A 283,011-nucleotide genomic window follows, 5' to 3' on the forward strand; every position below is an offset into this window, starting at 1 on the left:
ACCTTGACTACGTTAGAGTAGAAATATCCTAGAGGAATCACCTGTGCTTTCCTAGCAAGGGAAGTTTTTTCGGGTTCGGTTTTGGAAGAACCAAGAGATTTGTCTCTTGTCCGGATATCCATGGTGGGCGAGGCCCCGAGTGAGAGACCCTACCCCATGTAAGAAGTGCTACTCCCATTGCTAGCACCCCCGAATTTGCTACGCGGAGGGGGTAGGGATCTTTCAAAAATAAGGAGTCATTTGCTATGTCTTGAACTCGTATTACATTTCTTATGCCTAGCACAATCATTTTGGAAGCATCTGGATAGGTATTTTGCACCCAAACTCCTCTTTGTCGATGCGGGAATTCCCCACGCGAAACTATAGAAATTTGTTCATGACGTGAACTACTCCTTGCAATCTCACGGCGTGAAATGCTCCCTAAATCAGTGCTGCAATCCACAGGATTACCTTGCTAAAAATAGGTCGTCTTATCTTGACACCTCTGACACCACGGGTCTGACAAAATTGTAATCCATGAACTAGCGAAAAATGCTTCATAACGTGAAACATTAAATAGTTCACGACGTGAACGATTTACATTTCACGGCGTGAATTGTTTCAGCGCATCTCACGGCATGAACCAATTACATTTCATGACGTGAACTAGATAGGAACTCACAATGTGAACGGTTTCCATTTCACGACGTGAACTATTTCTATAGTTTCACGACTTAACTAGATCTAGCTCACGAACTTGGTATTGTCAAATTAAGGTTAAGGAAGTGCTTGAGACCAGTAAAAATTATAACATGGTAACACGGATTCCTGAGTCCGAAGTAAAATTTGGAGCACATGAAAGTACAAAACTTTGTTCACGACGTGAATGGTTCTCTGACTTCTTACGCGACCGTGAATTGTTATCTGGATTCTTGCAGCCTCAGAAAACAAATTGACAGTATCTCACCAGAATTTAATTGGGGTAGCAACCTCACTCCCGATGATAGTGCATCAAATCAACTAGGATCTTTCTATCAAAAGAGTGTTGGTTTAGGCCACTTAGTGAGCACTCAATTGAGTGTCCAAGGAATCTAACCATTGTCGGGAACTAGTAGTGAAGAATCCATGGAATAAGGGCTGCGATTCTCTAGGTTTGGGGAAGAGGAGAAACCACCCTCCCCTACCAAATCTAGTGGTATCATTGATATAGCCCCATGATTTTTTGGTCTCCAAAACCAACAATGATAAGGAGGCACAATCTACGGGCACGCGTCTATCAGCGCTGGACTTGGTCCAAGGCAAGAATTACCAATCCAACCTTCAAATTATAGGCTGTCTAACACTGGCACCCCCCGAATGAGAAGAGACTTGGAAAGCGCAACCAAGACAAGTCAAGTATTCTTCCCAACCTCAAAGGAAGTAGAATTAGATCTGAAAAGGATTGTAGTAGAACGACAGCTTATGAGAATTGAGCTTAAGGAAATAAGAGCTCAATACTCGAAGGGCTACGGCCTAACAAAAGGAGATAGCAAATGTGAACCTATTTCAGTCACGTGGCAAAGAGTCAAAAATGGTCATGGGCAGGAGTGAGGGAGAAATTCCAAACTTTGAGCCCATTAATTAAGAGGCCTAACAAAAGGAGATGGCAAATGTGAACCTATTTCAGTCACGTGGCAAAGAGTCAAAAATGGTCATGGGCAGGAGTGAGGGAGAAATTCCAAACTTAGATCCCATTAATTAAGAGGGAAGAGAGGAGAAAGGGTTTGTAACCCAATTTGAAGGGGATAATCTATAGAGAGCAATGGGTAAAGTAGAAGACTGCCTACACACCAAGAAAGACATCAGGCAATTCCCATGTTCTTACAAGACATGGAGCTCTTGATTCTACAAAGGCGTACGGAGGCTGCTAATAATGAGCCAATCTAGAATGAAGTGGCCCCAGACCATCCTATAGACTAAAAATGGCTAGAAGAGCCAATGTTGGAAGAGGACAAGGTCTAGGTAGGGGGGAGTAGCTCCTCAAAGACCAAGGGCAGATCTAAACATAGATCTTAATGCGACCACAAGGACAGATTTGTTGAATATGGCTGCGGAAATGGGCCGAGGAATGGTCAAGGAACTAGGCACTGCTCTAGAATCCAGACCATCCCAAATGAAGCCACACGTCATTTCAAAGCTCATACAAAAGTTCTATGGGGATGGGGATCCGATTCAATATGTGGAGATCTTTGAGTCCACATGCAAAACCTACAGACCAGTAAGTGATGTAACCATGATTCATGCCTTCTCACTGACCCTATAAGGAAAAGCTCATCAATGGTTCCAAACCCTCAAGCCAAAAGATAAGATTAATTTCATGCGGCTCAAGAATGTGTTTGTTCCAAGCATTGCTAGAAGTGGCGATAGATGGAGTCTTGTGGCACAGCTGCACAACATCAAACAAAAAGAAATTGAGTCAATGCGTGACTATGTGTCCCGGTTAAAGCACTTGACTTCAAGGTGCAAACTATGGGAGAGGCTAACTGATGATCAGTTATTGCCATACTTTTGGAGAGGAGTTCGAGACCAACAAGTTGCATGATTATCTTAGTATTAGCCTGACCGGCTACTCTGGATGCATGTTGTAAGCTGGCAATTGAGTATGAAGACAATATGCTAAAATTGCCACAACCAGAAGATGTCAAAATATCTTCGACAGCAAACGACTTTGTGAGTTTCAAGTCACCAAGAGATTGGAACTCAGAGCAAACAAGTTGGGAACATGATTGTGGACGAACTCAGTAATGCCATACTAGAAAAATTGAAGGTGAAGGATGGAAGAGAAACATCTAGACATGGGCATACCCATCTTTACCCTCATAGAGATTTGGTGTGGTGCTCTGTGTAGATTGAATCACACTACCATTGAATGCCTATAGTTAAGAGAAAGGCCATTACTCTATTGTGCGCACTGTGTAAAATTAGGGAATCATGATACCTCCATGTGGAGATATCCAACGTTCCAAACCGTAGCATAGCTACTGGCACCTAGAGCCCCACTGGGCTTACCAGCACCTCCACTGGACTTACCAGCACCACCCGTGTGCAAATCACTGCACCTGTAGGACAGCCAAACCCTTCCTATTTACCTAGGGGGATGGTTCCAGTACAAGACACTTCACCTCTGTCGCTTCTTGTTCTACCACCACAACCACCACAGGATAAAATCAACCAAGTATTGATTGAGGAGCCATCAGAGGATATGGATATGGTGCGTGAAGTAGAAATCTGGTGAGTACTATGAGGAAGTTGCAGATATTGCACCCAAATTTTATGTCTTATAGAATAACACGCCAGTACCTGTGTTTCAAACCACGGTATAGTGGTGGAAAGGTAAGGACATAAACGCAAATATGAGGAGAGGGCCACTACAATGTTTTGGCTACGGTGGACCACATCGAATCGCTCAATGTCCTAACAAGAATGTGGTTCATACGCATCAATCTCAACAATTGACTGCACCACCCAATGGCACGCCAGTACTTACTTGTACTAAATGTGGGATTGATCATTTGATCAAAGATTGTCCATTCCATGCAAGTGATTTGACTTCCACTTCTAACTAGGCCACCGTCTAGACCATAAGTGTGCAACCTGGAAACATTATGCCACTCAATGTCCTGACACAAGCCCAAGCCCCAATTAGGGGACAAAGGGAAGAACCCAGTAGATGCAACCACTTCTAGAATTGGTTGAGGGTGAAAAAAGTGGGTAAAGGTGACACCAGGGTCACCATTCAAGATGGATCTGAAAAAGATACGATCGACACACCAGATCCACTGAATCAAGAGAAGAGAGGGATCAAGCGCTCAAACCAAATGAGCATGACCAAGAAATGCAAGGGGAAAGACCATCAACCCCTAAAGGAGTCGGTGAATACCCAAATGCTGAAGAGGAGATAAGGAGTCGGTGAATACCCAAATGCTAAAGAGGAGATAAGGAATCTTGAAGAAGCCAGGGCCCTAGTAGAAGAGTGTCAACGACTTCACGAAGCCAAATTATGGGCTAATCGGGTCAGGGATACAATGTATCCAAGAAATGAACCAACAAGGGAAAGGGAATCGGATGTACCTACTCCAATTCCAAAAAGAGTCCGAAGAGGGATCTCAAGGAAACATGATGTCAAGAATGTTTGAGGAGGTTGTGCAAGATGAGTCCATCCATTCAATCCCTAGGGATGGATATGAGACACACACATGAAAGGAACTCTCAATTTCCAGAGAGCCGAGAGACATAGGCAGTCTCGCAGTTGTACTGTCCACTTCCGTGCAAATGCCATTGGGGCAACTACTACGCAGTTCACCAACATTGTGGTAGACATAAAAGAATGGGTAGAGGGCAGACTAAGGCCAGCCGACACTACTACAGAAGAGATTCAGTCACCTCTAGCAAAAAGAACCTTAAAACACGTAAGGGAAAGAATGACTAGAATTGTCAAAATATTGGTTAATCAATTGGGGCGTTATTACAAAAGTAATGACACTAATGCTACGATCCCAATTCATCATAACAGATACCAAGCACTGGCTATCCTGGATGGTGGGGTGGGGGTCAGCATCATCACAAAACGATGTTGGGAAAATTGGGGAAAACCTGATCTGAAAAGAGCAGATCTTAAAATGGCAGATGGAACATCTTCAAGACCCATTGGTGGGCTTTTAGAGAATGTGCGACTAAAACTCTTTACATTTTGCTACCATCATACATTTGTGTGTGGTAATGGACTTTCTATGCCAACCAAAATCATATGACATAATATTGGGGAGACCCTTCATAAGGGAATTCAAAGTGGTGCATGATTGGGCATTAGACCATGTGTATGTTTCAAGGGATTCACAAATTCCAAAGATAGATCTAAGAACATGGAAAGCACACCCCATGGAAGGGCAACTGTTTGGTAATGATTTGGTCCCAACCGAGCAAACCACATCCATACAAATATGCCAACCCACAATGGAAATTTTCAAAGAGAAAGAGGAAGCAAAAATGTATGCATCACTTCCTCCTCTGGAGTCCAGTGAAAACTGGATGCATGTGCAAGCCACCATAGATGTGATGCAACCTCGAGGAACCTAATACGTGAAATCTAGGATTGTTCCCACTACCTCTATCTATATGGTCAATTGGAAACCCATTGATGAGGAATCAGAAGAGGAAGTTTCTAGCATAGAAGGGACTAGATCACAAGGCCGTACTAGTGCCCAACGCCTTAGAAGATGGCAAAAGCAGAAATGATATATTGCTTGACAAAATGCCCTGCTATGAAGAAAACCCACAGATGCCCAGTGGCTAAGATACCTCGAAGCTACTAAGGTATATGATGAGTTTTCTTAGCATTGGGGTGAGGAATTAAGATATCCCTTAAAGGGAAACATAGGGAGGAAGTCACCCTTCTAGAACCAGAAATGCCCAAGCTTACGAAAGCTGGGCGTCTAAAATGAAACAAAGCTTTGGCAAAAGCCAAGCGAGAGGCTAAGAAAGTGATGGCTAAAACAAAAGGTGAGAATGAGGATAAACCATACCTGCTTTTAGTACCAGAACGTTTCAAAACATACACAATTGACGAATGAAAGGTGGTCTGATTGACATCAAAAAGAGTTAAGGAAGATGGGTTATCCACATCATACGACAGCCCATCTGAAGTCAAGGAAATTGATATTGTAGAACCAAGGGAGGAAACCAAACCTACTTATATCACTAAGGACTTGACTCCGGTTGAAGAAAATGAGCTTGTTTCTCTCCTTAAAGAGTTTCAGGAATGTTTCGCCTGGAACTACAAAGAGATGAAGGGTGTACCACTTGAAGTGGTGCAACATACGATCCCAATCATGGACGGTAGACAAAAACCATACCAGATGAATCCTAAATATGCGGCAATTATAAAGGAGGAAATTGATAAACTTATTGCTACGGATTTCATCTACGAGATAGAACATACAGATTGGTTGTCACCAATCATAATAGTGCCAAAGAAGAATGGGAAACTTTGGGTCTGTGTCGATCTCAAAAAGTTCAACGTAGCTACTAGGAAGGACCATTACCCATTGCCTTATACGGAACACATTTTGGAGAGAGTAGCTGATGAAGAAGCTTACAACATCTTAGAAGGATTTTTAGACTACAATCAGGTGTATATAGCACCCGAAGCCTAGCATAAGATAGCCTTCAATACAATGTGGGGGACATTTGCTTACAAAGTCATGCCTTTCAGTCTCACCAATGCCCCAGCAACATTCCAACGATTAATGTGCACAGCCTTCAAGGACTACTTGCAAAAGTGGTTGGAGGTATTCATTGATGATTTGTGTGCACACTCTCGATGGACAGACTATTTGGCTTGCTTGATTTTGGGTCAAACACGGTCTGATATTGGGACACATTATCTCTAAGAACGGTATATCCACTGATGATAGTTTGCCAAACCATTATATAAGCTACTCATTGTCTTTGAATGGACTGAAGAATGCTAGGAAGCATATGATAGATTGAAGCAAGCACTAGCCAGTGCGTCAATTCTGAGACCACCTGATTGGGACCTTATATTTCATGTGCACATCGATGCATCAAACTTTGCTATTGGATGCGTATTGGCACAGCCTGGTGAGTTCGAATTGGACTACCCAGTCTACTTTGCTAGTCCGCCAACAATTGAATGATGTAGAGGTGAATTATACCACCACAGAATGAGAAGGGTTGGCCATGGTTTATGCTATCAAAAGGTATCGAATTGGACTACCCATGCTAGTCCGCCAATTGAATAATGTAGAGGTGAATTATACCACCACAGAACGAGAAGGGTTGGCCATGGTTTTTGCTGTCACAAGGTATCGACATTACCTATTGGTATTCTTTATGGACCATCAAGCTTTATTATACTTGGTGAACAAGCCTTGCACCACGGGAAGAATCACACGGTTGTTATTACTATTGAAATTTGACTTCATTGTATGGAGAAAGGAAACACATCATGTGTTGGTCGTCGATGGTCGATCAATGTCGAGGATTCCAAATAGGAAACCAACAGGTATTGATGATGACCTCCCTGATGCTTGTTTGTTCAAACTGAACACGGTGCCCAAATGGAGCGAAGAAATATTAGATTATCTAGCTTATGGTTTCTTGCAAAGAATGACCCTTGAACAAAGATAAAATATGGCGGCTTGTTAAGCTGGTTGCACCTTATCAATTAATTCCTAGAGAACTATACAAGCTAGGTAAGGACAATGTCTTAAGGAGATGCGTGCGGGAAGACGAGTTCATCACAATATTGGATGAAGCACACTCAGGGATAGCTGGAGGACATTTAGTTTGTTAAAAGGTGCGAAGAGTGTCAGCGATTTGCTATCCCGTAAACAAAGGGACAGGATGCCACTTACCCCTGTTATTGTAAGACGACCTTTTGAGAAATGAGAAATTGATTTTTTTGTACCAATTAGCCTAGCCGTGCATCCATCTCACAAGCCCGATATGTGATCTTGGCCACATACTATTTCATGAAATAGGCAGAAGCCAGAGCCTCTAAGCAAGCTGATGCACAAACAATAGCTAAGTTCTTATATGAACAAATCATTTTGAGATTTGACTGCCCATTAGAATTAGTCAGGATCGCGGTTCACACTTCATTAATGAGGTGATTGATCACTTACTTGCTGGATTCCTTGTAGTCCACTGGAAGTCATCCCCTTATTATCCCCATAGGCTAATGGTCAAGCGGAGAGTACAAATAAGATTTGGTGTACTATCTTGACAAAAACATTAGAAGCAAGTCGAACGGGTTGGAAACATAAGCTAACGACAACTTTATGGGCATATTGAACATCGTATAAGGTAGCGTGACAAGATATAGGTCCCTTTCATCTAGCTTATGGTGTTGAAGCGGTAATGCCTATGGAGTACCTAGGTCCAAGCCTGAGAATTGCAGTGCAAGAACACTTGAATGAGAATGCATTAGCTGAAAGGCTAATAGATTTAGAGAAACTTGATGAAACCAGACTAATTGCATCAAATGGTCTTATGGTCAAAAAATTACAAAAAAAATGTTGGTTTGACAAAAACTTGAAACAAAAGGAACTAGAAATGGGGGACCTTGTCCTCATGTATGGTGTAGGAAGCACTAGAAAAAAGAAACTCAAGTATAGAGGGTTAGGACCTTTCCGAGTGTTCGAAATCACACCTCAAGGGTTGGTTAGAATTGAAACAATTAAGGGCGTACAAATGGAGGGTTATGTCAATGGAAACAAGCTTTAAAAATATTTTGGACCACTAACCCAAGAGATGCTCATGTAAGAACATCTTTTAAAACAACGGAAGGAGCTTGCAAAAGAAAAAATCAAGCAATCTTAAGAAGAAGCTAAGGAAAGAGAGACGGATACTCTAGAAGAGGATATTGCATGTGAACATGGCTTCACTAACCCTCTTTGATGAGGATGAATTGGACATTGAGCCAGCATGGCTCAGGGTGGGAGTCTCTATGACAAAAAGTCATACAATGAGCATTACATTGATAAATACAGGATCAAGTCATAATCTGATCTCATATGAGACATGGGTAGCTCTAGACAAACCATACCTTGAGGTCACCAATGCACAAGTACGAAGTGTGAACTTGACGACTACAAAATCTGAGGGATTTCTAAGTGTTAATGTTTCCATCAGAAATAATGCTTTGGTTGGGAAGGTGTTTGTTATGCTTGTAGGATTGATGGAGGAGGAAATGATCCTAGGAGACGATCTTAGATTTATGCCAGTAACTGTAATATCCAATGGGAAAAGAGAACAACACAGCTGAACGAGGGCAACAATGTCATTTATGTGCCCTTATGGAGCCCAATAAACAAAGGGAAGCAAGCCATGATGTGGAAACACCAAGCATGGTAACAACAGCTCACGCATCAGAAAAGGCATCAACCCCACAATTCGTACGCAAAAAAATAGCCAAAGTCACCAAGTACTCATCAGCAGTGGGTGCCTAAGTGTCAACTTGGAAACCAACTATACAATGATGAGAAGGGCGTAAATAAGGAATCATGGAAAAAAGTTCAAAGATTAGACAAGGGACACAAATGGTCTTCAAATTTAAGTTGGCAGTACTCCAAACAAAATAGCACTCCACTAGGTTCTCGTAAGCAATGGGTTCGAAAGGAATTGCTAATGGCACAAAGCTATACCAGGGCAATACAACAGTATGAGTGCCCAAATTCCCAACACCCATTGTTGCAAATACCTACATAAACAAAGAAAAGGATAGTAAGGGAATTCAGAGCCAAATCCTGACTAAAACAAATGCTAGGAATGCACAAACATTGGTGTGGAAGAAGAATCCAATCCAACAAGATGAACTAAAGATAACAAACCCGCTACTTGTACACCCACCATAATAGAGGATTGGGCAATTCTATTGAGAAGAAGAAGGAAAAGGTGCAACAAATGGACACAAATAAAAACCCCAATCAACAGGATTCAGTAGAAGCACTCTTCAGTTGGATGGAGGGAAAGATCAAGCACTCACACAGAGTTAAAATGATTGCAACAACAAATGCCCAGAAGTGCCAAAGTACCACCTTGGTTTTTCCATGGCAATAAACAAATGGAAGTATAAAGGTATCCATTACTCAAAAATGGATACAAGGTAAAAATGGGGATCATTCACTTCATCTAACCTTTGAATGCATGATTGAGTGTTTGAGCATGAAAGGAATGTAGGGTATCAACCTTGCACACACTCGACACAAAATGATTCACGTCGTGAATTGGTTCAAAATGGTTCACATCATGAAACAGTCCAAACAATTCATGTCGTGAACCGGTTCTCAAAGGTTCACGTCGTCAAACAGTCTAAACAGTTCACACCGTGAATCGGTTTTCAAAGGTTCATGCCGTGAAACAGCCACATTTTCTTTGACTAATCCTGGAAAGCCACATGGCATTCTTCATTTTAAGGCAGCCGCCTAGTCCAACAGTCAAGCCATAAAATCAATTTTCTTTCCCTTTTCGTGCATTTTGTGTTCAGCGTCTTCATCGTGTGTGTGATCCGTGAGCTTGCATCTCCACACTTTCGATTCCCATCTGAGCATCTGCCTACGAAATCAACATATCCGGGTTGAGGTGGGAGCTTGTGCCTTGTCTTTGCGTTTTCTTTTCGTGTTTTCAATTCTTTCCTTTTTGAGCATAAATTGCATAGTCGGAAGTACACTAATAATTGTAAGAGTTTAATTAATTTCATAGGCATGGTTGATTTCTCCCCGTATCTTCAAATACATACATTCTCATCATCTCACAAACCTCGCAATCCATTGGTAAATCACAGCCTGCACTCTCATGGTACTATATATTCACAAAAACTAATTGCTGTTGCTGCATACGAATCTTTTGTGTCTGTGACCCACCACTTCATAAACTACACTCACCCATTTACTCTTCAATAGGATAAAAACAAAACATGTTTTATGGGACTTAACCCTGCACTTTCACAGAAATACTATCTCACGGGTTTAGACCATTTTAGAGTTTTAGACTAACTCACGGGACAACCTTGCACTTTTACGGAAATACCATTTCATGGTTTTAGGCACTTTCACAGTTTTAGCCCGTTTCATGGAAAAACCATTTCACGGAAATGCCATTTCATGGGTTTAGACCATTTCATGGTTTTAGGCACTTTCACGGTTTTAGCTCATTTAACCAAAAAAACATTTCACGAAAATGCCATTTCATGGTTTGAGACTAACTCACGGGACCATTTCACAGTTTTAGAAACTTTCACAATTTTAGCCCATCTCACGAAAAAACATCTCATGGCTTTACACCAGCACTTTCACAGTGTTTACCCACCTCACGGGTTTTGTACCCTGTCATCTCATGGTACATTAACCTGCACTATCACGATGTGCAACTTCGCAATTCGAAATTCATACCTCCTTATTTTCTCACACCACTAACACACTTCTCATCAAATATAACCTTGAGACACTTCTAAAAAAAAGAAGAAGAAAAAGAAGAAGAAGAGAAACCAACATGGCATGGGACATGCCTTCACCAGTCACATTAGACTAACCTTCTTTGTTATAGATGTCGACCTCAACTATCTCTAACTCGGAAGCCGAAGAGACTCCGACAGTGACACAAGCCAATGTAATTGGATCACCAGTTATAGCAGAAGGAAAAGACCCACACGGGGCCTGAAATTGAGCTATCTGGGTCAGTATGCACAGGCATTCCATGTCGCCATCATAAGCAAGGAAGTCCACACTATGTATGAAAAGATAGCTCTGCAATACCACAGCCTTGAATGTTTACATATTTTGGAGGATGCTGAAGTCAAGGAAAAACTAGAGAGAGTTGGCCTAGGGCAGTTGGCCTAGGGCGGATGGCAAAATGTCTCCCCCGAACATTGATACAGAGTTTTGTGTAGAGTACCTCAAGACATATGACAAGGCCACTAAGAGGGGAAAGGTAACTAAAGCAGATGGAACCACAGAGCAGGTTTTAAGCACATAAGAATTGATACGGGTTTTAAGCACATAAGAATTGATATAGGAGGCCCTACAATTACCACCACCACTTAAGATACACTCTCATAATTACGAAAAGATGCCCTTGGATGCCATGCTAAAGAAAAGTTCTTACAACTCCAACGGGGCCGAGTATGACAACATCAGGGATGAGGTGACAGAAAAGGCTTGTAGAGCAATGTCACTCATAATGCAAGTAAATCCAGTAGATAGGTTCAACAGGGTCTCCCTTAACAGAATAGCCAAAGGACATGAAGAAAAAGTAGTTGACTAGGCTTATTACATCCATAGAGAAATGGAACTTTATCTAAAGGCACACTAGTCAAACATATGCACCCTGTATTTGATGACACAGGTGCTGAATCACATAGCTCAGTGGCCTCTTCCAGATCCGAAACCAGAAGAATGGATGCACCTAGCAATACAGATAGCAACACCACCACTTACCTCTAAAGAAATGTAGGAAGGACAAGCCATATTAATGAAAACAAAGGAAATCATGAAGGAGCTCAAGAAAGGGAGAAAGAAGAAAACTAAAAAGAAGATGAGAGAAATTATGCCTGACATTGCTAAGGAAACACAAAGAATAGAGGCCGAGCTAGCCCACGAAATAGCATCATACCACGAAGTATTGCGGAAGTAGGAAGTAGCAAGCCTAAGCTTATCAGCACATCCAGAGGGGATGGCAACACAAACACATCATCAAACCCCCCCTCCAAGTCCGGCACAATTGATTTTCAAAAACCTTTCCCCTCTTAGAAATTCAACAATGTCAGATACACCTGTGAGCTGTATAAAGAGACTCAACAGGAAAAGTTTCCAGAAGCAGAGCACCAAGGCCATGAAGAAGCCACATCACTCCACATCACTGCATACAGGAAAATGACAAAGAACTGAAGAGACACCAAGCCCCATCAAAAGGCAACGTCTAAATGATGTAGAGGGGATTCTAGAGACATCCTTCCTCCATAACATGGATTACGACAAATTCTTTCATGAGACTGTGGAAGGCCTGGAAGGTCTCTTGCAATTGCCACACTCTAGACTGGAAGGAGCAGCGGCAACAAGTGTTTCTCTTTGGGAACACGAGTAGAGAGTATGGCAATGCCATCTTCTAACAACTCATATCCTTCATGAGAGGAATGCAACGCTACGGAAGCAGATCCAGGATGCAACCAATCAAGTTCAAACACTTCAAGAGCATCTAACAGTAGTAGAAGAAACACATAGAGATGTAATCCTAAAAAGCTTAAAGGCTACCAAGGAGCAAGAATTGATACCGTACACTTGAAAACAATAATCTTGTTCTTAGTCAAACCTTATTGCAAAAAATCAAGGAAAATATAGACTTGAAAGCACAGCTGGAACAGGCAAAGTAGCAGATTCAAAGGGAAGTGGCACATAACAGGGAACAAGCAACCATCCAAGCTAAACAACTACAGGATCGCCAACATACCTCCCAAGCTAAGGAAGAAGAACTACAAGGAACCCTGAATTCACTATCCACAACCCTTAAGGAGACTGAACAAAGAGTGCTCCAACTCCAACAAGAAAGAGAACAAAGAGTGCTCCAACTCCAACAAGAAAGAGAACAAAGCAATAAAGCAAATGCAAAAAAAGTACGAGCACTAAATGAGACCATCAACACCAAAAACTTGGAAATGCAGAAGATGATGGATACACACAGAGGTAATGCTACAAATTACACAACAGCTCCAAGCAAGTCAAGCCTTGGCCCATGGAAAGGCTTCAAAAGATTATAGATGCTCAAGGAATGGAAGCTGCGGGCAGTGACCAAATGAGCACAGGAGGCAGTAACAAGCTAATTTAAAGAATTGGATGCCGCAAGGATGGTCGAGAAATGAGTATATCAGATCTTCTCACCCCACCAAGGACTCACGCATACACAGGAATTGGAGCACCAGCAAGCAATCCAAGAATGCAACCAAAGACAAGATCCAACCAATGAGTTGCGACTACTCCTTGAGTGAGCCTCGGAGATAGGTTCATGATGGCCCGAGTAACTCCTCGAGCCCCTCCTCAAACTTTGACTCTCTTTTTGTCTACACTAACACTCTGTTTACTATAATATGATATCAATCTATCTAATGATCTAAGCTTAGGAGAATTAACACTTATCAAATAAAATATAGAACGTGATGCTGACCATACTATAATCATGGTGATTTTTCGGGGGGACACAGTACTTACTAATCCTAAGGATATTTTCTTCTATCCATTGCACCCCGTTGTGCTCAACCTTCCTAGTTGGTGTGAGGTGCTACAAAACTCAGACATCCTAGACAACAGTGTCGATAAATTAGACATGATTGTTCTAAATGATATTCCTGAAACACCGGGCTACTAGTGGATCATAAGCCATGGGTGGTTAGAAGTATATAATACTCACACCAACATTTAAATCTTTATGAGTATACATTATATCATCCTTTTGGCATTCTTAAACTATATCAGAATATCCACAAACATCTAGAATCCATGTTGACCACCGTACTTTACAATTTTAATAAAATACAAATTGAGTATGCTAACATATCTCTGGAGGATATCATTGAGCTGCAAGAATTTATGAAGTTCCACAAACCTAGCCACCCACCCCCTAGTTCTGACGGAGAGGGTCAAGAAGAAGCATCAAGTTCATCACCTAATCCTACATACCCTCTATATTCAAATGTTGCAAAGTAAATTACTTAATCCATACCCAAGTGCTCCAACTGTATATTTTCTTGACTTCTTGCTCAACCTTTAGATTTTCCCACTAACACTCTTGCCCCCGAGGAGCTGCTGGCACCTAACCCGTCTCCACATGGCCAACTCAAGAGGTTAGTCGCACTCTACGACAAGATACTCCTGAGCCATTTACTGATTATTCTATTCTTGAGTCTTTGTCTACTGCTGCAGAGAGTACGAGGGTTTAATCAGAGCAGGGAATCCTCTACTCAAGCCAATGTTAGTGTTCAAAGTGTTAATGCAAATAACACCTTTTGAACCTACTCGACGGATCCTACCAGAAGCCTATTCGGATGTTACTCCAACGAAGCAGCCATATGTACCATACCCTCTCCGAGCACCAAAGCCATAATTAGAAGAGCTATTTCCCTTGGCTGGAGAGGGCACATTATGGTCAAATAAGGCATGACATACAAAGCTGGAAAACCCACACTTGGCAGATCTACTGGAAATCAGAATTGTTACATTCATGATCAATTACTGCTTCTGCAGGGTGGAGAAAGGCTAATCCAGTCCACACGAGGGGGATATACAACCATTGTCTATAGATGATGCCAACCCCAAACTGGAAGATTTCAGTATACATCCGCGGCATGGAGGAAAGAGTATCTTACCGTTCCAGAATATAGTCATCAATATATGTGTGCACCACCAACATAGAGAGTGGACCCTTTGTACATGCCACTGAAAAGAAGGTGGACACTATTGGAGTTACAAGAGGCAAAGCAAAGAAATTCATATGTATACTACAACTTTGCTATATTCTTGCCAGCAACATTTACAGAAATAGGACAGCAAAGAAAGCAATTGCTGACCTGGATACATGCATGGGCATTCCGGACCCGATAATTATCGCCAGTGTCTAATTCTTGAAATTGATCGTGATCCTCATAGATCAACATAAAGAAAGTTATGATGGATATAATGCTGATCAACTACAATTTGACATGAATCAAGGACCCAGTGATAGAGACATGATGTTATATTATCATTGCCTAAGGTGTCTACCCACATACATGCATGTCACATTTGAAGATATGGTTGACACTGGGTTTTGGAGATCACACGGCTGCATTCAAAAGAACCCTCAAAAAGCTTCAATCATCATTCACGAGTTCGACAACTAGGTCTTTAGACCTCGGTAACAAGTTCTAATAAGGAGAGAACCTACATTAGGTAGGAGGGGATGTTAATCCCATTTTGGATTAACAAATATTCTCCTCCATTTGAGGACATTAATAAGTGTCATGCAAAGGCACTATAAAAGTTGTGCATTATGAGATATTGGCCATCCAAGGCCTTAGTTAAGTAAGTTTTGGGTGCCCAAGTGTGAATAAGGGCCAATTGTATATAAGGCATTTTCCCATAATGAATGGGCACAATCCCCCTTTGTGCTATGAGAGTTCTTGCTTTTGTCTTGAGAGAGAGTACTCTAGCACATGTGCCTTCTCTATACTTGTATGTTTGTATGCTTGTGTGGAGGAGTGAGAGAGAGTGATTGCCTTGTGTGGTGTGAGCGACTCGTGGAGGTGGAGCTTGGAGGATTGGAGCTTCTCAAGTGAGCTTGGAGACCTCAAGGGACACAAGCTCAAAGCATTGGTAAGTGCCCTACGACAGTTGTGTTCCATTGCTCTTTCCAAAGGTGAATGCATTGAGTTCCTTCTTGGAGGTGTGGTAGTCCATAATAGGTTTAAAAAAATTATATTTCTCAATAAGGATCTATAATGAGGTGTTTCAATTTTTCTCTCTAAATACTAGCTTGTAATATCATCTGTGGATTCTCCCTTTCCATTTTTCTCCTACTTCAAAGGATTGGTTTTGGTAAATAGTACCTTTTTCTCTTGAAAGGGAAATTGGTACTCCTCTTCTTTTTGTGTTTGGGTTACTTTTATGGATTTGTGAAATTATGTGGTTGAATTTCAACTAGTGATCTAGTCATACATTTGACAATCTAAGAATGGTTTCTTAAACTTACAACACATGTTGCTAAGGTGTGGCAAGAATAAGGTTTTTAGCATGGGGTGAAGGGTTGGGCTTTATTGCATGGATTCAACTATTAGGGGCACTAAGTGAGGTCTTGGACATTGTTTATTGAGCTTGCATATTGTTTTCCTCACATGTTGCAAGAATGTGGTTTTTAGGCTAGGGTGATGTGTTGGGTTCTAGTGCCTAGATTGATTGTTAGGGGCACTGAGGTGTTAGTGGACTTGTTTAAAATTTTGTTTCCTTTAATCATCAAGTTTCCATTGTTCTTGCCAATGTGACACTTGAGTGATGATTATTTTGAACACCTATAACAAAAGGCACTCATGTAGGTTTTATTGTTTTGTAAGTACAAGTTTTGAGGTGGATGCTCTAGCATCTTAGGGTAGCCTTTACCTCTTTTCGAGCTCGATCTTCTAAATGCCTAATTGCTTGCGGTGACTTAACCTTGTCAATTCATGTCTGTTTAGTTATTTTGGGTTTAGGAGAATAAGAATCATTTTTTAAGTTCGGCTTTTAAGACATTCTCTTCCATCCATTGTGTAGAGCCATTTGTTGCATGATTTTTGGCTTTTTCTCGCATCTTGGCTTATAAAGAGGGGGTGAGCACATTCAATGAGATTGTGGATAATTATCCATTTTTCACACTTAAGATGATTATCCATTTTACACATTTAAGATATTGAGTGTCGAGTGTATTGCGAGGTAGCTTGCAATAAAGTAGCTCTCCTTTGATAGTATATGAATATGTAATTAATGGCACATTGTTCACATATGGGTTGTAAGGTATCAAGAACTGTAGTTGTTGAAGTACTCCAAGTAGGCAATCTACCAGCTTTTGTGGTCCATGATAATAGAAGCACTACAATGTTTATCTCACTAGTTCCTAAGTGGTTTAGATTGTTTGGGGTAAGGAAACTTGATGTGGCATGGGGTTTTGGCATTTGAGGTAACACTTGTATTTTTTACACTGTGATGTGTCATGACCCATAATTTTATAATGCTTGTAGTGTATATATACTAGCTTAGGAGGATTAGGAGGAGAGGGAGAGGGAGAGAGAAATAGGAAAGGGGGAGGGGGAGGGGGGGAGAGAGATAGATAGAGGGAGAGAAGGGAGACGGAGAGGGAGAAGGCTATAAGAGAGATAGACAGACAGACAGACAGACAGACAGACAGATAGATAGATAGATAGATAGATGGATAGATAGATGGATAGAGAGAGAGAGAGAGAGAGAGAGAGGATTAAAGGCTAGGAAAGCTAGGCTGGGTTGAGAGAGACAAGCTAGGTGGGAGGGGGAGGGGAGGAGTGAGGAGGAGAAAAGTAGGGTGATAAGAACTAGGGAGGTATGGGTACAGAGAAAGAGTGATTATTGTTAAAATTAAAGATCACTCCAAACACACACTCAAAATTACCATAGTCCAAAAGAAAAGGATTCAATGTCCCTAATACCCAAAATCTCTTTAAGGCAAAATGCAACTTTATTGAACCCATTAGTCCAATTGCCAAAAAGCCTATACAGCTACAAAAAAAAGCATGTATACTACAATAGACTATTGTATAAAATGGGCAATCGTAGTTTATTACTCAATCTACTAAAAGATTTTATATGAAAACACGCTCACTTGTTTTGATTACAAACTAGAATTAGTGTACATGATCAAGGGGGTCATCTCATTAATGAAACAATGGCCTTCTTATTAGAAGAATTCATTATAGAGCACAATAAATACACAAGAAAATGGCCAAGAAAAAATCATGAATAAGATATTGTGTACTATTGTAACCAAAACAATGAGACTAGACTAAAAAGTTGGAAAAAAGTTACCCTCAGGCTATCGGACTGCTTACAAGGTGGCTACTAGTAGCACACCTTTTCTGCTTGCATTTTCATTTAAAGTAATAATGTTAATGGAATATTTGGTTTTGATTCTTTGAATGAGTTGATTAGCCATTACATTATCCATTGATTCTTTGAATGAGTTGATTAGCCATTACATTATCCATTGATTCTTTGAATGGCTTGATTAGCCATTTCATTAGGTTATTCTCTTCTATGCCACCATCTTTCCTCATGTATATTTACCTTTCTTAGCTCTCATATACAAGAGCTCCCCATGGTGATAGCAAGGAGAGAACCATTGGAGTGGGCTAGCACATTGACACATGAAGGTTGCACCAATGAGCATTAACCCTTCACCATAAGACACAAGGACAGAGCAAGTAAGTACACAAAACTTTATCTTAGGAAATACTATAGATTAATGTTTTTAAGAAACATCCACACTAACCCTTTGTATGTTTTTAATAAGAAACTTTATCAATAGATTATACATTATATCCCTTAAAATGTTTTGTATATTCTAATAAGACACTTATAGATATCAAATTTACCTTATATGTATGAATTTGTTGTATATAATCACATTTGTAGCTAATAGCTTTTCCGCTTTTTTAGTGAATTTACATAAATCTTATGTTTTATTTTTATGCAAGAAATTGATTACATCATGTGCATAGTATGCAAGAAATTGATTACATCATGTGCATAGTATGCTCCCATTCTTTTTGCCCACTTCATACAAAAGTAGTTTTCTTTGAAGAAAACAAAATTTGATTACTCAATTTGATAGCTTTTCGCATTTTTAGGGAATTTATATAAATCTTGTGTTTTATTTTTGTGCAAGTAATTGATCTTCATCATGCATAGTATGCTCCATTATTTTTGCCCACTTCATACAAAACTAGTTTTCTTCAAATAACATAAAATTTGATAAAATGAGTTACATTTTCTTTTGAAAAATGAGTTATATTTGTTTTGATATGTCAACCTTTGAGGGGATATTATTTTCTTTTACAATTTTCTCTTTTTTTTCATTATTATCAGGATAGTCTTCTTCTTCAATCTTGCCCATGTTTTCCTTGTAAGAAAACTGTAGTTTACATAAGTATTTTTCTTTGAATGTAACCTCTCTTTATAACTTTGAAGATCTTTCCAACCTACGTATTAATTAATAATAGAATTTCAGATAATACTTTCTTGTGTAGAATTTGGTACAAATTTCAACCAGTGTCAACATTGTTAAGACCAATTAAAACACATTCATGAATTGAGAGTCCAACTTCCTTATTTTTTCATGTACCACATAAATTTTGGAGATCATTATAGTCAATTTAATATAGCAAAATACTTTTTTTATGAGTCACTACATGAGGTTTCCCACCATTAATCGACCAAGGTTCTTACGAAATATCATTTTCATCACATATTTGCATTTTTGGCAACACCACATTCAATAAAAAAGCAATGTCTTATTCTTTTTTTTTTGCAAGAAATATGAGTGGAAGCTTCACTCATAAAGTGGGTGGGGTCATAGATGGATTTTTTTTCAACATACCATGAACTAGAAAGAATTTAGGTGTTGTAAAGTTCTACCCCACTTACTTTCAAAATTTAATAAGTGGGTCTAATTAGGTGAAAGGATGACTTTTCACCACATGTAAAGTAATCCCCCATATTTATATACATTTTTAAGGCATATCACTTATAAACTTATGGACCATGAGACTGCCACATGTAAGGTTAGCTCCATTTGTATTCTAAAAAATCCTCCTAGATTCCTTCCACTTTTCAAGATTTTAACCCATGACCACGATATGCCTTCGAACCCCACCAACCAACCAATGGTGCCCATGACATGAGATATTTCATATACCTAGATATTTATGTACCTCTTCTTTCATAAATGTGCCCAAACCATGTAAATCCCTATTAAAACCCCCATAGGCTTTATCATGAACCTACTAGAACTTAACAACTTATTAGTGTGATCATTTTTCTTGAAATATTACAAATCAACATCTAAACCATTTTTCACCCAACCCTTTTTGAGTCCATTTCATTCTTAACGATGAGAACTCCATAAATTTGCACAGGTTCCATGATTTTCTTACACTGGGGCCTTATGAACATGAACTCTTCCTTGCACACCTCTTGAGATGTAATTCCCTCTATCTTTAGAGAATTCCTTCCCTTTACAACAAAAGAGAAAATTGTGAGAACTTTTCAAGATATCTCTACCTCTTCCTCTTACTTCGTAAGGCCTACCTCTTCTTTTATGTGTGAAAATGGCTTCTTCATGTGAGAACTATTTAAGGTATCTATACCTCTTCCCCTCACTTCATAAGATCTCCCTCTTCTTTTATTTGTGAAGATGGCTTCTTCATGTGAGTTTCCACATTGTTTTTTTAATTACTTTTCTTTCATCCTCATATCAAGGAGGCTAGATTGACCACCAATGAAGCTATACAAAAGGGGGCTCACAAAAGTAGTAATGCATACATTGGAGCATATATAAAAGAATAGAGCATTCTTGTAGCATTCATAGAGTAGTAATGCATACATTGGAGCATATATAAAAGAATAGAGAATTCTTGTAGCATGAAGCTCAAGAAGCCAATGTCATAAAGTAAGCTAATATATGTTCTGGTTTATGCATTACTACAAAATTAGCAATGCATAAATTGGAGCATATGTAAGTGAATAGATCATTGGTGTAGATTGAATCTTAAGAAGTTAATATCATAAAGTAAACTCAACCAAAATTCCATTAGGATATAAAAAAAGTGCATTCCATAGAGAGTGAGTGTGTCACACTTAGTCCTTAATAACCTCTAGACCTAAGTATACCCACATTCCATTCACCCTAGTGCTAATACAAGCCTCTCGAAAAAAGGGATACAAAGGGTTTGGTCAAATTTATACTTGGGCAAGTTAATTAAAAATTATGGCGATCAAAATCATGTCTTTTCCTTTGATTATCTAGACAAACATATACTCAATCCTATTGTTCATCAACTCTAGTTATGTGGAGATGGATGCATTGTAGAGTGTGTGCTTTCATTTGTCTCCATGTTTATTTTTGTATTCATTATTTTACACTAAAGGATTCCTAAAGAGAATATTTTCTTCTTCTTTAGTAACCTAGGAACTTCATACCATTAGTTCTTTAGTAACCTAGGAACTTTATAGCATTAGTCCTTTACATAAATATGCATAAATAATTCTAGAGTCCTTTGTAATTTTCTACATAAATATGCATCACATAATTCCAAAGTTATTTGCATTTTTAAGTTGTCACATGAAAGCATGTAGATTAGTGCTCAAGCATACAAGAGATGGGTTTTTGTTTAAGTAAGGTTCCATAAATTGTATGAAGGATGGTTTATGATAAATTTTATCATCTCAAGATGTTGAATTTATCTTTTAAAAAGGTCCTACAACTTTAGTTAATGCCCAAAAACACTTACCAAAATCATTCAATGTTTTAGTACCCTTGAAAAAAAGAGAATTTAATCATAATAAGAAGAGGGTTTGGTTACAACATCCTTAACTCATAGCTATGGATTTTAGTAATTTTAGCTCCAAACTAATTTAAAAATAAGAAGAGGGTTTTGGTGACAAAATCCTTAACTCATATAGTATGGATTTTAGTAATTTGAGGTCCAAGCTAATTGTTTGCTAATTTAAACATAAGAATAGGGTTTTGGTGACAACGTCCTTAAATCATAACTATGGATATAGTAATTGAGATCTAAGCTAATATTTGTGTTAAAATTTAGTTATATCTTACACATATTTTCATCATCGTGATTGTATTTTGTATCCTCCTTATGGGTAAATAAGTGACTATGGTTCTTAGTCATAGAGAATATTAGAATATAAACTCATACTATGATTAGAATTCAAAGTGGCTTATTCATAGGTTTAATCATTTTATAATCTTTAGGTAGCTAGTCTTTAAATTTACCTAGCTAGAATTTGACTTTATATTTTATTTTATGATTTTTCACCTCATTTTTGGCATTATTATTTGTGTCATTTTAATATTGCACAGCAAGAATGTTTTTGGCAAACATGGGGATTCTTGATTAGTCCTCATGGCTTCTTGACATCTCTTCCATATCTTCCACAAACTTTGATGAGACTAAAATGTTTTAATAACAAACATGGGGATTCTTGATTAGTCCGTATGGCTTCTTGACATCGTTTCCATGTATAGAACTGACCTCAATCCTCCTTTTTGGGGCCAACCTTAAGAATACCTTAACAATAAGATAAACAATCAACCTTTCTTTAGCCTCTTTTGCCATGTGGAGCCTTAATCCTCTTTTTTGGAACCTTACAATAACCTTACAATATAAACTCATATTATGACTAGAATTGAAAGTGGCTTATTCATAGGTTTATTCATTTTAGAATATTTAGGTAGCTAGTCTTTAAATTCACCTAGCTAGAATTCGACTTTATCTTTTATTTTATGAATTTTTTTTCTCATTTTTGGCATTATTATTTGTGTCATTTTAAAATTGCATAGCAAAAATGTTTTGGCAAACATGGGGATTCTTTATTAGTCCTCATGGGTTCTTGACATCTCTTCCATCTCTTCCACAAACTTTAATGACTAAAATGTTTTAGCAACAAACATGTGGATTCTTGATTAGTCCCTATGGCTTCTTGATGTCTTTTCCATGTATAGAACTCACCTCAATCATCCTTTTTGGCCAACCTTAAGAAGACCATAGCAATAAGATAAACAACCAACCTTTCTTTAGCCTACTTAGCCTCTTTTTTCGTGTGGAACCTTAATCCTCTTTTTTGGACAACCTTAAGAAGACCATAATAATAAGATAAACAATCAACCTTTGTTTAGCCTGCTTAGTCATTTTTGGCTATGTGGAACCTAAATCCTCCTTTCTTGGCCTACGTTAAGAAGGCCATAGTGATAAGACATGAAATCAACCTTTGTTTTTAGCCTAGTATGGCCTTTACTTTTGAGCCTAGTATGGCATTTACTTTGGTGCTATAAAGTGGCACTTACTTTGGGTGCTACTAGTAAATAAAGTGTTAAAGAAAATTTCACTAACAAAGGCTCATAACAAAAGATGAGGATTCATAAAGCAAGTGGAAGTGGAAGCCCAAGGTTCATGGTTGTTTTGGATTTTTGGAGGTAGACTTTACACAAAGAATTCGATTTTGGCATGCATAAAATAATTGGTATGCATTTTGGCATGCATAAAGTAATTGGTATGGGTTTTGGTATGCAAAATGTGATGCTCTCATAGTATCATTTAGCAATGCAATATGTTGAAACTATTATTTTCTAGATAAATATCAAACATGTAACAATATATTGTGAGATATCTCAACATTATAAATTCATTACACTAAAATAACAACACTGCAATATGCTGAAACTATTAGTTTCTAGATAGATATCAAACATGTAACAGTAGATTGGGAGATACCTTAAAATAACAACATTGCAATATGTTAAAACAATTAGTTTCTAGATAGATATCAAACATGTAACAATAGATTAGGAGATATCTTAACATTATAAAGTCATTACACTAAAATAACAACATTGTTTGGGCTAAGGCAAGAGGAGAAAAGTGAGCTTTGATGAAGGGCTAATATTACAAAGGTTGGGATATTAATGTACGGTTATTGGATTTGCATGGGCTAAATTTAATGAGCTAATACATTTAAAATATTGGATTTTATTAGCCAATATGTCACATTAATTCACTTATAAACTACCTTGGAAAATTAAGATGTAAAATTAAGCTACTTTATAAACAATAGTTGCTTAAGAAATGAGGAAAATTTACAAGCATTTTTTAGTGTGGCAAATCATATAATTCCTAGATTTTCCAAATTAAAAATCTTAAAGATCTTATGATTTGTCAATGGTTTTGCCTAAGTAAAATAATTTATAGGTATTGAGTGTACCTTGAGAAATTTTCAAATTCGTGTGCGGTACCTAGGGCTATAAAGTGGTGAAACTTTGTGCTCTTGTAATGCCCTAAATCCTCTCCATTTTTAGCTAGTAACTCAATTTGTTTTTTTGTTTATTGACTTAGAAATCATTGCTCCCTCTATCTCTTTGTCTCTCTATCTCTTTCACACATACAAACCCTCCCCCACACACATGCATGCATGCACACACGCGTGCGTGCGTGTGTGCATGCGTGTGAGTGTGTGTATCCAAGTGCGTGTGTGCATGCGTGTGAGTGTGTGTATCCAAGTACCCTTAATCCATAGATAATAGAAGTGTCTAATACCTCAAGTAGAGGTAGGTAAATGAGTTTAATACTTGCTTGGATCTAGGGTAGTACAAAAAACATGTCTATTTTACATATTTTTGTGAATATATATGAAAACTCGTGTATGTATAAGTACATGTATTATGAGTATTTAAGACCCCCTTACAAGCTAAATACATTAGAGGTCAACAAACAAGGTGTTTCATGGGCATGTGGAGACTAAGTAGACCCAATCAAGTAATATCAAGAAACTATATCATTTGCACTCAAGTAATATCATACTTTTTTTAGTGAGAGCCTAGAGTATGATTTTGACTCAATGCTAAAAAGATATCTCTAAACATACTTGACTTCTTATTCTCATTGATCAATGAAACCCCTTTTTTCAAATAAATCTCTAGGTACATTTCATTACAATTTTCTAAGCACTAAAAATGTTTTGAATTATCTTACAAACTAGCCCATAGATAAACCTTATTTTGATTCTTTATCTGAATGAAAATTGGAATAGTTGAGAATAAAGAAACAACATAACATCCGACAAGGCACATCAAGAAAATACATTAATAGGAATGGGTTAAAGAAGAAAATAGAAGTTGAACTTTATTGATAATCATAAAATAAGCTCAATAGGGCTTTAATCAAAATGTTTGAGATACTATATAGGAAACAGAAGAAGATTGTCATTTCAAATGACATATTTGAAATGAAATGTTTAATGGGGTAATTATTAAAGGTGCCTTATTAAAAAAACTTACATCATGTTTCACAATGCTCATTGGAGATTTATGTTCACATAGTGGAGATTATTGAAGTGAATAGAAGAGGCTAAAACTTTTGATGAAGTTACCATGAGCCCCCTTTTTGTTTACTTTGAAATAAAGCAAGTGGCATTAGAGATTATCTTTGTGAGTGCAGGGGAAGGTGGAGGACACCCACATGTGTCATTATGGAGGTTGGACACAGATCGTGGCATTTGCATCATCGTCACCTTTAAGTGAGCTATAGGGGGAATCTTGTTTCGTCCTTTTTGAGAGAGAGAGAGAGAGAGAGAGAGAGAGAGAGAGAGAGAGAGAGAGAGAGAGAGAGAGATTCATGGGAGCACCAATAAAAACCCCCATATAAAAAGTACTTTGAAAGGGTAATTTAAAAACCCCCCTAAGTACTATAAATAAAATTAAGATGTATCCCTTCTATAAATTTTGTGATGATAAAGAGTACTCGTTTTGTGCCAAATTTTCAATTTTAAAGTTAAAAAATGATTGTATGTAAAATTTTAAGACCTCGATGACAAAATAAAATCCATTCCCAACACATGTGCTATCTTGTATATGTCTCAACACGATGCCCTTGCTAGAGAGAGAGAGAGATGAATATTTTAACATCATAACACCTTTGTGTGCAACTTATAATTGAATATTTTAACATCATAACACCTTTGTGTGCAACTTCTAATTGAGGATGTGCAGAGAGAGAGAGAGAGAGAGAGAGAGAGAGAGAGAGAGAGAGACGAATAATTTAGCATCATAACACCTTTGTGTGCAACTTCTGATCGAGGATTTGCCGATTAGAAGCCTAATGTTCCTAAACCTCTATGCCCTCTCTCTCTCTCTCTCTCTCTCTCTCTCACACACACACACACACGAGATAGAGAGAGAGAGAGAGAGAGAGAGAGAGAGAGAGAGGGGGGGGGGAGAAATATTCGTTGGAGGATGACGTGGTAAACAATGCTTTCAAGGGTAAAGGAAGTGTAAAGCAAATGAATAAGGGCGACGTTTTTGAGGGACCCTCCCCCATGGAGACAAATAGCAGCAGCCAGTGATTGATGAGTTTACTGCGCCGAGGTTTATAAAGTGGGAAAGGGCACTCAATCTTTGCCTCTTGTTTTCATTTGCTCAAAACTTTTGTGGGAAGAAAAGCCAGAGAAAAACCCTCTCTCATAGAAGTGGGTTTCGTCTCCTTGTGGTCTTGCATGGCTTTATAATTACGCTTAATTAAGGAAGTTCCTGCATGCATTTTTGTATTATTACGCTTAATTGAGGAAGTTCTTGCATGCATTTTCTCATGATATTCCTTACAATCATTTCACAGTTTAACCTTTAATATTGACTAATAATTGCACGTATTATTGCTTTTAGATTATTGCGAATGCTTAGACATATATATATATATATATATATATATATATCGATGACTTATTGCTTGTATAATTAATGGGGAGATGTCATGATTGCTTAGTGATACGATTAATGGTTATCGATCCCTAATCATTCTCTGGAATCCTTTCAATCCTAACTTCCACGTAGTAATTGTTTAATTAGTCTGAACAGTGATAATTCTTTTCCCTAATTACGTTCTAGAAGTCACTAATTAGACGCATGCATGACTGAACACTCGGGAAAACAAGGAGGATTAACCGGCTATTTGCGGCGTGCAGGGTTAATCGAGCTGGCTAATACAAGTCGACTTCCCTTATCACTGGAAGCACTGGAGAACGAGAACGAGAACGTGCACGTGGCGGTGACCTTTTACGAGGCACTGCGGGCAGGCGATGCGACCACAGTTCAGGGGCAACTGGCCTCTCAAGATCTAGAGTGGTGGTTCCACGGGCCCCCGTGCGAACAGCACCTTATGAAACTCCTCACGGGTGCCACGCCCACCACCACCAAAGAATCCTTCGTGTTCATACCCGTGTCCGTCCGCAGCATCGGAAACAAGGTCTTCGTTGAAGGCCAAGGTAAGAAAGGGACCAATGATGAGAACAAGTGTTGGGTCCATGTTTGGACCATCAAGAATGGCAAAATAACTCAACTCAGAGAGTATTTCAACACTTCCCTTACAGTCCTTAAGCCCTCTTCTTACCATGCCACCCATGACCCCCTCTGGCAAAGCCAACTTGGTAAGGCCAATAGCAAATCAATCCCTTCCCTCATCCTAGCAATCTAGTTACTTTCACACTTCTCTCACTTGGCTTGAAATCAAACAAATAGAGAAACCACCACTTTCTCGATGATGTGTAGCTCGCCTACCTCCCCTCATCCTAGCAAATCTAGTCATTTTCACACTTCTCTAATTTGGCTTGAAATTAAGCAATCAGAGAAAGTTACTTTTGCTTTGTATGTATATATTTAGTCTGCCCTACCTTACTTTTGCTACTTCATGATGTAAACATTTTCATATAAAACTTTAAACATTTTGGCAAAAACTTAGGCAATCACGAGAGGAGAGGGACGTTTGGCTTACTAAAAATGTATGATCCTCTACCCCTCAATCTAAAGATCTTATGGATTGAAATGTAGCTAAGTTTTTCAATCTAAAAATTTTATTTCATGGTTGACATGTTGTTAAGTATTTTGAAAACTCATTGTCTCAATGGAGGAAATTCAATATGAACTATGGCAAAGTATTGTCATGTCTGGTTGTTTATGGGATTTCTCTGTGAACAACTAGTGCCTTTCAACATGCAACTTTGCAAGTAATCACTTTGCAAAAGTAGCCTCAAAGTTAAGATGAGAAGCACTTATTATTTGATATGCATGTGTAGTTCCCATTAGTCCTAGCATACCTTTGGTTTTAAAACAATGTAAGCATCTTTTTTGCAAGATCTTATTTTGATATAAGCAATAAAGGTCACTTTTATCTTGGGAGTTGAATTGTAGATCCTAAAATTAAGCATTTAAGGAGGTAATGTTTACAAGATGTCAAGAGTTAGGGGTAGCAATTATATCCATAATACCTCTTAAGAAAAACTTTGCAAGATTTGATTTCACAAACAAGTATAGGGGTTCCCTTTGATCTCATAGTTAAATTGTGAGTGCTCTAAAATTAAGCATGTAAGGAGGCAATCTATGCATGAGTTCATAAAGTGTAGGGGCTCTATTTGATCTCATAGTTAAATTATGAGTGCTCCCAAATTAAGCATTTAAGGAGGCAAACTATGAGTGCTCCAAAATTAAGCATTTAAGGAGGCAAACTATGCATGAATTCATGAAGGGCTAGGCCTAGTATCCATAATGTCTCTCATTTGATTTTGATAGTGTTCATCAAGCAACTCCCCACTTTTGTAGTATCTAGTGCTACTTCCTTGAAAGACTTAAGAAAATCAACTATGATGGTCGTATTTTTGTTGTTTTGAAGACAAAGAGCCTTGCTACAATAGTAAGCACTTAATCACATTCTAAAATTGAAATCTAGAATCATGAAAGTTAAAGCCAATAAGTATGAGTCTCTCCTCTATGAATTATTAACTGTCTAATAAGTTTGAGTCTCTCGCCTATGTCTAATAAGTCTGAAAGTTAAAGCCAATAAGTATGAGTCTCTCCTTTATGAATTATTAACTACCTAATATTTACCCTTTTCTTTCTATGACACTTTGAACATTGTGAATCAACATGCACTTATATTTGCTAGCATAAGATTTACTTTAACTTCTTGCCTTATAAGGATTTACATGTGTTATAATAAAGATGTGCTTAAGCTCAATGATAAGATTTACCTCAACATCTTGCCATCTAGTACTAGTTGTGTGGAGTTGTATCAAGCTATGATTCTATATCTATTGTACATATTCAAAGACATGTTTACAAAGATGAGAAAGCCTTCTAGTAGGTTTACGCAATCAACTTTTATAATATTAGGGTTTTGACAAGAAAATTGATGATATTATCCCAAAAATATTGTTATTAACATCATAGAGTGATGCAATGTGTAAAAATTACATGGTAACTTTCTAGAACACTATCTATAACCATGCAAACATAGTCTCTTTTTTTTCCCATTAGCATAGAATTTTCTTTGTTGGTGGTAAAAACATACTATATTGATGGCATATTCAAGAGGCTATTCATGTTTCTTATTTATTGAGGTAGTTTAAAATATATATATAAAGCAACTCAAGAAAACATATTATACTATTGAGAGCTTGTACAATGTGTCTTTTATTGGGTTGCATTCATCCTCAACAAAAAGATCCATGGCATGAGTTCTATTTGAGATGTTTGGATCCGAAAGGCTAGACATTGCCCAATTTCGGCCAACACATCTCGTAAATGTATTGTTAATTTGACCATGACCTCTATTTGAGTGCTTGTGGTCCTTAAAGTGACACATCTACCATAGCTTAGAGGTTGAGATCTATTTGAGTGCTTGTGGTCCTTGAAGTGACACATCTACCATAGCTTAGAGGTTGAGATCTATTTGAGCAATTTCACTTTTTTGAAGTACAATCTTGTTACAAGAATCATGGAGGATCTAAATTTGAGCAATTTCACTTTTTTGAAGTACAATCTTGTTACAAGAATCTTGTTACAAGAATCATGGGGGATCTAAATTTTCAACATCTGACTCACTCTATTTAACTTAAGCTATTTAAGTCCTTGAAGCAAAACATATGACATATTATGTATCACATTCTAAATCTCATGATTGGATTGTAGATTAGACCATGACCATGAGCTCTTATTGAGTCCTTGAAGCTATCCATGTTTGCATTTCTGGTGATGGTAGCAATTATATCCATGATACCTCTTAAGAAAAACTTTGCAAGATTTGATTTCACAAACAAGTATAGGGGCTACTTTTGATCTCATAGTTAAATTGTGAATGCTCTAAAAGTAAGCATGTAAGGTGGAAATCTATGCATGAATTCACAAAGTGTAGGGGTTTCGTTTGATCTCATAGTTGAATTATGAGTTCTCTAAAATTGAGCATTTAAGGAAGCAAACTATGCATGAATTCAAGAAGGGCTAGTCCTAGTATCCGTGATGTCTCCCATTTGATTTGATAGTGTTCCCCACTTTTGTAGTATCTAGTGCTACTATGCATGAATTCAAGAAGGGCTAGTCCTAGTATCCCTAATGTCTCTCATTTGATTTTGATAATGTTCAAGCAACTCCCCACTTTTGTAGTATCTAGTGCTACTTCCTTGAAAGACTTAAGAAAATCAACTATGGTGATCTTATTTTTGTTTTTTTGATAGTGTTCAAGAAACTCCCCACTTTTGTAGTATCTAGTGCTACTTCCTTGAAAGACTTAAGAAAATCAACTATGGTGATCTTATTTTTGTTTTACTTCCTTAAAAGACTTAAGAAAAAAAACTATGGTGATATTATTTTTGTTTTTTTGAAGACAAAGAGCCTTGCTACAATAGTAAGCACTTAATCACATTCTAAAATTTGAAATCTAGAATCATGAAAGTTAAAGCCAATAATTCTAAGGCTGTGCTCTTTGAATTATTAACTATCTAATATTTACTCTTTCTATGACATTTTGAACATTGTGAATCAACATGCACTTATATTTTCTAGCATAAGATTTACTTTAACTTCTTGCCTTATAAGGATTTACATGTGTTATAATAAAGATTTGGTTCTTGTGACTTATAATACTTTTATATGTACCATGATAAGATTTACATCAACATCTTGCCATCTAGTACTAGTTGTGTGGAGTTGTGTCAAGAAATGATTCCATATCTATTATACATATTAAAATACATGTTTAAAAAGATGAGAAGACTTCTAGTAGGTGTAGGCAATCAAGCTTGATTATATTAGGGTCTTGAATATTGCAATGGTTTGATTGTTGATGGTGACAAGAAAATTGATAATATCATCCCAAAAATATTGTTATTAACATCATAGAGTGATGCAATGTGAAACTTACATGGTAACTTTCTAGAACACTATCTATAACCATGCAAACATATTTGCTATTCTTTTCCACTAGCGTAGACTTTTCTTTATTGGTGGTAGAAACATACTATGTTGACAGCATATTCAAGAGGCTATTCATATTTCTTATTTATTAAGGTAATTAAAATATATATATAAAGCACCTCAAGAAATTTTGATGTATTTTGGAATTTTGAGAGTTTGTAAATGTGTCTTTTATTACATTGTATTCGTCCTCAAGAAAAAGATCTTGCATGAGCTCTATTTGAGTTGTTTGGGTGCTAGAGGCTAGACATTGTCTAATTTTGACCAACACGTCATAAATGTATTGTTGATTTGACCATGGCCTTTAGTTGAGTGCTTGTGGTCCTTGAAGTGACACATCTACCATAGCATAGAGGTTCAAGTAGTTTGTAATTTCTTGCAATTAGACCATGAGATCTATTTGAGCAATTTCACTTTTTTTAAGTACAGTCTTGTTACAAGGATCATGGGGGATCTAAATTTTCAACAAGTGACTCACTCTATCTAACTGAAGCTATATATTCCTTGAAGAAAAACATATCACACACATTATGTAGCACATTCTAAATCTCATGATTGGATTGTAGATTAGACCATGATCATGAGCTCTTCCTTGAAGCTATCCATGTTTGCATTTATGATGATGGATAATATGTGTTTTTTAATAGTCCTTATATTTAATGCATGTATGCAAAGGTCGAAAGGCATACATGTATTTAGAGTTTAATGATTGTAAATTTATGCAAAAAAAGTAAAAAGGGAAGAGCTTCAAGACCATGTAATTAGAATGATGCATGTATACAAAGGTCTAAAAAAGGCTTACATTTATTTAGAGTTTGATGATTGTAAGTTTGTGATAAAAAAGTAAAAAGGGAAGAGCTTCAAGACCATGTAATTAATTGGATATAAAATGTTATACTTAAAGCTCATGTTTTAAGAGAGAAAGCTTCTTAATTCAAGAGAAAGCTTCTTAATTCAATTAATTCTTTGTTTTACGATTCTCAACAACTCTTTTTTTTTGACATTATTTCAAAACCACCAAGGCAAGATGAGCGATCATTAAGGGGTTAAGGTAAATATCGGGGTGCTATTGCACCTCGAGCCAACATCTATGTCAATTTCTCAGTTGGGCGGTTGGCTTACCCATGGGATTAGGCTGGATCGATAAATTCCTATAATAAAATTCAATTCTGTTCAAGTTACGATAGTTGAAGTAATTCACAGGATAATTCTTATTCTATGGAAAAGAATCAACGATTGTGCCTCTTTTGATGGGGAAGAAAACGTTGGTCTCTCTATGAACCAAGTGCAAGTTCCTCCTTTGATCCGGCCATGTGACCCGGGGTTCGGTCAGAATACAAAGGATAGTTAAGGCTCTTGACTACGTTAGAAGATTTTCCTAGAGGAATTGCCTATGCTTTTTGGGTGAGGGAAGTTTTTTCCGGGTTTGGTTTTGGAAGAACCGAGGGATTAGTCTCTTGTCCAGAAATTCATGGGCGAGGCCCTAAGTGGGAAGCTCTACCTTGCGCGTGAGGTTGCTACTTCCGCTCCTAGCTCTCTAGAGTTCGATGCACAGAGAGGGAAGGGATTTCACGATTTGTGAACGCCATCCATGAGAATGTATAGTTTGGCTAATAGAGCACACACCCATGTACTGGGAGGTTGAGATCGCAAGTTTTAATTTGTGTGCGTGCACAGTGTTCACTATTTTTATGAACATTGGTCTATATAATTAGTCAACCTTAGTGAATAAATGTTCATAGTTTGTGAAAAATCCTTCTCTCATGAGAAACAAATGTTTACTAAAAAGTGAATGCTCACTATTTAGTGAACACCCTCCCTCTCTCATGAGAAACTAACACACTGTATTGATAGGATCCATTATAAAAATTTGGTTATGTTTTGTCCCGGGTGTCAGGAAAAAGAGTCCCTAGCCGGCTCTCATGCAAAAATTAAATAGACGCACCACTTACACACCCGATATGAAATTTGGTTATGTTTTGTCCCGGGTGCCAGGAAAAAGAGTCCCTAGCCGGCTCTCATGCAAAAATTAAATAGACGCACCACTTACACACCCGATATGAAATTGCCTTTTCTTAGGCTCAACTATTTTCAAAACAGCACAGTGTTTCCATCATAATCCTTAGTATTTCAATTCTAGGATAATCCTTAGTATTTCAATTCCCGGATCCAATTCCATCTTTTCCACTTTCCAACAATCATGAAATCCAATTTCCAATCATTCCTTCCTCAGCGCCCCTATGGCATCATCAGCAACCAAAACGCTCACCACCTGGTCAATCCCTATAGGCTTACCTAGTACTTCACTCAGGGGCCTTTTCAATAGTTCCTAGCCCATAGTACCCAGGAATATAATCAAGATTTTTCCATTAAATCCATATTCCATTCATTCCTTCCTCATCGTACCTACGGCATCATTGGCAACCAGAATGCTCATTCACCACCTGCTCACTCAGGGGTCTTTTCAATAGTTCCTAGCCCATAGTACCTAGGAGTATAATCTCATAAATCCATATGGACTCTCCGTTGAAGATCAGCTAAATCAACCAACAAGATCCATTTAAAAGAGCCATGAACTCATCCGAGACCAACAAGGCCAATCAACCAAATCATACATCATTTCCACATTCATTCACATTCAACCACATCAATCCACACAACATCCACATCAATCTACATCATTCCACACATCAATCCACATCAATCATATTAATCCACATCAATCTCATTAATCTCATCAATCCACATCACTCCACACATCAATCTCATCAATCCACACATCCCACACATCACTTCTCATCACTTCACATCAATCCACACATCCCACACGTCACTTCACATCATTCCACACATCCCACAAATCACTTCTCATCACTCCACATCATTCCACACATCCCACACATCAATCCACATTACTGATATCATTCCACACATTCCACATCCTTCCACACATCACTCCACACACCACGCACATCATTCCACACATCAATCCAATTTCCACAAACAAGATAGTCTCTTTTCACTTTGAGCGAATCAAGTTTGATTATCAACTTTCCTTGATTTAGTTATCAAAAATTTTCTTCCACAATCAACCAGGTTAAAAGTACGATTCCTCTACTTTTTATACTAACATAACTTTCTAAGTCTCGGCCAGTTACTTGGCTCAATTAAAGGTAATTTTTTCTCGACTCAATTCAATTAAGTCTAAATTTTTCATTCACTTTGAATCCTCGATCCTTTCAAGAATTCCAAATTCCTTTCCCAAGGAATCTAGGAATAAGTCAGTCACAATTATTTACGTTTATCCAACTATGCATGTTTCTGGTCTTTTTCTGGGAAATCATTTTCTCGTTCAGAATGTACCCAAGATTCTATTTTTTGAGAATCTAGACGTATACTTCATAATTCCAAAAGTTAAATATGTTCATGATTCCTCTTTCTGATTAAAAATTATCCATGTTTTCTCGATGCATTCCTATGAATATTTTTCCATTCTTTTCTCAATTTTTGCAAAATAAAATATGCTCAATGTTCCTCTTTTTGAATAAAAGATTTATGCATACGACCTCATGGGATTTACAAAATCAATTATACCCATATTTCCTCCTTCAGCAGCATAAACATTTATACACACATACTAATTCATTTTTTTTTCTAAATGAATTTTATTCATAATCATTTTCATAATTCTCATAAATTGAATGAATCTAGAAAATTTGTGCATAACCTTCTTTATTTTTCTGGTAAATGAATAATGCTCAAAACTCCACTTTTAGCATAAAATTTATTATGCGTAAACTCATTCTAATTTGTGAATAAACCTTCATTTTCTAATGATAAAATTTTGCCATAGTTTCTCCGCATTTTGTATGAAATGAGAATGCTTAAAATTACACTTTTAGAATAAAATTTATTATGCATAATTTAAATTTATTTTCTAAAAATTTTACCATAGCTTCCCCACATTCTCTATAAATTGAGAATGCTTAATATTCCACTTTTATAATAAAATTTATTATGCATAAACCTTCATTTTCTAATAATAAAATTTTGCCACCATAACTTCCCCGCATTTTCTATGAATTGAGAATGTTCAAAATTACACTTTTAACATAAAAATTAGTTTATGCATAAACCTAAGCTTAAACATAAACATTATTTCATCATAAATCAAGAAAAGCATCATTTTAAGAGGAAACCCATAAAATAAAATGCTTCCCAAGCATGAGGGAGGTTAGGAAGAAGATTGACATCAAAAAGAGAGCATAAACTTCATTGTTTAGGCTTACCCTCTGTTTGCTTGATTCTTTACCTTGCAAAAGTTGTGTTACCCTCAAGGAAGAGGCTTGGCCACCAAGGGAAAAGGGTAATCTTCAAGAGAAGAAGAGGTTTAGTGAAGCACCAAAGCTTCACAATGGAGAGGCAAGGAAGAGGGAAGAAGGAATTACACTAAATTGAAAATTACACTAGCATGTAAATACTCTAAGACAAAAATACAAAGGAATGGGGCTCTATTTATAGGTGAGGGAGGCCACCAACTAAGTCCAACTAGGATCTAGAGGCTTCCAGCTTCCATTTGATCCAATTTGGACAAGTTTTGGTCTAGTTTTGCCCACTTTTTGATCTAGTTTGGAAGAGGAGAGATGAGAGATAAGAGATGAAATATCTAGCCACTTTATGATATTTTTGAATAAAAAATTGCCTCCTTGATGTGATTTCTAGGCGCCTCCTTGATGAGGGGTTTTTGCTCTCCTGAGGTGTCACAAAGCCTCCAAAAAGTCTCCTAAAATATCTGAAAACTCATAATTAAGGAACCTTCACCTCATGTGAACCTTTCTTTATTATTTTCTTGTGGATAATTCTAAATTTTTCTATTTTTCTTTTATTTTTATTTTCCAACCTTAATGAATAAGGATATCACATTTTTAAATTCAAAACAATTTAATAAGGCTTAGAACTTTGAACTAGGGGACTCCTTGGTTCACCTACCATCCAAATCTAATACAACTTAGGAATTTCTGATTAAAATTCTGTTTCAGGAAATCACTTCCTATTGGGTGGAAGAAAATACTTATCCAAAAATATCTCAAAACTGTATTAACTCTCTCTAGAATATTTTCTCTCTCTAGACCAAAACAAGGTCAAATAAGATCTTTTTCCCATTCTGAAGGGGGGATGATTACAAGAGACTGAAGGGGAGGTTCTTACATCTTTACATCACCAAAAGCTGGAGGGAGGAATCTTACATCCTTCCCCACTTAAAAAACATGAGATTTTCTCATCTCGCAAGCTAGAGGATAATCTCGATAAAATCATCTTCTTACTCCTAGGGCGGTACTTAATTCAAAAATCAAATTCTTGACAGGGAACTGAAGATTTTAGACTTGATCATCAATGGTGACATAAATCTATCTGTCCTCTTTCTTCCTCCACTACATCAGCTATTATGGTGGTTCTTGCGCGGCTATGTGGGGTGGGACTCTTTCTCTTCTTAGTCAAGTCCGTTTTTACAACTTAACAAGACACTCAAGGAATCTTAGATGAAAAGACCACTTTATTTATAATTCGAATCCAAAAAGGAATTAACTTTAGATCCAACTGATTCTAGGGTTCCTTAAAGTTTGGTCAACCCTCTCAGAATCCTGGGATAAAGATCCCTTCTATATAAGAAGAAACATACATAACTCATTATCAGAAAATAGTTCATTCATATCCTTAACACAATAATGGTCCATTAAACCAGTAATTTTCTAATTATCATCTAAACATTCCCCATGGGAATTTCAATTATACACATTCTCAATTTGTCTTTCCACAATTGGGTCCACTGGGCCAAAGGTCAGAGGCTGCAAACAATCTGTCAGCACGATCCATTAGTCTTATAGTGATCTACTGAAAGTCTTGATCATCTTCCAATTTACTAACATCATCACTGGAATTCTCTCCATTCATCATCATCATGACTTATTTAACTTACCTACTTTCAACCAAAATTCAAACAATAATCATCCTTCAATCATGACTTATTTAACTTACCTACTTTCAACCATAATTCAAACAATAATTCTCTCCATTCATCATCATCGTGACTAATTTAACTTACCTACTTTCAACCAAAATTCAAACAATAATCATCCTTCAATCAGAATCCAAATCAATTCATCAATTCTCAACTAGAATTCTAAAATCATATCAACCAGCATTCGAAATCATCATCTAAGGATAGCATTTTTTATCATAACTTCAAGGTCTTAGATTTACTCATATATATTGTCAGTATAAAGCTGCTGTTATACCCACGGTATATACAAGTATTCACACAACTCTTGGTGTTATAAGGCAAATGTCATCATATCCATGCCCCTCAAGCAAGTTAGGGATTCCACGGAAATGCGGTACTTCCATAAAAAAACCCAATTTTCAATTTATGAATTTCCATTCTAAATATCAACTCGTACGAACTTCAACATCTAATTTCAATCTTTTACTAGTAACTCATAAATTTTTGACATTTCTTGCTTCTTGGTTTATCAACTTCAACCAATTTGCTCTGATACTAGCTATGAAATCTCTGCCCTCTCTATGCATCGAACTCTGGAGAGCTGGCACAGCAGAAGTGGCAACCTCACGTGCGGCAGGGCAAAGCTTCCCACTCGGGGCCTCGCCCATGAATGTCCCCAGACAAGAGACTAATCCCTCGGTTATTCCAAAACCAAACCCGGGAAAAACATCCCTCGCCCAAAAAGCATAGGCGATTCCTCCAAGAAAATCTTCTAAGTAGTCAAGAGTCTTAAATATCCTTTGTATTCGGACCGAACCTGCGATGTCACATGGCCGAATTGAAGGAGGAACTTGCACTTGGTTCGTAGAGACCAACGCTTTTTCCCCCATCAAAAGACACACAGCTGTTGATTCTTTTCCATAGAACAAGAATTATCCTGTGACTTACTTCAACTATCGTAACTTGAACAGAATTGAATTTTATTATAGGAATCCATCGATCCAGCCTAACCCCGTCCAATCCCATGGGTTAACCAACCACCCAACCACTATATTGATAGGATCCATTATAATTATTATGAAATTGCCTTTTCTTAGACTCAACTATTTCCAAAACAGCATTGCAATAAAACCACAGTGTTTCCATCATAATCCTCAATATTCCAGTTCCAGGATCCAATTCCATCTTTTCCACTTTCCAATCATGAAATCCAATTCCCAATCATTCCTTCCTTGGCGTCCCTATGGCATCATCGGCAACCAGAACGCTCACCACCTAGTCAGTCCCTATAGGCTCACCTAGTACTTCACTCAGAGGCCTTTTCAATAGTTCCTAGCCCATACATAGTACCTAAGAACATAATCAAGATTTTTCCATAAAAATCCATATTCCATTCATTCCTTCCTCAGCATACCTATGGCATCATTGGCAACCAGAACGCTCACCACCTGCTCACTCAAGGGCCTTTTAAATAGTTCCTAGCCCATAGTACCTAGGAGTATAATCTCATAAAATCCGTATGGACTCTCCGTTTGAAGATCAGCTAGATCAATCAATAAGATCCATTTAAAAGAGCCATGAACTCATCCGTTTGAAGACTAGCAAGGCCAATTAACCAGATCCATGCTCGTGTGTTCAGAAAACAACTCCAACTCATTTTCTTCCTTGATGCACACGTGGGTATCTTGGGCGACCCCCCAGAGCCCGAGCACCGTATGGTCAGCACCCTCTAGGCTCCTTCGCAGCAGGTGACCTAGTGCTTCACTCATAGGTCGCTTCATTGGCCCTTCATCCACCGTACTACCGGAAGCTCACCATTTTAACCGAACTGAGGCTGGTCAAGACCTCGACCGAGACCTTGCCACGCGAGACGTCCTTCTTTGACTCTCCGTCTAGCTGTTACAACATTTTTCACTTAGGTCCCGACGACGACCTCATTCCATAAGATAGTCAAAATGCTTTCCCAGCATTCTTGACATAAAACAATCTTTAAAAAACAAGTTTTATATGCAAATACAGTTTTCAAACAAAATTTCTATCTTTTCATATCATTCCTCATCATTTCACATCATTCCTTCATCATTTCTCATCATTCCACATCATTTCTTATTATTCCACATTTATCCACATCAATTCACATCACATCATTCCGTATCAATTCACATCATCCCACATCATTCCACATTCATCTGACATCATTTCTACATTCATTCACATCATTTCCACATTCATTCACATCAACCACATCAATCCACACAACATCCACGCGTCAATCCACATCACTCCACACATCAATTCACATCACTCCACACATCAATCCACATCAATCTCATCAATACACACATCCCACACATCACTTCTTATCCCTACACATCATTCCACACATCCCACACATCATTTCTGATCATCACTCCACATCATTCCACACATCCCACACATCAATCCACATTGACCACATCAATCCACATCAACCATATCAATCCACATCAATCCACATCGACTACATCAATCCACACATCAATCCACATCAACCATATCAATCCACAATTAATGAACATTTATTTAATAAGATTCACTAATTCACTACAACAAGATAAGGGGTTAGCAATGCATTTTAGCGACAGTTTACGTTTTGCAGCTAGAAGTGCTACTAATAAGTAGTGTTTGTAAACACCACTATATAAGCATCGTTGGAAAAAAAAAAGACTACTCTAAATGAAGTCCACAAAAACATATTGTAAAAAAATTGCATAAATTTATCAAACATAAATTTTTTTAATAATAAAGAACTAAAATTCAGCATAATGTTGTAGGGAAATCATTATGTAAAAAGGTATACAATAATGATTTATAGCTTTACATAGTACCATCATCCAATGCCATCTTACAACAAATCCTTGCATGTCAATTTGTCTATCTCTAAGTCCATCATTTATGTGGCCCCTATATCAATGTAAATTCCTATTCCACTACTTCAAGAACAAGTAGATGCATAATCATCCTCACTATTGCATATTGGCTCATTGATTTCATTTGATGAAATCAAAGGTAGAAGATATTCATTTGTGGTGCATTCTTCAAACTCTGAATGATTTTGTTCTACCTCTTTGTTCTCATTGTTTATTGCATTATTATTCCATTGATTTGTCATACATTTCTTCTTCAATATCTAGATCTTGAAACGTACACTTGGATTAAGGAGTAACTTGTATTACATATCACCAATTAGGATCTCTTTGGTCAAGATGAAACACAACCTCGAAAGAAAAAACACACAAAACATATATAAGAAAATATATCTAATACTTTCATTTTAAGTATTAAAATTCATCTTAATTTTGTAAAAAGTTTAAATATGTTCACAATGGGGGGATTTTTTTGGTGAGAATTTTCTAGCGGTGAGTGCTTTTTTAGAATCGGGAAAGAGGATTCTAAAAAGATTCCCTCCCCCTCCATCAAGAGAGGGAGGGGTGAAGAGAGTGGGAGTGAGACGGAGAGAGAGACATGTGACATAATTATTTGAGAGGGAGAGGGCGAGAGAGAGAGAGCGAGAGGGAGTGAGAGAGAGAAAAATATGACTTTACATCCTCTAGATCGCGGTTATTGCCTCAAAGTACAAATAAAACCAATTTCATTGACATACAACTTCCAAATACAACTCTTCAATAAGAACAATTGTACACCATTGTTTTTACTTTTATGGGCTTCACTTGTCCTTCGAGGTGAAGGCACAAACTAAGCGAATGAGGTTCGTTCCCTTTCGTGTTTCCTCAAGTATAAGAGATGCTCAGATGCATTATAAATAAAACCTTGGGCTCGCCATATCGTAACTAAGTCCATCACTTTGTTCTTCACTTGAGAAATATCATCATCACTACTAGGAAGTGGTAAGGATGTGAGACCTTTCCATGCTTGTGCACCATCTACGGTCTGTTGCTTGACCTCCACATTGGTGCCCTCCCTCGTGATACGTGCAACAAAAACTTCAATGTTAATATTTGATGAAGCCATCACAAACAATATGAAGGAGGGTTGTCGGTGGTGTACTCTACTAACAAGGCTTAGCTAAATGGTGATTATTTAACAAAGTGCTATGGATCTTATCTCTATATTTATAGTAGTGGGAGAGGTTTACTCTACTTTTACAACAAATTTTTAAAAAACCACCTTTCTTCTTTTTTAATGTCAATAATAAAGACATCTTTCCTCAATTTCTACACCATAATAATAAAGGCATCTTTTCGTACTTTTTTAGGGAAGAGCGACTATGTATTGTTTTTTTATGTACATGCAATTTTAGATAAGGCTTCATGTGCTTTGTGGCCCACCTTGCCTCTCTCTTCTCTCTCTAACTCTTTGTTCCCCTCTGATTTCCCTAAGATTTCTAATCATTTAATGCTCGTAATGCGAATACCATTTATCAATAGAAGACCATGTTCTTCAATACCATACCTACTTGAAAATGCACAATCGATAGGCAAGAGGGGGGAGGGGGAGGGAGAGGGAGGGAGGGGGAGGGGGAGGGGGAGGGGGAGAGGGAGGGAGGGGGAGAGAGAAAGATATTACACAATCGAATCCTCTACAATGAGGTTGCTTCCACTGAGGTTACAAAAGTCCCAAAATACTACAGGACATGAAATAAGAAAATTGGCCTTGTGAAATTCCATGCATTCAATGGTCTAAATTAGGGTAGGTTCTCCTATGAGACAAGGCATTGAAGAGCTCCAAGTCCGATAGGATAGGTTGGTGGATGAACATATTATTGTTTTGGCTCAAGCCAAGAACACACAAATAAATTAAGTACAAGTGCTTGCATGTAAGATACAACATCTTCTTGGATTCTCTATCTGCAAAATTTGCACACGTACAACATGGTTCGCCTTTCACATGCACATCGTATTTTCCAACGTGTGCATCATCCTCATGTGATTCGGTCTTGAAAACTTCATGCTTGTACTCCATCCTCTGCACTTCTCCTACCATCATAGCTTTCATTTTCAAAGATGCTTTTATCTTTTTTGCTGCTTCCTCTGATGTCGACATGTGGTACTTGACTCTTATGCCATTTTGCATGCTTGAGCCACCTCCCTCTGTGTTAGTAGTGGACCCATATGGTGGTTCTTATTACTTGCTATTTCAAAGGAACTTGTAGCCCCACCGCTACTAGGTGGGGAGGATATAACACGTTCTGCATTCTTACTCTCCACTTGGTATCACCTTCCCATAATGAATAGACCTCCTCATCTATGAGATTAGTTTCCATAGGAACTAGCCATATCTTGGGCGGTGGATTGGACTTTGGAACTATGTTGGTGTCCACAATATAGCAATGAAGCATGTGATCAGGGCAAAATCACATACATTATCTAATGAGACTATTAGGGTACTTGCAGATAGCCTTCGAATGATGGTTGAGGCACACCCTTTGCAGATTTGGCTATGTGTTACCCACACCTCTTACCACCACAAGGCATTCCACTACATGTGACCTTGCTGCCAAATGATGTCTTTTAGATTGCCCACATTGCTTCATTTACCTTGTGGTCAATCACACTGAACTCTATGACTTTCACTGTTCTTTTAAGAGTATTGGTTGTATCATGCTCCTTAAAAATGATCTTTCATGGCCTCCCCACATACTTGCAGTATCGTACACATGCGCATTATACACTGGACAATGCGTGGCCTCATCATCAATATCAATGACCACAACGCTGGTCTCTTTTGACATGCAGTTTCTTTATCATTGTTGGTTATGGGGTTAGGCGCCTTATACATGGGTGTTCCTTCACTTGCCTGATTGAATGTTCATACCACTTGGGAAGGGCTTGTAGATAGCTGTTCTTTTAATTTCTCCAAGCTTGGTCCTCTCCCTATGTGCTAGAGTAAGAGACTGCCTTAGTACTTTGTAAAATTGCATTTGCCATATCGGTAGTACATGTATCATAAAGAAAAATATTGCGTCTATATCCTTCCCCCTGTAAGCCAACTCCCATGCTTGCTTTTGCTAGGTTTGTTCTTGGAGTATTTGGACCGTCAGTACTTCTCTCTATTGTTGTTTATGAATGACCCCAATGTGCTATGCACACCTCCCACATGCTCAACCGAGAGTCTTTTAATGAAATATTCCTATCCATCACATGACCATTGTGCCATCATTGACGTATCAACAAGCATGCCTTAGCTTCACTGGTAGGAGCCATGCGCCACTTCTCGCACATTGCTTTGTGCTCACTTTAAGATGTGGCACACACATACTTTGTTGTGTGGGCAACCATGTTGTGCTCCCAATGAAATAGGTAGGACCTCTCCCTATTTATCAAGACGTTATTTCTCCCACCATTGAATACATATCAAACTGCATTTCAGTTAGCCCCAGTTAGCCTGTACCTTGTCTCCCTTGAAACCAAAGAAATATGCCCTTTCACAACCATGGTTTGCTATCACCTCATTGATGCACTTCCAGTTAGCATGTGCCTCGTCTGATGAAAGCAAAAAAATCTGCCCTTTCAAAACCATGGTTTACTATCACCTCATTGATGCACTCCCAAAATAAACATTGGACCTCCATATCCTCCTCTTTCATTTCACATGTTGCAATTGTTAGAACATCCTGCATGCTGCGTGAAAACTCAAGCCATTTACGATTTAACATAGTTGAAATCCTTTGACTGCATTTATATTTACATTTGTAATATGGTACCTTGGATCATACACATGACAAGCCATGGTCACCCAATCTGTTGGGTGTGGTCGAACGGTATCCATGCATGTTGTAGGTCCCCAGAGTTGATCCATTGCATTCGATTCACCAAATCCCAACCCAGAAGCGGGTCCAATGGTGGACATCTAGAAAACAAAGCTGGACCCTTATCCTACTTTCGTGGAAAAAGTCGTAAGTGCACTCTCGTTTCAGCTTCAGAAGTGCATCCAAGCCAAAGCTCTCCTTAGAAGGTCCGTGTCTCGCAGGCTACAGTTTATTGACCTATGAAACTTATTAATCAAATCCTTCAGGTTTCACACTTCACTTATCTAGATTTTTATAACTCATTTAAAAAAACATAACTTTCTAACCAATCATATTGACATTTGTAATATGCTACCTTGAATCATACACATGACAAGCCATGGTCACCCAATCCAATGTTCGTCGAGTGTGGTCAAATTATATCCATGCATGTCGTAGGTCCCTAGAGCCGGTTCGTTGCATTCGATTCACCAAATCCAACCCAAAAGCAGGTCCAATTGTGGACATCTTGAAAACAAAGCACTTCTCACCTATGGACCCTTGTCCTAGGAACCTGCTTCCGTGGGAAAATTTTGTAAGTGCACTCTCGTTTCAGCTTCAGAAGTGCATCCAAGCCAACACTCTCCTTAGAAGGCCCGTATCGAGCTGCAATTACTGACCTCTTAAACCTATTAATAAAATCGTTTAGGTTTCACACTTCACTTATCTAAATTTTTATAACTCATTTACAAAAACATAACTGTATAACCAATTTAATTTACCAGCATTGTCTTCCACTAGTGGTCCCATCTGCTCTACAATGACGATGAACTCTTGTTCCCCAATGAAACCTGAGGAACCACCTTCTTGCACTAGCACTGCCTAGCCTTTTCAATTATTTTGCATAGGATATCTTTTAGTCTAAGATCAAAGATTTAATGCACCACCAAATGCCATAAGTAGTGATGTCCTCCCAAAAATGTATCCAGTCACATTGAGTGTACCTCTCATGGCTATATAAGCCCTATGTATAAGAACATTTGATATAATGCAATCAAGTCTATTTTCATTATGAATGGCTCGTATTTCTTCCCCCCTTGATTTTTAATAGGAACAAGATGAAGTATGTGATATTTGTGTTGCCTTCTAACTAACCTCAAACCCACCCAAACCATACAATCAAAGTAGAACAACTTTTGAACTCACTCTAACTTGGGGCAAGACATGCCAGCCCTCCAAGAAAATTGACTCAAGCTCCCCTTAACTCACTCTCTTACAAGGGTACAATGATTTTACAAAGTGATAAAAGGGTTATACAATGATTATAATGTATGGTTTTTACATTGCACACAGACTCTCTCAAAAAGAACTGATGATAACAGAACAATGCCACACAATGTCCACAACACAAGAAAAGTGATACAAAGCTTGGGATCATACATTTAGACTTGCCATCATTTTGACAAGGTTAGCATATTACTCTTTTTCATAACTATGTTTGGGTAGTTCAAAATGATGGAATGTAGATAAGAAAATAAGTATTTCCTCTCTTACCCAACTCACAATTATAGGTAGCAGTAATTGAAAGAAACCCTTGAGACAGCTTCACCTTTTTTTGGTCTTCTGGTTCTCATTCACCAACTTGGAAAAGCTTTAAGACAATCTCAGACGGCAGCTTCTCGACCCCTTCTTTCTACTTGCCTTGTATTAGCCCTCCGAAGGACCATCAAGAACCTCCAGAAAAGATTGGGAACATTTCCTATAGTAGTAGAGCTTTCTCTTATCGCCTTGACACTCCCATTAACTCTGAACTTGCCTTGTGTGTGAAGAAAAGGCGATTGAGAGTAAGGCTCTCAAGCATCTGGCTGAGCTTTCTTCTATTTTCCCTTTTGATGCATGATGAAGCTCATGTCTGTGTTCTATCTCTCTCAGTCAAAAAAACAGCAGCATGTCCTCCTATGTGGCCCGGCTCCTCAAAGACCCCCTATTCCCTTTTATAGGCCTCCAAGCTAGCTTCTATTATGTGCCGCTTTTTTGGCTTCCTCATCCTTGCCTGACTGGTCTCATTTCTTGGACCTTCTATACCAATGACCATGCATGGTCCCATGCTTTTGCCAACTTGAATATGATCATCTTCATTCTATTCACGATCGGGTCGCCTACACAACTGCCACATAAACCAACTCGTATCTTCGTCGGGTTGATGCCATCTCACTTCCATAATCACCCAAGCAAAAAAGCCTTTAATTCTTTTTTTCTATTTTCTTAAATACAAGTGTTGGCTCCCAAGTTAGGTTTGAAATACCTTTTTTCATTATAGTCCAAGTTCACATGTTGGGATCCATTAATTGCATACACAAGCATTTGTTCCCACCTAGCACCAATGAGCACTTGTTTTTGAAGCTTATGATAATCACAATACACGATGGATATATATATATACATTCAAACTTTGTGTATTAAGGATTTTCATCATGAGTTCCAACCAGTAAATAGTGCTCCTTCTCCTCCAACCCACTGAAAGCCACATGCTTCGCCCATCATACTTATCCATTAACAAGACGCCATGCACCCTTAGGTGCCAATGTCCTTCCCTGCATGAGGTTGCCATCACCCATGGTCAATGGGTGCACCAGCTAACTGTTGGATGCCATCCCATGTCCTTTCCATCTCCTCATTCCATTACTGGTCCAAGTCACACCATCAAAAACTCTCAGAGGACTCTGTGCCCCCTTAGGTACCAATGTCCTTCCCTACAGGAGGTTGCCACCACCCGTGGTCAATGGGTGCACCATCTACTACTCGCTGCCATCCCATGTCCTTTCCATCTCTTCATTCCATGATTGGTCCAAGTGATACCATTAGAAACTCTCATAGCTTCTCCTCCTATGGGCTTGTTCAGATACTAGCTGCATTCATCACAAAAATTCTTCTCACATATAGCCCAACCCCCCTAATTGAACACTTTCAAGTGTTTCAAAACACTGTGTACTCTAAATAACTATGCCTTGCACCTGGATTAAAAGGAAAAGAGGCCACTCGAAACTCGATGTCCAAGGGCACTTGTAGCGCTCCCCCTGGATCAAAAACCATATATTCTTGTTGCTCACCTGTATACAACCCAAAGACTATACTTGTATGATTCCAAAAATCCTTCATGCACACACACCCATCTCCATCCTCCATAACATCAAACTAAACTCCAGCAATAGCCTGAACACTGTCATCCAAACAGCCAAAATCAATAACCTGTTGCACCTCCTAGTCAACATCCTTAGCTTATTCATTCCACAATCTTCTCATAGCATCCAAATGCTCATTATCCCTGCCACATACTCTAGCATCCACATGGGCATCAACTTGCTCAACATCACCTAGATCCAAAATCAAGCAAAGCAAAGACACCCTCCAAGGTGTCATCCAACAAAGCATCCATATCATCATCCACACCACTATCCATATATTCATCTACATATAGTTGTTGATCCATGCTAGCATCATCATCACATGTATCATCATACAAAGGCAACTCTGGCATACTCTCTATTTCACACTCTAACCCCATCACAAAACAAACCTCTAGACTTCACACTGGCATCCTTTGATGAAGCAACCCCCAACTCAGGTACCTGTGATATCTCCAACACACTAGGGACCACCTTCCCCTCCATAGTCTACTCCCCAACCTCTGAGCAATCCCATCACTTTGCCAGTATCTACTACTTCCAACTCTAGGTCCACATCCATACAACCTGCTCTTTTTGTAACTTCACAAACATGCTGATCCAATTCCTTTGCATCCACTGACACATCACTCATATATAGATCCATAACATGCACATTGCTACTAGCATGACACACATCAGGCAAAACAAATGTATCAACTCCACCTAGGATAGTGGATGGAATACCCAAATCATCTCTCCATCTCATCTTTCTCTCTCGGTACATGGCAATCTTCACAGGTTCTGCAAATGTGTGTGGGTCTTTCACCTCCACTTTCTCCTTAATCCTCTCATGCAACAAACACAACAACAAATTTTTCCTTCTTAAGAAAGTTAGGAGGAACAGAAGTATTTCCTCTCTTACACCAACTCACAATTATAAGGCAACAGTAATTGAAAAAAACCCTTGATACAACTTCACCTCCTTTTTTCCTTCGAGTTCTCATTCACCAACTTGGAAAAGCTTTAAGAAAATCTCAGATGGTACGTGCACGACCCCTTCCTTCTATTCACCTTGTATGAGCCCTCCGAAGACCATCAAGAATCTCCAAAAAAATATTGGGAAGGACGCCTACAGTAGTAGAGCTTTCTATTATCACCTTAACACTCCTATTAACTATGAACTTGCCTTGTGTGAAGAAAAGGTGATTGAGAGTAAGGCTCTCAAACATCTAGCAGAGCTTTGCTTCTATTTTCCCTTTTGATGCACGATGGATCTCATGTCTACATTCTCTCTCTCTCTCTCTCTCTCTCTCTCTCTCTCTCACTAAAAACATCAGCATCTCCTCATATGTGGACAGACCTAGCTCCTCGAAGGGGCCCCCCATTCCCTTTTATAGGCATCCAAGCCAGCTTCTATTCTGTGCCGCTTTTGTCTTCCTCATCCTTGCCTTATTGGTCTCATTTCTTGGACCTTCTACCAATGGCCATGCACGGCCCATGCTTTTGCCAGCTTGAATACGATCATCTTCCTTCTATTGAAAAATCGAGTTGCCTAGAACTGCCACATAAACGTCGTCGATTTTGATGCCTATCACTTCCATAACACAAGACAAAAAAAAATCCTTTAATTATTTTTTTTATTTTCTTAAATACAAGTGTTGGCTCCCACGCTTAGGTTTGAAATACCTTTTTTCATTGTAGCCCAAGTTCACATGGTGGGATCCATTAATTGCCTACACAAGCATTTGTTCCCACCTAGCACCAATGAGCAGTTGGTTTTGAAGCTTATAATAATCACAATACATGATGGATAGAGATATACATCAAATACATTTAAAGTTTGTGTCTTAAGGATTTTCATCATGAGTGTCAACTAGTAATAAGTGCTCCTACTCCTCCAACCCAGCATCATGTGTTTGCTTTAGCATGTTCTTTCAAGTACACAGATTATGGTTTGAAGCTTCTTAAATGTGCTTTCAATCACACTAATAGCTTATTATATGTTTGATAGTAGGTTATAGCATGTGCTTTGCATGTGTTTGCTTTGTGCTTTGTGCTTTGCAGGTTATAGCATGTCATTTCAAGTGCATAGATTATGTTTTGAAGATCTTGCACAAAGAAGGATCCTTGTGTACATTCATTGTGTTTTCAAGCAGCATATACATGCTTTCAAGCAATAGGGAAGGGCTCATGTGCTATATTTATGCTTTCAAGCAAATTATCAATGATTTGAAGCACAAAGGATGTAGTACAAGTGTTGAGAGGTTGTACATGGATGTGCTTTTTCTATGTTTTATACTCTATAACTCATTCCATAGAATATACAACATATTTTATTTGTTATAAAGAATGTTTTAGGTGGTGGAGAGCATATATTCTCTACTTAAGAGCATACATAAAGCACATTAAACACATCCTTGGTGTAGAAGTACATGCAACTACACGCTAATGAAAGTGTTGTGCAGCACTCATGTAGTAAAACATATGCTAGCAATTATGTTGATTACCTTAAATCTTACTTGTGAATCATCTCACGAAAATGGATAGGGTGCTCAACATATACCCTTCTTCTGATTCATTGGCGACAAATGTCTTTTTTATTCGATGACACATGATTTTGCTCTGTCCAAAAGCCAATCACCAAATCCTTTACAGCATCCAACTTACTTGAATTTGGGCATCGCTTGCACAACTGCAAGTCACTCACACCATCACATAATATTCTATTTTGGGCTTTGTAAAGGGTTTGAGGATGTAAGTCTAATAATCTAGACGCATGAGTGATGGTAAGGTCATCCCTTGATGACAACACACTAAAACTAAACAAGTGAGTGTGCTTCTCTTGACAAATAGTTCATCGTCAGATTTTGGATTCTTTAGCAATTGTATTGATTCCTTAAGTGCCATAAGGAATTTCTACCTTGCATGCTGCTCCTCCACAAATCTTGAAATGCACTGGTCACACAACACTTGTTACATCATCTTAAACCCTGTCTTCTTCCCAAAACTCTTCAAGTCTCTTACTAAGCTGCAAACAAACTTGTCGACAAGTTTTACCTTCTTAGTACTCTCATCGAATTCGGGCTACACCTGAAGTTTTCTTTTCCTCTGAATCTCCCTTTGTTCCCTTCTACTACTTGCTTCCTATGCTCTTGTGACCTCCCTTTGAGGTGAGCAATATGGTAAGAGTGAGGGAGCAATGCAAGCCCTCCTCGCCGTATGCTTGCTCCACCTAACTTGATCAGAATTAGGATCAATATGTACCCCTTCAAGACCTTGCAAAGCTCAATGTAAGGTGTTGATACCCACTCCAACTTCAAGCTCCTGTATTACTTGTATCCCTTAACCCATGGCCCTTAACCCATGGAGAAACCCCCTCAACATCTTCCTCTTATAATACTAGCATGTGTGTGTGTGTGTGTGTGTGTGTGTGTGTGTGTAAGAGAGAGAGAGAGAGGGAGAGGGAGAGAGAGAGAGGATGCATCTCTACATGCTACATCTATGTATGTGTGTGTGTGTGTGTGTGTGTGTGTGAGAGAGAGAGAGAGAGAGAAGGGGTCCATTACAGTTCAGCAAAGAGAGGTGGGGGAGTGTAAAGACCCACGTCTCAAAATGTGTATTTAAAATTAAAGCTTTACCTTTCATTTAAAATTCAATTTGCATGTGTGTGTGTGTGTGTGAGAGAAAGAGAGAGAGAGAGAGAGAGAGAGAGAGAGAGAGAGAGAGAGAGAGAGAGAGAGAGAGAGAGAGAGAGGGTGTACCCCGAATGTTGTAAGCAAAGACAAGTGCAAGAGTGTAACGAACCATGTCCACAAAGGTTTATTTAAAATTGAAGCTTAATCTTTCATTTAAAAATAAAATTTGGCTCTAAGGCTCTAAAAATTCCAATGCTTTATGCACCCTCAATCATCCTTGTTAGCGAACACTGCTTTTTTAACACCAATTCTTGCTTTCACCCTGATATCTTTGGTATCCACAATTTGCACCCTCCATAGGTATTAGTCATGGTTTCTTGTAAAGGAAAATGTTTTTATGAATGATCCACACCATAATCCATGGCACATAAGGGTAGGATTTTATTGATTATGCTTTACAAGACACTCAACCATGCTATGTGGACCCTACAATTGATAACAACGCAATTGCTCTCTCTTTGTGGTTGTTGATATCCCTTCTCCTTCTCATGGGTTGTACACATGTTTGAAACATTGTATAGAAATGTAATCCTATACTACATAGTAAATGGGTTTGAGATCTATGTTTCAACAGCCTCATACTAGTCAAAATGTGAATTCTTTATATTGTGTAGTGGTAGCTATGTCGATATAACTAGAGGAGGTAAGGGTGCTTTGAGAACCCTTACCCCCCTTGTAGCTATGCCGATATAACTAGAGGGGGTTAAGTTGGTTTGTGCCACTATTGAGAGAGTATGTGGTGTTTGATAGAGCACTCCTTGCGTTCCTTACTATACTTATACATGACTTCAAGCTTATCAAGTTAGAATATGTAATCCTTCACCTAGGTTGGTATGTCCATGTTGTTAGGTGACCACTACCCAACAACATACTAAGTGCTCTTTGATTATGCACACAATATATATTAGTATAAAACAAAAGACCATACATAAATAGTCACGATATATGACATAAAAGAAGTACAGATCAAAGGATAATATAAATTAATTACTATATGAGACTGAATACAGAGTTGTCGATCAACTGTTATGAATACTATTACAAAACATTACTCTCTCTTCTTTGCTTGCTTGCCTACACATACATAAAGAGGCACTATTTATTATCAAAATGATACATATGATCTGAATAGTCGGGTGTATTACATCCATTATGATTCTAATAGTCACAAGTGACTCTTCCTATCTACGCTAAACCAAGAACTGTTAAAAGCATGTATCGAGCTCTCCTAACTACACATCCTAATCACACACTAATATGATCTAATGACATGGCTAATATAAGGTGGATAGAAATGAAGGAGACTCATTATGATGAGTGTGTGCTAATTAAGTTTAGACTTAAGTTCAGTTAGGTTACAAGATGAAAACTTGTACTCATAAAAAGACCTCAGATGTTATGCTTGTATTCCATTGCTTGAAATGTCCTCCTTTTATATGAGGAGAGTACAACTTATCTTTTCTCTTGCATGTGGGATAATTCTCACTTGGTGATATGCCTTCTCACATTCACTCCATACTTTTCTTATGCTCCATGGCACCATATTTCTCAACACCCCCCCTTGGTGCCAAATCTTTAGGCTACTCAAGGTGGTTGGATGCAAGGTTTTATAAAATATTGTTTGACTTTTGACTTTTTACTTTCTACATTCCCCTATGTGCTATGAGAAACTTTGCCTCATGTGTTACTTTAGCACTTCCCCCCTTGATGGTGACTTGGCCTATCTTTGAGACCTGAGGTCATCTCTAAGAGTGAGGTCCCCCCTTGATAGAGTGGTAACAATTCTTACATAGCACTTGGATTTGCACTTGATGGTACCCACATGACATTGATTTTAAAAAAAACCCAATTGGAAATGTCAAAATGCAATTCAGAAGGGTCCATAGGAACACTATCTTAAGGAGGGATTTTTCCTTTTTTTTCCCTTTTTTTTCCACCAACGAAAAAGAGATCTCTTATCTCTTTCTTTTCGTGATACAGCGCGACGTTATTACAAAGACGTGGTTGCTCGCCTTTGCTATTGCAGAGCTATGGAGAAGGCAGTCGCTAAGGACCTGGCCGAGAACAATAAGGGCGCCCGTGTGAATCTCTCTATCTCACAACTGCACGCTAACACTTGATTGCAGCTGCAGGGCTGTGGTGGTCGACCTCTCTTGCTACACCTCCGATGCTCTCTTCCCTTCACAACACTGCCCACGGCTCTTTCTAATTTTTTGTTGCTACCTCCATTCACGTAAGGGCGCCCGTGTGAATCTCTCTATCTCACAACTGCACGCTAACACTTGATTGCAGCTGCAGGGCTGTGGTGGTCGACCTCTCTTGCTACACCTCCGATGCTCTCTTCCCTTCACAACACTGCCCACGGCTCTTTCTAATTTTTTGTTGCTACCTCCATTCTACACGACTACTGTGGCCTGGTTGCTGTATGATGCCTTACTATTGTTGTATATCAGCTCTAGTATATGTCCTGCAAGGCTATGCGCTTGCCTGCTACGCAGGCTGTTGTTGTTTTGTGACTGCTTGTTGCTAGCGACGGCGGCTGCCTGACAGTGACAAAAGGGGCTTCAACTGTTTGTTGCTGTCGGCCTCTGCGTCTTTTCTCCTCGCCGGTTATTGGCTAAGGTACCTAAGAGCTTCGCTCGCTAAAAGGAATCTGAGCTCACATGGGCGATGCTTGCTATGCCAGGAGTGCTAGTCTTCGAAACGCTGGGTCAAGACACATGAGTGGCAACCAAACCTGGGGATCATGTAACTTACTTGGGCACTCCAATTCCATGGGGTTACCTCCCGATCATCCTCGCCATCGAGGCGCTATTGCATCTGCTTAGGCCACACAGCCAAAGTTCTCTTCTCTAAGCAAATACCTAAATCTAAAATAGATTAACTAGCAATACCAAAAAACAACTCTAGACACGTTTCTAATCAATTGCTAATGACCAATACTAAAGCTAAACCTAAATTAAGAGAGCTGGACCTAGGCTCTAATACCATGTTAAAAGCATGGATCGAGCTCTCCTAATTACACATTCTAATCACTTACTAATCTAATCTAATGGCATGGCTAATCTAAGGTGGATAGAAATGAAGGAGACTCATTCTGATGAGTGTGTGCTAATTAAGTTTAGTCTCAAGTTCAGTTAGGTTACAAGATGGAAACTTGTACTCATGTGAAAAGACTTGAGATGTTGTGCTTGTATTCCACTTGAAATGGGAGACTCATTGTGATGAGTATGTGCTAATTAAGTTTAGACTCAAGTTTAGCTAGGTTACAAGATGGAAACTTGTACTCATAAAAAGACTTGAGATGTTTTGCTTGTATTCCATTGCATGAAATGTCCTCATTTTATATGAGGTCATTTTAAATGAGAAGAGTCCAACTTAGCTTTTCTCTTGCATGTGGGATAATTCTCACTTGGTGATGTGCCTTCTCACACTCACTCCATACTTTTCTTGTGCTCCATGATACCATATTTCTCAACAAAAACTATGTAAATGAACTAAAGCTAATGTGTTCGGACTTGTCTGATAGATCCAACCCCAACACTTGGCACACTGGTGGATCGGATTCTGAATCCAAAGACTCGAATCCACAGATTTTCCTTTGTTGGAATCGAAGTTGTCAAACATCTTTGCTAGATCCTGTGGCAGTGCATATTAGCAAACGAAAATGTAAAGACACAAATCCTCTTTGGTGTCCTTCTCAGCATTTCAAGTCCCACCACTCCAGGGATCCTAGTCTTCCACTCCTCCATCATCATTGGGGCAGCAGCATCATCTGCATAGCAAATAATGACAACAAGAGCACCATCATCAATATACTAGGTCGAATCGATTGATTTGGACCCACCGCGGACCCAAAGCAAGAGGAGCAGTAGCAACAACAAGGAAAAGGTTTGGCAGAGGTTCATGTCTCAGTGCATGCTGCATTCGGAAAACTATCCAGCCACATCTAGGCCCTTCGCTCTACCAGTCCAGTATTGATAACTTCTCCTGCTAATATCTTAATGTAAGTTACATCCTTGGTGAATTATCTGAGTAAGATTAGATATCTATCGGGCCACATCATGTTGATTCTGTGTGACCTCTCTGTAGGGTGGTCTACTTAGCTTCCTCCAAAGCATAGGTGTCAGGTACAAAATGAAAGTACAATGGTACCGGTATGGAACTTTTAATGTTCCAAAAATATAAACGATTAAGGTATGGTCCACTTTAAAAATAGATATTTGTACACATTTAGAGATGTAAAGTCTAGAGAAGTTGTCATAAATTAGAAACAAGTTAAAACACTAGTACAAAGGGTCATAAATGGTGAATATATATATGCATGCGGCATGCCGTAAATAAGAGTCATGGCCGGTGGCCTACAATAGTAAATACAGAAAAGTGTGTAGTGACTAGTCACAACACTAAGTACAAAAATGTCTAGAGTCTAGACTCTAGTCTCCCTCCTAAGAAATCACTAGGGGAAGGAATGCCCTCACTCTCCATCATCAGAGGCCAACCCAAAACTTCCCTCTCTAAGGGAATTTCCCTCGTCATCGTACTTGGACTCTCTGATGTCTGCAATAGGATCATCCTCTTCTTCAGTAATTGCTAAAGAGATCTCGAAGTCGAGCCACAACTCACATATGTAGCCACTGGGCCGATTGAAGTAGGACGTTGAGCAGTGCATCTGTAGCCTCCTACTTGTGTGCCACCTCTAGTTGGTGCCGCGCAACCTCTACGAGTATGAGAGACTCGATGGTCAACCTCCTCTAGCTCTCTATAAAGCTCTGTATAGATAGCCTCCTCATCTGCATCACACTCCTTGTGGACACTCTTAAGAGTGTCCACTATCAACTTAAACTTGTCAACATTCACTTGAAACCAAACATTTATAAATTATTAGTCATAACTTAAGACTCCCAACATCATTCATGACATGCTATGAGATTTGAATTGTAAATTCAACTTTGAGCTCTAGAGATCTCTACATGTTTGGAGAGCTCCATGTCATGCATCTTCTCCACCTTGCGCATATTAGTGCGGCAATATACAAGCCGCTCTAACTTCATGGTGCTCAGACGATTGCATATCTTTGTGTAAATGAGTGAGTAGGAACTCTAGTTCCTCTCACATGCCCCTAATTTAGAGCAATCCTATGAGGAAAAAATTAGAGAGTTAGAATGTATTAATTTTAAAGTTAAAAGTCTTCTCTTAAAAGTTGACTTTTGATTCTTGAATATTTAATTGACAACAGTCATGAATCACCTCTCAAGACTCTCAAAGCCACTTTTTGTACACGAGCCATTTGATAACCAAATGACTCCCACCAAAAAAGTGGCCTCACCATCGACTCCCTACTCATGTAAAGTGGGTTCGTGAAAGTGGCTCCCTCTAATCATTGTACTCAATGAGCTCTTAGAGAAAATCTCTTTGCTCATGGACAAGGAGTATTTTTGGCAAGTAGGCATCTCAATTGGAAAGTAGCTCCCCATTGGCGACGAAGAGCCTTGGTCCTTTGTACGCAGGATGCAACAAGGCCGCAAGACTATGAATAGGTCTATGCATCCACCTCCACCTCCTCTCTACAAGCGCCACAAGCGCATCACCTTATGGAGTAGGTGGAGGCTTGATGGGATCACTAGATTGCAAAAGGGCCACTTTAAGGTTAATAAGTATTAAAATGTAAGTATCAAGGAATAAGAGAGAGATTTGAAACGGGAAAAAAGAAAGAGCAAGGAGGAGAATCAAGATGGCCCATCGGTTTACCTAATCCCCTCCATAAGAATGTCGGGGTCCTCCTCATCAATTAAGCACGGTGGTCATCAGAATCTCGACTAGGGCCTCTCCAATACAGTGGGTAAGAATCCCCAATGTGGAGCCCTCCATATCAGTCATGTGCAAAACCCGATACAAGGGAGTCACCGCACACCATGACAATAGCACGCACCTCATGCCAAAAGGAATCTCTCATGCATAATAGTAGCTATTGAATGGCTTCAGCCTCATCCGCACTAGTCCCCATATCTTCCCTTAGCCATGGGACAAAATCCGAGGAGACCACAATCATCTGGAGCTGCACTTGCACATCATAAAGCTACTACAAGAGAAGCCACATGTAGGCAAACCACGTGCTAGAGGGCTGCTTAAACTCTAATTCGCTTTGCTCGCGAAACATCGGTGAGCACCTTCACCTTCTTTGTGAAGAAATTCACAATTGATAGGGCTTGTGCAACCACCCTCTTCACCCACTCTAGCTTCCCCACATCCTCCATGAGTAGGTCTAGGTAATGTGAGGCGCAAGGAGTCCATACAATGGATGGGAACTCCGCCTCTACCAAGCTCCCCATTTTGCGACAATTGGACGCACTTTCCATGATGACTTGAATGACGTTTTCTTACCCGACCTACATTTAACACAATGGCAAATACAATGAGTGATGAGTCATGGCATTCTTTAGAAGCTTGAACATAAATAAAACTTAAATCAAAATGACACTCGTCATTCAAATTTCACCTCTATGATGGCTTGCCAGATATGACGAATGAAAAAGTTGTCTGATGTTCTTTGCCCCGCCTTTCTGGTATCCTCAATGCATAAGAAGAATGTGTGGAGAGTGCATGACACAAGGATATTCATGATACCCCTCTTCTTTGATCACTCCATCCATCGGAGAGGATATAGCAACCATAGTTCGCCCATCCTTTGTGCACGGGTGTGAGCTTGTCATTGATCCTCTTCCTCTCATCATCAATCGGTGGTGCGCATCTCATGGTATGTGAATCGCCATGAGATGGCACCACTTCCTCAATGGCCTTTAGCATCTTGTGCCATTGTGGGACCTTGTTCACATGGAAGGAGATATTACAATTGATGATGATTGCACATGCAATTACTTATTTGCAGCTTTCATCTTCATCTTCACATATGTGAGGTTGTTTATGTTTGCACCGATGGCATTTTGCCTCATTATCGAGCGACGAAGAGCTCTCTTTCCTTGGCCTCTTTTATTGGAATTTGGAGTCACTCAAGGTGGAGCCTGTGCCTAATGCAGTGGGGGGGGAAGGAGTCACGGAAGTAGAGGCTTGAGACATGGAAGCTCCTCCACGTCCACATTTGCCTTCGTTGTGGATGAGTGAGTACTTCTTCACCATCCCATCCGCAATTTCTTGAGGAATATCCTTGCACGACGCAACTTCCCCCCCAAGCTTGGATACATGTGCAAGGAGCCTCATGACGCTACTTGTGTAACCCTTCTCGCAAAAGTTGCACATCCGTTTCCATGACCCAAAACCATCAATAGGTTTCTTGCCCTATGGTTGTGAAAAAGCTTTATGATTTTCCTTTCCTCCGATCCTCGTGCCCATTGGAGACTCGAGGGAAGACTCAAAGGGGGAGAGAGAGAGAGAAAGAGAGAGAGAGAGAGTGTGTGTGTAGAGAGATAGATAGATAGAGGGAGCTTAAAATTTGAGAGAGAGAGAGAGAGAGTGAGAGAGAGCTTGAAAGTTGAGCTTGAGAAAGAGAGACAGAGAAAGAGAGGGAGAGTTGAGAAGAATCAAGACTCAAACAACCATAAATGGCTAGGCACAACAGCAGTAAAAAAAGGTCACAAAGTTTGAAAAAAACAAAAAGGCTGGTCGTATGGCACAACGAAACAAAGATTTAAAAAATGGCCCAATTTGGTTTCGCACTGGTAGTTTCATATCATCCCGATTTTTCTGGCTTGGTGATGCGATAGACAACTATGCTCCAAAGTAGCAATAGCCATTTGAATATCTTCAATTTTCTTGTTAATTCGACCTCACCAAGTCTGAGGCTTTTTCTCATGGAGCTTCACTTTTAGATTAGCTATTTATTCCTCCATCTCTTTGTGGAATTTAGAAGGCAGGTCTATAGCCATATTAGTGTTTCCATGGCTGCACAGCAGCAGACACACGAGAGGGAGAAGGAGAGAGACACATTGCATCAACCGATTTCTATTGATTTGATTAACATAAGGGTTATATATTTATAAGTAGTCTTTGCACCTGTTTATTTGTATCACTTGGTGATGGGCGTTCACACCCATGTGGACACACAAATTAATCCCAACACTCCCCATGAATGCTCGTGATCGCATAAGGGGTAAGTAAGGAGATGCTTTGTGCATCATGGTTGTAATATTCTATAATATATTTACATCAATGATAAATCTAATGATGAGAGAAGTGACATAGTAGATGTCAAGGGTATTGTTGATGTTGTCGATGTAGATATGTTGACGTTGATCTTCTTCTTGACAACCATAAGGCACATGTTCCAATTTGATGTCGAAACATTGGACTTCAGTTCTTCCACTCTCAGACTTGCCATCTGTATTCTCCCCCTCAAGTTGAGTAGTGAAATTCCAAGTATTGCATTGGTACATACCAAAAAATAAAAAGGTTGTATGAGTACTTATGATAAATAAATATAAAATGAATTATTTACAAGTGTGTATGTACAATTAAGTGTTAATGTCATCGCTCAGAGGTTGATTTTTTTCAGCTTGTCGAAGATAATTGATTTTATAATTATTGTTGTTTTTTTTGTTAAATTAAATTTGTGGGTTATGTTCCACTTTGATTTGGTTATGATTATTATGTTCTTAATTCTTTGGTTTTGTGTGGTCATTAATGTCACTAGGGTGGTTAATGTTTTCACCCTTTTCATTCCAATTGAGATTGTAGGGATGGTTCTTGTTATCATCCCTATGGTTTTTTTTTATATAAATTTTTCATCATGCCTCATTGTTTTATCATCACCGATTTGTGTTGTTCCCTCTTTGGGGTTGGCCACGATAGGCCTATTATGGGTCATTGCCCATTTAATGTGTGTGTTTATTTTTTTTAAAAAAATAGAAACTTTTTTATTATATTTGTGCAAAATTGTGTGTATGCAAATAGCTGAGAGAGTAGGCATGTTTGCACTCATGAGAATAGCCTGAATGTCTAGGCATATTCGTGATGTGAGTGTATTATTGAATAAAATAGTTTTTGATAGATTATAAATAAAATATTAATTTTTGTTAAAGTTGATTGTTATTATTAGTTTTGTTTTTAAAATTTTTTAATTTTAATGGCCCAAATATCATGAGATGTAGGCAATTTTACGTATTCGTGCATGTAATATATATATATGTATGTATGTATGTATGTACATGTACGTATGTGTACGCGTACATGTAATCCATTGAAATCATACATGTACGTATGTATGTACATGTACGTATGTGTACGTGTACATGTAATCCATTGAAATCATACATGCTACAACTAGAACTTATGTGAATGCATGTGTGTGCACCTAAGAATGCATGTGTGTGTGCCTATGAATGCATGTGCATGTCACATACACATGTAAATATGTGTTTGTTTGTGTATGCGCATGCACCCATAATATCCATAGATATTGTTCACACTCATACATATATATATACATCATCCTCAACTTACCAACCTTATATATAAACACATCATGATTGCCATATATATCCATATAGAAGCTTCTAAAGCACCAAACTTGGCACATAAATATACATCTAGCATTACAAACCCATAAATTGATGACAATCTTAACACACCTGTACACGGCTTCAAAACAATCTTCGGACAGCTGGATTATCTCTCCTTAGTAGCCTATACCCCGCACCTCCATCTGGCAGAATGTATGCCATAAAAAAACATTAACATTGAAGATATAATTCTTGTTGAAAAAAAGTAGGATAAGGATAAAAGCTTACAAAACTCATTTGGTGGATCAATATTTGAGGCAAACGGCATTTGAACAAGCTTATAAACAGCAAATCAAAAAATTATGTATATGCGTCGAAAATCTAACCTATCAGGCTTTTCATAATCCACAAACATTACACGTACATGAAGTTGATCTACAACCTTCCGTAATCGTAGATTGTAAATTCCAAGGAGCCCACAGCTCTTGTTCATAACTATCTCGACCATACAAACCTAACAATAATCTGGGTTCTAAAAAGTAAAGATATTCCCTGTTACAAAACGAATGTTTCAATAAAAATATAAATTAATCAAACAAAACACAAAAGCTACATAAAAAGGAAGTTTCTATATATACCGTAAAACACCAGTCCTCTCTAACAGTTCGATAATTAGAGATGTTGTTGCTTGTCCTTCCCAAAATGGAGGATTTACAATTTAGCCATGAATATTAAATAGATCTTGAAAAATAATAATACCTATATTATAGCAAACGTCTAAAAAATTTACCTTCAATATCTTATCCATCACCATAAACGAACGAAAATGATCTCCTTACCGCATCCATCCTAGGCATATACCCCTGATATCAAATATAACACTCTCTCTCTCTCTCTCTCTCTCTCTCTCTCTCTCTCTCTCTCTCTCTCTCTCTCTCTCTATATATATATATATATATACACACTTACACACACACACACACACACATACATACACATATATATATATATGGCTCTGTGTGTGTGTGTGTGTGCTCAGTAGCTTGAACCAAGAAATGAATAATATAATGGCATTGTATATAAAAGCAATCCAAAAGCAAACAAAGACTACACTTACACATCTTTGGAAACATTCTCCATTCAAATGCTTACTTCATTGTACAAAGATATGTATAAATGTAGTCTCTAACATTTGCAAGCTGCCATTTACATTTACATTATTCGGCATGCCATTTGCAAAACCTCCTTGTAGACAACATTGGTTGTGAAGAAGACCTCATTTGAACCTCTTGTGCTGCTTTCATATTCCACAATATGCTTTACACACACTTTCACCGCATATCAGATGGATCTAACACGTGACATAGCAATGTACAATTGTCCATGTGTGAATACTTGTGTGGCCAGATAAAGTCCCAATACACTCAATGTTTGTCCTTTGTGACTTATTTATTGACATACCAAAAGCTAACCTGATAGGACATTGCCTCCTTCTCATGTCAAAAGGCAATTGAAGCATAGTAATAGTACTCAACCTGAACATCGCGGGGGTGATCCTCCTTTTCAAACTCATTCTAGGTACTTTTATGCTCCCTTAGGTGAAAATTGTTGTGGGCATCACTTTGTCACTTTATTCTATCAACAACATCACCCATTTCCACATTGTCAAGAGTGTGCACGACTCGTATTAGGAGAAGCTTCACACATTTGTTGGCTATGCTGCTCTTACTTTTGACGATATGGCATGGGCTTAATGAAACAAATTGTGGGAATTACACCCCAACGCTATAACCTTCTTGATGTGAGAGTACCAGAGAGAGGACCAAATCAACGTAGATTACCTGAGGAGGTTCAAGCACAACAATGGAGGGATACATGCATAAATGACTTGCAACCACCTATCTTGCAAGCCCTCCTTCCCCAAGCCTCAACATGTCAATTTTGGATCACTATGAGTGATGAGGAGTGGTACATGTGTCTCCATGAAGCTGCAATTCAGAATACAGGATTCCAGCTGCGTCAATTGCTTGTCATTATAATGGTTTTTTTTGTGAGCCTATATACCCTGGGCAGCTTTGGGACAAATTCTCTGCCGAACCTTCAGAAGATTTTTTCCATTCTTTGCAGCAGAGAGGGTGTGTCGATGGTGTTTGTCATTCTATAGTAAAGAATTAGGCTTTGTTGCACATGCAAGATCTCTTACACCAGTTGGAAAAGCGGTTGGTTGATTTTGAAGGGTTACCTATTCCAGATAGATCGTGTTACCATTGTCAACAATGGTTTGCTGATGGAAAAGATGATGTTTGATTCTGTTCAGCAGGGTGATTTGTCTGTTTCCATGGAAAGGAGTCTTAATAGTTGTCAATCAAGAGCATTTGATCATTTGATACTATCCTTAGAGCTATTTCTTTGAACCAGGGTGGTGTTTTTTTTCCTTGATAGACCAGGTGGATCAGGAAAAACTTATCTTTACAATGCCTTGCTATCTCGATTGCGTGGAGGGAAACATGTTGTCTTGGCATGTGTATCGTTTGGAATAGCCGCATCGTTACTCTCAAATGGTTGTACAGCTCACTCGCGTTTCAAAATCCCATTGGTACTCAATGCTTCTAGCACATGTGGAATCAAAGCTAATAGCCCATTGGCTGAGGTGTTGAAGCTTGCAAGGTTAATCATTTGGGACGAGGCTCCAATGATGCATAGGTATGTATATGAAGCACTAGATAGGTACGTATATGAAGCACTAGATAGGACATTGAAGGACATTATGAAAAGTCATATAGTGTTTGGTGGAAAAGTTATGCTCTTTGGTGGTGACTTCAGGCAAATCTTACTGGGATCACGCGAGGACAAAGGGATCACGCGAGGACATTGTTGATGCAATGTATGCTGGTCACATATTTGGAGATATGTGAGTGTTTAAAAGCTCACCCAAAACATGTGGATTAGACAGAGTGCTTTTAATGGTATAGAACATGAATTTGTCAAATGGACATTACAAATTAGGAATGGCACTATAGGTCAGGCAAACAATGAAGGTAGTGTGGTAATTCCACCGTAGATATTGATCCAATGGCAACTCTGTTTTGAGTTTGGTAGAACGGGTATACAAAGATAGTCGAGGATTATGCTCAAAGACCGTGCTATTCTTACACCACGAAATTTAGAGGTTGATGAGATCAATGAACTAGCCTTGAGTTCATTGCCTGGTCTTGAAAGAGAATACCTCAATGCAAATTCTATTGTTTCTTGCGACGAGAATGACATACTATATCCAATTAAGTACTTGAACAGTTTGAACTTAGGTGGTGGTTACCCTCCTCATCACTTACTTCTAAAGATTAATGCCCCTATTATTCTGCCCTGCAATTTGGACCCTCAACGGGGACTTTGTAATGGTACTCGATTGATATGCAAGCAATTTAACTCAAAGGTGATAGAAGCAGAAATCATTACAAGTATAAACATTGGAGATAGAGTCTTTATTCCCTCCAGCATCCCTCTGGCTTCACATGCAGCCTTAAGACATGGATACAAATGTCCATTCACTGTTCGCAAATCCTCAAAATATTTACACCCTTCACTTAGTCAATAGCATCCGTAATAAGTAATATTGCTCACCTATACTCGGACTAACATTATACATACGTCTAATCATATTTTCCCTTTTCGTTTTAGTCCATGAGCGAAGAGCTGAATCCCACACCCACTTGAAAGGGAAATCAACCATATAGTAAGCTATTTGCATTCGCATACAATTGATTGGCTTTGAACCATTCGGTGAGAGATGTTCTTTGGTTTCTGTCACAACTAATCACATCACGCAAGTCATCCTGGTCATTATTGAAAAGCACAGTATTGTGCATTGGGAGATGAACATGTAGCCTTTGTATATCGAGCTTTTCATCGTGCAAATCATATTGATATATGCGCCAACATGCCTCTGAAGAAGAAACATACCGTGCATCCAGATATTGACTAACCTCATCAATAAACCCCATTTCTATCTTGCAACTCTATAGTAGCTCTATCATGTCCTTTGTATACATACTTATACAAATATTTCACAGCTGTAATGGTAGTAGAGCATACTTCTATGTTAATATGGGCTTTGTACCTCAAAGAGAGAAAAGGGTTATATGGAATAACCCATCGACTATCCACCCTATGATCCTTTACCTGGATGAAACTACCATCATCCCGTCGCATGTAAGTTGGATACCCATTGTCATCAATGCTAGTAGCCTCACAAAAATTTCGAGGATACCAATGTTTGCAACTCCCATTAACCATGCAAGGAGAGCGCATATTCAGTTCACCACATGGTCCATGGACATTACAATGACTAATTATGCTATGTAACTTTGGAAACATCACCTTGTAAGGTCAGCACACACCAACATATCATAGTGAGGGATCTCGATCGAATTACATCCACTTTCCAATATCAATAATATATGTGCATGTGGCAAGCCTCTTTTTTGAAATTCAATAACAAAAACAAATCCCAATACCATTCCAAATATTGATTTTTTCACCAATAAGTGCATCATGTCCTTATGCTTCTCATAAAAGACCCATGCAGTCAAGTCGGGTCTCGATCTTGGGCAACTTGACCCGGCAATAAAGCATTGGTTATTTCATCCCGCTTGGGATTACAAGTAAAAGTGATAAGCAGGTCAAGTTTACCCATCGTTCTAACAATAGCCATTAAATCTTGGTACAATTGATGCATATATCTAGGCCCCCCAGTATATGTAGATGGCAGTACCATCGTCCAGCAATGCCTGCAGAGAGAGACTCTATTAACCCCATCGCTTAAATTAACCATATCTGCAAGACCTTGGTATACTTCAACATGCAATTCTTTCTAGTTATTGCATATCCATACTAGTCTAGATTCTTCCATGCTACTATATGCATCAACAATGTACTGTTGCAAAAGACGACCACCGCCGCATAGAAGGAATGCATTTGTATCTTCCCTAATCTGTAGTCTATAAGCATAATATTGTCATTGAGTTACGGTCTTTGTATCCTCATTTGAGCCTTCTCTATTCTTACCATTGAGTGGAATTCCAACATGCCAACCATCCTCTCCTTGAGGAAATAGAAGAACATATAATAGAGGCATATATGAGAGATGCAAGTTAGATATTTTTTTTATAGCACCTGTATGCGACATTATTTGAATGTCTCTATGCCCCACATGAAAATCATCTCCTTGACCTGGCATATAGCTACTACCTCACTTCCTGTAGGGACCAAGTATTGCCATGAGGTTGATTTAGCTTCAGTGTGGATGACTATTCTCAAATTTGCATATGGACTTGACAGCAACATTTCTCTCATTGAACGAAGTGCACGGGCGTATGGATTATGTATATACATCATTGTTTGCAACCTTTCAACAATGTTATGATTTAAAGAGGGCATCCCATGAAGTCTATTCTCTAACCCATGCTCTATATACATCATTGTTTGCAACCTTTCAACAATGTTATGATTTAAAGAGGGCATCCCATGAAGTCTATTCTCTAACTCATGCTCTATATCGTACACATAAACTTAATCAAATCAAGGAGCCGCATCTCGGGTTTCATCAGGTATGACAGAACCAACACGATGATGCTATATATTAATAACAATCATGATCTTTTTTATACTTAGAGATAGTAAGAAAGAATAAAAAAATACTTATACAATCTACCACTAATGGTTACTAAATAATAACACAACCATATTTATTTTCGAAGGAGCTTATGCTTTGGGACACATTTGATAACCTCATCGAATACTTGTCGTACGCTTGATCTCTATCACCATGGACATTATAGTCTATTTCATAATGATCAATCAAGCCCAGGCTTTCTTGAATAATCATGAGCATAATATTTTCATCTAATTTATTTAAATCTAATCGTATAGTAATTTGAAAAACATCATTCCAATTAACAGCATAAACTGGCCACCATGGCCCATATCAACTTGGAACATGGAAATGACGACGCTCAAACTCGATAGCCAATTTCACCATTTCCTCAAAGAAGGAAAGAGTGCTTCTCATGTGCTCAAAAAAAAATGCAAGTCACCTCTTCCATCTGTCAATCATACATACAATTATATAAGTAAGTAGAAGCATGAATACTATATACGTCGATGTGTGTAATATATACATATGCGAATACATTGTGTGTGTACATGGATGTTTGGACCTATACATTTGGGTGCTTAGCCTTTGTGTGTGTACATGTGTGTTTAATTAAAGACACATAAGTACACACCGTTTTTCTTACTGTTTGAGAGTTTCTCTAACTAATCCACTCTCCCTAGGTGTAAGTGCAACTTAGATTCTTATAAACCTACTATACAAAACATATGGCACAATGCACTCTACAAAAATAACACACAAAAATACTCCCAACGAACAAAAAAACTTAAGAGATGCAAAAAAACCCTACCTTTCTTTTACTCACACACACACACAACAACAACATTAACAACAACAACAACCACACACACACACACACAAACTCTCTAGGACCATTTTGTTTTCGAATGCAAGTCCTTGTCCGCTGTGACCATTTACGGTGGCGAAGGATGACCACATTTGCTAATGAATGCCCTAGTTGCTCCTAATTTCTCCATCCACTTGAAAATTTCTCTTTATAGAACCACGACGTGAAAGATTCCATTGGAGGAGATCAGACTTGTCTACAGTTTCCAGATCACTTTCCCAAGGCACCTGAATCAAAGTATTATTTTTTCTGATAGTTAATTGTTTTCCCATTGTTATGGAAAGACGCCCGCAAGGACATAGGCATCGGACGACATTGGAAGCACGAAATCATGCCACTCTTCAAGACTTTAGAAAGGAGCCGATTTTTGTGATTTGCCGGTTTTAAGGTTGATTTCTTACATTTTGAAATGGGTTCAAGTGATGAAGGTATTCTTGTGGGGTAAAGGAAACACCTACAAAAAAGTTCGTTGACTTTCTATGCAGCAGGAGCACAGGACTTGTCTGTATCTTATAGGGAATGCTTTAATGTAAGTTTTGACTTGTGTTCAGTCACATTGATCATTTCAAGGAGTACTACGAAGAAGAAATGGAAGCTTTCCTTGGCTAGACTGCTGATGGTGCTTTAGATATTGGAGATTCAGTCCCTTGACCACTATATTTCAAGGATACCTCCAAGCGTGTTAATCATTTACCATTCAAAATACTCAAATGATCCACGCATTCCATTAATGGCCTTGAAAGTTTTGTCAGCTACTTAGGTTATTCAAAGTTATAGCATAACGTAGAAAATATTATATTGATGGAGAAGAAAGAAGCTATACGTATATTTAGATATAAACCAAGGTTATGGGCATCGAGGGTAGGGTATTTTTTGTGTTATGCAACTTATGCTAAGAAAATTCATGATTTGAATACCCGTTCCCTTGGGAGGCTATCAACAACAAAAGTTATTGAGGTATAGAGGCAAACTACCTAAAGAAGATGAGGGAAAACAAGTATCCCAAAGAGGACTACCCTAAAAAGGAGTGTGGACAATTGCCCAAAGAAAATCTCAAAAAGGAGGGAAATCTCGTTGAGGAAGATAAAAGGAGGAAGAAGGGAAAAAGCAAAAGACTTTTTTAAAGAAGTCTTCTCTACTTGTATTGAAAAAAATTTGTTACATAGTATTTATCTTGATGCAAAGAAATTATTGGTATATAGTATTTGCTGCAAACACTTTCTTCAAAATTTTGTAAGATTTACATCACCACAACTTTCTCTCTATCTTAATATCCATCCTACATTAAGATACACTTTATTCGGCATGATGAATGTTTATAATATATTGATGTTAATAATAGTAGCTATATTTTTGTGTGGTATAATCTAACCTGGCTTTTAAGAATTGCATTTTATCATTGCATTTGTCTTCCAGTAGAATGTGTTGAAGAGCTCTCGTAATGCATTTGTTTTTGTGTTCCCACCACCGTGTCGAGTTGTACAAAAATAGTTGATACGTGTGGCATAGTGTGATTTTTCCATGCCTTGAGTACTCCATGTAGCAAGAGGCCCTTGGTTCTTCACAAAGTATGCACCATGTGCAAACAAAATATGCTTCACATAAAAAAATAACATATTAATATCGGTTTATGTCATATTAATTAGTCAATGCACAAATTACATGAAACAAAAACTCTTACTAAGTAGATGGTTATGTCCTTGTTCCCCCAGGCAGCTACAATTGTTTTCATAAGCGTCTTGATTGCTATCTCAAACTAACTTGCGTAATCGCCTTCAGTGATTTGCTTATGTAAGAGTTTTATAAAATTATCAAGCTCTATCCAGACTCTCATACAAAGCTTTGTCATCCTTGGATCACTAGCTTGGTTAGTTATGTGCTTGCATAAAGCCTTCCAACATTCCCATGCTGCTGTAGCTTGTTTGTTCTCATAGTTTGACAAGAATCTCCTAGATTTGGCTCCTCTTATTGACACATATGCCAGAACCTCCTCTCATTGACAAGAACCTCCTAGATTTGGCTCCTCTCATTAACGCATCTACCAGAACATCACCAGTGGTACCTGATTTTTTGTCATCCATTTTAAGTTGCACGTGTCCACCATGAAAGCCCATGTTAGAGAGTAATATCTCATAGTGCTCTAAACTTGCATCTAATAGCTCTGATGGCAAAATGGAATGAGCATAGTCAAGATGAAGCTTTAATAGCTTATCCAATATTTTAATTTCTACATGTGAAGTACAAATGTGAACTCTCTCTAGCTTTGTAAGAAGTATGGGATCCTTGGGCACAATACAAGGTTCACCCTTAACTTCAACTATTTTTATTGATTTTTCTTTGCTCCTGGTCTTTGATTTCTCTTTACCCTTGGTTTGATCTTCATCACTAGTTACTTCCTTTGTCTTGTCTTCTGGATGGAGGCTTCGTAAAATCCATTGTAGGGTTGTACCATTCTAGACTACTCATGCCTGCCATGAAATAAAGGTATTGGTTTGCTGATCTAGAACCACCACACACCCCATACGTGCACTTCAATGCTTAAGTCGATACTCATGTGCCACTCAACTATAAAGTTTTCTACCCCATCCACCACAAGCTTCTCACGTTTATTATGTGCATCAATGACACTTGGAATTTCTATGTGCCAGAATAACCATTTGAGAGTATCATGACTCTCACCTGGCATTGCCAGCTGCCCCTAGGTACCATAGTTCCATCTCTATCTTTGCACTATGTAATGGCTAATCTCCCTCACCTTGGGCATAATTTAAAGCTTTGTTCATCAGTCTCCTATACTAATTATTTCCATTTTTTGATGTTTGAGGATCTGTGCCTCATCAAGCTTGATAACAAAAATAAGATTACCCTCACAATCCTCTATTGTGCACTGACAAAACTTCACCATGGCTAATTGGACCCTTTTAATGACTATAAATATGTTATTATAAATGTCATACTTGAATGTTGATTTTGGATTCTTTACATTAATGTGTTTGTATTCACCTATGAACCTTGGAATAGCCAATTTTTGTTGGTGTCATGCCATTGCTATGCGGTATGTAGTCGGGGTAAGCCGAACATACAAAGGCAACGAGGCTTCATACCTTGGATGAGTAGCTTTAATATGGCTCTGTATCCCTTTTTGCTACTCCACCATCTCATCAGGCTTGACCAAGTCACGAAAGTCATTTTGCAAACATCCTTGACTACCCTCCTTCAAAGCTCTACACACTCCAAGAGCTTGAGCATTTCAATCAAGTCATTGTTTTTCATAGTAGACTTGATTATAGCAATTCTATTTAGAGGATTATCCAAGCAAAAACCTCCCACACTATTCATGTAGCTTCGAGCAAGCTTCATCCGTTTCTTCTTAGCACCCCCATGTGTTGCTAGGCATGTAACACTCTTAAACTTTCTAGATCTCGCTCTTAATCCAAAAAGAGTACTTTTTACTTGGGTTTTTTAGAGTGCACGTTCCTCTAAATTTTTATCATTTTATCTTAACTCTATTACCTCTTCTTGAGATGATTGAGGTAGTCTTTCTAACTTATTTACACATTGAGTTTGTGAGATTACAATGTCTTCTAGCCCTTTAACGGATTGCTTATATACACCAAGCATAGTTTCAACCATGTGTGTGTGCTAATAATGAGAAATAGTAGCTTGATTATTCAATCTTGAGAAGTATCGAAATAAGCCTTCTCTACCATCCCCAATGAATCGAACAAGATCATGTAAAGTGCTAAATGAGGGAGGCTTACCAGTTGATGGGTCAAGAGGGTATAGACCTCCTTGAACCCACAAATTTACATGCTTCTTCCCTTCTGCACATAGTCTTTAAGCTTCAGCCTCATCATGTAGAGCTTTATAATGAATGTTGCTCCATGTGCAATAGTCTTTATCAAGTACCAAGTGGATATGGTGTCTTTTCTTTAAGTGTGGATCAATCTTTGGAGTCGTCCCATAGCAGTAAAAATGATTCAAAGAGAAAGCGAGGAGAGGAAAAAAGATAGGAAAAAAAGAGAGGGTAAAACTTGCATTATGCCCTATGAAAGAGAGAAGTATGTAATGGATTCAAATATTTGAAATAAGCTTATTTTAGAAAACGCGTACTAAAGTAAGTAAGACGGTCGCCAAGAAATAGGTGAATTAAAGACACTATAGATATGTGATGCATTACATATTAACGATACTCTCCTCTACATATAGGTAAAAGAGACGCATTTGATATAGCTATTTGTCTCTACTATTTTAGTTAAATCACTTTGATTAAGACAATTAATCCAATCCTTAGAAGGCCCTTTTTTTCATTTTTTACCCTAATCTTATGCATCATGTTCAAAATTGATTTACTTAGAAAACTTGAAATCAGCACAACCAAATTCTTGGCATAACAATGTGAGAGTTCCCACAATGAGGAAGAATTTGAGTTCACGTTGAGAGTGACAAGAATGAGATTAAGGTGGCATGGGAAGACGCGTTAGGTCGAGAGAGCCAAGAAGAGTCTTTCAATGAACCTAATCTCGTGTCGACTACTCTGCTGAAGGACATGCAGATCTTCGATTCATAGAATCTAATTTATGTTATATGTGATGCCTTGTCTCATCAAAGGGAGGAAGATGTAGGTGACGATCAAATCGATCATGGCATGGATGCCATGGATTTGTTTTGTGAGGCAAAGGTTGAGTAGACAAATGGGAGAATTATATTGGCGAGGAGAGCCAAGTGATATCCTTAGATGTAGCTAACCATGTGCTAGACAATCATAATGTGTGGTAATTTGTTGGACCATAGTGGTTGCATGTGATGATGATGTGGTGGATCCTCACTTGACTAGATTGCCACCTTCTTATGATCTTGGGTCACATGCTTCTCGAGGGATGTCTCTTACTAAAATTCTTGCAAAGAGACACAGATTATGTGATTCATAACTACCTTTATATGGTGTGTGTAGTGGGAGAGAGTTCTTGATGAGGAGTTTTAAAAATGAATGAATGAATCTTCAATGGCAATCTCTATCTTTACTCTCTTTGTTTTTTATTTTCACGTGTGCATCTTGTATGCAATGTCTCTCAAACATTAAAGGAATCTACCTTCAACAGTCCACTTGGCCAAATGCCATTACATCTACTTATTCTAAGCTAGGATAAATAGCAATACCAACTACCAGTATAAGATAATCCATGTTACACTTAGATTTGGAGGTAGCACATGTCCAACCATCATGCCAATTTTTTCTATTTGCGCCGGACTGGAATGGATTGCGCTTCACCTTCTTGTAAAGCATGAACTGAGTTTATGTTAGCAACATCTATACTATTTGGCACATTACCACTTGCTATATGATGTAGAATCTATGCACAGAAGTTCCAGCTCTCCATTCTCCATGAAGAATTTAACTTGCCACATGTTAATTTTTTATTTGTTGCATGTTGATAAACATTTTATTAGGGTGAACTTAGGAATTCATTTATATGTAGAGAAGTAAGGCCTTCTCTGCAAAAAAATCCAGTCCGCAACATGAAGTTTTTTGCTTTTGAGAGTGGATCTTAGGGTTTTGATCCAACTTTTGAGAGTGGATCTTAGGGTTTTGATCCAACTTTTGAGGTGTTTCCCTTGTCCAAGTCATGCTTTTAAAATAACAATCCTATTCTAGACCTAATTTGCTGTCTAACAAGCTATATGAATCAAGTTTTATGGATATTTTTACCATTTTTCTATAAACCAACACAAAGGTAAAAATAATAATTAGCAAGTTGCTTTCTAATTTATCTTAGAGGTTACTAATGCCACACGGTTTCTCAATAAGAAGAATTAAAAAAACAAGTTAAAAACAACACATAAACATCCAAAATTGATAGTTTTTGTTTTCCCACAGGCAACTAAAAAAACAAAGTAAAGCATAATACAAGTAAAAGTAGGCCAACGGTGCTAAAAATGTTATACCATGTAAGTCATTGGTTGTTTGGTTACTTACTCCTTATCTAGAATCCCCAACCTCATGATGGCACGAGCTAGATGAGTCATACTTCCATGCCATTTGTCACCTTTATTACAGTCCTTGATCCAATAGATGAAGAGTAATCCATGATGTGGATTCTTCTACTACACATACTACCTTGCTTGCTCAATCATGCATATAATAGTAAAGAGGATAGGAAGATGGAGATTTCTTAAGAACATTTTGTGTGCTAATGTAGATTATCTTACCTTTAACGTACATATTTCTTTATGCTTACCTTAAGAACACCCTGTGCGCTAATGTAGATTATATTGCCTTTAAGGTAAATATTTCTTTATACTTACCTTAAGAACACCCTGTGTGCTTATATGTACACAATATTTCTTTATACTTACCTTAAGAACACCCTGTGTGCACAATAAATTCAACTCAATAAGAAAGATAATAGGAGTCATGATTTTTTTAAAATTTAAGATTCAATGTATTACTTTCAAAGATAAAGATACATTCTTACAAGGAATTTAAAAGACGGCCTTAGGAAATGAAAATTTATAGGAAATTTAAAGCCTATAAAAGGTCTCCACCAGATTGGAGGGGGGCCGTGCATACATGCGCGTGCACATGTGTGTACATGTGTGTGTGAAAATTACACTAGTACACAACCCTTCAAAATAGGGATGCCTAATGGGACTTAGTGTTACAAAGTTATACAATCAATAAACCAAAGATAACTAAATTGAATTATGGTAGATGGCCTATCCTTTGGCTTATGTTAGTCACTTGATTTCTTATTGCCTAGAAAGCCCTCTTTAGAGACCTCTCATGAGAACCTATACAACAATGGCATTACCTTGTAGCTTCCAATTGGGACAAATCTACATATATCGTTCAGTTCTAGCATTGACCATTGTCTTTTAACACATCAAAGCCTTAACTTTGCCCTTGTAGTATAGCTTCATATCTAGTGTAATTGCAATAACAAAACACCATCCTCAAAAGCTTAAAATTAGCATAATTTAAACAATTAAGCAAGACTTCAAGGCACACATGTAATACGCTCGTAGCCTAGTTCTTATTCTATTTTCTTGTCCAATCCATCACCTTAAATTTGATTAGGCATGGATGCACCTTGATCTAGAATCTCTTGCTTCATTAGCAAAAAGAGTTTAAAAACCTTTTGAGATCTTGGCCCCTACTCCATGTACCCAAATGCTTATGTATCAACATATCAGGGCCTCTGAGTTCCCACATTTTATATATGTGAAAATTTGGGCCACAAATAACTCTACTCCAGACCAACACAACTTAATAGATACTTTAATTACCCATGTTGGAACATACATGCTTTTAAAAGCGCGAACCTATACCTACCTATGTGCCCGCAATGCAAAATAGCACTCTATATTAAACCCAAGACATTGTCTGGCCTATTTGGAAGATTAACATTGCATACAAAGAAACAAAAGCTTGGATAAACATGAGTTAACCACTAAATTAAGCATCACTATAACAATTCTCCACCTCCTAATTGTCTCAAAGAACTTGCTCAACTAGACAATAATAATAAATGATAAGGTGGCTTCCATATCACAAATATGCAAGCACCATGTCTACAAAAGACAATGGGTGTGGACCAAGAGAGTGTCATAAGTTGAAGCTTCTCAACCCTCCTCAAGTCCTCCACTTCTAAATTTGGTCCCCAAAATGAAGCCCCAAACATCATCGCATGAGTTCTTGGAATTGAGAGTTTAGCACACATCATTTAACCACATGGCAAGCCATTATTAATTGGGTTTGGAGAAATACACTACATGGCACACAAGGATTGGCATTGGCTGATGCTGCCAACAACCAGTGCATCAAAAAGCCCCTATATATTAGTAGTATATGATATATGATATGATGATATGATTTGGAGCATACAATTACTTTTCCTACTATTTTGTTTTGAGGTGCAAATGTGTTATTAGGCCCACTGGCATTGTATAGTACAAACATTGCTGGTGAAGGTATCGAGCCTGAAGGTAGAAGAACTAAGTATCAGACGATGTGTGAGCAATCTCGAACTTTTGGGTTGCCATGGCCTGCGCTCAATGATGGCATCTTCTACGACGACGTGGTGTGTTCGTCCCTGCCAGGTACCAGTGCTCTACCCTCACTAAACAGTGCAAAAGAAAGTCTGCTTGTCTTTGTATTTGACAACAAGCCAGCTGGAAGTTTGCCAAGTACACCAAACTTATGTTCACATGTTTTTCAGCATCTTTGTCCAACAGTTTGATGAGTGTGAGGGCTAAGAGAGAAAATTCATACAACTTGTGTAGCTTTAGTAGGTTGAACAAATCCTCCTTTAGTAGGTTGAACAAATCCTCCTATCACATGCATCAGGTCTCAGATGCATGCATAGGGCCATGTTTAGGGTAGCTTAGGTGAGGGTTGGCCACTTGTGAGTAAGGCCTTTATGATAAAGGCACACACAACAAGAGAGCAAAGTATGGGATAAGAGAAATCAACATCAGTTTAGACAATGAAAAGTTGTGTAAATGGACTAGAAATTTACATCCTCCCTAGTAAATGGTTGGGACAAGAGATAAGAGTCCAAAAATGAGTGTAAGAGGGCCTTTTATTGAACAATAAGTTATCTTTTAAAACAATTCTTTTATCTGAACAGGGCTCTCATCCCCTCATTTTTCATTCGCTTCCAGTTCCGCTATTAAATGCCAATGCCTTGCTGCAGATTTGTATCCTAGCACCTCCAATCAGCCTTGAGAGCGTTGCTCTTGATTGTGTGTTCCAAAAAATGGGAGATGAACAAATGAGGACTAAATCCCCCTTCTTATAGGAAAAGTATGCTAGGAGGTCGGGTTCAAGTCGGCCAACCCTTCTTACCTTGAAAAATAATATTAAAAATTATTTCAAATGCTTTAACAACCCCAAACCTAGTTGTGTCCAAACACAACCCACAAAAGTTGTCCTCCCCTTACTTGCAGGTGTGTCACGTTCTTGCCCACTAAAACTACAACCGTTCTCAGCTGTAGGACGTCCATACAAAGTGTCTGCCCAATAGGAATGGCCTCACCTTTCAAGTACCAACTGGCTAAGATCACTCTGTCAGTATCTGTTTTTTTAATTGCGGCAAAGTACGCTTCAAAGTGATGCAACCATGAATAGAGAGTTGTGGGATCGAGTTTACCCTTATACTTACTGAAGTTCATTTTCTTGGGAAAATGATTTGAGGGCTCCGCCGGGGTCAATCTCGCGTCCAAAGCTGCTAGGTAACGCTTGTGCTCCACGCGTTGCATGGCTTCGTCTGGCGGATCTCCAATGCACGCATCTGCAACTCAAGCAAAGAGCTCGGCTGCGGCTGTGACCCTGCGAGAGAGTCCCTGTGTCGAGGATCTGGAATCTGGGATACGGAAGGAGAGGGAGGAGGAGATGGAAAACGCGACGCCGGAGAACGGGTACGCTCTTCTAGAGCCAAGATTTGCGCCTTCTGCTCGTCCAACTTGGTTGTCTGGTCTGCGATTGCTCGCATCATCTGCTGGAACATATCTGTAACACTCAAGCCTGGTGCCCTAGCTGGGCTGCCTGGTGCACTCTGGTCCCATGGTTCTTGGTCTCTCTCGTCGTCGAAGCTCGCCATAGAAGAAAAATGCACTTCCTTTCCGGAACGCAATCTGATCATCCACTATTTGTGTGGGAGACGTCCGGAGGCTGAAAACCAACCGTCCTTTGAGGGAGAGGAGTCACTCCGAAAAGGGTAGTCCACCGGCGTCTGAAAACCAACCACATGAGCGAGAAAAAATTCTGGTTTCTTTGCTGAATCTTTGCAATCGAAGTAGGCTCTGATACCACTGTAACATGCGGAACCTTCGGAGAAGATCGGTAACTTCAAAGCTCAGAAATCAGCACTCTTTTCGCGACGGAATTAACGCACGATGTGCAAAAAATAGAGAGAGAGAGGGAGAGATGGAGAGGACACAGTATTGGGTCCCAAATACCCTCTGTAGGGCCCCCACCACAGATGGTGTATTTGTTTTATCAGAATGATGTAATTCTGAAAAGAAAATATAGAAATCTTGACCTTTCTTGGCTGAGAAAACTCTGCCCTTGACCTACAGTCCTTCACCCCTATGCTTAGCATCTTCTTGGCTTGTTTAGCCCTTGTATGCTTGAGCTCTTGGTGAGAAATGAGATGAAACAATGGGATTGTGGGCTACTCTATTTATACTACTACAGCAATAGCAGTCGGCCAGCTGAAGTCCAGGCGGCCAGCAATAATCCTGTCCCACGACTGAATATTAGTATTAAATGCTAGAAAAATCCCATTAAATGCTGCGCATTATTCCCTATCTGGCTGGACATCAGGCGCATGCTTGTACATGGGCTGGACACTGTTTTGCAAACAGTCTGGGGGCTGGGCAGCCTGTATGGGCTGCCCCATACCTGCCCTACAGCCATACAAAGACTGTATCTCTTGAGTGTTTGCCCTTAGCTTGCCCCTAGGGCTGTCCTACAGCCCCTCCATGGCTGGTGGGTTCAGCCAGGGCCTTCCTGGCCCGCATGGGGGTGGTTTCACACTATCCCCATGCCCACACAAAGACCCAGGGTAGCCCTATGGGCTGGCCCCTTGTTCTAAAAGCAAACCCTAACTAACTATTGAGTGATCTGGCATCGGGTACCATACCAGATACACAGAATCACTGACATCATTCCAGAGGGAGACTCACAGCGCGGACTGGCACTGTTTCATGTGCAGAACAGTGCACACCTGACCTTGGACTCGTGCAGGACAATGCACACCTGACCTCGGACGACTGAGCTCGATCCCTGGCTGACTCGTCCCGGATTGGGCTCACATAGGACCAGTTCACCATCCTAGGTCCTGCACCTTCTGTACAGATATGTCTACATGGCATCCAAGTGCGGGATGCACGTGACAAGATTCATAAATCCGCTAGTAGGGTTAAGGGTTCCATTGCTCGCCAACTTGGTGTTTGCTTTCTTGAGGATTTTCTACAGATTGGGTATTGAGTTTTCTTGGACTTGGATTTGAATCTGGACTTGGATTTGGACCTGTATCTGGACTTGGACATGGACATGGATTTGGATTTGGACTTGGATATTGTATTTGGTACTAGCCCGGTGAGAGATTCTTGTGGGTCATCCCCATGGTGTGCTCGGCATTAGAGATCTCGTGCCTCATCATCAACATCGACTTGGATATTCTACATCGGCATATTTGTTTGCTTTTGTATTCATTGTTGTATTGATTTTGGCCAGCGTGCTCGTGGATTGTTCGTGAATAAATTCTTGAAAGGGGGTAGGGCCTGTTTTCCACTTAGTTTGGTGTATTGTGCAAAGATCCCTAAATCCTTCTCTCTTCCCCCTCTCTCTCTCTATATCTTTATCTCTTGGACACGTGGTAGAATCTATCACGGCACGCCCCGTTGGGCTTATAGTGGTATCAGAGCAAGATTTCTCTTGAAACTTTCTTGGGGTGATAGAGCCATGTTAAGAGCAGAGGGAGACTAAGTTCGGAATGAAGGGAACAACTATGAGGCCAATACAAGACTTCAAGATGGGAACCAAGGCCGTTAAACTATTTCTCATGAAACCACGCCATGACATCAACAGAGTATCGAGATTTTCAGCAGTTTAGATAGCTTCTCCAAGAAGAAGAATTCCTTGCTTGGAGAGCCAAGAAGGAACAGGACCAAAGAAGGGCTCGAATGTTTGAAGATTTCTTCAAGCATCGAGACACTGAAGCCGAAGGAGTTGAAGCTGCTAAAGCCTATCTTCGGGCCAAAGGAGTCACCATTCCAGAAGGATCTAGAGCTACCTGGTCTATTTCTCATGGAGGAAACAAGAGAAGAGGTTACTTGCATTTTTTTTTAGCATATGAGGAGTACTCTTTCCTTTGAGGAGAGGGTGAATTTGGCTGCTGAATTTGAGCATCGTTTTTTCCATAGTCCAACTTGGTCTCCCGACCATGGTGGCCAATTGAAGCTGTGGATGGAACCATGTTTATCAAATTAAAATACCTTTAGATTTAGATAAATTAGATGAAAATATTACGCTTATGATTATTAAAGAAAGCATGGGCTTGATTGATCATTATGAAATAGACTCTATTGTCCATGTTGAAAGAGATCAAGTACGACAAGTATTTGATGAAATTATTAAACGTATCCCAAAGCATAAGCTCCTCAAAAAATAAATTTGGTTGTGTTCTTCTTGAATGGATTCAGTTCTAGATTGCTTTTTGTATTTGAATGGATTGGCTATTCCTAGGCCTACTTTCTTAGATGCAGCTTCTTCGGGACAGGTAAAGGAAATAAAGGTAAAGGAACTTACATCAACCAACAAGATGGACTTCAAGCCGAGAGAGAAGAGCGTCAAGTTTGATGCTTTTTATGGGAAGTGAGATACCCAAAAAGCTCTATCTTTTGTCAAACACTTTGATGCCACTTTTGGAGGAGACGACTACTCCAAAAAGTCAAAGCTTCGAATGTTTTGTATGCATTTGAAGGATGCCGTCTGAATTGGTGGCTAAAAGTAGTACAATAAGGGACCAAGCCGAAGACATGGACCAACTTCAAGACTATGTTTAACAAAAAGTTTCTACCTGCAAACTTTGAAGCAAATGTGCAGAAGGAATGGGATGAGGTAAAGCAGAAAGTTGGTAAGAATGTGGCATCTTACCTTAACAACTTTTCAGCAGTTTCTCTGAAGTTTACTTCATATAGTCCTATTCCACCACTAATGGAAATGCGTAAGTTTGTGAATGGATTGCAACCTAAGCTTATGTAAGCAGTTTATATAGCCGGACGAAAAACTTTGGAAGGAGGTCAAGACAAAGCTTTGCAAGCCAAGGCCTTGAACATGCCTTGGATGGACGGCAAGACAAAGAACAACAATTGGGATCCACCTCAAAGGAAGAAGTTTAAAGACAGATCCCCATCAAGAGCCGAGCCTCAAGAAGGATACGAGTGGGGACAAACCCCCACTCTTTCGAAGAAGATTGTCCCTCAAGCAACTTGAGGAATATGCCAAAGAAGGGAAGTGTTTTCAATGTGGAAAGAAGGGACACTTGGCTGCAAATTGTCCCAACGTGCCAAAGCAAGAAGGGAAGTGTTTCCAATGTGGAAAGAAGAGACACTTGGCTGCAAATTGTCCCAACCTGCCAGAGCAAGAAGCTAAAGAGACTAGAAGATCATTAGATTGACATCTTGCCGGGAAGTTTGTCAAGAGGAGATTGCATTGGAGCGATCTTGTACCATGAGGGCCATGTTATGGCCTATGAAAGTCTTAGATGAGGATTTCAAGGATTGTATTGGAACAAGATTGTAGAATGGAAATTTTGTGACTTTTCTTGTCATCCAAGAAGATTCCTTTATGAAGTAAATCCGTTTATGTCTTGAAGCCAAAAGTGACAATAAGTCAAGCTTGGGAGAAGCTACTACTATTGGCCTAGCAGAAATAACATTAAGTTTTATGTTCAAGAATGTTTGGAGGTCAATTTTGACCGACAAAAACTAGCAGGATTATTGCACCCATTGAATATGGAGAGTATTGCTATGGATTTTATCTTTGGATTGCAAAAGTCAGGGAATGATGGTATATGGATCTCTTTAGGATACCAAGAAGATCAACAGTGTATGTTATCGGTTGGACCTTTCAGATCATTGGAGGATCTATAATGCCCTCCATGACGGTTTATGGAAACCATGTCCAGGGTTACTCCTAGAGGAGCGTGTTTTGAAGGATCCACCAGGGGTGGAAGAGCCGGAACAAATTTTTTGTTCATTCTATGAGAAAAAGAGGAAAGACAGTGGTCAAATAGTTTCTCTTGGAATTCGAGATTTCTTCGCTATTGGATGCGAAATAGATGCCAGGAAAGTACTTCAAAGACTATCCAGATATACTTCGAGTTTATGAGGAAGTGGTTGGTTCAGATATATATATATATTTTCAGAAAGGAGACTTCTATTAAGTATGAAAAAATTTTACAAAATGGAAATTTCACACCAAGCAAGGTGGAGATCTCAACCAATCAGGAGCCATGTGCTGCCAATAGGGTCCCAAATGAGAGGATGTGAAAAAGATACCAATGTCCCACTCTCTCATAAACTGGCCGCGCTTCCTCTCCGCAACTCTCGAAGATCCCTGGATTCTGGCCTAGGTAGCCATAATGGTGTGAATAATATCATTCCAAATCTTGCGAAGACACTGAGAAACAAGAACGGTAGTACCCTCAATGGCCCCGGTGCATCTAGCCTTCCAGATATTCCACGTTGAGATGCTAGCAATAATCTCCCAAGAGCTGTCTAACCTCTGTGTCGGAGGGACAAAGTGTGAAAGTGGCGAATCCTGAAGACAACACTGCCGAGCAACTCCTTGCCTAACCATAATGGCCAAGCTCCTGTCAGTCCCCTTGAATCTCAACAAAGACGTGCTTCCCTAACCTGCCAACAACTCTGACTAGACGAATGTGGGGGTCCTCAATAAGATCCTGCACGTCACATCTCTCCAGCTGCCATCCATCCTATACAAAAAAAAAGACCGGTACATCATCCTCCCTAGGCAAGGGGAGACCCATAACCTGAAGAGGAATACTTGTCCCAAAAAAAACCCCAAACCAAGAATGATAACGGCCTTCCAAGAAAGATTCAGTAATCCAGTGGTTGGGAATGGCTGCATCAATTTGTGCAATCCTCTGGCTAGAGCCTCTCAAATGCTGCGTGAAATCCAATCTCTGTACCTCGGTGAGGCTCTGAAGCCTCTTCCAAGCTAGCACTGTGGGGCATAGGGTCTCCTAGCCAGCCCAAAGAATATGCATAGCTGCCCCAAGAGGCCTACCATGCACATCTAAGATCAAATCATTCCACATAATGGGCTGTCGGTTAACTTCCTCCGCTGAACGCGGGGGGATGTGTACCAAAAAACTCCTCACGTAGTCCCAGGCCCGTAGGAGGGACCTAACCAGGGGGAATGAAGGGGAGCGGTGAACTGCATCTGAAAAAATAAAGCGTGAGCTAAGAGTCCAGTCACCTCTGCGAACAGGGACACACTTTGTGATCTGTTGCATGAGAAAGTCCTTCCACGGCTCAGTGCCAGGAAGAAAGCCCCTAACAACAAGCTTACAAAGCAAAGCCTTACATTGCACCTCAGGGTCAATGATATTCAATCCCCCTTCTTGCTTAGGCCTGATAATGGTTTCCCAAGCAACTCTAGCCCTGGTGTGTGCATTTCCATCAAGCCCTGACCAAAGAAAGTTTCGAATAAGGCGACGAAGCTGGCCAACGCAGCCCTTATGAAAAATCCGGCACGAAGTGAGAAACCAAGCCGTGGCTAGCAAAATTTGGTTAACCACCAAAGCTCTAGAGGCCAAGTCGAGCTTCCTCCTACTCCAGTGATGAAGTTTGCTTTTAATGCTTAAGAGCACTGAGCAAACTGTTGTGCAGGGGAGATGTCAACGCCCACCTGACAACCAAGGTATTTAGCAGAGCATCCTCTCTCAATCCAAGTAAAATCAACATCTGTACTCCAATCTGCAAGAGGAGAATCACTAATTCAAAAACCAACTGACTTATGCCAATTAATAGTAGCTCTTGCTGCCAAACAAAAGGCCTCCAAGGCTGTCCGGAAAGCACATAAACAAGCATGTGAAGCCTCAAGGAACAACGCCGTATCATCTGCTAACTCAGAGTCCAAAAACTCTTCCTCCATGCATAAAGGCAGCCTGAGACCCACAACACCAGGGGCAGCCCGAAGAAACTTGCTCATAGCCTCAGCTACAATGAGGTACAGTAAAGGGGCGAGGGGACAACCCTGCCTCAGTGAACGGGAAATCTGAAAACGCTCACCGCGCCCCCCACATGCTAAAACAATGCTATGAGCCTCCTTGTATAGGCAGGACACCCCTTTGATCCAGTTTTGGAAAACCCCATGTGTGCCATAGTGCCCTCCAAAAAATCCCAATCCACTCTGTCATAAGCTTTTTCAAAATCAAGCAAAAGAATGGCAAGAGGCTGCTGACTAGACTTTGCCCACTCGACAGCTTCCCAGAAAGAAAAGATGTTGTGAAATATACTCCTTCCTTGGAGGAACCCATTCTGGGTATCATGGATAGTCCTTTGGAGAATCGACTGCAACCTTATACTCAAGGCTTTAGCTAAGATTTTATATGCAGATCCAAGGAGGGTGATGGGCCTCCATTGCTTGATGTCAGTCTTGTCCCCACCCTTGGGGATAAGGTGAATCAGCCCCTCCGTGAGGTATGGAGGCATCATACCCGACAACCACATTTCTTGAAGGGCAACAGTGATAGCATCTCCAATATGATCCCAAAAAAGAATAAAGAAGGCGGGAGAAAGACCATCATCCCCTGGGCATGAACCACTGGAAAGAGCATGCAGTGCGTGAAGGAATGAGGAAGATATTCTTTCTTCCCTACCCCAGCTATTTTGACCCTGTTGAGGAAGACCGGAACCGTTTCCCGATTACTCTCAGATTCCCAGGTCCTCCTCGCACAAATTGGCCTATGTTAGAGGCCATCGGGTCTGCCTTTGGGCTGGTTCTTCAAGTGCCCCCCCTCCACGCCTTGCCGACATCTTCTGCCCAGGTGGTCACTGCCTCGGCAGATGCTGTCCCCAGGGTCATGGTTCTTGCCCGTGACATTGAGCTCTTTGAGGACTATGTTTTGCTTTCGGGCCCTTGTGGCCCTTTGAAGCAACGTATGGAGATTGCAGGTAAACCCGATCAGTAATGGGTTTGTCACCAAGAGGGTCACTTTGCTCGAGATTGCCCTCGGGCTCGAGGTCGCAGGAGGCCTCGTAAGCGTGCTTCTCAGGCGCCACCTCCCTTGGTTCCTCCCCGTCCTTCAGTCCGCCAGGTGTGCCGAGCTGTCTTTCACGCCCTGGTGCGATTGATGGGAAGGCCTCCTCGGATCATGTACATATAGATGATGTTTCTCGTCAGAGGGATGTGTCAGCTGATGCATCTTTGCAGAGAGATGATATCTCAAATCAGGATGATTTTGTTGAGTCCTCTCTACTTGGAGGGGGCGATATGCAGGATGTTCAGCGCAGTGGGGATCATGTATTGCAGGATATTCAGCATGATGCCATTGCCCTTGATGCCCCACAGGGCGAACAGGTTTCTCGTACATATGCAGGTACTGTGCAGGGCCTTGGACAAGGGCATGTCAGTGGACTTTGCCCCGTGGATTTTCCAGTCCTCCAACATTATGAGAGGCGTCCTCAGGCTGCCCATCATCTTCTTAGATCGGGGGTCAAACCCTCTTCTCTTCCATGAGAATCCTCTCATGGAATGTTCAGGGCCTTGGAGGGCTTCCCACCCGTGGTAGGAAGCGCCTTCTGAAGGACCAGCTTCACCCTCCTATTACAGGAGGGTCTATGGATGTACTTTTGTTGCAGGAACACAAATTGGATAGATCTCAATGTGGCAAAACTGGTAAGATGCTTTCTGGCCACACCTTCTAGTCCTCGGCAGTTGGGACTAGAGGGGATGTTTGCATTTCAGTGGCAGCATCTGTTATGCCTCATGTTATTGGGCACGGTGTTATCATCCCTGCTAGAGCACAGTGGATCTTGATCATGCATGAGGGTCAGAAATTGGGAATCTTGAATATCTATGCACCTAACGTGAGAGGTGAAAGGGTGGCCTTTTGGGACACCATTACAAATGTCATTCCCTAGGTTGATCATTGGATAGTGGGAGGAGATTTTAATATGGTTGAGCAACCTTCTGACAAGAAGGGTGGACGTGAAAGGGGTTTACACCCTTTGGAGCGAACCTCATGGGAGAGGTTCACGCTTTCCTTTTTTGGCAGGGATTGCTGGACTAAGGATGACTTCCAGAGAAGGCCAAATTCCTTATCTTTCTCTTTGTATAACCACAGAAGCGGGGATGAGAGCATCTTTCCACGTCTAGACAGGTTTTATGTGGATGATTGGTCCTTGGACGGAGGAGGCATCATTGCTATTATGCCTGGCACCACCAAATTCGATCATTGCCCCGTCATTTTGTGTCTCAGGGAGCCTGGGGCTCGCTCGGCCTCTCCCCGTGTCCATATCCCTGACTCTCTTTATCTAGATGCTGACATCTCCCTTGAGATCTTGTGATGGTCCTGATCCTCGTCATAATATTGCGCTAGCTCTTGAGAGGACCAGCCATCATTATCATAGCACTGCCTTGTCCAAGAAGAAGGAGCCTATGGACAAGGAGAGAGCTATTAGGCGTAGGATTGCTGCTCTTCAGAGGGAACATGAAAGGCATCCACATGCATCTTGGATTACAGACCTCTTGACCACAGTTAGAGCAAAGCTGCAGTTGGCCATGGACAGGAGGGCTGAGTTCGCCTTTCATGCGAACGAGGCTTTTTGGACTCAGATGGGTGGCACATGCAACAAAGAGTTTTTTTCAGCACACAGGGCTTCCCATAGCAGGGATTCTGTGAGATACTTGCAGGATTCACAGGGTGAGGTTCAGATTGAGCCTGATAAGGTGAGGGGTATTGCTTCAGATTTTTATCAGTCTTTGTTGACTGCAGAGGTGCCCTCTCCTTAGAGAGATGTGGCACGGCAGAAAGTTTGGGAGTACATGCCCAGGCTCATTACAGATGCTATGTGTTCTTCCCTGGATACCCATTGGGCCCAATGGCAAAGGGCTGCCCTTCAAAACCTCTGAGGGAGCGTCCTCAGAATCAAAATCCACTTGGAAGAAACCTCTTCCAAGCAACCTGACATCTCGAAAGTGTGGAGCGAGGTCGGAGGGCAGAGCCGCCAGGACCCAATCCCAAATGACTGTATTGGATTTCATAGTCAGGTGGTCAATGCGACCAGATGGCCTAGATGGCTATTGATGAACTCTCGAGCAGTCCTAGTGATCAGATGGCCTTGAGCGATAGTTTGAGCGGTTTCCCTCGGGAGCCTGATAACTCAGCATGGTTTCCGATGAAACCAGACAGGACAAACCATGAACAGGAGGATCATTATTTGTGCATTGCATATTGATGTATGTTTGAATTTCTTTTACTTTGTGTGTTGTTTTTGATGTATGGACAATGCTTGGATTTATGGCATGTGATAGGCCATTGGGCTCCAGACTACTTGACCAGTACTTGGAATACCCAGTAGACGTGAAAGATGCATACTTGTTTGCTGACTAGCTTCTGTCTAGTTCTTGCACGAGGTTAGTATGCATTTATTTTATCTACACATGTGACAAGCCATGAAGACGTACCATCAAGAACAAAGACATTGGTCAAAGATAAGGCATAGAGATGTTACTAGATGAGCAGATGGCACCACAGATTTGAGGAAAGACCAAATGCACAAGCTCACACGAAAGGGCTAGTACTTGGAAATATTTGAAACATATGGATGTACTTGCTATGCTTGGAACACATGGATATACATGGAACATATGGATGTGCTTGGAACACTTGTAGTCTGCAGTTGAGGACAAGTGCGATATAAGAGGAAGGGAAAATGTAACTATTTGGTACTCCTAGCTCTATTTCACATGATGGAACACATGCCCGGACACATGGATAGGTTGCTGAAAGCATGGTAACAGGGATCATGAAGTTGGCTCAGGAAAAAGCGCCAATTTTGGACAAAAAGCAAGAAAAAGCAAAAAGTCAAACTAAGTTGACTGTGAGCCAAGGGCACCATTGGAAAGAGGAGACAGAGTCGGATCAAAAAGCTATAAGCCGCTTTTCCAAAAAGCAGCTCAAGGGCCAAAAAGCAAGGCCCTGAAGTTAGAAAAGCAAAGCTAAAGAACTTTGACAAACGTTGAGTAATATTCTATCATTAAAAGAATAAAGAGGAAAGCATAGTGGAGCAGTCGCTTCAGGTTTTTAGTGCAGCTTCGGGAGCATTGATCAATTGGCGCAAGACAGTGACCTTTTGGATCAGTAGCGCTCCCACTCCGGCATGGAGCCCAGACCCGGGTTTTAGATGGATTTCTCCTGGCACAGCAGTGCGGTATTTGGGATGCCAGATTGGACTTGATTTGTCACCTGAGCAGCAGATTGCCCCGCTTGTTCTGAGCATTCGGAAGAAGCTTTTGTATTGGAGTACAGCTCGGCTATCCTTGGCTGGGAGGGTGGTGGTGGCAAATCAGGTGCTTTTAGCGACCATGTGGTACATCACGTCTTGCTGGATCTTTTCGAGCTCTTGCATCAGCCAGGTACAGAGGCTGATCAGGAACTTTCTTTGGTCTGGGCGGGATGGTCAGCCAGCCCGGGCTAAGGTTGCTTGGGCAGTTATTACACTTCCGTTGGCCCAGGGAGGCTTGGGCATTATAGATCCAGTTGATCAGAGTAGAGCCCTATTGGGGAAGCTTATTGTTCGGGGGCTGCTTCCAGGCGCTGAGCCTTGGAAAGAGCTGCTTTTTCAGCGGCTGCAGGCTCGGGCTCCCCTGCAGAGGGCACTTGGGCACCAGAGATACGATGGATCTTCATAGAGATGAGGAGGACAGGCCTCAATAGAGGATGGGAGGACAGATTCGCCTTGAGCATCCTGAGAGCTTGGGAGTTGCTGAGGCCGGGACTCTCTCAGAGACCTCCTTCTTGTGATGAGGAGCGGGCCAGACAGCCGCTCATCTGGAGCCGAGCAGTTCGCACAGAGCAGGGTCATATGTTGGGTTCTCGGCCTCGTCTAGCCTGGGGACCATTGGCGGCAGGCCCAGCACGTAGTTTTGGAGACTGGCAGGCCTTTTGCAGTCTCCCAGAGGAGATCCAGGTGGAGAGGCTGAGTCACTTCAGAGGGGGGCTGATTATGAGGGATGACATTCAGGAGGCACTCACAGAGGAGTGGTTCACGCCTCTCGAGCCAGTGGCCCCACGGTGGATGGGAGCCTTTACACAGTTGGAGATCCTGATTGGTGTCAGAGCTTGCACTGAGGATGGCAGATGCCTCTACTATGAGATCCAGGATGAGGGCAGACTTCAGAGAGTAGAGGTGGAGTCGCCTTTGGTTGCAGAGTGCATCTTTCAGAGGATACGGGTAGTGGCCGCCGCTTCTTGGAAGTGGCATATTGACCCAGACCCTGCAGATGTGGACTCTGATTGGCGCATATGGGCATATGCAGCGCGCCCCTTGGCCCGGCTCCAGTGGGACCCTGGCGAGTACGAGTGGCATGATCCTTATGCATCCCTTGAGGCCACAGAGATCACCTTTTTCCAGTATATTGTTCGGTTGGGGCGACATATTTTGATGGCGAGGAGGATGGTCTCTTCAGCTGCATCGGGGCATTGGCGGCTATAGGGACTCTCACAGGAGTTCCTGGAGGATTTTTGGACCAGGCTCTGGGCTAGTCGACAGGCACGCAGGATCTCGACTTTCCAGTGGTTGGTCGCCCACAGGGGCTCTGCAGTTGGCACTTGGCTTGTCTACAGCGGTCTTCCGGCGGCCTGCGTCCGATGCGGCCACACTAGGGAGACACAGAGACATTGCCTATGGGACTGCCCTCAGGTGCAGCAGATTTGGCTGCGGATGCTGCACATTCTGGCCCCCCTCTCTCCAGAGATTATGTATACGTGGGGTGCTGCTGCTTGGTCGACTTCGTCAGGGCCTGTATGGGCTATGAGACGGAGCAGGACAGCCAGGCTATCATATTCATTAGGGGCCAGCCTCGCCTTGTTCCTTCACCGGATTTCTCGTCCACCGGTTGGACACAGGAGAGGGATCTTCGATGGGAGCTCCTCAGCAGCCTCACCATCTGGTTCACCTGGAGGGCCCGGTGTTTCAGGGCCTTTGAGGGGAGACTGGAGCCACCAGCAGAGACTGTTCGGGGGATCTGGCAGGAGTTGATCCACACCCATGCGAGGACAGTATGACCGCATCCGGGGCTCCTCGGATGAGGCGATCTTGCGGCGCCAGGCCTTTCATACCACTTGGCACAGCGGCCCCTTCTATACCCTACACGCGGGGTCCCCCCGCTGGCACTACAGGCCCACTGTTTGGCTTTTCCCCCCTCCTATTGTATGATATAGCCCCTCAGTTCTTTGTACTGATACTTGTATTTCTCAGCACCTAGGGAGAGTCTCCCTGGCTGCCTTGCTTTGATCTCTGCTCTGTTTCTTATGAGCAGGAGAGGATCTTTTGTAGCCCTACGGGCGTTTTTATATAACTAATGAAAGGATCTTTTCTCAGAAAAAAAAAGAGGAAAGCATAGTGAAAAAGTAAAAGCAAAGCATGGTAGGTTTTTGCAAAAAGCACCCCTTGGGTATAAAAGAAGCATGAATCTCTCCCTTCTCCACATTCATTGAAGCTTGGAGATTATCCTCACTTTCATCAACATCATCATCGAGTTCTTGGGAGAGTGTGACAAGACCATCTTTGTCATCATCATCATCGTTATCAAGCTTTTGATTGAGGGTATTCCTCTACCACCTCTCATCGGTTATTTCTGCCCAGCTCCCCACTGCACTGTGCCGTTGTTGCTGCCTGTGCTACTTCTTGCCACCAGCGCCACCCTCAGCCACCGGCGTTGCCACGTGTACACTTCAACTTTTTGGCAAGAGATTTGACTTCAGATTCTTAAATCCGCCATGAGGGTTAAGGGTTCCATCGCTCGCCAACTTGGTGTTTGCTTTCTTGAGGATTTTCTATTGATTGGGTATTCAGTTTTCTTGGACTTGGATTTGGACTTGGACTTACTGGTATCTGGACTTGGACCTGGACATGGACTTGGATTTGGACTTGGATATTGGATTTGGTACTAGCCCGATGAGAGATTCTTGTGGGTCATCCCCGTGGTGTGCTCGGCATTAGAGATCTCGTGCCTCGACATCAACATCGACTTGGATATTCTACATCGGCATATTTGTTTGCTTTTATATTCATTGTTGTATTGATCCTAGCTAGCGTGCCCGTGGATTGTTCGTGAATAAATTCTTGAAAGGGGACAGGGCTTGTTCCCCACAGAGTGTCGTGTATTGTGCAAAGATCCGTAAACCCTTCTCTCTCTCCCCTCTCTCTCATAGGCCCTTGGGGTCTTCCGTAGACGTTAATATAACTTTCATTCATTCATTCTTTCTTTCTCTATATCTTTATCTCTTGGACACATGGTAGAATCTGTCAGGGCACGCCCCGCGCTGGGCTTACACTCGGACTTCATTGATAGATTTGGAGGGGCACATGTTGTGCTTCTTGATACTTTGGTGCCCATATTGTTATATGCTGATGACATTGTGTTGATGTAAAAAATCTAGGGAAGGCCTCTAGAGACACCTAGATGTAGAGACAACTAGATGCACTACAGGCCTTTTGTGTGCAACAGGATTTGATAGTTTACCTTGTGAAAACCAAGGTCATGGTGTTTAACACTTCACCTGTGGCATCAGAGGCATGAGTTTCCTATATGCTGGTGCTGAGGCGGAGATTGTGTGTTCCTATATGTATCTTGGGGTCACCTTCATAGGGCCATTGTACAGGATGAGGCCAATTGTAGATGCCTGACTAACCAGAGGGTATGCAGCACTGGCTAGGTGGGAGAGATTGTGTTTCCGGGCTCATTTCAAGGAAACCAGCACAAAGAGCTGGCTCTTTGACACTTTGGTGACTCCAATAGCGATGTTTGGTGCAGCCTTTTGGGGACCCGATGTAGGAGGGGATGAACTGGAGTAGAGTAGAGAGGCTTCAGGTGATGATGCACTCACAAATGATTAGGTGCAAACCATCGGTTCCCCATTCCATTGTCCTGGCAGAGTTTGCAGCTACTTCCCTAGTGGTGGATGCCCTTTTGCAGACAGTTACCTACATTCACATTGAGCAGAGACATTCTCTCGAGGTTAGCACTTGAGTCCTCCCGATAGTTACCAGAGACTGGGAATGGAAAATCTTGGCATGCTAGGGTCATACAGTGGTTTCTGGTACATGGATTTCAGATTGATGCCCCTCCCCCCCTTCGATTACAGTCTTGACTCCCTGTTCGTCCTACTCACCTGCCAGGATATTAACCACCTCATTCGCATTGAACTCACGAGACTGGAGGTACACACCACATGGGTGGCTTCTCGGCAGCTGGGCACCAAAATGCAGTTTTACTGGGATCCTTTTCTCCACCTCACAGAGGATGCCTTCATCTAGAAACCCCAGTATGTGCTCAGACATATGTCACATGCAATGAGGATAGTTATAGGCCAGATTAGGGTTTCCTCACATCGCTTGTGGGTGGAGATTGGGAGAGCTATCGGGATTGGTAGAGAGGAGAGGATCTGTCTGTTGTGGTCACTAGAGTTGGACATAGAGGAGCATTACATTTGCAGATGCCCCGTATATTATGAGATCATAGGGAGATTTCATTGCCTTTTTAGAGATGGATTTTGGCCACTCGCTTGGGTCATGGATTACCCTGATCATAGATGTCTTGGACTGTACCTCATGGAGCTTCGCTGACACAGAGACAGCTTGATGCACATGTACATGATGCCCCCCTCAGGCCTCTACCTTCCAAACCTCTATCATGAGCTTCTTTGCCCCCTGTCAGGAGAGTTGTCTTAGATGACATAGGGAGATCACAGAGGGGGTCTCATCCACCAGATAGGTCAGACAGCACCTTCCAGTAGCAGCCCAGCCGCCCACACTCAGGTTCCCAGGAGTATCTATCGAGAGAGCATTCCAGATGCAGAGAGCTAGACGACCGAGACCGGCAAGACAGAGAGCACACTCCCTGCATCAGTCTTAGATCCGGGGGAGATACTTGAGAGACCGCAGTACTTTCCCACGAGAGGTGGATATTGAGGAGCTCTACATAGTTGTTTAGGAGGCTAGGTCTCCGCTCTCTAGGATGCCATCACCCCAAGAGCCTCAGTCTCTCTAGTTGTACAGGCCACCTCTCAATTAGCACTACTTACTTGTATGCAGCTGTTGCTGTTAGTTTTAGGTTCTTTTTCATATATGTTATTTACCAGGATCATTGTAACTCATGGATACTTCGTAACATATTTTTGGTCTCATAGACCCTAGTGGTCTTTTGAAGATGTGTGCAGGCGCAGGCGCACGCGCACGCGCACGTGCATGCACATGCACACGAACATGCTTGCATAATACTTAAATGCTCTTTGTGTACTTTAGGCAGATTCCTTGAGTTTTATTGCTTGTCCTTGGGGATCATGGTGAAAAAAATTGTGCTTACTATTCAGCTCTTCTCATATTTGATGTATTCAGCTTGCAGCGTGCTCGATTTTTACTGCGCAAAGTATAAAGAATCAGCTCCAAGAGAAGGGCAAGTTCACCTTATCAAAATTTGTTTCTCATTGTTTAGAAGCTCATGAAAAATGTTTGTTGCATGCAGTATAACATGTGGTCTCTTTCTGATGAGGGATCTCTGGATGTTTTCCTCTGTCCCAAGTTGCCAGAATTGTGCAATAAGAGCCTTCTTTTAGTGCTTATGCTTGCGTTCTCTGTAATCATGGATTCAAGTGTTTTCCACAGTCTAGGATATCAAGAAATGATTGATGAAGTCATTAAGGTCCATTCCTGAGAGTGCGGACTCTTTCAAAACTCAGTGAACAATTATGCTTGGGTGCTGATGAGAACACATGCTTTCTTAGAGGCTTCTGTTTTCATTTTTTTGCCCTAGTAAGGCATGTGGTTCTCTTGCACGATTAGAGAGACAATGTTTCCAAGCCCATTTTCAAGATCTGCAAACAAAGAGGTTACTATTTGACTCTATGGTCCAGCCAACAACCACCTTCTGGGGGCTTGCCCTTGGCCGAGAGGATTGTGCAAGGATTGAAAGGTCACTCACAGACTATGATGGTCTCGAGGCTCATTAGGAGCATACCACATGATATCATTCTGGCTGAGTCTGGAGCTTCACTGCTTGAAGTTGATGCAACCTTACAAACTCTCTCTCATTTTCATAGGATTTGGTCACTTCCAGTTGATCGTCTACCTGGGATCGTACTTGTGTTATCCATACAGTTGGTGAGGTGTGGGGCATGGTGGTATTACAGAGTTAGTAGATGGCTTCTCTCCTTGGGCATCCAAATAAATAGATTATCGCATTTCCAGTACAGCCTTGATGCTCGTAACCTTCATTTCAGCAAACAAAACCTTGACTGGATCGTTTGCATGGACATCCACAAGCTTTGCTATCTCATTTTTCAAGGATCATCATCCTACATATTATGACTAATGGTTTCATTCAGAGACCAAGGTACTTACAGTGGCACATGTCTCATGTTATGAGGATTGGCATTGGTCAGATTAGGGTCGGCTTACTCAGTTTGAGGTGCGAGACAAGGCTATATAGAGATCCACAACTACAAAGTGCTCGTAACATTTGTCAATGTTGAAAACACAGTGCTAGGGTTGCAGCTATGAAGGGTCAAAGAGGAGAGCTATGGCTATGGAGTGCAAACAGCGAGAGAGAAGACAAGCTATTGAGAGATAGATCTTCACGACTCAATGATGTGGCTGTTATTGATATTTCTTCACTCAAGTACAAGACCTTTATAGATACAAAGGTTCTCCTCCTGACATCATTTCTTATGTCAAAGCACACTTATACTATCTAGATATTATTCAAACCTCTCCAAGTGGTAGTTCACACACAAACACACAGTTACACTCATAAGAGTGGGTTCACACACAGGTAAGACCTTGATTCCCAACAGTCAGGTATGCGAGATGAGGGAGATTGAGATGAAGGAGCTCACGCCTTCTCTATTATGAGATCTGAAGTAGATTACATTGCTTATTCTGGGAAGGTTTTTGCTCTCTATTGAGTATCTTGATTAACGATGGATGGCGACTTCTTTTGCGAGGTGAAGCATATTCAACATGATTCGATGACCTCTAGAGAGACCATGCATTAGTCATAGACACTTGTTACACTTGTGAGAGCAGAGGACGGCAACTTTGGATGACAAAACAAACCTAGGCTATCCTAGAATACCTTTCATGTAAGCCTCTTAGAGACGTTTTCACAGAGATATGTTTTAGTCCATTTCCTTAATCAGGAGGTACTTATGGCTGAGGCTCATGATCAAGGAGATACCCTTTACTGTTGTGCATACTCTAGGGTCAAGTTTTTCATTCTTTTTATGACTATGTCTGGTGTGGTCGTCCTTTTTTGGGTTTAGTTGTTTTCAAAAATAACTGAAGTAATAGTTTTCAAGAGGATATATTAAAACTGCAAAAGATACTCTGAGTATATGAACTAATAGCAAGTGTTTATTTATATACAATAGATCAAGATGGATGGATGGTTCAATCTACTTCATCATCATTGTACGGCTCAGCATCTATGATCCCCTCAGGTAGCTCCAAGGGAATGGTAACATTTTCAATCCATGAAGGAAGCATGATCAATACAAACCATTCGAACTCTGTTCAGAATGAGCCAACCACATCCATCAGAAAACCTTCACTTCTTATACGTCACACCCATGGTTCCAGTACAAGAGAAAGGTATATGATGTAGTTCTCCACTCTTTTCACAATCCTATACCCACACCTTCACCGTTTGGGAGAGTAGGAAGAAAGATCATAAAATTTTAGTCTTCTTGGCTTCCATGTACATTTTTTTTCTGGGAAAAAGATCCTTCAATTAGTTAAAGAAAAAACAGCCACAAAGGTCTAAGTACAACCACGAAGGGCTAAATACAAACTCGCCTCATATAAGGGCGGGAAAACAAGTGATCATAGCTTGGGAGAGATATCAATGCCAACCTGGCAACCGAGGAATCGGATTGGAGTGCTCCTTTGGATCCACTGGAAAGCGTCAACTGGTCGCCAAGTCGGGGTGGGTGCTGAGCCTACACAAAAACCACACGACTTGTGCCAGTTGATCTGTGCTTCTGATGCACGACAGAAAATCTCTATCGCCTCCGTGAATCTCTGGAGATTCCCAACATCTCCAGCCAGGTAGGCTACTGTGTCGTCTGCAAACTCTAAGTCCAACAACTCCTCCTGTGTGCGGAGGGGAAGGCGCAATCCCTGAAGCCCGGTCTGCTAGGCAGAGAGAAAACTACTCATGGCCTCGGCAACAAATAGAAAGAGGTACGGTGCCAGAGGATGGCCCTGTCGAACCGAGCGGGAAAGGGGGAATGTGTCGCCTTGGGCTCCCTGAATGAGAACCTAGCTGTGAGATGCTGAATAAAGTCCCGAGACTCCACGAATCCACTCAGGAGTAGCACAATGAGGTCCTGCTGACGCATCCTGGCCGAAGCTGTCGCCTCCCAAAAGGTAAAGATGTTGTCCAGAATACTCCTATCATGAACAAAACTACTCCGATCCTCAAGTCTCGGAGGGAAGGCTGAAGATGCTTGCTGACAGCCTTCGCCAAAATCTTGTAGGCCGTCCCTAGAAGGGTGATGGGTCTGTTGGTCATGTCCACTCCCGGCTAGTTCAGGTGTGAACCTAACTTACTCACGGGTACTTTTTCCCTATGACTGGACACAAGTTTTTTCCCTTGTGAACACACTTACATGGCACTTTGCCCTAGGCCTTTTTTAGTACTCACTTGCACTTTCATTTCATATCATTATTGAGTACATCTTTTCCAGCACTCACGTTTCTCTGTGCTTGAGGTTGTGTGTGTGTGTGTGTAGGCTAGCTTCCCTCCTACCCAACATTGGTATTAGAGCTTGGTTAGGGTTAGCATTAGGGTGTGCACCCTGCTGCCCGTCAGAGCTTGAGCCTATTGCACACATCTGGAATTAGGGTTTTGTTGCATTAGGGTTAGGGTTAGGGTTTTGCCTTCAGTCGCCCTGCAGCCACCCTGCCGCCGCCCTCTGCATGCTCCCGCTACGCTGTCCGTACGCCGTACTGTACGGCTCTTCCGCCGCCGCCGCCGCCCTATGCGCCGCCTGTGTGCGCTGCCGCCGCCGCTCAGACCCGTGTGTGCCGTCGCCGCCCATCGCCCCTGCACCGCCATCGCATCCGACGCCTGCCCGTTGTCTGCCTGGCGCCACCTTCATGGTGCTGATCCAGCCCATATCTGCAGCCGCCTGCACTTTGCTGCCCTGTACCTGCGCCCTGTACCGTCGCCGTACGACGCCTGTCAGATCTGCACTTGTCATATCTACGCCGACTTCACCTCCACCTTTAGATCTGCGCAACTGCAAGGTTCACCTTCAGATAAGGTTAGTGGGATCTGCAAATTTCTGACCTAAAATTGCACATTCTGCATGTTGAAATTTGGGGCTTTTCACCATTGAGCCTGCAATTGCAACATTGGCACACATTGGCATTGATTTCAGCAGATTTGGTGCATAATTCACTAGAGATTTGGGGATTTTGCAGAAATTGGCACTATTTTGCAGAAATTGACTCGATTTTGCAGAAATTAGCACTATTACAGGCACATTTGGTTGGCATTGGAGCATTTCCTCCAAATTTTTGGATATTATAGGCACATTTGGTTGGCATTGGAGCATTTCCCCCAATTTTTTGGGTATTACAGGCACATTTTGTTGGCATTGGAGTATTTCTCCCAAATTTTTGGGTATTAGAGGCACATTTGGTTGGCATTGGAGCATTTCCCCCAATTTTTTGGGTATTACAGCCACATTTGGTTGGCATTGGGGCATTTCCCCCAATTTTTGGGCATTGCAGCACTTGGTACAGGAGGTGACAATCGCATTAGCAGATTTACAGGTGCACATCTGGTTCAGATGTGGTCTAATTATGAACCCAGCTTACTCACGGGCACTTTTTTCCCTGTGACTGGACACAGGTTTTTTCCCTGTGTGAACACACTTACGTGTGTTGTGCACTTTGTCCTAGGCCTTTTTTAGTACTCACTTGTACTTTCATTTCATATCATTATTGAGTACATCTTTTTCAGCACTCTCACGTTTCTCTGTGCTTGAGGTTGTGTGTGTGTGTGTGCAGGCTAGCTTCCCTCCTACCCAATAGGGTCTCCACTGCTGGATCTCCAATCTATCACCACCCTCCTTGGGAATCAAGTGTATCAAGCCCTCTGTGAGCCTCTCTGGCATGGCACCTGTGAGTATTATCTCATTGAAGGTAGCTCGAAGGCCACCTTCCATGAGGTCCCAATGGCGAAGAAAGAAAGAAACAGGAAGCCCATCCGCCCCCGGGCATTTGCCCTTGGGTAATGCCTTCACTGCCTCCGCCTACTCCTGTGCAGTGAAAGAGGTCAATAAGAAAGACCGAAGAGAGGGGGGAACCACCTCTCTCATGTGCCTCCAGAGTCTCTCGCGCGCATCCATCACCCGGGGGGGATAATGGGGCACCAGTGAGAAGAGACCTGAAGAAATCCGTGGCGATGGCTCTCACCTAGGGGGGACCAGAAACAATAGCTCCATCCTGGCTACGTAGCCTGCGGATACCGTCTCAACTCTTGTGTGGGCCAGCTATCTCAAAGAAGTCTCCAGTAACTCTATCACCGGCTTGAGTCCAGAATGAAGCCCTCGAATGGTATCTATACTCCACCCTCCTCTCCTCCATGGACCGAATCTCCTTGCGGGCAGCAACGATTTGACTCTCAATCCATGGGCTGTCTGGGAAACTCTTCTAAAGACGCTGTAAAGAGGCTAGGCCCCTCCTCAGACTCCTCTCTTGCTCCCGAAATCCCTCCAATCTACTCTGGGCTGCCTCCTGTAAAAAAGTACTGATCTTGAATGGTAGTGGCCACCGACTCTGGATCCCGCTCTGTCTCGGGGGCTTCGCTCAAGGGGAAAGAGAAGATCATTGCGCCATTCTTTGGCGTAGAGGGTCTTGAGTGGTGGAAGACCACACATACCCGAATAGGGGCTACGGTCTCCTTGAACCTGTCTATCCCTTCCGTCGGAAGACACTGGAAGAAACTATAATCCACAGGTTGCCCCGAGATCTCGGGGGGCCCGCCTGGAGGCTCAGGTGGGAGAGCCTTCATTGGTGAAGCCGCAATGGTCATCTCCACCGGCTTAGAGAAGCAATGAATCAGGCGGTGAATGGTACTCGCCGGCTATCTCCTCTTTGCATTAGGGGCTGCAAGAGGCCGACGGGAATGCTCTGGAGAGGCAGAAGGGGGGGGGGGGCACGGAGGAACAGGAAGGGGCAAGTGGAGCGGCTGCGGGTAGAGTCGGACGTGAGGATGGGGGAGGGGGGGGAGGAGGCGAGGGGGAGTGGGAAGGCGGAGAGGCTGGAGAGGGTTGCTGAGAGTATCCATCGGAGAGGAGGGCTGTTGGGGAAGGCTACACAAAGTGAGGGTGGGGTCAACCTGGCCCATTGGGCATTGAGGGCTGGAGGAGAAGTCATGACGAGGAATTGGCCGCCACATCGGGGGGGGGGGGGGGGGGGGGGGGGGGGGGGGGACCCTCTCCGTGACTGGAGGGGCCCGCCGTCTGTGGCGGGTGCTGTGATAAGTGCTCGAAACGGTTCTTTGACAGAACCGAATCATCTTGCATGCTGCCAGCCTGGCGCGCACGGCGGCGACGCTCAGCTCTGGTGCTTAGCCATTGATTAGGGCAAGGGCCAACCTCCGCCACTCCAGCCAATGGGTCATCCATGGTTGGAACTTGGTGCTCCACGGTTTGGGACCCTGCTCCTCCCTCGGCCCTCTGATGAGGATCTGAGCGGGAAGTAGGAGGGGGAACCACCGGGGGCGGTTGCCTAGATTGACGTTGAGGGCAAATTCTGGCCAGATGACCTATCTGTCTGCAAATGCTGCATAATGGGGTTGCCTTGAAGACTGGGAATAGATATCATGTGAGGCACAGAATCCGGTGAGGCAACACAGATGCGGAGAGATGGAATCCTGGCTGCGTGGGGGGGGGGTTCCATCACTCTCTCGATGGCACCACCAATCACCGGGAGGAGAGGAAGGTATTCCTTCCGGAGGCTTGGAAAGTAGACTGTCATGGGAAAGCTTGAAACTCTAGCTAATGGGTCGGATGCCGGGTCGAAGCCGTGCTGCCACCGTGCAAAGAAGGCCTGGGCCGTACGCAGTGCAACGGGGCTCAATTGCATGACAAGATCAGACGCCACTGGTGAGTCGAACTCAACCTGGTAGTAGCCGTGCCCCAAAGGATGAATATCTAGGATCTTCACTGGCGCACCTAGGAGGCTAGCTTGAAGAAGATCTCTGAGTTGGCCACGCGCGGGGCAGCTATCGACAATTTTGCATTCCAGAGTGGAAGCCTCTAGGGATGTGACAGTCGTTGAAGCTGCAGGTTCGCTTCGAAAAACGAAAGGCAGGTAATGGCGGCCTCGGTTGGGGGAGATAGAGCGGCTGCCATGGAGTCCTCCTCGGGGCGAAGACTAGAAAAGGCCGAAACTTGCTGAGAAAATGAAGAAATGCCCACAACCTGTGGAAAAACAAGGACGGGTTAGAGATGGCGACGAAGAAAGGAAAGGAAGGGGTGGAGGGGAAAGAAAAAAGAAGAAGAAAGAAACAAAGAAAAAGAAAAAAGAAACAAAAAAAGAAAAAAGAAAAAGGAAAAAAGAAAAAAGGGAAAAGAAAAAAGGGAAAAGAAAAGAGAAAAAGGAAAAAAGAAGATAGAAGAAAGAAAGAAAGAAAAAGAAAAAAGAAAAAGGTAAAAAGAAAAAAAGAAAAAGAAAAAGAAGAGAAAGAAAAAGAAAAAGAAGAAAGAAAGAAAAAGAAAAGAAAAGAAAAAAACGGCGAAGATCGAGCGCAGAAAGAAAGCGAAGGGAGGGGGGTTGGCATAGAAGGAAGAGGCGGGCGCAGGCGGAAAAGAGGGGGCTGCAGTCGGGCAGGGGTGCAGTAGGGCAGGGCAGGGGCGGCACAGAACAGGGGGAGAAGAGCGAAGGGCTATGGGGTAGGCGAAGGGGGGGGCGCAGGCGGAGGAGCTAAGACGGGGGACGCCGGCAGCAACGCGGATCAGTAGGGGGGGGAGCGCAGCTCTTCGAAAGACCGTTCTAGACTATCCGTTCCATGTACAAGTCTTCTACTGACACTGAACTCAACAACACACTCCTCTCTATACCAAGGCAATAATCACCGTCTTGGACTTACTGGCTATCACCACACCAAGCTTTCCACGGTTTTAGAATGATACAATTGCTTCACAATTCAATCCCCTTGCTCACAAACAATACCAAGGAGGCTCATGACAAGAAGACAACCATGTGATCTCTCATATCCTCAACCCACCCAATACTCACATGGAAAAAACATTGCATAATACTCAAACCATAATATAAAGCTGCAATCTCAAGATAGAGAACTAGAACCCGCCATATACTTAATGGCAATAGAGTGGAAGCCAGCAAGCACTTCGAGTAAAATTGGTAGTATTTAAGCTTCTGAGAGAATTGAGTATAGAGAACTGTTCAGTCACATTAAAAAAATGGTGTCCGCAACCCACTGGTCTCAGCAACAAGTCGTCTTTTGGCTTCAGCACATCAGATTCTCTTCAACGGTGTTTGTCCTTCTTTCCAGTAGCACCACCACCCTCCTACGTGGCCAAAGCTCCTCCTCTCTCTTCAGTCTGCTTCAGAGCAGCAGCGCATCCGCTTCTTCTCTCTGCCCCAGCTCGAGTTCTTCTCTAAGGTTTTCTCTCTACAGCATTTCTTTCCTTTCTCTCTTTGTTTTCCTGCCCCTCTCCTCTCTCCCCTCCCATGTAGGTTGTTGCTTCCTGGCTTCTAGGGTTTTGAGCTTTATTCGGCAAGCTTCGGTTTATTCTGGTCTTCACCCTCACGACTCCATGGCAACCTTTCTGTCATCCCCGACCGAAGCCACCGTTGCTTGCATTTCCTTCTCCGAAGCGGATCTTCAGGTTCTTGCCACGATTGTTACCTCACTTGAGGCCTCCACCCTGGTTTGCAAAATTTTTGGTAGCCGCCCTGTGCACGGACAGCTCAGGGATCTTTTTCAATCCAGCCTGATCGACGAACATGCAAAGATCACCGATATTCACCCTCTGGGGCGCGAATACTACCAGGTGGAGTTCGACTCGCCATTGACGTCAGACCGAGTCATGCAATTGAGTCCCCTTGCATTGCATACGGCGCGCAGGCCTTCTTTGCACGGTGGCAGCAGGGCTTCGATCGAGCGTTTGACCCATTGGTTGGCGTTTCGGGTACCTTAGGAAGGAGTACCTTCCTCTTCCCCGGTAATTGGTGGTGCCATCGGGAGAGTGATGAAGTCCCCCCCCCCCCCCCTGCCTCGACCCTCGCGAGGGCACTTGGGATTCCATCCCTCTGCATTTGTGTGGCCTTGCTAGAGTCTATACCGCATTATATATCTATTCCTAGCCTCTGAGGAAGACCCCATACAATAGCGCGTGGAGTACTCTGGCCTTCCAAGCCAATGCTTCATTTGTAGATAGATGGGTCATTTAGCTAGAGCTTGCCCTCGGCGGCAGTCCAAGAGACCGCCTTCGATGGTACCCCCCCCCCCCGGTCTCGTGTTGACCCTCACCAGGGGGTAGAGAGAGGGGCAGGCCCTCAGGCAGTAGAGCACCAGGCCTCGAATTCGGGTGACCTAGCAGATGGTGAGTGGCGGACGGTTGGATCGCGCCCGTGCCGGCAGACGACCACCGTAGTCGAGCGCGCCAGGCTGGCAGGAGCATTCAGTTCTTTGAGAGAACAGTTATGAGCATTTATCTCAACATTTTTCCGTTGGTGACGTGCCCTCTCCAGTCCTGGAGCGGCCCCTCCGGACCCACTAATACGGCGGCCAATCCCTCGTCGAGACCCTCCCCCAAGTGTTCTGAGAGGCCGGCTGGCCTCTCTGAGCCCCCGATAGGCCCCTCCCCTCAGGTTTTCTTTCCAATGGATCCCTCACAACAGCACCCCTCCCCGGCCTCTCAACCCCTCCGCCCTCTCTCACCGCCACCTCTCCCTGTCTTGACACCGACTTTACCTGTCGCAGCGCACTCCACCCTGCCTTTATCATCCCCCCCCCCCCCCCCCTCTTTTTCTCTCCAGAGCACTCTCGTCGCCCCCCAGCAGCCCCTGACCTGGAGCGGAGGCAACCAGCGGGATCAGTCCGTCGCTTGATTCATTGATTCTCCGAGCTTGTAGAGATGACCATTGCCGCCTCCTAGTGAGGGCTCTCCCGCCAGAGTCCCTAGGTGGGGCCCCCAGGATCCTGGGACAGTCTATGGACTACAGTTTCTTCCGGTGTCTGCCAACAGAAGGGACCGACATGTTTGGGAGACAGTAGCCCCTGTTTGGGTATGTGTGGTTTTTCACCACTCCGGGCCCTCTACGCTAGATAATGGGGCGATGATTTTCTCTTTCCCCTTGAGCGCAGCCCCGGGACGGAGTGGGATCCTAAGTTAGTGGTAGCTGCCATCCAGGGTCAGGCAGTTGAGCTCTCCCACCATCTCCACGATCTCCGCATCACTGACATTCTCACCCATTTTTGGCCTCTAGCTAGGATGTGTTAGACATCATCCCCTTCTTGCTGGCTTCCTATTTGGTGTCCTATTTTAGCCTCTAGGGCTGACCATGTTAGTCAGAGGGGCTGGTCACCCCTCACATATATTTTACCCATATTTAGTCCTCATTTTATGGTCCTGGGTATTTTCCTAGTCGTGGAGGCACTTTATCTCCAGTCGGCTGCCTTCATGTAGGTGTATATATAGCTGGCATGCCTCTCTCATTACTCATTGCTTGCCTACTTGCAGTCCCTCACATACAAGGTTCTCCCCTCTTGCTCGGGACATGTATTCCTTTTGGTGATGATATTGAGAGCAAGTTCTCACCTGTGTTTCCTCTCCATCTCTCTCTCTCTCACTCTCTCTCACTCTCTCTCATGTGTTTCCACTTTCCCTTCTTCCGTTGCACATTCTATCATGGTATCAGAGCGCCGATGATCTTCAGTGTTGGATGCTCCCTCCTCTCCCTCCTGCATTTTTGCGTTTTCAGCAAGGTGGACAGATCTGCGTTTTTTCTCAGAAGTGCTGTTGGCCGCCTGCCTCTTCCTGGTGTTTCTCAGCAGCCCGTGGTCCTTCTTCCTCACTTTGTCACTTTGACCTCTGAGAACCCCTGTTTTTTGCACTGTTTTCAGGGCAGCAGCACATAGTTTGCTGCGTTTTTCTACAGGTGGCTGTCTACAGCAGTTTGCAGCAGTTCTCAGCATTCATACACCCCCTGTAGTGCTGGTTGCCTGTTTTGTACAGGCCAACAGCAGCATATTTGCTGCGTTTTTTTCTTCTGCAGGTTTCTGATGCTGATTTGTTGATCCGAGGCTTGGGTGTACCTATTTCTTCTGCGTTTCCAGAGTTTGCCCTTTCTGCCCCTTTTACCTCTGCGTGTTCAGAATTCCAGCTCTTGTTGCTGCGTTTTTTTCTGAACAGATCTTGCTGGTAGCTCTACCTTCATCTGGGCTTCATCTGTTGGACCCGAAGGTACCTTCTGTTCAGCATTTTTCCTCATAGGAGGTGTGGACACTGGTTGGCCTGAATTTTCAGGTTTGTAGCCCTTGTTTGGCTGCGTTTTCTTCTCCAGTTTACATAGATCACTTGCAAAGGGGGTTTCTTGTTTGGATTGTGGCTTTGGAGGCAATTTGGTACTTGAGGAGGATTCTGAATTTCAGATTTTAAGTCAGTGTTTTGCTGATTTTGGAGCATCTATACCTGTGTTTTGTTCCTGGCCTACACGGTTTCCCGGTTTCTACATGTTCCTTGCCTTCTGTTGCTGGTGGAGTGCTATTTTTTTTGCTGGATAGCAGTGTTTTGGCTGCGTTTTGCTTCCCATAGGAGTTTTCTACACTTAGAGGGGGCCTATCTCCAGCTACTTCACTTGAGGATCAGTTTCGGGAGTTGTTTTGTTTTTGAGGAGACTTTCTTCTATGACAGGAGTTTATAGATTTTGGAGGAGAGCAGTGATCTCTTCAGAGATCCTGAGCAGAGTTTATTTTGTCCGAGCTTGTGTTCTTTGCAATGTTTGCAAAACAAGGAGGGTGTTTTGCCCTTGCGGTGTGATCCTTTCACATGGATCATTTATTTGTTATTCTTAGGATCTGGTTCTACTTCTGGAACAGTCGTCTGCTATCTGTGATGCTTTTGAGGACTTTGTTACCACTGCAGTTTATATTCCTGCTTCCCTTCCTCATTGTGAGGAGTCTATCTTTGCATCTCTTTGTGATGCTTCTGAGGATGCCCCTCCCCCTGCTAGTTCTACAGGCTTGTTGTTTTGGAGGATGGTTTTTTGGACCCAGTGGGATGCTTTGGATCTGTGGTTGTTAACTGTGCCTGGGGCATAGTGGTACTTCCAGAGTTTTTTGGATTTGGATCAGACTGAGGTTGGGCTTGTACCAGTCTGACGACATTTATTTTCAGAGGGGGATGTGGAGTCCTTTTATCTTGCGATGCCCACCTTAGTGGCGTGTACTTATCTACAGCATTGGGCAACTCATGTTATGGAGTTTGAGCAGATGGACCCCATATTTCCTACAGAGTCTTACATCTTGCGATGCCGAACTTTTCAGAGGATGCTTTTGTACAGCATTTGGCTACCCTTGGTACAGAGTTGGAGCAGATTGACTCTTTCTTTTGAGGTTTCCAGTGAGGAGCAGTCTGCTTCTCCCAGGATTGATTATATACAGGATCTGATCTTGGTTGGTTATGAGGTTTTTCATACCTTCTCCAGGCTGGATACACGACATTCGACTTCGGGGAGTGTTCTTACACTTGGGTTTGGAACCATTATTTGGAGCAGCACGTCGCAACCTACTTGGTTGTTTTCTTCCAAAGGAGCGGTGTACGTGGCAGCTTGTTCTGTTGCTTTTGTAGTTGAGTCGCTGAGGAGATTGCTTGTGGAGCTTTCTTGGTACTTGTTTCTGCAGACTTCATCTTTGATCGAGGACGGCGTCTCTGGCTTCTTGGAGTTCACTCAGCATCCGGTGCTGAGAGGGGGTGTTAGACATCATCCCCTTCTTGCTGGCTTCCTATTTGGTGTCCTATTTTAGCCTCTAGGGCTGACCATGTTAGTATGAGGAGCTGGTCACCCCTCACATATATTTTACCCATATGTATTCCCCAATTTATGGTCTTGGGTATTTTCCCAGTCGTGGAGGCACTTTATCTCCAGTCGGCTGCCTTCATGTAGGTGTATATATAGCTGGCATGCCTCCCTCGTTACTCACTGCTTGCCTAGTTGCAGTCCCTCACATACGAGGTTCTCCCCTCTTGCTCGAGACATGTATTCCTTTTGGTGATGATATTGAGAGCAAGTTCTCACCTTTGTTTCCTCTCCATCTCTCTCTCTCACTCTCTCTCCTGTGTTTCCACTTTCCCTTCTTCCGCTGCACGATCTATGGCGACCATTCGATTGTGACTCAGTTTATTCACCAGTTTGTTGCCCACTTTCCTCTTTCCAAAATCACAGAAACCCAAGACAAAGTCCATCTGGCGGTTCCACACCTCACAGGTGATGCAGTCACTTGGTGGCAACATTGGTCCTGTTTGCACACAGATATCCTTACATTGGCTTACCGGACTATGATTGGGACACCTTTGTGTCCGATTTGAAGAACAGGTTTCTACGTCCGCAATACATGACAAATCTAGAAGATGAGTTCTACAAACTCACCCAGAACGGTTCCCTTGTGCACAACTACTCTAACAAAGTGATCACATCAGCTCAACAGTTGGGGAAGTCCGAGGAGGAGAAGCTCAAGCAGTTCATTCGGGGATTGGATCCAAACATTTGGTCCCCCGTTCGAAATTTTGAACCTCAGACATATGACAGGGCTTTGACTCTTGCACAGAGTCATGAGATGATGCTCAATGGAGGCAAGCCCAAGACTGCTCCAGTCGCCCCCAAAACTCAGCAGCAAACGTAGACCACCCAACAAAACAAGGCGTCTAACCAGCAGTCAGGTAACGGGGTCCCAACAACAAGGATCAAAAGAAGAAGGACCAGAATAGCTCTTTTAGTGGGAAGGAGCGACAAGATGGACCTGAGAGGACCCCATAAGAAAAGATCAAGGAGGGCCTTACTGGAGGATTCTCACAGTCAGATGAGAAGGAACGGTACTTCAAAGAGAACTGTTGTTTTTTTGCCACCACACGGGACATGCCAAGAAGGATTGTACCTAATGGCAAGCGGAAAAAAGCAAACAACCAGCCTCTACAGTGGCTACCGCCATAGTTGTACCACCCCTCCACCCACGCCCTCAACCACCGATGCTGTGCAATGGGCAGATTTGGGGCTGATTTTGGGACTGTTTTGGGACAGATTCAGGACTATTTTTGGACAACTATTGGTTTTGTTTTGTCTTGAGAGATTGGTCTGAATCTTGTATATGCTCTGTGAAAGGATGTTCAGTGTTTATGTGGAAAATCCGGTGCTAAATGCACCCGCACCTTGAGTTCTTGTAAAAGCTTCTACTGAATAAAGTTGTTCCTATGGGGGGCCGGCCGTTCTAGCTCAGTGTGGTGTCTTTATATTTTGTGGCTTCCTGTTGTGTTTCATACTCTGTTTGCATACTTGAAGAGTATTTTCTATTGTTCCAAGTCCCCGATCGGTTACACTCGTATCAAAGTGTAGCTTTTGCAGATTGCTTGAAGAACAGCAAAGATTTTGGGGAAGATCTGGAAAAATTTCATATTTCTCTCTAACATCTATCCTATGGATAGAATAACTTTGTTTGCATATGATATCAAAACACTGTTTGAGCACATGGCTACAGGGTTCCAAAAGACCCTTGATGCTCAGAAGGAGTTTATACATAACAATTGACAAACTTGTGGGATAGTTGGCTAGGCGAGAGTCTTTGTTGAGCAACTACCGATGCCACCCATATGTGGACAGACTACTATCTGGAAAGGTAGCTTTTGATAGGTCAGTAATGGATATCTTTGGAGATTTAGCACAGATGTATGCCGAAAATCTTGTAGATTTGGCTTTCAGGTACTTTTGGGAGAACGGTGACGTCAAGGTGTAGCCCAATGGCGAATTCCTTATTCCAGAACCTCCTGAGTAGTACACGAAACGTTCACCTGAGGATTTGGATGAGCATTCATGTTATGTGAAGAAAAGGCCCCGCTTGTCCTCTGTGACACCACCTAAGGAACAAATGAAGACTGAAGATCCTCACACAGCTTCTCTTCCTCCTGGGCTCGAGGGAAGATTAGCTCTTGGTTGGAAGCCTTGGGCTAGAGTGAATCAGAATGTGTGGCAACCTGCATGCATAGATTGTGGAGCAATAGGTCATATGACAGTCTTTTGCCCTCAACCGAAGATCACACACCATGATGATGTGGAGGCTTCGCCTGAAATATAGATTTATGGACTTCAGCCTCTCATGAAGGCATATGTTGCTATTTTTGCATACACCTCGAATGTGTAGTTTTGCCAGTATCCTTTGATTAGCAAGTATTTTTGGCTTATGTAAATGCAATTCTTTCGAAATAAATATATTTAGTCTTTTTGTTGGTTGAATATATGTTTTTACTCTTGCATGTATGTGCAAGAAGAATCCTCTAGTTGTTGGTGTTTGTTGCAAGATAGATACTTTGAGCAATTCAGATATCTATCTCTATCTCTTGGCCAAAGCCACTAAACTAATTTTATGATTTTGGTATTCTATGTGATACGGAGTCATTAAAATTCGGATTCACCTATCTGCAATGAGGATTTATTGGATTCCTATGGCGCTTTTGTCATGATGATTTTATGGCAAATATATTGGCGTCAGTTCTTGAATCAAGTTTCTCGCTCTTTGTTTTCTAGGATTCATTAGATTTATGAACATGATTATCACATAGATTGAGGATCTTTCTATGAATTTTTGTTGATAGTCGAAATGCCCGAAAAACTATTAACGGCCGAAATGCCTGTAAAACTATCTATCGCAGACATGCTTATGGAGAACCAGGATCTGTATGCCTGTGATTCATTCTTGTCTTATATGAACTCATGGAAGAGTTGGTGACTCTAGTGAGTGAGTATTTGAACTCATGCAAGAGTTGGTGACCTTGGTGAGTCAGTATCTTAACTCTTGAAATAGTTGGTGACTCTAATGAGTGAGAAGAGTTGGTGACTCTAATCAGTGAGAAGAGTTGGTGACTTTGTTTACTGAGTATGTAAACTCATGCAAGGATTGGTGACCCTAGTGAGTACTTCTTAAATTCATGGAAGGGCCGTTGCCTTGATAAGTAAAGCCTCGTGGAAAGGGGAAACTTTGGCGAGCATGTTTGACTTCATGGAAGGGTCGTTGCCTTGATGAAGCATGTTAAGCTTAGGCATGCATATGGATCATAGGGGTGGGGCCCTTATGCAGTCCAATGGCATGGCAAGATGTTTTGTGGCTATGTATTCTGCATAATTTTCTTTTCCAGGTGCAAGCTTCTTATGGATTTATGAATATTTGAGACACAATTGGCTCTTGTACCTATGTTTGACTCTTCATATGGCCATTGGATTTGGCTAAAGTTTGTTTCTCGGTACGATTGGCTCTTGTGCCCGTATCTGACTTCGAATCGTGGATCTAGACTTATGCCTTTAATGTTCGGATTATGAATACTACAGATAGGCAGTGGATCTACCACACTTGAAGGGTATTCCAATGGTAACAGCCTTATACAGTTGCGGACAACTACTTTATAAGACGGAGGGGATGTCACCATTTGATCCCTTCACCAGTCTTGATCAGTGATTTGGGGCAAGCCCATACACAAAACAGAATCAAGGTGAGGACGGGGATTTTCCATAGAAGAAAGCTGAAGCATTCACTAACAAGGATTGGCCTAAAAGATGGCCACACAGCATGGGTATCATGGGATTTTATTCATAAAAGTTACTTATAAGGTTTATAAATCAGTGTGCTCACACATCATTAAAACCTGGCCGGACGTATTAGTATTTTGGGCATGTACAAGTGGACAAAAGGAGGCGCCTAGCTACAGCTTGGGGAGCAAGTTGGGGAAAAGCATAAAAGCAGATATTTTTGGCAGCCAAGCCACTTATGGCAAAAAGGAAAAAGCACAGCTAAAATAGGGCTGGTCGACTCCTTGAAAAGCATGAGGAGGGGCTATTGTTGTAGCATCTGGCGCATGGGAGTACTGGCGGGCTGCAGCTAATCTCTTGTTCTCTCTCTCTTCTGCATTTGTAAGTTTTGGCCATACAGCAGGCGTTTTCTTCAGGTTTGCTGATGCTGGCCGTACACAGGGCGGCAGTGGATTTGTCCCCCCCCCCCGCTCTAGAACTGGCCGTACAGTGGGCTGCTGACCTCCTCTCTCGGAACTGGTCATACAGCTGTGGGTTGTTCTGCCTGCAGTGTTCTCTGCAAAGGCTGGTCGACAGTGTCTTTTGCCTCCAAATCTGGCTGCATGCTGTCCGTACAGCAGCCGTACACGGTACAGCAGCCATACATCTGCGTTGTGACAGCTGCTGGTGGTTTTCTCCCTCACAGTCTTGGCCGTGCAACGGGCTGATTTGGGGCTGATTCCGGGACTGTCTTGGGACAGATTTGGGACTGTTTTTGGACAGCTATTTATTTTGTTTTGTCCTGAGAGATTGGTCTGAATCCTGTATATGCTCTGTGAAAGGTTGGTTAGTGTTTGTGGAAAATCCGGTGCTAAATGCACCTGCACTTTGAGTTCTTGTAAAAGCTTCTGCCGAATAAAGTTCCTAGGGGGGGGGCGGCCGTTCTGGCTTAGTGCGGTGTCTTTATATTTTTGTGGCTTCCTGTTGTGTTTCATACTCTGTTTGCATACTTGAAGAGGTCCCCGAGCAGTTACATGAACTCTATTATTGGAGGGATGGAATCCCATATGTTTGGGAGAACCATGCCCATATGTTTTTGAACTGTGCTGATATGTTTGGGTGTATGATGGCCCAATGTTTGGGAGAGTTGGTCATGGTTACGCCTTGCATGGCCAGATCAAGGTACTAGCTTGCCGCCACCATTTAAGCAAATCGACGACCCCATCATTATCTTCAGTGCACGCACTTGCAACATTGTCTGGAAGAGGTGCACACTGCTCGAGATATCAGATCACAGCTGTATTGACATCTGCACCACTGTAAGAATATAGTATAGATGTTTGCACTACCATATGAATTGTACAAACAGAGCCGTCCAGTGGTGGTGGGGCCAGGGTGTGGTCATCTGGCCACAAAACAGGTTGTTTTTCAAGAGATTTTCGGTGGTTTGGGCTGTTTTTGGGACTTTTTTGGTGGTTTCCAGGCTGATTTGAAGAGAGATAGGCATGTTTGGGCTTGATGTGATTGGGCTCTTCTTGTTTGCCCAATCCATTCCCAAAATGAAGATTCAAGAGACGAATATCAAAGTTTTCCCAAGCTTGAGTCCTCAACCAAGCTAATCGTTCTCCCTAATCTGTAAAATGGAAGTTGTGGAATTCCTTCTCAAGAAATTTCAAGTGCTTATCTTATCACATGATGGAACCAAAATAAGCGGAACACCTAATCCCAAAGCATCAGATGATTATCAAGAGAAAAATTTTATTCCAATCTAGTTAAGACCCATAAACTAAAGCGTGAAAACAAGAACTATCATTTACACACACTTAATTTTCCAGTTCTCAACAGTTGAATAAACAAGAAGCGTATGACCACTGTAAAGGTTACATCCTTCACTTTAGCAGATGCCAACAACGATTTGACAAAATAAGATTGTAGTAGCCTCAGTCCTCCTCCTGTCTCAAAAACCTACAAGTTCAAGGATTGAAACCTAGCGTTGATACTATGTGAAACAGGCACTTTATCTGAAGCTCTATAAAAAGCTATCAAAAGTTAAAACACTATATCTGAGCTTGAGGCCAGATCTATGCTGACCACGCTCATTGCCAGCCTATTAGCATCCAAGCATTGGCTAGAGCTTGGTCTTGGCCCGATCTGGGTCTTGATCTCTTGGAAATCCTCCCAATTGGAGCTAACCAATTAGGAGCATTCCACTCACTTATATAGGCTTGGAGTCACTAAGGAAAGTTACAGATAATAATAGCACTCTTAAATCACTTTACACTGAGCCCAATAATCATAAGCCTAACCTCATAAATAAAATCAGCCTTGTTATGTTCTTTAGGCACATACCAAGCCACCAGCAAAATTTATGATTTACGAGGAAGGTAATCAAGTTTTGGCTGAGATTTCATAATTGATTTGTCATTGTTCTATGATCGACCCGGAATTAAATGTGCTGTTTTTTAAGTGCTCAAATATTGTCTCAGATTTCGTACTTGACATTTTCAAGTTTCTATAATCCTATGAACATATGTTGTCAGGACTAAACCCAAAGTTTGACTTGAGCTTTTGTTTGAACTATCTTGTGTGCAGGTGGCTGCAAAGAATTAAAAATGGACAGGTGAGGTATTTATGTATATGTTTGAGCCAAAATATACCTTCCTTCCCATTGCTAACGCTTGGATCGAATGATTTTTAAGCAGATTAAAATTGATGGCAAAGTTGTAAAAGCACAAGATGCAGTTGTTAGGTACCATTTTTGCAATTTTCAAAGAATTGTAATGACCTTATTTTAATTTGGCTCAAGGGAGTTTGTCTTGTCAATTGTTAGGATGCACACTCGAGTCTCAAGCACATGCACACATGCCCACTCTTTCACATGCACACATGTTTGCACATGCATGCGCACACACCCATCATACAGGTCAATCTTTGTGGTTTCGTAAGTGCTGTTTTCCTTCCAAAAGCATGTTGAAGTTGCTGTGGTGGCTGAGCGAGAATCTAAAACTCATTGAACTTTTACAGAGCTGGGTATCACCTTACATATCATAGATTACCTTGGACAGAACCTCCAGCACCTTGGAAGTTGGAAGTCCTTTATGAAGATGACTATTTGGTGAGCTTCAGAGTTCACTGTGTTAGATAGCTTGTGGGTTCAACATAAGGGGTTTTCAAAATACATTCTTAAATAGAAAAAAAAGCTGTAAGTTTGTAAAGATAAAGGAGTCATTTCATTTAGCTAGGGTTGACATGTAATGGACCCTTTGAATGCCGCACATGATATACGATTTGTCAATGATGAACCCCTGAGCTGTATCTGGTCTGAGAGATCCACAAACAATGTCTGTATTTAATAGAGCTTTGTGGTGAATTGATATCCTTCTAATCTTTAAGTTTTCTATATGTCAGCTGGCAGTTCATAAACCCTCAGGTCTGCAAGTCCTCCCTGGAGGCCTTTATCAGCAACGAACTGTCCTTACTCAACTGAAATGGAGGTACATGGAAGCTGATGTGGATGCAGCGGCTGAACAAGGCTATTCAAGCACGCTGTGCTCAGCTCAACCCTCTCCGGTTCATCGCCTTGGGAGGGGTACCTCAGGTGGGTTTTGATTTCGGTCATTAAAAAGGATCAAATTTTGCATATTATCGCCCATGTATTGATGAGTATTGTGTCAATTCTATTGATCTGTTTTTTAGCCTTAAATGTTATGTATGTGTGCACACTTGTGCTCATGTGTGCTTGTGTAATCTTTTTTATGTATGGCATGTAGAGCTTTGTGGAGCAATCAAAGACTGTTCCTTGTGGAAACCTCAAAGGGATTTTCTAAGTTTGCATCCCCAAGGCTTGTAAAGGCAATCTCAACTTTACTCATCATGGCTTCCTGTTTTGGTGATGGTGTGCTTTGAGGCATCATGGAACAGTAGCCTTGTGGCATTCTAGCAACCTCATGTTGGCATTTGTACCAAATCTTTTAGCCAACTTGTCCCTCCAACAGGAAACTGGAAGAATGCTTTAATCAACTGCCGGTGTTCACAGAGCTTATGTGGAAAGTCGAGCTCTTTGAGCTAGTTGAAGAGCTGGAAATTGTATTGAAGCCTCCCCAATAAGCTTCAAAAAGGACCTGGCATTGCTTCTTAACAAGTCAGTAAATTCAATCCAAAGTCAAGCCTCGACATCTGAAACTATGGGTTGTAGGAGATGATCTATTCCAATGCATAGTTATTCCAATTCTTTACGTCCTGTTCTTGGTTTTAGTACTTTGATGCCCCCCCCTCCAAAACACAAAGAGAAGATCCTTTCATTAGTTAAAGAAAAAGCATGCCAGAGTGGCAGAGTACAAACACTACAAAAATGCAGTCAATATTGTTGGGGTAAAGGCGTTATGCCCACCCTTATAGTGTGTACAAGCCCATAAGTTATAGTACATAGTACACTTAGTACATTAAAAGTACTAAGTGCACTATGTGTACTAGTGCAATATACATGTGTGATAGGGGAGTCACACACTCATGCCTCATGAGTTGACTTATCCCCACAACTCTCTCTCTCCCTTGTGCTTCTCTGTGTATGTCTCCCATGACTGAACTCTAACCCTAATTCTGGTTTTCTCCCCATCAACTGGTATCAGAGCCTTCAGTTCCTTCGAGGAGAAAGAAGTAGGATTTTCTTCAGGTGTTGCTGAGGACAAGCAAGCTGCAGCTACTCACTAGCGCAGTTCAGAGGAGTCAGCCAGGTAGTAGCGCAGTTCAGAGGAGGCATCCCGGCAGTAGTGCAGCAGCAGGAGCCGAAGCAGGTTGACTGACGCCCAAGACAAGGCAGGGGCTGCTGTGGCAACCTCTGATGACAGTCACATCAGAAGAGGAGCCCGTCGACTTCAGGCGTGTAGAAGGCGCACGGCGAAGCAAAGCGTAAGCAGCTACGTGAGCGACTCTAATCGTGTAGGCGCTAGGCGAATACGTCAGGCGGGCGTTAAGCGAAGGCGAAGCTGGAGGCGAGCTTGTAAGCGGGTGTGTAAAAGCATCATTGGTATACGCGGGTGTGTATACGCAGGCGGAGAAGGCTGCGTATCACAACCGGCGACACACACAACAACCGCAGGGGGCCCTTTCGCTCGTTTGGGAACTGGTGGCTGACGCAGTCGATGCCTTCGAGTCATTGCTGTGGTGGCTGAAGCAATCGACGCCTTCGAACAGCCCACGCAGCCCAACAAGGGCTACCCAACCAGCTGCCCCAACCAACCAGGCTGCCCAGGATAATCCACGCAGCCAGCCCACGTGGCTGCCCAGGCTGCCCACAGCCAGCACACGGGGCTGCCCAGCTGCTCCAGAAGCTGCCCAGCACCGAAGTCGCCGCCACCACCGCCTCCATCTCAGCCTGCAAGTCAAGAAACTCAGAAAAATCAGAAATTTCAGAGGTATTTGCCTTCAATATTTTGGGAATTTCTTATCAATTCAAGCAATTGAGCAGGTACAGGTGCCCAATTGCTCAATTTTTGAGCAAAATTGGCAAAATTGGGTGACATTGGTCACAATTAGGATCAATTTGCAGGAAATTGGTCAAATCAGGATCAATTTGCAGGAAATTGGATGTCGAAATTTGGGGCTTTTGATGTAATTGTGCAATTAAGCACTCATACATGCTGTATGATGTGAAAAATCGCACATTTGGGCAAAATTGCAGCAAATTGCAGTGCAAATCAAGGGGCTTTTGTGCCGATTTGGTTGATTTGCATGCAGGCAATCGCATTTGATGCTGTGGATAATGTGTTGATGCCTTACAAGCACTCAATGTGCCCGTAAATCAAGGGGCTTTCATGTATTGGATGTATATGTGGCCAGGGGGAAGCATCGTGAACACTCTGGATGCCTTCATGTGCGTCAATGTACCATGTATGATCAGAAATTGATCTTAAATCAAGGGGCTTTTCAAGTTTGTATGCTTGTTGAGCTTGGCAAAGCAGCAGGCAAGACATTTATGCCTTGAATCCTCAAAAATCAGCTTGCAGTCAAGGGGCTTTTGCCCAATTTCTGTTCGGGACTGTTGTATGCAGTGTACAAGATTGTAAAAGTCTGATTTTCACTCATTTGGACAGCCAGGAGAGCATTTATTGCTACTGTACCTGCTGGTACAGATTTGGCACAGCTTTGTGCATGTTTTGGCATGGCTGTACACTGTTTTGAGTGACCAAAAGGTTCAATTTCAGCTGCTGTACTTGCCGGTACAGGTTTGGTACATCATTGGTGAGCACTTGGTATTGCTGTACAGTACTTTGGAAGGGCAACAGAGCACATTTAAGGTGCTGTCCAAAATCTGCAGCAACCAGATTTTGCTGTTTTCATCACATAAAGTGGGAGAAAAGTTGCATTCTTGCTTCCGCAGTGGGAGATAAAGCTTGGGAGAAAAACTGTGAGCACTTTGTGTGCTTTTGGTGCAGTGTTTGCACATTTTGCAGGGAGTCAGGCATTGACAGGTTGCATTTTGCTATGGCAACCACAGGTGAGAGCTCTTCATTGCTTTACATCAAGAAGCTTGAAGGCTCGCATAACTATGATATTTGGCAAACCCAGTGCTACAATGTGTTGCTCCAGAAAAAGCAACACAAGCCTATCAAAGAAAGGGGTGTAATGCCCGCTTCTCTTACTGCTGAAGAGTGGGAAGATATGGATGAGTTGGCAAGATCTACTATCATGTTGTCTGTGTCAGACTCATTACTTTTCAGCATTCGTGAAGAGAAGACAGCTTGGGGAATGTGGCAGAGATTGCAGGACTTGTATGCCCAACAAAGTGCCTCAAGCAAAGTGTATTGGTTGAAGAAACTCATAGGTCTTCAGATGAAGGAAGGGGCGTCTATGACAGCCCATCTCAATGAGTTTAATGGTATTGTCAGCCAAGTTATAAATCAAAAGTTGGCAATGGACGATGAGTTCAAAGCCACTTTTTTGTTATGCACTTTGCCAGAGAGTTGGGACACATTCAGGACAGCCACTAGCAATTCGAATGCTATGCTGTCATATGCAGATGTTGAGGGTGCTCTTCTTCAAGAAGAGATGAACAGGAAAAACAACTCTGTTGGAAAGTCCAATGCAATGAATGCACGTGGGAGATCCCAGCAAAGGGGGAAAAGCCAAGAAAGGGGAAGGAGCAAGTCTCGCTCCAAAAAGGATTTGGAATGCCATTATTGTGGCAAGAAGGGACACATCAAAAAGCAATGCTACAAATGGAAAAATGATCAAAAGGAAAAGGGAAAAGGCAAAGACAAAGAGAAAGATGAAGCCAAAGATGTAAAGCCAAAGGGCAAAAGTGGAGTCAAGATTGAAGAAATCAATGTGTCACATGCAGGTGGCAGTGAGGATGAGGTCCTATTTACTTCTTCACTTGATGCCCATTCACTTCTTACAGGTGGTCATGGTATGCACTCATGGATCATTGATTCAGGTGCCTCCTTTCATGTCACAGGTTGCAGAGACTTGTTTGTCAGGTATACTGCTGGCAATGAAGGAGTGGTTTATTTGGGTGATAACCATGCATGCAAGATTCTTGGCAGAGGTGATGTGAGGCTTGTATTTTCAGATGGCTCACAGCTTATGCTCCATGATGTCAGGCATGTGCCTGAGATCAAGAAGAATCTGCTTTCTACTGGACAGCTTGATGATGCTGATTATGTTACCACATTTGGTAGTGGAAAGTGGAAAATTAGTAAGGGCTCACTGGTTGTTGCCAGAGGCTCTAAGGTGGACACTCTTTACTTTATGCATGCAGGTGTTTGTCACCATGCTAATGTAAATGCAACCGAGCTGCCGGAAATTTCTATGTGGCATAGCCGGTTGGGACACATGAGTGTCAAAGGAATGGAGCAATTGTCTCGTTTGGGTTACTTGCCTTCTCTAAAGTTTTCAAGTTTTCAGTTTTGTGAGCATTGTATATATGGCAGGCAACTGCAGTGCCCCCACAAGAAAGCTCTTGGACAGAAAGATGCTCAGTTAGAGCTTGTGCATACAGATGTATGTGAGATGCCTCAGCTTTCTTTGGGAGGGGCAAAATATTTTGTGTCTTTTATTGATGATGCCACACGCAAGGTGTGGGTTTATCCTCTTCGTTTGAAGAGTGATACATTCTCAGTGTTTCAGAAGTTTGTTGCTCTTGTTGAGAATCAAACTGGCAAAACACTGAAGGCTTTGCGTTCCGACAATGGTGGAGAGTATATGTCCAAACAGTTTCAGGACTTTTGTGATGCTAAAGGCATCAAGAGGGAGCTCTCTACTCCTTATGATCCTCCACAAAACGGGACAGCAGAGAGGATGAACAGGACCATACAGGAGAAGGTCCGTTCTATGTTGTCACATGCTGCATTACCTCATGGTTTTTGGGCTGAAGCTGTTATGACAGCCGTTCACCTTATAAATAGGTCACCTAACACGAGGCTTGGTGGGAAAGTGCCAGAAGAAGTATGGACAGGGAAGCCTCCGTCATACAAGCACTTGAGAGTGTTTGGTTGCGTTGCGTACGTGCACATACGCAGGGAAATGCGCACCAAACTTGATCCTAAGTCTCACAAATGCATATTCCTAGGATATGGTGACAGAGGTGAAATGGGGTATAGACTTTGGGATCCCATGAATAGAAAGATCATACGCAGCAATGATGTCATTTTTGATGAAACATGCATGTATAAGGAGCCTGCAAGGCAACAGGAGCCTGGCAGAGTCATCTTTGATGATGATGGACATCATGGACAACAACAAAGGGCTGTAAATCAGCCATTACAGCAAGAAAACCAGCCCTTAAATGGTGCTGAAAATGGTCCAAATGGACAGCCAGAGATGGCAGAAGATATCCCTATGGATATACCACAGTTAGAGGAGATACCGGGCATGATTTTTCAGCCTTATGGCATGGAACAGGAGCCACCAATGGGTGATATGCAGGCTGGACAGCAACCTGCAAATGATGGTCATTGGGTACGGAGGTCCACTAGACCCTTCAGAGTCCCTGACAGGTTTGTTCCAGGGGTTGACTACTTGATGCTTACTGACTGTGGGGAGCCCTCATGTTATAAAGAGGCTTTACAGAGGGCAGACAAAGCTCTATGGGAGCGTGCCATGAAGTCAGAGATGGATTCTCTGCATAAAAATGAAACTTGGAAGTTGGTACATTTGCCTGCAGGCAAGAAGGTTTTGCCATGCAAGTGGGTATACAGGCTCAAAGTTGCACCTGATGCAAAGCCAAGATACAAAGCCAGGTTAGTGGCTAAGGGCTTCAAGCAGGAATATGGTGTGGACTTTGATGAGATCTTCTCTCCAGTGGTCAAAATGACCACACTTAGAGCTGTGTTAGCTTTGGTTGCACATGATGATCTGGACTTGATTCAGATGGATGTGAAGACTGCTTTTCTTCACGGTGATCTCCATGAGGAGATATATATGCAGCAGCCAGAGGGTTATGCAGTGAGTGGAAAGGAGAAGCTTGTATGCAAGCTGAAAAAGAGTCTTTATGGGCTCAAACAGGCACCAAGAGAATGGTATCATAAATTTGATACATTCATGAAATCTCAGAAATTCAGGAGAAGTGACATAGATCACTGCTTGTACACCAAAAAAGCTTTGGATGGCAGTCTATTGATTCTCATCTTGTATGTTGATGATATGTTGATTGCCGGGAAATCTCGTAAGGAGATGGATACCTTGAAGCAGAGGCTGCATCAGACCTTTGATATGAAGGATCTGGGTGATGCAAATCACATCTTGGGTATGCGGATACTTCGGGACAGAAATCAGCATGTGTTGTATTTGTCTCAGAAGGAATATATTGGCAAAGTTTTGCAGAGGTTCAATATGGACGGGGGGGAGAAGGCTAGTACTCCTTTGCCTCCATATGTGAAACTCAGTGCTATGGACAGCCCACAGTCAGATAGAGACAGGGCTGATATGGCCAAGATTCCGTATGCTTCAGCTTGCGGCAGTCTCATGTATGCCATGGTTGCTACTAGGCCGGACATTGCATTTGCAGTGGGAGTGGTTTCTAGATACATGGCCAACCCTGGCAAGAAGCATTGGGAAGCAGTGAAAGGTGTCATGAGATACCTGAAGGGCACACAGGATTTGTGCATTTGCTTTGGCAAACAGGATGCATTAGTGCATGGTTACACGGATTCGGATTATGCCGGTCATCCAGATAACCGGAAGTCTACTACCGGTTATGTATTTACATTCACAGGAGGTGCTGTGTCATGGATATCCAGGATGCAGAAGTGCACTGCCTTATCTACTACAGAGGCCGAGTATATTGCAGCCACAGAGGCTTGCAAGGAGGCATTATGGCTATCTCGGTTAGTGGTTGATTTGGGCTATACAGGGGATATTCCATTGTTGCATTGTGACAGTCAGAGTGCCATCCAGTTGGCAAAGAACCCTGTCTTTCATGCAAAGACGAAGCATGTGGATGTGAAGTATCACTTCATCAGAGAGGTGATAGAGAACAAGCAAATTCAGCTTGTTAAGATTCATACGGATGACAACCCAGCTGATCTGTTGACGAAGAGTTTGCCTCCGGAGCGTTTTGCTCATTGCAGACACTTGATGGGCATTGGATGAGGCCATTTTCAGCCTTGATATGGCCTTGTATATTATCATGTACATGCTGATTTTTTCTTTTCCTTCATTTAAGGGCACTTTGCCTTTAAGTGGGAGGTTGTTGGGGTAAAGGCGTTATGCCCACCCTTATAGTGTGTACAAGCCCATAAGTTATAGTACATAGTACACTTAGTACATTAAAAGTACTAAGTGCACTATGTGTACTAGTGCAATATACATGTGTGATAGGGGAGTCACACACTCATGCCTCATGAGTTGACTTATCTCCACAACTCTCTCTCTCCCTTGTGCTTCTCTGTGTATGTCTCCCATGACTGAACTCTAACCCTAATTCTGGTTTTCTCCCCATCAAATATATACAAAAAAAGGGGAGCTCCGTCCATGGCTGGCCACTCTCGAGGGAGGGAAGTAGTTACATTAGAGGGGGAGGGGGGAAAACGACACTGAGCGCCTATAATGCCAGGAAACTCCTCCGTCCATCGTGGAAAGGAAGGGTCTGGGGGTCCAAGCGTGAAGGAATGCCTGTCGCCTGTGTTGCATGTGCTCCGACTTGCCGTCAAGCGCCCAAAGTGCCGAGTGTGTGAATGAGATTCACCCATATGGCTTGGATGGTCTCCATAGGTGGGGTAGTGGTAAAGGTAAGAGCTTACCTTAGCCTTGCTGAATCATGTGTCGTTGGGCCTTGCCTTAGAGCCACAATTGCAACTTCCCGATGTGGGTGCACTAGCTTGTCAGTCATGTCCTGAGTCCGTTGTCACACTACAATGCTTCTTACCGATGGGGTGAAGGAAGAGCTCTCTCTCTCTCTATATATATATATACCTAGATGAATCGAGGAACATGCCCAAATTCACCTTTTAGGAACGTGCATGTTATATACTCATGGTAGTCAACCCACAAGACTATACAACTATCAACTCCATTATGCATAGTATGGACTAGATACTACGACATCCCCACTAACGATCAAGATATGCTCACACACGCACTCCACACACACACACACACACACACACACACACACACACACACACATAAGAGCATATATTCACACAAAGCCCTTCGTACTGATTTTTTGTCAAACCTCCGTAGATGTAGGGCAGACTCAGCCATAATGAAGGCTAGCACTAAGGGAAGTAGCAAATAGAAAGAATTAGTTCAGCAGTTGATAGTTCTCTATGCTTGGATGAAGACAAAAATGTCGGGTATTCGGAGTCTCACGTGTGTGAAAAAGCCCTTGTATGTGTGTGTGAACTCTGACTTATGTAAGTGTGTGTGAACCACCTTTTGTACCATTTATGTGTGTATGTGATAAGCAATGATGTCATGGGCACTTGCCATGTGTCATTGTCCCGGTGTCTGTTGTGTCAAAAGATAAGGCTCTAAAAGCCTATAAAAGCATTGTACTCTTTGAAGGTTGTAACATATCAATCAAAGTATCTTTGAGTCGTGCAATCACTATTCCTATCTTCTTTGAGTTTGTTACATCTCTCACTCTCTCTTTACTACACACATCACCATCATGTATCTGTTTGAGTCTACATAGCTTTTGGTCTACTAACCCTAACCTACCTACAAATGGTATCGGAGCCACGCCCTCATTGCCGCCATTTTTAGGCAGTGTGAGTGCTCAGCGTGCCACTGGTTAGCCCGCCTTGCCACGGCTGCTTCGTGCGCGCCTAGTTGCTCCGCTTGTAGCCGCCTAGGCCTACTCTGCCCAGATCCTTTTGTGCTAGATCTCTGCTTAGCTGATAGTGCCACCTTTGTTGCTCATGCAGCTACACACTTGCTTTGTTGTTACAATCCCACGGATCTCCTAAACACAAGAGGAGTGATTAGTACAAACCCCCTAAGAGGGGTGCAGGCTAGCTCACCTCCCAACCGTAGGTTCTATGCTTCGAACCACCGCCGAGCCAAGGGCCAAGGGTTGACTCCCACAGATCCATGCCAGACCTTCGATAGACCAATCTATGCTCTGCTACACACATAGCCGGAGTCTTGGTCGAACTTTGACCAATAGTGAGGTTATGACAGCAATAACCCATGTTTCACTTATATAGTGTCACTATAGCAGGTTATCCGAAGATTCGATGGACTTTTTTTTATTGATCATCCTCAGTCCAATGGGTGGATGGAGAGGATGGGATCAGGTTTTGGAGGTTATGCTTTGTGCATACGGCTATAGGCGACCATTTTACTTCGAGAGGTACATCTCCATGGTCGAGTTTGTGTATGGTACTACTGGGCATATGGTTTTGGCAATAGCTAGAATATGTTTGGTAGGAGTTGGGTCAAAACCCCAGATTCCCTCATACTTTGATAGCTTGAAGGATACACAATAGTGGTGCCTGATAGTTAAGAGTCTTTGAGAGGGAGGTATGATATTCCCTATGTACGAGGATTTACCAGATCCTGTAAAGGATGGGTATTATGTTAGAGCTAGCAAGTATTTTTTTCGGTGATTTAGCAAGTACGAGGATTTATCAGATCCTGGAAAGGATGGGTATTATGTTAGAGCTAGCAAGTATTCTTTTCGGCGATTTAGCAAATACACATGGATTTTTTAACAATAACCTTAGCTACCCATATTAGCACGCTTTCTCTTAATCTTAGGGCTTCCCTAACTCTCCCGGATTAGGCCACTAATTTCTCCCTTAGCTTGATTGGTGGGATTAAGGGAAATGATCATAGAATGAATCGAATCAGATCAAGAGGCTTCACGGTTTATGGTCATAAGGATAGGGTTGTTGAGCTTCTTGATAAGCTCTTGGGCTAGCTTAGGAATATAATATTTTTAAAAGTGAATATAGAGATTACTTAATATTATTTTAAAATATTATTTAAATAACATAATATAGATTTGAAAATGCTTCTTTAAAACTTTGCAAGCTTTTAAAATTTACAATAATCTATCTTTTAATCTTTTAATTTAATGCTTCCATTTGGGTCACTCTTTTGAGATCATACATTTGGTCCTACCAATGAACACTTGAAATTTCAATTGTAAGGTATGCTTGTCACACATATACACACACGCTTTTTTTTTTTTGGGTCAAACCAGTGCTTCATTATGTATTGAATGGTACATTCATAGTTGTCCCAAGGTGGGAAAGCTACTACTCAGATATTAGAAACAATGGGAAATTACCTCCAACTATTAAAAGGAAAGATCTCCGAGGTCAAAAGAATCTCGGAGTGAAAGATAAAGAGACCTGCTGAAAAAATAGCACACATGGACACTTTTTTAGTGAAACCATTGCTTCATTTATAAAATAAATGTACAATCATAGCCTTCCCAGAGCGGGACAGCCAGGACTGAGATCAGAAACAATGGAAAAACACCTCAAGTTGCGGAAAAGCAAGCTCTCCGAGATCATAAGAATCTCTGAGAGATTGATCAAGAGATCTACGGAAGAAAGGAAAAGGTTGACATGAACAACAGAAAAAAGCAGCTGATTCTAGACATGATAGATAGTCGAGAAAGCCCAAAATCTCGTCCAATCCAAAAAGATTGCATAAGCTGGCAATGTAGGAGAGAGTCGACCAAAAAGCCAAAACTGTCTCTGAAAAAGTCTGCCTAGAAATCGTGCCCGTAGGCCCCCCGAAAATCTGTCATGGGGGCTCAAGAGTGGGAGTAGTACCAAAGAAGATGAGGCACCGTCACATATGGGTGAGAGCATCACCTACAAGAGGCTCAAGCAATGTGTCTGTGCCGAAAGAATCCCCGAAAAACACCCGTAATACATCTTCATAGAAACAATCGTTGCTTCAAAGGCAATTTGCTCATCCATATCCTTTTCAATGCCGCTCTCCACCAAGGCAAGGATTTAGACATCTTCCAAATATGATTTGCATGCTTGTGAATCCAAGGGGGGGACAAAAGGAACTTGTATACCCTAGAAACTGAGAGCTGATGAAAAGGAAGAGGTGTATATCTAGGAAGCCGCCTGTCAAAAAGCTAGTCAGTAAGTCTGTCTTGCTCTTAAAGTGCATGCATTGGCTGTAATTGTTGCATCATTTCCATAATGACCCTCCAAATTGACCTATGATGCAATCCCAAGTGACAATGTCGAATTGCTCAAGGAAACGAAAAAACCATACCATGCTCATCAATAACATCCCGTATGTGGCGAATTCCAAGCATGGATAGGTTGTAGGCCTTCCTTGGCTGAGACAATGCAAGAGGCACATCAAACACCCTACTCCAATGAATGTTCTCCATAGCTAAAGAGTTTCCCTGATTAGGTGGCCGGCTTGACCAATGTAAGTGGTGCAACAAAGCTTTCCAATCATGAATGAGAGCAGTAGCATAGGGAGAAGCCGTGATCTTGCCATCAAAATGTCCAAAAACTATATCATCATAATAGGTGACCCAGAGTCCAGATGATCCTGTATGCATGGAGACACATAGACTACCCAACATGCAAGCCGATGACTTTGATTGTGCCACAAAATCAGGTAGAAGCATCACCTTTCTGGCGAGAACATGATAATGGATATTGAGAATGTTAAGGCCACCATGCATCTTGGGCGAGCAAACCAAATCTTTCTTCATCAAACAGAGGGATTTTCTATCTACTTTTGTTTTCCACAAGCATTCCAAAGCTTTAGACATGAAAACGTCAAACTGTCTGTGAGACCAATGCAGCAAAGGAAGATAGAATTGCACATATGCCATGATTATAGACTGCACTATTCAGACGTACATGCAAACGCCAAGTAGAAAACTTCCAATACTGAAATTTGTGATATAGCTTGTGGATCACCCATTCAGTCTCTTCTTTAAGGGAGATCTCCCATCCAATGGGGTATCCAAGATGCCTGACTATCTGATTAGGTGGCACAATTTGTCCTTGCTAGAGTAACCTATGCCAATCACAATTTTTTAGTGGGTAAGAGCTTAGATTTTGCAAAGTTAACATACAGTCTAGCAGCCAACTCATAAAGCGATAAAGCTTGCATGATTACCCTAACATCAAGCTTTGTATTCTGAGGAAAAAAGAAAGAATCATCACCACAGCGACAGATTTTCCTAACTTCCAGGAGGCTGAAAGTTTACCTCCCAAAATGCATTTCGCTATACCTTCTTGATACAACCAGTAAATAACATTTTTCATTTTGCACCCAAATCCCTTTCTATCCATTAGCTGTGCTATAAAATCCCATCGAATAGTATCAAAGGCTTTCGCTATGTCCACCTGCATAATGAGGACATCTTGGTGCGTGTATTTGGCATATTCTATGCCAATATAAGCATTGGCTATATTGTCCATAATTTGCCTTCTTGGGACGAAACTATACTAGTTTGGATGAAGAGCAACATGCAATATACCTTTGATTCTATTCACAATAATCTTAGTGACAAGCTTGTACACCACAGGCATCAAAGAGAGGGGACGCCAATCCATTAAACCTTCACAAAGCGTATTCTCACAAGGTGGGAAGTCAGCGCGCGCAAGCCCCTCCCCCCCCGGGTCGGCGTCGCTTGCACCATCTCCCCGCCCGTTGTGTGCCCCTGCCTTCCCCTTAACTTGTGAGAGCTCTTCTGCCCCGCGACCCCCACCCCCCCTCCCCCCCCCATTTACTCCTCTGCGCTGTCCTCTCCCATTTGGCCCCCTCTCTGTGCTGTCCTCCCCCATTTTCACCCCTTCTCGCCCTTTGCCCTCCTCCCTCTCTCTGTTGCTCTTGCGCCCCCCCCCCCCCCTTCCCTCTCTTTGTTGAACAGTACCTCTCCCTCGTTTCCTGCTCTCCCCCTTTCTTCTCTGAGTCCCCCCCGCCCCGCCCCCCCCCCTTTCTTTTCTTTTTTCCTTTCTCTCTTTGTTTCCCTGCCCCCTCCTCTCTCTCCCCTCCCGTGCAGGTTGATGCTTCTTGGCTTCTCGGGTTGCAACTTTATTCGGCAAGCTTCAATTTATTCTGGTCTTCACAATCAGGAGGACTCCATGGCAGCTGCTCCGTCGTCCCTGACCGAAGTCGCTGTTGCTTGCATCTCTTTCTTTGAAGTGGATCTACAGGATCTTGCCACGATTGTTGCCTCACTTGAGGCCTCCAGCCTGGTTTGCAAAGTTGCTGGTAGCCACCCTATGCACGGACAGCTCAGGGATCTTTTTCAGGCCAACCGCATTGGTGAACTTGCAACGATCACCGATATTCAGCCTCTGGGACGCGTATAGTACCAGGTGGAGTTCGACTCGCCATCGGCGTCAGACCGAGTCACGCAGTTGAGTTTCCTTGCATTGCGTACGGCGCAGGCCTTCTTTGCATGGTGGCAGCACGGCTTTGATCCTGCATCTGACCCATTGGCTGGCGTTTCGGGCTTCCTAGTGACGGTTTGCTTCCCAGGCCTTAGGAAGGAGTACCTTCCTCTTCTCCCAGTGATTGGTGGTGCCATCAGAAGAGTGATGGAGTCCCCCCCCCCCCCCCCCCACCGCTGTCTCTACCCTCGCGAGAGTAGTTGGGATTCCATCCCTCCGTATCTGCGTGTCCTGGCCGGAGTGTGTACCGCATTATATATCTCTTTGTAGCCTTCGAGGAGACCCCATACAAAAGCGTGTGGAGTATTGTAGCCTTCCAAGCCAATGCTTCATTTGTAGACAGATGAGCCATTGAGCTAGGGCTTGCCCTTGGCGACAGTCCAGGAGACCACCTCCGGTGGTTCCTCCCCCGGTTTCTCGTGCTGACCCTCACCAAGGAGTAGAGAGAGGGGCAGGCCCTCAGGCAGCAGAGCACCAGGACCCGTCTTCGGGTGATCCAGCGGACGATGATTAGCGGGTGGTTGGACCGCGCCCGGGCTGCCAAACGACCACCAGAGCCGAACGCTGCCGTCGAGCGCGCCAGGCTGGCATATCTCAAGAGGATTCGCTCCGGTCCGAGAACCGTTACGAGCATTTATCTCAGCATGTTCCCGTTGGTGACGCGCCCTCTCTAGTCCTGGTGTGGGCCCCTCCGGCTCCACCAGTATGGTGGCCGATCCCTCGTCGAGGTCCCCTCCCCCCCCTCCTCGACCCCCAGTGTTCTGAGAGGCCGGCTGGCCGGCCACTCTGAGCCCCCGGCAGGCCCCTCCCCTTAGCTTTCCTCTCCGATGGATCCCTCACAGCAGCACCCCTCTTGGTCTCTCCGCCCCTCCCCCTCTCACGCTGCCGCCTCCCCCACCACCTCCCCCTCATCCTCTCCCAGTCTCGACAGCAACTCTACCCGCCGCAGCGCACGCCGCCCTGAGTTTATCATCCAAGCCCTCTCTTCCCCCCTTCTACCTCTCCAAAGCACTCTCGTCGCCCTCCAGCAGCCCCTGACCCAGAGTGGAGGCAGTCGGCGGGATCAATCCGTCACTTGATCCACCGATTTTCTGAGCCGGTAGGGATGACCATTGCCGCCTCCCCGGTGAGGGCTCTCCTGCCACAGTCCCCTAGTGGGGCCCGTAGGATCCTGGGGCTGTCTGTGGACTACAGTTTATTCTGGTGTCTGCAGACAGAAGGGACCGACATATTTGAGGAGGAAATAGCCCCTATTCGGGTATGTGTGGTTTTTCACCACTCTTGTCCCTCTACGCCAGATAATGGCGCGATGATATTCTGTTTCCGCTTCAGTGCAGCCTCGAGGACATAGTGGGATCCTGAGTTAGTGGCAGTTGCCAGCCAGGGTCACGTAGTTGAGCTCTCCCACCATCTCCACGATCTCCGCATCACCGACATTCTCACCCACTTTTGGCCTCTGGCTAGGATGGAGCTTAAGGGTTCAGCCCATCGAGGCCAGGACGGGGAGATGGTAGTCTCCAGTTTGGAGGTGCTTCTTTTTGTGTTCATGCATACTTCTGCTGCGGTACCTCTTCCCCCCTCTTACAGATACCTCTACTGTGATCGATGGAGTCCGGAGCATGCATATGCGCGTGCTCGTACACAATGGGGTCACCTGGAGGAGAGAATTAGTGCCCACTTGGCGCACCTTCGCTCTTGCACGGATTGTGATTATTCCCCGTCTAAACCCTCGCCCTAGACTCTTGGAGTGGAGGGCTGTTCCTCAAGTGCCACATCACATCGAGACTAATATGCGGATGTTTCATGGAACATTTAGGGTTTAGAGGGGCCTCAATCCATGTCCATCCCGTCGTCCTTCTACGGGAAGCCCCGGCATGTGAGGAGGATGCCATGGTTGAAGATGGCTTGAGCCTTGAGCCTTGAGCCTTGAGAGAGGGAGAGAGAGAGAGAGGCTTGAGCCTTGAGGGAGAGAGACTAGAGACTAGAGTGCTTGTGTGAGAGCCTAGAGGCTTGGAAGCTGGAAGACTCAAGAGGCTTGAGGGAGAGGTGAGAGAGAGAGAGAGAGTCTAGAGAGTAGAGCCTTGTGTGAAAAGCTTGGAAGTTGGAAGACTCAAGAGGCTTGAGGGAGAGGTGAGAGAGAGAGAGAGTCTAGAGAGTAGAGCCTTGTGTGAGAGGCTTGGAACTTGGAAGCTGGAAGAACCTTGAGGGTGAGAGACTAGAGAGAGTAGATACACTCATAGAGTGTGGCTTGCCGCTTGAAGCTTGAGGCTTGAGGCTTGAGCAATGAGCAATGAGCAATGAGCAAACTTGCAAAGCGCCAAAGACTCAAGACTCAAGAGACGAGAGAGAGAGAGAGTTGCTTGAAGGTGTGTGTGTGTGCTTGTAGCCTTGTAGCCTTGTTCTTATATAGATAGGCAAGAGAGAGAGGCAAGGGCCAAGCCTCAAAGGCCAAGGCAAGAGAGTGAGGCAAGGGCCAAGGGCCAAGGCCCAAGCCTCAAAGGCCAAGGTCCAAGTGGCAAGAGGGGAAGGCGTCCCCAAACGGCCACCTAAACAGCCAAAAAATGGCCCGAAAACGGGCAAAAAAAACGACTGTTGCAGGGCGCAACGGCTCCCTGCCGTCCCCCCACAAGTCTGTCCCCCACAGCGTTCCGTGCCAGCAGCCGTCCCCGTCTCCCGTCCCTTGTGAGGGACACCTCCAGGGGGACGTTCGACCGTTCCCTTCCGTCCCTGTTTCTGACGCGTCCCGAGACGGCATCCCGGCGTCCCAAGCTGCCGTCCCTTCCGTCCCCTGTGACTATGGAGTATAGGTATCATGCCAGGGCCTCTTTCTGGACTCAGGCAGGCGACAGGGTCAAAGGGGATTTTTTTGAGATAGCCACACCCCACAGGAGGAGAGACGGTATCCGCAGGTTGCGTGGTCAGGATGGAACCATTGTTTCAGATCCCCGTCCCCAGGTGAGAGGCATCGCCACGGACTTTTTTCGATCCCTCCTCACTGGTGCCCGAGCATCTTTACAGGTGGTGGACGCACGCGAGAGGGTCTGGCGGCATATGAGGGAGGTGGTTCCCCCTTCTCTTCGGTCATTCTTATTGACACCATTTACTGCTGAGGAGTTAGCGGAGGCATTGACGACAGTTCCCAGGGGCAAATGCTCGGGGCTGGACAGGCTTCCAGTCTCCTTCTTTCTTCGCCATTGGGACCTCATGGAAGGTGGCCTTCGAGTTGCCCTCAATGAGATTATGATTACACGTGCCATGACAGAGAGGCTCTCAGAGGGCTTGATTCAATTGATTTCCAAGTAGGGTGGTGACAGATTCAATTGATTTCCAAGTAGGGTGGTGACAGATTCACTTGATTCCCAAGGAAGGTGGCCTTCGAGCTGCCAGAGAGGCTCTCAGAGGGCTTGATTCACTTGATTCCTAAGGAGGGTGTTGACAGATTGGAGATCCGGCAGTGGAGACCCATCACTCTTCTAGGGACATCCTATAAGATCTTGGCCAAGGCCATCAGCAGGAGGCTTTAGCCTTTTCTCCCCGACTTTGATCCACGACACTTAGACCGGCTTTGTTCAGGATCGGAGCACTTTGGACATCATCTTTACCTTTTGGGAGGGGATAGCTTCAGCCAGGATGCGGCAATAGGATCTCATTGTGCTACTTCTAGACTTTGAGAAAGCTTATGATAGGGTGGATTGGAGCTTTCTAGAGGGCACTATGAGCTAGATGTGATTCCCCATGGAGTGGATTCGTGGAGTCTTAGGACTTAATTTAGCATCTCACAGCCAGGTTCTCATTGAGGGAGCCGAAGGTGACAGATTCCGCCTTTCTTGTTCGGTTCGCCGGGATGTCCTCTGGCACCTTGCCTCTTCCTATTTGTCGCCGAGGCCATGAGTAGTTTTTTCTCCGCCCAGGAGACTGGGCTTTAGGGATTGCATCTTCCCCTCCGCACGTAGGAGGAGCTGCTGGACTTAGAGTTTGAATACGACACAGCAACCTTCCTTGCAAGAGATGTGGGGAATCTACAGAGATTTGGAGAGGCGATCAAGGTTTTCTGCCGCGCATCAGGACCACAGATTAACTGTCACAAGTCGTGTGGTTTTTGGGTAGGCTCAGCACCCACCTCGACTTGGCGACCAGTTGAGGATTTCCAGTGGATCCTGAGGGGCACTCCAGTTCGATATCTCGGTTGCCAGGTTGGCATTGACATCTCTCTCGAGCAGCAACTCGCTCCGCTTCTTCTGAGTATTTGGAAGAAGTGTCTATATTGTAGCTCGACGAGGTCTCCCTAGCAGGCAAGGTGGTGATGGCGAACCAAGAACTCATTACCATGTGGTACATCACTTCGTGCTGGGTATTTTCTCGCGCATGCATTGGCGAGGTACAATGATCGATCCGGAATTTCTTATGGGCCAGAAGTGATGGGAGGCTAGCCAGGGCCAAGGTGGTGGGGAGATTGATTATTCAGCCACGTCGTAGAGGGGGGCTAGGTCTCATCGATTGGCTATTCAGAGCCGCGCCCTGCTGGGCAAGCTGATTGTTAGAGGCCTCCTTCCCGATGGTGAGCCCTGGAAGGGTTTCCTATTGGCCCAGATTTCAGCCCGCACTCCGAGTCTTGGGGACCCTTGGCCGTAGAGTACTAGATGGATCTTCGCAGAGGAGCTGGTGGTTTTAGCCTGGCTTTTGAGGACAGATTTGTAGCTAGTTTACTTCTTGCTTTGGAGCACCTTAGGCTTGCCCTCAGACAGATAGCTCCAGTTGCCTCAGAGGAGCGGCTACGGCAGCCTTTGGTCTGGAACCCCCTGGTCCGTTTACCCAGTGACTACATGCTAGGGGCCCAACCGCATGTTTCTTGGGGCGCCTTGAGCATGGGACCAGCCAGGTCTCTTGGAGATTGGATCGCCCATGGGCAATTACCCCCGGAGGTGCAGGAGAGAGGCCTGATAGGGATCCGGGGTAGAGATAGGCTCAGTATCAACATTGACTCAGGTATCCCCCAGGAGTGGCTGACTCCCCCATACCCGATCCCCCCAGTGTGGCTAGGCGTGTTTACCAGACACGATATCCTAGTGGGGGTCCACAGAGCAGATGAGGACAGTGGTCTGCTCACTTTTTCTATTGGATCCCATGGTAGACTAGAGAGATTTGAGTTTCCTTCAGAGGATTTCAGTGGCTGCACCTTGCAGAGGGTGAGGGTGATTGTTTTTCGGGCACGGGAATGGCACATAGATCCAGCATCGGCCAAGGTGGCTAGGGAGAGATTATGGTGGCTATAGATCTAGGAGTGCCGACCTCTCACGCGCCTTCAGTGGGACCCGAGAGAGTGGACTTGGCATGATCCAGCAGATCAGGAGGAGACTCTGGATGCCCTCTTCTTATATTGCGCGGCTAGACTGCGGAATCTAGATGCTTGAGATAGATGGCACACCGGCAGTAGCAGCACATTGGCAGTTTCAGGGCCTCTCAAAGCGCTACCTTTCTAATTTCTGGAAGAGACTATGAGACAGCTTTTGGCCTAGAAAGATCACCCTCTTTCTTTGGTTGATGGCACATAGGAGCTTGGCTGTTGGCACCAATTGGAGGTCGGCCAGCAGCCTGCCCGCGGTGCGGCCACCCCTAGGAGTCTTAGATACATTGCCTTTGGGATTGCCCGAAGGCTCAATAGATTTGGTAGCGGATTCTCCGCATCTTCACTATGGATAGGTCATTGACCCGGATCATTACACGGGGCCCTGTCGTTTGGGCCACAGAGGCTAGAGTGGTCAGGGCTTATGAGGAGGATGGGGGAGGGCTTGGCCTTCAGGTCTCTCACCATCGTATTACAGTAGTACCAGTCACAGTTCCACCTACACGCGACTGGCGTCCAGGCTCATGCCAGAGATGGGAGATTTGCAGTAGCATAGCAGCGTGGCACATTTGACGTGCTAGATGCAGTGAGGCCAACGAGGGTACCCACACCCCGCCGGCTGAGACCATCAGGAGCATATGGCTTGATATCATTCACACCCTCTGTGGTCAGTGGGGGAAGTTATAAGGAGGTTCTGACCGCATGCCGAAGCAGCGGGAAGCTTTCTTGAGGCTTTGGAGGCCTGGCCCTTTCCTCACAGATAGAGGCGGTGACCCCATTTGGCATTACAGACCACCTGTGTGTCCCCCCCTTCCCCTTATGAGACAGCCTTCACCTCACAGAGTGGCCAGCCAGAGGAGAAGCGTCTCTTCCCTCTTATGATCATGTGATTCCCGCCCTTAAATGAGGCGAGTCTATACTTAGCCCTTTGTGGTTGTATCTAGTCCTTTGTGGCTGTTTTTCTTTAACTAATTGAAGGATCTTTTTCCCGCAAAAAAGAAAACCTGCACAAAGCTGTTTTTTGGGCAACAATTTAAGTAAGCCTTCTTTCCAAGAGGATGGCAGTTGCCCGATAGACCAACAATGATTAACCATCAAAAGGATGGACTATTTTAGGACATCCCAAAATGCTGGAAAAACTCAACCATAAGGCCATCCCATCCCGGGGATTTCCATTTACCCAAATTTTTGAGAGCAACATCCAATTCTTCGTTAGTACAAGATGATCCAAAGTGGTTGCCTCATGTGGAGTAACTATAGGGTGAACATACTGCAAGAGTTCGTGACATGCCTACAATGCTTCCTTAGAAGGGGACTGAGGGGCAGCAAACATGTGTGCAAAATAGCAATGACAAACATTTGCAAGTTGTGCTTTGTTACATGTCCAAGTTCCATTAGATAATTTCACTCTTGCAATAGAGTGTTTTTATTTGGCTGTGTGCAGATTTTTGAAAAAGGATTTGGAAGAACAACCTTTATCATGTAGATTTTTGAAAGGGATTTGGAAGAACAATCTTTCAAAACAGCACTTTGGCCAAACTGTTTAGCAGGCAGGAATGAGGGTAGAAACCAGGCACAATTTGTAAGTGTTTGACCCAAGAAATTCTTGACTATCTTCCGGAATTATGCTGTAAACAGCACAGCCAGCCTTTAGAGGATCAAGAGAAGATGTCGACCAGCCCTAGAGAGCCAGTATACAAGTGGACTAACTTCTTGTGGCTTGTATGCAGCTCGACCAGCGTAAAAGAAGAGAGAAATCCGTGTCGACCAGCCCTACAACATATGTTTATGAAGGCGACCAGCCATCTAGCACTCGTAGAAGCAATCGGCCAGCTTCATGCCTCATCCCCCTGCTGTCCAACAGCCCTATGCTCTCTCTTGAAGGAGTCGACTTGCTCTTTTTGGTTGTCTTGGCTTGTTCAACACACCAGCCTCCTAGAAAAGCAACTCATGGGCTTTAAAAATACCTTCTCCGTTTCTTTTAGCAACTCATGGGATTTTAACCTAGTGCTCGGGTGCCTTTCACTTATAACACGTCCCGGTACATTAATAAAGTCCAGCATGATGTGAACTCTCTTATAACTTATAAGTTTGTCCGCCCAAACTTTAATGAGTTTGAATCTGCAACCATAGACTTTAGTAGACAAAGGAATAATAATTAAATAAGGTTGAGTGTGCATACTTACCACTTGCAAAACACATAAAATCACTGCCTTAGTCCCAAACAAGCTTGCACACTTGCGTCCATGGGGCGTCCAAGTGTCCCTGATGCCCATGGACATTCACATGCAAAATACCAGGCAATGTCACAGGCAAACAAAACAAGTCACATATGCAAGTGCATTTTACAGGCAAATACTTGTGCGCAATGATTTGGATTAAATCTCCCAACTTGCCCATCTTGTACACCAAAATAGTCGTAACCATCGCCACCACCCATGCAGGATCCAAGTACTGTATTCACCAGAGCAACTTCCCGTCCATGAGTTTAGATAACTCATCAGGGTCACTAACCCTTCCGTGAGTTCACAGACTCACTAGGGTCACCAACCCTTCCATGAGTTCACATAACTCATGAGGGTCACCAACCCTTCCATGAGTTCACATAACTTGTCAGGGTCACCAACCCTTCCATGGGTGAGTTCATCATGCTCGTGGATTCTTCCAAGACAGAATCCTGAAAATCCTTTCGCATGTTACAGCTCTCTGGAGGATTATGATATCCCTCGCCCCGGCTTCTAATCAATTGTCCGCAATTGATTAAGCGTCTATATATGCTGTAAAGAGTTCCAGGTACTCCTTAAAATAAGCCTCAGCAACCCACTTCACATCAAGTGTTGGTTAGTTTCTGAATTTAACAAGATATCTACGAAGAAGCTTGCCATGAGACACTTTTTGTTTCTTGTGAAGGACAATCTGTTCAAGCTACATGATATCTTCCAATTCATCAATCGCGCAGGTTGGTCCTCCACTACAGGTTCCACCAGATCAGGACTAACATATAGTTTGAAGAGACTGACATGAAAGGCATTATGTATCTGCCAATGATCCGGTAACACCAATCGAAAAGCTACCTCATTGATCTTTTCCAAGATCTAAAATGGTCGATAATACCTGGTAGATTGCTTTGGATACATTCCCTCTTTGCCTGTCTTCTTACGGAGGCGAGCTTTTTGGAATTTCAATAAAACCCAATCACCCTCCTTGAATTGCATTCTTTTCTGATGCTTATCTGCAGCTTTCTTATCTTATTCTTGGGATCTCTGTATGGCTGTCCTGACCTGTGAAAAAGCAGCATCTATATCCTTGACATACTCATTTGCTGCAAATATTTTATCCTTTGTGCGTAGGATAGAAGGCAAAACAACTTTGCCATAAACAATTTCAAAGGGTGCCTTATCCTTAGAAGTTTGCAGTGTATTGTTTTGTAGGCGAACTCAACCAGCGGTAAATACTTCTCCCAGGTCAGAGACATAAGATTTCAGAAAATCAAGTACTGTTGAATTTGTGATTTCACTCTGTCCATCAGTATGTGGATGATAGGCTGAAGAGAAATTCAGTTTGGTTCCTGAATCCCATATTATCAAATAGAGCGCGCCAAAAGAAACTAGTGGTGCGATGACCACGGTCCCCCACAATTGTCTTTGGCATGTTATGATGCTTTAGGATTTGGGCCAAAAATATCTTTGCCATATGCTCTGGCTTTATGGTCTTCCGTACTGGAATGAAATGTGTTTGTCCAAATTGCATCATTTCCTTGTTGCGTTTTTGGAAGATCCATGATAAAATCCATGGCTATACTCTCCCAAGGCTGATTCGGAATCGGTAACGGCTGAAGCAACCCTAGAGTTTTATGTCTGTCAAATTTGACCTTCTGGCAAACCAGACATAGGCGTACATAATCATCAATGTCTTTACGCATCTTAGGCCAAGAGAAATACTTCTCCAAAGCTTGCGTAGTGGCGAGAATTTCCCTATGTCCTGTAGAAGGTGGTGTATGGCATTTCTCCAACACCTTTTGCCTTAAATTTTTATGGACACAAAAATGATTCTGCATCATCAAATATCCATAACGTATGGAGAAGTGTGGGACTGATTTACCCTGCTTTAAATCAGCCCATATATGCTGAAAATCATCATCTGTGTGATACACATCACACATATCTGAAAGATCTTGATGATAGGCCATGATAATGGCATGGACTTGAGGCCTTCGGGAAAGCACATTAGTCACTACATTCTTCTTTTCGGGAGTATGTAAAATCTGAAAATGAAACATAAAGAGGAAATTTTCCCATCTCATATGCTTTTCAGACAACTTTGTTTCCATAAGAAAGTACCCAAGACTTTCGTGATCCACCTTAATGGTAAATTCAGCTCCCAACAAGCAATGCTTCCACATCCTGAGAGCATGAGTCACTGCTAAAAGCTCTTTCTCATAAACCTAGAAGTGGAGTTCCACATATTGCAACCGGTAGCTTTCGTATGCTATAGAATGTCCTTCTTGGTTTAATACTGCACCAATATAATCTCCACATGCATCACATTCAACAGAGAATGGTTTATGTGAGTTGGCACAATCAAAACCGGTCCAGACATGATGGCTTGCTTTAAACCATGAAAAGCCTTCTTTTGTATATCATCCCACTGAAATACAATCTTTTTCTTGGTCAGATCATGTAATGGTGAAGCAATTTCAGCAAAGTGTTTAATAAACCGGCGGTAATATGAGCATAATCCCAGAAAACTTTGAACTTCATGAACCGTCTGCGACTTTGGTCAATCCTTAATTGCTTCCAATTTGGTCGGATCCATACGTAGCCCTTCCTTGGATACAATGTGACCAAGATAGTGAGCTTTTGATAAAAAGAACTCACTCTTTTTATTGTTAATGTAGAGCCTGTGACTACAAAGTTCTTCGAACATAATAGCCAAGTGCTGTCGGTATTGTTCCTCATCTTTGAAAAATGTAATGATATCATCAAAGGAGGTATGTGTAAATTGTGTTTTTTTTGAAAATCCTATCCATCATCCAATCAAACGGGGTTGGTGCATTGGTAAGTCCAAACGGTACTACCAAAAACTCATAAGATTCCAAACTGCGTACAAACAGCAATTTTATGTACATCCTATGGTGCCACGTATTTGATGGTAGCCGCTTTTGAGATCGATTCGGCTAAAGCAAGTTGTACCTTCCGGCTTGTCTAGAATGTCATCAATGCGTGGAATGGGAAACCTATTCTTTATCGTTACCTTGTTAAGGGCACAATAATCGACACACTGTGTATGTACCATCTTTCTTTTGTATCAATAACATAGGTGAACAATAAGGAGAAGAGCTGGGTTGTATCAACCCTTTCTCAAGCAAGTCATTTACTTGCGCCATAATCTCTTCTTGCTGACTAGCACTTACCTTGTATGGAGGCCGATTGGGTGTTGTGCTACTGGGTATCACATCGATAAGGTGATCTTCGGGACGCTCAGGTGGTAACTCACCAGGCATCGCATCTCAAAAACAATCACTATAACGATGTAGGAAGTCTACTCTCTCTTGAGTTAGTTGATCAACATTCACTCTTTAATGCTTAGCACTTTCTCTTACAAAAACCAAGTAAGAACAAGCTGATTTCTTTATTACCTTATTGATATGTAGGTATAGTTCTTCCTGGAGTACCAGTATCTATAACAATCTCTCTACCTCTATGCATGAAACTGATCTTCTTTGTTTTGTATGATTTCTTTTGCTCCATGCGAGCATGCCAAGGCATTCCCAGCAAAACGTCACAACTTGTGAGAGGTTTGAAACTCTCATGATCAAGATATCCCTATATGTGAATGCAGAGTTTGCCAATAATTACATATGAGTCTCTCAATTGAAGTATGTCGTGTGTTTCCCTGCACATCCGGCACAACATTTACAGCTTTTCTGTACCACTATCTACATTCTTTGGGTTTCGTGGACACTTAGGATACAAGTAATCTTTATTACCACATCCAAAATATTTTCCATCACGTGCATACTCCATTCTTTGCTGTCATTACAGCCCATGATCATTACGATTGCCCCACGGGTTCTTGAATGAGCGTTGCTTTGTATCTTGGGCATCTTTCTGATCACTTTTTATGGGTTGTCCGCCCTTTTTATGACATAACCAGCCCTCTTTTTACCCTTGAAAGAATCTGAAAATGGCTTAGATTTTGCATGTTTTATTTGTAACTTTTCAGCTATAGTAGCCGAATGTGTTAACTGCTGAAGAATTTGGTTTGGATACACCTCAGGACTCTCTTGAATGATCGGATGCAATCTAGACTCAAACTTTCTTTTCTTCTCTTCATCGGAAAGTGTCATAAAAGGAGTAACTTTCAGCAATACCTTCCAATATTTGGCGATGTAAGTCTGCACCGACTTCCCATCTTCCTACTTTAGCCAATCCCATTCTATATGCACATTTTAAGCAAAGTTTGGTGGTAGGAATTGAGCATAACACCAAAAGACAATCTTGCACATGACACAGCACTGGGGGCTGAGGTTGGGGCAGCCACCTCCCCCCTCCCCCCCCTCCCCCCTTTGAGGTATCTTTATTACCAAACAGAGTATTCACTTGTACAAGATGCGGGTGCCCAGGAGTGGCTGGTCGACATCTTCTCCTGATCCTCTACAGGTTGGCTGTGCTATTTACAGCATAATTCCGGAAGATATCAAGAATTTCTTGGGTCAGAACAGTTACAAATTATGCCTTGCTTCTATCGTGATCCCCGACTGCTAGACAATTTGGCCAAAGTGCTATTTTGGGCTTGTTTGGGGCTGTTGGATAGCAAGTAGACAGTTTTTCAGGCAAGAAAACCTAAAGGATGTTGTCCCGGATGAGCATGGAGAACTCATGCATGATTTGGTGGAACCTTCGTGTAGCCAAAAGTTTGAAACATGGCTTGTTGTGCGAACAACTGTGAGGACAGACGTGTAATCAAGAGAGCAGTTGGTGATTGTTTTGCCCTGGTTGGTGACCGAGGGCTTAGTTTCTCTAGTAGGCAGTTGGTGATTGTTTTGCCCTGGTTGGTGACGGAGGGCTTGTTTTCTTTGGAGAGCAGTTGGTGACTGCTTTGCCCTGGTTGGTGACCGTGGGCCTATTTGTCTTTGCTGTATTTCACTGATTTGGATAAATCTGGTGCTGGCAGAGGAGTGGAACTCCTGGGCACCTGCATCTTGTACAAGAGAATACTCTGTTTGTAAAAAAGATACCTCAGGGGGGGCTGGCCCAATTTGAGCCCCTAGTGCTGTGTCATGTGCAAGATTGTCTTTTGGTGTTTCATGATGTATATGTTTATGATGCCTGTGACAGATGTATTGATACATGCTCATGATGTGATGGATGTTGAATGTATGTTGTATTTTGGCAATTAGTTTTTGTATTCATGCACCCGCCTGTGACATTTCCCCCCTTCTATTGCTGCACAGATACAACAGGAACAACCTCTGAAGGTGGCACTGCTGCTAAAGGTGTCTGCAGAAGGACCAATGGACGAGTCAGCAAAATTGCCCCATTTGAGCTTGAAGAAAGCTTCCTGTGTTTGAAGTCGAGGCAGCACAACATCCAAGGCCACTCAGGAAAAGGAGTCGGTTTATGTGAATCCCAAAGGATGCAAAATCTGTTGACACTTCCAAAAGACTTGGGAGGGTAAAGTGGGAGAGGGCAAACCACTTTGCCCAATGATTGTGCCAAAAAAGATAAAGCAGGGCGCATATAAACAGGGAGCTCAACAACTTCCACCCACACAGGACATCTATGTTTGATGAAGCTTTGATAATCCTTTGTAGGGGACCATGGGTATACATGCACCATGTGTTCCCAGCGACTTTTCCAAAATAGTTTGTTTATGCTGCGGATCTATAAGTACTTTGCTCTCGAGGCTTCTATGAGGTTCTACTAGCCTTCAACAAAGCATCTTCCAAGCATTGCTTTAAGCCACTGCCCAACATCAATAGCTGCAAGCATCTTTCCAGGACCAAAAGGATCACAGCTCTTTGCGAAAGTTTCATTACAGGGTCAAATAATACGTGGCCAAGAACCAGCAACGAAACTTAGGGACAGGTCAAGCTTTCTTGATCTGAGCAAAACCTTCTTCAAGGGTGTCTGTCACATGCACCCTCTGCACTGGAGTGATATGTGACACACTCTCTCTACATTAGTGCATCATTCATCACTAGGATTTATCTTTTTAGGAATATTTTGTCGTATGCCATGGCCCCATTGTGAACCCTAATCCAGGACATGCTAGGCACGAGCTACATAGTTCAATCTCCACAGCCATAGAGAGTCTGCATGTGTCGGTCCTCTTACCCACTTGGAGAATTCATCAGTTCATGCATGTAGAAGTCAAGCCATAGCAGTAGGGTTGCATTAGTGCATGTAGTTGCATAGTAGACAGGCCTATGAGCCAGCCCATGGCCACAAGGTGTTGCTCAGCATGTAGTCGGGCAGCCCATTTAGTCGGGCAGCATTAAAGACAACATTTTTACTAAGCGCAGCATTTTATTTAGCATTTAATGCTAATTTTTGTCCAAAAGGTACTGGCCAACAGCATCTGCTGGACGACCAGCAGCCTAGGAGCATATAAAAGAAGCGCTTCAGTCCCCACTAAATCATATCATCATCAGTGAAATTCAGCGTTATTCCCAAGCAGTTCTAGCATTTCCAAGTCTTCCACGAAGGGCATCTTCAGCATTCAGCCAGCATATGTGCATCCCTCAGTTTTGGGATTGCATAGTGGTCATTGAAGAGCAATTCAACGGAGCTTGCATAGCATCTGGATCAGCCTGCGTTTGGTCTACATCGTCCTTGCATCTGGGAGTCCTCAGTCATCATTCATATTCATTGTGAGTTCTCCAAAGAATAATATAAGCAAATACTCCTGCATGGAGGGGGGGCCCTTCAGTGGGTAAATTGGGACCCAATATTGTGTCGACTCTTATCTGCTTTCTCCCTCTTCTACTCTCTCTAAGTGTAATTGCACAGACTCATGGGTATAAAGAAGGCTTTTAGGTGCATTACAACAATCAACCTCTTGCATGCTACATTGGTATCAGAGCTGTAGGTTGTAACCCAACCTGGCTACCCTGAAGTGAGAGCATTCCGTGGATGGTAAAACTGCAGTCGGGAAAAAGGCCTCCACAATGCCAGGAGAGACATCGTCACCAAGTTACAAGGAAGATATTGAAAAAGAGTTCTACAGGTAAGACAACTCCTACAGAAATTCTTCCGCCAAGCAATGAAGACTCATCAGATTGCTCTTGGAGAAAAATAGGTTGCTAAGGCAACAAATTGAAGCCAAAGAAGAAGAAGAAGAGGACGCTGAAAAAGCCAAAGCAGCACTGAAAAAGCTAAAGAAGAAGTAGAAGAGCCAAAGAGCTCTTAGAATTGGAAAAAGTATTCCTTCTCATGGAGCAGCAAATGGCACAAAGAACAGGTAGCCAAAGAAGTCTGCCATGAGGATGAACGAAGGGCCAAGGAAGCTAAACGCAAGGATGAAGCAGACCGAAAGCAGGCAGACCAAGCTACTCGAGAAAGGCTTAATGGTGAGGCTATGCAACTCCAAAATCAGCAGTTGATAGCCGCTATGCAAGCAAATGTTCTCTCTTCTCCCTACATTGGCGAACCAAGGCACAAGTTCCTCCACCACCCCAACCACCACCGTCATACGAGCTCAACTGAGCTTCAGTAAGTATGATGGTAAGTGTGATCATGCTGCAGTATTACAATTCATTCATCAATTTGTCGCATATTTTCCTTTGGCTAAGCTCTCAGATTCCACAAGATCGAGTCCACCTAGCGGCACCTCACCTTTCAGGCGAAGCGGTCACTTGGTGGCTGTTTTGGTCAAGTCTACATGTAGACCCGTTCATAGGGGCTCCAGAGTATGTATGTGATACCTTTGTGTCCGATCTAAAGAAAAGGTTTCTCCCTCCACAGTACATGACCAACCTTGAGGATGAGTTTTACAAACTCTCCCAAAATGGGTCACCCATGCTGACTTACTCTAATAAAGTAATCACGTCAGCACAACAGTTAGGTATATCCGAGGAGAATAAATTGAAACAATTCATCAGAGGTCTGGATACTCACATTAGGTTTATTGTACATAATTTTGAGCCACAATCTTATGATAGGGCTTACTCTTGCTCAAAATCAGGAAATGATGCTGAAAGGAGGTAAACCCAAGCAACCCGAGTCTAGCTCCAAACCCCAACAACAATCATCCACAAACCAATAGTCATCATCTCATTGGGGGAAGGGGGCTCAGAATAGCAAAGATAATAAGAAAGAATCCCATAGCACTTCAGGAGGCAAGAAGGATAAAACCTTTGCGCCTAAGAAAACACCTGAGGAAAGGGCCAAGGAGGGCATCACTGGTGGATATCTCCAACCAGAAGAGCAAACGCGGTTTAAGGGGGAGAATGGATGTTTCTTCTGCCACATAGTGGGGCATGGTAAGAAAGATTGTACCAAGCGGCAGGCTGCGCAAGCCGCCAAAGCCTTTGCCTCCACAGTAGCCACTGCAACAGCTACAACTACAGCTACACCTACACCTCTTGCATCGGCCACCAATGCAATCCAACTCTTGGTTGCCTTAAATGCTGTACCCACGGTGGTATTTGACAATAAGCAAGAGGGCAAGGTTGTGGAGCAAAAGAAAGCCCTCATTCGTGCTTGTGGCACAACAAAGGGACAACAATTCATTGTTCTCTTTGATATGGGTAGCTCTGAGGATGCCATTTCTCCTTAGTTGGCTAAAAAGATGAGTTGTACTCTTGTATTCCATCATCTGGACGTAGACGGGTTCACACCCAGTCCTCGCACACACATTTCTTGTAAGGCTCAACAATTCTCATTGTCACGATTGTGACTAACTCTCTTAATCTCTCCTTAATTACTCCTTAATCCCTTATTAACTGAAAGGACACCTGTGAAGGGTCACACCCTTACACATGGGTCACCATCAAAGGACATGTCTATTCATTAAAAGACACACCCCTAAGTCCAAAGGACATAACCGTTGACTCAAGAGCCACACCCCTTCCCAGGGATGTGTCTCTTCACTTGTAACCTTTCGGCCTCTATTTAAGAAAGGCCCCTGTCTCAATGCAAACATCTCAATCTTTCTATCAGCATTTGTCTTTGTTTGTTAATTAAGTCTTAATCATGTTAATAAAGCTATAAAAGTTTTACAGTGGTATCAGAGCAAAATTTTTTCCTACCCGTGGGTTGTGAAGCCCTCACCCTCTCCGCGGCACTCCCACGTCCACCCCTCTTCTCGGTGTTGTATGGAGGTGGAGGAAAGATCTTCTCACCCGCAGCAGATGCCTAAAGATTAAGCCTCGCTGAATTTTTTTTTCCCCGTCCCATCCCGATGGAGTTCCTGCAGCCGTCCCCCTCTGCCCGCACCCTCGGTGGTCCCGTGAACGCGCCTCGCGCACCCGGAGTCACTGCCCTCGCGCCTTGTGCCTAGACGGGTCCTTGTTGCCCTTCGGCCTCCGTGCCTGGCCACCCTACAGGCGAGTTCCACCCGTGGCGATACACCTACGGGCACTCACTTAATGTCTTGGAGGATCGGTGTGGCAGTGTTGGCAGGCGTGAGCCCTTGCTTGCTTAGAAGCAGCTGTCGACCCTGAACCCTCGCCGCCGAATAGTGCCCTTCACCCTTCACCTCTTCGCTTTGCTGGCGGCGCCCCTACGAAGCGGCGCACCTTTTCCCTCCAGACGGCTACGCGATCTAGGCCGTCACCTTTACACACACAAAAAATAATAACAAAAAAGCCTTATAACTTAAGGCTTATACTTGAGCCTTTTATACACGTGGCTTCCACCAGCCACGTGAGCAGCCGGCAGCCAGCACCCAACGGCTGCCAGCGACCAGCGCAAGGAAACCCGCCGACCAGCGCATTAAAAAAAAAAAAAGAAGAGAGAACCCAACGGCCAGCCTCCAGCGCATTTAAACAAAAGAATGGCCAACGACAGCGTGTGGCTTCATCTGCGAATTCTGCCAGCCACTTCCCAGGTTCGCTCCAGCACTAGCCCATCTGCAAACACCATCTTGCGCGCGCAATGGCAGACGAAGTTTTCGATGTGCCCGTTTTGTATCTCTCGTATGTAGATGAGGTTCCCAAAGATGAACTGCCGACGAATCCTCTCCCTTCACAGGAGATTATTGTCATCCCCGATTCACCCCCGTCTGAGCCAGAGGTGATCATTATTCTCGATTCCCCGTCCCAGAGCCCGAACCTGTTTCAGAGGCAGTACCCGTCCCAAAACCTGCTCCGATGCCCGAACCAGTTCCTGCACCACAGGCATCACATTTGCCCCAGGATTATCTGAGTGCCGGGTAGATGCGGTGACCAATGTTATGATCAAGAGATGGCCTCCATATTGATGGCTATAAACAAATCCTTGGAGCAGCAAAATGCACAGCAACAAGCTACATTCCAGCGGTTTGAAGCCATGTTCCATCAACAACCAAAAGCTCGTATGGATGAGCTTCAACATGTTTCTCAACAAAAATTCTCTCACCCTAAGCATGGTTCTTCAGAGACAACCAGACACAAAGTATCTTCGTGCGAGCAACGCAAGCCTCAGCATGGATATTCTTGGAAATGTTACGTTCTACGCAACCAACTTCCTATTGGAATCATCAGCAAAACAGAAGCAGCAACATGAAGCTTCCAAAGGATCACATCTTGAAAAGAAATCAGCCATATCAAGATGGGCTTACTTAGTGGCACGTTTGTCCGACCCTAGTCGAGTACTTGGTCGTGAACATCGCGACGTTGGACAAGTTTCCCCTCGCGAGCAATGCCCTACATTCAAGTCCTTGCAAGCTCTTGGTGGCAGTGTTGAAGACTTACTCATTCTCACGTTGTGCAAGAGGATCCTTGAGAGGTCTAAGAGGCGCAAACAACCTCAACCTCCCCCTTCTACATTGGAAGCCTTAATACCTGCTGAGAAAGCTGAAGATTCAGAATATTCTTGTACATGTGTGACAAATACAATGTCCACAACTCCTTTTCTTGCCGTGACCCAGGCAGAAGCGATACCCTCGTCACCGCCCGTGCAAAACGTAGTCTTTGTCTCTGACCAGATACCTGACGCCGTGGTGAATGATGCTTCTTCTTCAAAAATGAAGACTCCAGTCCTTACCTTCAGTGGTGCAAAGGATAAATCAGACGCAGACTCTTGCAGCATGACTTCAGTCGCTACAAACGAATCTTTGGACATAACTTGTCCCGAGAACAACTTTCTAAGCAAAGAAAAGCATATGGAAGATATTTCTTCTTCATCTACGACAACCCTTGAAGACATCCGTGTTACAGACAAGCCAATGGAATCCCTTTCAGATTTCCAAATGATGGTCACTAACCAAATGCAAAGTTTGGTGACACAATCCTTGATATTGGAGATTCAAGACAGTTTGCTTATGGTTTCTCTAAAGGCAAATGAAGATTCAGTCTTTTCTTGGACAAAGCTCGAAGTTACCAATGATGTTAACAAAAGTTCTACTCAAGTTACAGATATGATTCTCATGCTTTTGGTAAAGATGAGACAAGTTGCAGATGCAGTTAATATTCAGTTTGGTATATGCAAGATTGTCATGGTCAACAATAATGCCATGACATGGGATCTAGCAGCTAGAGCTTTGGATTGAGAAGCAATTCAATCATTTCCCTTCTTCCAGAGTCTCAACAACTACCCTTGAGTCTTATTTTAAGTGGGAGGGAATGTTACGATTGTGACTAACTCTCTTAATCTCTCCTTAATTACTCCTTAATTCCTTATTAACTGAAAGGACACCTGTGAAGGGTCACACCCTTACACATGGGTCACTATCAAAGGACATGTCTATTCATTAGAAGACACACCCCTAAGTCCAAAGGACATAACCGTTGACTCAAGAGCCACACCCCTTCCCAGGGATGTGTCTCTTCACTTGTACCCTTTCGGCCTCTATTTAAGAAAGGCCCCTGTCTCAATGCAAACATCTCAATCTTTCTATCACCATTTGTCTTATGTTTGCTAATTAAGTCTTAATCATGTTAATAAAGCTATAAAAGCTTTACGCTCATTCATGGTTCAAAAGGCCACATTTCAACGAGACTTCGTTGTCTCACCTCTTTTGGGGTGTGATATGATTGTTGGCATTCAGTGGTTTAGGGAGTATGCACCCATTCTTGATTGGGAGCAGGACACTTTCACGATTGTTGATGTGTTTCTAAGCCTGTCCTAATTCGCGGGGCCCTAATCTCACACATCTGGGCCCAATGAGCTATCCGAAAAGGAACCAAGGATGCATTGATATATGTCCGTAGCTAGCAGTCTGTTTTTCAGTCAGCAGTCCCATTAAAGCTAAAGTTGGATGGTCCCTAGCACAGCTTCAGGACATCATGCTAAAGGATAATCTTCCACCATAGCTCCCACCCAGTTTTTCTAAGGATCATTGCATTGAGCTGGTCCCCAGGACAAAACCACCCAGTAAGTTTCCGTATCGCCTTTCTAAGGCCCTGGAGAGCGAACTGGAGCAACAACTCTCCCAGCTACTTCGCGTTTGATTTATCCGGCGGTCATCCTCGCCCTTTGCTGCACCCATCTTGTTTGATACAAATGAGCTTGTACATAGTGCTTATATATAGTTACGAGAGTACACTCTATGTGACTTGATCCATTTTTGGGATGACATCACTGCTTATGGCATTTGGTGGTGGATTTCATCTTTGATCTTAGACTATAAGATATCCTGTGCAAAATAATTGAAAAGGCTAGGGACTACAAGTTGGGCTTATAGAGCATAGGAGACTTCTATTTTGGAGCTTTCTAGAGTAGACTTCTATTTTGTATTTTTTGAGCTTGGAGTTCTCTAGCTATTTTCTTTTTGGAGTTATTTATTTTTCCTTTTTTGATCTCTCTATTACTCTTTTGCAGCACTGCAGTCTTGCTCCCTTTTCGTGCCGAGACTGTCTCCCCTCCATGCTGTGCACAGCCTGCTGCTTCCGTTGGCCCACCAACCAATTTTCGCTTCTACTCAGAGCTTCAATCAAGCACGCCATCACCTTCTCAAAGCTGCGCCATCGAAGCTGAAGACCTGCGCCATCTACCTCTCTTGCTTCTACCCAGAGCTTCAATCAAGCTCGCCATCACCTTCTCAAAGCTGAGGACCTGCGCCATCCACCTCAGCTTTAGAAGCTGCCCATCGCGTTCGTCGTGGCGTGTGCCATCGGCCTCAGTCTTAGAAGCTGCCCATCACGTTCGTCGCCACATTATTTTTAAGGCTTTATGCATAGCCTTTATGTAAGGCTTATAAGCCTTATAATTAAAGGCTTATTTCATGGACCTAGCTGAGCAACACGTGTAGAGGGAGGCTTCTACAGTTTAAGCTCTTGTTTGACACCGACAAGCAGCCACAGTCAAATCAACAAGAACAAGAGTATCTGCTTTTACTAAATAAAAAATCAACAAAGCATTCAAAAAAAGAGAAGATACAGATTTTAGGTCTCAATAGTTTTTGAAAATCGACCTTAACTTGAAGTATTAATCTCAACTTTTACATGATTTTTCTATATTGAAAGCATATATGAAGCTTGAGTGCCATATCTTGTAAAGGGTTTATAGACACTGCTCTGAGCCTCTTATCTCAGTGGTAAGACTACTCTTAAATGGCATTTACCCTAATCATGGCTACCAACGCAAAGTCTCTCGACAAATTCAATGGCTAAGGTTTTCACACTTGGCAGACCAAAGTCAAGAGACATCTTATAAAGAAAAATCTTTGGGCAGTAGTTAATCCAATAGAGGGAGAAGACGGTGTGTCCACTAGAGCTATCATAGCCGCAAATCAAGCACGAGATGAACAAGTCCTAGACATCATTATCACTGCACTAGATAATTATATTTATTACATTAGTGATTGTGACACTGCATCTAAAGCTTGAGATACTCTAAAGAAAACCTTTGGAGCCCGGGCAAAACACTCCAAAATAAGTCTAAAAATGCAATTATATGGGCTTTCTAAAGAGCATAATGAATCTATTGCATCTTTTCTTAACAAGTAGAAAAGCATTATCACCCAACTTGTGTATGTAAAAGCCCTTGTGTCTTATGATGATGCTATAGCCATCTTGCTTAAAGCATTGCCTATTGAATACAACAACATTGTCACTGTGCTCAAAGAGAAGGAATCAATTCCTTCCCTGGAGAGTGCAATCAATTCAGTACAGGAGGAGGAGAAGAAGCCGAACTTCAACAACAATCGCACTTCAGAAGGATCATATGCTGTCACTAACAACAACAAGAAATGTGCTACTTGTGGAAGAATCAATCATCTCACAAAGGATTGCTTTATTAATAACTCTTTTGTGCATTGTGGTAAAATCAACTATCCACTACACAAATGTTATTTTACAAAAACAAGAAGAGTAAAGAAAAAACCAATCTTACCACTGCTGAAGAAAGTAATTTTGTTGGTCCTGATTCTGATGATGAATCCTATGCTTTCTAGTTCACTCTTTCTTTTTGGGTTCTAAAACCTTGTCTTTTATCCGACATAACCTTGATTGGATTATGGAGAAGAGTACGCACACCCGATGTCATTAAGGGGGGTCTCATTCTTGTATCAAGGGAGATTACTAGGTATAAGCCCATGTATTGAGTGTCTTTTACAAGTTTGGCTTAAGGGAGGGTTTGTTGGGAATAAGTCCAACTTGTAGTTCTAGCCTTTTCAATTATTTTACATAGGATATCTTATAGCCTAAGATCGAAGATGAAATCCATCACCAAATGCCATAAGTAGTGATGTCATCCCAAAAATGTATCAAGTCACATTGAGTGTAGATTTTTGGGATGACATCACTCAATGTGACTTGATACATTTCTAGGATGACGTCACTGCTTATGGCATTTGGTGGTGGATTTCATCTTTGATCTTAGACTATAAGATATCCTATGTAAAATAATTGAAAACATTAGGAACTATAAATCGGACTTATCATCAACAAACTGTCTCTTAAGCCAAACTTCTGAAAGATACTCAATACATGGGCTTATACCTAGTAATCTCCCTTGATACAAGAGTGAGAGAGAGTCCTCCTTTAATGACATAGGGTGTGTGTAATCTTCTCCATACTACAATCAAGGTCATGTAGGATAAAAGACAAGGTTTTAGGACCTAAAAAGAAAGAGTGAACTAGAAAGCATAGAATTCATCATCAGAATCAAGACCAACAAAATGACTTTCTTCAGCAATGAGAAGATTGACTTTTTCTTTACTCTTCTTGTTTTTGTCTTTAAAATAACATTTGTGTGGTGAATGGTTGGTTTTACCACAATGCACACAAGGGTTAGTAATAAAGCAATTCTTTATGAGATGGTTGGTTCTTCCACAAGTAGCACACTTTCTTGTTGTTGTTGGTGACAGCATATGCTCCTTCCGAAGTGAGTTTGTTCTTGAAGTTCGGCTTCTTCTCCTCCTCCTGTAGTGAATTGATTTCACTCTCCAAGGAAGGAATTGGTTCCTTCTCTTTGAACACAGTGACAATGTTGTTGTATTCGATAGGTATTACTTTCAGCAAGATGGTTATAGCATCCTCATCAGGCACAGGGGCTTTTACATACACAAGTTGGGTGATAATGCTTTTCTACTTGTTAACAAAAGATGCAATAGATTCATTATGCTCTTTAGAAAGCCCATATAATTGCATTTTGACTTATTTTAGAGTGTTTTGCCCGTTCTCCAAAGGTTTTCTCTAGAGTGTCCCAAGCTTTAGATGCAGTGTCACAATCATCAATATAATGAATATAATTATCATCTAGTGCAATGATAATGATACTTAGGGCTTGTTCATCCCGTGCTTGATTTGCTGCTATGACAACTCTAGTGGACGCATTGTCTTTCCCTTCTATTGAATTAACTAATGTCCAAATATTTTTCTTCATGAGATGTCCCTTGACTTTGGTCTGCCAAGTGTGAAAACCTTAGCCATTAAATTTGTCGGGGGACTTTGTGTTGGTGGCCATGATTAGGATAGACGCCATTTAAAGATGGTCTAACCACTGAGATAAGAGGCTCAAGGCAGTGTCTATAAACCTTTTATAAGATATGGCACTCAAGCTTCATATATGCTTTTAATTTTGAAAAATCATGTAAAAGTTGAGATTAATGCTAGAGTTAAGCTTGATTTTAAAAAAATATTGAAACCTCAAATCTGTATCTTTCTTTTTTTTGAATGCTTTGTTGATTTATTATTTAACAAGAGTAGATACTCTTGTTTTTGTTGATTTGACTGTGGTTGCTTGCTGGTGTTAGACAAGAGATCGAACTCTAGAAGCCTTCCTGTGCACGTGTTGCTCGGCTAGGTCCACGCAATAAGCCTTTAATTATAAGGCTTATAAGCCTTGCACAAAGCCTTAAAAATAATGTGGCCAACGAACACGATGGGCAGCTTGTAAGGCTGAGGCGGATGGAGCAGGTCGCGACGAATGCGATAGGCAGCTTCTAAGGCTGAGGTAGATGGTGCAGGTCCTCAGCTTTGAGAAGGTGATAGTGAGCTTGATTAAAGCTATGGGTAGAAGCAACAGAGACGGATGGCGTAGGTCCTCAACTTCAATGGCACAGCTTTGAGAAGGTGATGGCGAGCTTAATTGAAGCTCTGGGTAGCAGCAACACTGGGCTGGGCCAGCGGAAGCAAGTTGTGCACAGTATGGAGGAGAGACGGTCCGAGCACGAAAAGGGAGCAAGACTGTGGTGCTGCAAAAGAGTAATAGAGAAATCCAAAAAGAAGGAAAATAAATAACTCCAAAAGGAGGAAAATAAATAACTCCAAAAAGAAAATAGCTAGAAAACTCCAAGCTCAAAAAATACAAAATAGAAGTCTACTCTAGAAAGCTCCAAAATAGACATCTCCTATGCTCTTGATACCATGTTAAAATTAAGGGAGAAAGAAAAGAGAGTCATTCATAATGAAAATAGGCTTGATTGCATTGATACAAATAAGCTTGTACATAGTGCTTATATAGCCATGAGAGTACACTCAATGTGACTTGATACATTTCTGGGATGACATCATTGCTTATGGCATTTGGTGGTGGATTTCATCTTTGATCTTAGACTATAAGATATCCTATGCAAAATAATTGAAAAGGCTAGGGACTACAAGTTGGGCTTATTTCCAACACCATTGTGGACCGTTTCAGTAAATTCTGCATGTTGCAAACGGTCACAGTTGAAGACATTGCTCGCCTGTTCATCCAACATTGGTACCCCATCGGAGGTTTGCCAAGGACAATAACATAAGACAGGGATCCTAAGTCTACTTCAATTTTTTGAAGAGCATTGTTTGATAACTTTGGGACCAAGTTGCATCTGTCCAGTGCATTCCATCTGCAGTCAGACAACCAGATAGAAATATATAGATAGACAAACCAAGTTGCATCTGTCCAGTGCATTCCATCTGCAGTCAGACAGCCAGATAGAAATATATAGACGTCTATGGACCAAGTTGCATCTGTTCAGTGCATTCCATCTGCAGACAGACAGTCAGATAGAAATATATAATCAGTTGGCTTTTGATGTGCTCAAATCGTATTGCCATGACAGAGAGTCAAAGTGGGAGCATTATCTTCTTTTGGTTGAAGCCATCCTCAACGACACTCATTCATCTTGCATTGGTTAAACTCCGTACGAGGCAGCGTTTGGTTGGTGTTTCTCGCCAATAAGACCATAGAAACATTTTCAGAGATTATTGAGTCTGTCAAATAGCGCCTTGCCAAAGCATAGGAAGCATACACTAGGCAAGCTAACAAATCAAGACAAGATGTCAATTTTAAAGAAGGGGACTGGGTATATCTTCAGATTATGAAGCAAAGGTTGAAGCAAGTGGGCAAACATTGTCCAAAATTATCCTTTTGCAGCTTCCGACCCTTTCCTATCATTAAAAAGATAAATGATGTCTCTATGAAGCTTAAGCTTCTAGATAGTTGGACTATGCATAATGTTTTTCATGTTTCTTGGTTAAAGCCCTACATTGGTTCTCAGCTTTGCAGGATATTACAGATGAGCAACAACTGGACGTGGTAGACGAAGCCGAAGTAATTAAGCCTGAACAGATTCTCCTCCATAGGTGGAAGCATGGATCCGGTTGAAGACAGACAATTCTATACGAAGTTTCAAGACCAAGATACCCATGAAGCAGTATGGGTCGGCAAAGAGTTCTTCCCCGAGTACCCCCAGCTCCTAGCAGACTACTTAGAAGCGATGAAACTGCCGCCAAGCTAAATAGGAGGGAATGTCACATGCAATTGTGAGCTCCAGTCTGGGACAGGCACGAGCTACGTAGGTCAGTCTCCACAGCCATAGAGAGTCTGCATGTGTGAATCCTCTTACCCACTTGGAGAAATCATCAGTTCATGCATGTAGAAGTCAAGCCATAGCAGTAGGGTTGCATTAGTGCATGTAGTTGCATAGTAGATAGGCCTATGGGCCAACCAGTGGCCAGCCCATGGCCACAAGCATCAACCGACAGCAGAAGGCATCATAGGCTTTGTAGCTACAGTCGAGGATCATAGAAAATGTTGGTGACCTATACTTGATCTTCCAAATACCTTTGATTCACGTATATACTCTAGCTGAGGATCATAGAAAATGTTGGATGGCATTTGTTGTGGAATTCTTGCATTGCTATCATCTGCTGTAATGATAGTAGGTTTCTTAATGGCTCATTTTCGATGCACCTTTGTTTCATCTTAGATTTTGAGATGAGAAAGGTTGCCTTTGTTCCATCTTAGATTTGACTTTTGTCGAGAAGATTACAATGATGAGGTTTTCTGTGACCATGGATAACTTCTTGCTACCAGCATGGTGAGGATAGGCCATTGTGCCATATTTTCCTTGAGGTGCACTAGGTTGACTGGTAATTATACTGATACTTAATACAATGTGCAGATTTGGGTTCTCTAGAGTAGAGATCCCTTTATAGACCTAGATTCAGGTTTATCTTACAGAGTTGGAGCGGTACTAGGTTTTAGTACCATAGATGTTATCCGAGGGAGACATGACATGCAATGTGTGATATACATAGCATTGATGGTATGACCTATACTTGATCTTCCAAATACCTTTGGCTCACGTATGTAGTCTAGCCGAGGATCATAGAAAATGCTAGATGGCATTTGTTGTGGAATTATTGCATTGTTATCATGTGTTGTAATGATAATAGGTTTCTTAAGGGTGCATTTTGGATGCACCTTTGTTTCATCTCAGATTTCGAGATGAGAAAGGTTACCTTTGTTCCATCTTTAGATCTGGAGGCGAGAGAGGCTACCTTTGTTCCATCACTTATTGCATGAGAGATGGGGTTCTTTTATAGAACTCGATTATCCAAGGTTTTATCTATTGGATGGGGCTTGAGTGTCATTTTGGTGCGTAGATACTGTCACCAACCTGGACATTTCCCAGTCTAAAAGGGGTCTGGTGGACTCCAGGATGTCTAAATATTTGGAAAGTACAAGCTTTGGGAATGGGGGATTATCCTAGAATACAAAGGACCACACTTCTAAAATTTAGGAGAGTTGCTATTTTTGGCCCGCCAACTCCGATGGAAATTCTGTTCGCGTCATTACATCTGGAATTGAGGAGATACCAAGAGTTAGCAAAGTGCCTATGACAGAATGTCTACCAGTTGGGATATTTTTAGAGATAAAGTTTATGGAAGGACCCATCTCTTAGATTGGGACATGTGGCAAGAAAGTGAACCAAAGTGAGACAAGTGGCCTCACACTTGTCACTTCAGCTATTGTGTGGCTCTCCACTTGTCATTGTAGCCTTCTCTTGCCATTTTAGCTCATGGGAGGCCCAAATCTATAAATTGGAGCCCTCTCTCTTCATTAATGGAGGCTCTCTTGCTGCACACTAGCCTCTACCACCGTTGAAGGCTGCCCTAATGATGGCTACTCTCTTTCTCTCTCTCTTGAAGGCTGCCCATGAAGAATACCAGCTGTTGGGGATTGTTTTGGAGGCTTCCATCGCGAAGAAATATTGAAGCCATTGTACCTACTGTACCGGGTGAATGGAGAGTTATACTTGCTGTACCAGCTCTATTGCATGAAGACCCGTGGTTTTTGGGGAAGAATCAGTACCCACACGGAGGTATATGGATTATATGGTTGGCTCGGCATTTCTACAGCCTATGTTCCGGCTTGGTAGCCTTGTGTTGGGCTGTGTTATGGCATTTGTATAGGGATAATCCGGCATCTCCCGTGGGGAGAGTAAGGCCCTCAAAGCTTGTACATGATATTATTCTCCTTGGGTAATAAAATACTCCAAGGGGGGGGGCGGCCCATTCCGGCCTCTATGCGGTGTCACACGTGCAAGCTCCATTTTCAGCATTTGTGGATGTTTTATCTAGTTTTTATGTTTTATGCAAAGTGATGATGGATATGTGTTAAGGCTGTGGCCATGTTTAAGTGTTTTAATATGCATTGATGGTATCAACAAGTGTGTAAAAGGCCCTAGTCCCCCGAGCATCCGCCGCGAGTTACATTGGTATTTGATGTCACCAACCTGGACATTTCCCAGTTTGAAAGGGGTCTGGTGGACTCCAGGATGTCTAAATATTTGGAAAGTACAAGCTTTGGGAATGGGAGATTATCCTAGAATACAAAGGACCACACTTCTAAAATTTAGGAGAGTTGCTATTTTTGGCCCGCCGACTCCGATGGAAATTCTGTTCGCGTCATTACATCTGGAATTGAGGAGATACCAAGAGTTAGCAAAGTGCCTATTACAGAATGTCTACCAGTTGGGATATTTTGAGAGATAAAGTTTATGGAAGGACCCATCTAAGTGAGACAAGTGGCCTCACACTTGTCACTTCAGCTATTGTGTGGCTCTCCACTTGTCATTGTAGCCTTCTCTTGCCATTTTAGCTCATGGGAGGCCCAAATCTATAAATTGGAGCCCTCTCTCTTCATTAATGGAGGCTCTCTTGCTGCACACTAGCCTCTACCACCGTTGAAGGCTGCCCTAATGATGGCTACTCTCTTTCTCTCTCTCTTGAAGGCTGCCCATGAAGAATACCAGCTGTTGGGGATTGTTTTGGAGGCTTCCATCGCGAAGAAATATTGAAGCCATTGTACCTGCTGTACCGGGTGAATGGAGAGTTATACTTGCTGTACCAGCTCTATTGCATGAAGACCCGTGGTTTTTGGGGAAGAATCAGTACCCACACGGAGGTATATGGATTATATGGTTGGCTCGGCATTTCTACAGCCTATGTTCCGGCTTGGTAGCCTTGTGTTGGGCTGTGTTATGGCATTTGTATAGGGATAATCCGGCATCTCCCGTGGGGAGAGTAAGGCCCTCAAAGCTTGTACATGATATTATTCTCCTTGGGTAATAAAATACTCCAAGGGGGGGGTCGGCCCATTCCGGCCTCTATGCGGTGTCACACGTGCAAGCTCCATTTTCAGCATTTGTGGATGTTTTATCCAGCTTTTATGTTTTATGCAAAGTGATGATGGATATGTGTTAAGGCTGTGGCCATGTTTAAGTGTTTTAATATGCATTGATGGTATCAACAAGTGTGTAAAAGGCCCTAGTCCCCCGAGCATCCGCCGCGAGTTACATTGGTATCAGAGCATAGGCTTTCTTGGAAGCGGAGGCTTCCTTCTATCAATAAGGAAGAGAAAAGATCTCGAGTGGGGACCACACTTACCATCATTGCTATTAAGCATTGTCAGCCACTTCAGAGCTTATGAAGCAAGAGCATGAGCAATAGACAGCTTGGTCTAAGGATTTATGAATTCACAAAATTTATCTTGGAAGTATGGAGTTGGCTTTATGTGCACACGTTTAGCACTCTTTCCATATGGATATTGTGGATTATATTATCAAGCTTACAGGCAAGCTATATGGAGATACTCAGGATATCTTAAGGATATGGTGACGAGATATTTCTTTTGGCTTCATGATCAACCTGGCAAAGAAAAGCTAAGTATACTTTGAATTTGCAAAGTTGGTGCTTTTGCTATTTACTATGAAGTGTTTTTGATGTACACTAATCCTTGTATAGCTATGCAAGGAGAAAGGTGGTGTTGTTTGCCTTGAGATGGTTTCAGGGAAACATTGTTTATGGCTTCCTTTAATGGGATGAATTTTTTTCATGACTCCCTTTATTGGGATGGATTATATCTATGGAGATTTCTTTCTTGGACGAGATTTATATAGAATTGGGGCCTACTTCGAGGATTACCCAGATCTTTTGAAGGCCTATCTGGAGGCTTTTCAGTTGCGGTCAACTGATTAGAAGCCGGGGAGAATGTCACAAACCCCTATATTCTAGGGACATGCGGATGCGTGTCAGGCCTAGAAACATGCGGATGCATGTATGTATTATACCTGGGCATGTGTATGGATCATATGAGTGGATGCATATGAGTCTAAGGACATGGCAGGACATTTGTGGACCTTCGGGCGATGCCTGTTTGGATTCCGGCCATGCACACATGGTGTGTTATGATGGCAGGCGGAATATTTTCAAGTACAAGAATGATGATAGGTGGTTTATGGATTATTCTTTTTGGCTCCCTTTATTTGGGATGCATTGGACTTATGAAACTCATTGTTCACATACCCTGTGTAGTGTTCTCTTGTTCTACGTGCTCTCTTGAAGATTGTTTCTACCATGTGTGGGTGAAACAATAGAGAGCAGATGGAAGGGAACATGGGCACTTCAGAGGGTAGTGTCGAGCACAACATACCCTGTGTAGTGTTCTCTTGTCCTACGTGCTCTCTTGAAGATTGTTTCTACCCTTTGTGGGTGGAACAATAGAGAGCAGATGGAAGGGAACATGGGCACTTGAGAGGGTAGTGTGAGTTGGTGGCCGAAATGCCTACAAACTATTGGTGGCCGAAATGCCTAAAAACTATGTGTAGCAGAAATGCTTATGGAACACCAGGTTATCTATGCCTGCGAGTGATTGTTTTATCTTGTTACTTGCCCACCTCTCATCCAAGGTGTGTAGTCAGAGTACCAACACGGAGTGCAAGTGGTAAAGTGGACATGACGGGACTTATGTCTATGCCAAGGGTCATGTGGACCGATGTCTTGTTGGCAGGAGACTTATTTTGTCTCGCCCATTTACTTGGGACATGGATTATGGTATCTGGACTTATGGGATTGATTTGACTCGCCCATTTATCTTGGGACATGATTATGATATCTGGACTTATGGGACTGTTTTTGTCTCGCCCATTTATCTTGGGACATGATTTTGATATTGGTATTATGGAGACTTATTTAGTCTCGCCCATTTCTTTGGGACATGGATTCTTCAGTTATATTGGATTTTTGAGACCAGAGAATCAAAGATGGTCAAGCATCTAGCAACAGCCATGGGGACGATAAAGCCTGTGCTGAAGTACAAAACTCGAGATCCAACAAAAAGATAAATTGTAGATACTGTAAACGTTTGGGACACAAGGAGTCACAATGCTTTAAAAAACTTGAGAAAGAAGAGCAGCAGCGCCATGTAAATCTGATAAAACTGAAGAAGAGTAGCCGATCAAAGAAATCAACACCGCAGTCGCCCAAGTCTCCCTCAGTGAGGAAAACTATGACTGGGTATTCTAGTTGTTTTTATGTTGTGTGAGTTTTGTTGGGTTCTCTGCCCGGATGTCCCCCAAAATGAATTGTAATAATCTTGTGTTTTTCATGCATGTGTTATAAAGGGCCTTAATATTATAAAAGGGTCCTTTCTCATATAAATCCTTGTTAGGAGTGTTTTTTTTTTTGTTTGGGGGGGGGGGGTGGTGGTTTGTATGTGACAAAGTGCTAACCTCACTACGTTGGTCCAAAACCTTGACCGGAGAGACTCTATGACCAATGCACGGGAGGTGACACATGGTGAGTCTTGCTCTCAGGCAGCATGGATGGGGTAGGTAATAGCATCTTTTCTTGTGTAAGGGTCTTACCACCTTCCCTCCGAGGGGGTTTTGTTGGGTATTCGGAGTCTCACGTGTGTGTAAAAGCCCTTGTATATGTATGTGAACACTCTAGTACTTATGTGAGTAAGTGCGGAAGTGTGTGTTCACTGTTAACCTCTTGTAGCCGTTTATGTGTGTATGTGATATGTAGCAATGTCATGGGCACTTGCCATGTGTCATTGCCACAGTGTGTGATGTGTCAAAAGATAAGACTCCAACAGCCTACAAAAAGCATTGTACTTTTTGAAGCTTTTAATATATCAATCAAAGTATCTTGGAGTCTTGCAACCACTCTCCATGTAAAATACCTCCCTACTTGTATCCCAGTTATATAAAAAATATATATTTTCCATGACCGAATTCTAGAGAGGAAATTTTCTAGTGAGAAAAAGCTTGCATTTTGAAAATCTATTTGACTGAAAATTTTCCTTTTGATATAAGAAACTTGTGTGCAAGAACAGATCTCCCTTGTGAGGGATTTTTATTATTTTTAAGTTGCAAGTTAATGATTGGAAACGTTAACGGGAATTCAAGTTGACCAAGAGTATAGAAAATGGGCAATATAGATTCAAATGGGGTCACAAATTTTATGGTCTTGATTTTTTAAGACCAATTGAAGTGACATAATAAAAATCCAAGGGTGGTCAACCACGCTGGGTGTCCACCTTAGAAAAAATCCTTAAACCAAGTTAATGCATGTGCATGCAAAAACAAGAATCGGGCTCTGTCCATGGACACTCTCGGCAAGGGAAGCTGTGTCAAACTCTTGTCTGATGTACCCTTTGCCCAGGAATTGGATGTCAGTTATCTGGCCTTGATCGCCTACCAAGGCTGCTCGCAGGAGGTTGTGAAACTGCCCTCTCGCCAGCTTGCAGATAAGCCTACGGGCCTTCAACTCAGTGAGTGAGGAGGCGAGGAGCTGAAAGTCCGCATTAGATAACACCCTAAACTCTTTTGCGTTCTTTCATAGTTTGAATTTGAGACCTTTTCCAGAATGAAATGTGTAGATTTAGAGTTTGCATGACAAGCTAAAAGTGTAGATTTGTACAGGTGTACTCCTTTGTGCAAAGACAAAAGCTGCAAAATCAAAGCTTTCTTCAGATTTGGCGACAGGAGCTTCTTCAGAGTATTGTAGGTGAGCTTTGCTGGGAGTGTTTCACATGGTGACCTCAAGAGCAGTTTTATGTTGCTATGATGATGTAAACTTTGAATTTGTACTTTTTCCATCAATTTGAAGCACGATGGCCCTACGCAATGTTTTTGAAACCGGATTTGCAGTGTTGCAGAGAGGCGTGTTGTGAAAATATACCGGGCATTAGCAGCGGGAGTTATCCAGACAGATGAGGTAATTGATGGAATCACCCTGTTTGGTCCTACCAAAATGATTGGGCGGTGCCACCCTAATCCTGGTGGGCAGCTGCTCATTTCCACGATTCTGACAGACTTCAATAAAAAGGAGCTGTCATCCGCCTGTTGTAAAGCCAGCCTAAGTTGTGGGAGTGGATCCTTACTCATTTTCCTCGTACTGTTGTGGCCAATAATGTTACACTCATGTGTGGTTATATCTTAGAAAATGTATTATTAATGCTGAATTTAAAATATTTGTACTTCACAGGACTGTGATCTAATCTATGATAATTGCAGAAAACGTTTCTGAATTTTTTAGCTTGTCCCTGGCCAGATTTTGATTGCGCAGCCCATTGGAACAGTTACCTACCCGGGTGTGTCCAAGGGTCTCTATGTTGCTACGTCAACTGGTAAGTGTAAATGTTGTTAAATGTTAATATATTTTTTGTATTGCGAAGGCATATTGGATATCATAGGATCACACATACAGCTATGGAGGATGGAATATCATCATCATGGTGGAGTGTGTAGAAGTGAGATGAAGCAAGGAGAGAAGAAAGTTTAAGCCATGGCACCACCACAGTAACTCACACATGACACAAGTTTCACTGATTCTCACGACAGTGTGATGGCCTTTTTCACCACCCTCTTGTTCGTCGCTCCGAAACACCCCCGAAGGTCAGACTGTCGGCCTTGTCCTCCTTCTTTTCCACCTCCTCACGACAGTCGCCCCTTGTCTACTCTAGCAACCGCAGCCTCTCATGATCCTCTCTGTGTTTGCTGGATTCCACTCCTCTGTTTTCTTCTCTTCACTTCAACGGCGTGACAGGTTATTCCATCACCCTTACGGCTGTCTCATCACGGTAAGCTCTTCTTGCACCCGCAGCCTCTTGATTCCTTCCCGGCGCTCCTGCCACCCTCTCACGACGACAGCCCCTCGATTCCTTCACGACCGCCTCCCTTTGATTCCCTTTTTAAAGCATCGAGGCCTTGGTGAGGCTCCCAGGTGGCAGCCATGCCTCCCTCTCTTCGCTTTCCTTACAGCAACAGTATGGCCACCCCGTCCTCCTTCTGCCGCCTCCTCACGACAGCCGTCCCATTGGCAAAACTTTATCATCCTTTCTTGAGTAATAGTCACACAAACATATGCTATATTTTGTACAACGATGAGATTATGCAACATTCCATCACATCGTGCAAGCATACTTGTAGATAATTTTGTACCACTCTGTCACCTGCAAGCAAGGGACCCTACTACTACTCCAACAATCACACCTAGCAAGATCTATTGAGTGGACCAAAGCCAGATGCAGATGCCTTGGCCTCTCCTATACATGATTTTGGGGTTTGCCGATTTCTCCTAACAATGGTAGAACGTCGATGATGATTTGATGTCGTCTTCTTGCATCGATGTTTCCAAGATTCTGACGCTTGCACTTGCAAGGAACAGATGCTTCATGATGGTGCTTGTAGTATTGATGATAGCTACAATCCTTTTAGGCAAGATAAAGTACCTTACACACATGTGATGTTGGAGCAGAATCTTCAAGAGTAGAGGAGCACCAAGCAGGTAGTATAATGATGAAGACGATAGAAGCATCATCACTACTATAACAGTGGGCGGCAACAGCGAAAACACACCCTTTTGTTGGGTGGCGGATAGGCTGAGCTGTCACAAACGGGTGCGTGGTTATACAGAATTTAGTACTGAAATCACAAGATTATCATCCTTTGATCACTACCATATCCCACATACATAGCCATAACAATTGATTATACAATGTGGAAGCACTGGAAAGAAATGATACTGCACTAGGGACCAGAAGATGGGCTGGTCCCCCCCCCCTCTTTAAGGATATGTATTGCCTTACGGGAGTAAGAATTTTACACGTACATAAAACAGGTGGCTTGGCCCAGCCATACACCACCGTTTCTTCCAAAATGATTAAACATGAAAATAACTTACAAAATCTATACTTGCCCACAAGTAGCCCAGCTACAAGCTAGCAATATGGTGACCAGCACCCTTCACCAAGATTGCCCACCAATCCCGATTTCTGCAAATGTAGCTTAACTTCAATGAGATCAACCATTTAGTGGCTGAAAATCAGCCTTAGGAGAATGCCCAACACTGCCCAAGGGTTCTCCCGCATAGAACTTGTAGCAACAACCAGAGCCAAGATGATTCTTCCACAGCTTCAATCTTTAGAAAATCTTCTTCTTCTTCTTCTAGCTTGAATGGAGACTTTCAATTCTGAAAATCAGAATTCAGCCAGCTTCTAAGTGTTTTGGAGAGGTAAAAACACTATGGTATGGCTGGAAAAATACTCTATAATAAGTGCATTAGATAGAGAAATAAAGAAAGGCCAAGAAGTGTCTTGTATTGAGGCTGAAAATCTGAATTTATAGAGCCTAGAAGGAGGCGCCTACAAGAAGAGAAGAGGTGGATGATATTGCCCATAAAACGATGTGGTAGGGAGAGGTTTGAGCTAGACTTTTGGAACAACAAGAATGGCTATGATTCAAAGAGCAACTCATGTAGCTAAAAGAGGAGGAAAAGTTTACTTTGCATCCTTTTCTTTTGAGTTAACTAGCTTGTATGACTCTTTTGGAGAAAAGTGAGCTTGCATGCTTTACTTTTAAGAAAAGTAAACTTGCATGGCACACCTTTAGGTGCATGAAAAGATAAAGCATTGCATGATGCATGCATGTAGCTGAAAAAGCTTGCATGTCGCATGCATGGGGGTTTTTGGTCATGCATGTCGCATGCATGGGAGTTTCTCATCATAGAGAAGAAGATTATCTACCATACTTAGTTAAACTGTCATGCATGCATGCATGGAGATAGAAAACCCGCATAAGAGTGGGCTACCTGCAAAATATTAATTATTCATGTGCAGATCCATCAATAGATTAACTGAAAATGGATTATGCAACATACTAACCCATGGGTGCAATCCAGGCGTCCCCAGATCCATGAGCTTCTCATGCAATAAAATCTAGGCATTGTCGAGACAAACAAACAATACACACAAATAGAAATAAGTCATGCATACAAATGTATGCATTTAAACACATGTTTTGGAAGAAACTCCATGTATTTACATGTACTTGAAATTTACAAAAGCTATGGCATTTGGCTCTCCAAGATCCATCAAATGTCCATGGCATTATGTGTTGCATTTGGTTCTCCAAGATCCATCAAATGCCTAACATGCTTCTTTGCAGATAGAATCTCGTAGATACAGCTAGCATACACATACATAAGAAGCTTTAACCATAAACATTTCATGGTTGCATGTAGTGTCCAACACTCATGTCCATGAATAATAGAGAATTTACGATATGAATCCCAAGAAATTAGGGAGTAGTTACATTCCCCCTGCCTTCTAAACAGTTGTCCTCAACTGAAAAGCTTCTAAAGAGTTGTTGAGGAGATCGGGATATTCTTTGAGATCTTGTTCTTGCATCCACCTTGAATGCATAGGTGAATAGTTTTGAATTTAACCAAATAGTTGCGTATGACCTTGCCTCCCTTAAGCTTCTGTTCTTGATGGAAGACAGTTTGTTTGGGTTAAAGCACCTCTTCTAAATCATCCACTTCTGGTGGATCTTTTGCAACTAGTTGAGAAGGTGGAGCTCCAATATATGGTTTCAACAGGTTGATGTGGAAAGCATTATGTATCTTCCAATGAGTGGGCAAAGCCAACCTAAAAGCCAGATCATTAATCTTTTGAATAACTTGAAATGGACCATAATACCTGTTGGCAAGTTTGAGAGCTTTGCCTTCTTGCCCTGGCCTCTTGCGGAGACGTGCCTTTTCAAACTTGAGAAGAACCCAATCCTTCTCTTTGATGTCCATATGACGTTGATGCTGATCGGCATCCTTCTTGTGCTTTGCTTGAGAGCATTGTATGGCTGCCCGAACTTGTGCATAGGCAGTATCCAGATCTCTAACATATTCATCAGCAGAGCAAAAATCTCATCCTTAGTGCGAAGGATGGGTTGAAGTGTTACCTTAACATAGATAACCTCAAATGGAGCTTTGCCAGTGGTGGAGGAATGGACTGTATTGTTGTATTTAAACTCAACCAAGGGTAAATACTTCTCCCATGCTGCCTTTTGATCAGAAACATAGCATTTGAGTAGATCAAGGACCACTGAATTAGCTATTTCATTTTGCCCATCAGTTTGGGGATGATAGGCAGAAGAGAAATTGAGCCTAGTACCCATATTGTCAAATAGAGCTCTCCAAAATAAGCTCGTAGTTCTTGGATCTCTTTCTCCCACAATGGACTTAGGCATTCCATGATGTGTGAAAACACGAAAAAGAAAGAGTCGAGCCATATGATTGGGCTTGATAGTTTTTATTACGGGAATAAAATGAGCTTGCTTACTAAAGCAATCAATAATAGCCCAAATAACATTATTACCATAAGTAAATCGAGGAAGATCTGTGATAAAATCCATTGCTATGGTATCCCAAGGTGTTTGAGGGATAGGCAAAGGCTGAAGTAAACCAAGCAACTTATGCTTGTCATACTTAACTTTCTGGCATACCACACACTCACGAACATATTTTTCTATATTAGTCCACTAGAAGGCCAATAGAAATATCTTTCCAAAGCTTGAGTAGTGGACAAAATACCTCTATGACGTGCGTAGGAAGATAAATGTGCTTCATCCATGACCTTTTGACGAAGCTGCTTGACTACACAAATGGCTTGATGTTTATATAAATAATCATCCTTGATGGAGAAAGGATGGACTGATTTTGCAGCTTGACTACACAAATGGCTTGATGTTTATAGCTTGACTACACAAATGGCTTGATGTTTATATAAATAATCATCCTTGATGGAGAAAGGATGGACTGATTTTGCAGCCTGTAAATCAGTCCATATCTCTTTGAAATCTTCATTAGTAGTATACATTTGAGGCATAGATGAAAGGTCCTCATGATAGGCAGTGGTGATAGCATTCACCTTGGGCCCCCGAGATAATGCATCAGCTATTGAATTATTCTTTCCAAAAGTGTGAAGAAGCTGAAAATGAAACATCGAAAGAAAATTAGCCCAACGCATGTGTTTCTCTGAGAGTTTTCTCTATATGAGAAAGTGCCAGAGAGTCCGATGATCTGTTTTGACCATAAATTCAGCATCTTCTATATGGTTAAAGCATGAATCACAGCCATTACTTCTTTCTCATAGATGGTACTATGTGTCTCTGCATCTTGCAATCTTCGACTTTCAAAAACCATACCATGGCCTTCTTGATTTAACATTGCTCCTATGCAATCACCACTTGCATTACATTCCACAACAAAAGTTTTATTGCAAATCTAGCACAATAAGAACTGACGGTTGACTAATGACATCTTTTAGCCTCTGGAAAGCTATCTTTTGTCTAATACCCCAAACAAGAGCAATCTTCTTGTTCGTGAGATCATGCAATGGACACACCGTCCTTAGAAACAATATGGCCAAGATAATGAATTTAAGCCAAGAAAAATTCACTCTTTTTGGGATTGATATAAAGTTTATGCTTGCGAAGCTCTTCAAAAACAATAGCCAAATGGTGCTTGTGTTCCTCCTCGGACTTGAAGAAACCTAGCACATCATCAAAGAAAACTCGTGTAAACATTATGTGATTTCTGAAAATACGATCCATCATTCGATTAAAAGTAGCAGGAGTATTAGTAAGACCAAAAGGCATAACTAAATACTCATACAATCCAAACGTAGTCTTGAAAGCTGTTTTGTGTACATCTTGAGAAGCTACTCTTATTTGGTGATAACCACTTTTCAAATCAATGCAGCTGAAAACAGATGCCCCTTGGAGTTTATCTAAGATATCATCAATTCTCGGTATTTGAAACCGATTCTTGATGGTTATCTTATTCAAGGCCCTGTAGTTAATGCACATTCTATATGAACTATCTTTTTTTTGTACCAACAAAATGGGTGAGCAATAAGGTGATGAGTTGGGTTGTACCAAACCCTTCTCAAGAAGATCATTGACTTGTGTCGTGATTTCTTCTTGTTAGCTTGCACTCACCCTATAAGGGGGGTGATTTGGAGGTGAGCTCCCAGGAATCAAATCAATGCAATGATCCTTTGGACGCTACGGGGGAAGTTGCCTAGGCAAGGCATCTGCAAAACAATCTTCATAATGATATAAAAAATCTGCCCTAGTCTTACCTAGATGTGACATGCTTTCATCTTTAGACTTAATTTGCTCTTTGACAAAAACCAAGAACGAACAAGTAGACTTCTTTATTTGCTTTTCAATGGCAATATGGCCTACAACGGGAATAGTTGCACAAGTAGTGCCTGCATGAATACAATACTGCTTGCCCTTATGAGTAAAGGTAAGCGTCTTCTTTTTAAAGTCTGGTATTGGAAGCATGCGAAAATGCCAAGGCATGCCAAGTAAAGCATCATATCATGAAGAAGTGGGACCTATGAGGAACTCCTCATGATCACCATAGTTGCCAATTTGAATATGAAGCTTGCCAACCACTAGCGTTACATGTGCATTCAATCCTTCAAAAGCAGACTCTGTATGCATACTCAAACCCAACTTCTCAGGATGCAATATAAGTGCTTCTACCATCTCAATAGAAATGTATTGTCAGTAGAACCTAGATCAAACAAAAACAAAGCATTTTTATCTTGCAATTTACCCCAAGCCTTTAACAAAGTGCAGCTATTTGGATCAGCTGAGGTATTGCCTTGAACATCTGGTATTGCATTAGAAGAGGGTGGGGCTGCATGGGTGCCTTCATCATTAACAAGTTGAGGACATTCCCTCTTCATGTGGTCTTTGCTACCACATTGGAAGCATTTACCTTACTCCCAGTACTCCTTAAGTTGTTCAAAACTAAGGCGGTTTGATTTGTTCCTACTCCCCCCCCCCCCCCCCCCCTAGCTTCTTTTTGTCAAACCCGTTCTTCTTTTGTTCTCTTTCTCCACTTCTAGCTTGCTGTCCACCCTTGGACAGCTCTTGATTTGCCCTCTGTTTAGCTTTGTACGAGCTAAACTCTTGCTTTCTAGGGGTGTCCTTTGAATGGAAACTTTCGGCAATAATTGTTGACTCCATCATATGCTGTAAGGCACTATTAGGATAGAGTTTTATGCTCATCCTAACAATAGGTTGGAGACCACTTTCAAACTTCCGCGTCTTCTCATCATTAGCAACCTTTATAAAGGGGGTTACTTCAAACAAAACAGCCCAAAACTTATCTACTTATGCAGACACATGTTCATGCTCTTTTTGTGACAACCAATCCCATCCTTTCTTTACATATTTATCAAAGTCAGGAGAAAGAAACTGCTCATAAAACTGAATTTTAAAGTCTTCAATCTCTTTGAGGGCTTTTCAGTAGGAGAAGGAGAGCGGGCTTTGGGTTTAGCATGGCTTTTATGATGGCAAGAATGGCTCTTACGAGGAGAAGAACTGTGGCTAGGTGAAGGAGAACGGTTATGGGCATGTGTGACCATTTGGTCCATCTCCATTTCTGGAGCCACTTCTATGGGACTGTCACTCCATAGAGTGGCCAGATTTGTGCCATGTTCACATGGGGCCAAGCTAGTGTCCCATGCGAAAGGGCCAGTCTTTTGGTGTCATCTGGACGGGAGCCAGATTACTGCCACCCGTGTGACCAGTGCTGCGTCACATGGATGGGAACCAGTTTCGTGCCACCCGTGTGTGACTTGCTTCGTGCTGTATGGACGGGAGCTTGTTGGTGCCACCCGTGTATGGCCAGGATGGCGTCTTACCTATGGGACTGCCACTCCATAGAAAGACCAGGACATATCTTTATATTTCTATCGCGCCAGTTTGTGCCCGAGAGGAACTTCTTGTACAAGTTTCATGAAAGGGAGATTTCGTCCATTATATGTGCGCATGCATTTATGCCTGCGTGCATAAATTTGTTTTTGCATGACTTGTTTGCGTGTGTCTGCCTGTTATGCCGTGCCGGTACACTGGACGGGGATGCCCCCAGTGTACCGTGGAGTGCTCTGTCGGTGAGGCGTGTGAACAGGTGGTAAGTATTTTCATTTTGGTCCTTTTAAAAGGTGAAATCCATAAACTATGGTAAACCTTAATATTTATAAGGTAATGTGTTCACACACATTTTAAAAAGGGGTTGGACATTTTCTTTTGAGAGTGCCCATAGTATTAAAATTGGTTTTAAGGATTTATAACCTTTTAAAAAAAGGTATTGCATGGGTTATTAACTTTTTAGCCCCACGTGGGTGGTGGCTGGACTTTCCCTCCATCGCCTGCTCTTTCTCTCTCCATCGCCTGGTTCTCTCCATCCTCTTGGAACTCGCCGGCTGCCCCTATAGTACCTGCAGTTGTACTTGTCTGCAGGGCAGCACCCGCCTGCTGTACTTGCAGCTGTACCTGCTTGCAGGGCTGCACACGTGCCTGTACCTGTTGCACACATACCCGCCTACTATACCTATTACCTGCTGTAATAGCTATACCAGCAACACCCATTATACTTGCTGCCTAAACATCAATTGTACTTGCTGCCCATACAAATTCAGTTTTCAGCCCTGCTGCTCCTGGCTTGTGTACACCTTGTGATGTTGATTTATTTGCATATGGTGTTGCAAATGGTGTTATCTACAGCCTATTAGTTGTACAAACTACTACTAATGAAACCAAAGAGCGAGGCTCGAAAATAGAGGAAGGACTCTTCCATTGTTTTATCTGCAACAAGCTACTCCAGGTGCTATGTTTAAATTAAATTTGAACTTTTTAAAATTAAGTTTCAAGTTCTACAAGTTTGTATAGTGCAGGAACAGAGAATTTCTTTTTCATTTGCATTCCTTGGAAATTTTCTTGTTGGTTTGTTTTCCTCTAAGTGTGCGTGCTAACCGCGCCCTGAAGTTCAGAGGGCCAGTAAAGGTTAGCACAAAAACCTACGGGAAAAACCGGGTGCAAGGCTTATCTGGGAGAATCGGGAAACATTCACTCCGCGGTGTACCACTATGCTTGCGTTAGTACAGGCCTGACTGTCTGTGCACGGTCCCGGAAGACCAGTGAAAGGCAGGTGTGCACCCAGTGAAGGTGGGAATGAGCCTGTGATTTGAGGCTACTCCAACAAACACATCTTCATCAACTTGAACCAGTTTGTTTGGTTGTTTTCACTCCTTGGTGAAGAAATCTGGCCTATCAGGCCCGTGACACTTGTACATATAAATACTCCAAGAAATACAAAATGTATTGAGGGAGGGGCCGGCCCTTTCCGGCTTCAATGCTGGTGTTATGTATATTTTCAGTATTTATGTTGCTGATGTTGTTTCCCATTGTTTAATATGAGTTAAATTAAGTGTTCTAAATATGTGTATATTGTCTTCCGATCTATAGGCCTCCTGTAGGGAGAGGTCACATTGGTATCAGAGCCCGGTCGTCTCTCTTTCTCAAGAGGAGACACGGAGTTTTGAGATCGGAAGCAAGTACGAACACTTGACTCAATGGATAGCTAGGGCAACCCATTGGAAGTGCCGAACTCGAGGGGCCAATCAAGTGCTTCACAGGATTCTGATGGATTGCATGGAAGGCATAAGCCTCTTGAGAGAGTCTATGACAGTGCATTCATGGGACAGCCATCACGTGGTAAAGAACCCATGCATGAGGAAGAGCCCAATGCATTGAGGGCTGAGTTGGAGCACATGAAGAGGCTCTTGCAGGCAAAAGAGCAAGAGCTGAAATTCTTGCATGAGGACCCCCATGTACAAAGTGTCATAGAACCCAAGAAAGCTAATGCTATGGTGGACATGACTTTTGAGTCTATGGCTCGAGAAGTGGGCAAGAAGCCAAGAGAGTTGGCACTCTCTTATCTTATCCGAAAGGGTGGCCTACAAGAGGGAGAGGATGGACAACTTATGTTCAAAAATCCACCCCGTTTGAAGCATGGAGACCCAACCTCTCAAAGGCTGAGATCATTTTTGCATAAAGAAGAAATATCGGTCACTTCTCGCCATGCATCCACTCCTCATGGCACAGGAGGAAACAGATTCATGCATGCTGAAGGCCATATGGATTCCGCGAGGTTACATGCAGTGGGGCACAAGAACCAAAGACCCATGTCACTTTGGCTAGTGAAACACCTAAGATTGCCCATGAAGCTTATGGAGAGAGGGAGCAATATGCAAACGAGGGGAAATGCTTTTCTTGTGGCAGTAACGAGCATATGTTTAGGCAATGCCCCAACCGCAAACAAAAGCATGAGGACAAGCAACCCAAAGCAAATGTGCATGCAATTCTTGATGTGCAGGGAAACACGAAGCATGATGGTAAAGATCTGGTAAAGAGGTGCAGGTTACCCCACTATTGGAAAGTTGTGCATACATATTCAGGGATATCTTGATCATGAGCAGACACTTGTACATATAAATACTCCAACAAATACAAAATGTATTGAGGGAGGGGCCGGCCCTTTCCGGCCCCCGTGTCATGTGTATTTTCAGTATTTATGTTGCTTTAATATCAGTTAAGTGAAGTGTTCTAAATATGTGTATATTGTCTTCCAATCTGTAGGCCTCCTGTAGGGAGCGATCACAGCATGAGAGCGAGAGCGGGTATGGGATCTTGAAGAGGCTTCTTGAGAGGCATGAACTGTTGGTTCTCCATGCCTCTTCTTCAGAGACTCAAGAGTATGCTGAATTTCTAGGATGACCAAAATAGACTTCAATTCAGCCACTTCGGACTGTAATTGCTTCAACATAACCTCACTGTGATGTGGAGAATTTCTCATGATGGCTGTTGGAGTTGCCCTTCCCACAACGGAGCAAGGGAACACAACTCAAAAACACTGTCAAAGCTGTCCAAAACAATGTTTTGCCTGCAACACAATTCTGTATACCCAAGACCAGTCTCTACTCGCATCTAGATATGATACGGAATAGACCCCAAGGATACAACAGTATCCCTACACGGACAAGAGGGCCACACACTCACTGCCACCAAAACCATTGGTACCTCCTTTCGGAGTGTGACAATAAGACAAGGGCTACCTCGGAATTCCAACCTTCCCTCACGGATAATGACTCCTTCACGGTCTTATCCAGTATCATAAAAAGATTTATGCAAAGTAAGAGAACCGGAGCTCTAATACCACTGTCACAAACGGGTGCATGGTTATACAGAATTTAGTACTGAAATCACAAGATTATCATCCTTTGATCATTGCCATATCCCACATACATAGCCATGACAATTTATTATACAATGTGGAAGTACTGAAAAGAAATGATACTGCACTAGGGACCAGAAGATGGCTGGTCCCTCCCCCCCTTGAAGGATATGTATTGCCTTAAGGGAGTAAGAATTTTACAAGTACATAAAACGGGTGGCTTGGCTTAGCCATACACCACCATTTCTTCCAAAATGATTGAGCATGAAAGCAACTTACAAAAACTATACTTGCCCACAAGTAGCCCAGCTACAAGCTAGCAATATGGTGCCCAGCTCCCTTCACCAAGATTGCCCAACAATCCCGATTTCTACAAATGTAGCTGAACTTCAATGAGATCAACCATCCAGGCGGAGCACTAGGTTTCGACCATGGATGACCCATCAGCCGGAGAGTGGCGGACGGTTGGCCCCCGCCCGGGTCGTCGGCCGAGCATCAGAGCTGAGCGTCACCGCCATGTGCGTGGTTGGCAGCATGCAAGATCCGGTTCTATCAAAGAACCATTTTGAGCACTTATCACAGCAGCCGCTCGCAGACAGCGGGCCCCCTCCAGTCACAGTGAGAGCCCCCCGCCCCCCCCCCCCGGCGGCCCCACATGGCAGCCAATTCCTCGTCTTGACTTCTCCTCTGGCCCTCAGTGCCCAGTGGCGCAGGTTGACCCCACCCTCTCTTCGTCGAGCCTTCCCCAACAGCCTTCCTATGTGATGGATACCTCTCAGCAGCGTCCCTCTCCAGCCCCTCCGCCTCACCTCCCCCCCTCCCCCACCCTCGCCTCCAATTCTACCCGCAGTCACTCCATTTGCCCCTTGCTCCCCCCCCCCCACACCTCTCCAGAGCATTCCCGTCGGCCCCCTACAACCACTGATCCGAAGAGGAGATAGCCGGCGAGTTTCGTTCGTCACCTGATTCATTGTTTATCAAAGCCGATGGAGATGACCATTGCGGCCTTACTAGTGAGGGCTCTCCCACCAGAGTCTCCAGGCGGGCCTCCCAGGATCCTGGGGCAGCCTGAGGATTATAGTTTCTTCAGGTGCCTTCCGACGAAAGGGACAGACAGGTTTGAGGAGACTGTAGCCCCTATTCTGGTATGTGGGGTCTTCCACCACTCTAGACCCTCTACGCCAGAGAATGGCGCAATGATCTTCTCTTTCCCCTTGAGCACAGCCCTCGGGACAGAGTGGGGTCTAGAGTCGGTGGCTGCTACCATTCAGGAGCAGGCAGTTGAGCTATCGCATCATCTGTAGGATCTCCGCATCACTGATGTTCTTACTCATCTATGGCCTCTTGCCAGGATGGAGCTTGGTGGATCAGCCCACAGAGACCAAGAAGGGGAGAGGGTGACCTCCAACGTGGAGGTGCTGCTTTTTGTGTTTATGCATACCTCTATCACAGTACCTCTCCCCCCTTCTTACAGATATCTCCATTGTGATCGATGGAGCATGGAGTATGCATACTCTCGCGCTCGGGCAGAGTGGTAGTACATGGAGGGCAGGATCCACGCCCACTTGGCACGACTTCGCACCAGGAGAGATTGTGACTATTCCCCGTCTAATCCCACGCCCAAGACTCTTCGAGTGGAGGGAAGTTCCGATAATTCCGCCTCACACAGCGATTGATATGAGGATTGTCTCATGGAACATTCAGGGCTTAGGGGGGCCTCAGTGCTTTCAAGGACAAGGCGTCCTTAGAGGAGAGCTACTGCGAGCTATGGTGGGGGGACCTATCGACATTCTTTTCCTCTAGGAGCATCATCTTACTGAGGGGCGTACTCGCCGCGGCGCGAAGATTCTACCAGGCAGGAGTCATACTTTTTGGTCTCCATCCTTCAGCCCTTCAGGGATGCAAGGAGGAGTGTGTCTCTTTGTCAGTGAGCAGCTTCTACCGTCTGTGAGGATCAGGAGTCCTAGTTCCAGGACGTGCTTAGTGGGTTACCATTCTGATTGGGGAGAATAGCATTGGCTTCCTCAACATCTATGCCTCGAATGTTGTTGCAGGTAGAGCTATCTTTTGGAGCACTGTCGGTCAGGCCCTGCTCCAGGCTGATTTTTTGTGCATGGGCGGTGACTTCAACATAATAGAGGCAGCAGAGGACAGACTTGGAGGTGGCACGGCACGGCCACAATCGCAGGAGCGGAGTACTCTGCATGGGAGGAGATGATTCTGATTCTTAGGGGACAGGACCCTTGGCATCTTCCAGAGTTTGGGCGTATCCTTGGGAGTCTTAGCTTCTCTCGATTGGATACGTAGAGCACTAGCCCCAACCTCTCTCAGCTGGACAAGTTTTATGTCGACGAGTGGGCTTGCAACCGTGGAGGCATGGTTGGTATTCTGGCAGGCACTAAATTTTCAGAGCATACCCAAGCTATTCTGTCCCTAGAGGACCCATGGAGGCATGACAGGCATGCGAGATCTAGGACTCCAGACAACCTCATTCTCAAGACCCCGAGATGCGCAGTCTGATCGAGCAGATATAGGCGGGACTGAACTTTTCCTCAGGCTCTGTAGCGTGCGCTTTGGATGATGGCCTTGGGGAGATTAGTATTTTCTGACAAGAGGCAGCCCAGAGTAGATTGGAGGGGCTTTGGGAGGAGGAGAGAAGTCTAAGGAGGGGCCTAGCCTCTTTACAGCATCTTCAGGAGAATTCCCTAGAAAGAAAGAAAGAAAGAAAGATTTTATTAACGTCTTCCAAAAGACCGAACTCGGCCTATGAGACAAATCGGAGTACCTGTATGGGGTATCCTCTGTCATCCCAACAAAATGAAAAAGTACTGAACAAAAAAAAGCTGAATCTGGGTGTGCAGGGGATGGAGCTCTACTACTAGGAGAATGCAAAGCTATATGCATGGAGTATACAATCATGATATGCAACCTAGCTAGCTCCATCCTGTACCATACTGGGGGTATAAAATGGTATACATCAGTGAAGGGGGTGTCCACAGCTCCCTGAAGAACATGCCTGGGTGTGCTCTGAAGCGAGCCAGTCGCTCCGCACCCTCTCCGTGAAACTGAGCTCTAATCTCTGTCATCTCTCTCGGGTATAGGCGTGGTGTCCGAAAGCCAGGTGTCCTCTGTCTCCTGCGGGCTCTAAGTGTCTCTGCTCTCTGGAGAGTAATTCCCTGCCGTGTAGGGGCTGGGAGGGGGATGGATCTCTGAAAAAATGTAGTAATCTGTGTCTGTCGCCCCCCCTCTGGAGCTGTCTGAGCCTGTAATAATGTCTCTCTGTGGCTCTGTATGTCTAGAGTGTATCTCCCCAGTATGCGCTGGTCTGCTGCCTCAAAGATCTGGCGTAGGGAATGTGGCTCTCTGAATAAAATGGGATATCTCTCTCTGATGGCTGTATATGCTCTGCATTTGCATACATAATGCTCATCACTCTCCACCTCCTCTCTACACAATCTGCATACCCTCTCCTCTCGGGGGATCCGTGCTGCTCTGCCAGTCTCAATCTCCAATCGGTGTGATGAAACTCTGAGTTGACCAATAGCCACTCGGGAGCCGTGTGGTAAAAAGCCCTCCATGTATCTAGGCCTCTCTATAAATCCATCATCAGTGATACTCATGAAGTGATCTCTGTAGTATAGCATCTTCGGTGGAAGAGGCTGTGTAGGCGATATCCATGTCTCTCGTGTATAGAGCTGCCATAGATCCTGTCTCAATACTCTGTTCCTCTCACTATGAGAGAGACGGATAGAGAGCCCGTGGATTGAGAGTGAGATCGCTGCTACCCGCACGGAGATTTGGTCCATTGAGGAGAGGAGGGTGGAGTATAGATAGCATGCCAGGGCTTCATTCTGGACTCAGGCTGGTGACAGAGTTACTGGAGACTTCTTTGAGATAACTGGCCCACATAGGAGGAGAGACGGTATTCGCAGGCTGCGTGGCCAGGATGGAGCCATTGTTTCTGATCCCCACATGTGAGAGCCCCGTTATCCCCCCAAGTGATAGATGCACGCGAGAGAGTCTAGAGGCACACGAGAGAGGTGGCTCCCCCCTCCCTTTGGTCTTTTTTATTGACCCCTTTCACTTTAGAGGAGCTGGCAGAGGTGGTGAAGGCATTACCTAGGTGCAAATGCCCGGGGGCAGATGGGCTTCATGTTTCTTTCTTTCTTCGCCATTGGGACCTCATGGAAGGTGGCCTTCGCGCTGCCTTCAATGAGATTATGCTCACAGGTGCCATGCCAGAGAGGCTCACAGAGGACTTGATACATTTGATTCCCAAGGAGGGTGGTGATAGATTGGAAATCCGACAGTGGAGACCCATCACCCTTCTAGGGACGGCCTATAAGATTTTGGCCAAGGCCATCAGCCTTCTCTCCCAAACTTGATCCACGACATTTAGACTGGTTTTGTTCAAGATCGGAGCATTCTAAACAACATCTTTACCTTTTGGGAGGCGACGGCTTCGGCCAGGATGTGGCAGCAGGACTGTTGGGAGTTAGGGTTTCAGAGAAACAGAGAACACACACACACAGATGTACACAGCAATAAGCTCTCAAGAGAGTGAGAGATGGTGATAGCTACTCAAAGTAGATAGGATACAAAGACGTGAAGCAAGTGAGTTGACTCCACAATATCAAAATACACATAATAAGTGTGGTGTCCTTTCACACCTAATATCCAAGGGGGAAAACCCAAAGGGAGAAAAGTGCCCTTGGTTAGCCCATGTTCACATGTGGCACTACTCATAAGTGGCATAAGTCATAGCATATATGCCAATAAATCTCCCCTGTAGTGGCAATGTGAACCTGTACAAGGTCTAAGCAGATCACTCCCTGTAGGAGAGTAAGCCTAAAGCTTTGCGGAAAGCTTCAAACTTCTGTGGAGGCAATACCTTCGTGAACAGATCTGCAACATTGTCCTGTGTAAAGTAGTAAGATAATGAGATCTGCCCTGCATGCATGAATGCCCCAAAAAGAAACAATTCCCATTAGTAGACTACCGTGTATCATAGTCACCAACCCAATCTGAATCACTGTAAGCATGTAACTGCAAGCTGCCCCACCTGGGATATACCAACGCAAGCTCCAAGGAGCCCTAAAGATAGCGGAAGATCCGCTTCACTGCTTGCCAATGCTTTGTACTTGGGCTGTGCATAAATTTGCTATAGTGGAAAACCCCAAACTGAATATCTAGGCGTGTGTTGCATAAATATATGAGGCAGGCCGCTGCTTGGGCTGTAAACACTCATATCAAAAGGCTCTCCAACATCATACATGCTCAATTTCAACCCTGGCTCCATCGGAGTAGAGATGGGCTTACAATCTTGAAAGCCAAATTTGTGCAACAACTTTTGAATGTACTTTGTTTGGTGTACATAAATCCCAACATCTGTCTTCACAAATTGTATGCCCAAATAATAATGCAACAATCCCAAATCTCTCATCTCAAATGATGATTACAATTCAGCTTTGAATGTTGAAATTTTATCCATATCATTCCTAGTTAGCAACATGTCATCCACATAAAGAATGAGCATAATCAAAGTGCCATGATCCTCCTTCACGTAGAGGGTGCTCTCCGTTGGACTATCGCAAAATCCCTGCGTGGTCAAATAAGTATGTATCTTCTCATACCAAGCTCGAGGAGCTTGTTTGAGACCGTAAAGTGCTTTTCGAAGCATGCATACTTTGTTTTCATGAACATGCGTCACAAAACCAATGGGCTGATTTACATACACTTCTTCCTGCAAATACCCATTGAGAAAAGCTGATTTTATGTCCAACTGATTGTTGGAAAAATGGGGGAGAGACAAAGCTAAAAACTGAAACTGAAATGAGAGCAAGACTAAAAAGAAACACAAAGCTTAAACATACCTTGAGATGAGTGTAGACAAGACACAAGATTGATTGATTATTGATGTGACCCCTTGAATATATAGGGGGAAAGTACAAGAGCTGAGCATGAGTGCATATGGGATAAATCCCTGAGTGCCACGTGGCATACACTGAGATGACCAAGACTAAAAGTACTCCTAGTGAGCACTTATTTCCAACACCCTCCTTAAGTGGACACTAGGAGGAAGACAAAAAGACAAGACTATGACATGACAAAAGATAAGACCAAGACAGAGAGACTAGACAAGGATTGAGAGACAAGCTAGAAGACAAGATGGACAAGACTAGAAGACAGACATAAAGACTAATAGACTGAGAGACAAAAGATCCTGAGACACCCCTCCTCAAGTGATATCCTCATATGGGTCCACAAGGGTAGGGACAAGAGTGGATCATAGACAGACAGAGAGAGAGACAATCAGCCAGTAGAGTGGTCCCACAGAGAGAGAGACTTTCAGATAGACATGAGAGAGACTGACAAATAGAAGATAAATGGGACATAGACAAAAAAATGCCAAGAGAATGTGGGTAGCTAATCCACAAAAGAGAGGCATATAGACTGATGGATAGAGTGTCAAAGACATGTGACAAGATAGACACACAGGATAGACACATAGACAGAGAGACTGACTGATTGTAGATAGACAGAGAGATGGACCTTGATTGATAATCCCTCCTCAAGGGCAATCCTCCTGCTAGAGTGGGTAATGCAGGGGTGCCTCTTGGATAGGGACAAAGATAAGTCCATGTAGACAAAAAGACATGATATTACCCCATGATCTACATCATTGGTGATCAATGGTGGTAGATAGCATGAAAGCATAGACAAATATGAGAGAGATGGGAAGGTCTTACCATATTTGGCAGTGTCTAATCCCGTACATGAGAGACAGATAGATGAAGGGAAGGTCTTACCACTTGCTGAAATGCAAGGGCAGTGTCTAATCCCGTACAAGATAGAGAAGTAAATGAAATTCAGTATTGAGATTTTTTTTTTAATTTTTTTTAAAGATATAGAGAGTAGACTGAAAATAGAACACTTGATTTCTGCTTTAAATTTGCTGCTGCAGGTCTGGCTGGTCCAATGGACAGCTAACCCACATGTGAAGATGAAGAGGAAATGGGAAATAACAAAGGGGAAAATGCCTTTTGCACAGATGTTGCAAATCAGGTCCAAAATCAGCATTGGAGTTTACCTTCACAAAAGGAGGTGTCGAGCTGATGTCGAGAAGACCAGAGATCCAAAAATGACGAGTTGTTGCATGAGTTGAATATCCAGGAGGTCCACGACTTGAGAAGACATGTTGATGAAGAAGAGAGTGCGGGGGTAGCTGCTGCATGTGCAGTACTAGAGGACAGGCCGGTAAGCTCAAGTAGAGAGGCGGCAGCTTCATGATGAACCCCCGCAACAGCAAGAAGGAGAAGACGGGCAGTTGTTGGCGCAGATCTGGAGTTGCACGCTGGAGCAGAATCAACAGGCCGAGCAGAGACAGGAGAAGATGGCGCAGCTGACTGATATGACGGGCTGCAACAGCAGCAGGTCGACTACAAAAAGAAGGGCCAGCTAAGCGGCGGCCAACAGCAGAGGCAGGGCGGCCAACAGCAAAGGCGGGGCGGCCTGTTCTGAACCAAGCGACTGCAGGCTGTCGCTTACAGGAAACAGGGCGAATAGGAATGGCAACGGCTGAGTTAGTATGGGTAGAGTTTGAGCTGCCGTGGACTGTGGAGAGCAAGAGCAGCAAGTAGATAGTCGATGAGCTGAGGCTATGATGGGTTGAAGGGAGCCAGGATAAACCTGCTCTGATACCATGTTGGAAAAATGGGGGAGAGACAAAGCTAAAAACTGAAACTGAAATGAGAGCAAGACTAAAAAGAAACACAAAGCTTAAACATACCTTGAGATGAGTGTAGACAAGACACAAGATTGATTGATTATTGATGTGACCCCTTGAATATATAGGGGGAAAGTACAAGAGCTGAGCATGAGTGCATATGGGATAAATCCCTGAGTGCCACGTGGCATACACTGAGATGACCAAGACTAAAAGTACTCCTAGTGAGCACTTATTTCCAACACTGATGCACTTTCCATCCATGATGGACAGCCAATGCAACAACACATCTAATTGTGGCCATACGAGAAGTAGGTGTGAAAGTCTCATCATAATCAATGCCTTTTTGGTAGGCATATCCTTTGGCCACTAGCCTGGCCTTGTACTTGTCAATGGTACCATTAGACTTTCTTTTAACTTGTAAACCCACTTTGTGCTAATGGGCTTCTTGCCAGCGGGCAAGTCTACCAAATCCCAAGTGTTGTTTTTATGGATAGAATCCATCTCATTTTGCATGGCTTGCATCTAATGCTCATCCTCATGAGCCTCTTCAAATGAATCTGGCTCATCTGCATCACAAAGTGTACTCATGCAAGCAACATCTGTGTGTTCTCTTGCATTACGTGTACCAGCCCGTGTCCTGCTACCAAGTGGAGCTGAAAGTTTGCTCTCCTGTAAAGTACAGAGAAGCCAACGAGGCACAACTCTGGCCTCCTCCGTTGCTGTCCGCTCTACTTCCTCCACATTTTGAGGTGTAATGAGCTCATTCATGGGCTGATTTTGAGCACCCAAATGCTGTCCATTGGTGGGCAAAGTTGATGGCTGATCTGCTGAGCCATCAATTCCCAACAGGAGAAGTCCTTTCATGCCAGGCCTCATATGGCATGATGGTTTTCAATGTTTTGGTAGGGCATCTATTTTACACACGTGTAGCACACATTATTGCCTCCATCCAAAATTTGTGAGGCAAGCCCTTCCCTTTAACCATGCATCTAGCCATTTCCATCAAAGACATGTTCTTTCTCTTAGTAACACCATTTTGCCGAGGAGAATATGGCATCGTGCATTGATACTTTATGCCTTTTTCTTCCATAAATTCTTTGAAAGCAATGGACATGTATTCCCCCCCTCAATCTGTACAGAGGGTCTGCACTTTGCAACCTGTTTGATTTTCAGCTTGTGCCACAAAATGCTAAAAACATGCAAATAATCAGATTTGGCCTCCAAGGGATACACCCATGCAAATCTGGAGTAGTCATCGACAAAGGTTACAAAGTATACATGTGTTCCAAAAGATGGTGTCCACATAGGACCACACACATCACTGTGCACAAGCTGTAATTTTCGGATAATCCTTGTTGTTCCATCTTTTGAGAATGCATTTATGTGCATCTTCCCTAATATGCACCCTTCACATACATCTTTTGGTGGCAGCTCTACATGAGGCATATCCTGTACCATATTATGCCTTTATAATAGCATCAAACTGTGATAATTCACATGCCCAAACCTGGCATGCCACAATTTTGCCTCGTGCATGGCAGGTGTAAGAGTGGTAACCACATGAGCATCATGCTCTCTCCTGTCAAACCTATCAAGCTGGTATAATCCATGGTACAATTTGCCTGAAGTGACCAATGCATAGCCACCTTCACGGTCTTTCACTGTGCATGTGGCGTCCTCAAAGTCAAGTTCTTCTTAATCCCTGGCACATACAATACATCTGGAAGACATAAGTCTGCACCATTTGCTGTTGTGAGGATCACCTCACCAACACCCTGAACTGGATGAGAAGAATTGTTTGCACATGTTACTTGCTTGCCTTTTGGGGCAGCCATAAGCTTCGTAAACAAATCCCTCCATGAGGTGATGTGTTTAGAAGCACCACTGTCAAAATACCATGTGTCATGTGTTTCATTGAAACTGAGAGACATATGCTCCAAAGATACATCATAACTGCAAGTGATGAAAGTCCACTCATCCTGCACAAGATTTACTGATGCATCATCTTTCCCTGCAGGTGATGAAGAAGAATCTATAGCCATGCCACTTTCCTTTTTTCTCTCCTTTGCAATCCTCTTTCTGCATTCTTTCAAGTAATGACATGGCTTCTTGCAGTAGTGACATTTGCCCTTCTTTTTGGGCTTGCCTACATCATTTTTAGCCTTTTGTGAAGGCTGTCCGGAATTAGCCTTTGGCTGAAAACTATGTTTGGCTTTTCCCTTGCCCTTGTCTTGGGCAGCAAAAGCTGCATTGCCACGCATGCTGGAAGATTTGTTCTTCCGATTCTGCTCTTGTAGCAACAAACCAACCAACTCTTCAAACAAGATTGGTTCAGGGTTACCTCGCATAGATAGAGTGAGCGATGTGTGGAAATTCAAGTAGGTTTCTGGCAAAGATGATAGTGTCTTGGAAACCAACTCTTTTTCAGAAATGACCTCATCAATGTTGAGCAGCTACCTCCGAAGATCCTGGATCTTCGTAAGATGATCAGCCATACTATTACCTTCATTCATGTCCAAGTTCTCAAGCTCTTTCTTGAGAAATGCAACCTTGGTCTCATTCTTTGCCTGATACATGGTTTCAAGTACATCCCAAGCTCGCCGTGAGGTCCTGCAAGACCGAATATGCGGTACGATTGATGGCTTTACCGCAAAGCAATCAAAGCTATCGCTTGGGCATATCTCAAGTATCCGATCTTTTCTGCTTCTGTGAGGGAGGGAGTGGGTACTGCTGCTTGTTGAGCACCACGGCCAGGCGTGTTAGGTGCTATGTGAACAGGGCGTACATCTTCACCTGACACATAACCCCATAACCCTTTGGCCACAACAAGGTTTCGGACCATGAAACCCCAAAGGGAGTAATTACTGCCATCCAATTTGTCCTCTTGCGACAAAACTCCGAATATATCGGTCTCATTTCCAGCCATTTGCTCAAATCTCTTCACCAAGAGATATACAAACACGTGCAACCAAATATGTTGTAAAACGCACCTGCAGGCAAAATCCAAAATGCACCGGAGTGCAATGCCAAGCAACCACAATGTCCTATACAAATGTTTTGCCCCAAATTTTAGGTTGCAATGCAGAAAATCCCCTAATTTTTGAGCACCAATGGGCTAATTTATGTGTCAATTGCACATAATTGACAAAAGCCTCAAAAATCTGTATACCAATGAGCTTCAATTTTGCGATTAAGCAATGATTTCATGAAAGCCTCAATTTTCTCTCTGTCCTGTAAATGCAATTGTGCAAATTCTGAAAATCCCCAAATTTTCACAGAATTTTGTAGCCAAATGTTGCCCTGCCCTGTTGCCTGCACTTGAATCTTGCAATGAAGCAATAAATTCGTAAAAGCCCCTTGATTTGAACTAAAAAATCAGTCACCTGATGAAACCCTAATTTTTGCAGTAGGCTCCTGAATGTTGTTGTCTTTTGATTTTTGCAGTAGGCTCCTGATTTTTTTGCAGTAGGCTCATGTGGCACTACTCATATCATAAGTGGCATAAGTCATAGCATATATGCCAATAAGGACCTCATTGTGCTACTCCTAGACTTTCAGAAAGCTTATGACAGAGTGGATTGGAGCTTTTTGGAGGGCACTATGAGCTGGATGGGATTCCCCATGGAGTGGATTCGTGGAGCTTCAGGACTTTATTCAGCATCTCACAACGAGGTTCTCATTCAGGGAGCCCAAGGCGACAGATTCCCCCTTTCCCGCTCGGTTCGACAGGGCTGTCCTTTGGCACCGTACCTCTTTCTATTTGTCGTCGAGGCCATGAGTAGTTTTCTCTCCGCCTAGGAGAGCGGGTCAAGGATTGCGCCTTCCCCTCCGTACACAGAAGAGTTGCTGGACTCAGAGTTGCAGACGACAGAGCAGCCTATCTTACTGGAGATGTTGGGAATCTCCAGAGATTCGCGGAGGTGACCGAGATTTTATGTCGTGCATCAGGAGCACAGATCAATTGGCACAAGTCGTGTGGTTTTTGGGTAGGCTCAGCACCCACCCCGACTTGGCGACCAGTTTACGCTTTCCAGTGGATCCAGAGTGGCACTCCATTCCAATTCCTCGGTTGCCAGGTTGGCATTGATATCTCTCCCGAGCAGCAGCTCGCTCCGCTTCTTCTGAGTATTCGGAAAAAGCTCTTATAGTGGAGCTCAGCGGGGCTATCCCTAGCAGGCACAATGGTGGTAGCAAACCAGGTACTGCTTGCCACCATGTGGTACATCACCTCGTGTTGGGCCTTTTCTCGGGCCTGTACTGGCCAGGTACAGCATTTGATCCGGAACTTCTTGTGGACCGAAAGTGATGGGAGGCCAGCCAGAGCCAAGGTGGCATGGAGAGTGACCATTCAGCCACGTAGCAGAGGGGGGCTTCGCCTCATCGATCCAGCTATACAGAGCCGTGCCGTGCTGGGCAAGTTGATTGTTAGAGGACTCCTACTAGGTGGTAAGCCTTGGAAGGATTTCCTCTTGGCCCAAATTTCAGCCCGCACTCCAAGCCTTGGAGGCCCGTGGCCGCAGAGTACTAGATGGATCTTCACAGAGATGCGAGCCCGTGGTTTTAGTCATGCCTTTGAGGACAAATTCGCAACCGTACTTGGGATCATCTCAGGCCGGTCCTCAAACAGATTATTCCAGTGGCCTCAGAGGAGCAGCTTCGGCAGCGTTTGATCTGGAACCCCTTGATCCGTTTACCCAGTGGCCACATGCTAGGGGCCCGACCGCATATATCCTGGGGTGCCTTGAGCATGGAACCTGCCAGGTCTCTCGGAGATTGGATTGCACATAGGTAGTTACCTCAGGGAGAGCAGGAGAGAGGCCTAACAGGGATCTGGGGTAGAGACAGGCTCAGCATCGACATCGACTCGGCTATTCCTTAGGAGTGGCTGACTCCTATTCCAGACCCGACCCCCCCCCAGTGTGGCTAGGCATGTTTACCAAACACGATATCCTCGTGGCGGTCCATGGAGCAGATGAGGACAGTGGTCTACTCACTTTTTCTATGGATCCCATGGCAGACTAGAGAGATCAGACCACCCCTTGGAGGATTTCAAAGGTTGCACCTTGGTGAGGGTGAGGGTGATTGGTTTTTGGGCATGGGCATTGCACATAGATCCAACATCAGCCAAGGTGGCCAGGAAGAGACTTTGGCGGCTATGGATTTGGGAGTGCCGACCTCTCACGCGGTTGCAGTGGGACCCTAGAGAGTGGATTGGCATGATCCCACAGATCGGGTGGAGACTATGGATGCCCCTTTCTTTGCATATACTGCACGGCTTGGCCACAGGATCCAGATGCCTGAGATAGATGGCACACCGACAGTAGCAGCACACTGGCAGTCTCAGGGCCTATCACAGCGCTTCCTTTCAGATTTCTGGAAGAAGCTTTGGGACAGCTTTCGGCCAAAGAAGATCACACTCTTTCTTCGGCTGATGGCACACAGAAGTCTAGCGGTTGGTACTTGACTGGCAATCGGAGGTCAGCAGCTTGCCCGAGGTACGGCCACCCCCAGGAGTCTTAGCGACATTGCCTTTGGGATTGCCCGAAGGCTCGGCAGATTTGGCAGCGGATTCTCCGCATCTTCGCTATGGACAAGGCATCGACCCGGATCATCACTTGGGGTACAGTTGCTTGGACCACCGAGGCTAGAATGGTCAGGACCTACGGGGAGGATGGGGGAGGACTAGCCCTTCAGGTCTCCCACCATTGTATTACAGCAGTTCCAATCACAGCACCACTGGCAGGGGTCTGGCGACCAGGCTCATGCCAGCGATTGGAGATTTGTAGTAGCATAGCAGCCTGACACATCTGGCGTGCTAGATGTAGCGAGGCCATCAAGCGTACCCACACTCCGCAAGTTGAGACCATCAGGAGCATATGGCTCGATAGCATTCACACTCTCCGCGGTCAATGGGGGAAGATGCAGGGAGGTTCTGACTGCATATGCGAAAACGGCGAGAAGCCTTCTTGATACTTTGGAGGCGTGGCCCTTTCCTCACAAATAGAGGCGGTGACCCCATTCGGCATTACAGACTACCTGTATGGTTGTTCCTCTCCCCCCCCCCCCGCTCGGCGCTCTCATATGAGATAGCCTTCTCCTCACAGAGCGGCCAGTCGGAGGAGAAGCATCTCTTCCCCTTGATTATTTGTCTCCCGCCCTTACATGAGGTGAGGTTGTATTTAGCCCGTCGTAGTTGTACTTAGCCCTTTGCGACTGTTTTTCTTTAACTAATTGAAGGATCTTTTTCCCGGAAAAAAAAAAAAGTATATTGATCTTGGGAGAATCAAGTACATAGTGTCATGGGCATTTCTGACCAGATTTCCATACCAATGCATACAAATACAGTATTGCAAACAAAGTGGTTTGTCGGTGTAGACTTGCAACTCACACTACCCTCTCAAGTGCTCAACCATCTGCTCTCTATTGTTCCACCAACACATGGTAGCAACAATCTGCAAGAGAGCACATAGGACAAGAGAACACTACACAGGTTATGTGATCTTGTAATCCGGTTCCTCTCTCCTGCTACTTGCTTCCATATTTAAGCATAAAAGCTTACCAACTGGAAGTAGAGTCGATGACAACGGAAGTCTTCGCTCGCGATGGAAGTGCTTGGAGTGTTGAAATCTTCGATTTTCCGCAATTCTTCGCAGCAAGAGTCTTCAAGAGGATGAAGGGAAGATAGTTCTTAAACTTTACAAGGTAACGCCTAACAACTTTACTTGCAGCAACAAGCCTCCGTTCCTTGTGATACGCAATCTGCTCTGGCTGCAAGATCTCCTCAAGCTCATCCACTTCTGGTGGATCCTCAATGACCGTTTTACTGGGCCCCGACCCTACATACTTGCGAAGGAGACTCACATGAAAAGCATCGTGTATGTGCCAATGACTAGGCAATGCCAATCTGAAAGCCACTTCATTGATCTTCTCGATCACTCAAAAAGGCCCATAGTACCTGGTTGCAAGCTTAGGATATGCACCCTCTTTGCCGGGCCTCTTTGGAAGTCTTTCTTTCTCAAATTTCAGCAATACCCAATCATTCTCTTTAACATCCAATTGCCTTCTATGCTTGTCGGCAGCCTTTTTATGCTTGTCTTGTGACCTTGCAATGGTTATCTGCACCTGAGAAAAAGCAATATCCAAGTCTCTTACTCCTCCTATGAGATCGCAAGAAGCACAGGCCTCGAGGCTGTGTCCAAACTCCGGTAGATGCCAAGGGTCTTGTCCCCTGAGTGCCAGGATCAACTCCGAGTTTGTCCTCTGCTGACTTGATCATGTTAAAATCTCCACCCATGCACTAAAAGTCAGCCTGAGGAAGGGCCAAACGGACTGTTCTCCAGAAGATGGCTCTACCCGCAGCGATGTTCGGGGCATAAACATTGAGAAAGCCCACACAGTCCTCTCCAATCCTAATGGTAACCCACTGCGCTTGCCCAGAGACCATGACACCTGAGTCTACCAGTGCCAGCAAGAGCTGCTCGCTGACAAAAATACAAACTCCTCCTTGCGTCCTCGAGGGGCCGAAAGAGGGGGACCAAAAAGTGTGGCTTATGCCTAGAAAAATCTTCCCGCAGAGCGACGGGTACGCCCCTCTGAGGATGGTGCTCTTGGAGGAGAAGAATGTGGATGGGTCTCCCAATTGTAGCTCTATGAAGCTCTCCTCCGAGGGTGCCTCGCCTCTAAAAGCCACTAAGGCCCCCCTAAACCTTGAATGTTCCATTAGGCTATCCGCATATCAATCTCTGTGGGAGGCGGAACTAGCAGAACTGCCCTCCACCCGAAGAGTCTTAGACGTGGGTTCCAATGGGGAGTAATCGCAATCGGTCTTGGAGCGAAGGCGCGCCAAGTGGGCGCAGATCATCCTCCTTGTGTCGCGACTCTATTCAAGCGCGAGACTAGGCATACTCTAAACTCCATCAATCACAATGAAGGTATCTGTAAGAGGGGGGGAGGGGTACTGCAACTAAGATATGAAGGAACATAAATAACAGCACCTCCAGGCTGGTGGACACCATGTGGAAAGTCCTCAGAAGCTACGACAAAAGGGGCACTGTCCACCTTGTCAGGTACCATTTGCACATTTGATTCTCTTCCAGCTTTTGCATCATCCTCATCGGATTCATCCAAATAACAATTGTCTCGTGTGGATGCAATGGCTGGTTTGACAAGTTTGTGTCAAACCTAATTTTTCGTGGACGTCCCGCGTGGCTTGCAATGCCTTGATTCCATTACATACCCTGGTCTATGTGAGCTATTCTCTGTGTGTGACCTCTTAATTCTTTGCACCGTTTCTTTATCACCATGAAGTAATGGCTCCTCAAACATAGGGGTACCAGCAACTACTCCTTGCACCACATGGGCAACACACACAAGACCTGGCATGCTACTAAAACCAACTCTCTTGAGAAAAGTATCCATATCGGGTCCAGTCCCATTATAGCGACCAGTCAAATATCCAAGTTGCTTTGCACGTTGAATATACAAATTGATCACATCGGAGACGCATGCATCATACAATGAAATCTTCCTCTTTCCACCTTCTCCAGCTGGCCAACTAGCATGCACACTTTCAGAAAGATTTGTATTTGGAATGGCCGCCCACTCCCAAGGACTTCTATTATCCTACAAGGTCCAAAGATTAGTAATACTCTCTAAATTCCTTGAACATCTACTTCAAGAAAAAATACCAAGGATGACATAATACATACATCCATGTGTAGGTAGCCCCAACGAGAGATTCTGTCTTCCCACCATTTAAACCATTTTTCTAATGCTTTAATATTTTCCTTTGGCACGGTCCCGCCACCATTTCCTAATCGTATTAGCTTGCTTGGATGCAGCCTCTATTGTTTTACATAACCTCCACTCCTCACACATGCTTAGATGATCCGCTCTTTTGTCATTTAGGATAAGTTTCTTTGTGTGCTTCTACAAACTCTGTTCCCAATGAAAAAGACATGATCTTCCTTGTCCAACAATTAGGTTATTGGACCCCCCATTGTAGACCCTCACAGTGACTAGGGGGGCCATCGCCGACGGGTGGTTGCTGCGATAAATGCTCAAACGGTTGTTTGACAAAACCGAATTCTCATGTACTCTGCCAGCTTGGCGCGCACGGCGGCGGTGCTCATCTCTGGAAGTTGGCTAGCGGCCCTATCGGTTTGCCGCTCGTTGGTAGCAGAGTCGTCCGCGGTCAGGTCCTGGTACTTGGCTGTGTGAGAGCCTACCTCTCTCTCTACCCTGTGGTGATGATCTGAGCTGTGACTGGGCTAGGCCCTATGCAATGCGACGGGGCTCAGCTGCATCACTCAATCTGACGCCGCTAGCGAGTCAAACTCAACCTAGTAGTAGCTGCAAAGGATGAATGTCTATGATCTTTGCAAGCACTCCAAGGAGGCTAGCATGAACAAGATCCCTGAATTGTTCGTGTGTGGCTGGCTACCGACAATCTTTCAAACCAGAGTGGAGGCCTCTAAAGATGCAACTGTTGTAGCCAGGAGCTGGAGGTCCGCTTCAAAGAAAGATAGGCAAGGAACCGCGGCCTCGGTCGGGGATGATGGAGTGGCTGCCAAGGAGTCCTCTTGAGGAGGGGCTGAGGCTTGCCAAAAGAGAAATACCCGAGAACAAAGAATCTGCCTGACGGAACGGGGAGAGGGAGATAGGATGGACCGGGGTTGGGTGAAAGGAGGGGGGGCACGTAAAGGGGAAAGAGAGGTGCATGGAGCAGCTAGAGTGAAAAAAGGGTTTTTTTTGGGGGGGGGGGGGGGGGGGGGGGGGGGGGGGGGGGGTCACAGAGGACAGCGGCGGCAGAGGGCTCAGGCAGTGCGCCACAGGGGAGGGCGGAGGTAGTGAGGAGGGAGGCGACGAAGGAGGGGAAGGAGGGAGGCAGCGGCAGGGAAGGAGGCTGCGAAGGAAGGGGGGGGGGGGGGGGGGGGGGGGGGTCACAGAGGACAGCGGCGGCAGAGGGCTCAGGCAGTGCGCCACAGGGGAGGGCGGAGGTAGTGAGGAGGGAGGCGACGAAGGAGGGGAAGGAGGGAGGCAGCGGCAGGGAAGGAGGCTGCGAAGGAGGGGGGGGGGGGGGGCGCGACTGTAGGTCTAAGTATGGGGGGAGCTCCAGCTCAAGCCGAGTGAGACACTCCACTTACAAGCTTTTTATGAACTTCTCCTTGGTTTGATGGGCCTTTAGAGCTTGTTTGGTTGATAAACTTGAATCTGATTTAGTCTGATCCACATGAAACAGAATGGATTGTGGATTTTCATGAGATAGCACTTGTAACGGGAGTGCTTTCAAGAGATTTTAATAAATCATTTAATTAACTACATAATGCAAGATGAATGGATGCAAGAATAATCATTTGTATGTGTCTTGTGATTTCATGCACAAGACACCACACTGGGGGCAAAGATGCCCCCCCCCCCAACACACACGCACACACAAATGAGTACATCCTCTTGTAACAACTTGGGTGCCTGCCTTGAGGTGGCATGGTCTCCCACATGAAGGCAGTACATCAGGGGCCGCAAAGCAGCCCGGATGTGCCAATTAGAGGCTAGCAGGTATCTGAACTCAGGAGTTCCTACTTCCGAGTCACAAACCCACACCTCTAGGCTACTCGCCCGTTACCTTCACCATTTGGGCTATCACCTCATTGGCTTATTTCGGCAGCTTTTTATTAACCAAAGGTAGATTATGAAGTTCTTTGGGTACTTGGTGATTTCTCACCCAAGTACCAGATATTTGCCAAGATAGAAGTCAAGCAAAATTAAACACTCAGTGAAGATATATAGGAGGCTCCAAAATGCCAAGATTATCCGAATTCGACACTGCTCTTTTTCTGGACTTGCTGTGGCAGATAGATGTAGATTGACAGCAAAGGAGGGCTAGGATTTAGGATGGAGAAGCTAGAGGAGAGTCACGGTTGGATTTGACGACATGCTACCAAGGCTGTTATTACAAGTTTATTATTTCTATTTTTTTCAAGGAAAAACTCCTCAATTTTTATTTTTTAAGAGAAGAGTCACGGTTGGAGCTGACCACATGCTACCAAGTCTGTTACAAGTTTATGATTTCTAAATTTTTAAGGAAAAACTCTTATTTTTGAGCTCCTCAATATTGGTTCAGCTATTCAGTTTGCAGGTTTCTTTCTCGTAGACACAATTTGTTCTTTATGTATAACTTTTAAGGACTTACAAAGCTGGGATCTTATGACAACAGGAAAGCCGTCTCAAAGCAAGGTGGTGGTTCTCTCTCGCAATCTGAAAGACAACTGCACTTTGGTGGAGGTATCTCTTCTGAGGCACCAAGATTTACATCTGTATATGCACCAAAATGAGGAATTAATGGCTAGCTCAGAATGCGTGAGCAGTTCTGAAGTTCTAGTGATGGGACTGCCATGCAGAAGTGCAACCAGACAAAATCCTTTACTGCTGGGCCTCTGAACAAGGTGAATCTACGTGGTAAAGATGGTACACACCCATAACCATAAGGTGAGGTGTCCAATACAACCGCCATCAGTCCACTCTTAGCCACACCCAGGTGGAGCGGGCTTTTCTTGATGGGCAGATACATCTTCGCACGGACTGTAACTACTCGCCCTCCAAACCAGTTTCAAAAGCCTCGCGAGCCGAATGGGACTTGACTTGAGTCTACAGCCTCTCCTCTTACCTCTTATACATGCAGATAGCAACATAAAACATCGCGTGGCCTAGGGGGCACCCAGTGCCACAGACAGAGCAGACAGGATGATTGTCTGAGAGGAGCTCCAGCACGCCTTGGTTGGCATGGTCATGACATCTTGTTCATTCAAGAGCATCTTCTCACTACAATCCGTATTCACTGCTGTGAGAATATTCTCCTGGGGCATAGCTACACTTTTTGGTCTCCCACTACGGGTCCCCATGGGAACCAGGGCAGAGTTTGTATTCCTATAAGCAACCAACTTCTGACCCAGATGGTGGATTTTGGGATCATTACTCCTGGTTGAGCGCAGTGGGTGATATAATCTCTTGGTGAGATCAGTGTTGGGTTCCTCGACTTCTATGCCTCTAATGGGGCTGCGGATCGCATTACTTTCTGGACCCAGTACAACAGGGGCTCCCCCAGGTACCTGATGCATGGGAGGGGATTTTAACATGATCGAATCCACAGAGGACCGGAGTGATGGCAGCCACAACACCACAGTGAGGGGCGCCGAGAGGGTGCGTCCTGGGAGGAGCTGGTCTTTTCCATTCGTGGCCAGGACGCCTGGCATCTCCCGGAGTTCAGCCACACTGTCAGTAGTCTCCTCTTCTCCAAATCCAGTCATCAGGGCCCTGGGCTCAACTTGGCCAAGTTGGATCGCTTCTATGTTGATGAGTGGGCATGTCAACACGGCAGCACAGTTGGCATCTTAGCGGGCACCACCTTCTCTGATAATGCCCCCATCATTCTCCACCTGGGTGATCCGTGGAGTTACGACCGCCAGAAGACACTGCTCACATCCTGGATTGCCTCATCCAGGACTCAGAGACCAGTCAAAGCATTGACGATGCATGGGAGGCTTATGTTGTTAGCCTTGGTGGTGGCATCCTTGACTTGGACAGGACTTTACAAGAAGTCAGCCAGATTTTGCAAGCGGCCACCAAGGGCAGACTCCAGGGACCTTCCATGACAACGAGAGAGGTCTTCACTGCAGCCTTGCCTTCCTTCTGTGTCTTGAGGAGGAAACCCCCAACCCCCCCTGAATTGGAGCACAGATGGTGGCAGCCCTCACATCACTTAGTGCCCAGGGGACAAGACATCGGAGTAAAATATCATGGCAAAGCCACCTTCTAGACCCAGGCAAGGGACAGTTTCAAGTGATTTTTTTCTTGGCCACATGACAACACCATAGGCGGGATGGCGTGCGTTGCCTCAAGGGACCCAATGGGACAGTGGAGTTGGACCCACCTTGGGATCTTTTTGTTCGTGACGGAGACCATGAGTAACTTCCTTGGTGCCCACGATACAGGTCTTTAGGGTCTATCAGGACCTTGGAGGAGCTCTTGGATTCAAAGTTTGATGATACAACGGCCTTCCTCTCCAGTGATGAGGAGAAAATGTGATGATTTGCGGCAGCGATTGAGGTGTTCCACCTTGCCTCAGGAGCGAGGATTAACTGGCACAAGTCATGCAGCTCTTGGGTGGGCCCCTCCCCTACTACAACTTGGTGTCCAATTGAGGTTTTTCAATGCATCCCACGCGATTTATTAGTGACATACCTGAGCACTCCATATAACTTGGAAAATCATGCATAGTCCACATCAAAATACCCTTGACCATCGCATTGTGACATGAAATTAGACGAGAAACATCATGCACCCTTATGCCTCTCCATAATTTCTCAAGCTCATCAATCAAGGGCTCAAGATATACATCCATATTCTTTACCTTGTGCTTCCTGGGCACAAGAAGCCCAAGCATCACATGGCCCTTCTTGATGGACATCCATGGAGGAATATTGTAATTCACAACAACAATGGGTCATGTGGACCATGATGTGGATCTCAATCCAAATGGGTTGACTGCATCCATACCCAAGGGTGTCAAGGTGAACTTAGACATCTCCAGTGCAGCAGACTACCCCTCTTTTTCTAAGTATTCGGAGAAAGCTTTTGTCCTAGAGCTCCGCACGGCTCTCTCTACCTAGGCAAGTGGTTGTGATCAACTGGGTTCTCTCAGCTACCATGTAGTACATCACTCTTGCTAGGCGTTGTCACGGTCTTGCATAGGCCAAGTCCAGCAGCTTATCAAGAACCTCCTTCCATCATGGAATGATGTCATCACCACAGATAATGCCCCAAAGCCCTTTGGTTGCCAGCACATGAAACTCCACAGGGACTATAGGGTATTTATCTAGCCCCTCCACAAAGGTGGCTTGGGGATCATCAACCTGATGGAGCAGAGCAAGGTCCTTTTGTGCAAGCTGATAGTCCATGGCCTCCTTCCAGCCAGAGAGCTGTGGAAGGATTTCTTCCTCGCCCGCATTTTGACACACCAACCCATTCTCGGCAGCCATAGCTTCCAACCCCAGGTGCATAACCACAGAGGCTGGCACATGCAAATTTGGTTCCTCCTTCGAGGACAAATTTGCAGCCAGCTTTCTGCGTGCTTGGTCCTTCCTTTGAACAGCCCTCCTCCCTCCACGGCCAGCCATGGAGCGAAACACCCTCCTCAGTTCCTACTTTACCTTTTTGGAGGATTCTGAGCATGTACATTTGGCCTATTTTTGTTTGATTTTTAACTAATAGAAGGATCTCTTTTCCGGACAAAAAAAGGCATATCTATCTAGACTCCTATAGTGCATCAAAGTCCTTAGTCCCCCACGTTTCACAAATCCCTTTAATGGCATGCTGAGATTACATGCTTAACAAGAAAGGATTTTTTTTAAAGCTGAGAGAATCGGGACCCAAACTTAAGCATGAATTTCATACCTAAGAGGCCATCTTCCTGAATGCCATGCTTTTCGCTGAGGGGGTTGAGGGTGCACAAGCTGCGGCTGCTAATCTTGGGTCACGTTGAAGTTGACATGGAGGAAGACAAAGAGATGAGCCTCTATCCCCGTCTGTCTCAAAGGATCCATCTTTCCACCTGCTAGTCGTCCATCGGGTGCCCCATGATTCGGGAGGGGCCTCCACCCGGGCAGGAGGGCTGCAATCAGCAAAGCAACAATGACCATGTTCATTGGATCAGAGTAGTGTTGAACTAGTTCTTGGACAACTAGAGTGCGAAGAATCGGCAGCTGTGAAAAGGAAGGAGGGGTGGAGGAATCCGGAGGCTAGGAGGAGGCGGCGGAGGGGGCTGAGAGTGAGAAGCTGATGATGAGGGAAAGATGGGGGAAGGCAAGACCTCGCCCACTGAATCTCCTGAAGACTCTGCCTTTGGATCGTGAAGTAAATGCAAGTAACAGTTCTCCGTGGGAATCTTTACCTTGAGGTCCACACCGGAACCCATGCCAAATGACTGTTGGCCACATCGCCAGGGCTTCCGCAGATGGTAGGGTTGGCGAATGGTCTCCCACTGATGGCTGCTGCTGACAAGCCTGCTGGGAAGGCAGCCTTTCATCGGCCATGGGAGGGAGGGAGGAGCGTCCTCCATCACATGCAAGGGACTGGGAGTAGCGCAACGTCCAGAGGCAAGAGGGTGAGGATGGTCTCCTGGCTGGTCGCCTTGGGCCAACGGGCGGTCTGGGGTGGAATGCTGGTGCGGACAAGACCTTGCAAGATGACCTATCTGATGGTAGATGAAATGCCAAGAAGACAGAGAACTCTACCCGGGTGGACAAGAGACCCGCCGCCTTGGCGATCGTCAAAGAAGCTGTCCGGGGGGTCTCAATGACCTGCCGAGGAGCACCGCCAACAAGTGCATGCAGAAGAATGCAGTACTCTTTGGAAAGGCCCGGAAGCAAACTGTCAAATGGGAAGCTTGACGTGGATGCTAGGGGATTAGAGTCGGGTGAGAAGCAATGGTACCATTGAGTGAAGTGCGCATGAGCACTATGTGACAACACGATGGGGCTCTGCAGTAGGACCCTGTCTACCAAAGCACAGAATCATACTCCACCTGGATGTGGTTGTTCCCTAGGAACTGGAATCTGGATTCAGAGATCCACCCCTGCTCGCCAATCAACCATGAGTTTGCAAACCAAGGAGGAAGCTTCCAAAGAGACCATATTGGTAGACAAGAGCTGAAAATCTGCTTCGGATAATTCTCATTGAAGGACAATCTTGGTAGGGGAAGGTGTAAGCTGCTGCCATGTAGTCCTCCAAAGGGGAAAACCGGGTGGACTCAGCAAAATAGGAGTGTGGGTGTCGCATGCACTCTGCACTGTAGTGCATGGTGACAAGATGGCTCATCATTAGTGCTTCATTTTACAGCAATAGGACCCTTTAGGATATGATATTATCATATGCCGTGGCCCCATTGTAATCCTCAGTCCAGGATATGTCAGGCACGAGCTACGTAGGTCATTCCTCAGCCTTAAGAGTGTCAGTCAATCAGTCAAGTCCCTTAACCCACTTGGAGAGAATCGTTCATGCATGTAGAGTTAGAAACCTTAGGGTTTGCATTAGAAAGCATTCTGCATTTGCATAGCATTCATCCCATATGTATATAAGTCGTTGCAGAAGCATTAGAATAATATTCAGCATTATTCCATATTTTTACCATATTTTCTAGCATTTTATGCACATTATTTCAGCATTATTTTCAGCATGAGCAAGTCATGTAGCATTAATTACTACAGTCGGCCAGCTTTATAGCCAGCCGACCAGCAGCCATGCTTATATAAATAGCATCCATCACAAGCATCTCATATCATCTCATCAATCAAATCATAAGCAATTCAGTCCTCACACTTGGGCACATCATCGCTTGAGCATACATCATCAGAACACAGCATTCAGCATTCAGCCAAGGAGGGAAGCGCTTCAGCCCTTGCGTTTTCAGCCTTCATGTAGTTTTCAGCATTCATCCATCACATCGTTTGCTCCAGCCCTCAAGGTGAAGGTAAACGCAGCTTGTTCATTCATTCATAGTGCAGTCGCAAAGCAGCCCATCTCTCAACCTAGAACAGTCGCAAAGCAGCCCATCTCTCAGCCTTAGTTTGCAGCCCTCCTCCATTCCCTTGGAAGAGTGCATTGGAATAGAGATTGGACATCATTGGTGCTTCTACAACCGTGTACAGTTCAGCCTGACTCTTGGTCTTCCGAAGGTCTTGTGTTTGGCTTATCTACAGTCCCAAGTCAGTCATACAGTCATTCTCTTCAAAGTAATAAAAGAAAATACTCCTAGCAATAGGAGGGGACCCTTCAGTGGGTAATGTGGGACCCAATAAGGTGTACAAGAGGTATCTCTCTCTCTCTCATCTCTTAAATTGTGAAGTGATAAAGTGGATTGCTAAAGACTCGCGAAACTCAAGATAAAGAAGGCGGTGCGAGGCTTTGTGTGACAGGATCCTTCATCTACGCATAATTCCACTGCATGTTACACTGGGCAGGCACGGAAGGGCGGGAGGAGGAAGGGGGACCGGTGGGCAGAAACAGAAGGCAGGCGACACTGAACAAAGGGCAAGCAGGAGAGAAGAGAAGAAAGGTGGGAGGGAGCAAGGGAATCAAGCAGCACCGGAGGGAGAGACAGGTGAGCAAGGGCACAAAGCCGGCGAGGAAGGGCGGGAGGGAGCAGCACACAAAAGGTAGGGAGGCTGGAGGGGTCTGCGAGAGCGGGAAGCAAGAGGCAGGGATGGCCGCACACTAAAGGCGGGAGGTGGTGAGGAGGCGGAGGTGGGGCCTGCACATTGGAGAGAGGGAGGACAAGGATGGCTGCGTGCACAAGGAGGGGGACGAGAGAAGGGGAAGGAGGGGGGGGAGGTGTGTGTGTGGGGGGGGGGGGGGGGGGGGTGGGGCAAGGCTACACAGGAGCTCAGCTTCAACTCTTCGTACTGTTTATTTTTTGCAGGCCTAAGCTCTTATGCATCGAAATGCCACTTAACCATTACAATAGTGAAAAGAGTTGCCAAAATGGCAAATGACAAATGGCAACTAGCTATGCTTTTGTAAATCTACCAACTGCAAGCAAGTGAAAAGAATGTGTGGGATAATTCTACATCTTGAGGAGCTGCAAAACTGGGGTTTATCTACAAACTGCATCCAAGCTTCCCACGATTGCCCACACGAGAGGGAACTAACCAAAAGGTTCGGGCAGCCCCCTGCCACGGCCTAGCTATGCTTTTGTAAATCTGCCAACTGCAAGCAAGTGAAAAGAATATGTGGGATAATTCTACATCTTGAAGAGCTGCAAAACTGGGGTTTATCTACAAACTGCATCCAAGCTTCCCACGATTGCCCACACGAGAGGGAACTAACCAAAAGGTTCGGGCAGCCCCCTGCCACGGCCCCCTGCCAAAATGTTTCCTTTGCTGATGTCACAAATCTCCAATTTCCCGGGCTCAAGATTAAACCTTGTGCATGTACACGGCCATGGATGGGTCACCATTTGACGTGTCCGTCAATGTCCACCGCTATACAGGGGCACGCCATTGAGCTTTCACATCATCTGCAAGACCTGCGTATCACTGATGTGCTTTTCTCACCTCTGACGTCTGGCTAGGATGGAGTTGGGTGGCTCTGGCCCTCAAGGATTAGGCAGGGGAGATAGCGTCCCCTAGCCTGGAGGTGTTGCTTTTTCTTCATGTTTCAGTGGTAGTACACTTACCTCCCTCCTATAGAGTGACGGATGGAATCCAGAGTATGCATACTCTAGGGCTCAAACAAAGTGGGTCCACCTGGAGGCTAGGATACGTGCCCATCTAGGACGGCTTCGGTCTTGGACCAACAATGACTACCCTCCATCTAAACCCACACCCAAGACTCTTCGAGTGGTCTTCGAGTGGACTGCAGTTCCGATAGTTTTGCTTCCCACCGCTCTTAGCTATGCAGATTCTCTCTCATGGAACATATAGGGGTTGGGGGGCCCACATTACTTCCAGAGGTGTGGTGTCCTTAGAGAGGAGCTCCACAGAGCAGCAGTTGGTGGACCCATTCACATTCTCTTCTTACAGGACACCATCTTTCAGAGGGACGGACCCGCCGTTGCGGGAAGATCTTGCAAGGTAAGAGTCACACCTGCTGGTCCCACTCTTTTGGCCCCTCATTTCCATGAAATACAGGATGAACTTTCACATGAGAAGGCAAATCCAATTCATATGCAACTGAACCAATCCGTCGTGTAACACGAAATGGTCCACAGTATCTAGGGGATAATTTCGAAGATCTACCTGTCCGTAAAGTCTCGGAATCTTTCGGAACTCGCAAATACACCATCGTTCCTTCAGAGAACTCTCTCGGTGAACGATGTCTATTACCTGTCTCGGTCTTGAGCACTTCTAATAGATTCCTTTGCAACTTGTAACATTTCCTGCATATCTTGCAAAAAATTACGTGGTGCATCATGCTGAGTCCTGAGAATCCTACTGTAACAGGTGATCTTGGTTGAAAACCATACATAAGCATGAAAGGACTAAACTCTGTACTCGTATGCTTAGTACTGCTATATGCAAATTCTAACATAGGAAGATAATCCTCCCATGAACTCTGTCTTTTGGATACATATGCTCGAAGCATATCCTCCAAAATCTGATTCACTCTTTCAGTCTGGCCATCAGATTGAGGATGATCAGAGGAACTCAAATTCGAAGTTGTTTCGAACTTCTCAAAAAGAGTTTCCAAAAATCACTCGTAAACTTAGAGTCCCTGTCATCACTGACTATGTCCTGCGGTAACCCGTACAGTCTAAACAATTGCTCGATAAACTGCCGAGCTAATTGCGTAGCTGTAATAGTCTTTCGGGTCGGTAAAAATCTAGCCATTTTTGTCAAGCGATCTACCACAACCCAAATAGAATCGTGGCCTTGATGTGTTCTTGGCAATCCGGTAATAAAATCCATGGAAATACTTTCCCATTTATTACCTGGGATTTGCAAAGGATGCAACAACCCAGCCTGTCTAAAGCGTTCAGCTTTATTTGCCTGACAAACTTGACACTTGAGAACATAATCTTCTACATACCCTTTCATCTTCGGCCAATAAAAAGTGTGTTTCACTAACGATAGTGTCCTGTGTACCCCAGGGTGTCTAGCAGAAGGGGCGTCGTGACACTCCCTCAGAATCTTGGACCTAATGTCCGGGATCTGTGGTACACAAATTTTGCCATTACGGAACAGTAAACCATTCCGAATCATCCCCACTGGCCTCTTGCAGCCTGAATGGTAGACTGCTCAGTCATCGAGTCTTAGTCAATCAATGAGCTCCCGTCCTGGATCTTCTGCCAAAATGGACCAAAATAACTATCAGTCCTGCAAAGCCCTCTCAATGACTGAAATAAGTCGGTAGAAATCTCAGTGAACGACAAAGTATTCACCTCTCTAATTTGACTAAGCGCATCTGCAATATTATTCATGGACCCTTTCCGATAACGGATCTCAAAATCAAAATCTTGCATTAACTCTGTCCAACGAGCTTTCCTTCCTCTCAAATCATCCGCATCACATACTTGATTGACTGATGATCAGTCAATACCACAAATTTGGAGCCATATAAATAATGTCTCCAAACCTTGAGAGCATGAATCACAGCATAAAGCTCCTTCTCAAGGGTTGGCCAACGAGATTGAGTGTCGTCTAGCTTTTTACTTTCAAAAGCAACCGGTCTACCATCTTGAAATAGAGCAGCCCCGATAGCATAGTCACTGGCATCAGTTTCAAGAACATAAGGCCGACTAGGATCAAGCAATGCTAAGATAGGTGCTTCCTTGACTTTATCTTTCAAAAGTCTGAAGGCCATATCCAAATCGTTATTCCAAGTGATAGGCTGATTTGACTTACGTCCACGATCTTTCAATAAGTCGGTCATCGGCAATGTAAGCTGAGAGTACTCCCGTACAGATTTCCGAAGAAAAACAACAAAACCGAGAAAAGAACGAAGTTGTTTCACTGTTCGCAGTATAGGCCAGTCCAAAACCTTTTGAACTCGGTCATAGTCAATGCTCAATCCATCTCTAGTGATCTTGTGTCCCAAGTAAATGATGTCGGTCATAAAGAACTCACATTTACTTAACTTAGCATATAGTCGATTCTGTCTTAAAATAGCTAAGACAATCGTGAGGTGTCTGACATGATCCTCAAGAGTACGACTATATATCAAAATATCATCCAGGAACACCACCACAAATTTCCCCAAATGTTCACGAAAAAGATCGTTCATCATTTGCTGGAAAGTGGCTGGAGCATTGGTTAACCCAAAAGGTAATACGAGAAACTCGTAATGGCCATACCTAGTCCGAAAGGCGGTTCTTTCGACATGCCTTTCATGAATACGTATCTGGTGATAGCCAGTACGTAAATCTATCTTCGTGAAATATTTCGCTCCTGCTAACCGGTCAATCAGGTCATCTGATCTAGGGAGAGGATAACGGTTCTTGATGGTCAGCTTGTTCAATCTCTTGTCATCTATACACATTCTCCAAGTATTGTCCTTCTTTCTCCTAAGCAACACAGGTGCACCCCAAGGTGATTTACTTGGACGGATCTGGCCCATCCTCAAATAATCTTTGAGTTGTTTAGCCAACTCATCTTCCTCAGCTTGGCTCATCCTATAAGGTGGAATACTCACAGGATGAGCACCAGGGATCAAGTCAATACGATGATCTACTGCCCGTTCAGGTGGTAAACCCGATGGCAGTTCCTTAGGAAATACATCTTGAAATGAATCAAGTATCTTCTGTAATTCTTTGCTTTCAAACACACTTAATTCATTTACATCCATGGAAGGGATGAGAAAAGAAGAAAGTGGAATCAATACACAATGGAAAGCGGTGTACAAAGAAGAATCCATTATATTTCCAAAATCAATTGTATTTACAAGAGGTCCCTGAGAGGGATGAATACAATCACCTAAAATACTATACTTGGTGTCCCTATGCTGAAAAGAAAAAATATGACTAGACCAATCTATCTGGACGTCAAGAGTCTTAAACCACTCAATCCCTAATAACAAGTCTACATTTTCCAGATGCATAACATAGCATTCCAGAGTGTCTTTGTAGTCCTGAATCTGGATTGGAAGCATCTCCACCTTGCGATCCCAAACTTGCCTTCCCGCATGTAGGCGTACCTCATAGGTATGGTCGCTGAGTGTCGTATCAAGACTCAATTTCTGCACAAGTTTGTAGTTAACAAAGTTATGCGAACTGCCAGGGTCTAAAAGAATGTGAATTTTATGGCCATTCACTTCTCCATAAACTCGGAGAAGATCATGCATGCCAAATACCTTAGAATTGAACAGACAATCACAACAAGTACTAGGGCGAGAAAGTACAGTAATTGACTTACCTGTCAAAGACAACTGGTTAGCTGCCTTTGTCTTGGGTCCTGCGTTTGACTTGGTACCCTTTTTCGGGCACTCGTTATGCATGTGTCCTTTTTCTTCGCAGATAAAACAACGTCCTTCCTTCTTAAGCTTTAAAGCCCTAAGGAGTCGTTTCTTCTTGGCTGGTGTCGAACTTGAATTCTTCGAAGGTTGGTCCGAAGACTTGCCTTCAGTCATGTTAGCCATAGGTGCGGAGAACTTTCTTTTATGCTTGTTCCCCTGCTCGGTAACGGGTTTCGACTTGGAAGAGACCATCGTATCATCATAGATACGAGCTGAATGGATGGCCTCGTCCAATGTTTTACATTTGTTATTTTTAACCTGTAATCGGTACGAGTCTAGTAAACCAGCTACGAAAAACCCCAAAAGAGTAGTGGGATCCATCTTTGTAGCTTTCATCTGTAAGTCACGAAACTTCTGGAGGTAGACTTCATAAGTGAGGTGCTGCGAGGTCATGGTCAAAGCTGAAAACCGGGCAACAACATCGTAATCATCCTCTTTCTTGAGGAATTCCTTCTTGAAAACGTCTTCAAATTGTGCCCAAGTCGTTGGCTTAGGGTTGAGTTCCTTCCACCAAAGCAAAGCTTTGCCGGACAGGAAACCTGCTACTAACTGGATCTTCTTTCCATCATCATATGGATGAAACTGAAAGTGAACTTGCCACTTGTGTAGCTCACGTGTCCACAATCTCCTTGGTTCGCTGCTTTTGCTCGCCCCCGAACAGTTCCGGAGTAATGTTGGGGCCTAAAGCTGAAGCCAAGGTATCCATACCCGAGAAAGTAGAGAGGGTAGTGGTCAATAGAGTGATGGAGTTCTGCAAAGCTTGCATCTGGGCTGCGATTTGTGCCTGACGTTCCGTCGAAGAAGCTTCGAGAGCTACTTTGAACTCTTGGAAATCTGATTTTGACACAAAATCGTCAAAAAGATCGGCATCGGTACCTTCCGTAGCCGGCAAGCCTTCGCATTCCACAAGGGGCTCCAACTCCGATTCTTGGGTCGACATCGTGAAGAGGATACGTAGAGAGAAAATTCGATCTTTGCACAATGAAAGTGCGAGCGAACTCAAGAGCTTGAGAGCTTGAAAACTTGAGAACTTGAGTGATGTGTGGCAAGAAGCCCACGTGAGGGGGTTTATAAAGGTTTCCCAAAAGCCAAAAATCTCCAAAAGCTAGGCTTAGCTTTTGCTTTGCTTTTGTGTTTTTTTTTTCTTGAATAAATATATATATATATATATGGATATATATATATATATGGATATATATATTCTAGTCTTTAAAAAAAATAAAGACCTTGAAACCTTGGAGAGGAGAGGACTTTTAAACCTTTTTTTAAAAAAAATTAAACTCCCAAAAAAAAAACGAAAGCACAAAAAAAAAAAAATTAACTCCCCAAAAAAAAATTTTAAACTCCCCAAAAAAAAAACGAAAGCACTAAAAAAAACCAAATGCTTTCCTTGTGTTTTTTTTTTTCCCGCTTCCCTCCTGGATTAGCCCGTCGGTGAGCTGGCTCTGCTGACATCAGGTTTACGCTTGCGCCGCCACACATGTGTACCCGCCTGCGTTCCGACCAGCGCTTGTGCGCACACGTAGGTTGCGCCTACGCCTGGCCACAGGGCCACGTGGCCTGGGCGCTTGCCTTGCCTAGCCTGTGCGCCTGTCTTGCGTGGCCTGTCTTGCATGGCTTGGGCGCTGGCTTGGACTGGCTACGCAAGCCTGGCCGGCCTGGGGTGGCTGCGCAAGCCGCCTGGCTGCCTACAGGCCTAGGCCACCTGGTTACGCACCTGCCCGCCTGGAACGCACCTGCCCGCCTGCCACGTCAACAAACGCTCTCTCTCTCCCGTTCGAACCAGAAAAGCAAACTTGCTTTTTTTTCTTTTTCTTTTTCCTCTCTCTACAGTCATGCGACTGCACAACGATTCACCTCTTCCTTGCAAAGCAAAAAAGACCCTACTTAACTACCATCCCCCCCATCAACATGGGTGTCTTTGATGAAGAAAAAACACATACTATTTCTGAAATCTGCAGTATGCACAGAAGAAACAACAAGTTTTTAACACATACCACTGTCAAATCCCCACGGATCTCCCCTCGTGATCGATCTTGGTTTGAAACTCGAATCCTTCAAACAAACGAACAACAAACAAGCAAGGGGGTGCAGGCCTGACTCACCTCCCAACCATGACAGCCGTGGGCAAACCCACAGTCTTGGCTGTCCCCACCGAGCCACGAGCTGAGCTAACTAGGATGACGTACCAACCAATCTCCTCCTCGCGACGTCCCATACCGCCACGAAGCTGCCCTCGCAGGCCTCGAGATTGCTGCCGGCCTCAGCTGCATAAAGCAAGTGCACGTCTGCACTAGATCCAGGCTCCAAGACCATAGAGCTCTCACAAACTCGCAAGACTCTCTATAATACAATAACTAACCTTGGCCACCCTTTTATAGGCTCTTGGCCGGTCATCGGGCGTCCACACTTGGCCGCCCGCCCGTCCATACTTGGGTGCCGGCCCGTTAGTATTTCCCTAACTCAGCTCGTCAATCAGCCTGCCTAGTTCCAAGCTTCCCCAAGCCTCGAAACTAGTCTTGCATGCGTATAGCACACGGTAGATACACACTGTGCACATGACAACTGGACAGGCTCAATGGGTGACCATCAGGATAGGAGAGGACTCTGTAGGCTTCTTGAATGTCTACGTGCCAAATGCAGCAACAAGCAGAGCCACCTTCTAGAGTACAGTTCGTCAGTCTCTACCGCAAGCAGATTTCTGGTGCATGGGGGCGGACTTTAACATGCTAGAGTCGACCAACAACAGATTCAGATGTGGCATGGCTACTATATCAGGTACAGAGCACTTGGCATGGGAGGAGTTGATTTTGGCTCGTGGGGGACAGGACCCTTGGCATTTTCCAGTTTGGACGTGGTCCTAGGAGAGTGTTTCTCTCGATGTGACAGGAGGAATACCGGCCCCAACCTATCCAGGCTCGATCGGTTTTATGCTGACGTGTGGGCTTGTGGGCGTGGCAGCATGATTGGTGTTTTGGCTAGCACTACTTTTTATGAGCATGCACCGGTTATTCTCTCCCCGGATGACCCCTGGGGACAAGACAGACAGGTGACTACTCGGATTCTGGATAGCCTCATTCAGGACTGTCACCAATTGGCCGACCATTTGGTCCATCTCCAGTTTTTGCATCTCGTTCACTTGAGGCCAGGCCGGTGTCTCATGTGAAGAGGCCAGTATTTTGCTGACATGGACGGGAGCCAGACTGGTGCCACCCGTGTGTTAGCAGGATGGTGTCGTATGGACGGGAGCCAGACCAGTGCCACCCGTGTATGACCTGGACTGTGTTCGACCCATGGGATTGTCACGCCATGGAAGAGCCAGTATTCGTGCCGTGTTTTGCCTATGGGACTGTCACACCATAGGGAGACTCGTGCCTGGAACTGTGTCTTACCTATGGGACTGTCACTCCATAGGAAGACCAGGTTTTTATGTTTTTATGTCGTGCCAGTTTTGTGCCGACAGATATTTTGTACTTGTTCCATGAACGGGAGATATGTCCATGTTACTTTTTGCACATGCACACATATTTTGCATGTTTGAAACTGTTTTCGCATGACATGTATTTGTGTGTTTGCCTGCTTGACGTGTTACTTACTGAGCGGGGACGCCTGCCAGTGAGTCGTGAAGTCTACTCTGTATTCTGACGAGTTTTGGTGCATGTGAACAGGTGGTAAGTATGTCGCACATATTGTTTTAATGTTTTATATTCTAACCTTTTATTTTATAAGGTTAGGTGTTCACATTTATTTAAAAGTGGGCACCCACTTAGGGGCCAAGGTGGGGAGCCCCACTTAAGTGAGTGTGGGGGTGGGCATGGCCACCTACCCAAACTCCCCACCCACATGCAAACGTGGGAATCACCAAAGTAAACTCCACTATAATTTTATTAAAAAAAAGCTTCCTCCTTCAAGCGTAGAAATCAATCGCTTCCTTCAAGCGTTTATTCACCAACCTGCGCCTTCTCTCTTACAAGCGACTGTTGCCCCTGCACTACTGGCTGCAACCAAACATGCTCCCAGGCGGCTGCTGCTGAATTTTTATGTGCCCCTGCTCCTACAGCAACCAGGCTGCGGGCTGTGTCTCTGAATAACCAGGCGCATGATCCTATCTCTCCCTCTGGCGCATGTTCTTCATGAAGGCGACTGCTACAGTACCCTCTGCTGCTGGCTGCGCCTGCCTCTCTACAGGTGGCTGAGTATTGTTGCAGGCGGCTGTTTACTCCACGCTCTCTCTCTTGCAGGCGGCTGTCACCTCCACAAGGCTGCACTGCTGTGGCTGCTCTCACAGGCGGCTACTGACAGGCTGCCCTATCCTCTACACTACAGGCTGCAGCCAAGCCCTTTCACATACTCCTACAGGCGGCAGCATATTGGCAGTAGGCGCTGCCTGTTTTCTCTTACAGGCAGTCGTGGGTTCTCTCCAGCAACCTGCGCTTGTTTCTCTAGCAAGCTACCCAAGTAGCTGTGCACAGCAGACTGGTACCTCCTCTATATTCGGCGGTTTCTTTTCTCCCTCAGGCGACTTTGCTTGCGCTCCTCCACACTGCAGCCAGGCATCTCCTCCCTTGCAAGTGGATGCTTCTTCTCTCACAGCAGGCGGTTGTATCCTTTGTGGTGGTACTTGTCTTGGTGATTCTACACGAGGCAACTATTTCTTCAACAAGGGTGGCTTCAAATTCTACACAAACACCACAAGTATTGGTTTTCTATCAACCATCTACAAGTAAGTGAATTTCAGATTTCAATAAAGTATTTTATGTTTAAATCTGATAAGGGATTCATCCCGCTCGGCCGGCCAACACCTGTTTGGTGCCGGGTTGTCCATGCTATATTGGCAAACCTCGGTCCAAAGGTGCTGAGATCGGGAGAGCCAGGCGTTAGTACGAGAGCGCTTGTCTGTGCGTGGTTTCGGAACACCAGTGAGGCGCTCTCCGCGGAGTCCAGTGAAAGCACAGGACCGTAGCGATTGGACCACACTAGTGGTCGTTCTGCTTCGAGCTTCTACATCGAAATTCGAGCCTATTTGTTTGGTACTGTTTTCATATGTACATGGACATTATCTGGTTCTTGGAACCCATGGAGCATTGTATTTATTATATACTCCCAATAAATATATCATATATTGAGGGGGGGGTCGGCCCGTTCCGGCCCCAGTGCTGGTGTCCATCTTTCCATTTCATTTCATTTAAATCTCAAGTTGTATTAAGTTGTCCATTTCAAATTTGTGGTTTTAAAGTTGTGCTATTAAGCATGTGGGTGTCCAACGGAGTCTTTCCCACTTGACGGGATCGGTTTCATTGGTATCAGAGCACGGTTGTTTCCCTCTTCCTAGTGGGGAAACGAACCTGTGTACTGGACATTCTGCTTTTAGCAAACTTAAAACACAATGGACAGCCAAGGCAACCCTTTGGAAGTGCCGAATTCGAGGGGTCCATCTAGTGCCTCTCGTGGGTCTGATGCCCTGCGTGGAAGGCACAAGCCCCTTGAAAGGGTTATTGATAGTGAATCCAAGGGTCAACTGTCTCCAGGAAAGACAGTTATGCTTGAACAAGAGCCTGATGCTATGAGGGCTGAAATGGAACATATGAGAAAACTTTTGCAGGCTCAAGAGCAAGAGTTAAAGCTTTTGCATGAAGATCCCCATCTGCAAAGTGCTATTGAAGCCAGGAAGGCTGATGCTATGGTTGATGTAACTTTTGAATCAATGGCTCGTGAAGTCGGCAAGAAACCAAGGGAGTTGGCACTTGCCTATCTCCTTCGCAAAGGTGATATCAAGGAGGGGGATGACGGAGAGCTGAAATTCAGAAATCCACCTCGTTTGAAGCATGGAGATCCCGCGTCCCAAAGGCTGAAATCTTTTATGCAAAAGGAAGAGGTGACTGTCACCTCTCGACATGCATCTTCTCCCCAAGGCACTAAGCCTGACAGATATATGTATGCCAGTGCTCATGGAGGGCATGAAAGTCACATGCATGCAAGATATGTATCTCATGGTGACAGGTCTACTTCCAGAAAAATTTTGCCTTCTGAGTTGTCTCATGGAGAGACAATGCCATATGCAGGTAAGTCACATGCATCTGAGTTTCGAGTTCGTGGAGCACATGCCACCGTGCCCCATGAAGCTTCTATGACGGCCCATGGAGCCCATGCAGACAGGGCTACCCCGTTGGATAAGGGGAAAAGAAAAAGAGAAGACCATGAGCCTCATGCCAGGAAGCTCAAGGAATTCAAAGCAGGTGATAAATCTGTCAAATTTGATGTCTTTCATGGTGAACATGATGCTTCTAAGGTGTTAGCATTTGTGGCACAGTTCGACATTGCTTTTAGCGCTGAGGATTTCACAGAAAAGTCAAAGGTGCGCCATGCTAGCATGTTTTTGAAAGGGACTGCTGCCCATTGGTGGATCACTGAAAAGATCACCAAGGATCCCATTTCTACTTGGAAGGAATTCAAAGATAGATTTTATGCTCAGTTCTTGCCACCCAATGCAGAGCAAACTCTCACTCAAAAGTGGGACAGGCTGGAACAAAGAGACAATGAAAGTGTGCAACAGTATGTTAACAAATTTTGGAAAGTGTTGCTGGAAGTGACTCCCTTCATGCAAATCACAGAGGATGAAAGAAAGAGGAAGTTTCGTTCTGGACTGCAACCAGCATATAGATCGGGTATTGAATTGCACCCGAAACATACGTTGCAACAACTCACAGCTTCTGCTCTTGCTACGGAGCAATTGGTGCTCAAGATTAAGCATGATCAAGGAGGTTCCAAGGGGAAGGACAAGGCTGTCCCAAATCAGCAAAAGGGTGGACAGCCACCTAAAAAGAACTTCCGGGAGCCTTACAAGGGTGGTAAAGCTGAAAATAACACATCTAAAGAACAGGGCCCAAGGAAGAATAAATTTGGCTTAACCCCGGAGCAAAGAGAGCAATATGCCAAGGATGGAAAATGCTTTTCTTGTGGTAGCAAAGACCACATGTTCCGACAATGCCCAGATCGCAAATCAAAGCACGAGGACAAGCACACCAAAGCTAATGTACATGCAGTTCCTGATGTGCAAGGTAATACAGGTCATGATGCAAAAGAGCGTATGGTTTGCAAGGCTTGGGGGCAAATCAAGGATCAGCCCGCATTATTCATGTTTGATGACTGTGCAACTGACAATTTCATCTCTATGCAAATGGCAGCTGCATTGGGAATTGAGGTTGAAAACATGGGACCTCAGATTGAAGCTGAAGCTGCATTTATTGGTAAAGAGGTGCAGGTTACCCCTTTGATAGGGAATTTGCGTATCCATATCCAAGGCTACCTTGACAATGAGCATTTCTTAGTTGCTCCACTAAATGGATGTGATGTATTGTTGGGCAAGCCGTGGCATCATAGGCTTGAGCCCCGCAAAGACTACAAGTCTAATATGATTTCTTTTATGCATAAAGGCCGCATGCATTTTATTGATGCTGGCAAAGAAGGGGATTCCATCCCAGTTGTATCACACATCCAAATTAATAAAGCAATGAAAAAGAGTCTTTCAGCGTACTTGGTTTTTGTGCGTGATAGTCTTGTGCCAAATCATCAAAATGTGGATGCTATGTCTAATGATAGGCTGAATTTTCTTAATGCATTCAACGATTGTTTTGCTGACTCGTTGCCAGGTGAATTACCTCCCCAAAGGCCCGAAGATCACCATATAGATTTTGTGCCAGGTAGTTCTCCACCTAACAAACCCGCATACCGAGTGAGTGCTGCACAACAAGAAGAAATTATGAAGCAGGTAAACGAGCTTTTAGAGAAAGGTTTGGTTCAGCCCAGTTCCTCACCTTACTGCTCTCCTGTGCTTCTTGTTCAAAAGAAGGACGGATCATTCCGTATGTGTGTGGACTATAGAGCTTTGAACAAGCTTACCATCAAGAACAGATTCCCAATTCCACGTATTGATGATATCTTGGATAAGCTTGATGGTTCAGCTTGCTTTAGCAGACTTGATTTGAAGAGTGGCTATCACCAGATACGCGTGGTGCCACAAGATGTCCATAAGACTGCATTCAGGACAGCCTTCGGATTATATGAATTCTTGGTAATGCCTTTTGGTCTCACCAATGCTCCTGCTACTTTTAATCGTATGATGGATAGGATATTCCGACCCCATCGCAAGTTTACAGGAGTCTTCTTTGATGATATCTTGGTTTTCTCCAAGAATGAGCAGGAACACAGAACTCATTTGGTCACAGTGTTCGAAGAGTTGCGGAAGCATAAACTTTTCGTCAATGCCAAGAAAAGTGAGTTTTTCCTTTCAAAGATTCATTATCTGGGTCATATTGTATCCAAAGATGGAGTTACAATGGATCCTGCAAAGATCGAGACTATTCGAAATTGGCCCGAATTGCAAAACGTACATCAAGTACGTAGTTTTCTGGGATTATGTTCGTACTATAGGCGTTTCATAAGGCATTTTGCTATGATTGCCACTCCTCTACATGATCTCACGAAGAAGAAAACTGCTTTCAAATGGACTTCAAAGGAACAGGATGCTTTCTTGCAACTCAAGCATGCGATCATATGTGGTCCAGTATTGATTGTTCCTGACTTGCACAAGTCATTCGTGGTTGAATGTGATGCTTGTGGTGATTGCATAGGAGCTGTCCTAAATCAAGAAGGGCATGCAGTTGCATACGAGAGCCGTCGTTTGCATGATGCTGAGCTTCATATGGATATCTATGAGAAAGAGCTCTTGGCTGTAATTCACGCCTTAAAGATTTGGAAACACTACCTTCTTGGGGCTGAATTTGTAGTCAAGACAGATCATCAAAGCTTGAGATACTTTCTATCTCAAACCAAGCTTTCAGAGAAGCAGATGAGAATGGCAAATTTTCTTTCCATGTTTCATTTTCAGATTGTGCATACTCCAGGAAAGAAAAATGTGGTGGCCGATGCACTATCTAGGAGGCCTTATGTTGCTACAGTCTCAGTGGCCTCTCATGGAGATCTATCTGCTATGAGAGATTTGTATCATTTGGATGCTGATTTTTGCCATATATGGACTGATTTGATGGCTGGTCATTCACATGCCTCTTATGTTATCAACGAGGGTTATCTTATGAAGGATAATTGCCTATGTGTGGTGAAGGATTTGCGTCCAAAGGTTATGGACGAATGTCACGCTCCACCATATGCTGGTCATAGAGGTATTATGCCTACTACTCGCATGATTCAGAGGTATTTCTTTTGGCCAAGCATGCGTAAAGACATTGAGGCTTATGTGCGTGCATGTATTACTTGCCAAAAGGTGAAATTTGACAGGCAAAAGCCTCCAGGTTTGCTTCAGCCATTGCCTATTCCCTCGCAACCTTGGGAAAGTATCACGATGGATTTTATTATGGATTTGCCTAGATCCCAGCATGGGAATGATGCTATTTGGACTATTGTGGACAGGTTTAGCAAGGAAGCTCATTTCTTGCCCGTCAAGAAAACCATTAAAGCTGAACATATGGTAAAGCTTTTTCTTGCTAATATTTTCAAGCATCATGGTATGCCTAAATCCATTGTTGGGGATAGAGATCCCAGGACTACAAGCCTATTTTGGAGGGCTTTGTTTGATAATATGGGTACTAAGCTTGAGTTTTCATCAGCTTATCATCCCCAAACGGATGGCCAAAGTGAAGCTGCAAATTCAGCCGTGTTGGATTTGTTGAAGTGTTATGTGGCAGATCAAAAGAGTGCATGGGAGAAGTATCTTCCACTTGTTGAGTTTGCCTACAACAATACGATCCATGCTTCCACAGGAAAGGCTCCGTTTGAGATTATTTATGGCAGAGTGGTCTTGCCACCCATCCTTCGTACAAAGGATGAGATTTTTGCAGCTGATGAATATGTTCGTGACTTAGATGTTGCCTTTGGTCAGGTGCGGACAGCCATTGCAAGATCTCAGCATAAGCATAAAATGGCTGCTGACAAGCATAGAAGGGACATGGAAATCAAAGAAGGTGATTGGGTATTGCTGAAATTTGAGAAGGCTAGGCTTCGGAAGAGGCCAGGACGAGAAGGATCATATCCTAAGCTTTCTCCTCGCTATTATGGACGCTTCAAGGTGATTCACAAGATCAATGAAGTGTCCTACAGGCTTGCTTTACCTAGTCATTGGAAGATTCACAATGCTTTTCATGTGAGTCTATTTCGGAAATATGTGGGGCCAGATCCTGATGAGCCGTGATCCGCCAGAGATTGAAGAGCTTGAGGAGATCCTCCAGCCAGAACAGATTGTTTTTCACAAGGAGAGAAAGCTACCTGCAGGAAAGCTTTCCAGGAGATACCTTGTGAAGTTTAAGAATTATTTGCCTATTGATGCCAAATGGGTAAATGAGGATTATTTTGCAGATTACCCGCAATTGTTGCAGGCATATCTTGAGGCTTTTCAGTTGAGGTCAACTCTTTAGAAGCCCGGGGGGATGTCACCAATTGGCCGACCATTTGGTCCATCTCCAGTTTTTGCATCTCGTTCACTTGAGGCCAGGCCGGTGTCTCATGTGAAGAGGCCAGTATTTTGCTGACATGGACGGGAGCCAGACTGGTGCCACCCGTGTGTTAGCAGGATGGTGTCGTATGGACGGGAGCCAGACCAGTGCCACCCGTGTATGACCTGGACTGTGTTCGACCCATGGGATTGTCACGCCATGGAAGAGCCAGTATTCGTGCCGTGTTTTGCCTATGGGACTGTCACACCATAGGGAGACTCGTGCCTGGAACTGTGTCTTACCTATGGGACTGTCACTCCATAGGAAGACCAGGTTTTTATGTTTTTATGTCGTGCCAGTTTTGTGCCGACAGATATTTTGTACTTGTTCCATGAACGGGAGATATGTCCGTGTTACTTTTTGCACATGCACACATATTTTGCATGTTTGAAACTGTTTTCGCATGACATGTATTTGTGTGTTTGCCTGCTTGACGTGTTACTTACTGAGCGGGGACGCCTGCCAGTGAGTCGTGAAGTCTGCTCTGTATTCTGACGAGTTTTGGTGCATGTGAACAGGTGGTAAGTATGTCGCACATATTGTTTTAATGTTTTATATTCTAACCTTTTATTTTATAAGGTTAGGTGTTCACATTTATTTAAAAGTGGGCACCCACTTAGGGGCCAAGGTGGGGAGCCCCACTTAAGTGAGTGTGGGGGTGGGCATGGCCACCTACCCAAACTCCCCACCCACATGCAAACGTGGGAATCACCAAAGTAAACTCCACTATAATTTTATTAAAAAAAAGCTTCCTCCTTCAAGCGTAGAAATCAATCGCTTCCTTCAAGCGTTTATTCACCAACCTGCGCCTTCTCTCTTACAAGCGACTGTTGCCCCTGCACTACTGGCTGCAACCAAACATGCTCCCAGGCGGCTGCTGCTGAATTTTTATGTGCCCCTGCTCCTACAGCAACCAGGCTGCGGGCTGTCTCTGAATAACCAGGCGCATGATCCTATCTCTCCCTCTGGCGCATGTTCTTCATGAAGGCGACTGCTACAGTACCCTCTGCTGCTGGCTGCGCCTACCTCTCTACAGGTGGCTGAGTATTGTTGCAGGCGGCTGTTTACTCCACGCTCTCTCTCTTGCAGGCGGCTGTCACCTCCACAAGGCTGCACTGCTGTGGCTGCTCTCACAGGCGGCTACTGACAGGCTGCCCTATCCTCTACACTACAGGCTGCAGCCAAGCCCTTTCACATACTCCTACAGGCGGCAGCATATTGGCAGTAGGCGCTGCCTGTTTTCTCTTACAGGCAGTTGTGGGTCCTCTCCAGCAACCTGCGCTTGTTTCTCTAGCAAGCTACCCAAGTAGCTGTGCACAGCAGACTGGTACCTCCTCTATATTCGGCGGTTTCTTTTCTCCCTCAGGCGACTTTGCTTGAGCTCCTCCACACCGCAGCCAGGCATCTCCTCCCTTGCAAGTGGATGCTTCTTCTCTCACAGCAGGCGGTTGTATCCTTTGTGGTGGTACTTGTCTTGGTGATCCTACACGAGGCAACTATTTCTTCAACAAGGGTGGCTTCAAATTCTACACAAACACCACAAGTATTGGTTTTCTATTAACCATCTACAAGTAAGTGAATTTCAGATTTCAATAAAGTATTTTATGTTTAAATCTGATAAGGGATTCATCCCGCTCGGCCAACACCCGTTCGGTGCCGGGTTGTCCAAGCTATATTGGCAAACCTCGGTCCAAAGGTGCTGAGATCGGGAGAGCCAGGCATTAGTACGAGAGCGCCTGTCTGTGCGTGGTCTCGGAGCACCAGTGAGGCGCTCTCCGCGGAGTCCAGTGAAAGCACAGGACCGTAGCGATTGGACCACTAGTGGTCGTTCTGCTTCGAGCTTCTACATCGAAATTCGAGCCTATTTGTTTGGTACTGTTTTCATATGTACATGGACATTATCTGGTTCTTGGAACCCATGGAGCATTGTATTTATTATATACTCCCAATAAATATATCATATATTGAGGGGGGGGTCGGCCCGTTCCGGCCCCAGTGCTGGTGTCCATCTTTCCATTTCATTTCATTTAAATCTCAAGTTGTATTAAGTTGTCCATTTCAAATTTGTGGTTTTAAAGTTGTGCTATTAAGCGTGTGGGTGTCCAACGGAGTCTTTCCCACTTGACGGGATCGGTTTCAAGGACCCAGAGATCTGCAGTAGAATAGAGGGGATTTGGGAGAGGCTTGATTTTCACTCAAGAGTAGCTGCAGGAGCCCTGGATGCAGGTCTTGGCAAGATTAGTAGTCTTTTACAGGAGGCAGCGCAGAGTAGATTGATTGGCTTTTGAGAGCAGGAGAGGAGTATTCGTAGGGGTCTTGCCACTCTACAGCAGCTTCAAGAGAGTGCACCAGATAGCCCGTGGATTGAGAGTCAATTGGTTCCGCCCGTACGGAGCATGGATCCATAGAGGAGCAGCGGGTGGAGTACAGATAACATCCCAGAACCTCTTTTTGGACGCAGGCAAGAGATAGGGTCACCGGAGATTTCTTTGAGATTGCAAGCCCACATAGACGGAGAGAGGGTATCCACAAGTTGAGGGGCCCGGATGGATCCATTGTTACAGAACCTCCTGATGTGAGAGCCATCGCCACAGATTTCTTCAGCACTCTTCTCACCAGTTTCCCCATTTCCTCACAGGTGTTGGATGTGCGTGAGCGGGTGTGGTGGCACACGAGAGAGGTGGTCCCTCAAGCTCTCAATTTTCTCTTGACCCCCTTCATTGAGGAGTTGGCGGAGGCTACAACGGCATTACCAATGGCCTCAGGGCTACCTTCAATGAGATAATGGTTACTACTGGCCGGGTAGTGGTGGCGAACGAGGTTCTTTTTGCCACCATGTGGTACATTACCTCCTCTTGGTCTTTCTCTCGGCAGGTTCAGCATTTGATTCGGAACTTTTTGTGGGCTGGCAGTGATGGGAGTGCTCAGGGCTCGCCCACACATATCATGGGGAGCCTTGAGTACGGGCCCCACTGGGTCACTTGGAGATTGGCTTGCATTCAAACAACTACCCCCAAAGGCTCAGGAGAGAGGCCTTATTGGGATCCAAGACAGAGACCAATTTAGCCTTGACATCGACTCTTCCATCCCTCCGGAGTGGCTGGCCCCAGTACTAGATCCTTCTCCTCCGCAGTGGCTCCCATGTTCACCAAGCATGGTATACCCCTGGCAGTTCATGTAGCGGACAAGTACTCCGCTTTACTCACCTTCTCTATTGGGCTTCATGGCAGACTAGAGAGATCAGAGACCCCCTTAGAGGACCTCAAGGGATGCACCTTGCAGAGGGTGAGGGTGATTTGTTTTCATGCTCATGAGTGGCACACCAACCAAGGTGGCCAAAGAGAGACTAAGGCAGCTATGGATGTGGTAGGGCCTGCCTATTACGAGTCTCGAGTGGGACCTGGGAGAGTGTACATGGACAAAGAGAAGTCGCGTGGTACCCCCTTCTTTGCTTACACTGCACAACTAGGCCGCAGGATTCAGATGTCAGAGGTGGAGGGCACTCCAGCAACATCAGCACATTGGCAGTCTTAGGGCCTCCCATCGCATTTTCTTGGCGGATTTCTGGAAGTGGCTGCGGGACAGCTTTCGACCGCAGAACACTCTTTTCATGTGGCAGTTGGCACATAGGAGCTTAGCAGTTGGCACTTGCCATTGGGGCCAGACTAGCATTATGTCAGAGGTGTGGCCATCCCCAGGAGTCTCATCATCAGTGTCTTTGTGGCCATCCCCAAGAGTCTGAGTGTCATTGTCTTTGGGCTTGCCCAAAGGCCCATCAGGTCTGGCAAAGGATGCTACGCATTTTCACTATGGATCGGACTCCCGCCCGTATTGGTTACGTGGGCCACTGTTGCTTGGGCCGCTGAGGCCGCAATGATCATACCATATGAGGAAGGTGGGGGACTAGCCCTTTAGGTCTCTCACCTTTGTATTTCCACTGTGCCAGTTCGAGCTCCGCTTACTGGTTGTTGGACCCAGAGAAGGGGAGATTTGTAGTAGTATAGCTACGTGGCTCGATCCAGCGAAGCCATCGAAGGCATCCTCACCCTGCCAGTGGAGTCTATCCGGAGCATCTGCCTCGATATCATTCATACCCTCCCAGTAACCTATCCGCCCAGTTTTTAATGAAGTGTGGATGCCCAAACTCACTTATAAGTTGTCCGGTCGTACGTTAATGAAATGTGGACGAGCCGCACAATGAGCTAAAACACAAATAAGCTTAAACAAAGAGTTTAGGGTCACACCTACCACCTATCTACAACGCACAAGCAAGGTCAGAATACAGATTCACGTGCATGGTCCACAAGAGGGCATCCCTGCCCGTAAACTAAACACACAAATCTTGCAGGCAGTAAAACATTTCACGCGAAAACAGTTCCAAGCATGCAAGTACGCCATGCATAAGAATGTATTGGTCAATCTCCCTTTCATTTAGCTTGTAGAGCAGGCAATCATAAATAACGCTACAATAGGGCCGAAAAGGGCTGACCCCCCTTCTAATATGATTGTATTATCAAGGACATCTCAAGATACAAGCTTCATGGGCATCACATGCCAGATTTCCAATAACATCCATGCAATGAAAACATTTTGCAAACATGTTTTGTCGAAGTCCGGGTTGATTCCACAGCTTTTGTCGCAAAGAACCTCACTCCCCAACCCCCCAGTGTCTTGCCACAACAAGCAGCTATGCTCCACTAGCATCCATTCACAAGCATGTGTCTGCCAGGCTGAGTCATAAAAGACCTTAATGGTCAAGTACACAGATGTAGAGTTGGTGAAGAGAATTTGCAGCTACTCTTACTGGCGATAGAAATGCTCCAAAGCATTTTCAACAGGTACATATCCAAGAGATAGCAGCTGAAAAGGACTCCCAAGGGTTGGACAGCAGTGTAGCACTCATTTGCCGGCCGATCCAAGAGTCGGAGAAGCAAGAAACCATGCCAAGAAGTGTGTGTGGACTGGTTATGCTGAAATTTGTCTTCTTTTTCCTCTTCATGAAGAAGGTGGCACCTATTTCCCTACAACGGAGGGAGAGGATAAGTCTTTCCATTCATATAATGGGTGGCCATTGGGCCACCTCAATAGGAGCCACACCTCTACCATAAGTGGAGAGTGCCTAATTTAAGTGAGGTTGGCCGGCCGCCATTCAGTAAGTGCCCAAACTCACTTATAACATGTCCGCCCAGTCCTTAATGAAGTGTGGATGCCCAAACTCACTTATAAGTTGTCCAGCTATACTTGAATGAAGTGTGGACCTACAAAGCAACACAATGAGCTAAAACACAAATAAGCTTAAACAAAGAGTTTAGGGTCACACCTACCACCTGTCTATAGCCCACAAGCAAGGTCAGAATACAGATTCACACACATGGTTCACAAGAGGTCGTCCCTGTCCGTAAACTAAACACACACATCTTGCAGGCAATAAAACATTTCATGCAAAAAGAATTCCAAGCATGCAAGTACGCCATGCATAAGAATGTATTGGTCAATCTCCCTTCCATTTAGCTTATACCATTTAGCTTATAGCAAGCAATCATTCCGGGTGTAGATATTACATCCCCAGGCCAACCGGAATACCATAATCTAGATATGGGTGCGGACCAAAATCCCGAGCCTCTCATATCCAGCCTACCGGCCCTTGGTGTAGACATCAGTCCCCTACCATGAGGTGCCAGTCCACATGACCCTTGGCATAGATGTAAGTCCCCTGCCATGAGATGTCATGTCCACATTATGGAGCCCGTCCATAGGTCCCAACCAGTGGACAGAAGACCTATGCCCCGTGGCCGCCTGGATGAGGACGTGACTATGAGCTTCCGAATACAAGGCGGAGACACCTCTAATCCATCAAGCCCGAAAACCCATCCTAAGCATGGTGCCCTCAATCGACCTTGTCGTAGGCCTTCTCAAAATCCAGAAGTAGAACTGCCATGTCTTCCCTGTGAAGCCTGGCTGTAGCGACAACCTCCCAAAAGGTGAAGAGATGTTATCCAAGATGCTCCTATCCTGGATGAAGCTGGTTTGGGTGCCATGGATTAGGTCGGGAAGATGAGGCTGCAGCTGATGACTTTGGCGAGGATTTTGTAAGCGCTTCCTAGGAGGGTGATAGGGTGCCAGTGCCGAATCTCAAAATGGTCACAACCCTCCTTCGAAATAAAGTGAATCAGCCCCTCAAAGAGTCGCTCCGGCATGTGACCTGAATTCCCAAACAGTCACCCTCAGAGGAGTCGCTCCGGCATGTGACCTGAATCTCCAAACAGTCACTACACTCCTACGGAATCAAGTGAATCGGCATCTCAGAGAATCGCTCCAGCATGTGACTTGAGGCCATGATCTCATTGAAGTCGGCCATGAGACCGCCTTCCATGAGATCCTAATGACGCTGAAAGAGAGACCGGCAAGCCATCCTCGCCTCGACACTTTCCCCTTATGGAAGGGCTCAAAGTGAATCTCGCAACTCGATGAGAGAGAAAGGGGAGCACAGGAGGGCCTAGAGGCCTAGGGGCAGCACCTCCCGTGTATATTGCCAAACTCTCTCCCTCGCCACTTCCACTTGCAAGGTGAGGAAATCTGCTTAAAGGAGATCTCTGAAGAAACCTATGGCTATGGCCCGAACCTAAGGGGGGTTTGCCTCTATGGTACCATCTGGGCTCCTCAGCCTCTGAACCTCATATTTGCAACGGTGAGAGCATCCTCTCTCAAAGAAATCATGGGTGACCCTGTCTCCTGCCTTAGTCCAAAAGGAGGCCCTAGCATGGTATCGATCCTCCACCCTCCTCTCCTCCATCGATCGGATCTTTGCATGGGTTGCCTCCATCTGAACTCCACCCATGGACTGTCTAGGGTCTGCTTCTGCAGCCGCTGGAGGGAGGCTAGGTCTTGCAGGCCTCATAGGCCAACCTGGCCTTCCGGAGACGTTAATATATCTTTTCTTTTTCTCTTTCTTTCTTTTCTACTGCTCTCTGGACCTGGTGAGTCTGTCCCGAGTTGTGTTTTGTAAAAGGGTGTTGATCTCTGGACCTGGTGAGTCTGTCCCGAGTTGTGTTTTGTAAAAGGGTGTTGATCTCTTGCAGTCTACAGAGTCGAGCGCTGATGCTGCCTCTCCTGGCCTAAAAGTGAGGGTCTCCCAAATCTCCTTGACTCTTATGGCAATCTCTGGGTCCTGGATCAAGTAGTTAGAAATGTGGACACTCTGTTGACGCTCTGGTCTCCATTTGTCCTCTAGGAGAAGGACAACTGGCAAATGAACTAATGTCGTGGTGTCTACAAGAATACAAATCAAACCACCTCTGATGCAAGCCCACTCATCCACAAAAAATCTGTCAATGCATGAGAGTTTCGGTTCCTGCATCCTCGTCTAATCTCGAGAAGCGAAGGCTTCGCGGTGTGCAGCCAAACTCTAGTAAGTGCCATGGATCCTAGCTCCTCAGGGAGAGGACCAGCTCCTCCCAGGCCATGTACTCTTTCCCTGTGATAGTATCCAAGCCTCCTCCCTGCCTGTCCTCTAGGTCCTCGAGCATGTTGAAATCTCCACCTGTGCACCAAAAATCTGACTGGGAAAGTGCCTCCCTCACCTGGGCCAAGAAATTAGTCCGCCCTGCCAATCTTTTGGGGGCATAAATGTTGAGAAGACCCACACAGTCCTCCCCAACCCTAACTATAATCCACTACGACCTCCCCTAAACAATGATGCTTGATTCCAGCACGGACGGAAGCAGCGCTCACTGACCGAAATGCACACCCCCTGGTTCCCCTCAGGGCCAAAAGTGAGGGACCAAAAGGTATGGTTGTGTCCAGAAAAAATCTTTCCGCATCTGCAGGAGCGCCCTGCCGAAAGGTAATGTTCTTGGAGGAACAAGAAATCAACTCGGCCTCCTACACAGGCTCTCTGAAGCTCCCAGAAAAGTACCTCTCTTCTGCTGTGAAAGCACACCCACCCCCCCCCCCCAAATTCCCGTGAACATTCCAAGGGAGGATTCCATTAACTAGGGATGGGAGGAGTGAGACCTGCTCAAGACACCCTCTCCATAGAGGGTCTTCAGGGTTGGTTTGGAGGGGGGATAATCACAATCTGCCTGGGGCAGGATGCGAGCCAAGTGATCCCTAATCCTGTCCTCCATAAAGCTCCACTCCGCTCTGGCCTTGCGGTATGCCTGCTTTGTGCTCCATCTGTCACACTAAAGGAATTGGATCTCCAAGCTCGGGGCATCAATGTGTCCATCCTGATATCGGAGGCAGGAGCCTTCTAGCTCCATGTGGGCCAATGCCCAGAGGTGGGTGACAATATCGACTGCTATCTTCCAGATGTTCAGCTAGGGAGATCGCCTAAGACTGGATGGCGGAGGAGGCAGACTCACAATCCCAATCCCTGTCAGGAGCACTGCTGAGAGGGAAAGAGAGGACCACCACTCCACTGCCCCAGGTGCGGTGGAAGACCACGCAAATGCTGAGAGGAGCCGCAATCTCCAAGAACTCTCCAGCCTTAATCTGAGGATGCCATAGTCAACAGGCCCCTCCATAGTTTGGGGGTAGGGAAGGTATGTGACTTGGGGGTAAGGGTAGCCATCGGGGAACTCATGTATCCGTCGCCAGATCGGCCTGGGCTACTGACTTTGGAGGGGGTCGGGCACGACAGGTGGGGTGGGGCGGCGTCGAGAATGGAGAGGGGAGGTTGAGGGAGGGCGGCAAGAAACAGAGGTTGGAGAAGAGGGGGAAGTGGGAGGAGGGCTCTCATGGAGGGGGAGGAACCACGACCGGTGGGGGGGGAGGGGAAGGGATGGGGGTGGTGGGTCTCGACAGAGGAGGGGGGAGGCGGAGTATCACTTGGGGTTCACAAGATTGTAGGGAGCCACCCAGCACGCAGACAAATTCAGGATTTGCTCCAGGCAGCCCTCATCAGCGAGCCCGGGAAAATCGGGGAGCACAGAACCGGGAGGCGGCAGAGAGGTGATAGGGCGCACACAGGAAAAAGAACGGAGGGCGCCGCGGGGCGGGGCGGGGGAGGGGGGGGTGGCGAGGCTCAGCAGGGCGGAAGGGCCACAAAGGGCGGGAGAGGGGCAGCTGAAAGGGCCGGGGCGGCAGCAATGGCGGAAGGGCAGGGGTGGCAGCTGAAAGGGAGCTGTGTGCAGGGCAAGGAGGGTGCCGCCTAGCACGAGGGAGGGGCTGGGGGCGGCGGGATGCAGAGGGCCAGGCGAATGGGGCGCGAGGATAGGACTCACTGCAGGTGGGCAGGGGGAAGCGGGAGCTCCAGCCTATGCGAGATAGCATTGAAAAGGAAAGGGGGGGGAGGGGGGTGGGGGGTGGGGGGGCACGACCTCCTTAGACGTGAGGTTATCAACAACACAGGTTCAATAGACAGCATGGGCTCAGCAGGAGTGGAGGTTTCAGGCTGAACAAGGAAGGTTTTTTCCTGATATAGACAGAGCAAACCATACCCAACCTTGAGCCCGGAGCTGTACTTAGGGATAGATTCCATCACCTTAAGACACATTGTCGGAAGCAGAGAATGCCAGACTATTTTATGCTGGGATGATGTGGGTTTTGGGGCGGGGGGGGGGGGGGGGGGGGGGGGGGGGGGGGCGGGGTGGTGGTTTTCTCTGCTTGGTTCTCCAGAAGCACCCAGACAAAAAAGGTAAGAAGATGTAAGGGAGAAGCTTTACCTTGCAGTTGTTTATCTGGCTGCACTTTTGCATGATAGTCTCCTCACTAGAGTGCCCTCAGAACTGCTCAGAACTGCTGGTTCCAACTTCCTCATTCATGTCTACACAACTATCAAAAGAAAGCTAAATTTTAACTCAGTAAAACAGCCATCAAACTCCTAAATTTTTTAGTACTATGGTGGTCAAGTGAAAGCCTTGTCAGAATCTAAACTTATGCCATAAGAGGTATATAATTTTTGTATGTTGAAGTTAACATGCCTTATGGTACCACTCAAGCATAGAAATCTTGTGCTAGGAGTTGGTATGGCCTTGTCCAAGCGGCAATTGCACCACTGCCCAGAAGTGGGCATGAGTTTGAACCCTGACACCTAAATATATAAAATACAAGTCTCAAAAGAATAAGAAAAATCTTTCTTTGTCATTTGTTAGGTGGAGATTTTTTCTGGAAGGCCTCATCAAATACGAATCCATTTGGCATATATAGGGCATCCACTAGTAGGTAAGTTACACAAAAGCTTTCTGAGGTGGTTCCTTGTAGCTCAAATGTATATCTTCTTTTTCTTTTGATACCACAAACATATGGAGCAATGATCAAGTTCTCCATGTCAAGCTAGCACTTTTGAAAGGAGATTTAGTTTATAAGATCCATGTAACACAACCTCACTTCCTAGTATGAAAAATAGTTGACATTTAGAAGTTCAATATTTGCCATTGTGTACTCAACTATTTAAAAAGCATCGTCTTTGGAATAGGTGACCCACTTTACGTATCCGGTGGCAAGGCCGAGGTGATCTCTTTAGCAATTTCAGATGCCTCACAAGTGTGTGAAACAAACCAAGATGATGGGTAAGTTGGAGCCTAATTTTTAGATGCTGCATTGTAGTTGATGGGTAATTTAATGCCTAAATTCGAGCTTAGTGGAATAACACATTTTGAAACTCAGGGGTTATTTGAAGCCTGCGAATGCAGTACCTGGGGAGTGTGGATATAATCTACATGCTCACAAGCTTTCAATTATTCATCCCACCACAGGAAAGGTAAATCTGTAACTCTGCAGCTGTATTGAAGAGTGAGCCAATTATGTCAGCATTTAGTTTGATGGTGTTCTTATTTTACAGCTGCTGGAGATCGTTGCTCCATGTCCGCCTCTTTTGTGCATGCCTGGAGAGGAGACGACAATTAACTGAATTTAGTGTTCCAATATATTGGTTCGAACTATTGTTTTGAAAAACAGGAAGCTTGGTTGGAGACTGTTCAAAAGCGAGCGAGGTTGAAAAGAATATTTACAGTTGAAAAACTTCAATGAGAGGAAAGGATAGGTATGGTAAGAGTTTTAGGGGCAAGATACAGAAAAATGGGTTTTTTTCAAAGATGGGCTAGTCCATATCAAGCAGATGAGGAACAAGTCACCAGTAAGTAACTGGCATTGCATGGCGATGCGCGGTTTATTAGACCATAGAGATGGTTAAATATGGTAGTTTGGAATTGCAATGGCACTTTGTGGTTGGATCCTTGGAACCCTAGTGCATCTGACACAGATAGAGACATCATTATTCTATACAAATAGACACCAGAGGGCTACCGATTGTGAGAAGGTATAGTTGGGCTGCAACTTTGAAGGAGATGAGAACATCAAGTAGATTTGGAGTTTAAATGGAGGGAGTAGCTATGCTTTACCGATCACACCTCTCAAAGAATCCCTCTATTGTGAAGGAGAGGACAAATGCACATTACGCCTGGGTAAAGATCAAGAATGAAGGGCTTCAAGAAGGTCTACTGCATGCATGCTGCTTTCAACATCGGTCAGTAAGAAAAGAGGGAGAGGCACCATTTCTCTACTTGTATGAGGATCTTATGGCTTTATCAGATAAGGACTATTGGGCTAACTCAGAAATTTCAATGCCAAGAAAGTGAGCTAGCATGTGAAGCTTACTAATTTCATGAATATGTGGTTATGGGACCAGAACTAGACCCCATGGATGGCTAGAGTCTCAAAAGACTGTGGGAATGTAATTGCATATGGCTATAGATCTAGGGTAAGCTTGTGCAATGATCATTTAAGATGGGTTGTCTAAACTGCCTATGTCAAGAAGCCTAAAACCTTCTCCTCATGGTGGTGACAATTGTTTATGTAATGGTTTGTCATTTTTTCTTCATAGGATTGCACTTGCTCCATCCGTTTAGTTGGTGAGCAAAGGGGCAAGGTGGTATTACAAAACAAGTGGATGGCTATTCTCTCGAGGCATCCAAGTAGATAAATTACCACCTTTCCAATACAACCTTGTGTCCCCAACCTCTATCTCAACAAACCTCAACGATTTGCAGTCTTCAACGCTCAAGGTATTACAGGCTTCATCGCTTCCAAGAGATATGCAATTTAATTCACTAGTTGTATTCTACCATTGTTGCTGTCGATGACCAGGTTTGTGCATGTCATCTTGCATCTCCATCATGCTCGCATTGCTCAGTACACACAATGCTACCATCATCATCCCTTGGCTGCAACTCAATGGTGGTGCTACCACCACCATCGCCCACCAACTCATTGAGAGAGGAGTGATATGCATGTTACTAGTGTCCATGTACATGGCACCGTGATGGTGAGAGAGAGAGAGAGAGAGGGAGGGGGGGGGGGGGGGGGGGGAGCAAACCACCTGTTTCTATGCCCCAATACACTGTGCACTCACACGACAATCAAGAGAGACACAGCACAGTACTGTAGGTCACTAGACTACTTAGATAGTTCAACCCTTAATTAAGATTCAGAGACAAGAGATAGACCGGTAAGCAATAATCACATTAACATTAGATGATAAGTGAACAGAATGAAGATGATACTCTAGAGAGTCCCTATAATGCATTCGTACAACTAAGTCTTTGGCCTTTGGCTAGTCCAAGGGTAGGCCATCTAAACAACTGAGAGTAGTGCCATAAGTGGAGTGGCATCTAGTGCGAAATGAGTGCCACTACCATTGTTGTTGGGTTCTTGAGAAACCCTAATGTTCAACAAAAATACACGCAAAACAGTAAGAACATAGAGGGGGGAGTAAATAGTAGGAAGTGATAGGATGTATACAACCACAAGTACGTAAGTACAAACCGAAATGTAAAAGTATAGGTGATCAAACACACAAAATGTCCAAGGAAAAAAAACCTCTATAATGTGTAGAGGGAAAAAATGCCCCTAGTAAGCCTTTGTTCACACAATTACTACCACCTTTGTATAATCCTACAAATTCCCCTTGTAGTGATAGTGTGAACATTGTACATGGTAGCAGATCACTCTCCAAATGGGAGTAAGCCCAAAGCTTTGTAGAAAGCTTCAAAATTGGATTCCTTGCCAACCATAGCACTTTGACTCTCAGTGAGAACATGAGTGGGGTGTCTTGCTAACACCCACAAAGATCTACGATCAATCTCCACAACCATACACACTCAACTGTGTAGTAGTGAAAGCTGCCATGTACTCAACTTCACAAGATGATGTGGCCATAGTTGGTTGCTTTTTGCTCAACTAGGATGTGCATGAGCTACCAAGGAAAAATTAATTTCCACTTGTGAACACTCTAGTGTCATGATTACGAGCCTAATCTAAATCACTGTAAGCAAGTAAATGATAATATCCTCCCTCCCTCTCTCCCCCTCCCTCGACTTGTGGACACTCAAGTGTCGTAATCGCCATCCCAATCTGAATCATTGTAAACAACAACCCCCCTCCCTCCCCGGCGAAGATAAAACAATCCAAGATCTTGGGTGCCTTGTAAGTACCAAAACACTCACTTCACAGGTTACCAATTGTGTATAAACTTGCTCAACTGAGACACCCCATAGTGTATATGTGGCCTTGTCTTATTACACTAATATATGAGGCATCCCATAGTTTGGCTATAGAATGTGCTATCAAAAGGCTCTCCTACATCATACATGCTCAACTTAAGTCTAGGTTTTACCGAAGTAGAAATAGGCTTGCAATCCTCAAATTCCAACAACCCCTTTATGTACTTGGACTAAGTAGCTCTATGCCTTCATATGTCTACATAAGCTATATGCCCAAATAAAAGTGCAATAGGCTGAGATCTGACATCTCAAATGAGGCCTCTAAGTCATAATTCATCCTTGAATACTATATTTTTATCCTCATTTGTTCTATTGAGTATCATGTCATCCACATAGATGATGATCACAATCAAATCTTCTTCATTTACCTTGACATAGAGGGTACTTTCAGCTGGATTGTTTTGATAGTTTTGGTTGGTCAAATAAGCTTGTATCTTCTCATACCAAGCTTGGGAATCTTGTTTAAGGCAATACAATGCCTTTCTCAACCTATGTACTTTTCCTTGGTGACCATTTGCCTAAAATCCAATGGGATGAGATACATACACTTCTTGCAAATCTCCATTAAGGAAGGTTGTCTTAATATCCAAGTAATGTACTTTTCAACCATGATGGGTAGCCAATACATTCACACATCTAATGGTAGTCATTATGAAAGTAGGTGCAAAAGTTACATCATAGTCTATGCCCTTTTGCTATGCATATCCTTTGGCCACAAGCCTTGCCTTGTACACGTCAATAGTACCATCAGCTTTCCTCTTCACTTTGTACACCCACTTAGTGCTGCCAATAGGTAAACCCACCAAATCCAAAGTGTCATTTTTATGTATGACATTCATCTCATCTTGTGCAATTTCCATCCAGTACTCATGTTCTTAAGCTTTTTCAAATGATCTTGGCTCATCAACATCACACAAGCTACTCAACCAATCAACATCCGCATGACCTGGTGCATTTTTAGAACTAATTTGTGTCTTGCTATGGAGAGGAGTTAAGAATTGAGTCTCTTGCAAAGTTTAGACCAACCATCTAGGGATTGATTTGGCCTCTTGTAGAGCTGCCTGCTCTTCTCTCACCACCTCTTCTACATCATCATTCATAACACGTTCATTTTGGTGAATTTCAACATCCATGTAATGTCTATTTGGCTGCAACGCATGTTCCAGTGTGGGTTGTAATGTTGTACTATCAATTGTAAGTGGAAGTCGTCCTTCAAACATGTCTTGTTGACCCTTGTACATTTGTCTACCAAATTTAGCCATAGGTTGATTTACACATCTCTACTTCCAAAAATCCTCTGGTTGAGCAGATTATAGAGATGGTAGCCTTTGGTAACCATTGTTGTACCCCACAAAAATATATTTTGTTGCATTGTCATCAAGCTTGCTTCTCATCTATTGAGGCACATGAAAATATGCAAGACAATCAAAAACCGTGAAGTAATTAACTTTAGATTTTTTATCATGACATGCCTTATATGGAGTGATGGGTTTCGATTCTTTTGTAGGGTATCAATTCAAAACATACGTAGCACACATGATTGTCTCCATCCAGAATTTATGAGGCAAATCCTTGGCTATATATTTGGTTATCTCCATAAAGGACAAGTTCTTCCTTTCTACAACACCATTTGCTGTGTGTATGGCATGGTACGCTGGTGCCTAATGTCTTTTTAAACCAAGTATGCTTTGAAAGCATTAAACATATTCTCCCACCCTTGATATGACAAAGGGTTTGCACTTTGCAACTTGTGTCTTTTTCAGCCCTTGCAACATAAAACACATAAAAACCTTTGATTTTGCTTTAAAAGACTCTAGCCAAGAAAATCTGGAGTAATCATCTGTGAATGTTACGAAGTACATATGCTTTCCAAGTGACGATGTCCTTATAGGACCACATATATCACTGTATATAAGCTATAATTTTTTATCAACTCTCACCGAACCATCCTTTGGGAAAGCATTATGATGCATTTTGCCAAGAATGCATCCCACATACATGTATGGAAGGTAGTTCAACATGTGGCATGTCATGCATCATTTGTTGCTTCTGCAAGAGCATCAAACTACCATAATTCACATGCCCAAACTTGGCATGCCACAACTCCGCCTCTTGCATGGTGGGAGTAGATGTAGTAACCACACAAGCATCATGTGTTGTCTTTTCAAAACTATGAAGATGATATAGGCCATGGTATAGTGTCTTAAAAGTGATTAGCACATAGTTCTCTCACTATGCATCTGTCATCCTTGAAATTGCCAACAAACCCTCTTTTAGCAAAAGAGGACACTAATAACAAACTCTTCTTAATCCTAGGCACATAAAATATATCTATAAGCATAAATCTATACCATCAATTGGTGTGAGTATAATCTCACCAAAGTCTTTCACAGAATCAGAATGATTATTTGCACATAAGACCTTCTTACCTTCTGGGGTAGTCCCTAGCTTTGTGAACAAATCCCTCCTAGAGGTGATGTGTTTAGAGGAGCCGCTATCAAAATACCATACAAAGTGTTTCTCATCCAAGCTAAGAGACATATACTCTTGAGAAGCATTGTAATTGCATACAAGAAAATCCTAATCATCCTACACATAATTTGCTGATGCATCTTTACTTGAAGTAGTATTAAAAGAGTCACAAATAACCATACCAAATTCTTTCTTCTTCTCTTTGGCTATAATTCCCTAGCTTCTTGCAGTAATGAGACTTGCCCTTTTTCTTGGGCTTGCCTACATCATCCTTCTCCTTGTTTGATAGCTGTCTAGAATCAACCCTTGGCTATGATAGCCACATGGTTTTCTTTTGCCTTTGTTATGTGCCACAAATGCATGATCATGTGGCCACATATACCCATAGAGACGTGTTCTTCCTTATCTGCTCTTCTTTGCAACAAAAGTCCCACCAACTCCTAGAATGTGAGTGGGTTGTTAGGGTTTTCTCTCATAGATAAGTTGAGCGCCTTACAAAAGCTCAAGTATGACTCAAGCAAAGAGTTATCAATGTTTAACAACTACTTGCGAAGATCTTGGATCTTCGTCAAACCCGATTTGACATGTTATCTCCCTCATTCATATGCATACCATCAAGTTGTCTTTTCAAATGCATAATCTTGGCCTCATAGTATATTACCTCCGAAGTATCCCAAAAATTCTTTGATGTCTTACATAGATAAGTTGAGCACCTTGCAGAAGCTCAAGTATGACTCAAGCAAAGAGTTGAGTGTCACAGACACTAGTTGCTTGTCTGGAATCACTTTATCAATGTTTAACAACTACTCGCGAAGATCTTGGGTCTCCGTCAAAAGCGATCTGACATGTTGTCTCCCTCATTCATATGCATACCGTCAAATTGTCTTTTCAAATGCATAATCTTGGCCTCATAGTATATGACCTCCGAAGTATCCCAAAAATTCTTTGATGTCCTAGAAGACCGGATATGAGGTATAATTGACCTCATATTTGGTATATAAGGTCAGTTATAAATAACCCTGGCCTTATACATGACCTCCAAAGTATTTCAAGAATGCTTTGACATCCTACAAGACCAGACATGACGTATAATTGACCTCTTGATTGATAAAGCAATTAAGGACATGGCATGTGCATCTCTTACAGGCCATATTCTTTGCTCCTGTGAGGGTGACCGATAAAGAAATTAAGGTCATGGCATGTGCATCTCTCATTTCCCATCTTCTTTGCTCCTGTGAGGATGCTGCAAGTTGGGCTTAGGCCTGTTGTGACCACCTCGCCCCTCAACTCTTTGAGGTGTGCCAGGCACAATGTCTATCGTCGTCGGACGGGTATCATCAACGCTCTAAAAACTCCATAGGCCCTTGGCCATAAGCAAGTTTTTTATCATATAGCTCCATAGGGAGTAATTACTCTCGTCAAGCTTATCTTCTTGTGCCAATACACCAAATACATCTCCAGCATTTTGTGCCATTTCTAAATACAAATGCACAAACAGTAATGCACACAATTTTTAAAATGCTTTTTGTCAAGTTTCGCTTAGGAAACACAACACATTGCAAATTGCCTTGTAGCAATCAACTGTAGAAAAGTCTTGAAGGGAGAGAAATTGACAATTGAAAAAAGAAGATTGTCTTGTCCTAAGATGATAACCCCCCATGCTACGTCAATAGAGACCACACCACACGTGGACAACCGTCGGCAATGAGGGTGACGGATCCGACACGTGGGCTAGTGCCTATGTAAGGGTGTAGCAGTGGCTTCAACCAACTAGGCAACAGCATTTCAACAATGGAGGTAATGAAGTGTGCATGCAGATCTACCTAATTCGAAGCAAGAAGAGCATTGTGAGCCAAGAGGGAAAGGAAGGTAGAAGGAGAGGGGCCTAAAGGGTCGACGAGGGGTGAGAAGTTGCATCCTCTTCAGGATAGTCCTTCCATTGCACCAGATGTTCTATAAGAGTTCTATTACGGAGTTACCTTTCTCTAGAATCTATGATCCTACTAGGCTGAAACTCAAGGACTCCTTGAGTTAGGATTACAACTTTCTCATCATCAAGAATATGATCGAGACTGGCTACATAAGGCTTTAACAAGCTTACATGAAATACATTGTGGACCTTAATATGGGCTGGGAGCTGTAGCTTATAGGCACTTCTGTCCAGACACTTGATGACTAGATAGGGTACACAATATCTTAGGCTGAGCTTCTTATATTTCCTAAGTGACAGAGAGCTACGTTTGGGTCGCACCCGCATAAGAACTTTGTCTCCTTGCTTAAAGATCCTTTTAGAACTCCTTGTATTAGCATAATGCTTTTGCTGATCTTGAGCAGCTTTAATATCTTTCTAGATAGCCTTCGTCTGCTCTTCCATCTCCTCGAGCAATTTTATGGAGGCTTCGACTCTTAAGGTTTTATCCGAGAAATTTAAAGGAGATAAGCATTCCTGCCCATAGAGTGCTTTAAATGGTGACATCCCTATGCTCTATATGATAAGATATATTATAGGTAATTTCTGCTAGAAAAAGGTATTGAATCCATTTTATTAGCTCCCACCCACAATATGCTCTGAGAATGTCTTCAATTACTTGGTTGAGTCTCTCAATCTGGCCATCAGTCTCTCTAGATGATAATCTATACTGAAGTAAAGTAGGCTTGAAATAAGGACTTCCAGAAATTTGAAGCCGAAAGGGATGAGCTCGCTATCTCGGGAGGGTCTTCCCCTCGTACAGGGAGCAGATAGGGAGGGAAAGGCCTAAGCTGCGCGAGGAGTCAGAGTCTCAATCGTTGACTATCCTTTTTGGTAAACCATGAAGCTTGAAGACCTCCTTGATGATGTGAATAATCGGGCAACATCAGAAGCTTTGAAGGTTTTCTTTGCCGGTATAAGATGAGCTACTTTGGTGAGAAAGTCCACCACCACAAAAATGGAATCATATCCTCCTTCTACAGTGAGGAGACTTGTGATAAAATCCATACTAATGGATTCCCACTTTATTTAGGGGATATCCAAGGATTGAAGCTTCCTAGGCATCTTGACTCTTTCAGCTTTGATCCTTTGACATAAGAGACATTGCTTCACATCATTTTTCAACCCTGCCCAATGATAGCTCCTCCTTAGAGCATTCAAGGTCTTTGCATAGCCTAGGTACCCTGCAACGGGACTATCATGAGCTTCGTGGAGGATTATCTTCTTTAGGGTAGGATCCTTAGGAATACATAGCCTATGATTGAAGTAGAGGCGCACCCATCATATGGGTGAATTAACCCTTGATTAGATTTTTCTATTTCTTTTTGAAGCTCCCCCTTCTTCGACTAAGTTCATCATCCTTTGGTAATCAGGATCATGAAATGATACTTCTTTCACCTTGACTAGTATGGGCTCATTTGGCATCGAAATTGCACTCAAGATAAGTGCATCTGCTACCCATCTTCTTTGCCTCATATTGAGGTTAGGCTGGGTGAAGATCCACTTTAGACTCTTGTGGTTGGTTACAAGCTGGAACTTGCGCCCCCCAGGAGATAATGTCGCCATAACTTGAGGCAATGAACAATTGCTAAGAGTTTCAAATCATGGGTGGCATAGTTGGCCTCATATTTCTTCAGCTTGCGAGAGAAGTATAAGCCACCGGTCTTCCTTCTTGGACTAAGACACCACCAAGTGCTAGACTACTAGCATCAGTATAACCACCTCAAATTCCCTAGTGAAATTAGGAAGTTTCAAGACTAGTGCTAAGGTAATGATGGCTTTGAGTTTATCAAAGCGCAACCACACTATTTTGCAATCCTTCAAGAAGATTGATCAAGGGTGCAGCTACTAGGGAGTAATCTTTGATGAAAATCTTGTACCATCCTGTGATTTTCAAAAATCCACGAACTTTGTGGATTGAATTAGGGCAAGGCCATTCCAGTATATCCTTGACCTTGGTGGGATATACTAAGATACCATCTTGGGAGACAATGAATCCAAGATACTCAATCTAGTGAGTAAAGAAGGTACATTTACTTTTCTTAACATAGAGTTTATGTTTATGCAGTAATTGTAGAACTCTACGCACATACTCCTCATGCTCTTCCACCGACTTGGAGTAGACTAAAATGTCATCAAAAAAAACAAGCACAAATTCATCCAATTAGGGACGAAATATATCTTGCAATAGGCAGTTGAAAGTTGCAAGAGCATTGGTTAACCTGAATGACATTACAGTAAACTCATAGATAGTGGCCATAATGGGTATTGAAAGCTGTCTTCGGTATATCTACTTCATTGTCTCTAATTAGGTAGTAGCTAGACCGCAAGTCTATTTTTTAAAAAACCTTGGCCCCATAAAGCCCGTCAAGAAGCTCGTCGATTCGAGGGATAGGATACTTGTTCTTAAGTGACTTGATTTAGCCCCCGATAATCAATGCAGAGATGAAGAGTGTCGTCCTTCTTCTTTTGGAAAAGAATGGGTGCTCCCCAAGGAGAGCTACTTGGGCGTACAAATCCTTGCTCAATGAGTTGGGAAAATTGCTCCTTGAGCTCAATGGCTTCAGGGAGAGACATCTTATAGGGTGTTTTTGAGACAAGTTGATCACCAGGAATTAGCTCGATTTCATGATCAACTTCTCGAGGAGGAGGTAGCTCTATAAGCTCGTCACACGAAAGATGTCAGAGAATTCTTGGAGCTAAGAGGGTTTTAATTCTTTTCTAGGGTTTAGCAGCTTTGTTGAGATTAACAAGGAAAACTTGTTGTCCCTTACCTGCTCCCTTGAGAAGATGTTTTGATTTGGCTACCCTAGACTTGGGTTTACCTGTCTTCCCTTAAACTAATACTACTTGGCCTTGCTCATTTTTAAAAGTGATACTCCCCTGGCTACAGTGAATACTAGCATTGTTTATGATTAACCAGTCCATCCCAAGGATCCCATCATAAATACCTAATGGTATACCCTAAAATGGCCATGAGTTTATTCACTACCCAATTCAAAGTCAAGGTTTCCTATAGAGTGGTGAGATACTACTTCCTTCCCACCACTAGCTAGCTCTATAACCATTTTCCTAGTTGGTTTTTGACTCAAGTTTAATTTTTGTAAAAACCTTGGAGAAAGAAATGAATGGATACTGTTGCAATCAATCAGAAGTTGAAATGGCTTACCATGATAAGTGGCTCAGTTTTAATAATACCAAATTACTGGTTTAGGACCTTGATATTCTACCACCGCATAAACAGTGGCATGCTCTTCAACCATTTCCAAAGTTGGTTCTTCATTTATAGCACAGGCACAGGCAACTGCTCCGCGACCTCTGCCACGTCCACCACCTGTTGCACCTTGGTGGATGGAGGTTCCACGGTTTTGATTTGCTCGACTACTTTGAGGAAAGGATGTTGCTAGCTTGGGCCAATTGGCTTTAAAGTGTCCCAACTCATTACAATGAAAACACACAAGGGCCTCTCTAGAAGAAGCAGCATACGATTGGGAAACAAAGGAGTTCATTTTTCAACCTTGGTTGTAGTAGGGAGCATTTTGTTGGGGCCTTTTGTAAGACTGATCCTTAGGGTTTGATTCAAGGTGAGATCTCTTCTGGGGCCTAGCTTTACCAGACTTCAGCTTCTTCACAAGAAGTTAGGCTCGTATGAGAGCATCTTGCAATGTGCTTGGTTTCATTGCTTTGAGGCGGGAATCCAAAGGTTCATTCAAGCCTTGGCAGAAGCAGGCCACTTGCTGGGAGGTAGTCATGATGGGGCATACTTCCCGAAGAGTGATGAACTTAGAGTAGTATTTTTATAGGGTTAAATTGAGCTGCTTCAAGCTAAAGAACTCATTCATCTTGATAGATTCATAAGATGGGGGGAGATACCGCTACTTCACAGCTTGTTTGAGGTCATTCTAGGTTTGGGAGTGTTTGGTGACTCCCTTATCACGGCACCATTGCTTCCACCAGAGTTTAGCATCCCCAGTGAGGCGAAACCGTGCAAGCATGGATTGGTTTCGCAGCTCCAGTATTGGCAGCTGCTGAGAAGTAGTTGTCCATTGCTTCAATCCATACTTCGGTATCTTTCTTGATTTTCAAACCTTTCCACTTAAATGAGGGAGGTTACATCTGTTTGAGTAAGAGCTGCTTCTCCTAGGTATCTATGTATAGCGCATTAGGGAGAGGCAGCTGATCATCCTGGCCATCATCATAAGATTAAATTTAGGATCATAAGATTCATACTTTACACTACGCTCATGATTTAAAAGTAAACAACAATACTAGAAAACAAGGGATTTAATTAAAAATAGATATAATATTTAAATCTATCCATAGCTAGATTAAGGCTTATTTTATTCCATCGATAATCTAGAATTCGGTCTTCTAGTCTCCATAGTGTTATGGCTCACCCTAACCCTCCTTTGAAAACACATCCAAAAAGAGATTACCTGATGAACTGCAACTGTCATGAAGATTTTTCCAATGGTCGAGCTCGTAACCCTTGAGGTCTCCAAGCTCTACAACTCCTTGAGAAGTAATTCCACCGCGTCTCCCACGCGAGCATTGTCACACCGCCGCGTTGCACTACGGATCCTCGTCCCTTCTCTCACCTCACTTCACTCACACACACACTAGCATGCATTAGGGAGAGAGATTAGCAAGAGCAAGACTCAATTGCACAATGGGAGAGTATGTTGTATTATGAGAGAAATTCACTTATATACATGGCCATAAGTGTTCACACTCACTTAAATTGTGGTTGGCCAGGCACTTTAGGCTCATAAGAAGCCTAATGTTATTAAAATGACTACTCTCATAATATATCTATGAAGTACATCACTTAGGACTTCATTCTATCTTGTTGTCACACGCTCTTGAAATGGGAATCGCTATAAATACTCCGTGACACCATTTACGAGCGCTCGTCCAAGTTGTAGCTTTGGATACTATGGCTTCATATCTTGAATGTATGACCCTTTGGTATATCTACTGTGACTCCTTGATGTAAGATAATGGTGGTAGCTCTTGTCAACCCTAGAATTGGGTTAACACATAGACTAGGCAATCCCCATGGGACCATACACCTCGTCTCATTGGTAGCCGACGAGGACTCAAGCTGGCGTGTCACCCTCTCAGGCTCTGTCACTTGATCCTCCCGCTCCTCAGAGGGATGTCTACGTGCTAGGGTGGACTTATTTACCACACTAGCCTGGGCCCACAGAACTAGGTAGCATTCATAACACTCGCCCCAAACCGGCGCGTTCTAACTTCCCAATGGTAGGAAGGATACCTTGGGCCGACTCCGGACCTCGCTAACGTCACTGCCCGGCTACGCAAGCACAGTAAGGGGTTAGTATCAAGGTAGGGAGAAGATGTACATGTACTTTAACTTAATCAAGATAGCAACACAATTGTTAAACTAAATCATAGGATACAAGAAACCACATTATCTTCTCGAGATTGAGACAACTTTACAAGAAATTTGGTAAATTCGAAACAAGGAAAAGTAGCACCCTCTTTCTTGCTTAATTAATGCTAACATTAAAGATCAATCAAAAAACCTCTTTTAAAACCATTATCAAGCTAACTTGGACATTAGCTCCATGTGGGACTCCCACTGGAAGTGTTGGAACCGCGTCCGGGGTGTTCCCTCTAGGGTGGTTATGCATGCTTTTCGAGGTAAAATTTTGGCATCTTCGAGGAGGATTAAAATTTTGGCATCTTCGAAGGAGGATCCATACTATCCACCTTCTCGTAGCTCCCATCACCACGAACTCAACGCTTCAATCGGATTGCGATTCGGAGTTCGTTTGCTCACTATATGAGCATAAAACTCACTCATAGGAACTGCCTCTCCTAAGAGCCAAAGTGTGCTTGCTTAAGTATCTTTATACTGGGGGGGAGGGGAGGCAAATAGTAGAGTATCCTTAATCTAGGGGCAAGGCTGGAAGCTGAACCAGAGGAGGGAGAAGGAGAGTTTTCCCTTAAGTCTAGACATTCACACCGGGAGGGGGGGAGAGCAGTGTAGGACACCCCTCCACAAGACAAGGGTTGACTGATGGAAGAAATTCTACAGAGCCTACTTGGAGATGGGATGAAAAGGTCTTACTACTAGGAGATGGGCTGTAGAGGGATGTCGGATACGGGTTGTCGGGTACAGTATCCGCTCAGAGTGTCTGGTATCGGCCATGGAGAGGGTACTGAGGATTTATATAGAGGCTATGTACAGATACGGTGCAGGGGGAAAGACAGCAAAGCGGGGTGCAAAGAATGGTGTGTGGTGAAAGTACACTGGTATCTGGTTGCATAAGTTTGGGAAAGGGGTGGTGCCTGTACACAGGCCAAAGGTGGGGTACACGTGTACCTTCTAGAGATGAGTGGTCGCATGGGTGTCCACATGGTGGCCCCAATGGAGACCATATGCTAGGGCGAGCGGCCTTTTGTTCTTACGCGGCCGTTGTATGGGCGCTCGAGTATGTGTACGACATCTTTTTGGGGTGGGAATCCCTTTTTTGGGCACCGGCCTCGATATGCACGCTGACACGTCCGACGGCTACGATTTTTTTTTTGGTGAAATTGTCCAGGGTGTTTCCTTGGTCGTAGGGGTGTAGTCCATTCGTCAATCGTACACCCAGACATGCATTTATTAATGTCATAAGTTTATCGTACTTTAACTAAAAAATTACGTAGAGGTTTATTCCGGTGTCCGTTTTGAGTGCTGTAAAGTCGTATATTAGGGTAAAATCATGCACAGATTTTGAATTTGGACTCAAAATTTTAAGATTCCAAGTGGAAATAGATCAATTATTAAAATTGATGATTTTACACTTAAAAAGGACTATAAAATCATCTATTAAATGGACATATATTATTATTGAAGATGGGCATATTACAATAAAAAAGAGGCAACCTTGGGATTGAGTAAGAGGAGTAGTGTGAGATGGCAAGTAGCATGAACACGCTATTTTTTTATAATAAGAGGTGCCATCCTAAAAGGGGTGAGTAAGAGTATAAAGGAAAAGGCATCATCTCTACTCTTATTAAACACAAGATATTCGCCTTTCACGTGGCCAAAGGAGAGGAGAAAGAGGGACACTACCCCTTTCTCAAACTAAAATTTTATCATCTTATCTGATTTCAATTTTTAAAAGGAGAGCTATCCCTTCTTACCTAATGATTTCCTTCAAAGAAAAAATAAAGGTCACCCTCTTAAATGGTAAGCTTCATGATAAAAACTTCAACATGTAGGTGTCTCTCTCAATGTAAAGAAAATACAAAAGACATTATATGTAACATGCACTTATTTAAGAGTGAGCACACATCACCATACATCCCCACCCATTAAAACTTAATTTGAATTAAAATTTAATTAATTAAAATTAGATATGTATATGTGTATGTATATGTAAATTTTAATTCAAATTAAAATTTAATTAATTAAAATTAGATATGTATATGTGTATGTATATGTAAATTTATTTTTATTTATAAATACACATGTATATGTATGTATAGATATATGTGTCTACATATAATAAAACATAATATTATATATAATATATATTTATATGTGTGTGTATGCGTGTGTATGTGCATGTGTACATGTGTATGTGTATATGTGTGTGTGTGTGTGTATATCTATATGTGTATCTATGTGCGCATGTGTGTGTGTGTGTGTGTGTGTGTGTGTGTGTGAGAGAGAGAGAGAGAGAGAGAGAGAGAGAGAGAGAATCTTTGTGTATGAGAGAAGCCTAGGGGGGAGAGAGAGAGAGAGAGAATATAAAAGTAGATTTTAATACAATATAAATTAAATTGAAACTATATATGTATGTGCATATAGAGAAGTATGAAATCGCTGCTGATAGGACTCAGGTAAGGAGTTAAGAATGGTAGTGGAGACCAATTTCCTATTATTTACTATCTCACCTATATTCAATAGATTTTCTTTTAGGTTTGTTACCTTGGTAAGGTGATCTGTGATGGAATCGCCCTCATTCATGGTCAAATTGTCCAGCTCCTACATCCAACACATAACTTGTGCTTCATTATACGAGACTAGAACATGGTCTCGAGGACCCAAGAAGCTCTAGTAGAACTGTAAGATTGAATGTGAGGTATGATGGACTGCTTAACTGAGAGAGTAATCATGGACATTTCTTGGGCAGCATCATGAGAATCTCACCTATGTTGTTCTTTAGTAGGAGGAGGAGGATCCTATGGAATTCCAACTACCTAAGCAATTGTTCTAGCCCCCCCTACTATGGATGTTGCAATTGTTCTAGCCCCACCTACTATGGATGTTGTTGCTGAGGAAGGATAGGATTCACCCCGAGTAATAATCACCCATAACCCCGTGGCTATCAACAAGTTTTTCATCAAAAATCTCTAACAAGCTTTAAACTATGATGACCCATAAGGCCAACTTTCACCTCCCATTGAGTCCTTCTTCATCACTGCATCTAGCAATGTAAAGTTTGGTAGAATTGGTTCTAGAGGCAAAGGCTTCAGACCTGGCTCTCTTCACAGCCTCTTAAGAATGGTTATAGTTTTGGTCAAGACCTTTTGCATGCTGTGAGGTTCCCTTATTGTTTTATGATTGGCCCTAATATGGGGTCAGGGATCGGCTCAGGCAGGGTCAGTGGTTCCCTTATTAGTTCTATGATTGGCTCTGGTATAGGGTCATAGATCGGTTTAGATAGGCTCAATGGTTTGTACTCAACCACTTGCTCAAGTAATGACTCTAGTTTAGTCTGCACCTTCCTCATAAGCTCTTGTGTTTATTTCATTTGCTCTTTCTCCAACACGGGGTTGGGGTATTACTTGAGTTGCTTTGGAAGGTTTCTCTAGTCAACAAGTTTCTTTTCTTTAGGAAGAGCTGGTTTGAATGGGAAATTTCTTGTTGGAGACAATGTCAAAGCTATCATCCGAACCACTTTCAACTATCAACAATGTCATCACCCTTGACAATTGATCGTGCATTGCATTTTCTTGAGGTCTTCTTCTTTTGGACCTCTCGGCCTAGTTAATTAGCCTTTTTAGGGGCTAATTAACTAGGCCTAGTTAATTAGCCTTTTCTTGAGGTCTTCTTCTTTTGGACCTCTCGGCCTAGTTAATTAGCCTTTTTAGGGGCTAATGCAGCCTTTGGGGCTTGCACCTCTAGCTCTTGGGTTACTCGCTTCAAGGTCGAAGCTTAAGCTTTTTGCTTCTTTGTTTCGTGGCAACTACCCTCAACTTGGTTTAGAGCCCTGTGATGGCATTAAGAGGGACTATATAAATAAGTCCTCAACAAGTTAAGGCTCGTCGAAGTGGCTGATGCTCTTATCACTAGAGTGATTATTATCACACTATTAGGAAAATCCTTGAAAGCATGTTTGAATCCAAACTTTAACATGTGCCTCTGTAGTATTAGGTGCGATGGTGGCTTTATGAGGGCAATCAACAATGTGGTGTGGGTCCTTACAATTGCATTGGTGGCTTGTATACCATATTGTTTAGGTCCCTCATTCTTTGTTGCACCATGGCTTCAAACAGAGAGGTGTGGTCTATGGGTGGAGGTTGATGAATATACATATGACTCATAGCTCTCATGTTTTGGCCTCTCAGAGTTTGCTGGCAAAGTCACCGAGTACTATTATGCGGGTGCAGTTCTAAGAGAAACCGGTTGGGGCGGTAATACCAGAGGTGGGTATAGCATTGATGGTGGTTAAAACTCACGGTATAGGGTTCTGATGAATGGGCGATGGTATAAGCAGTAGATATTTTGGTTCCAAGAGCATAGGTTGTGGTGTTGGGTTTCCCTAGTACCAATAATGAGCTTTGTCATGATTCCTGTGGCACTAGAAATGAGCACAAAACTCTTGCTATTGAGTCCTCAGCAATGGACACTCTTTGCTTGTATGATTTCGGTGATAGATTGCACACCAAACCATATCTCTTCATGGGAATAGATGTCAGTGTCCTGCTTAAGGTGCTAGATGGGGCTCGTGGCCTTGAGGTTGTCCCTATCCACTACTAACCTAAACAATTTAGCAGATTTTTTGCCAACTCATCTATTCTCATATCCTTAACTAGGACTCTCGTGCTGGTGCTGGTTGGGTACCCTTGACCATTGAGGCTTAGGATATTGTGTCCCCTATCTCTTAGTTTGGATAGACGACTTCTACATCCTTATCTTGTAGGTTATCTAACAAGTCTATTACCTCGTGTCCTTGAGGTTGTCCCTATCCATTGCTAACCTAAACAATTTAGTAGATTTTTTGCCAACTCATCTATTCTCATGTCCTTAACTAGGACTCTCGGCTGGTGCTGGTTGGGTACCCTTGACCGTTGAGGCTTAGGATATTGTGTCCCCTATCTCTTGGTTTGGATAGATGACTTCTACATCCTTATCTTGTAGGTTATCTACCAAGTCTATTACCTCGTGTCCTTGAGGTTGTCCCTATCCACTGCTGACCTAAACAGTTTAGCAGATTTTTTGCCAACTCATCTATTCTCATGTCCTTAACTAGGACTCTCGCGCTGGTGCTGGTTGGATACCCTTGACCGTTGAGGTTTTGGATATTGTGTCCCCTATCTCTTGGTTTGGATAGACGACTTCTACATCCTTACCTTGTAGGTTATCTACCAAGTCTATTACCTCGTGGTTGGGTAGCACTCATCGAAGATGTAGTGCCTAGAGCTACAGAGATGCTCATAAAGCCTCTTTCTCTTATAAGACAATCATAAATCGATTGATGAGTGACAAAAAGTCGAGTGATGCATCTTATGTGGAGATACTTAGTTCTAGCAATGTATTCCCGTATTGTTTCACCCTCCTCCTGCTTGAGGTTATATATCTATACATTAGGGCTCCATCTAGCTCCACCGGTGTGGGGGCGAGAATCCCACCATGAAAGTGTGTCTCAAGACCTCATAGGGCCTTTTCAAGTGGGTTTAGAGACCTAAACCACTAGCCTGATTTGCCTTTAAGGTAAAGTCTAAATGAGTAGATCATGATGGGATCATTAATCCATCCCATGGCCTCACAAATCTGATGGAACTTCTCCAGTTCCATTAAATTTGATCATCCAATCCTTGAGATGTGGATTGATTTTATGCGTATTCACGTGGTAGTGGAATGTAAGGAGGTGTTATGCAAGACCATCTAGTTCAGGGTATGGGATGTCTTGCTGTATAGGGTCAACTTACACAGTTTCCAATGTCACTTGTCCCCTCCATCAGCCTGGCCCTATCACTGTAGGCTTGCTATATGATTGAGGATACATTTTGCGGATGCCCTTATGGATCCCTTTGGTTTGAAGTAGTCCTGAAAATTGGCTCTTTATCCTTTCCCCTATTCCTTGTTCCTCGTCCAAATAGAGAAGAACTTGAACTTAGTTATGGTAAAGGCACTTCTACAGTGGGCTCTTGTGGAGAGCGGGACTCCTACTTCACTATGTGCGCTTGCTATTGTGTGTATTATTATGGAACATTTGTGTCTGGCAATACAACAAAAGAGACATGTCTTGTTTGTCATCATAACTGTGATTGTTTGGCTACTCGCTTGTCATGGTCTACTTGGGATAAACCTAGCTTAGAATTGACATAAAAATTTTAAACATTGTGGCATCTGACATGGTTTAACCAATTCCTATGGGAGCGAACCTTAAGGTTCCAAGTCCTACTCCCACTCCTTCATCACGAGAGCTACGCCCAAAAACAGGGAGGCTACTAACTTCCCTCTTCATAAAGTTTCAGGCGCTATTAGCGAGTTGGTGAATTCGGAGTTTCGAGAACCGTTGGCGGCTCCTGTTTCCAAAAGTTCCATTGTTCCTCCACTCATGTCTATGTTTCACTGGCTAATTTCTTCCCAAAGCTCCTCGTTGGTGGTGGATCAAAGAAGTCTAGCCTTCTTAACTGGGGAGGAGCGCTATGCTAAGTACTTTGCTAAGTGCTGGTCATTTGTTGGCATCAAAGGGTTGGTGGGTACGAGGAAGGTCTCTTTTGATGTGTTACAATTCCTGGGTGCTGGTCGTTTGTTGCTGGGATCAAAGGCTTGGTGGGTTTGAGGAGGTTTGGTTTGATGTGTTATAATTGAATGTATTGTTGTTTCCAACAATTACTCCAGATCAAGCTCGCATCAAATGTCATGGGTGCTTCCGAATCAAGTCTGAGAATAGTTTCATACAAGTTTTTTTGTGCTATTGGTGGCTAGGCTCATGTGTGTAGGTTAACGTCTCTAAAATCACGTATCCAGGCTCACTGGCTTTATAAGTTTCACGTGTGTGGACTCATGTATATAGGTCCACATCTCTAGGCTCACATGCCCAGGTTCACGTGTCTGGGCTCACATCTCTTAGCTCATGTATGTAGGTTCACATATCGAGGTTCACATATCTAGGTTCACGTATGTAGGCTTACGCCATATATGAACTTGGCTCACGTACTTCCTTGGTATGAACTAGGCTTATCTGGGACACAAAATTCTAGGAACTGGGCCTATGACAAGGTTGGTGTGCACTTATTGGAGTAATAAGTCTACTTAATTCTCCAATAATTTACAAAGGATAAGAATAAATTGTAGTTGGTACAGATTATATGATAAGAAAATCTTCCAAGAACATGGGTAGGTGTGTTCATACAAATCTTTATGTTTGTAATGATTGGTCCATAATATATTAGGTGTACCTACCTCTAGGCTCATATCTACAAGTTTACGTGTCGAGAATCACGGCTCACTTGTCTAGGCTGTCGTGAGCCGGCTCACGTGCCCAAATTAATGTCTTTTTGCATGGGATTATGGACTCACATTACCTACTCAAGAGCTAGTTTGGCATGGTTTTTAGACTTGATGAGGTGTGTTTAGTGTTTCTAATCCTAATTAAAGGTTGTGATATGACTAATTAAGCATTTTTTATTGTTTTTTAAAGATTTAGCATGATTCTACCGTATGTTTTTCAGAGTGTGACCTCCTAATCAATACTGGGTAATATCAAGTAATCCTAATAACTTGGAAAAAATAAAAAAACGGAGCTAAGCCCTAGGTAAGTCCCCGACAGTGGCACCAAATATGTTCAAGTCAAGAGCTTACCTTAGCCTTGCCAAAGCATGTGCCATTAGATCTTACCTTCGAGCTACAAATGCAACTTCTCATGTGGGTGCACTAGCTCTCGTCTGTCACATCCTCACTTCGTTATATCACACCAGAATACTCCTTGCCAAAGGGGTGAAGGGAGAGCTCTCAATGCCTAGATGGACAAAAGAAGAGATAATCCTTCACAGTGGTTCTCTCTCACAAACAGTAGGGGAAGAAGAAGCTAATCGAAGGGGCAAGCCTATAATCAAACCTATTCAAGCATGCATCCATCTAGCAAGCTTGAATTCAAAAGCATACAAGCAAGCAAGAAGAGGGAAGAAAGAGAGTTCACAAGAAAACTATTGTAAAAGGGAATGATTGTATATTGCTTATTGTCAAAAATGGCTTATATACAAATGACTAGTTTTTTACACTAGACTGATCAAACTTAAAAATGGTTTGGTCCCTACTACTTGTCTTAAGCAACTATGTACAGTAAGTCCATAAACTTTTTCTATTTGACATTAAGCTCATGGTGGTAAGGTTGCTTTATATGTTCCAATGTTGTCTTACAAAAGTTAAGCACGTGTTCGTATAGGTAAGATGGCGAAGCGGCTTACGGTAGGTCGAACATGAAAAACCATGTTAACCAATGGAGTGGTTAACATGCACTTAAAATAGGAAAGCCCTCCATGGAAGAGAACCCTTAATGCACCCTATATGCTTGTAAGAAAATACTGAATGATGACTAGAATGTATACACGACAGTGGGATTTGTCAAAATTTAAGATGTGATCGTCGAAGTATACGAGGAATGTGATGTATTATTGAGTGAGCGAAAAAAGGCTCCAAGAAATGTGGAGTACCTAGAGTTTGCTCAAGTATAGGAGTGCCTATGGATGCTGTCGCACTAGAATGATTCACCCCTTTAAACACAAGAATCCCTAAATGCAGCACATAAGCTTTGCATTGTACATTAATGATGTGTGTGCAAGGGAAAGCCCCAAAATTTATGTATCAAGATGATGGCGTGTATTGATCTACTTCCCCACAAAATCACAAAGGTAGGGAAGCTTTTAAACAATGAATACCGTGTGGCTATGTAGGCAACACAAGGCCACGCGGGCACAATGAAGGGGGCGACAAGCTCACAGAACAAAGGCTGGGGCAGAGGCTGCTCCACCCGAAACAGTGGCCAAAAATGAGCTGAGACGCTAGCGGAGGTGGTGCTCGCACCGCCCACTAACCAAGTTGAGCCACCTCAGAAGCCGGTGGCGGTGGTTCGTGTAGTGGCGGCAGAATATGGCAGTGACCAGTGGGAAAGGAGCACAACATTTACATATTATGGAAATCGGTTCTCTTTATGAGAGAGGACCCCCCTTTACAAATGTTGTTCACACATATCAAAACCACTTCATTTAAAGCCTAAGCTTATGAGAGAGAGGACCCCCCTTTACAAAGGTTGTAAAGGGGGACCCCCCCCTTTACAAAGGTTGTTCACACATATCAAAACCACTTTATTTAAAGCCTAAGCTTATGAAAGAGGACCCCCCTTTACAAAGGTTGTTCACACATATCAAAACCACTTTATTTAAAGCCTAAGCTTATAAGAGAGAGGACCCCCCTTTACAAAGGTTGTTCACACATATCAAAACCACTTTATTTAAAGCCTAAGCTTATACACATAATACACTGCTAGTTTTTACATACCCACCTATTCCCACATTTATCACCATCACTATTTAACACCAACCACCACACCATGCCAAGACATTTTTTATTTTATTTTATTTTGTAAAAATTTTAATATTTAAGAAAGTTATTGTTGCATCCATCACAGAGTGGGGATAGTTTTGATGGCGGACCTTCACCATTAACCTAAGGTATCTTTAATTTTGATTTTAAGCAAAAGTTTCAATTTTAGTATAACTAAAAAAAAGAATTGTGATAGGCCAGTGGTGGGAAAAGTCCCATCGGAGGAATAATCCCCACTACTAACCAAAGATAAATTTTCCCTGTTTTTTTAATGAGCATAGATATATTTATTTTATAAGCATATTTTTCTATTTGTTTATGAACATATTTCAATTTTAATTATAAAGCAAAATTTGTGATGGGTTGGCGGTGGGGAGATAAAACTATCGCCAAACCAAGCTTTTTTTAAATTAATATTTTATGGAAAAAAATTAATTTCAATAAAAAAAGGAACACAAAAGTTATGGACCAATAGTGGAAATAGTTCCATTTGGCAGAATTACCCTAAACACAAGTCTAAGACTTTTTCTAAATTTTATTTTATGATCATTATATAATAATTAAAACACAATCACAGATGCACTGGGTAATATCTTCTAAGAATGAGAACTATTTGGCATCTTTAAAAGATTCTATCAAAAAATCCCTTTTTAATCATATTTTGAAAAAACCATGATGCTTGCATACAATCATACCTAAAAGTACACTAAACTTCTATGTTTTAGGATTTGCTAAAATTGATCTAAAAGTGAAAATACCCTTAGAACCTATATATCTACAGGTGATGACACTACTCATTCAATTATGCATGTTTAGAAAGAAGTTGGAATGGTTAAGCCCTTGAGTGATGCACGTACTATTACAAAGAATCATGTGTCCCTTGGTCAAATGGTTGACCAAGGGTTGCAAGTGCAGTTTAATGGGAATGGGATATTTTAAAGAAAAGTACAAGCTTATCACAAAAATAGTTAACCAAGGGTTGCACGTGCACTTTAATGAGAATGGATATTTGTGGCTCATGCTTGGTAGCTCACGCGTGGTGGCATGTGTCATGTTTGGTTGGGCTCACATTTTTTTGTTTAAATAGGCTCTCCTATTTTTATATAACGTTGGGCCTCATGAGGTAGGTGGGCCCTTTGCCTATGATAGGTTTGGTGATATATTATTGGCTTTAATTTTCGAAAAGAACAAGAATTTTTCTCAAAATTTGATGCTATTATAGATTCTATGACAAGAAAATCTTTTGCTTGGAATTTGATGTTGTTATGGATTTTATAACAAGAAAAGAAGAACCAAACCATAGTAATTTAGGAAAAAATATTTTTTTTAAAGCCTTAGGTGCATATTGCAAAGTATAATCTATTACCTTGCATTTATCACCATATTCCAAACTATACTTTGAATTATTTGGTTATTTTAATATTGTTATTGTTGGAACTTAATTCTTCATTTATGTTGGTAATAGAATTTGCTTTTTTTAAATAAATAGCCACTTTTTATATGCTTTTTAACATACGTTTATTATTTGAAAAAAAAATGAATAACATGTGATTAGTCTTGTCGAAATGAAGACTTCAATTCACAAGTGGTGGACCCTCTCCACTTAGGCCTCAACTTCAACATTGATCACCTTCATCTCACACTTTTGGGAAAGCAAAAGTACATGTACGATCTCTTATCCGTGTGGCAGTCACTCTCTCCATTCGTCACGGTTATATAGTTTGCAATCCACTTATAAGTTATGTTGTTTCAGGAATCTTGCAATATTGCAATGATTCATGGGATCATTGACTAGGTTCAGAGCCATGGACGCGTATGATAGCCTTGGAGACCTACACGTGGTGTGGGCTGATTTTTCAACAAATCTTGCTCTCTCCTGGACCAAGGATGTGGTTCCCTGATGGAATGTATTTAGGGAGTTGCTTGTGGAGTCTGCACTCACTGCAAATTTTCTACATGTCGATGGCACTATGGTTTGTACTCTACGTGAGAACTTGGGGATTGCTGTGTGAGAGGTAGACTTGAAACTTTACATCGCGCAAGACTTTGTTGTTGCGCTTAATACCGCAATACATGTATCTCATGTCAAAAGATGGACAAGAAGAGGTGAGTGAAAGAGTGGTTTTTTATAAGGTGAACAACCATGATTTCTCTAACGTACCTACAAGTGTGTGCACATAGGTCACTGTTTTGGTCATCGCCATCTTTACACACCCCCATCAAAGTACATCCAGTCGACCGAAATATGACAGATGGGAAGGTGTGATAGTTATAGATCTTACAGGTTTCAAGGTGGATGACGATATCTTCCTAGAGCCTAAACCACAAGAGGGAACCCAGCCATACAAGTTGGATGCAGACGGGATCCCATCCAATATGTTGTTGAGCATAGCGAGGCTTTTACAAGGTAGGTAATCGTTATATATTCATTTTCTTTTTTGTTGTTATTTGTCCATTTATATATGCTATAATGAAAGATTTTACTATGGCAGGTGGTTACTCGGGACATTCACTGATCGAGGGGATGCAGTCCTAGATTACTTTACTGGAACTGGGACCCTTGCTATAGCATACAAGATACTACATCGGCATTATATCAGCATGGAGAGTGATGAGGTGTGCTTTAGTACTTGTATATGATCAATTTTGCATGTTCTCGAAGATTTAGGTCAATAGTATTTCAAGGGTGACATTAATGACTATGTTCGACGGGAGCAATAGAGGGACGTGGGGACATCGTCTCCACACGTTCCTCACCACCTTCCTCCACCTGTCCTAGTAGCCATGAGCCCAACAAGGTCAAGGGCCTCGTCATGGCCACCATTTGTTCCAAGGGATCCCCCATTTCGACTTGTTATGGAACATATGTCCCCTGTGGCTTCTTTTACGATGCCCTCATCATGGGCACCATGTTCGAACTTGCAAGGCCTCTATTCCCACCAGCTACTCCATTTGATAGAGCTCGCTCCATGCAACCGCTTTCCTTCTTCCATTAGCTGTGGCGCCCTTATTAATGTATTTCATTTATTATAATGGTAAAAATATATTGATTTACACATTATTGTGATGCACTTTTATACACTCATATCACATCTATAGCATTGTTTTATGCTTTTGTTGTAACCGTTTAGATATTTGAATTAACAATAGAGAGAGATGGAGAAAGATGGATAGAGAAGGAGAGGCCATGAGAGAGAGTGTGAGTGAAAGAGGAAGCTTGAGTGAGAGGGAGACTGTGTTGTTGTCTTTGTAAGCAGTAGACATTTGATGTCTTTTTAATGCTTAAAAAAGTTAATTTTATTTCATATTTCTGAGACCTTATAAATAGAATAAAGATTGCCATGTGGCACCCTTATTAATGTATTTCATTTATTGTAATGATAAAAATATATTGATTTACACATTATTGTGATGCACTTTTATACAATCATATTACATTTATAGCATTGTTTTATGCTTTTGCTGTAACCGTTTAGATATTTGAATTAACAATAGAGAGAGATGGAGAAAGATGGATAGAGAAGGAGAGGCCATGAGAGAGAGTGTGAGTGAGAGGGAGACTGTTTGAGTGAGAGGGAGACTATGTTGTTGTCTTTGTAAGTCGTATACATTTGATATTTTTTTAATGCTTAAAAAAGTTATTTTTATTTTATATTTCTGAGACCTTATAAATAGAATAGAGATTGCCATGTTCCACTACTCTTGTTCAAGGGATACATCCCACCCCACCCACCCCTTATATCTTCATATTGTATAGGATGGGAATAAACTTTAGTACCATGGGTTCATCCCTTATATCTTTAAATTGTTATAGAATGGGCATAAACTCTATTATCATGGGTTCATCTACCAATCCCTCTAATAATATGACGTTTGCAAGCATCTTAAGTAAAGCTCTTCAATATTTCATACACCTCAAAGAAAAAGATCCAAGATCGGATGCCCTTATGGAAGCATGGACAACAACCTCTAAAGTGTAGGCGCTCTACAAGAACCTCACAACAGAGAAAGTGGTAGACCTTGTAGATAAGAACATGCTAGAAGTGAGAGTAGTAACCATTGGGATATGGAGAGACTTTTCCATCATTGAAGAGGCAAAAGAGGCTCCTCTTCAAGGAGAAGTTGCCACCTTCATTGCAAATTTAGGGTAAGTGGAGAAGGTGAAGATGATAGTTGAGGTCCCACATGCTTTCATGTATTATTGCTTGTGTTCAACAACTCATAGGAGTTGGTCATAATATGCTGCAGTATTATAATTTTTCTTTGAAATATAATGGAAGTTTTGTCTCTCTATGGTGTCTTTGTGAAGAAGTAACAATGATAATGGCCCATGGAAGTAAACAATAAAGTGTAGACACATGGTTTTTTGTATTGCATCTCGTAGGTGCTTGTCATAATATGCTCTAGTCTTGTAATGTTGTCTTGGAATATAATGGAAGTTTTATCTATCTATGGAGTCTTTGTAAGAATGTTGCAATGATAGTGGCCCATGGTGTCTTGTACTCAATATCTTGTAGGTGTGCGAGATAATAGACTCAAAACCGAAAAGTGCTCGCTCAAAAATGCTCGCCAAAAAAATACACCCATATGCAGGTCATAACTTTTGTTTGGTCAAGACTAGACAGTCTGCTTCCAATCCCCACATTAAAGTTGTGGATCCCTTGAGTCTACATGTTAAGCTTAACTCAAGGTAGAATCTGTCCTAGGATAGAAGTTAGTGGAAGTTCAAATTTACCAGCATTTGGTCTAGTATCATTCCCCCCAAAATCTCTTATCTTCTATGGTTAATTCTTCACAAGGCCCTCTGGATGCATGAGAGAGCTCAAAGGATTGGCATAAGTGATGGCATCTTCCCCAGATGTAGGGTGGAAATTGAAACCATTTCTCATCTTTTCATTACATGTCCAAGAAATAGGAAAACTCTTGATTGAAACCATTCCTCATCTTTTCATTACATGTCCAGGAAATAGGAAAACTCTTGATTTTTTGTTAGCCACACCATCTCTCTAGCCCATGCGGCTTCATTGAATTGGAAAGAATTTTTTCTTGGTGAGGCTAAAGGAATGTCAATAGGTTTATGGAATGTGATTAAGGTAACTTATCTATGGATGATTTGGATAACCAAAAAATTATGTGTGTTTTAGTGCTAATAGTCTAGGGCTAAACTACTAGTAGAGATTGAGGATCTTGAAGCTTTCCAAACGAAGACCATGGAGATAGATCTAGAAAATCTTACAAACGAGTTAGTGCAAGTAGAGAAAATTAAAAAAAGAGAAATGAAAATGCAAAACCTCAAAGATAGCGCGAGTTGATTCAGTATATTTTGGATTTGGTGGATTTCCAAGAAAGTCTCTGAATGTTTTTCTGAAGCTATGTTTGAATCAAAGTTAAGCGTTTTGGATAAAAAGCTTTTATGTAACCCCTCTATTTTAATATAAAATTTTTGACCATATTCTTTTGAAGTTCATTAAAACTAGGATGCATGGGCAAGTGGGATGCATTTTTACATCTCAATTTTGGCATTAAAACTAGGATACACAGGGTAATGGTAGATGCAGAAAATTAGAATGCATTTTTGTTGGATACATATGGGCTGAGTTGCATTTCAATATGCATTGATATATAGAGTGAGCTTGTATAGGAAGAAAGATCAAAGATGATGGGTCGTAGGCTCAACTTTGAATGAGATAGTCCTTTCTACTCAAATATTGCATAGTTACAATGATTGCATCACACAACTACATAAATGCAAACTCATGAGTATTACACGAGCTATATGGAGGATTACCAAATATCAAGCAACAAAAACTGAGTGAGGGCTTAAGCCGAACGGGAAAAAAAGTGACAATGTATGAATCAAAGAGAGATCTACACATAGCAAGAGATTGAGAGAGTCAATAAAATTAGGACTCAAAATCCATGCTCACAAGAGTAAACTATATACGAAAATCGAGTGAGTCAAAAAAACCAAGTGAGGCACAAAAATTGCACAGTAAAAAAACAAGAATGAAATAGTCAAAGGGAGATATACAAATATCAGGAGTTTGAGAGAGTCAACAAAAGTAGAAAATGAAAGTCGAATTCAATCTCGTATAATGCTCACACAAGAGAACTATGTATGGAGTGAATAAAAATAGGCATTATTAAATATGTACATTTTTTTAAAAAAAATAAAATATAAATATCAAGCTTGAGAACTTTACTATGGAGAAAAAAATGCTTTTGTGTCACCACACACCACACAAAAAACACATAATAGATCTTATAGTTTTGTATGCTTGTAGACCGATAGTATCCCATGGTTGAACATCTAGCATCTCATGCCTTAGTTCTCTTTGCATACAAAGCTTATTACAACTCAATTTCTGTCAGTGCTACATGATGCATAAACTCATACATGATGAACATCACAAAGTCCTAAGACCCTAATGAAGATAAAATATATATGTTTGCAAGGTATATATGGGACTTTCTTTTCCTCCCTTTAGGTGAAATCATTGCATGAAATCTAGTCCTATATATTTTTAGAAGATGGTTTACTTCCAACATTCATTTCCTCAATGATTAGAAAGGTTATAAGGTCTTCAAAATTTGGGAAGTTTTCTTGAGTTTGGATAGATATCCGAAACTCATCATAATCTTTATCAAACCCATTCAATGTGATCGACACCAAGTTGTCAACAACAACTGGAGCTCCAATAGAGACAAGGGCATATGCAAGTCCTTTCACCTTCAGTGAATAATCACTAATTAATATTCATCTTATTCCTCTACACATTATGTAACTCTTACTTCAACTACATCTTTCTTGCCTTAGTGCTTGTGATACATAGCTTAACCAAGGTCATTGCATCCTATATATGACCTACGGTAAATTGGGTCCTAAAGGATATTTAAGGATTTATGTGGACATGTGGGCCAACTTCTCCTCATCTCCATCAAGGTGATTGAAGCTCTATCTTCACTCCCATAGCCATGGAAGCTCTACATTGTGACAAAGGGGAGAGGATGCAGAAGACATGCTAGCGCACCCACAAGAGAAGTGGCTTTTGTGACCCTACATTGAAGTACCAAACCACGCTTGTTTCAAAAATGGATAAGGTATCTCTTATCTTGAACATATTTGGTGCCATGCAGAGGGGGGAAATCCTAGGTTTTAGCTCAAATTCCATCCGTTCATGGCTATGGGTTTATCCAATATCTCTCGGTATTGAATAGGGAGGGGGTCACACCCAAAAGATAAGCAATTTTAGTCTTGGTTGCTTTTTTTTTTCTTTTGTTTTTGAGTCTTGTTTTGTTTTAGGTTTGAAATTCTATTTTTAAGATTGGAAGGGGAAGCCCTAATTTCATTGGTGATTTGTATTAGATTTGAGTCCAAGTGGCTTAGATTAGTTGTATAGAGCCAAGAAGTGGCTTAGCTAGTGTGATTAGGGGTGATTATCACTCCAAAGGAGCTAAGAAGTGGCTTAGCTAGTGTGATTTTGAGTGATCGTCACTCCAAAAACATAAGCTTTAGGAGCCAAGAAGTGGCTTAGCTAGTGTGATTAGGAGTGATTACCACTCCAAAAGATAAGCTTTAAGCTCCAATTAAGTGGATTAGGGTGTGGGATTAGGGCGTGATGTTATTTTTTAATGCATTTTTAAAAAATTTTAAATTGGTAGCATAGAGCATCTAAAATCAATAAAAAAACCATAAACACTTAATCACTTCCACAAATACCCATAATTAGGATTTGGAACCTTAAAACACACCATACACTCTAAGGAATACTTAAAAACCCAAAAACCAAGCCAAAATAATACTTCTTGGGTTTGGGGAGTTGCAACCCAATAGTCCTATGAAAATCACACGTGAGCCCAATAGACGTGATTCTACAAAGATGTGGCATGAGCCTATAAAGATGTGCGATGTGAGTCTACCCAACCAAGTAAAATTCGGTCAATTCTCTCAAGGAAGTCACTAAAGCAACCTCCAAGTCCTGGTGCTCAAAAGATCGGGTAGTGTATTATGTAATAGATTAAGTAGTACCTCTTGGTATAGCTCTTTGCCATTCTCTTGAAGAGTCGAGATGTCCTCGACCAATTTGTTCTATAAGCTCTCTAAGCGCTTTATGACTAGGAAGAATTTCTTGTTTATGTTTTATTTCATTCAAGATGCCCTCGACCAATTCGTTCTAAGCTCTGTATAAGTGCTTTATGACCTAGGAAGACTATCTTATTCATGTTTTATCCAATCTATGTCTTATGCTCGATGCTTTATAACCTAGGCAATCTCCAGTATTCATGGCAGTTCCTAGCAACAAGAACTGAGAAGTCATCAAGTGTTTAGACCTGGAGACTACTGTGAGGAGCCAAGTACAAGACATGACTTGAGCCTAGGGTATACTAGCTAATTAAAGAGGTGTGGGCAACACATTGCCGGTTCTGCAAAGGCTGTGCATGCACCATCTTTTGAAGGGTATCGCAAGTAGCCTAATGGTCTCATTAGACAATGGATGTTGTTTTGCCTTGATCACATGCTTCATTGCTATATTACGGACACCAACATAGACCCAAAGCCCAATCCACCACCCAAGATATGGCCAGTTGCTATGGGAACTAACCTCACAGACAAGGAGGTATATTCATTATGGAAAGGTGGATACCAGGTGGAGAGAAAGAATGCAGAAGATGTTATGCCCACCCCACCTAGTAGCGGTGGGACTACAAGGTCCTTTAAAACAGCAAGTAATAAAGAACCACCATATTGGTCCACTACTAACGCAGAGGCATGTGGCTCAGGCATGCAAAATGGCATAAGGTCAAGTACTGTACGTCGATATCAGAGGAAACGAAAAACATTGCCACTTTGAAAATGAAAGCTACGGTGGTCAGAGGCTAGAGCACAAGCATGAAGTTTTCAAGATTGAATCGCATGGGGATGGTGCACATGTTGGAAAATATGATGTACATGTGAAATATAAACATGTGTGTAGATTTTACAGATAGAGAATCTAAGAACAAGCCGTATCTTACATGCAAGCACTTATACTTCATTTATTTACGTGTTCTTGGCTTGAGCTAGAACGAGAATATGTTCATCCATCAACCTATCCTATCAGACTTGGAGCTCTACAATGCCTTGTCTATTAGGAGAACCTACCCTAATTTAGACCATTGAATGCATGGAATTTCACGTCCTGTAGTATTTTGGGACTTTTGTAACGTTAGTGGAAGCAACCTCATTGTAGACGGTTTGATTGTGCAATATCTTTCTCTCCCCTCCTTCCTTCCTCTCCCCCCTCTCGCTATGGATTGTGCATTTTCAAGTAGGTATGATATTGCAGAACATGGGCTTCTATTGATGAATGGTGTTCGCGTTACGATGAGCATTAAATGGTTAGAAATATTAGGGATATGAGAGGGGAACAAAGACTTAGAGAGAGAAGAGAGAGGCATGGTGGGCCACAAAGCACACAAAACCTTATATGAAATTGCATGTATAAAATAAAACAATACATACTCGATCTTCCCCAAAAAAGTACAAAAATGTGCCTTTATTATTGTGGCATAAAAATTCAAGGAAATATCCCTTTATTATTGACATTAAAAAAGAAGAAATGTGTTTTTATTTTGTTTGTTACAAAAGTAGAGTACACGTCTCCCACTACTATAAATATAGAGATAAGCTCCATAGCACTTTGTTAATCACCAGTTAGCTAAGCCTTGTTAGTAGAGTACACCACCCACAACCCTCCTTCATATTGTTTGTGATGGCCTCATCAAATATTCGCATTGAAGTTGTTTTTGTGTGTATCTCGAGGGAGTCCACCAATGCAGAGGGCAAGTAGAAGACCGTAGATGGTGCACAAGCATGGAAAGGTCTCACATCCTTACCACTTCCTGGTAATGATGATGATATTTCTCAAGTGAAGACCGAAGTGGTGGACTTAATTGTGATATGGCGAGCCCATGGTTTTATTGATGATGTGTCTGAGCGTCTCTTGCTCGAGGATGTGCGGAAGGGTATGAACGTCGCTCGCTTACTTTGTGCCTTCACCCCGGAGGACAAGTGAGGCCCATAGAAGTAAAGATGATGGTGTACAACAATTATGTCTAAAGAATTGTATTTGGAAGTTATATGTGAATGAACTTGGTTTATTTTCACTTTGAAGCAATAACCTTGATCTAGAGGATGTAATGTTGTCATGTTTTTCTCTTTCACTCCCTTCCGCTCTCTCCCTCTCAAATAATTATGTCATGACTCTCTCTCCAACTCTCTTCTCCCCTCTCTCTCTTGATGGAGGGGGGAGGCAATCTTTTTGGAATCTTCTTGCCTGATTCTAAAAGACTGCTCACTCTAGAAAATGCTCACAAGAAAAAAATCCCCCTTGTTGTATATCTCGTTGGATCTGTATAAATGTTGCAAGGTTCCTATTCCATAAGGAAAGTCTGACAATGAGCTAGTCTAGGGTATCCTTATTGAGTCTAAAGGTTTCTCTCAGTTTATCTCGGCACAAACATCTGTGATATTGAAAGTTCTAGACATCTCCCCAAGTACACGCCCCCATTTTTGACATCTTACATGTATATATGAAAGAAGTCTAGGATGAATGTTATCCTTTACAGACCATTAAGATAATCTATATGAAAGATTCCTGCTTTGAATCCAAGATTGCCCGTTAGGGTGAGCCTTGATTTGCACATGTTCGAAGCTTTCCAGAGACCTTCGAAAAGCTAGAGGCTACCCTTAGGTTTGATTTGGATGTTACCAAAGTATAGTAAAGTATAGGATCATAGAGGGGAGCCCTCTCCATCTTGCATAGGCTTAAACTAAAAATTGGGAGGTATCTCTACGTGACAACTGAGACCAATCTTCCTTTGGGATGGAGAGACTTTTGATCATCCATTTGGAGACCATCCTTCAAAGCCAGGACATCTAGGTCCGGGAAACCACTTCCTCTTTTGGTAGGGTGCAGTACTTCTAGGTGACTTTTGGCAACTTGAATCACCACCCCATAAGATGTTTTTACACGAGGCCTCAAGGGGCAATTTAGCGTTACAGGGTTTCCAACAAGAAAAAGGAGAAAAAAAGAAGATAGTGGAAGGGATTAGGATATGTTTTTAAAACAACAAGTCTGCATGCCAATCCCTAATACCAACCCTTTCCATTCTTCAAACTTCTGCTTCACTCTATCCATGACCCACAGCCACCTCTGGTGTTATGACTAACCCAAAATCCCATGGGGATGCCAAGAGCCTAAAGATTCTGGCCTCTAGTATGGTTTGACAATCTTGATCCAACAACCATTGTGGGGGTTACTGGAACATTGTTCTAATACCGGTTTTAGAGTGGTTGATTTGAGAGCCAGAAAAGATAGACAAAAGGTTTGGAGACATTCCCAATATGGACCACATATTGCTAGCTAATATTGTCAGCAAATTGTTGGAGGTACATTTGCTCCTGACTATGAGGGAAGGTTAGCCCTGTTGGGATATTCAGAGCTTCATCCATGTGATACAACCCTTATATGTGTTATTGTGTGTGTATGCACATGAACCACCTCTTATGAGGTGATAAGTGTGCCATGTGGCAACACATGTGTGTGTGATTGTGTTGAGTCATAAGATAAGATTTTATACCTACAAAAAGGCATTGTCTATATGTGTGTGATTGTGTTGAGTCATAAGATAAGGCAAAAAGGCATTGTACTCATCAATCGATATCAAGCAATACAATATTAATTGAGGCGTGCAATCACCTTCTCACTAGCTTTTGCTCTCTCTCTCTCTCTCTCTCTCTCTACAATCGTTCCTCACTCTCTCTATCTATTGACATGGAGTACCATCCTCCATAGGCCTAGATCTATGCAGCAACTAACCCTAGGTCAACAATTGGTATCAGAGCTAGGCTAGTCATCTAGAGCTATCCCTGCTCGATTGAAATTTGTAACATGTTCATGTAACCAGTCACCTCTTTTGCCATGTGTACAAGCTGCAACAAAATAAGCTAGCCAACACATCAGCGCTACTATCAGCACCCAACGCTATTGCTCCTCACTTCGATATGCTCCCATCCAAGCAGTGGTTGCTTGACTTACGTGCTGCTACCTACTGACCTACCAACCGTTGCACCACTTGTTGTTGACTCTACAAACAGCTCGCCATGTTGTCTCTCCTACTCAAGGCGACCTTCTTGGGTTCTGCACTAGATGTTGCCAACGTGTAGCACCCCCTTCATCAACTACTATGGTTGAGCTGCCACCTCTTTGATAGATGTAGGCTTTTGTTGTACATGCCTAGTGGCCACCCTTAACCAATACTTGTAGCTACCTTTGAGCATTGCTCAACTCAGCCAACTGGCACTCTGCTTAGCAAGTCAACACGAACATTTTGTCACCTCATCTAGTCGCCGCCTATAGTGTGCCGCCGGCCAAGTTCAACTCCACGCAACCACTTTTTCACCTGCACCTCAATCGTACCTACAGACAACTATTAAATAAAGGATTTGGGGCTTCTCCAAATTATCCTTCAATTAAAGCTCTTGCGCAATCAGAAATTTAGGGTTTTTAATTTTTGGCAAACATCGGCCAATTAAAGCCCTTGCATCAACCAACAATTAGGGCCTTTTCGATTTTAGGGTGAGCCCTACATATGCTTTAAATGGTTTCTCAAAAATCAGCTTCACTTTATCTAATCGAAGCTCCTACTTCAATAATATTTTGGGCCTTCCTGTAAAATTGGCCCATTGCCATTAAATTAGCCTGTAAAAATTGGGTCTTTTGCAAAATCCATAATTTGCTTCATAAATTAATGGTACCGTAGCCCACAAATTAGGGTTTTTACTCAATTTGACTCTTCAATCCAAAATTGAAGATTCTAGACCTGTAGTTTTGAGAGTTATGGGCTACATCGATGTTATATTCCGGGGCATTCTTGCCAAGGGCTTCACCGATAACATCATTGAAGAGCAAGAGTGTGTATCATTTTTTCTATACGTTTCTATGTGTGAGTGTCAATAAGGGTTCTCTAGCCCGGCTAGTCCTCCCAAAATCTGATTGTATCTATGTTTGTGTGTGTTTTCCTTTCCTGTGTGTAACAAGGGCCTTAATGCTATAAAGAACTCATTTTTCTCATTTATCCCAGTTAGGAGCCAGGGGGTGCCTGAAGTGCTAGCCTTGCTACCTCGGTTGCATTATGTGATTGTTGGAGGGCTATCATGACACTGACACTGGTGTGCATGATGAGTCAGCTTTGACACAACATGTGATGGGGCCAGAAGGTAGTATCTTTCTTTCACGTTCATGTCTCACCACCTTCGCTCCAAAGGGGGGTTTGTTGGGATATTCGGATCTTCATCCATGTGATATAGCCCTTGTATGTGTTATTGTGTGTGTATGCACGTGAACCACCTCTTATAAGGTGATAAGATAAGTATGCCATGTGGCAACACATGTGTGTGTGTGTGATTGTGTCAAGTCATAAGATAAGGTTTTATACCTACAAAAATGTATTGCACTCATCAATCAATATCAAGCAATCCAATATTCATTGAGTCGTGCAATTCTCTCTCTATCTCTTTCTCTCTTCTCTCTCTATAACCATTTCTTACTCTCTGTCAACATGCTCCATAGGCCTAGCTTTGTGCAGCAGCTAACCCAAGGTCAACAAGCCCTCTTAGAGATCCTTTTTGAATGGCATCTAAAACCAACTACCCCACGGTGTCAAACAACAGAGCAGTAATAGCATAGAGCAAGGGTGCTAGGGGATAGTCTTGTCTGATGGACCTTCTAAGAACTAAGGGGGTAGAGAGTTGACCATTAACTGCCACTTTAGCACTAGCATTACCAAACAAGATATGAACGTACTTAATAAACCTTGGCCCAATACACATATCATAAAGAGCTTGAAGAATGAAGTCCCATTCAAGCCTCTCATATGCTTTTGTCATAGTCAATTTTGAAGAAAAAGAAATCTTGATTAGATGATTGTGCATGCTCAAATCCCTCCTAGAGTGCAATTATTGCATCCAAAATGTACCTGGTTTTTATGAACCCCTTTTGTTTTTTTTGCTTTTGTACCGTTGGTCGTATATGCCCTCGTGTTGCATTCTATTGATCTCTCTCTCTCTCTCTCTCTCTCTCTCTCTCTACCCAGGCATCCAGTTGATTTGATAACCTTTTAGCTAGGGCTTTGGCAAAAAAATTATCTATAGAGGAGAGCATAGTGTGATAGGCACTTATCCTTTGAATTTAGAAAATTTGAATATAGTTCAATATATATATTTTTGGTTTTGCACAAGATAAAAATAAGGAATCTAATAACTTGAAAAACTTTACTCTCTCAAACATGGCAAATAGCATAGTTTTAAGTTTACAAGAAAATAATAATGTGTTAGTATGAAGAATTTGAAAAAAATTGGACAGAAAAGGAAAATAAGATTTTCTGATGGTATATTTAAGGGAGAGAAACTGGAGAGTTTGTCTCTCCTATCAAGTGGAGATCAAAAGCTCAGAAATTTACTCTGTCGGGTACGCAGATTTCTCACTCTGTCGAGCATTTTTCGCGTTGCTTTCTGCTTACCCAATGTTGAAGACAGAGACACAAGGTGCCTTTTTCATAGGTTCTTGCCTTTCAAGCCTGGCATAAATCTGTATTTGTCCATCGCAGCTAACCCCAACTTTCTGCGGATCCGGCATACTCTTCGAAGAAACCTCTGTTTAACTTGGGCAGGTTAGGATTTTCGGAAATCTCCTTCACTTTAAAATTAGGGCAGATTAAGGCTCAATCTGGGCAGATTAGGGTTAAAAAACGCTTGCCTAATCTGGGCAGATTAGATTTGAGAAACCCCTTCTTGGGCATATCACGGTTGAGAAACTCTGCATTTCCCCCCCTTAGTTGGCGCATATTCTGGCTTTATGCTTGATCAGAACAGAGTAGGCTTGGAAAAACCCACTTTTTGGCTTTTTTTAAAGGATTTTTGCTGTGTTTGAGGATTTTTTTTCTCTGGAACTGTTAGTCTTGTGTTTCATGCATTAATTTTTATTAAACTGGTGCATCTGCATTATGACCTTTGATGAGAGATCTTATATTTTTGTTTTGCCTTGTGAAGACTAGGATGGAACAGTATGAGGAGTCCACTTCAAACCCTCAGTCAGATGCAATTACAGGGGTAGACATAGCAATGGCTAATCCCAGAGATGGAGAGAAGCCAAGGTTTGCAGGACTGTACAGAGAAGATGTGGTTCAAAATGCCTCTCAGCCTGGTCTGCTGGGATTAGTTGCAAAGGTTGCAGGGGACTCTGACTCTGAAAGCTCCGACAGTGAGGATGAAGATGACAAGGATGCTGATGCCGAAGCATTGTCACAGGGTTGTGCACGCATCTGCTGGGCAAACTCGGAGGAGTCAACTCACAAGATCAAAGACATCAGGGTCGTTGACCGAAGCTTTCTGCATGGCGACATTGTAGCCATGGTGTCATCGCCCATGGGTCAAACAGGCACGGTAGTAAACGTCGACCTTAAGGTTGACCTACAGCTCCTAAACGGTGACATCATAAAACATGTTGACAGCAGAACAATTGGGCGGGTCTGCCCCTATGTAGTCGGGGACTATGTGATCCATGACCATTGGTTAGGCAGAGTCGATGAGTTATTTGACAATGTCACAGTGATGTTTGAGGATGGTGCTAAGTGTAAGGTTTCTCGGGCTGAACCGGACCGTCTTGTGCCGGTTCCTGTAAACCCCATGGATGATTCGGAGTGCCCGTACTATCCTGGACAGCGGGTCAGAGCCATCTTCTCTGGGGTCTTCAAAACAGCACGCTGGCTTAAGGGTTGTTGGAAATCAAACAGGATGGAAGGGACGGTTATTGATGTTGAAATAGATTCAGTCATGGTTTACTGGATGGCAGCTGCGCACACTGGAAATACTCCTCAAGCTCCAGGGGTTCCTGCTGAGCGTCAAAGCCCGAAAAACATAAAGCGACTTATGAACTTTTCCCACACAACTTGGCAACTTGGAGATCGGGCATTATTACCTCAGAAGCTTGCAAGGAAGGGCCCCGTGACATTTTCTGTCCCTGTTGAGGCAGGTGTACACTCGGATTGTGAGGCTGAGATAGCCGAAAGTGCCGGACAAGGATCAGAGTGTGCAGAGATTGGGAAGCCCTTACCTCCGGGCACTAAGGACTCTGCAGTGGACAGCTGGGTTGCGTACAGGCGGAAGCTGAAACGCAGATTTATGAAGCACAAGAAAAAGGTACCAAAGAAAGAAGATTTTCTTGAGACTGCCTTGCTGATTGTTGGTACGAAAACAAAGGTTGATGTGCTATGGCAAGATGGGACACGGGAGAGAGGTGTCGATGCGTGCACATTGTTTCCTGTCGATCATTTGGGTGACCATGATTTTTGGCCAGAGCAGCATGTTATGGAAAGGGGTTCTGGCTTTGAAGGATCTGATCTAGAGATTAGTAAGCGTGTTGGAATTGTGAAGAGTGTGGATTCAAAGCAGCGCACTGCAAGAGTGAGGTGGTTATCACCCACCTCCCACCCTCAGAAGTGGCCATGCTTTGAAAGTGAGGAGACAGTGAGTGTGTATGAGCTCGTAGAGCATCCGGATTATGATTATTGTCTTGGGGATGTGGTCATACGGCTATGTCCGACAGTTGATCCTCCCAAAGTCATCAGCACTGTTTCTGTAAATGAGGAGTTTAATGCTGTGACTTCAAGGGTAGAATCAGAATGTGAACAGGAGCATGGCAGTGAGTTGTGTCCTACAGTGGAAGATACTGCGGGAACAGAAGCAAAAACCAGGGCTGCAGGCGAGCCCAATCCAACAGATCTTTCTTGGGTTGGTATCATCACTGATATTCAGGATGGACAAATCGAAGTGGCATGGGCAGACGAAGTGGTGTCCAAAGTGCGTCGTTTTTCTTGATTCGTGTTTTCCCAGATTAGTTTTTTATTTATTTTTAAAAGGACCGTCAGTGCGTATTCCAGTCCTAGTTTCAGGCCCTCTCCATTTGTGGTATCTACAATGCTTTCTCCTGCCTTTTCTGGTGCCAGATCTTGTCTTGCCATGAGGTCTAGTCTGACTTTTGTCTGTTGAAAGAAGGGTCCCAGATAAACTGCTGCCTAAACATGGTTTCTACTCATAACAGGGGCCTTGAGCTAGTAGAGGCCTGGTACAACCTGAGGTGGTAACCTCATGCTCTTGTTTCATGAAGTCTCCCGCCCTTACTCTTATGTGTAGAAAACATAGGTGGACGTTAGGAATTACATCCCAAAGGGAGGCTTTTGTATAGAATTTCTAGAGTACATAAGATCTAGTAGGTGCTCTTTTGTATTAACTTTATATGTGTGATTGCAGGTGGGGTCTCAGGCAATCTTTGTAGTCGGAAGGGATGAAGATGATGGATCAAGTCAAGCCAGTGCTATTGAGACTGGCGAGGAAGTGGATGATGCAGGTAGCTGGACAACGGTAGACTCAACAGAGGTGAATGATGAGGAGGAAGGAGAACAGGTCAGGAGCCCTTGACTGGTTTCAAGACTCTGGAGTCTAATGTACATCCTAGAGGGTGCTATTGGGATCTTAGATTGTGAAAATGGATAATGATTATTTGATTCAGCTGCTTGTGCATACTAATACAAAGATGTGTTGTTTTCTTGGTGGTTGGGGTGGAGGGCAGGAGCTTGGCCAGTCTGATTGGGGTGATGGTGCCATATGTGAGGGGCTGAACGGAGTGGATGAACATGTTGGCCCAATGAATGAAGCAAGTCAAGGATCATTAGTGGGGCAAAACCAGACGAGTGACGCTGTGCAATCAGAAGAGGGTGTAGTAGTACACGGACTTGGAAGTGCTCTTTCGTTGCCTTTCAGTGCTCTGATCAGAGCCTTGAAATTCGCTGCTAGTTTGCTGTGGGCTTTACGAGGCTCTAAAAGAAACTTGGGGCCAGGTCAGAGATCTAGCAGCTCTGATGCCCAGAGTCAGGCTGTTCAAAATGATGACAAAGCAAGCAATGGACCCAAAGAGTTGTCTGATTCAAGTCAAATTTTGGAAAAAGATGCCACAATGCAACCAGTCAATGGAAGTTCAGCTGCTGCTGCTGCCACCACCATTATTGACTATGCTACAGATCCAGAAGCTCACAATGGTGACCTCATCTCTCTTGAAGAAGTAGAAAACAATGTTGGCTCTGATGAGGGCAGCAATGAAACTGCACAGGAGTATTTATCACCAAAAATGCTGGCGGTGGACAGGAGTGCCGCCTTGGATTTGGAGTTGAAAAAAGTGGAGGTTTCTGGCTTGTTCAAGCAGTTTGATAGTGTGAAGGACTCTACAGACCATCATTTCAATAATGAATCAGTCCAGGCATGTATTCCTTCAGACTTAATTATTTCTTTTTCCCATTGTTACATCACTTGTATTTATGGGGATTCCTCTGAAGATGGACTTGTAATAGCCCAGCCTTTCCCTACGTCTTTTATCAACAAATCGGCCACCTCTTGCCTAGCCCTTTAGATTACTATTAAGTACCGATTCTTGGATGAATCCTGTAAATACGTTGTGGTCAATTTGATGAGAAATGCCCTAGGGAGAGGCTGGGCTAGCCCCATATGACTCCCTAATTGTGTATCCATCCTAAGAGGAATCCTGTAAATACGTCCTCATCCACTGGCCTAGTCCTCTAAACTCCCTTTTACCTTATAGGAATCCCATAAATTCAGGTGATGTACCACACAGGACTGTAATACAAAGAATGGTATTGTGATTGACGAGTCCCTTTTAGCTGTGTATAGTTCCTAGTGAAAATTTTACATTGTTTAGGCTACACGTGCAAGGATCTATGTTGTACTCAATGGTGGTACTTACCTGCAGCCTAGCAATCAAAGGCGGTGGTCCAAGAAAATACAACAAGAGTGGTCTATGCTAGAAAAATGTCTTCCTGGTACATTTTCCATCACGTAAAGGTTTCTAGAATTCTAATCCATTCGAAACTTGCGGCGATGATTTGGTCTCATGCTTATGAACTAAATGCAGATACGATATATGCCCGAGTTTATGAGGATCGAATGGACTTGATGAGATCGGTTATTGTAGGGGCTACTGGAACTCCATATCATGATGGATTATTCTTTTTTGACTTGTATTTACCTTCGGAGTATCCAACCGTGCCTCCAGTAAGCCTCTGGGATGCTTTTTGGTGTGCCAAATGAGGGGTAGAAAGTCCCTCAAAACTTCTTGGGTCTTGCAGCATGATGTGTTTATTTGACTCAAATCTTCTAATGCAGCTTGTACACTACCATTCGGGGGGCTTGCGCTTGAATCCGAACCTCTATGAGACAGGAAAAGTTTGTTTGAGTCTTTTGAACACTTGGACAGGTAAAGGAAATGAGATTTGGCATCCATCAACATCAAGCATTCTTCAAGTGCTTGTTTCCATACAGGGGCTAGTGCTCAATGCCAACCCTTATTTCAATGAAGCGGGTTACGGCAAGCAGATAGGAACGGCTGAAGGGGAGAAGAATTCACTCGCATATGTGGAGAATTCGTTTCTGCTCTCCTGCAAGTCTATGCTTTACCTTGTCCGGAGGCCACCAAAGGTAGAGATGGACCCAAAAAGTTTAATCTCTTTTTAAGCAGCATTATAGTTTTCTTTTTCCCTCCCCTGAAAATCTCGACAACAATTTTTTTCCAGCACTTTGAAGACTTTGTTCGAGAGCATTTCAAGCATCGAGGATCGTATATTCTTCAAGCTTGCATTGCATACATGCAAGGGTCTCCTGTGGGCTCTTTGTTGGATGATGGCATGGTTTCTCCTTCACATGGCAGAGATTTGGAACAATCAACTACTGGGTTCAGGCTCATGCTTGCCAAGATTATCCCCAGGCTTGTTGCTGCCTTTAAAGAAGTTGGGGCAAATTGTGAGCCGTATGAACAATTTAATGCTGAAAAAAGCTAGCATTATTAAGGAATTTGCTGGTGTGTTTTGGGAGGTCTTGTCAAAAAGCAGTGCACATTTGCATTACCTATATATGTTAGCATGGATATTCAAAAAGACGGCAAAGTGTACAGAGGTGGAGCTTTCAAGTGGTGTCATGCTCTATTATCGAGCCCTTTACAAGGTTTTAAAAAAAGACAGCAGGTGAATCAATCAAACCGTAGGTATTTTACAAGGGGTTTTTGAAGGCATATTGCCTAGTATAGGCCCATGTAACAAAGGTTTTTAATAAATGTGCTCCTAGCACATGCAAAAAGTCATTCATCCCTTTTTAAGGGCAATATTCTGGTCATCTGGTGGACAATCAGAACTGCATGCTCCCTTTTATTCTTTGGTGAGAGATGAGAGAGAAAAGATGTGTCTCAACTACAACTTATATTTCTTGGGGCTAGCAATTATGAGACCCTAGTGGTCCTTCTATCGGTAACTGTGTTATTGAACCTCATTAAGCTCTGTTTTGTAGAGCTTCCAAGGCATAAAAATGTGTCATTTTGATTACGACTAGGTCACCTGTATGAGAGAGAGAGAGAGAGAGAGAGAGAGTTGAGAGGCTATGAGATTCAGAAGGTACAATTTGAGTATAATATGGAATAGGAGTTGCATAGAGCTTTTTAAAAGCTAATATGCCCCTGTTGTTGGTTGGTCAAGCGGGAAAGTGCACATTCCTTCTATTTTAAAGGTTAAAGATCTTTGCAGCAGACTAGTATTATGGAGCACTAGTGAGCTATGGTCCTGTGTGCTGCTCACTCTGCCAATGCAATGGGGTCACAAAGGTAGCCACAAAGGTAGCAGAGAACCTCATCTGAGTGGCGAACCCTCTATGTTCCATTGAGCATGTCCACTATCGCCCTCTAAACCTCTCCCCTTGGTAGTGGGTCTGTGGGATGATGCGGGTCTCAGAGGTGTCATGAGTACAAGTCCATGGGTGTCCAAATGCAGCTAATTGTATGGAGCTCATCCTTGGAGCAGAGGTCCAGTCCTACAAGCTTCACCTCATCACACCTCATCATCTAGCTCTCTAGCTTGGTGTTGCCCTACATTATATGTGGAGTATATTCACTCCCTCAGAGTTTGCCCTTGTGTGTATCAGTGCCAGACAACTCTGGTTTCATCCTCCAGGAGGATTAAACCTCTCTGTGAATAGACAGTGGAAGTCTCCAATCTTGTAACATGCTGGATATAGAAGGATGGAGTGCTCATCTATCTGTGTGTGCATTAATGACTTGAAATGGGTTTAGTTCTATTGTTCCCCCATTCCCTTGCATGTTAGAATAAATAGTGAATTTGTGTAGTTAGCCAGGCTTTAAGTAAATGGAGGCTTCATCAAGATTTAAACGCTATGAAAGTTCTCTATACTTTTATGGCTTACTTTAGATGAAGTAATTGAGTAGCTACCTTGTTCCAAGGGTATGGTTGACAAGGGTGGTATGACTACCATTGATAGAGATGAGATTTTTGTGTTAGTGGGAAGGTGGATTATCCATCGGCTCACAACACACACGCAGCTTGATGGCATCGAACCTGGGTTCCATTGCACTTGGGTCCTCACAATGGAAAAATTGGGTACTCTCACAACTTGATGTCCTCCCTTTACTAGTGCCTTGTTTTCACATTTGATACTTTGCATTTTAACTAGATATCCTCTTTAACTTGTACTTTCAAAGTAAATCTTTTAAACTACTTGTTTACATAAGTCTAATCAACACCTAGCGTAGCTTAGAGGTGTTTTTAAACATCTTTACCTTTAAAATTGCTTGTTTAGATAAGTCTAAACAACACGTGGCTTAGCTTAGAGGTGTATTTAAACATCTTTTTTCAAATCTATTTACTGGTCTTATGGGCATTTTCTTGAAATAGGACAATGAAGTACCAAGTTTCAAACACAATGTTCTAACTTTGGTTTGTTTTTGGATGACACAAATTCATTTAGCTTCATGAATTGAATATGAAGGTGTTGTGATTCATAACATTGTAAATCATAAGAAGTAATAAATCTTCATGGATTGAATATTATGTTGTTGCTAGATCTTCCTAAAATGAAATTCTAAAAAATTAATTCACTGTTACTATGTATGGTGAAATATCTTGGAATGGAGAGCGTTAAGAAACACCTTTTGCTTATTTTTTTCCAAAAAGTAGAGCTTTTGAAGAGCTATAATGCAAGGTTATACATACTATAGATTCAACTCTATTAGTCTCTCTCTCTCTCTCTCTCTCTCTCTCTCTCTCTCGGCTAGCTTTATTAGAAGGCTCTCTCATCAGCCATGAATGAGGGTTGGTAAAGGTCATTAGGCATTAATGCAAAAGCATGGAAGTCTAGAAGCTTTTTTGAGATCATGTTAGCTCTACTCAACCCTTAATATAACTTATAAGCTCTTAAGAGATTCTATAAGATCTTATGAACTTATAGGAGATCTTATGAGCTTTTGACATGGCACGAGTTTTTAGAGATTCTATGGGCAGTTTTTTGAGCCCTTATTAGAGATGTTTATATCTCTTACATGTTTATTAGTTTTTTGAGCCCTTATTAGAGATGTTTATATCTCTTACATGAGATACAACATGAACTTATGGAGCAGAGCTTCTATGAGCTCTTTTAAGCTCTTATTGGAGATGTTTGTAACTCCTTATATGATTCTATATAATTTTGTTAGGTATTTTGATCATGTAGTAGCTACCTTGAGCACTTAAGGGATCTTATAGGATCTTAGCACATTTTATGGGTTTTCATAATCACAATGGGGATCTTAGAACATTTTATGGGCTATCAAAATCACAATGGGGCTCTAGCATGCTTGATTTAAATTATATGAGCTATTACATGAGAGCATGACCTCATGTGAGAGTTCTTGAGTTCTTATGAGACCTTGAGAGCCAATCATGCCCCACATGCTTATTAAATCTTTTACCAGCACACACAGCTCTTATGAGCTTATAAGATCACTTTAAGAGCTTGTATTGTTATGAGCTCATACGAGATAATAGGATGTGCTATGAACTTATGATCTTCTATGCGAGCTTATGAGCACATGTGTGCTCTTAGTAATTAATTATATAAGATTTACAAGCTAATAGAACATTCTATGAGGTCATAGGATCTTTTTTTAGTTTCCAATATCTCTTATGAGCTCATAAAAAAACTTATGATTTTCCAAAATATTTTTACTCTCAACTGTAATAACTTATGGCATCTTATATGCCATTATAAGCTTCTATCAATAATCATCATAAGCATATCAGAGTTCTCAAGTGCTCTTATGAGACTCTACAAGATTCTAAATGCTTTTTTAAGCTTTAGTGAGGTCCTATTATCTCATTTGGGATCCTGTCACCTCATTTGGTATAATTTCTAATCAAATATTGTCAAATAAGCTTTTAGGATTCATTTACCTTAAAGTCTTATAAATCCCTACCTAGGACCTCAAAGAGTTGCATATAAATTTAAATACATTTAGTATCTTATTTGAAATTTGAACCAGCTATTAGAGAATCGTATCATCTCCTATGCTACAACCATAAGCTAAACATGCATAATTTTTTTAAGCTTATTATAGATCAAATAGATATCCTTGAGCTATTCTCTTTTTTGAGATTACATTTAAGGAGAAGAATGTTTTACATCTATGGGATGCCTGGTTGGCATATCCTTAGCTCAAGAATGGTGCATGTTGGGGAAGTTGAGGGAAGAGGGCTTAAACCTCTTATTGCATTCTTAATGCTCCATTTGTATATAAATGATTTATAAAGCTTTAATGAATATAATAGAGGGAAAAATGTTTTCTATTTAAAGATTGGTATATTTTATGCTAGCTATATATTAATGACAATACTATAATTTTATGGCTATAGGTGATATATTCCATACTAATTGAAGCATTTCTTGATCACAACAACAAACTCCTAGGTTGAGAAGAATTATCTATATAGGAATTATAATTTATCTTAGAATTTCCTAGATAACAATAATATTTCCTAGATTTTTTTTAAAAATATCCATACAGGATTAGAATACTTCCTAGATTAAGAGAAAATATATGTATAAAAATTATATGAAACGGTTTCCATATGTAGAGAATGCACTAGGAAAATGTTGGCTTTAAACTTCATTGCATTACAGGGAGGATGTTGCTCAATGCCTTTGAGGAGCTAAGGTTTGAACCTTATAAAAATTAAGCGGAGGAGATCGTCCCCATTAAGATAACTTACCAAAGAAAGCTCTATGTGAATAAACGCAGCTCTCCTAAACAAGGGCGGGTGCTGGGGAGAAGATCAGTTTTGTCGACTTAATATTCAAAAGTAAAAAAATATCAAAAAAATGTTGTTTCAAGGATTGCCGTCGTTGAGGGCACTTGGTCTAGTGGTATGATTCTCGCTTCGGGTGCGAGAGGTCGTGAGTTCGATTCTCGCAGTGCCCCCCCCAACCCTTATGTTTTACACGTTTTCTAATATATATTTTGGAAGTATATGACCTATGTGATTTCTTGATGATTCAACTCATTTTTTTAATGATGAGAGTATCATAAACATTCATACAAAATTAAAACATAAATAAATGATTTGATGGATGGAGCACTACTGCTAAAGGCTCAGTATGCAACCTATATGCACAGGGTATACAAGAATGCAATGCAAATCTGTCTAGCTCCAAACAGTACCATAATGGGGGTGTAATATGTGATACATAGGCGATGGCAAGGCAAAAATACCTCGGAGCATGATCTCCGAGTGTGAATGTAAGTGAGCTAGCCGCTCCTGTGATCTCCCTCTGATGTAGTCTAGTCTGGTGCTCTCGTTCTCCGTCTGGCTCAGAGGTTCGCAACGTGCTGAAGTGTAACCCCCTCCTGTGTCAGGGTAGGCACTGGGATAGATCTTTGGAAGAAATCAGTGAGCTGGAGCTGTCGCCCACCTCTCCCTGTGGTATGAGTCCGTTAGTAGCAGTGTCTCTCTGTGGCGCTGTGTCTCTAGCAAGAACTGGCCAAATCTGCGCTGGTCTGTGGACTCCATGATTTGGCGGAGTGAGGGATGTCCACTGAAGATGGCGGTGTATCTCTCTCTAATGACACTATATGCTCTGCATCTGCATACATAATGTTCCTCACTCTCAACCTCCTCCTGGCATAGTCTGCATATCCTCTCTGCTCTCTGGGGATCCGTGCTGCCCTACCTGCCTCAATCTCAAAGCTGATGTGATGACACTCTGAGCTGGCCAATCACCACTCAGGCACTGTGAGGCATGTACACATCCATGTATCCAGGTCTCTGTTTGTATGAATCCATCCATTGAGATACACATAAACTGATCTCTGTAGTATAGCATCTTCAGCAATAGAGGCTGACTGGGTGTAATCCAAGTCTCTTGAGTGTATCGCTGCCATAAATCCTGTCGAAGGACTCTGTTCCTCTCACTGTGAGAGAGTTGGATGTGTGGTGCATGTATATCATACTGGAAAGGTGGCAGGTGGCAAGACCATGCTGCTGAGTGAGCCACTGTATCATCTGTGAATACCATGATCTCCTATCTCCACTCTCTGCGCTGCTTGGATGCCTCAAAAGCTCTATGTGAGAGTCGATCTGATGGCATATCTTTGATCCTCTGTATGAAGCAGATCATCTGGAAGAGGGCCTCTATTAGCATAGGAGGTGCAGCAAACTCCGTCCGGACAATGTCATGTGGGACGGAGGGTCTGCTACTGCGGATCATCCGTGTGAGAGCATGAGAATCTGAAGCCTCTCTATCTGAGATCATGTGGAGGGGTGCCCATACTGCTCTACAGCATACATCAAAGTATGGGTGACTAGTGTGTCAAACAACCACCCCTTCGTGCGGGGCTCCTGGAAGTGTGCCTAGTGGTGACACTGTCTCTCTAGCATGGCCAGAGATGCATACCCTCGTGTGAGTCTATCCCTGGTGGCTGCCTATGCCATAGTAAATCTTCCTGGCGGAGTCGTAAATGTAATCCCCAGGTACACATATGAGTCTACCACCTCTACCTGTCCTCCTGCTAGTGTGAAGATGGCTTATCGTCGAGCCGGCCCTGAGGTGTGGAAAATCATGGCCTTGGTTTTCCCATGGTTCACTGTAAGCCCCCTCTGTGTGCAGAAGTCATTGAGTGCATGGAGATGGTGCTGTAGTCCCATCCGCGACTCAGAGACCAGAATAATATCATGTAAGGTTCCTCCCTTTAAAAATGGGAGAAACACTTAAGATAGTCCGCTAAGTCTTATCTTGGGAAAAATTTCCTATTCATCGACACCTTGACCCTGTAGAGATTCAAGGATACGATTCATAGGTATGACCTAGCTCTATCCCGCAGGGGGAGCGTGATCTCCTAAACATCAAATCACCCATAGGGCAATTGATCAAAAATTGGGCAACTACTAGACTTGATGTCTAGAAACGACGCTTTTTTCCTCATCTTAAGCAAGGCACAGCCGCTGGCCTAGTCTTCTAGAATAGAGTTGCCCAAGAACCTAACTATCTAACGTAGGGCTTTCACTTAATCTATTGGAAAGCTACCCGACTAATCGGGTCTACCCATCCGTAGGATGGTGCCGTCAGGGCATTCCATCCTCCCACTTTCCACCCTACTCACGCATCAATTTGTTTTCTAATTAATACTACCACACTGTTTGACATAAATAAACATATTCCTTAATTAGGGCCCTTCTTCACAAGGTTCGTTATAACAGCCTTCTTACACAATACAATCATACCAAAGACAAGATGCAATTATATAGAAAGTTTATACATGAATCCATTTCCATACAAGCCAATCTTGCTCTCTTATTCTTATTCTGCCGATGATCTAGAATTCGGCCTTCCAGCCTCTACATACTGGGCAAAACCCTACGGGACCATACACCTCATCGTCGGCCGCTGGCGAGGACTCAAGCCGGCCTGTCGCCCTCTCAGGCTCCATCGCTCGATCCTCCCGCCCCTCAGAGGGATGTCTGCACACTAGGGTGGGCTTATTTACCGCACTAGCCTGGGCCCTCAGAACTAGGCAGCCTCATAATCTCTCGCCTCAATCGGCGATCCTTATTCTCCCAAAGGTATGAGGGATACCTTGGGCCATTCCCGGGCTTTGCTAATGACGCCGCCCGGCTACACAAGCACGGATCGGGGTTAGCGTTGAAGCCAGAAAAAAATCTTGAATTCCAAAGATAACAACTTCAATGCAATTTTCTAAGTATAGCATTCACAATTCATGAAGATAGCAATTTCAACGCAATTTATCGAAAACAACATCACATAATTCGTAATTTCATATAATTTTTATGTCCTCATTTTAAAAGAAAAAGACACCATTCATTAATACTAATTTAAGGAAAAATCTCTTCTTTTGAAAATTAACCAAGCTAACCTGGCCACCGTTTCCTTGAGGGACTTGAAAAGGGAGGACTGGAGCCGCATTGGGCGCATCTCCCTCCATCTCGTTGTTACGTGTGCCTCTTGAGGCAATATTTTGCCATCTCCGGGATGAGGCCATCTTAGGCGTCGCCTTCTAGAGCTCGCTGCTGCGATCGAAACGCTTCAGTCGGATCTGAATTCCGAGCTCGTTTGCTCACTGTATGAGCAAAAGAATATGGCGCACGAACCCTCGCTTGAGTCAAAAAACCCTTACTAAAGTCTACGCAAATGGGGGGGGATTGTGAGATGTCCTTAAGGCCAAAGGCAAAAACGTGGAGAGGGTTGGGAGGGGTGGCTGCAAGCCTCTCTGTAAGTCTATTCACACGGGGGGGGGGGGGGAGGGAGAAGAGTTAAGGACACTGGTCCATGCCAAGAGGAGGATGGAGGAAAATTGGCTTATCTGAAAAGAGCCAAATGAGGGGGTGTGAGAGGGGTGGCTGCAAGGGCGGCTGTACTTGTAGCAAGTACGCTATGGCGGTACGGACGGCGGCACAACAGGGCATACGCTACACAGAAGTGCGTGCCAACTGAGGAGCACCCCGGGGGTTTATATAGCTGAGGGGTGAGGGTGCGGGCGCTGCGCAAAGCAGGGACGAAAGGACGGTGTACCTTCAAAGGCTATGGATCAGTGGCCTGCATGGGTCTACGAGAAAGGTACGGTGCCGGTTGCCTGGGAAAGGAGTGGTACGCATGTACCTTATCCGGCCTGGGTCTCCACCTAAAGGTACGCGTGGACCATACAGTGGGCGGCCGTCCTTTGGTTCTTGGGCGGCCATTGTACGGGCGCCCTACTAAGTGTGTACGGACCAAATTTTTGGGGCGGGGTACCCAAATTTGGGACGCCCGCCTCGATTTGCGTGCCAGACCGCCCCGGGGGGCGAAATTTTTTTTTTTGTCCGGGAGGTTCTCCTGGTCGCAGGGGTTCAAACCGTTCGTCAATCGGATGTGCGGTCGTGCATTTATTAAGGTTTAAAGGTCGTCGTTTTTTAACTAAAATGATTAAAATTAGCATATAGGCTTGATCCGGTGTCCGTTTTGGATGCTGTAAAATCCTATATTAGGGTAAAATCGCGCGCAGATTCCAAATTTGGGCTCAGAATTTGAAGATTCTAAGTGGAAATGACTCAAATAATAAAATCATTGATATTTATACCATTAAAACTCATAATTACATGGACATTTCTTTATTAGTGAAGATGGGTATGTTACATCCTTCCCCCCTTAAAGAAATCGAGATGTCCTCATCTCGTCATGAATTGGGGATAATCCTTTAAGAGTGTAGCTTCATCTTCCCAAGTTGCATCCTCTTCAGGATAATCTTTCCACTGAACTAGATGTTCTACAAGAGTTCTATTTCGGAGTTGCCTTTCCCTAGAATCTATGATGCTACTGGGCTGTAATTCAAGGACTCCTTGAGTAGGGATTACAACTTGCTCATCATCAAGAATATGATCGAGACTGGGGACATATGGCTTTAACAAACTTACATGAAATACATTATGGACTTTGATATGGGCTGGGAGTTGGAGTTTATAGGCACTTTTACCTAGACACTTGATAACTGTATAAGAACCACAATACCTAGGGCTGAGCTTCTTATATTTACCAAGTGATAGAGAACTTCGTTTGGGTCGCACCCGTAGAAGAACTTTGTCTCCTTCCTTGAAGATCCTTTCAGACCTCTTGTTGTCAGCATAATGCTTTTGTCGGTCTTGGGCAGCTTTAATATCCCTTTGGATAGCTTTGGTTTGTTCCTCCATCTCTTCGAGCATTTTCCTGGATGCCTCAACTCTTATGGTCGGATCAGAGAAATTTAGAGGAGACAAGCATTCTTGCCCATAGAGTGCTTTGAATGGTGACATTCCTATGCTTTGATGATAAGACGCATTGTAGGCGAATTCCACCAGAGGAAGGTATTGAATCCACCTTCTGGGTTCCCGTCCACAGTATGCTCTGAGAATGTCTTCAATTACTTGATTGACTCTTTCAGTCTGGCCATCGGTCTCTGGATGATAAGCTGTGCTAAAGCAAAGTTGAGTCCCCAGAGCTTGAAATAAAGACTGCCAGAATTTTGAAGTGAAGTCAGAATCCCGATCACTTACTATCCTTTTTGGGAGACCATGAAGTTTGAGGACTTCCTTGATGAATATTCGAGCAACATCAGAAGCTTTCAAGGTCTTCTTTGCTGGTATAAGGTGAGCTACTTTGGTAAGTAAGTCCACTACTACTAGAATGGAGTCATATCCTCCTTGAACAGTGGGGAGACTTGTGATAAAATCCATACTAATGCACTCCCACTTCATTTGGGGAATATCTAAGGGTTGAAGCTTTGCAGGCATCTTGACCCTTTCAGCCTTGATCCTTTGGCATGAGAGACATTGTTTCAAGTACCGAAGCACATCATTTTTCAAGCCTGCCCAATGAAAGCTCCTTCTTACCGCATTTAATGTTTTTGCATAACCTGGGTGTCCTGCAACAGGGCTATCATGAGCTTCATGGAGGATTAGTTTCTTTAAAGCAGGATCCTTAGGGATACATAGCCTGATTGAAGTAGAGGCTTCCTTCATGAGTGGAGTATCCCTTGATTAGATTCTTCTCTTTCTCTGAATGTCCCCCTTCTTCTACTAACTTTATCATCCTTTGATAATCTGGGTCATGAGATGAGACTTCTTCCACCTTGACCAGTATGGGATTATTTGGCATTGAAATTGCATTCAAGAAAGATTTGCGGCTAAGTGCATCAGCTACCACATTATCTTTCCCAGGGCGGAATTTGATGTCGAAATCATATTCTTGTAGAATTTCAATCCATCTCCTTTGCCGCATGTTGAGGTTAGGCTGGGTGAAGATCCACTTTAGACTTTTGTGGTCAGTTACAAGCTGGAATTTGCCTCCCAAGAGATAATGTCTCCATAATTTGAGGCAATGAACAACTGCTAAGAGTTCCAAATCATGGGTGGCATAGTTTGCTTCATATTGCTTCAGCTTGCGGGAAGTATAAGCGATTGGTCTTCCTTCTTGGCCTAAGACACCACCAAGTGCTAGGCTACTAGCATCGGTAACCACTTCAAATTCCTTGGAGAAATCAGGAAGCTTTAGGACTGGGGCAGAAGTAATAATGACTTTCAGCTGATCAAAGCTGTTTTGATGGATTGGCAGCCACACTATTTTGCAATCCTTCTTAAGAAGATCTGTCAAGGGTGCAGCTACCAAGGCATAATCTTTGATAAAAATCCTATACCAACCCGTGATTCCCAAGAATCCACGAACTTCACGAACTAATTTAGGAGGTGGCCATTCTAGAATATCCTTGACCTTGGCGGGGTCTACTGAGATGCCATCCTTGGAGACGATGAATCCAAGATACTCAATTTGATGAGTAAAGAAGGTACATTTGCTCTTCTTGGCATAGAGTTTGTGTCTGCGCAGCAATTGTAGAACTCTACGCACATGCTCCTCATGCTCTTCCATTGATTTGGAGTAGATTAGGATGTCATCAAAGAAAACAAGCACAAACTCATCCAAGTATGGGCGGAATATATCTTGCATTAGGCGGTTGAAGGTTGCAGGAGCATTGGTTAACCCGAATGACATTACAGTAAACTCATAGTGGCCATAACGGGTATTGAAGGCTGTTTTGGGTATATCTGCTTCCTTGACTTTGATCTGATAGTAACCAGACCTCAAATCTATTTTTGAGAAGACTTTGGCCCCATGAAGCCTGTCAAGAAGTTCATCGATGCGAGGGATAGGATACTTATTTTTGACAGTGACTTGATTTAGCCCTCGATAATCTATGCAGAGGCGGAGAGTCCCGTCCTTCTTTTTTTGGAAAAGAACAGGTGCTCCCCAAGGAGAGCTACTGGGGCGTACAAATCCTTGTTCAATGAGTTGGGAAAGTTGCTCCTTAAGTTCAATGGCTTCAGGAAGGGACATTTTATAGGGAGTTTTTGAGACAGGTTGAGCTCCAGGGATCACCTCGATTTCATGGTCGACTTCTCGAGGAGGCGGTAACCCTGTAAGCTCGTCAGGGAAGACGTCAGAGAATTCTTGGAGCCAAGAGGGTTCTGTCTATATACTAGGTTCAATGACTTTGTTGAGTTTGACTAAGAAAACTTGCTGACCCTTACGTGTCCCCTTGAGAAGATGTTTTGCCTTGACTACCCTAGACTTAGGTTTTCCTGTGATTCCCTGAACAGATATTACTTGGCCATGCTCATTTTCAAAAGTGATACTCCCCTGGTTACAATGAATGCTAGCTTTGTTTGCAATTAACCAATCCATCCCAAGGATTCCATCATAAATTCCTAGTGGCAAGACTCTAAAGTGACCATGAGTTTGCTCATTACCCAGCTCAAAATCAAGGTTTCCTATAGAGTGGCGAGATACTACTTCTTTCCCACTGGCTAACTCTACAATCATTTTTCTAGCTGTTTTTTGACTCAAGTTTAATTTTTGCAAGCACCTAGGAGAAAGGAATGAATGGGTACTGCCACAATCAATCAAAAGCTGAAATGGCTTACCGTGATGAGTGGCGGGGGCTTGGATTACACCAAATTGTTTATTCGGACCTTGGTGTTCTACTGTCGCATGGACGGTGGCACGCTCTTCTTCAGCCGTTTCCAAGGTCGGTTCTTCACTTATAACACAGGCAGTTCTAGCAACTGTTCCTCCGCGGCCTCTGCCACGGCCACTGCCTCTTGCACCTTGGTGGGTAGGGGTTCCACGGCCTTGATTTCCTTTGTTACTTTGGGGAAATGATGTTGCCATCTTGGGACAGTTGGCTCTAAAGTGTCCCGGCTCATTGCACTCAAAACACAAAGAGCCTTCTCTGGAAGAAGCAGCATACGAGCGCGGGGCAAAAGAGTTGCCTTGTCGCCCTCTGTTGTAGTAGGGGAAATTCTGTTGAGGTTTCTTGTAGGGTTGATCTCTAAGGTTTGCCTCAGGGTAAGATCTCTTTTAATTCTTCGGTTTGTTAGTCTTCATTTCTTTCACAAGGGGCTTTGCTCGTATGAGAGCATCCTGTAAAGTGGTTGGCCTCATTGCTTCAAGGCGGGAATCTAGGGGTTCATTTAGCCCTTGGCAAAAACGAGCCACTTGCTGGGAAGTAGTCATAGCTGGGGCATACTTCCGAAGGGTGATAAATTTGGAATAGTAGTCCTCAAGAGTTAAGGTGCACTGTCTAAGACTAAAAAACTCATTCATCTTTATGGATTCATGGGATGGAGGAAGATATCTTTCCTTCAGTGCCTGCTTGATGTCTTCCCACGTTTGAGAATGCTCGGTGACTTCCTTGTCACGGCACCACTGTTTCCACCAGAGTTTAGCATCTCCAGTGAGGCGAAACCGTGCGAGCATAGACTGATTTGCTACTCCAGTATCGGCAGCAGAGAAATAATCGTCCATCGCCTCCATCCAGACTTCAGCATCCTTCTCAACCTTTGAACCTTCTCCTTTAAAGGAGGGAGGTTGCATTTGCTTGAGCAGGAGCTTCTTCTCCTGGGTATCGGTGTAAAGCGCATTGGGAAGTGGAGGGTGGTCGTCCTGGCCATCATCGTAAAAACAATTTTTAAGATTACAAGATTCATATTTGCACAACGCTTAATTTTTGGAGAGTAAAACCATTGAAATTATTTTATTTCCAAATATTTACAAGGACAAGTTTTATTACAAAGATCTGAGACTAATATAATTAGTCTTATTTGACATCAAGGGAAATTCCTAGGCTTCACTGTGACATAAGGGTAGAGCGGTCCACATATGTGAAATATGGGGGTTCCGCTGTAGTTTCTAAGACTCTAAAAACTGATGGTAAGGGTGGTAAACTCTGAATTGGGGTAGATCCCAACACTGCTACTCTATCAGCAGGTAAGACCTGCATCACTTTGTCATACACCCAACGATCCTGAGGTATGCGAACCCCATCTATAGTCACCGAGGTGTCGGCCCTGGGGGTACCGACGAACCAAAATAAGCGGATCATCTTCAGCTTCTCAATCCAACGAATCCGCTTAAGGTCGGTGGTGAGGTTCCCAATCTGATCTGCTCAGATGATGAAGTATCTCGGCCCACGACTCCAGAAATCTCTACCCCATCCTCTCTGAATACGAGAGAAATGAGGGAGGGATATCTTCTCTAATATCTGCACCATGGTGTCGCGGAACTCAAAATTCGAGGAGTGACTAGCAGTCTCGAAGATGCATTGGAAAACTAAAAACTTGGAGTAGGCATCTTCCTCTTCCTACAATCATTCAAACATCAATTCAATCTTATTTGTTTTAGTAGGATGTCTTTACTAATTAGCATTATGTTAGGTAAAACATTTATTACAAAAAAACAATCCTTAAACTGCAATTCCTAGGAGTCAAACAGGCTCTGATACCAATTGTAAGGTTCCTCCCTTTAAAAATGGGAGAAACACTTAAGATAGTCCGCTAAGTCTTATCTTGGGAAAAATTTCCTATTCATCGACACCTTGACCCTGTAGAGATTCAAGGATACGATTCATAGGTATGACCTAGCTCTATCCCGCAGGGGGAGCGTGATCTCCTAAACATCAAATCACCCATAGGGAAATTGATCAAAAATTGGGCAACTACTAGACTTGATGTCTAGAAACAACGCTTTTTTCCTCATCTTAAGCAAGGCACAGCCGCTGGCCTAGTCTTCTAGAATAGAGTTGCCCAAGAACCTAACTATCTAACGTAGGGCTTTCACTTAATCTATTGGAAAGCTACCCGACTAATCGGGTCCACCCATCCGTAGGATGGTGCCGTCAGGGCATTCCATCCTCCCACTTTCCACCCTACTCACGCATCAATTTGTTTTCTAATTAATACTACCACACTGTTTGACATAAATAAACATATTCCTTAATTAGGGCCCTTCTTCACAAGGTTCGTTATAACAGCCTTCTTACACAATACAATCATACCAAAGACAAGATGCAATTATATAGAAAGTTTATACATGAATCCATTTCCATACAAGCCAATCCGGCTCTCTTATTCTTATTCTGCCGATGATCTAGAATTCGGCCTTCCAGCCTCTACATGCTGGGCAAAACCCTACGGGACCATACACCTCATCGTCGGCCGCTGGTGGCGAGGACTCAAGCCGGCCTGTCGCCCTCTCAGGCTCCATCGCTTGATCCTCCCGCCCCTCAGAGGGATGTCTGCACACTAGGGTGGGCTTATTTACCGCACTAGCCTGGGCCCTCAGAACTAGGCAGCCTCATAATCTCTCGCCTCAATCGGCAATCCTTATTCTCCCAAAGGTATGAGGGATATCTTGGGCCATTCCCGGGCTTTGCTAATGACGCCGCCCGGCTACACAAGCACAGATCGGGGTTAGCGTTGAAGCAAAAAAAAAAAAATCTTGAATTCCAAAGATAACAACTTCAATGCAATTTTCTAAGTATAGCATTCACAATTCATGAAGATAGCAATTTCAACGCAATTTATCGAAAACAACATCACATAATTCGTAATTTCATATAATTTTTATGTCCTCATTTTAAAAGAAAAAGACACCATTCATTAATACTAATTTAAGGAAAAATCTCTTCTTTTGAAAATTAACCAAGCTAACCTGGCCACCGTTTCCTTGAGGGACTTGAAAAGGGAGGACTGGAGCCGCATTGGGCGCATCTCCCTCCATCTCGTTATTACGTGCGCCTCTTGAGGCAATATTTTTCTGTCTTCGGGATGAGGCCATCTTAGGCGTCGCCTTCTAGAGCTCGCTGCTGCGATCGAAACGCTTCAGTCGGATCTGAATTCCGAGCTCGTTTGCTCACCGTATGAGCAAAAGAATATGGCGCACGAACCCTCGCTTGAGTCAAAAAACCCTTACTAAAGTCTACGCAAATGGGGGGGGGGGGGAATTGTGAGATGTCCTTAAGGCCAAAGGCAAAAACGTGGAGAGGGTTGGGAGGGGTGGCTGCAAGCCTCTCTGTAAGTCTATTCACACGGGGGGGGAGGGGGGGGAGAAGAGTTAAGGACACTGGTCCATGGCAAGAGGAGGATGGAGGAAAATTGGCTTATCTGAAAAGAGCCAAATGAGGGGGTGTGAGAGGGGTGGCTGCAAGGGCGGCTGTACTTGCAACAAGTACGATATGGCGGTACGGACGGCGGCACAACAGGGCATACGCTACACAGAAGTGCGTGCCGACTGAGGAGCACCCCGAGGGTTTATATAGCTGAGGGGTGAGGGTGCGGGCGTTGCGCAAAGCAGGGACGAAAGGACGGTGTACCTTCAAAGGCTATGGATCAGTGGCCTGCATGGGTCTACGAGAAAGGTACGGTGCCGGTTGATTGGAAAAGGAGTGGTACGCATGTACCTTATCCGGCCTGGGTCTCCACGGGGTCTCCACCTAAAGGTACGCGTGGACCATACAGTGGGCGGCCGTCCTTTGGTTCTTGGGCGGTCATTGTACGGACGCCCTACTAAGTGTGTACGGACCAAATTTTTGGGACGGGGTACCCAAATTTTTTTTGTCCGGGAGGTTCTCCTGGTCGCAGGGGTTCAGACCGTTCGTCAATCGGATGTGCGGTCGTGCATTTATTAAGGTTTAAAGGTCGCCGTTTTTTAACTAAAATGATTAAAATTAGCATATAGGCTTGATCCGGTGTCCGTTTTGGATGTTGTAAAATCCTATATTAGGGTAAAATCGCGCGCAGATTCCAAATTTGGGCTCAAAATTTGAAGATCCTAAGTGGAAATGACTCAAATAATAAAATCATTGATATTTATACCATTAAAACTCATAATTACATGGACATTTCTTTATTAGTGAAGATGGGTATGTTACATATCATATGCATATAGCATAATGTGGACTGTGGTACCTGAGATGTCTACCCTGTCCCCACCACCGTGACCAATGAAGTCAGCCACCTCATCGATATATAGCCCAAATAGTGTAGGAGAGAGTGGGCATCCTTGCTTCACACCTATGGTGCTAGCAATAACATCCTGGGGCATCGTATGCACCCGAAGACGTGCTCATATAAAGCACAGATGCCCCAAACCATCTCTGATGGGATCCCCAATGACTGTAGGTGCTGGAAGAGTCTCTCTCGTGGCACCGTGTCAAATGCTTTGCGGAAATCCACAAAGCAGCAGTATAATCTCTTCTCCCGCGCCAAGCATACATAGCCCCATGTATCAACATTTTCTTACAAATAGTCAAAAAAGACATAATCATTAATGACATGACAATCGCAATCAATGTCAAGACAAATGTGATGTGTATAAATGTAAGCTCACATGACCTTAAGAGGCCCCACAAGATAACTTCAATACACATTCATTAAAAGGACATAAAAGCTCCACAAAAAAAGTGCGATAATAAAACATATATGTCATTCTATGCTTCCATGCCATGATTCTTTCTTCCCTTACATGGTTTGCTTGGAAGAAGGCATGTATAGGCATAGGAAAAATTAAAACAAGAGGCTTTCTAGTGGTGGAAGTCTCATGTGTATGTGTGAGGGCTACCACATACCTTCCTCAAGATGTAACACATCTCTCTATCCACTTAAACAACACAAAACTCAAATTTTTTATACTCAACTCCTTAGATTTACCTTATTAAGTGTACTCAAATTTTTGTACTCAACTCCTTAGATTTACTAAAGAAAACTTGAATTTATATAACCATACATTAAAAAAAGTAAATCCTTGACTTAAAAAACCAACAAGAGTTTGTAATGCCACTAACACGTGGTGTAACGTGATTTATTTACATACTATTTCAAAGCAGTCCAAACAACAAAACAAATTAAAGACTGTGCATAAGGAAAACCAATAGAAGCTTCCTGGGTGAATTAGAGCACAATCTATACACAAGAAGTAGTTCAAAGAAAGCAAGCCTCCTGCTTTGGCAACCCAACATATTTTTTGGTGGCAAGAGAAAGAGGCACACAATCTTCTCCGTTCATAATTGTTTCCTTAAACTTTGTAGTTTTTTCACGCACAAACATATAGTTGTTTGCTGTAGTCCTCTTCCACGAGATACTCTTCTTCAACATTGACTATTATTGGTTTCTAACAAGTTCTTGCCATGTTGTGTTCATCACTGTCATGGTCACTTGCATGGTTTTCTTCTTGCACACTGTTTGCATTGAAATACCTTCTTGTGGGCATGTCCATGTAAAAAATACTTTCAATGTCAGTGCATTGTGTCAAGTGCAAGATTTTCATCACTTTTCAAACCGATAAAGCTCATTTTCTATCCATACCATTACGTGTTTTAGGTATGATCCAAGATGCAGTAGGGCAATACTTTCCTATGCATATCATTCGAAGCATGGGTAATATTTTCTTGTGCATATCATTCAAAGTAGAGTATTTTCCAACGGCACCAAATTTATTGGGTATGTTATTCTCCATGAACACATGCACGCTCTCGAACATATTCACTGGAGAGAGAGACACCTTATTCTTCATATCTCCTTGACCATATAGGGCATACAGTTTTCGGCCATGAGTTATTTCTTCAAACGAAACATTGAGGTAATACCCTTGAAAGTGTGCATGCGGATTTGACGCAAGCCTCTACACATAACCAAAACTCCTTGAAGTTTGAAGTAGTCCCATTGCATGTACCGTTTTATCAACTTGCCAATACTTATCAGGGCGGCGCCATCAGAGTAACCACCATTTGGAAGTGAAGGTGGTTAATTTTTCCTCCCTTCTCTAATGCGAGCATGCCTTTAAGACACTCCATATGGACAAACTCTTCAAGAGGCTCCTAGTGTGATACATCTACGTATTTCCAATCCCCACTATCATAGAGGCTTCAAAAATCTTGATCTTCTTTGCACTGGGGAATTTTGGACAGTTGCAAGCCTTCTTGCCTTTCATATTGGGACTAGCGGAAGACCTTGCTCAACATGGAAAATAATATGTAATTTCTTCTCGACGAGTAGAGCTCCATGTTTGTCTAACATAGAAGAGTATGTAGTTATTTATGCGGGAAACCTTCATGGTTGTTCAACACAGACAACCAATCCAACACATAGTTTCATGCTCATTAAACCATGCAAGAAACAAACCTAAGGATCTTGCTTTCCTCTTGACAACAAGCACATTGCGGATGCACGAGGGACCTTCAGGTGGCGTGACTATCCGAGAAGATGGACGCTTTGCAGGAGCAGTTCTTTCAACAGTAGATTGTGTCACACATCCCGGAAACAAGAAGCATCTCCAATAGGTGTGTGTAAGGCATCACTATAATGCACATCCCGGAAACAAGAAGCATCTCCAATAGGTGTGTGTAAGGCATCACTATAATGCACAACACTCTGATCAATACATGTCAAATCATCATGTGCATAACCATCACCGCATGTGTAATCTACCCACATGTCCAAGGTACAATCCTCAAGACCATCATAAGCATGATCCTCATCAACACTAAACTCCGATAAGGCATCCACACGTGAAGCAGTCTCATAGAGCTTTCAATTTCCACTCCGAACTCGAAAAAGCATCATAAGTTGGATTCACAAATGTAGTCCACGGACCATCATTCAAAGCATCCATAGGTGAATCCCTAGTATGGCTGTCCACACTAATCAATGCATGTGTAACACCTACCACCATAGACAAATAAAAAACAAAGCTATCCACACTATGAGTATCGCATATGTCCACATCATGAGCATCACACAAAGTAGATGCACAACTATTCAATCTCTTGTGAACATAGACATCCATCTCTCCACAAAGTTGTCATACCCATGGATACATGCATCAATAGAAGGTGTAGATCTCAAAGCAAAACCATCCACCTCCATAACACATATGGATTCCATCATCTCATGCATATCAATATCTCTTGAGCATGACTCCATATCAACCCAAAGAAAAGATAAGTCACCACAAGAAACTTGGTGCCAATCCACATGTGTATACTGCCCATAACTATCATCAATCTTGATGCATCACCAAGCCAAGTGTGAAGAGTCTTCAAGGAAGGCAAAAGAAGCTCATTCACATGGCCATCATCGAGCTGTGAATTTCTAGCCATTACAAAGCTCATCATTGGCTCACAATGGGCCGCTACATCAACACATATGGATGTTTCCAACATAGGAAAAAGATCTATGCATGCCGGAATACAATTGGTACATGAGATAATGTCCAAAACTTCTTGCACTTGAGTGTATGGTTTCACAATCACTTGCTTGTCAAAATTTTTAGCAAGTGTGTTGTCCCTTAGAATACCCTTAATGAACTCTCAAAGGCCCACATAATCATAGTCCATGCAATGACCAAAAGGTTGAGTGAGCGGGCAACCTCTTTTATCCTTTTTGATATCCAAATTTTTCAACATGAGTTGAAGCATTACATCCCACTCAAGCATGAAGTGTAGCCAAACCAACTTCTTGCTTAGTTCAACAAACTTGCCCTTGTGATTGACCCTTTGGGTATGCATGTGGAAAAGTCCCACCAACATCATGATCTCATCAAGACCAATGTTCTCATCAATATGCACAATACTTTGAGATACTTGCATGCAGTCTTTGTCTAATCTTTGCACAAAACCCTCTATACTTTCCTTCTCTTTGATGTCGGGAAAAGAACGAAGAAGGAAAGGTACCAATATCTCTCCATATATCTAGATAGAGAGTCCTCATGTGAGAATACCATGCATCGATCTCTAAAGCACTTTTGCTCTTGGGTGGTCACAAAGTGTTGCACAACATCATATGCCAAATTCTGGCAATCCCAATTATACTTGTGCATTTCCTTCAACCACCAAGATCTAGCTCTTCCCTTGAAATGAGAAGTCACTTTCTTCAATTTGTCAAGCTCGCCATAAGGAAAGGCATGAAAATAGGCATCTCAATTTCGAGTCCAATCCTTGAGTCCCATGCAAGTGACTCCTTTACCATCAAATGCAAACAATCTTTGTGCAAATAGCTCTCCTCTTTTGAGCCATAGACTACCCACTTGAGTAGACACCATATATTCAAGAAAATCTTGCACTTTCACTGGTTTCAAAAACCTTGCATGCATAAGTCCATACGTCATGGAAAACCTAAATCTTGCTTTTGCATCCACAACCTTTTGACTTTGAACATTACTACCATAATGTTCCATACTCCTTATATCTTCAAAAGCATATTGTCCTTTTTCTTGACTCTCAATTGATAAAGGCCTTTGATAGGCATTTCCATCCATTGTCTTTGAAGATGAAAAGTATCGATTGGCCTTGCCTGAGAGAAACCTCCGGTTGGCCTTGCTTGAGAGAAGCCTCATCCTTGTATACCATACATTCTTGAAGAAATTCTTAGTATAAACATTGCTTCTTGCTTGCATAGCATCAAATTCCTCTTACCAACCATCATGCAAATCATCTTGCATCATGTGCCAATCATCCTTATGCAACTCTTTCCTTTGCATCCTTGGAGATCTTCCAATATGATTCGAACCCGAATGATGAGTAGAACCATGTGCCAATCCTTTCTCTTTTGTAGATGCATGTGAAGCAAAATCATGAGATGTATTCGGCATAGCCTATTGCATATACCCTTGAGAAGAAAGAACATTCTCCTTGTTACCAAAATACATATCATTGCCATCTCTAATGCTTACTCCTCTTGTTGGCCTTGGCAACCCATCACCAAATGAGAAGTGTTGTTGTTCATCAAAATCCTCAACAATCGAGTCCATAAGATCACTCTCAAGGGTGTTGAGTCGAGATT

The 283,011-nt window shown here is 43.1% G+C and overlaps 2 protein-coding genes and 1 non-coding gene across 10 annotated transcripts; all 3 read left to right on the forward strand.

Annotated features, from left to right (window-relative positions):
- Positions 1 to 74,534: 74,534 nt before the first annotated feature.
- LOC147633868 (Pseudouridine synthase family protein) lies at positions 74,535 to 220,715 on the forward strand. Of its 2 annotated transcripts, XM_086804917.1 has the most exons (14): positions 74,535 to 74,749; positions 91,814 to 91,871; positions 110,819 to 110,846; positions 110,929 to 110,975; positions 111,251 to 111,341; positions 111,635 to 111,824; positions 157,478 to 157,562; positions 157,706 to 157,772; positions 158,109 to 158,184; positions 187,871 to 187,938; positions 219,257 to 219,326; positions 219,580 to 219,673; positions 219,771 to 219,864; positions 219,946 to 220,715. In XM_086804917.1, the coding sequence occupies exons 1-14, from the start codon at positions 74,659 to 74,661 to the stop codon at positions 220,012 to 220,014; spliced, it is 1,128 nt and encodes a 375-aa protein (XP_086661043.1). In that variant the 5' UTR covers positions 74,535 to 74,658; the 3' UTR covers positions 220,015 to 220,715. The 2 variants fall into 2 exon arrangements, with proteins under 2 accessions (XP_086661043.1, XP_086661042.1); XM_086804916.1 differs by lacking the exons at positions 74,535 to 74,749; positions 91,814 to 91,871 and adding an exon at positions 93,860 to 94,063.
- A 35,575-nt stretch (positions 220,716 to 256,290) lies between these two features.
- LOC147633869 (putative ubiquitin-conjugating enzyme E2 23) lies at positions 256,291 to 262,312 on the forward strand. Of its 7 annotated transcripts, none has more exons than XM_086804919.1 (9): positions 256,335 to 256,412; positions 256,552 to 256,614; positions 256,994 to 258,802; positions 259,253 to 259,405; positions 259,572 to 260,255; positions 260,763 to 260,832; positions 260,925 to 261,064; positions 261,176 to 261,487; positions 261,583 to 262,312. In XM_086804919.1, the coding sequence occupies exons 3-9, from the start codon at positions 257,000 to 257,002 to the stop codon at positions 261,844 to 261,846; spliced, it is 3,426 nt and encodes a 1,141-aa protein (XP_086661045.1). In that variant the 5' UTR covers positions 256,335 to 256,412; positions 256,552 to 256,614; positions 256,994 to 256,999; the 3' UTR covers positions 261,847 to 262,312. The 7 variants fall into 7 exon arrangements, with proteins under 7 accessions (XP_086661046.1, XP_086661044.1, XP_086661047.1 ...); XM_086804923.1 differs by having other exon boundaries at positions 256,999 to 258,802; XM_086804920.1 differs by lacking the exon at positions 256,552 to 256,614 and having other exon boundaries at positions 256,291 to 256,412.
- A 3,916-nt stretch (positions 262,313 to 266,228) lies between these two features.
- TRNAP-CGG (transfer RNA proline (anticodon CGG)) lies at positions 266,229 to 266,300 on the forward strand. Its single transcript has one exon. It is a non-coding gene; the product is annotated as a tRNA-Pro (tRNA).
- Positions 266,301 to 283,011: the final 16,711 nt, after the last annotated feature.

This window comes from Cibotium barometz, chromosome 11 (assembly GCF_041138505.1).
Source record: "Cibotium barometz isolate CiBa-2024 chromosome 11, ASM4113850v1, whole genome shotgun sequence".
Lineage (NCBI taxonomy): Eukaryota > Viridiplantae > Streptophyta > Polypodiopsida > Cyatheales > Cibotiaceae > Cibotium > Cibotium barometz.

Bases quoted from the DNA above. Each gene is read 5' to 3' on its own strand.
- LOC147633868 (XM_086804916.1), top strand. From the start codon at position 93,900: ATGATCCCCTCAGGTAGCTCCAAGGGAATGGTAACATTTTCAATCCAT. The intron at 94,064-110,818 runs GTATATGATGTA...TCTTGTGTGCAG, and splicing joins GGTTCCAGTACAAGAGAAAG to GTGGCTGCAAAGAATTAAAA. The intron at 110,976-111,250 runs GTACCATTTTTG...GAACTTTTACAG, and splicing joins GCACAAGATGCAGTTGTTAG to AGCTGGGTATCACCTTACAT.
- LOC147633869 (XM_086804920.1), top strand. From the start codon at position 257,000: ATGGAACAGTATGAGGAGTCCACTTCAAACCCTCAGTCAGATGCAATT. The intron at 260,833-260,924 runs GTACATTTTCCA...AACTAAATGCAG, and splicing joins GCTAGAAAAATGTCTTCCTG to ATACGATATATGCCCGAGTT. The intron at 261,065-261,175 runs GTAAGCCTCTGG...CTTCTAATGCAG, and splicing joins AGTATCCAACCGTGCCTCCA to CTTGTACACTACCATTCGGG.